This window comes from Anthonomus grandis, chromosome 11 (assembly GCF_022605725.1).
Source record: "Anthonomus grandis grandis chromosome 11, icAntGran1.3, whole genome shotgun sequence".
NCBI classification, from domain to species: domain Eukaryota; kingdom Metazoa; phylum Arthropoda; class Insecta; order Coleoptera; family Curculionidae; genus Anthonomus; species Anthonomus grandis.
In genome coordinates this window covers 25,290,284-25,578,641 of record NC_065556.1, presented here as the reverse complement: position 1 = coordinate 25,578,641, position 288,358 = coordinate 25,290,284, and the positions used below count along the sequence as shown (strand labels likewise).

At 31.7% G+C, this 288,358-nt stretch overlaps 16 protein-coding genes and 6 long non-coding RNA genes across 36 annotated transcripts in view; 9 read left to right on the top strand and 13 right to left on the bottom strand.

Moving 5' to 3' along the window:
* Positions 1-54,583, top strand: part of LOC126742503 (potassium voltage-gated channel subfamily H member 8) — a 115,902-nt gene extending 61,319 nt beyond the window's left edge. For all 3 annotated transcript variants that reach the window (XM_050449150.1, XM_050449149.1, XM_050449151.1), the window contains exons 6-16: positions 920-1,154; positions 29,901-30,058; positions 30,210-30,405; positions 34,431-34,613; positions 43,592-43,791; positions 44,863-45,112; positions 49,694-49,886; positions 49,936-50,020; positions 50,082-50,269; positions 50,321-50,561; positions 53,517-54,583. In XM_050449150.1, coding sequence (XP_050305107.1) covers positions 920-1,154; positions 29,901-30,058; positions 30,210-30,405; positions 34,431-34,613; positions 43,592-43,791; positions 44,863-45,112; positions 49,694-49,886; positions 49,936-50,020; positions 50,082-50,269; positions 50,321-50,561; positions 53,517-54,095 — 2,508 coding nt within the window. In that variant the 3' untranslated portion in view covers positions 54,096-54,583. The remainder of the gene's footprint in view (positions 1-919; positions 1,155-29,900; positions 30,059-30,209; positions 30,406-34,430; positions 34,614-43,591; positions 43,792-44,862; positions 45,113-49,693; positions 49,887-49,935; positions 50,021-50,081; positions 50,270-50,320; positions 50,562-53,516) is intronic.
* LOC126742518 (uncharacterized) lies at positions 5,568-6,250 on the bottom strand. The gene is made up of 2 exons (XR_007662585.1): positions 5,786-6,250; positions 5,568-5,736 (listed from the first exon to the last, which is right to left on the bottom strand). It is a non-coding gene; the product is annotated as an uncharacterized LOC126742518 (long non-coding RNA).
* LOC126742517 (uncharacterized) lies at positions 7,149-7,750 on the bottom strand. The gene is made up of 2 exons (XR_007662584.1): positions 7,566-7,750; positions 7,149-7,515 (listed from the first exon to the last, which is right to left on the bottom strand). It is a non-coding gene; the product is annotated as an uncharacterized LOC126742517 (long non-coding RNA).
* LOC126742515 (uncharacterized) lies at positions 10,440-11,049 on the bottom strand. The gene is made up of 2 exons (XR_007662582.1): positions 10,678-11,049; positions 10,440-10,629 (listed from the first exon to the last, which is right to left on the bottom strand). It is a non-coding gene; the product is annotated as an uncharacterized LOC126742515 (long non-coding RNA).
* LOC126742516 (uncharacterized) lies at positions 16,681-17,760 on the top strand. The gene is made up of 3 exons (XR_007662583.1): positions 16,681-16,828; positions 16,877-17,457; positions 17,507-17,760. It is a non-coding gene; the product is annotated as an uncharacterized LOC126742516 (long non-coding RNA).
* Positions 54,584-58,054: 3,471 nt separating the features above from the next.
* LOC126742507 (endoplasmic reticulum resident protein 44) lies at positions 58,055-60,355 on the bottom strand. The gene is made up of 8 exons (XM_050449159.1): positions 60,128-60,355; positions 59,830-59,905; positions 59,599-59,770; positions 59,353-59,543; positions 59,069-59,298; positions 58,851-59,010; positions 58,613-58,798; positions 58,055-58,531 (listed from the first exon to the last, which is right to left on the bottom strand). Exons 1-8 carry the CDS (start codon positions 60,173-60,175, stop codon positions 58,401-58,403), a joined length of 1,194 nt encoding a protein of 397 aa, XP_050305116.1. The 5' UTR covers positions 60,176-60,355; the 3' UTR covers positions 58,055-58,400.
* Positions 60,356-61,052: 697 nt separating this feature from the next.
* LOC126742505 (elongation factor Tu, mitochondrial-like) lies at positions 61,053-86,832 on the top strand. The gene is made up of 7 exons (XM_050449157.1): positions 61,053-61,221; positions 61,296-61,586; positions 61,900-62,182; positions 74,886-75,094; positions 75,154-75,354; positions 86,225-86,426; positions 86,492-86,832. Exons 1-7 carry the CDS (start codon positions 61,185-61,187, stop codon positions 86,676-86,678), a joined length of 1,410 nt encoding a protein of 469 aa, XP_050305114.1. The 5' UTR covers positions 61,053-61,184; the 3' UTR covers positions 86,679-86,832.
* On the bottom strand, positions 78,159-84,316 carry LOC126742501 (uncharacterized). The gene is made up of 2 exons (XM_050449148.1): positions 84,029-84,316; positions 78,159-83,965 (listed from the first exon to the last, which is right to left on the bottom strand). The coding sequence occupies exon 2, from the start codon at positions 83,713-83,715 to the stop codon at positions 78,517-78,519; it is 5,199 nt and encodes a 1,732-aa protein (XP_050305105.1). The 5' UTR covers positions 83,716-83,965; positions 84,029-84,316; the 3' UTR covers positions 78,159-78,516.
* Positions 86,833-89,314: 2,482 nt separating the features above from the next.
* On the bottom strand, positions 89,315-90,874 carry LOC126742508 (uncharacterized). Its single transcript, XM_050449160.1, has 5 exons — positions 90,633-90,874; positions 90,407-90,580; positions 90,166-90,347; positions 89,874-90,106; positions 89,315-89,713 (listed from the first exon to the last, which is right to left on the bottom strand). Exons 1-5 carry the CDS (start codon positions 90,847-90,849, stop codon positions 89,365-89,367), a joined length of 1,155 nt encoding a protein of 384 aa, XP_050305117.1. The 5' UTR covers positions 90,850-90,874; the 3' UTR covers positions 89,315-89,364.
* Positions 90,875-91,152: 278 nt separating this feature from the next.
* LOC126742511 (malate dehydrogenase, mitochondrial-like) lies at positions 91,153-94,610 on the bottom strand. Its single transcript, XM_050449162.1, has 6 exons — positions 94,414-94,610; positions 94,062-94,363; positions 92,131-92,388; positions 91,939-92,077; positions 91,696-91,884; positions 91,153-91,323 (listed from the first exon to the last, which is right to left on the bottom strand). The coding sequence occupies exons 1-6, from the start codon at positions 94,538-94,540 to the stop codon at positions 91,214-91,216; spliced, it is 1,125 nt and encodes a 374-aa protein (XP_050305119.1). The 5' UTR covers positions 94,541-94,610; the 3' UTR covers positions 91,153-91,213.
* Positions 94,611-94,672: 62 nt separating this feature from the next.
* Positions 94,673-95,504, bottom strand: LOC126742514 (uncharacterized). The gene is made up of 2 exons (XM_050449166.1): positions 95,032-95,504; positions 94,673-94,892 (listed from the first exon to the last, which is right to left on the bottom strand). The coding sequence occupies exons 1-2, from the start codon at positions 95,121-95,123 to the stop codon at positions 94,748-94,750; spliced, it is 237 nt and encodes a 78-aa protein (XP_050305123.1). The 5' UTR covers positions 95,124-95,504; the 3' UTR covers positions 94,673-94,747.
* Positions 95,505-97,132: 1,628 nt separating this feature from the next.
* LOC126742504 (rap guanine nucleotide exchange factor 4) lies at positions 97,133-194,781 on the bottom strand. Of its 4 annotated transcripts, XM_050449154.1 has the most exons (21): positions 194,632-194,781; positions 170,050-170,192; positions 161,251-161,342; positions 143,668-143,814; positions 138,502-138,553; positions 135,937-136,098; positions 135,709-135,879; positions 131,251-131,434; positions 130,849-130,994; positions 128,770-128,914; positions 117,223-117,405; positions 116,982-117,170; positions 116,828-116,905; positions 116,565-116,720; positions 110,418-110,542; positions 108,371-108,618; positions 105,298-105,410; positions 99,808-99,999; positions 99,613-99,755; positions 98,559-98,765; positions 97,133-98,501 (listed from the first exon to the last, which is right to left on the bottom strand). In XM_050449154.1, the coding sequence occupies exons 1-21, from the start codon at positions 194,658-194,660 to the stop codon at positions 98,377-98,379; spliced, it is 3,030 nt and encodes a 1,009-aa protein (XP_050305111.1). In that variant the 5' UTR covers positions 194,661-194,781; the 3' UTR covers positions 97,133-98,376. The 4 variants fall into 4 exon arrangements, with proteins under 4 accessions (XP_050305111.1, XP_050305109.1, XP_050305113.1 ...); XM_050449152.1 differs by lacking the exon at positions 194,632-194,781 and having other exon boundaries at positions 116,828-116,896; XM_050449156.1 differs by lacking the exons at positions 170,050-170,192; positions 194,632-194,781 and adding an exon at positions 164,477-164,639.
* On the top strand, positions 147,713-148,416 carry LOC126742513 (uncharacterized). The gene is made up of 3 exons (XM_050449164.1): positions 147,713-147,871; positions 147,919-148,173; positions 148,232-148,416. The coding sequence occupies exons 1-3, from the start codon at positions 147,824-147,826 to the stop codon at positions 148,358-148,360; spliced, it is 432 nt and encodes a 143-aa protein (XP_050305121.1). The 5' UTR covers positions 147,713-147,823; the 3' UTR covers positions 148,361-148,416.
* LOC126742512 (uncharacterized) lies at positions 150,338-150,976 on the top strand. Its single transcript, XM_050449163.1, has 2 exons — positions 150,338-150,479; positions 150,540-150,976. The coding sequence occupies exons 1-2, from the start codon at positions 150,429-150,431 to the stop codon at positions 150,921-150,923; spliced, it is 435 nt and encodes a 144-aa protein (XP_050305120.1). The 5' UTR covers positions 150,338-150,428; the 3' UTR covers positions 150,924-150,976.
* Positions 172,296-182,504, top strand: LOC126742509 (putative ankyrin repeat protein RF_0381). Its single transcript, XM_050449161.1, has 4 exons — positions 172,296-172,509; positions 175,913-176,077; positions 176,132-176,477; positions 181,201-182,504. The coding sequence occupies exons 1-4, from the start codon at positions 172,344-172,346 to the stop codon at positions 181,649-181,651; spliced, it is 1,128 nt and encodes a 375-aa protein (XP_050305118.1). The 5' UTR covers positions 172,296-172,343; the 3' UTR covers positions 181,652-182,504.
* A 4,314-nt stretch (positions 194,782-199,095) lies between the features above and the next one.
* LOC126742506 (dynein axonemal assembly factor 3 homolog) lies at positions 199,096-202,788 on the top strand. Its single transcript, XM_050449158.1, has 4 exons — positions 199,096-199,296; positions 201,416-201,786; positions 201,837-202,139; positions 202,194-202,788. Exons 1-4 carry the CDS (start codon positions 199,144-199,146, stop codon positions 202,705-202,707), a joined length of 1,341 nt encoding a protein of 446 aa, XP_050305115.1. The 5' UTR covers positions 199,096-199,143; the 3' UTR covers positions 202,708-202,788.
* A 2,945-nt stretch (positions 202,789-205,733) lies between these two features.
* Positions 205,734-215,462, bottom strand: LOC126742060 (uncharacterized). Its single transcript, XM_050448590.1, has 10 exons — positions 215,227-215,462; positions 214,983-215,168; positions 211,535-211,722; positions 211,366-211,474; positions 210,816-211,306; positions 210,399-210,765; positions 206,604-206,738; positions 206,404-206,548; positions 206,188-206,351; positions 205,734-206,134 (listed from the first exon to the last, which is right to left on the bottom strand). The coding sequence occupies exons 1-10, from the start codon at positions 215,327-215,329 to the stop codon at positions 205,809-205,811; spliced, it is 2,214 nt and encodes a 737-aa protein (XP_050304547.1). The 5' UTR covers positions 215,330-215,462; the 3' UTR covers positions 205,734-205,808.
* A 30-nt stretch (positions 215,463-215,492) lies between these two features.
* On the top strand, positions 215,493-229,616 carry LOC126742061 (sedoheptulokinase-like). Of its 4 annotated transcripts, none has more exons than XM_050448595.1 (7): positions 215,493-215,593; positions 224,360-224,588; positions 224,641-224,904; positions 228,387-228,648; positions 228,698-228,973; positions 229,023-229,218; positions 229,266-229,616. In XM_050448595.1, exons 2-7 carry the CDS (start codon positions 224,370-224,372, stop codon positions 229,447-229,449), a joined length of 1,401 nt encoding a protein of 466 aa, XP_050304552.1. In that variant the 5' UTR covers positions 215,493-215,593; positions 224,360-224,369; the 3' UTR covers positions 229,450-229,616. The 4 variants fall into 4 exon arrangements, with proteins under 4 accessions (XP_050304552.1, XP_050304549.1, XP_050304551.1 ...); XM_050448592.1 differs by lacking the exon at positions 215,493-215,593 and adding an exon at positions 215,705-215,822; XM_050448594.1 differs by lacking the exon at positions 215,493-215,593 and adding an exon at positions 221,702-221,862.
* Positions 219,156-221,391, bottom strand: LOC126742064 (uncharacterized). Its single transcript, XR_007662475.1, has 3 exons — positions 221,208-221,391; positions 220,991-221,145; positions 219,156-220,931 (listed from the first exon to the last, which is right to left on the bottom strand). It is a non-coding gene; the product is annotated as an uncharacterized LOC126742064 (long non-coding RNA).
* Positions 229,617-234,244: 4,628 nt separating the features above from the next.
* LOC126741914 (cyclin-dependent kinase 12) lies at positions 234,245-284,888 on the bottom strand. Of its 7 annotated transcripts, none has more exons than XM_050448386.1 (21): positions 284,576-284,888; positions 283,864-284,272; positions 276,869-277,243; positions 276,720-276,773; positions 273,141-273,318; positions 272,988-273,077; positions 272,785-272,928; positions 272,421-272,712; positions 265,910-266,062; positions 265,691-265,857; positions 261,326-261,438; positions 258,930-259,163; positions 258,666-258,871; positions 258,414-258,610; positions 254,257-254,461; positions 253,927-254,195; positions 248,956-249,132; positions 242,711-242,814; positions 242,495-242,661; positions 234,643-234,745; positions 234,245-234,582 (listed from the first exon to the last, which is right to left on the bottom strand). In XM_050448386.1, the coding sequence occupies exons 2-21, from the start codon at positions 283,955-283,957 to the stop codon at positions 234,434-234,436; spliced, it is 3,471 nt and encodes a 1,156-aa protein (XP_050304343.1). In that variant the 5' UTR covers positions 283,958-284,272; positions 284,576-284,888; the 3' UTR covers positions 234,245-234,433. The 7 variants fall into 7 exon arrangements, 6 of the variants coding, with proteins under 6 accessions (XP_050304343.1, XP_050304344.1, XP_050304345.1 ...); XM_050448387.1 differs by having other exon boundaries at positions 272,776-272,928; positions 276,720-276,752; positions 276,866-277,243; positions 284,576-284,887; XM_050448388.1 differs by having other exon boundaries at positions 234,245-234,586; positions 272,776-272,928; positions 284,576-284,887.
* On the top strand, positions 255,242-257,741 carry LOC126741915 (uncharacterized). Its single transcript, XM_050448390.1, has 2 exons — positions 255,242-255,753; positions 256,760-257,741. Exons 1-2 carry the CDS (start codon positions 255,440-255,442, stop codon positions 257,532-257,534), a joined length of 1,089 nt encoding a protein of 362 aa, XP_050304347.1. The 5' UTR covers positions 255,242-255,439; the 3' UTR covers positions 257,535-257,741.
* Positions 268,795-271,151, bottom strand: LOC126741916 (uncharacterized). Its single transcript, XR_007662434.1, has 3 exons — positions 270,413-271,151; positions 269,677-269,858; positions 268,795-269,545 (listed from the first exon to the last, which is right to left on the bottom strand). It is a non-coding gene; the product is annotated as an uncharacterized LOC126741916 (long non-coding RNA).
* Positions 284,889-288,358: the final 3,470 nt, after the last annotated feature.

Genomic DNA, 288,358 nt, shown 5'->3' with positions numbered 1-288,358 from the left:
GATATTAACCCTTAAACCCGAATTGGACCCTAAAGAAAAAGTACCAACAAGATTCTAAATAGAGCGAGCAGCTTTGGTACTAATCGTTTATTTCTTCTTTGTACTTGTACATAAAGTAGAATAATTATTTTGTATTTAAATTTTGTAATTTTGGAAATAAACGTATAATTATTATTAGTTAATTGCGGTAGATTTATTTACAACATAAAAAAATTCGATCATATTTCTCACCACATTAATCAGTGGCTTAATGTTTCTTTTTCGTATCAGTACTTTTTGATGATATCTGCATTTAAACTACTTACAACATCTCTTCCGCAGTATTTAAGATCCAAATTATTGTTTTGACAAGATGATTATATAGTCCCTATTAGATCTAATACTATTTCTATGCCGAAACATCACAAGGCAATTTTTCAACGTTATTTTACACACAGTAACCGCCTAAAGTTCCGCATAAATTCGATAAAAATTAGAGACATGATTTTTTGAGAAAACGCTCGGACCCGTCGATTTTTATTTTAAGTTGCGCATTATTTCACATACATTTTTGTATACAGGGTGGAACAAAAAAAAGATATAACGTCATCGGTCATTTTTTTAAATGGAATGCTATATTTTTTATTGCATTTATGAAATATAGGCGAAATTCCAAGCAAGTTTCGTATAACACACCTTATCTCAAAACGCAACTGTTTCCGAAATATTTACATTTAAATAACAAGAAAGCAAGTAAATACGTCTCTATTTACAAATTAAGATAAAATGGAGGATTAATCTAGTGTTAATTTAAGAAATTTTAGCCTTAAAGTCAGCTAGACTTCGCCTATTGAGAAATGTATTTTTCGTCATGAAAATGTTTTTTTTTTAATAAAGACATTTATTATTATTATAATGAATTTTTTTTCTCCTTTTTCAGAATATCCTAAGTTCGACCCCGCAGCCACTTCCGGAATACAAGACGGCCTCCGTGAAAAAGAGCCGATTCATTATCTCCCACTATGGAGTGTTCAAAAGTGGCTGGGACTGGCTAATTTTAATAGCTACATTTTATGTAGCGGTGGTGGTGCCTTACAATGCCAGTTTTTTAAGACCGGAAAGAGAGCGACCCTCTGTTATCATGGACGTTTTCGTCGAGGCGTTGTTTTTTATTGGTAAGTTCGAGTGGTAAAATAAATAATTAGCAGTAAAGTGACACAATTTTCCACTTTTGCAGGAGTTCAATATAACCTAGAAAAATTAAGAAATTTTAAACAGTTATATAGTACTAATAAAAATAAATTGAATCTCAAATTACCCCTGAAATTGCACTTAACCCCATATGCGGACCGCTAAACGTTCGTTAATGCATTATATAAGCTATTGATTCGATCTCGTTTTAGGCCAATTAGAATATTAACTGCCGCTAGCCTTAGCGAATTAATTATTCTCGTATGGACTTTGAACCGATTCATTTAATTAAAAGGAAGAAAGTTCTGAATTACAGGGATAGCGAGAGTTTGTTCGGCCATTATTAGTGCAAAGCAGCATAAATTGCACTGAATTAACGATATTCCTAAGGTATTTTGTAAGAATTTTTATAAAATGAACACAAATGGTTGTGTAACTGGTAAACAAACGCCTGTATCACAAACAAACAATAATAACCTTTAAGTAAGTTGCCACCAAATAACCTACCAGCATTTGACGGTAAATTTAATAATTGACTTGAGTTTAAAGACACATTTGTCGCATTAGTAGATTCCAACGCATCTTTGAGCGTCACTCAAAAGTCTGTATTAAAAGTGATAAAATCTATTGAACTAAGTTTCTTCTTTGAATTATACAGTTGCGTGGAATTTTTTACTTGAAAGTTTTTTTAAACAAAAAATTGATTATTTATAATCATAGTCGTTCGATTGTTTGAGTATCCTCAGGAATTAAGAGAGTCATATAACGAGATTCGTATGACAGTATAACTAAAAATCTTAGAGCATCCAATTACTAGGCGCAATTGGGAAACTTATAAATATAAAGAGCAATTATTGCGTTCAATGCAAGATTTAAATGTATGTGAGGTTTTAGAAAAATTAGAATTAATTGTAGTGAATCGAAGAGGTCAAACTTTCGGCAATAATAAATAATATAGTAAAAGTCACATATTAGTTGTTTTTCTTATAATAAGCGTAAATGATAGAATAAATGCGGCCAAAGATTTAAGGCTGTTTTATACCTATTATTCCTTATACCCCAGTAAGTCTTTTTTAAATATTTATTTAATATTCAAAAATACGCCTATGAAATACCCGTTACTTCACAGCAATCGATTATAGTATATTTCTGGAATGTGAATGTAAATATGCCTTTTACCCATATAAGGTGTAAATACATTTTCCCCCCTACGTTCCTGGAATATCGAAGTTTTTCCTCATTTAAATACTAAACGAACTTTCTGTCAATAAATCCAGTGATTTTGTTTCGTTTATGTCGCCAGAAAAAATGTATTTCGTTCACGTAGTACCAAGAAAGAGGGGCTCCTTATTAAATTTTATTTTACGTGTCTACAATATTTTAGCAGTTTGATGAACGCACAAATAAATCCTCTTGACAAATTAAGGCTTATCAACCGAAGTTTTAAAGCGATATTTCCGCTTCCGTAAGTAGGTCGTCTTTACGACAAGAATTTGTTACCCTTGATAAGTATTAAAATTGGTACTTTAGGGGGAGGATTTTTTGAGGGTCTTTACTGCTTTTATTTAGTTTTAATCAATTTTCACCATTTCTATTAAAATTTTTCAAGAGCTTTTAATTTTGACACTCTTCGTACGCAAAAAAAATGAATAAAAACAATTTATACTGGTTAAAAATTTATTGCACACTACTTTAAATATCAACTATGAATCGGTTTGTGTGTTGTCCTCTTTCTTCTATCAGGTCTCCTCTTTACTTTCCCTTTATGTGGATTTAGGTCTTTCCAAAACCAAATTCAAGGGTATATCCAGGGTGGAATTTCGGCCTTTACTTGATTATTCCTATTAGGTACTAGAAGGTTTAACTAAAAAGAATTGAATTATAATTTTATAAGCTTACCTACCTTAACAGAGCCCAATAAATGGAGAATAAGGGAATTATTAGGGATAAAGCGGTTGTTGCTACTAGAATACATACGTTTGTTTTATAGGAAATAATTATTAATTTTCCCTTTTATGTTATGTTGAACCATATAAAGTTATTGCTATTTTATATTTATATGTAGCAATAGTTAATTATGGGGATTTTTAATGCGTAAAAGCTAAATAATTAAATTTTTTCTATATTTTTAGGATAGAAAATATTATTCACCTGATGCAAAAATATGCAATAATTTTTTTTGACTCTTTTTTTATATAAAACAACAACAAATAGTTAGTTAATACCTATGAGGAAAAACTTAAATGTTTGTTCGATATTCCAGGAACGTAAAGGGGTAAATATATAAAACCGTGCGAGGCATAAGGTTTACCTCTGGATATAGAGCTTTAGGTTTATTTTTGTTTCCAGAATTATATTTTAATTTATGTGCAGCACTTGCTTGCGAACGTTCTGGGAATATTCATTTGAAATATCCCTTTTTTTCGTTCTAAAAAGTGTTTATATTCTAGATATATAAATATAAAATATATTAAAATATAAAAAATAATTTTTCATTAGTCGCTTAGAAAAAAGATGAAAATAGCTTAAACTGCTATGAAAAACCCCAATAAAAGGCAAAATTCTTCGACACGAAAACACCGGGTTATAATGAGTTTCGAGAAAAACTAAGGGAATTATAGCACTTTGAAAATGCGAAAAATCGATTTTCTTTAAACCCGAAAATAGCTATAGAAACCCCTATCAGCGGCTTATTCCCATCACCTACATTACGAAAACACCGGATTATAACGGAATTCGACCAGAACAAGTGGAATTATAGCACTTTGAAAATTCGGAAAAAAGTCAATTTTCGACCCCGTTTTTGAGCCCAAAAATGGGCCACAAAAATGCTAGAGCTCAGCTAATATGGGAGCTACGACCTTGCAGATGGTCTCGTTGGATTCAGAAGGACGAAACTAAGTCAAAACCGTTGGAATTTTCCCAATAGGCCTCATAGAAGCCGAGATATAAACCTCCAAAGTTAAGGATTTTTCATTTTTAGGGTATACCCCCCCGTATCGAATTTTTCATCAAAAATTGATTTTTTTCGAATTTGAACTAACTATACCAGCGGCTTGTTCCCATCACCTACAACACGAAAACACCGGGTTTTAATGAGTTTCGAGAAAAACTAAGGGAATTATAGCACTTTGAAAATGCGAAAAATCGATTTTCTTTAAACCCGAAAATAGCTATAGAAACCCCTATCAGCGGCTTATTCCCATCACCTACATTACGAAAACATCGGGTTATAACGGAAATCGACCAGAACAAGTGGAATTATAGCACTTTGAAAATTCGGAAAAAGTCAATTTTCGACCCCGTTTTTGAGCCCAAAAATGGGCCACAAAAATGCAAGATCTCAGCTAATATGGGAGCTACGACCTTGCGGATGAAAAATCCCAAACTTTGGAGGTCTATATCTCGGCTTCTATGAGCACCATCCGGAAAATTCTAACGGTCTTGACTTAGTTTCGTCCTTCTGAATCCAACGAGACGTCATTCACTGCCCGAAATAAAAGGCAAAATTCTTCGAGGAAGTTGAAATAATTTTTCATTTGAATGACGTCATCAACTGCCTGGAATAAAAACAAAATTTATTCAGGAAATTGAAATTAGTTTTCATTTCAATGACGTCATTAAGTGCCCAAAATAAAAGGCAAAATTATTCGAGGAAGTTTAAATAATTTTTCATTTTAATGACATCATTAACTGCCTGGAATAAAAGACAACTATTTCAAAAGACAGAAAAAATTACTTCAATGATATAAAGTAAAAATTGCTTGAATTGCCCGGAAAAAGGGAAAAAATACTTCAGAGGCCTAAAAAGAGATAGAGAATTACTCCAACTGGCTGAAAAAGCGAGAAAATTAATGTGACTGGCTGGAAGAGAAATAAAAAACATCGAGTATTTGAATACACACAGACAGATTATTTGGAAGAAGAGAAAAATGTGAGAAGAAAAAATTACTTATCTACTCGAAAAAAAAGGAATCTTTAAATTAGCGAAGAAAGTCTCATCAGACTGTCTCAAAGAGTAAAGATGACTCCAAAGACCTAAAAAGAGGGAACAAGTGACTTCAACTGCCTGGAAAAAGAAAGGAAACATTTCTTCAATTGCATTGAATGAAAACCACAAGTCTTCCAGGCACGTGAAATTATTTTTTGAAATAAAGTCGTCATCAAAATAGATATTTGGTGTACAATATACATTCTTTACTGTAATTAGCTTATTTGCTTTTTTTGCCTACACTAGGTTTAGTTTAGGTTTTTTCATTCTTAGAATAACTAATTGAAGCGTTTCCCACGAGAGTAAACCAGATTTCTTTGAGATTTTTTAACTAAATATTGGGGTCTCTTAGTTTTGAAAAAAAGCAAACAAAAATATATTTTTAAATAAAATAATAAAAATCCTAAATTCTTGATACTTTATTGTACTTATCTAAATATTAGAAAACTTTGACGGTTTTTCATTGGTTTTTTCTATTTTTCTCATTTCTTTTTGCATTGGATGTCCATTATAACCCGGTGGATCCCATGGGTTTAATCTGAAAGCATATTGATCCCATGCTGCTTGATTGACACCTAAAATAATACAATAAAAAAAAAAAAAATTCTAATTTTAAAAACTCACCAAAAGCGTTATTGAACAACAGAGCCCAATATATGGAAAATAACGGGATTATTAGGGAAGAAGCTGTCGTGACTGCTCCCCACACACAAGAAGTCACCAAAGAGTACATTTTTTTATGGGAAATAATGCTTACCTTCGTATTTTATATGTGGATTTTGTAATTTTATATACGTTTGTAACAATAGTTAATTATCCGGGGTTTTCTATTACTTTCGAAATTTGGAATAAAGAGTCGTAAAATTTTTATATGTTTTTAACAAATTCCCGCACAATAAAAATTAATAATGAAATTCTCGTTGTGAAGTGTATTTTATTGCTCAATATTAGGAGAGCCTGAGTCAAGCTTTTTGAGTCAAAGAGCTGCACAATTTAATTAATTAACCCAGAAAAATGCAATTGTACTTGGTTTTCTAGAAATTCGTTACATGGACACCTGAAATAAGGTCTGTATTTGAATAACTTCAAGGTAGGATTTATTGAAAGTGTGTTTTACTTTTTAAGTAATCAAGGGATTCAGCAACGTTTCTTAGGAGAAATTTTGATTTAATTCGCATATGTATTGGATAGATTATTTCTTAACAGCAGTTCAAAAAATAAAAATATACAAAGATGTTTGATTAATAATTAATAACTAAAAACATCAATCTACGTATTTAGAAATGTCGAATCGAAAAGGAGGCCTAGCTAACGTGGACTCAGATCAAAATAAAAATAAATATTATACGATAAAGGTGCATTGTATAAACAGTACATAAACCTTAGACTTAAACTTAAATAAATAAAAGGTTGTCAAAATAAAACCTAAAAAATTAAATAAAATATCCTTAACATTAAACATAAAAATAAGATAATACCTTAATTCTAAAATAAAATTTTAATAAAAATCAGAAGAAAAATAGTCATATCAATAAGTAAAATGTAAAAAATAACAATCACCATGATAAAAAAACATAAAACCTAAAAAATAAAGCTAAATTTAAAAAGTTATTAAAATTGTAAAAATACATACATTACATTACGAAAATATTGGGTTATACCGCGATTCGAGCAGATCAAAGGGAATGCGAGCACTTTAAAAATTCGTAAAATCGCCATTTTTATTTATTATCATTAACTTGATTATTATTATTATTATAAAAATTTTCGGGATACTTACCTGAGGAAAATATTTTTTTTATTAAATTATTTCGATAAAGCTGAATAAGTTATTTTTTGGAGTATTTTTAAATCTGTCAATATTTTAAATATAAATTAAGACGCTATTGTTTTAAACTCGGCGAAGGTCAACTATAGCGTTAACTGAGAATTTAGAAAGTTATAATAGGCTGTAAAGTAACAGGAAAAAGAAAAAAAAGACATCACATAAAAAAATAATAATTACATATATATGTACATAAAGAAACAAGTTATAAATAAAGAAAATCATATACTTCATAAAGGTATTTTAGGTATTTCTTAGAATTAGTTATTAGGTATTTCGTTTTCCACGAGATTGGAGTCTCTTAGTTTTGACCAAATTATGAAATAAGCAAGCAAAAATATATTTTTAAATAAAATAATAAAACCCCTAAATGCTTGATACTTTATTGCACTTATCTAAATAACAGAAGACCTGGGCGGTTTTTCACGTGTTCTTCCCCTTCTTCTCTTGCCTTTTTTTATTCGTGTGGAACGCAAATCCCATGGATTCCATTCAATGGGTCCATCTTGAGCTGCCACTTGATTGACACCTAAAATGCCACAATAAAAAAAAAAATTAATTCCAATTTTAAGAACTTACCAATAGCGTTATTGAACAGCAGAGCCCAATATATGGAAAATAACGGGATTATTAGGGAGGAAGCAGTCGTGACTGCTCCCCACATACAAGAAGTCACCAAAGAGTACATTTTTCTTTGAGAAATAATGCTTGCTTTCGTATTTTATATGTGGATTATGTACGTTCGTAGCTATAGTTAATTATCAGGGTTTTCCATTATTTTCAAATTTGAAATAAAGGGTCGTAAAATTTTTATATGTTTTTAACAATTTCTTGCACAATAAAAATTAATAATCAAATTCTCGTTGTGAAGTCCGACCCTTAAAAAAGTCAGTATTTTGCCAACGTTTTCAAATTTGTTTATAAACAAATATACCAATATGTATGTGAAAAAAATATAATTCCAAACTATCAGTGTAGGTTTAGAAAAAACTATTCAACGGCGACTGCCTTAGCTACAGTAATCAGTGATATAATTGAGGCCTATGATAAAGGTGATAACGTTATTTTAGCTCTTTTAGACTTTTCAAAAGCGTTTGACACCATTGATCATAAATTATTAATAGCTAAATTAAAATATTACGGCTTTCATTATTTGCTGATTAATTTAATATCTTTTTACCTAAAAGACAGGTTTCAGTGTGTCTCGTGCAATGATAGGGTATCTAATTCTATCTCCATTTTATCTGGTGTTCCTCAGTGTAGCGTGTTGGGTCCTTTACTGTTTTTGGTATATACTTCTACTATTTTGCAGTCAATAAAACATTGTAAACGCCAAGCCTATGCTGACCATACACAACTTTATTTTAATTTTAATTCTGCTGATGTTTTATTGGCAAATACATTAATTAATGAAGATCTAAAAATTGTAAGTGAACTCTCAGCACAACATAATTTAAAATTGAATGCCCTCAAAATCTTTATTACTAATATTTGGCCCTAAAACGAGAATTGATTTTATTAGAGAGCATTTAGATGTAAAAATTAATGGTGTAGTAAAAACTGCAAGGAATTTGGGTATGTGGGTGGACACTGATATAAGATTTAAAATGCATGTTTCTTAAAACCTTTCGTTAAAACTTTTATATTCCAGCAGACATATCTTAAGCCAACAACTTCGAAAGAATCTATGTGAATCACTAGTGTTGTCAAATTTTAATTACTGCGATTTTATCTATGGACCATGCTTAGATATCAGCACAAAGTATAGAATCCAGAAAGTTCAAAATACTTGCACTAGACTTATATTTGGCTTAAGAAAGGCTAATTTTGGCTTATCTCTTTTAAGTGTAAATCTTAATTTTCTTTTGTTAATAGTGTATTAGTAAGTGTATTGCAGCTAGACTTCGCCAGTGTTTGCACCTATACCATTAAAATATTAAATTAATGTTTTATATTACTTACTTCTGTATTTTGTGGTATCTAATAAAAGACAATTTATTATTATTATTATTAATATTATTATTATTAAGTGTATTTTATTGCTCTATAGTAGGAGAGCCTGAGTCAAGTTTTTTGAGTCAAAGAGCTGCACAATTTTATAACCTATTGTTCCTTAAATCATCTACTAATTAACCCGGAAAATGCAATTGTACTTGGTTTTCTAGAGAATAGTTACATGGACACCTGAAATGAGGATTGTATTTGAATAACTTCCAGGTAGGATTTATTGAAAGTGTGTTTTACTTTTTAAGGAATCAAGGGATTCAGCAACGTTGAATTTTTAGTAATATTGGTTAATATGCTTCTAATACCTTCTTTGGAGAAATTTTGATTGAATTCACATATGTATTGGATAGATTATTTCTTAACAGCAGTTCTTACCACATTATTTGCAATAGGCATACTTTTATTGTAACCAGATATTATTCTATTTATTGAATAATCTAACGTAAAGTCGAAATTATACCCACTTGTAGTTACGTTATCCAGGAGAGAAAAAACGTGTGGCGTAGATATTTTTGCCAATCAATATTAGGTTAGAAACTTTACCATCGCCTTCAGAAATTATTAGTCTGCTATGTATTTTTATACGTTCAGAAATTAACAAATGATTTATTTTAGCAGCATATTATTATATTTTTATAGTCGTGTATATACTTTCATTCCCAAAAAATTTTAAAAAATCTTGTAGTATTTATTGTATTATTAACAAACTTAACAATTAACAAATATTATTATAATTAATCATAAATAATGGGACATGTTTATGACAAGCAGATGCAACAAAATTGAGCACAACAACGATCGCAAATATAAAGAAGAATGAGATGAAATCAGATCAGGACATAACAAATGTCATTACAAATGGGTATAATTTCAACTTTATTAACTCGGTGGCCATAATAGCTTTGTGAGTTTATATTTAAAGATTGATTTATTTAATATAAGTTTTAATAGGATATTTAGGACGGATTATGAATTAAGCTACTTTTGCATTCGTATTTTGATGACTTCTTACCTTTCTCATAATAAGTACCATTATTTGTTAAATATTTGTTTGAACTTGTTTGCTAGCATAGTTTTGTTTTTGTATTAATAAATAAATTGTTGTTAATAAAAATAAATTGCACTTACTTTGACAATTGTGATTATTATTTAAAAAACTTACAAAATATAATATTTTTTTTAATAAAATGGACGCTCTTAGAACGGTATTATAATATAAACAATATACGTACACAATTAGAATGAAATAAAAACTTTGACTTCCTAAGTTGAACTGAATATTTAAAATGAATTACTTTGTATTGATTTAACATTTTATATGGCTTTGCCAATGTGTTCAAAGTAACAATTAAATAAAGGGACGTAAATTATGACACGATAAATCTCACACACTCTCCAGACAGTTTAGCAAGCATAGATCAAGAAACGAATAAAAAGTAAAAAATATTTGACTGTTTAAGACTTTATTGTGCATTTCTCTAAATAGACAACCTCCTGGATCCTATTGTATCCTTTTTTCGCCCCCTGGGATATTTCTTTTTTTTTCTTCTTCTTTGACGTGTCTTCTGAGTTTTTGAAAGACAGTTCAATGGATGCCTATATTGACCTACCATTTGATTAACTTTAGCCTTAAGTGCTAAAAAATCATAAGTAAAGCGACAAATTTTAATTTATATAAACTTACCAATAGCAGTATTAAACAATAGAGCCCAATAAATGGAAAATAAGGGAATTATTAGGGAGGAAACGGTCGTGACTGCTCCCCACACACACGACGTTACCACAGGGTGTATTTTTCGACTTAAAAATAATAATTACTTTCGCATTTTATATGTTAAAATATTATTATTTTATGTATGTACGTATGTAACAATAGTTAACTATCAGGCTTTTCCATTATTTCTAAATTTCAATTAAATAAAGAGACATAAAATTTTTATATGTCTAAGATTTAAACAAATGCCTGTGCAATAGAAATGAATAATGTCATGTTTGCAGTAAAGCGTTTTCAGAAGTGTTTTATTGCTGTTTATTAAATGCTTAATACTAAAAAAGTCTGCGACTTTTTGTCGTTGCTATGAGAATTTTTTATAGGTGCTTAAAAGTTACCAGAGGGTACATCTTTCTATGGGAAATAGTAGTTGATTTTATATTTTGTTGTATGTTGAATCTAAAATTACTATTATTATTTTAGGTTCGCTTGTAATCCTAGATCCCCATTGCTTCCAAAATAACCATTAAATAGAGGGACGTTAATTATGACACGATAAAGCTCAATAATTTGTTTTTTCATTATGCATTTATGCAAAAATGTTTTTAAGAGGAAAATTATACAATATATAATATAATAATAGTTAATAGTAAAAAAGATAAAAATAATTATGAATAACATTATTGTAAGAAAAAGTCTTCGCCCTCAGGGTCATTTACATCTGGAACCACCGTTTCATCCTCATCAATGGTTTCGTCACTACTTAGCAAACTTGTAAAAAAGAGCCGGCAGTCATCTGGGACATTTCCAGAATTGCAAATTTCTTTTTAAATATTTCAGCTTTAATGCTGAAATTTTCCTCTTTTCCTCGTGTAAGGGTTTAAGACATTTTTCTATGGAAGCAACTGTCACTCGTCTTCCTCTGTGTGGAATCATTATACTGCGAAAATCTTCATCAAAATCTGTTTTAATTTTCATTGTATTAGGGAATGCCTTTTCATACCTAATCCACTTAATATGATGCCAATTAACCACATTCCTTGTTTCGGTTGATCATAATTAGCTTTGCCAGGCTTTTTCAGTCAACAAAAGCTATGTCTTTTCTTTGAGAAGCTTCGTACTTCGGGTCATTTTTTTTTGCATTCCGAGCAATGGTTACCCATTCATGCGGCAAATAAACTGGGACATTTTTAGATGCAATTTCAATTCTTGCGTGCATTGATTCGCATTCCATTTGGCTGTGTCCTGAAACAAGAATTTTTGGTTAATGACCTCTATCACATCACACACAGGCAACAAATTGATTTTTATTTTGGCTTCCACATGTGTCACTAAAGAGCCTTACATTTTTGATGGATGTAGAAAGACTTTTGAGGTGGTGGAATAAACAAGATGCTATTTCGCATGGGCCACGTGAACCTTCTACTTCAGACCACATGTAGCATTTTCCAGAAATATCTTCACAGTTAAAAATAGTGAAATTGTATGTACTTCGTCTTGTAAAAAAGAATGGGGTTAGTGCGATCTGTTGGCACATACAATACTTGTTTCCAATCAAAATTGGCGGAATGTATTTCTTTAGGATTTTCCTTTGCTGCATCCTTATCCAAATTTTTTTCCTGTCTGGCTCTTTCTTTATTTTTAATGTGATCTTCATAGTTTTGCAGCAAATTTACTTTGATTTCCGTGTTAGCAGATTCATACGCTGTACATGTTGGACATTGATCTTTTCGAGGCTTATGGAATCATAGATTAAAATGAGAATTAAAAATATGGCAATAGAATGACTCCTTTAAACATTCCATATTTTCTTTGGCACAATCTTCTTGGTATAACCTGTGCATCTGCTTTAGGTTCAATTTAAGATCCAAGTACATTTTTTTGAGTCTTTTCTGCATTAATGAGAAGAGACTGTAGGAAGTTTCTGAATATGTTGTTTTAAAAAATTTACTGTATCTTCTGATATTTTAGAGGTACCATAACCGCCTCTCTTATCTTTTTCTGTGGTGTTACTATTTGGGACACGTTTTTTAATGGCAAAATTCAGAAATCCCTTTTTAACACCAAGGGTATTAAGTAGCATTGTTCTACATACATTTATTCTAGAATCCTTAATGCACGGATAAAATTTCATAGATTTGGATCTTCTTAAGTTGTTAGTGCCAGTTGTTCTTCTTTTACAATCGATAACCTCTACCAAATTATTTAGGAAATCTCGTTGCCTCTCAACATTTGCAAGATTCCAAAATGATGTAAAAATATTTATCCCTTCTTCCTGGCTAATACGAGTTTTGCATCTAATCCTAAATTGAAAAAAAAAATTATGATCTACGTTTAAAGAAGTGTCAATCAAGAATTATTGCATGGTTCACCTAAGAACCTGCCTGAAACGTGATTTCCTTTTGAGTTTATATATGGAAGCCCCGAATTCTTATTGTCTCTGCGAACATTTTTTTCCAAAAAGTGGAACATCTTTTCTTTTTATTTTTTGGTTCAACTGACGTATCTTTTGGTATTTGATTAGTATTTCTAAGTACTACGTGATTGTCTAAGCCACCATCATGTAAAAAAATTATAATTAACACCAAGAGTCGTTACTGTTTTTATTAACTTACCTGATTGGTCACTAGGAAGATAGTCTACATCTTCAAAGGTTCTTCGTCAAGTTCTGCTAAAAAATCATAAATAAGAATAATAATAGAATAAAAGAATTAATGAAGAATAAAGAAAATTAAATAATAATATTACTATTATTTATAGAGATAATTCTCATAATTATTACTGATTTTATTTACAGTTAGCTGATTGGCTGGTGAATTCGGGTTCTTTAGCAGAGACTGTATTTGAATCAGAGTGGTCCGAACAAAATGGTGCCTGATTAAGATTTTCTAAAAAGACATTTTTATAATTAAAACTCTAAAAAACTATATCTTTTAATAAAAATTTTAAGGAAAAGGTAGTTGTACTGTTGTACTTACGTATTGTAAAAATAATATTATTACGTTAATAATAATTGATATTGACAAACAAAACTCTAAAATCGCTTTAGCAGCATCACACACACTCATAAAATAGATAGATATAGATTTACGATTGATTTTTACGCAAAAACCATCCACAGTTTTTTTTACACGTTTTGTATTGCTATAAATAACTAATATAATACTAGATAATTTACAGAAACAGCCATAAGTAGGTACTTCTGAGAATAACTTTAGATACGAACTTAAGCTATCCTAAAAGTTAAAGAACAGTAGACCAATTTACTAAAGACAATAATAAGATATTGCAATACAATAAGTTAAAGATAGTAAAAAAACTTACCAGTAGTGTCCATATTTTCAGCGACGCCGACGTCAGGAATATTTTCTAAAGATGGTTGTTTGGGCAGCATCATTAATTTATTTTTTTGCCTCGACTCATTTTGCACAAGAAAAGTTTACACACGAACGCAATGCTTATCAAAACACAACTGACCGCTTAAACCGCTTAAAACGCTTAAACGAATTTAAAAACGTAAATGAAGCGTTCTAAATCAGCTGACACATGTGATTTTGGAGAGATATAAAATTCACAAAAATATATTTTCACAGTTCCAAAAGTAGCTATGTGATTTTAAATATATTTGGACCTCATAAAATAATTTGAAGAGTAGATAGACACTTTTCAAATTGCCAATTTTGGCGCCAAATTTAAACGATATAGCCCCTTTTCGAACTATTAGAAATCCTTAATTTCAACAAGGCTATGTAAATAGCTCAAAAATATCATATTAAATTTGGCCGAAAAACAACTTTTTGTTAGTTAAATGGTGTTCCACGTACTAGTTGTTGCTATATCTATAGCATTGATCTTTTATTCGTTTTTTTTCGATATTGAACTAACTATACTAACGTCTTGTTTGGACCCCATACATTACGAAAATATTGACCGCGATTCGAGCAGATCAAAGGGAATGCGAGCACTTTAAAAATTCGTAAAATGGCAATTTTTGATGATATTTTTAAGCTAAACAAATGGGCTCTAAAAATGCAAAATCTCGGTATGACCTTGTGGCCGATCGGGTTGTATTCAGAAGGGCAAAACTAAGTGGAACAGTTGAAATTATTATGTCGTCATCAAAATAGATATCTGGTGTTCACTATACATTCTTTTCTGTAATTAGCTTATTTGATTTTTTGTGCCTATATTAGGTTTAGTAGAATAGCTATTAAGCCAAATTGCGCCATTATTATTACTTGGTTTATGTAATATATCTGTTTAAATTTGATTATTATTATTATAAAAATTTTCGGGATACTTACTTGAGGAAATTTTTTTTTTCCAGAAATTAAATCTTAAGAGATAAAACCTTTCTTCCAGGAATTTCAATTGAGTTCTTAAAAATTGACATTTACCTTAACTGCCTGGACGGAATTAAAACACATTGTTTTATTCCAGGCAATTAAGTTCGTTTTTGAAAAAGGAAATTTCCTTCAACTACCTGGAATAAATAAATTATTTTTTTCCAATACAACACATTAAAAAAATGAATTGAAACGGCCGATAATGAACTATGGTTACAAAAACAAACGTATATAAAACAATAATAATTTCACATATAAAATGCGACAGTAATTATTATTATTATTATTTAACAGAAATACAGTACCGAGCAAAAGTAAAGAAACTTTTTTTTTATTTTTAAATTAATTTTAAAGTTAAATAAATTTTTTTTATTAAACTAGATAATAAAAATAAAACATAAACAATATAATTCTACTTATTATAAAGCCAGATGTAAATTAATTAAAAAAAAAACAGGGAGCAAAAATAGAGAAACACATATTTAAAGAAAATATATAATAACAACAAATTAATATTTAGTTGCATATCCCTTATTTTTAATAACGGCATCTTCTCTTCATAGATCCAATCAGATTCCCTAAGGTCTCCTTGGGTACAGAATGCCATGCAGCTTCAACTGCTTCAAACAACTCGTCTCCATTTTTAAATTTTTCGGGATGTTCCTTACGAATTTTTTTGTCTAGTAAATCCCATAGATTCTCTATGGGATTAAGGTCAGGACTCTGAGCTGGCCACTTAACAACAGTTATTTTTTTGTCCTCAAAAAATTTTTTTTATAATTTTAGCTGTATGCTTCGGATCATTATTGTCGTGTTGAAATGGCATGTTTTCCTCTGCATATGGCAACATATTATCAGTTAATATTTCTAAATATTTAAACCAATTTTGACAATGGGGCCCATTTTCATACCAGAGAAACAACCCCACATTTGTTCATTTCCTCCTCCATGCTTAATAGTGCCCAAAGTATACTTTGGATTAACTCCTTTATTTTTAGGACGCCTGACCCATAAAACTCCATCAGAAGAAAATAAATTAAACTTACTTTCATCCGAAAATAATACTGTATTCCATCTTGCTTCTGACCAGTTTAAATGGTCATGTGCAAATTGAAGTCGATTCTTCTTCGAAATGAAGGGTTTCTTGTCACTGTCCCTTAAACGTCTTCGAACTGTATGGACACTAATATTTACATCATCTAGTTGAGATTTTATATCCACTGCTGTGTTCAATGGATTTTTAAGAGCTAAGGATTTAATCTTTTCGTCAACTCTAGGCGTCGTTTTTCTAGACCTACCAGTTTTAGGTGGACTTATTAATGAGTTCCTAATGCGGTGTAACTTTATGGTTTCGGAAACGACTGAGCGGTTTAATCCTAACTGCTTAGCAATGATTGCTTGCTTAACACCCGATTGATATTTTGACCTCGAGGCATATTTACAGGTTATTCTTTATTAATTAACAAAATATTATGGTGTATTGCTTTCAATAAGCAAACATAAACTAAGAACTTTAAAAATGTTTCTCTACTTTTGCTCCTCATAAAATAAAGATAAGCAAATAGATTGTTTTTGTTGCAAGAATTTATAAATACCAAATATGTTTTTGCATTCCTTTGAACCTAAAGAAATAATGTGAGTATTTGTTTATTGGCAATAGTCGATTACTCTGGCTTTATATTTATTAAATAAAATGTTTCTCCACTTTTGTTCGGTACTGTATGTTACAATTCCCTTATTTTCCATTTATTGGGCTCTATTGTTTAATACTGCTATTGGTAAGTTTATATAAATTAAAATTTGTCGCTTTACTTATGATTTTTTAGCACTCAAGGCTAAAGTTAATCAAGATAGGCCTCTTTGCTGGCATCCACTGGACTGTCTTTCAAAAACTCACAATACACATCAAAGAAGAAGAAAGAGAAAGAAATATCCGATGAGGCGAAAAAAGGATACACAACCCAGGAGGTTGCCTAATTACACACTCTTCAGACAGTTTCTTGCTAAACTGTCTGAAGAGTGTGTGAGATTTATCGTGTCATAATTTACGTCGCTTTATTTAATTGTTATTTTGGACACATTGGGAAAGCAACATAAAATGTGAAATCAATACAAAGTAATTTATTTTAAATATTCAGTTTAGTTATTGTGCAAGAAATTGTTAAAAACATATAAAAATTTTACGACCCTTTATATCAAATTTGAAAATAATGGAAAACCCCGATAATTAACTATAGCTACGAACGTACATTTGTCCACATATAAAATACGAAAGTAAGCATTGTTTCCCATAGAAAAATGTACTCTTTGATGACTCCTTTTGTGTGGGGAGCAGTCACGACTGCTTGCTCCCTAATAATCCCGTTATTTTCCATATATTGGGCTCTGCTGTTCAATAACGCTATTGGTAAGTTCTTAAAATTGGAATAATTTTTTTTTTGATTGTGGCATTTTAGGTGTCAATCAAGTGGCAGCTCAAGATGAACCCATTGGATGGGATCCATGGGGTTTACCTTCAACGCGAATAAGAAAAGGCAAGAGAAGAAAGGGAAGAACCTATAAAGAGCCGCCCAGGTTTTCTGTTATTTAGATAAGTGCAATAAAGTATCAAGCATTTAGGGTTTTTATTATTTTATTTAAAAATGTATTTTTGCTTTTTATTTATAACTTGTTTCTTTATGTACATATATATGTAATTATTATTTTTTTATGTGATGTCTTTTTTTTTCTTTTTCCTGTTACTTTACAGCCTATTATAACTTTCTAAATTCTCAGTTAACGCCATAGTTGACCTTCGACGAGTTTAAAATAATAGCGTCCTTATTTATATTTAAAATATTGACAGATTTAAAAAATACTCCAAAAAATCACTTATTCAGCTTTATCGTAATAATTTAATAAAAAAAAAAAATTTCCTCAGGTAAGTATCCCGAAAATTTTATAATAATAATAATAATAATCAAATTTAAACAGATATATTACCTAAACTAAGTAATAATAATGGCGCAATGTGGCTTAATAGCTATTCTACTAAACCTAGTATAAACTTGACTGACTAATTGGTCAAAACTTTATTGTCTAAGCAAAACGATTAGAAAATAAATTTTTTTATTGTGTTGTATTGGAAAAAAATAATTTGTTTATTCCAGGTAGTTTAAGGAAATTTCCTTTTTCAAAAACGAACTTAATTGCCTGGAATAAAACAAAATGTTTTAATTCCGTCCAGGCAGATGAGGTAAATGTCAATTTTTTCAAGAGCTGAATTGAAATTCCTGGAAAAAAGGATGATTAATTAAATTCTTCCAGGCAGTTGAGGTTAGTTTCATAGGTCTGGAAAAATTAAGATAAACGAGTACTCAAAGACCTGGAAATAGGCGAGGATTAATAAAATTTTTAAACGCAAACTAACATTAGGGAAAAGGTCCCTATATTGGACCACCTAACAAAATACCTCTGTAAAATGAATTTTGTGAACCAAATTGTAACAAAAAAAATTGTACATAACTTTAGGCCCATTATAAATGTATAGAGCTTACAAAACAGGCTAAAATCTGTTCCTGTGGTTAGCAAAAAAAAACAAATCAAAATAGAGTCATTGGTCCAATTGAGGATACTGGTTTCCTAATTTGAACCGCAAGTTCCCTAAATTAGACCATGTCTATGTTTTTTTATTTTTAATGAAAAAACGTTAATTAAACTATTCAAATACAGTACAAAACTAAATGTAATTCTGAGATTAATTTACTAATATAACATATAGGCCTAAAATATTGGCTATATAAAAGAAAACAATCAGTCACTGTCAGACTCGCAATTTATACATTCATAGAACTCAGTATTGCGACCAGTGGTGCACTTTAAGTGTATCCACTTTTTGCACAAAACACAGCGTATCCACTCTTCCCCTGGACCAGCAAAAATGGAGATAGGCAAACGAGGCAAAGGCACTCTTCGTCTTCCGATTCCGATTCATTGGATGACTTTTGCGGCAAACGCCGTTTTCTCTTATCAGATTTAGATGCAGACGACTGTCCTTTAAAGGTCGGCTTTGAAGAAGAAAATAGCTTTTTAACGGTTTGAGGAGGTGCCACTTTTTTATGCTATTTTTCTTCAAGGGCATCGTTGTAGGGGCTACTAGTTATTATTGTCGTAGAACTGGAAGCTGCTGTGCGCGATTTTCGCTTTAAAATTGGTAGAGGAGATATTTCAGAAAAGAATTTTCTTTTTTGGGGCGATGGCGATGGCTTTACCGATATATCTGAGGATGTGGAGGCATGTTGGGATAGGCTGTTGATGTTAGTAAAAGTACTCTGGGATATTTTGTTTACTGAAGAGGTAATGTTGTCTTTTGGCGCATTTGTAGACTCGATGTTCACATTGGAAAGGCAAACGAAATCACTGTTATCTAACACATTTTGATCTTAAGGCCATATGCCGCATTTCGCAAATCCGCTTATAGCATTTCCCATTGATTCAGCTTTTGCATATGCTTCTCCCAGCAATCTTGATACCTGAAATTGCGTAATATTTTGGGTAGGGTGCGCACGAAGCCATTTATCTGCTGCTTGATTGTAAAATGAACTAAGGGGCTTAAAGAATGAGACGTCACAGGGTTGCAACCTGTGGGTAGTGTGTGCTGGTAGTAACAACATGATGATTCCATTATCCCTTGCTAAAGTTATGGCTTCTAAATTTTTTGTATGGATGGTATGTCCATCCATTATCAAAAGTACTTTCTTATTTTTAGATGGCTTCGCAAAATGAATCAAATGCCTTAGCCATTTTGCGAATAATTCACTTGTTATCCAGCCCGATTCTGAGCAAGCAAATTCTGTTTCTGGAGGTGCGCCTTCTTTGAGTTCATCTTTGAATCTTATTCGCTTGAATATAAGCATCGGTGGGACGTACATACCGGCAGCATTAATGCAGCAAACACATGTCGTGTTTACTCCACGTTCTCCGCTTGTAAGAGATCCTATTTGATGCTTACCCTTCTGTGCAATTATTTTTTGCGGTCTCTGGGCTGTAGAAAGGCCGGTCTCATCGACATTATATATCTCCGACGGACCAAACTTATGTTTATCGTAAAGAGCAGTGAGGCAATTAAAAAAAGTTTCAACTCTTTCCTTGCTGAACCCTACAGCCCTCGCCGCTGAAGTTGCCTCCGGCTGGCGAAGCGATAGCTCTTTGCATCTAGACATAAAATAATAATACCACTTTTTGCCCGCTCGTCCATTTTTAAACCTGTGCGGAATTCCATTCTCTTCGGCGGCATCGTATGCAAGTTTCTTTAAATCACTACGAGTGATTCCAAACAAACTTCTCTCAAGCTCTAGAACATGCTTTACTATCTCTTCCTCAATTTCTGGTGGAAGATCTGCGGCTCGTCCAAATTTTTTTTCACTTCCATGAACATGTTTTTTTTGTTGTCAATTCTGCGTTTTAAAGTTGCCTTCGGTATTTTATTCCTTCTAGCTATTTCATTTAAACCTATACCTCCATTTTGATGGGCAATTAAGACTTGTTTCATATCTTCCTCGTTCCATTTTCCATATTTTCCACGTTGTGACATATTTAGCTTAAAGAAAAAAAAAGTTGCTTAATTTGGACCGGTCCAAAATAAGAATTATTAAGTGGTTCAATTTAGGATAATATAACCTGACTTTAAAATAGTCATTTTTAAAACGGTTTTGTCGTGAAAAACAGGTAAACTATTAGGCGAAATAATAGGTGATAACATGTTTAAAATGTATACATAGGCAAATGACAAAGTAACTCACCAGTAAAAAAATAATGCCCTAAGAAGCTAACAGCAAAATTACATCAGCCAGCACGAAAACATAACACATGTTATTTCCCGAATTATCCGAACTATACAGATCTCTTGTTTCGGGCTGCGGCTACCAAATATATAAGCTATATCTACCGACCAACAAATGGTACCTGGCACAGTTTTTATTCGAATAAAGGCGATGGTCCAATTTAAGAGCCGGTCCAAAATAGGGACCTCTCCCCTACAAGCGGTAAAAAATATTATGAATCTCTGAACTTTCAAGGGTAAACCAGTATTGGCCACCTTGAAAATATCGTGAATTTTCCAAGCCTGGATATATCATGTACTTATAAATTTTTTCAAGGATTAACCAGTATAGCAGGGTTGTAACCCTGGAAAATGCTCTTACGTTTTTAGTCATTTCAGGCCGAACTAACCATACTCAGGATTTCTTAACCTACTACACGAGTCTTATTCTGAAAATGTTCGAAACTTAGTAAGTTTCTGAGAATATTTGAGAGATTTTCCGGAAATATTCTGAATATTTGACCAATACTATAGAAATATGCGCTTAAAAATTCTTGACTTAAATTAATTGGAGCCGAGTGAATAAGGAAATTCAAAAATAGGAGATTATACATAAATTTTTTTATTAGGTTGTATTGGAAAAAAATAATTTATTTATTTCAGGTAGTTGAAAGAATTTTCCTTTTTCAAAACTCAATTACCTGGAATAAAACCAGAATTTTAATTCCGTCCAAGCAGTTGAGGTAAAAATCAATTTTTTCAATAACTGAATTGAAATTCCTGGAAGAATGGATAATTAATTAAATTCTGCCAGGCAGTTGAACATTCTGAATACAAAACATTCTGAATATTTGACCAATACCATACAAATATGCGCTTGAAAATTCTCAACGTTTTCATATTTCAAAGTCAAAGGAATATTCATAATTTCTGAGTTATTCTCCTTAGACAACGAATGGACGCTAAGGATATAAGATAATCGGATGATGTACAAAAAATTGACTGGTCACGAATGAATAAGAAGATTCAATAATAGGAGATTATACATTTATAGAATAAATAAAAGACATTTAAACTGTGAATGGTCAAAACTTTATTGTCTACGCAAAATGACTAGAATAATTCATTTTTTTATTGGGTTGTATTGGAAAAAATAATTTATTTATTCCAGGTAGCTAAAGGATTTTCCTTTTTCAAAAACGAACTCAATTGCCTGGAATAAAACCAAAATGTTTTAATTCCGTCCAGGCAGTTGAGGTTAATGTCAATTTTTTCAAGAACTCAATTGAACTTCCTGGAAGAAAGGATAATTAATTAAAACTTCCAGGCAGTTGAGGTTATATTATAGTTTCATAGGTCTGGAAAAATTAAGATAAACCAGTACTCGAATGCCTGGAAATAGGCGAAAATTATTAAAATTTTTAAGCGCAAACCAATATGGAAAATGCTCTTACGTGTTTAGTCTTTTAAGGCCGAACTAACCATACTCGGGATTTCTTAATCTCCTACACCAGTCTTACTCTGAAATTGTTTGAAATTTAGTAAGTTTCTGAGAATATTTGAGAGATTTTTCGGAGGTTGAGTAAAGGAATTGTCAATTTTTTCCAAGCACTGAATTGAAATTCCTGAAAGAAAGGATAATTAATTAAATTCTTCCAGGCAGTTGAGGTTAGTTTCATAGGTCTGGAAAAATTAAGATAAACCAGTACTCAAATGCCTGGAAATAGGCGAAAATTAATAAAATTTTTAAGCTCATCCAATATTACAAGCTGGAAAAAATATTATGAATTTCTAAATTTTCAAGGGTAAACCAGTATTGGCTACCTTAAAAATATCATGAATTTTCCCAGGAAAATTAATCCTAAAAATATACTAATTTGCATTTTTCAAGGACATCACAAGCCTGGATTTATCAAGACTTATACATTTTTCCAAGGATTAACCAGTATTACAACCCTGGAAAATGCTCTTACGTTCCATACTCAGGATTTCTTGTTCTCCTACACCAGTCTTACTTAAAAAATGTTTGAAATTTAGTGAGTTTCTGAGAATATTTGAGAGATTTTCCGTACCAATACCATGGAAATATGCGCTTGAAAATTCTCAACTTTCTTATATTCCAAAGTCAAACGAATATTCTTAATTTCTGATTTATTACTGATAGAATGGAGACCATCAAAAGGTAAAATGAGATTCAATAATAGGAAATTATACACTTAATAGGAACGAATAAAACACATAAAAACTTTGACTGATCAAAACTTTATTGTCTAAGCAAAATGACCGCCTTAAATCCAGGGCCTTCGTGTGGTTAACTTTCGTCTCCAAGGTCTCCTGTTTTTCTTTTTCCGATCACCTGCGTTTCTCTTAGGCGGAACCGACGGGTTCTGAGGTTCAAGGTTGGCCACCACTTCACCGTTCCCATTAGGTGCTAAAAGAGCATTGACTGCAAAGGGTGAATGTTAATTTAAAAAACTTACCAATGGCATTATTGAGCAACAGGGCCCAATAAATGGAAAACAACGGGATTATTAGGGAGGAAGCAGTTGTTGCTACTCCCCACACACACGACGTTACCAACGGGTACATCTTTCTACAAAAAGTAATCATGAAGTTCCCACTTTATATGCTCAAATTTTAACTATTATTGCTTTACATTCGGTTGTAAAAATAGTTAATTATAAGGCTTTCCTATTGTTCCTGAATGAACAAATGCACTTTTTATGTCTTTAATAAATTGAAATATTTGATTTCTATATGCTGTTCATTACCTAGTAGCAAATTTCTCATTGTTTTAATTTAATTCTAAGTAAGATTTTATGTCAAGATTTCCCAACTCATTTATTTCGATCAAAACCCACACAAAACGCGAAAATTCGATATTCCAAAACCGAGGGAAAACTGTTGCTGCCAGCCTCCGGGGGTCGCGTTATTTTACATTACTATGGGCATAACACAGACGCGAACTACATAATATAAAAGCTCGAGCAACATTGTCTTGTTATTATTTCAATCCTATTTTCCAGTTTTATTTAAAATGATAATTTTATCTAATCTGATAAAATTCCAGGCTCAAAGTTTCAAAAATGATAATCATAATTAAAATAAAAAACCATGATACATTTTCCTACTATAAATCGTAGGTCCATTAGGGTTCTACCTTAACGTGGTGGTGAAATGAGTATCCGTCCTTCCTGCTCTTCGGAGCGACTATATAACCGACATTAAGCGATCCTATTACGCCATAAATTAGGATAAGCGTTCCGATTACCCGGGAGCTTATTTACTAATCAAAATCAGTCTCACCAGTGAGGAGCAGCGAGGTTATACTTTGGCCAAATTCTACGGGATATTTTGTTGTTTCTTTTTTTAGATATGTATGATTGAGTACCTATTTGGTTTTTTTTTAGTGCGTGAATTAGAATAATTTTGAATTTTTTTGGGAGGTTTCGGGAAAATTTGAAAGAAAAAAACATTGAAAGCCAAAAGCAGTTACTATTTTTTGAAAGAGTGATTTTTTTGTTATACGACACTTTGGTCAGATTTCATCATCAGCTTGGTTTTTCTGGAAGGTCCAAATAAAAAATAAATAAAAATCTTGATTTGAAGAATTTTGGATTTTTCTGGATTGTGTTTTAACTGTTTTCTGGATTAAAATGAATATTGAATTTAGTACTTCTCATAAAAATCTAATTTAAAAATTAATTTTTATATATTTTTTTTTGGTGAAACCTTAATTTTGACTAATCTGTTTTTATCCATATCCCTGGAATTTCAACTTTATTTTTTTAAATATTTCAAAAAATTAATGATGATAAGATTCAATTTTAATTTTAGGAATATGGATAAAAACGGTCTAATAAATATCGAAATTTTTTGAGAAAAAAAGTCCTTTTTTACTCTAAAAATTAGGTTTGAATAATAAAAAATAAAATAAAAATTCCAGGTAGATTTAAAAAAAAAAACGATTTTTTGTATTGATTTCGCTGAAATTTTTGATTTTTTTATTACAAACCAGTAGTTGTGCTTATTTATAAATAATTTAATTCTTAAGATAGAATTATTAAACATATTTTTGAAAAAGGATGTTTTTGTATTCTAGAAATTATGGTTCATTAATTAAAAAATCAAATAAATATATTGAAAAAAAAAATTTTATTTAAAGCTTTTATTATCCATATCCCTGGAATTTTGACTTTATCTTCTAATATAATATAAAAATTCCAGGTACATATTTGGAAAAAAAAAATTTTCATTTGAAGGTGTGTTTATCCATATCCATATAAAATATTAAATTGTTTTATTACAAAACAGTGTTTGTGCTTATTAAGAAAATAATTTAATTTTTAAGATAGAAACGTATTAAATTTTTCTGTTCCTTGTTTTATTTCAAAATTGTTTTTGAAAAACGCCTTTTTTGTATTCCACAAATTGATAATTAAGAAATAAAAAAAAAATTAATTTTTTATTTAAAACTATTTCTATCCATATTCCTGGAATTTTAAAAACTGATTTCAAACCCGTTTAACTTTGATGAAAATATCAATTTTGATTTTTAAATGATTTATTAAATCAGAAAGAAATGAAAAAAAAAATTCATTTGTTCCAACAACGTTATTATTTATTTTTACAAACCAGTCGTACATTAATGGGGTCCATGGTGGCTAATTAAGTTTCTCTGTTTTTGGTTTATTTTCAAATAATTTTTGAAAAAAGTATATTTTTTAACTTGAAAAGGTATTTTTGAATTAGAAAATAAAAATCTGAAAAGTTAATTTTGTATGAGATCTACATACAGTGTGGTGACTTTAACTGGAATAAATTCAGTTAAAACTAATCAAAATTTATCTCGCAAAATTCTTGAGACCCGTCAATTTTTATTTATTTTTTTTTTCACATTTCAAGATAGTTTTTGTATTTTTTCACTTACAGGGGGGGTCCAAATTAACCCCAACTTGTTTTTGTAAACGGAAAGCCACTTTTTTAAACTCTCATTGAAAAGAACCCTTTTTCTTGACTAAATTGCCCTATTTACTTTTGTGATTATCTAAAGGAGAAATACAAAAAAAAAATAAAAACCATTAAATTATTAAAAGTTGCGTTTAATGTATAAGATGCTCAAAATGAGCACCATTTACTTGTTGGCAAAGCCCAAGACGATAATAAAATTCGTTTCTGACATTTTCTAACACTTCTGGAGATATTTGTCGGATTTCTTGCCTAATACGTTCTTTGAATTCGTCTAGGTTTCCTGGTTTGCTCATATAAATTTAACTTTTCAAATGTCCCCACAGAAAAAAATCAAGTGGGGTGAGATCGGGAGAACGTGCCGGCCACTCGATTGCACCCCTTCTACCAATCCATCTGTTTGGAAAAATGTCATCTAAAGACTGGCATACATTACGGGCATAATGTGGGGGAGCACCATCTTGTTGCATCCAGATTCTTTCATCATACAAATCTGGATCGAACTGACTCGGATATAAGGCACGTAAGACTGGAACTAGTTCATGTTCAAGAAATTCTAGATATCTTTCCCCAGTTAAAGTATCATTGAAGAATATGGGCCCTATAACTTGCTCGCCAATTATTCTAGCCGAAACATTAGTTTTCTGGGGATATTGTGTATTAGTTTCCCTTACCCAGTGTGGGTTCTCGTCAGACCAGTAGCGACAGTTCTGCTTATTAACATGGCCATTTAGGGTGAATGTAGCCTCATCAGAAAAAAGGATCCACTCCGAAGATATGCGATTTTCGTCAATGGTGTTCATCATTAATTCACAGAACTGAACTCTGCGATCTGGATCGTCTTCCAATAACTCTTGAACGGGTTGCATTTTATAAGGTCGTTTGTTTGCACTTTTTAAAATTTTTAGCACAGATTTATGATGAATAGAGTTTTCGCGAGCTACTCTTCTGGCTGCAGTTACCGGATTTTCTTCCATCGCTAACAATACATTTAATTGGGTGTTTTTATCGATTTTAGAAGACCTTTGTCTTGAAACATCCCTCACGTGCGCAACTTCTCGAAATCTGCTTTCGATTTTACTAACCGTACCTTGGTTAATAGCTGGATATTTCTGCCTGAATAAGTGGACAACCTCTAGCTGAGTACGACTTCTGTCCCCATAACCAATCATCATTAAGATTTCAATCTTGTGGGATTCCGATAAATAAGGCATTTTTTCAATATAAGTTAACTTATTTAACAACTGGTTGAAATTCACTTTAACAGTGACACTACAACAATGTCAGGAAATGTCTCGATACCAATAAAATAAACAAACACGCCAAAAATTTACCAACACAAAATATTTCGAGGCTTTTAATAATTTAATGGTTTTTTTTTCGTATTTCTCCTTTAGATAATCACAAAAGTAAATAGGGCAATTTAATCAGGAAAAAGGGCTCTTTTCAATGAGAGTTAAAAAAAAGGGCTTTCCATTTGAAAAAAAAAAGTTTGGGTTAATTTGGACCCCCCCCTGTAGGTGAAAAAATACAAAAACTATCTTGAAATGTGAAAAAAAAAAAAACAAAAATCGACGGGTCTCAGGAATTTTGCGAGATAAAATTTTATTAGTTTTAACTGAATTTGTTCCAGTTAAAGTCACCACACTGTATAAAAAAACATTCATAATTTGAAAAAATATCGGATTTTATTAATTTATATTGAAAAACCAAGACTGCTTGCAACTTTTTAAAGGAACAATTAATTTTGCAAAATAAAAATGGTTCATTTTATTTTTACTAAATTTGTACTAAAGTAACTTTCATTAAAATAAATAACATAAAGATTACGTAGACGTATTTGAAAAAATTTTTTAATAAATGCATACAACGAAACGTTATATTTTAAAAATAAACCTCCTTAAAGGTACCCCAAAAAGGTATTTTTAATTTTTCAAAAATATTTAAAAGTAAGACCGAAAAAGCATAAAATTTTTCAATTTTTAAAAAAATATATTTATAAAATTATTTCTTAAAAGATACCTGTACATACAAGCCTAAAATAAAGGCTTTACAATAACTTTACATATTTGCCATTTTTACAATTTTGGTGTTTTTCAGGTCCCTTTGCTTAAAAAAAACCTTAATAAAATTATAAAACTAATATAAATTTTTTTTTAAATTGAGAACATGTTTAATATGTCCCAGAATTCAAAATTCTACATCAAAGACAAATAAAATAATCTAATTTTTGCAAAAAGAAAATCAAGCAAAATCCTTTTTTTTTCTAATCTGTAGGATAATAAAATAAAAGAAAATTGTAAATTATTTATTTTTTTAGGGAAATCTTTTACAATTTTACTGGGTATAAAAAATTAAAAAGAGAGATAACGATATTAATTCTAGACATGTATTTAGTTCAATATTATAAAATATATATATTTCTGGTCTAAAAAAATTAAATCCCAATTAAATGTCATATTTATTTAGCATAAATAGCTACCATGCCAAAACCAATAACTTTCCCAAAAAATAAAAATTCATGCAACAAAAAAACCCATAATTTGTATACACTTAATGCCCTTTTGTCAGTAAGAGTAATTTTTTTTAAAACCCCCAGAAATTTCTCAAAAATTTCGAAATATTTAAAACATAATTAAATTTGAAGAAGTAGCCCATACTTGCAGTGGAGTTAATATGTCAAAGGGTAACTAAAATAGTTTCGGTTCTAGGATAATTATCCTAGTGTGGTAATTTAGACTGTTTATTCACTTTCTCATGCATCTTAATATGCCCTTTTTATTTATTGTTAGTAATTTTAACCTTTGACCTTGCCAGAAGCACTGTGGCTTTTTATGTGTTGTGATGAAAACCCTCATTGTATATCCCTGATGATGGACATCTTATATGTCCGAAACATGGAGGATAGATGGTTTTTCTAATAAATTTAGTGGAGGATGACTGAAACTATTTTAGTTACCCTTTGATTATTAAATTTGTTAAATACGCACTTTTGAAATTTTGGGAAAAAAAAAATTGGATTTTAGGTACTGCTTTTTTTTAAAAACCAGAATTACTTTCTTGGGGCACTGTTTTAAGGCAATAATTTTATTTAATAGGTACAATTTTATCATGAATTTCAGTTTCTTTATATTTCTACAAGAAAATTATCAAACTGAGGCAACTGTGAATTGCAACGTTACCTGTCAATAATTCATTTAGTCTACTTCATACTTCACTACTTAAGGGTGAATTTATGTTGTTGTAGGCAATTAATTCCAAGCAGTTTTGAAGTAATTTTTTTATTGTTTGCAATATTTGTCTCTTCCAGGCATTTAAAGCATAAAATAGCTTTAATTGCGTTGAAAATTGATCCAAAAGTCTGGAATATAATTATAAAAACCAACTGAGGACAAGAAATTACTATCCAAAATAAATAGCTTCACAGCCAGAAACATTATAAAAGATTCATGGAATTTAGTACGTAAAATTCTTGGAATAAATTAAAGTAATTATTTTTTATCCTAAATATTGACAAAAAAAATTAAAAACTGGGATTAACGATTTAATTTATAAATAATTCAAGGGATGTATTTTTAAAAAACGAAACGCCGAAAAATAAAATTATGTCCCAAAAATGCGTAAAAAGTGTATTAAAGGATTAAAGTTGTTTAAAAATTTAGATGTTTATAGCAATTAAATCCAAAACCGATGCAATCTACAAAAAAAATATTATTTTCAAAAACATCATTTTTAATAGCAAAACATACAAAAACCAAAAAGTTCGTTTTTTTCTGGTAATTTTGATTTTATTTTTGACTAATGAAAGGTAGAAATAGAAAAAAATAAAACAGACTATTTTTAAAATATCATAAAAATTTCCTTAAAAACCATAAAATAGAAGAATAAAAGAATTGAACTGTTCCTATTTTATTAAAAAAATCCATTAAAAAAAATTAACAATATACAGTAATATTAATTAAACATTTTATCCTTTAAAACCCTCCAGATAAAATAAACCTAATTACCTAAATTGCACCGTATTATTCTCAAATTAATTAAGTATAAGTAAGCCCAGTTGAAGATCATCCCGTTCTTTCCAGACATAATACTAAACTTCCGGACGACGTTCGTTAATAAAAAAGGAGAAGTAGTATCCGACTGGAAATCAATTTCAACAAACTACTTAAAAAGCTGGTTCGTCGTGGACCTCCTCGCCGCCCTCCCTTTCGACCTCCTCTATGCCCTTTATGGAGAAGAGGTAAGGAAAAAGTGCAATTTTAGCAAGATTTCGTCGTGTGTGTTTGTCATTTACTTTTCTCAGATTTATAGGCATTTTTTTAATTAAAAACTTCAACTTATACAACAGCCCTTTTTTTGGGCAATTTGCGACAATTTTTTTCTTGTTTTAGTCGGGCCCAACGCACACCCACCTAATAAAACTCACCAGATTATTAAGATTGCTTCGACTCCTTCAGAAAATCGACAGGTACTCCCAGTACAGTGCTTTAATACTGACCCTTTTGATGCTCTCTTTCACCCTTGTGGCCCACTGGTTGGCCTGCATTTGGTACGTTATAGCCGAAGAAGAGGTTGAGACTGATTTGGGTAAGTCAATTATTTATTTTGACATAATAATGATAATTTTAGCATGGCAGACCTGTGGATCCATGAGGGTTTTCTTCGTGCCTCTAAGCCTCCATCTTGATTTAATTACGGTCATAATAATAAACGAAGATTTGAATTTCACCCTTAAACGTCCCCTTAGGGCTTAATTTTCACCCAAAAAAGGGAAAATTTGATTTTCGCGGAGGCGTCATGAGCACGTGGTTCATAAAAATAAACGAAACACGAAGCCCGAAAACGAAGTCACTGAAAGCTTAATAAATATTCCATTAAAGCCCCGTTTCATTCCCTATTATTAGGCCACAAGCAGCATAAATTTTCGCAAGCAATTTTCCATTCTGCTGAGTAAATTTTAGGGCTTTTCTAGGGGAAAATATCCCCAATTTAGGGCTGCCTGCGGTCTTGCAACTCGTAGATAAAAGGGTGGATTTTTAAAACGCACTGTACACGCTCGAATAATTAAATTAGATTTTTCAGATGCCTCTTTGGTTATCTTATTTGACAATTCCGGATTAGCTGATATTAACGGCATAAATGATCATTAACCGAGACAATATATTAATTAACACTTAACAGACTCTGGATATAGATCTTCATTATCTTGGTAATATTGTGCATGTAGCCAGGCTTTATGGAAAAAACATGGAAATTTATCATCGAGGTTCGAAGAAAATCTTAAGAGGAAATTAATTATTTTTTTTTTAAAGAGCCCCTATTAAATTTTGTTTTACAAACATATTGAAAAATTGGGAAAGAACAAAAAATTTGGCAACATTGCGTACTGTTGCCATAAAGAGTGATTTAATTCAGACACATCAGAGGCGTACTTTTCGTGTTTTGCCTATTTTTTAGGAAATATGTTTTAAAAACTGAAAATTGGCTTTTCCAAGTTTTTCAGCTTATTTATCAGTGATTAATTTAAAACTGTTGAAAAACGTGTTTTTTATTGAAAAAATGGATTTAAAAATGACACTTAATATTTCAAAATGGCGCACGTTTGCCATCTTGAGAAAAAAATTAAAGAGACTTCTATTTTAAAAAAGGTCGAAATTTTCAGATTATTTATCTGAGCCACGCCCAAAAATTGTTTCTATCCAGAGAAAAGAAAGTATTTCTTAATATTTAATTTTTTTTAAAGTTTCGTGGAATTTTGAACTTTTTTAACGATTTTAATATTCGAAAATGGTAGACGGACGCCATCTTGGAGAAAATAAGGCGCAATTCACACAGAACGGGCGTATGGGGGTGGCGTGGTAGACGCATGTTCCATTTGCATCTTCGCTTACGGGGCAATACAGATAGAAATGGCGTGACACAGGCGCGATAAGTCACGCCACCGCCACGTCACTTACACTAGTGGTAAATGCCATATACCAAACAGCGGTTTATATTGCTTCTTTTTGTCTATTTGGTAAAATGCTTATTTATTTAATACGAGTTCAAATGTCCAAAAAACTCAAAAGATTGTTGCTCAAGAAGCAAGTAGGGTCACTAACAATTGGAGAACGCGGATTTCATACAACTGCTGTGATTTGCGTAAGCAGCATTGATAACTATATCCCTCCAGCTCTAATTTTTCCTACCAAAAAGAAAAATTAACTACTTTACGATGGAGCACCTCAAGGAACGCTTAAATTGTATAATAAACCTGCCTATATGATAATACCATTATTTTTTAAATGGATTAAACATTTTGTTCAACATGTTAGACCCACTTTCGATAATAAAGCCCTGCTAATTTTGGATGGGCATACAAGTCACAAAGATTATAGTGCCCTAAAATATGCAAAAGAAAATTATGTAGTGGTTTTTTGTTTACCAGCGCATTGTACCCATAGACTTCAACCACTAGATGTGTCATTTTTTGGACCTTTGGGATCCTATTATGATCAAGAAGTAACGAACTGGTTAAAAGCAAATCCTGGGAGGACAGTGTCGATGTATTACATTTCTTCACTGTTTGAAAAGGCGTACAATAAAGCAGCCACTGTAGGAATTGCTGTTAGTGGTTTTAGAGCAACCGGTATTTGCCCACTAAATCCACAAATTTTTCCAGATCATCTTTTTGCCCCCAGTTTAGTAACATCGCTGGTTGAGGACACCGAAAACACGGATATTGAAAATGCAGGTAAAAATTCACCTAACAAACATAATGATGATAAGGATGACAATAACTAACCCGGATGCTCGAAGGACAGTGGCTGTTCAACTTTCGGTAAGGTCCCTACTTCGAATAATAACGGAAATAAAATGGCAAATATATCGAAAATAGATAAAATTTTAGAAGAAATACACCCCAAACCTGTAGCTAAGATAGCAATAAAAGAATCAAGAAAGGAGTCTGAACAATTTCTCCATTTATTAACGAGTTAAAAGAATTCGAAATAAAAAGAAGAGAAAGAGAAGTCAGGAAAAGTAATCGAGCCCGGGTTACCAAACAAGTTTTTCATGATTCAGATGAAGAACTTAAACCTTTTGGAAATGAATCAGAGGACGAGGATGATCCAGCGTACATCTACTGCAATGAAGTTTTCAGTAGATCTAGGTCTAACGAGCAATTGATAAAATGCCAACTCTGCAAAATGTGGGCTCACACTGACTGCGCAGATGTGTCAAAAAAAACCAAGCAATTTATTTGTGATGCATGCAAAGATTAGTTTAAGCAAATGTATTTTTTAAAGGGTGGGATCTTTAGAATAATGTTTTCCTTTTGTTCTTTATGATTTTATTTGTGTTTTCATTAAAAGTTTACTTTATATACATTTGTTTAATAAATGTTTTAAACCGTACATATCTTTTGTTTTGAAATTTAATGTCATTATGAATATGTATGTCATTTTGCCTACCTGCCTATGTTATCTTGCCTACACAGTGGTGGGCAAAATGACACTTTGAGGTATTTGTTAAATATTTTATTTCTGGTGAACATGACCTGCTTTTAGTCTTAAACTTTTTTATATATAGTTTACATACACCAATAATATTTTAAACATTAGAATAATGCGTTTAACATTTTTTGAAAAAAAATTATGCGGTCTTAAACACAAAGTATGCCATTTTGCCTTACACTCCCCTAATCAAACTTGAAGACCAACTAATTATCTACAATTCTCTATTAAAATAACTGTTATTAGATCAACAGTTTAGGAGATACATCTATTTAAATTTCATCTCACATCAGTAGTCCTTTGCTGCATCATGCTCGAACATTTAGGTTGATAACTCTTCATCCACTAAAGCCAGAGTCTTGAAATAAACCTCACTTGATTTATAATGCTCGACTTGAAATGTTTTACCGATAACGGTTCCTTTCCCACACACATATATATAACAGCAATTTTAATAGTTAAAAACATAAAAAGAATTATTGCCGCCGTATTCCCGTCCAGTAAGGGTCGTTCGATGGCTTTTATTTGCCCGTACAATTGGCTATAAATTGTTTTTCACCCTTGAACAGTCCATTGGAACCGTGTAACCGGGAGAACGTCTAATGAATATAAGCAGCTTTTAGCGAAAATCCCCCCAGAGAATAATAAACGAGAATTTAAGTGATTTTTTTTTTATTTTAACTTTAAACTTTAATCGGAAATTAGGTTTGATGGAAAAGAAAATGGATTTACTCAATTTCATCTCTCTAGTTAGCCAATAGTTAGAATAAATTATTATTTGATCACGAATTCCCCCAATACCTATATTTCATTATACGATATCTTCTATATTATAAAGCGAAGCCCTCAAGACACCTGCTGAATCGCTGAAAGGACGTAACTCCTCCTAATTAGTGAAGTTTACATTATAACGCAAAGTTGCTGTGTAATTAAATGTAAATTAACGGATGTGAACCCGTGCCTAAGCGTTTCCCTTTGACCTCTTTAACTTTCGTTTTATTACAAGGGATAAATCAGCATTAAGGTGTGAAAATCTCTAGGGAAAAACAATGAAAATTTTGATAAACTGAAAGTCGATAATACAACATTTCTAAAAAAAAATCCAATTTTCTCTTACAGGTTGGTTAAGGGCTTTGGCAGATAGACTGAAAATAAACGACGTTGCCAACATATCGAACGCCAACGCTTACGTCACGGCGTTGTACTTCACCTGTTCCAGTTTGACCAGCGTGGGATTTGGCAACGTCAGCGCCAACACCACGAACGAGAAGATTTTCAGCATTTGCGTCATGCTTATTGGGGGTAAGTTTTTTTTTATATTGAAACAAGTTCATATTTATAAGAAGAAGAAGAAGAAGAAGAAGACGAAGATGTTCAATAGCATGTTGAACTGTAAACAATCAAGGGTTCCTGGAAGAAAAATAGTAATTTCTATGTTAAGTTAAGTAGTGTCGAGGAGATGGAATCAGTGTTGCTATAGAATAAAAAGATCTTCTCTAGGATGATTGACTATGTGAAGAGAGGAAGGCACAATTATAAAATTGCTGATATCTTCCTTGGTAGTTGATCTACAGTAATGAGCAACATAACCAAAGTTAAAGTGTAACTAATTATCTACAAGACGCTGTTAGAATGAATATTATCGGCTTAGCGGTTTAAAAGATATAGCCTTTTAAATTTTGCTTTATGTCAGCAGACCCTTGCTGCATCAAGCTCCGAGATTTTGGTTCGTAACTCTTGATCTACCAAAGTGAGAATCTTTAAATAAACTTCGTTTGATTTATAATGACTTACTTTCAAATGCTGGTAATATCCATAAAAACTCCAAACCCAATACCAACAAAGATATTTAATATGTTGTTCATCATAGGTCTGTTTTAAAGAGGTTACAACAAAAAAATTGCTTATATCTTTTTTTCTAGTTGAATGATAGTCTTGAGCAACATAATCAAAGTTAAAGTCCAACTCACTGTCTACAATACTGTCGTCGAATGATTAATATCAGAATTATAGTTTGGGAGATATAGCAATTTGAATTTTGCTTCACGTCAGCAGACCATTGCTGCGTCAAGCTCAGAGGTTTTAGTTGATAACTTTTGACCTACTTAAAATAAAGTCTTCAACTAAATCAAAAACCTACTTAAAAAAATTGGTTATATTTAATAAAATTCCAAACCAAATATCATTAAAGATATTTGATGTGTTGTTCACTAGGTCCGTTTGAAAGAGGTTAAGACAAGATTTTATGCCCTAATAATAACCCAATGAGACCTATTTCTAAAGAGGAAATTGAATAAGCAATAAAGAATATAAAAAATAATAAAGCCCCTAGAGAGCCTAGGAGACATAATTACAGCTGAACTTCTTAAATATGGTGGCGATACAATTATAACACAGCTGCAAAATCTCACTAAAACTATATGGAAAAAAGAAGATATCCCTGATGACTGGAAGGATAGTATTATCTTATCGATCCACAAAAAAGGCAATAAAACGGTCTGTAAAAACAATTCAGAGAGATAAAACTCATTAATGTAGCCTATAAAGTCCTACCAAACGTAATTTTACTAAGACTAACCTCCTTCAGCAAAAAAATATTGTGAGACTACCAGTGGGATTTCAGAGCAAACAGGTCAACAACAGACCACCTGTTTACCATTAGGCAACTGCTTGAGAAGATTTGGGAATTTAACCAAGACCTCCACTGAATATTTATAGATTTCCAGCAGGCTTGCGATAATGTAAAAAAGGGTTAAAATAGGGCATAAAATGCTTAGAGAAGAAGAGGTTAAACACAAAAATTGCTTATAACTTCTAGGGTACTTTATCTTAAGTCTGAAGCTACATATACGGATTTTCTACAGATTTCCGTTTAAATCATTGACATTAGATCGATAGTTTAGGAGATGTAGCTTTTTGAATCTTGCTTTACGTTAGCAGACCCTTGCTGCGTCAAGCTCAGAGTTTTTGGTTGCTAACTCTTGGCCTACTGAAGCTAGAGACTTCGAATAGAGACTTCGCTTGATTTACTTTTAAATACTGATTATGCTCATTAAAATTTGATCCAATACCTTGGAAGATATAGTGCCTCTTTCAAAGATGTTACAGCTAAAGAATGCTAATATCTCCTTTGGTAGTTGATCTACAGGCTTGAGTAAGATCACTAAAGTTGAACACTAACTGATTATCTAAATGCTTAACGTCAGCAGACTATTGGCTAGTCAACGTCAGAGTTTTTGGTGATGGCTCTTGATCTACTGAAGTTAGAGACTTCAAGTAAACTTCATTTTATTCACAATGATCTATTTTCAAATTACGACAATATTTATTAACCCAAAACCATGGAAGGTATTTAAGGTGACCAATATTCTACAACAATCCACTAAAATAATTTTTTTCGGATCAATAGTTTAGGAAATATAGCCATTCTAATTTTGCTTCCCGTCAGCACACCCCTGACGTGTTTAACCTAAGTGTTTTTAGTGGATAACTCTTGACCTACTGAAGCTAAAACATACAAAAAAAGGTTTTGTAAAAAAAACATCTATATGATCAATTCAACATTGTTTAATGCATTAATATTTTCTCAAATTAATATGAAAAATTGCCCTTTTGGTTTTTCTTATTTCTCTGCATTCTCCTCTTTTTTGTGGGCACAATATCCCAAAAAAATATTAATATTTTAATTTTAAAACTTACCAATGGCATTATTGAACAAAACAGCCCAATAAATGAAAATATGGGAATAATTAGAGGCAATAGTCGTAGTTGTTTCCCATATACATGACGCTATCATAAAATTCATCTTTTTGTAGGGAATTATTATTCACTATGTATTTGAGTCACTGTTTTATAGGAACAAACAATGAGAGTCGCTGATTGCAACAATCCTTGGAAATTCCCATAAACTTTTATCGAATTCGTATTTAAAAACGTAATGGGAGTCAATGCGTTTTTTTTAAATATAAAACCGATGTTTTTTTTTGGTTTCCCGATGCATTCACCATTGTCTACCCAAGACCAATCCAGTCTACTCGCGCTTTTTTACATAATATTTAATATTTTGTATGGCACGCGCATATAATCTGTAGGTCATTATTTCGGCAAAAATACCGTTCCACTGTCAGAGAAGCTCAAATGTCTTAAACTTTCGACGTAAAAAAAAATACTTTCTTCATGCCGACAACAACCAAAAACTATACAATTCAAGTTCATGTAAACTCTAATCGGCTCGTTAAATTTCATAAAATTTAAGGAACCGTTGCGACCTGTTTAGAATTCCATGTACAAAAATTGAACAAAAAAAAAGAGGTCACTTCTAAGCCATCCTTGTCCTAAAAGAAAAAAGGAATGAAAATTTAAAAATGAAGTTATAGTCCCATTTTTTTAGATTATAAAAAGGTAAACATCGTTTCTCTATCCTAAATAGAACCAAAGTTATCGACACTTTTGTCAGATAGGTTCCGATTTTGAGACCATAACCCTTACAGCAATATAATCCTCAAATGAGATTGTTCATCAATTTCTCTCTGATCTGGTCCTTAGCTCCTATAATTTCACCCTTATTTCAACCCTGTTCATTCAGGTAATAAAGGTGATAACAATAGATCCTCGCCTAATCATAGTCGGCCAATGTCACATTAATCAATCAATCATTCCTTCAGTCAGACAACCGACACGCATAAAAAATCCCAAGAGTCATCACCACCCACCCAAAAAATGTCCGAAGAAAACAAAAATTTCTGTGTGAAATGCGACGAAACGTTAAAAGAAGACGCCACCGAAAAAACCCTGAAATGTAACTCGGACTCGTGCAATAAGGGGATGCACTACACCTGCAGCTCGTACAAGACGAGCGAGTTGCAGTTCCTCGAGAACAACAAGGACAACGTCAAGTGGTTCTGCGGAGGATGCAAGAACGCGTGCGAGCGGGTTGGCCAGTAGCGAAAGAAACACACTCGAGATAATGCAGTTCTGATAATTTTTTTAAATTTTATTTTATTACCAATGTCAATCTATTATTGTTCACTTTGTATTAATTATATTTTGATTTTTCAATAAATAATTTGTTACTATTGGCATATTTCATTTTTTTGACAAGCAAAATTATGGTAATATACTAGGCACTTTTCACGAAGTTTCACCTATGGTACTTAGCCATTAAATGATTCCTACGTTAACCAATTTATTACCTATCCACTTTAGGTATAATATTAGAGTGTTATTAGTGTATTATTATTATATTATATTACAGTGATCTTCTTAACGTTTGTTTTTAATTTTTTTGAGGGTTATATTTCGTCAATTAGTCAACGAACCAACCAGAATAACAAAAATTTTAGAAATAACTTCAAGAAAGATAATTCTATAGCATGTAGCTTTAAAATAGAGAGTTCAGTGGGAAAAGCTGTACTGTTCTGTCGATACACTCTAATATTCTGTTAAAGCAGTAGTTTGGGTTTTCTTAATGTTAAGATTTGAGAATAAATAAATTTTAATTTTAAAATTTTCTGAATGGCTTACTTATCATATATGTTTCAGAAAAAGCTTACTATTCCTTCTGATACCAACGTCACGTCGATTTTCTATATTCCTATTTTGCAGTTTAAGATAAAATTATTCTCTTGATCATTAACAACCTCCTTACTATGCGTTAATAACAACTTAAGAGATGTATGCTATTTAAAGTAGTTATGGGAAGAGAGCTTCACCTTCAATGGGACTTAAAGTATAGCTGCCAATCAGAAAATTAAACAAAAACATATAAAAAACTAACTGTACATCATTTTTAGCATTTCTTTTTATTACAGGGTTTTGAAGCCCATACTTCGACACAGATAAATTAATACTTATTTGAAATAATATTTTATATATTCCAGGCATTTCAAGCACTTTTTTGAAGCTGCTCCTTCCATGTAACAAGGAAGAAAACAAACTCAAAGTCAAAGTCTCCCAAATGTAGCGTCTGAGTTGTGAGACTTTGACTTCGAGTTTATTTTCCTGTTTGTTACGTATTATTGAAGCCACTTTGACTAAATGGATGAGTTTTTTGAACTACTCCTTCAAGACAGATGAAATCAGGACTTTTTTCTTCCAAGTATTTCAAATAATACTTTGTATATGTTCCATAGTTTTGAAATAATTATTTTGTTTTACTTCAGACATTTCAATTTTTTTCTTATTTTATTCCACCTTTTTGAAGCTAATTCTTCTAGATAAATGAAATCAGGACTTAATTCTTCTCAGGTATTTCAAATAATATTTCATATATTTCAAAATATTTATTTTATTTTACTCCAGGCATTTGTATCATGCTCAAGTATCTCTTTATTTTTATTCCAGGATTTTTAAGCCAATCCTTCACAGACGGATAAAATCTTGAGTTAATTATTCCAGGCTTTTCAAATAATTATTTAATTTTACTTCGGGCGTCTAAAATATCTTTTAATGTTATTTTAGGATCGTAAAGTGATTTCTTCCATATAATTCCATCTATGGCATTTGCTTTCAAGTATTTTAAATAATATTTCATATGGCGGTAACTTATTACAGTCTGGCAACGGTGCAATTTTACAAACAGGCAAAACAATATTTATAATATTACACTCTAGTAGCTTTAATAGTTGAAGCTAATCAAAGGTGCCACTTTGCCAAACTGTACAAATTTTCTTGAAATTTGTTACCTATGATTTTTGGCATAATTTATCTGGGTTAGATAGAATCCTCGTTCAACATTTCTACACTATAATATTTTAAATATGAAGGAGATTTGCTCAAAAAATATGACACTCTAAAGCTTTTAATGGTCAAAGCCTGTAATTGAAAATTTTTAATATACAGGCAAGACGTTGCCATATTGTGTAATTTTTCTTTAAATTTATGGCCTTTAAGCTTCATAAATAATTAATCTTAGGAATATCTAAGATTTTTTAGAGTCAGTAGTAAAGTCAATAGTAAAAACTCGTTGACATACAAACAGCGCCGTTGCGTGAATTTTCTTAATATTTATTAAGTAGGATTTTGGTATGAAATATACCTAAGGAAGATTAAATCCTCGTTTAACATTTTTACGCTCATTTAGAACAAAAAAATAATAATATTAAAAAAATAAAACACGATACTCAGGGGCATTTAATAATTAAAGCTGATTAATTTTTAAGCTCTACATTGCCAAAATCTATATATTTTCCTTAAATTTAATTCTTATTTTTTGGGATCACATATGCTTAAGGTAGAGGTATTTAAATAACTAGTATACAAATAAAAACGGAACTTTTAGGACAAAAAAGAAAAAGAAAACTTTTTTCAGTAAGAATTTTGAACCCCAAGTGAATGCACTCAATTCGGACTTACGGGATGTAAAGCTACATTTTTTGAAAATATGGTCTAATAGCAATTATAAGTAAAATGCTGTGTATCTATGATCTCGACATCTTAGCTCACGGTTGTGAATAGACGTACGAAATACCAATTTTTTCCTTAGATATGTGGGGCTATTAAACATCAAATACGACTTAAGGAAATTATACCCTAAAAATGTACTGGGTTGATAATATTTCCCCATATACACAGGGTGTAAATAAATAGATGCGAAAAAATTCAGGGGCTGATTCTTGGGTAAATTTTAAGAAAAAAACTTTATATGAACGTACGTTCTAAAAGTCCTAATGATTGAAGAAAAATATATGTTTTTTTACTATACCTGTGTATAGTAGATATTTTTGAAATTTTTGGTATGCATTTTCTATGGATCAAAAGGCATTCTCTGAGGCTCACTATTTTTTTAAAATTTGTATCAGTGTCCATTGTATCCATTGATGACTTGAGAAATCGAATCATTAATTCATGTGCCGTAATTCAAAACTCTCCCGGAATATTTTATCAGATTCGTCGACAAATGCGGCAACATGTAGACTTGCATAATAACAAAGGATGGTCAATTTCGATTTTTTTTTATAATTATTTAATTTATTTTTCTTTCATTTGGTTTAATCTATTTAACATTAATATTAAACACGTAATACATTTAGATAGATAGATTTAATTTCTTTAATCGAATACGCAACCTCGGACAAAAGAAAGTCAGTAGATCGAATTTTCTCAAAAATAAATGAGAACGACAAAAACAAAAAAAAAATAAAAAAAAGTGTCGTCTTACACGAACGTCACTGGTACAAATAAAAAAAAAATAGTGAGCCTCAAAAAATGATGTAGAAAATTATTTCAAACTTATAACGTTGATGAAACAGGCCTGCAACTTAATAATCGACCTGGCCATGTTTTAGCCGAAAAAGGAGCAAAGGATGTTGTTACAGTAACATCGGGGGAAAAGGGTGAGACAATCTCGTGCATCGCATGCTGTAATGCGGAGGGTGTTTTTCTGCCACCAGTCTGCATATTTAAAGGCAAGAATTTGAAGAGTGAGTGGACCGATTCAATGCCGCCTGGCTCACATATTGTCATCTCTCAAAAATGAGCCTATGATACTGCTAAAATTTTTTTGGATTGGCTCAAAAACCACTTCTTGCCTCGTAAAGGTGAAGACATTACTAATTCTTGATGGGCATGCATCTCATTGTTCCTGTGTTGAACTTCTAGAAACAGCTGAGGCAAATAATGTCGTTTTGTTGTGCCTACCACCGCATACCACTCATTATTTGCAAGAGGTTTTTTTAAGTCTTTGAAGTCATTCTACTATCAAGCTTGTAGAGAATGGATGCACAGTCACCCGGAAAGGAAATTAGGGCGTCTTCAATTTGGTGAAGTTCTAATGAAAAGCTTGGGAAAGTCAGCGACCGCTAGAAATGCAATGTCCGGCTTCAGAGCCACTGGCATATTTCCATTTAACCCCGATTCCATACCGGATTATGCATACACAGTTTCTGATCGAATAATAAACAGCGAAACCACAGGACGCCAGGAAACACTCACACAAGTAACAAACAGTCAACATTCCATTTCTCAAGAAAATAAGGCGGAAGAAACACAAGAAGTTAGACGCCCAATCAATATGATGAATGATGCGGTGCCATCCTGTAGCCGTGCTGACACATCAGAACCTCCTTGATATACAACTCCAGTGGAAGGAACAACTCTTCCAGATTTGACACCTGGGAAACTTCTTGATCAGATCAGAAAAGAAAATTCGAGGAAAGACGAATGTTCAAAAAAGAAAACGCTCACCTTCACCTAGCTCTGATGATGAGGAGGACATAGAAATTCAGTATGAAGAGGAAAGCGATACCCTTTCCGAAGTGGATGATACGGAATGTACGGGATGCGGAGAAAGCTACAACAACACCTGAAAAAAGGAAGATTGGTTGCCAAATGGTTGAAGATATGCCAAAAGTGGTTTCATGAAAATTGCTCTCATTATATAAATACTTGCCAAAATTGTGGCCAATCTGCGTTTCAAAAGAAGCAAAATACTTGCTAATGACAATTTTTTTTATTAATCGTATGAACAATGTTTTAATTTCAGATGTTTTCCATTTTATTTTCTTTTTTGAACGGTGGCCGTCTCTCCCTCACTGTATTGGCCAATACAGTGTCCCCATCAAACAGGGACAGATGGCCACATGTAGCTTTTTTCTATACTAATAATAATAAAAAAAAAAGTATTTTGATCGTATTTATTTATCTACCTGTTAGGATGATAAATAGGCTATGATAAAAAAAATAATCGTAAGACGTATTCCTTACCAAAAATTCACAGGCGCCTACCATTGAAAACGGTGACCATCTCACCCGACTTTACCCTATAGTTATTTTCTTAAAATTTACCCAAGAATCAACCCCTGAATTTTTTCGCATCAATTTATTTACACCCTGTATATGAAATCTGTGTTGACTTTCTTGTACTTACTTATATTTTCAATAAATCAATTAATAGTGAAGTTTGCCTAAACGTTCTTAAACGACATGTTATTACTCCTATTTTAAAAACGGTTATTAAAAGCTGAGTTAAAAAAAATAAACCAATAAGTATCTTAAAATCTGTTAACAGATACCATCGGTAAAACCGGTCACCATCTGACCAAAATGAAAATCAACCTGATAAAAGTCAACATATTGCACTAAAATGGGGGGGAAATAAATGCACAATTTGCACTACATACTAGCAATTTAAAGCCACCATAAAACGTCGATATTATTAAGAGTAACTCAAGACAGTATAAAAATTAGTTTTATTATTCTAGGCAGTCAAATTTCACAAATATTTCAAAACAGTTGAGCTATCTTGAATCGCGTTTTTACCCTCAGAAACTCTCTCTTTTCAGCTTTGATGCACGCAGTGGTTTTTGGTAACGTCACGGCGATCATTCAAAGAATGTACTCCAGGAGATCGCTCTACCACACAAAATGGCGGGACCTCAAGGACTTTTTCACGTTACATCAGATCCCTAAGGAACTGAAGAATCGGATGCAGGATTACTTTCAGACCATGTGGTCCTTGAACCACGGAATTGACATACATGAAGTAAGTATTTTTCTTTATGTAGGGCAGTCATAATCAGCTCTTTTAATCATTAGTTTCTAAAGGAAAGTCTCTACCGTTTGACCCTAGTTTTCTTTTTTGTTTTAAGTGCCAAAAGAAGGTTTCACTTCATTACATTTGGGTCTGGAAATTGATAGTAGTTTGACCCAGTGCATACGAGAATTATAATTTCATGACAATCGTTCAGGGTCTAAGATAAGATATAATGTCAAAAAATTGAAAAACTCATAGAATTTTATACTGCATTTCATCTCTCTATTAGTCCTTAAATTTTCTTGCAATTGAATTTTTCTAACGTAGTTTGTAACACTGCATACGACATCATAACGATCCTCCATGATATGTTTTGTTATTTTTCTAACGTATCCAGACAAATTACAGTCGATCGTCCATGATTTCTGGATCTGAGATAGACATTAATGTTCATTTAGTGACCAAAGTCAATTTTTTCAACTTTCAATCGCATTTTAACTCCTGTGTCATTCTGGATCGTATCGAAATGTAACTTTTCTTACGTATTTAGATAAATTACAGACGGGAGAGAATATGTCATAGCGATCCTCTATGTTTTCTGTTTCTAGGTGTAAGATGGGATTTCATCTCAAAAACTGGGAAAAAAATCATGATTTTTCTTGTTCCTTGGCCTCTACTCCATCTAATTTCTCAATAACTGACTGAATCATCTTGAAACCATATTTTTCTTATGTAGTTTGACCCACTGCATAATTTAATTACCACGACTAGTCCATAAAAAACCCTACATTTACATTTCCCAACTAATCCTGAACCTGCCTGCAACGTTAAACGACATTTCAATCTAAATTTTCATCACTCCACAGTTGTTTAAACTTTTCTGGAAATTTTCCATACTCGAAAAGTGTTCCTTCGTATTGTTCGTTGAAATGTTCCCATTTGGGAATAGAGTCGTTCGTAATATGAAAGCTTACTTGCCATATATATATGAGACGCGTCCCAAAGTATAAAACCTTAATCTGGGATTTGATATGGCGGGGATTAACGTGTGTATAACGGAAGTTTTTTTTTTCTTTTTAGACCCTAAAAGAGTTTCCGGAAGAGTTACGCGGTGACGTTTCGATGCACCTGCACCGGGAAATCTTGCAATTGCCGATTTTCGAGGCGGCCTCTCAGGGCTGCTTGAAACTGCTTTCGTTGCATATTAGGGCGAACTTTTGCGCCCCCGGTGAATATTTGATTCATAAAGGGGATGCCTTGGGCTCGATTTATTACATTTGTAACGGATCTATGGAGGTGGTGCAGGATACCATGGTAGTCGCCATATTAGGTAAGTGAATTTCATATTAGACGTTAAAGGAGTTTTTGACGCCCTGTATAGCTTGGTTTGTATCAAATTATTTGTGTTTTTTCTATCAATTAGAGCAGTTTGAAGTATTTTTGATGCACGTGCTAATTTTGACAGTGCTGCTAGTCATAGAGCCAAGGTTATGCATTTTTTTCGTTTAAAAAGTATGGATTTTCAAGCACAGGTTCTTATGGGCTTTTAATTAATTTATTTTTTCTAGGCTTTCCCATGGAAAATGGAGAATTATATTATAAGACTTATTTCATTACTACTTTGTTTTAAGTACATGGCAAAAAAAATATTTGGTTTGGACAATTTTTTGAAAAATGTTTAATTTTCTGCAGATTTTGGCCAAAAAACCGAAGCAAGCGAATAGTCTCTTTTTGGTTAATTTTTTGAAAAATATTTTGAAAATAGCATCTATTACAAAAATAAAATAAATGAAATTGCCCATACATTTTTGGAAAATGGCATTTTGATTAGAGGCCTCTCACGATTTCCCTTCACCCTTTCAATTTTTTTACATATGGTTTTTCATGATTTTCTCTCACTGTATGAAATTATATTAAAAATTAATTTAGCTTTTGGAAATATTAAGGCATTGCTCTGAATATTTCCAATACCTTTTTTTAAGCTTATTTTAGCCGTGGACTAACATATTTTTTACAACAAAATAAAAACCCACAATCGGGTTAAAAAACAAAACAATGCCAATAATTCCTCTCCGGTTAATTTTTTCGAAAATTCTATAAAATACTTTTCTCTTTAGAATTAAATAGACTATCGAAGATAAAAATTTAAAAAATTAAATATCCCATACATTTCTCAAAAAACGCCTATTTTCCTTAAAAGGTTTCTCACGATTTTCTCCCACTGTATGGAAAATAAGGTTTTTTAAAGTTTGTTACAGAAAAAAAAATTAAATTTTTGCTTGGGCATTTTTTTTGCCTTAATTTTTTGTGTCTTGTCTATTTAAAAATTTCAAAAATTATTTTTCTTAAAAATTATGTATATTTAAAAATTTCCGTTTAATTGTAGCCGAAAAAAAAATGAAAAATAACAATAAGTCCTTTCTTGTTAATTTTTTGAAAAATTCGCCAAAATACTTTTAAATTTGTATTAAAAAGCACTAAAAAAAATTGCTTCAATTGCCTGGAAGATTTGAAAAAAAATGATCTAAATTGCCTAGAAAAGGCATAACCACAACTGCTTGAAAATAATAAAATGGCATCAATTTCCTGGATATTTTCAAAAATTTCACCATTAGTGCTTGGAAAATATGTAAACTGACCTTAATCTTTGACAGAGACAAGGCATAACTTTAACCACTTGAAAATAAATAGAAACGAATTCAACTGCCTGGAAAAAACACGAGAAATTAACTTCACTGCTTGTTAAAAGAGAAAAATGGCATTAATTGCCTAAAACGTTTGATAATTCGGACCATAATTGCTTGGAAAATAAGAAAAGTGGCCTCAATTGCCTAGAAAATATTGAAAATGCCTTTAAGTCATTGGAAGAGACAAGGCATGACTTCAACCGCTTCAAAATAATAAGAAATTAATTAAAGAAAACATAAGAGATAAATGAACAACTGCCGGGAAGAAACAAGAAATTTAGTCGTTAGTTTAGCCTTTTAGTTGCCTGGAAAATATTGGAAATAGAACCTGGTTTGCCTGGACGAAACGAGAAATCACTTCAGTTGCTCTAAAAATATGAGCAATATGCTCTCAATTGCCTGCAATGTAAAAAATGACTTTTACTCTTTGGAAGAAACGAGACGTTGCTTCAAGTCTTTTGAAAATACGAAAAGTGGCTTTAATTGCCTGTAAAAAAGATAAAATTATCCTCATTGCCTGGTAGAACTGCTTGCTTGCAAAATACGAAATATCTCCCCTAATTGCCTGGAAGAAAAATTTTTTTCTTTAATTTATACCTCTTAATGTCTTATAAAATAGCAAACACCAAAAAATACCAATAGCTCCTTACCCGTCAATTTTTTGAAAAAAGCCCTAGAATAAAAAACACTAAAAATAAATTTTTAATAATTATAATTATAATATAATTTAAATTTATAAACATTTTCGTTTAAATGGAGCCAAAAAAAAACGAAAAATGACAATAACTCCTTTCTTGTTAATTTTTTGAAAAATTCGCCAAAATACTTTTCAATTTGTATTAAAAAGCAATAAAAAAATTGCTTCAATTACCTGGAAGATTTGAAAAATATGACCTTAATTGCCTAAAAAAGGCATGACCTCAACTGCTTGAAAATAATAAAATGACATCAATTTCCTGGATATTTTCAAAAATTTCACCGTAATTGCTTGGAAAATAAGAAAACTGACCGTAATCGCCTAGGAAATATTGAAAACGACTTTAGAACTCTTTGACAGAGACAAGGCATAACTTTAACCACTTGAAAATAATGAGAAACGAATTCAACTGCCTGGAAAAAATAAGAAATTAACTTCACCGCTTGTTAGAAGAGAAAAATAGCATTAATTGCCTAGAAAGTTGGAAAACTCTAACCCCAATTGCTTCGAAAATAAGAAAATTGGCCTCAATTGCCTAGAAAATATTGAAAATGCCTTTAAGTCTTTGGAAGAGACAAGACACTCCAACTGCTTCAAAATAATAAGAAATTAATTAAAGAAAACATAAGAGATAAATGAACAACTAACTGCCTGGAAGAAACAAGAAATTTAGTCGCTAGTTTAGCCTTTTAGTTGCCTGGAAAATATTGGAAATAGAACCTGAATTGCCTGGATAAAACGAGAAATCACTTCAGTTGCTCCAATAATATGAGCAATATGTTCTCAATTGCCTACAATGTAAAAAATTACTTTTACTCATTGGAAGAAACGAGACGTTGCTTCAAGCCTTTTGAAAATATGAAAAGTGGCTTCAATTGCCTGTAAAAAAGATGAAATTGTCCTCATTGCCTGGTAGAACTGCTTGCTTGCAAAATACAAAATATCTCCCCCAATTGCCTGGAAGAAGAATTTTTGTCTTTAATTTATACCTCTTAATGCCTTGTAAAATAGCAAACACCAAAAAATACTAATAGCTCCTTACCCGTCATTTTTTTGAAAAAAGCCCTAGAATAAAAAACACTATCCATTATAAAAATAAAAAAAAATTCAAATCTCCCTAAATTTCTAGAAAATTGCTTATATTGGCTAAGACGCTTTTTACGGTTTTCTCCCACTGTACCTAAAATTTAATAAGAATTAATTTATCTGGGGATTATTCTTAATATTTCCAACAAGTTTTATTAAGCAATCATTTTAGCATTGCAGAAAGCAAAAAATGCCAGTAACTCCTTTACGATTAATTTTTTTTTTAACTCTAAAAAATACTTTTCTCTTTACACACGAACAGACTATCGTTAACAGTAATAAAAAAAAATTAATTTTCCATACATTTCCAGAAAAACGTCTATATTCTTACAGTTTTCTCCCACTTTCTGGAAAATGAAGCCCATTTAATTTTTAGACATAGACCCAATAAAATTTGTGTTTGGAATTGTTTGATCTTAATTTTTTGTTTCTTGTTATTTTAAGCATTTCAAAAAATTGTTAAAAAAATAGAGAATTTTTAAAAATTTCCGTTTTGTTTTGGCGGAAGAACCAATAAATTTCTATACCTCCTTTCCTCTTCATTTTTTGAAAAAATCCCTAAAATACTTTTCGCTTTATAATAAGAGACTCTATCGATTACAAAAATAAAAAAAATTAATTCTTCATACCTTTTCGAAAAAATTGCCTGTTTCTGGTACGGCGTTTTTCACGATTTTCTCCTACTGTATCAAAAATATTATAAAAATTATTTTTTCTAAATTCTACTGTTAATATTTCCAACAACTTTTATTAAAATCATTTTAGCCAAAGACCGACATATTTTTTGCAAAAAATAAAATTCCACATTTGGGTCAAAAAAAGGCCAATAACTCCTTTTCCGTTCATTTTTTGAAAAACTCTATCTCTTCTCTTTATAATTAAAGAGAAAGAAAAACGCCTATTTTGCTTAATAGGTTTCTCACGATTTTCTCCCACTGTATGAGACATGCATAAAGCTTTTTCAATTTTGTTACAGAAAAAAAATTAAATTATCGTTTGAGAATTTTTTTTGTCTTAATTTTTTGTACCTTGACTATTAAAAAATTCCAAAAATTGTTTAAAAAATGAAGAATTTTCTAAAACTTGCGTTTTATTCTGATAAGCAATAGATTTTCCGTAAAAATTAACAAAAAAAAAACGATCCAAATGAAATTGTCAACCCTCTTAATCACCCAATAATGTTAATTAAGCCTTTAAAAAAGCCCGTCTTTCCCTTTATTAATCCCTTGCCGTTACGCAAAACGTGTTTGTGACAATTTAACAAAAAAGAAACCCCGGGACGTAATTAACCGTTTTTGTTTCAGATTTCGCCTTTTTTACTTAAAAAAATAAAGGACGTTCACGTGAACGGCCTTTATAAATCCAACAACTTCAGAACAACGTCTATATATCTCAACTTTTTGTTTGTTTTATAAGAATTTAAATAAACACTTATTTATAGGTAAAGGTGACTTAGTGGGCTCAGATATAAGTACCCACCTGCAGCACCACCAATCCAACGGTACCACCGACGGTGGAGGAAACCGCGGAGGGGGCAACATCGATATCGTCATAAAATCCAACAGTGACGTCAGAGCTCTTACCTATTGCGACCTAAAGTGCATAAACATACAAGGGCTGGTGGATGTTTTAAGGTAAGCCAATCACTTAGCAATTCAAGGCATTTACTAAGGTAATTTTCAGACTTTACCCGGAATATCAGCAACAGTTTGCCAACGACATACAGCACGACCTCACTTTTAACGTAAGAGAGGGTTACGAGGCAGAGGTAAGTTCAAAGTTAAAAAGAACCTCCTGGTATGACAATAATGCTAAAATTGAACTTACAGCAAGAATCTGAAGGTAATGGAGTACCCTCACTCACCCTCCCGAGTATAAGTGAAGACGACGAGAACCTACAGGAAGGTGAAGAATCCCCGGGATCACCAAACAAATCACCGTTACACCAAATTGCTACGACAACAACGACAACAACAACAGCAACTAGCAGTCCGAGGCACACCAAGTTCAATCTAAGGTAATTCGGTGCACTCTTGACATAAGTCCGGATAAATTAAACTGGATTTAGGTTGCAAGAGATCCAGGAAAGTCCTCGAAGGACACGCCTCGGGGGCGTGGCCACTAATCACTTGGCGATGTTGCGGGAAAGGGTGGAGAGGCAACGGAGTGTCATAATGCCCACCCCGAAATTTAGTTCTTATGAGGAATTGGTGCCGAAGGTGGAGAGTGAAGTTGTCCAACCCAATAGCGAGCGGTTGGACAGTCAGATATCGTCGTTGCATCAGGATGTGGCTGCTTTAAGTGTTGAGGTGAGTATAGGCAGGTTTGACGATTGGTTTGGCTTAACCCAGAAACACGTTTTTACCTTCTGTATTAATGTGAAAATATTCCAAGTGGTTCCCAAGTTATTCGCAAGAATAGCGAAAGAATTTATTAAGAGAATTAGCAAAAAAAGTGGCCCAACAAAAATTCTTCTTACAACCCGAATTCTTAACGCAGAATCGTGTTTCTACCCTTAAATGCATCCTCAGGAAAGTAAAAAAATTACGAAAATATTCCAAGTGAGTTTCAAGCTATAAATAAAAGTGAATAAAAATTTTAAAGTTGCAATATGTGTTTCAAAAACCTCAATTTTGGTGGTCCTTGAACCCTAGATGACAATATTGCCTATAACTGAAAAAGTAATTGAGGTACAAGAAAGATTGGTATATGAAATTATTAGGTAAAAAATGCATTTTTATTGTCTAAAATCTTTTTAACGATATTTGAATTATTTAATAAGAATATTCATAAAAATATTAAAAATTGACTTATAAATTAGCAAGAAAAAAAGCCCTAACAAAAAATCTTCTTACAAATCAAATTATTAACCCAAAGTCGCGTTTCTACCCTCAAAATAATATTCAGGAACCCCTTAATATTAATATGAAAAATTATGGACTTATTCAAGGTGGTTTCCAAGTTATGCCCAAAAATGTCCGATAATGAATACAAATTGCAATATGTTTCAAAATCCCCTATTTTGATGGTCTCAAAACGCCTGTAATTCAAAAACTAGGCAACAAAAATTGAAAATTTGTTTCAGGCATTCCTTAGACTATTTGATTAGACACGTACTTCTGCGTTTTTTAAAAAATATACAGAGTGTTGAGTAAAAAAAAATATTTTTTTTGCAATTAGACAAAATGTCCCTGAATCAAAAATTAGCCATAATAAGATTTTGAAAATTTGTATGCAAGTTCTCTGGATAATTTCGCTGCATGCATGTGTTAGCTTTTTTCAAAAAAATGCCCAGGATATTAACGAGTTTTTTTTTGAAAAATGTGTATTTTTTTAAAAAAGACCAAATGTCCATAACTCAAAAATTAGCCAAAATATAAGTTTGAAAATTTGTATACGCATTACTTTGACGAGACTATTTGTCTAGACTATTTTTGCCTTTTTAAAAAAATATACAGAGTGAGTAAACAAAATATAATATGTTTTTTCTTTAAATTGGACAAAAAGCCCATAACTCAAAAACTAGCTAAAATAAAATTTTGAAAATTTGTGTATAAGTTCTTTCGACCATTTCATTGGACACATATTTTAGCGTTTTTCAAAAAATTAAGCAGAGCCTTCAAAAAAAAAAAAATTTTTGAAAAAAAAAACGTAATTTTGGACAAAATCCCATAACTCAAAAATAAGCCAAAATATATTTTTTTTTATTTGTACACGCATTTCTCAAACTACTTGACCAGACACCTATTTCAGCGTTTCCCAAAAAATATACAGGGTGTTAAGTGAAAAAATATTTAATTTTTTTTCCTTTTTAATTGAACCAAATGCCAATAACTCAAAAAATTCTTATAATAAAATTTTGAGAATTTGTATAGAAATTCCCTGGACGATTTTACTAAATACACAATTCAACTTTTTTTCAGAAATGGACAGAATGTTCACAAAAAAATATTTTTTCAAAAATATATTTTTTTTAAATTAGACAAAATGCTTATAATTTAAAAGTTTGCCAAAATATAATTTTGAAAATTTGTATACGAATTTCCAGGACAATTTCACTGGGTAAATATTACAGCGTTTTCAAAAAACATGTAGAGAGTCTTGAGGAAATAAATTATTTAAAAAAATATTTTTTTTTAATGTGGCAAAAAAAAGACAATTTTAACTTCAATTTTTTTACCTTTTTCACTAACTTTTCAATTTTAAGTTTACAATTTTATCTTTACCATTTTATATATATAATTTTAAACTTTTTTATTAAAAAACCTTACTAGTTTTAATCTAGTTTAGTTTTATCACTAAAATATAATCTTACGTGCTCTTCAAAGTTCATGTATTTTTTCCTTGCAATGTTATATAAATATTTTATAATTTATATATTTTATAATCTTCTTTAATACCACTTATTGTATGTAGCTATTAAGATGCTAAATAAACGATATTTATATTATTATTATTATTAATAAAATGCTCATAACGATATACATACATAATTTGAATACGAATTTTCTGGACAATTTTACTGGACACATACTTATTTCAGCGTTTTTTCAAAAAATGCACAGGATGTCAAGCAAAGAAAATATTTTTGAAAAAATGGTTTATTTTTGTTAAACAAAAAAAATGGACAAAATGCCCATAACTCAACAAGTGGCCAAAATAAAATTTTTAAAATTTGTATACAAATTAACTTTTTCAGAAAATGCTTGAAGAGCCTTTGGGGGTCTACAAAAATCAATAATTACAAAAGACTAACTACTAGCACTCAAGATATTCACTTGCCAATAAGAGACAAAACGTTTTATCTCTTCCAGGCATTCCTGTGAGAGAAATATCAATAGCTCCATTTTAAGTCTTTAGATTTTAATATTTTTTCTTATAAAACCCTTGAAAAGCCCTCGGAGTCCTCACAAATCAATAATTACAAAATATTAACTACTAGTCCTCAAGATATTCACTTGCCAATAAGAGACAAAACATTTTATCACTTCTAGGCATTCCTGTGAGGACAATGTCAATATCTTGATTTCAAGTACATCGATTTTAATAATTTTTTCGGAAAATTCTTAAAAAACCTTTAGAGTCTTCACAAATCAATAATAACAAAATATTAACTACTGGCACTCAAGATATTCACTTGCCAATAAGAGACAAAATATTTTATCCCTCCCAGGCACTCCTGTAAGAAAAACGCCCATTACTCAAAAACTACCCAAAATCAAACTTTGAAAATTTCCATACAAATTCCTTATATCATTTTAAAGGTTCGCAACGCAATTCAGGCGCTCCAAGAAATGGCGACTCCCTCCTCCGGTCACGGTCCCTCTACCAACTACTCCGCACACTCCAACCCGAACATCACCGACCTCCATCATTCCTCCTCAATTCTAGCAAGAAGCAACTCACACCCTCCAGAGATATTCGGTTGGGAGGGAGTGCCTCCCTCCCCAAAACCCTTCTTACCTCCACCGCCGGTATTGAAAGACCAAGAAACCCAAACGAACGGCGAGGAGATCCTGCGCACATTCGTCAAGGAAAATCCGAAATTCATTTTGGAAATTCTCGGTTTGGACTCAGAGAAGGTGCTGAACAGGGTGAATTTGAAAAAGAGTCACAGTAATCCGGATTATACGTGCAAAAACGAGAGGTATAACGAGAAATGTATTTTAAATAGTGCGAAGCACGAGTGTAATATCGTGGTGGATGAGGAGGAGAGCGAGGGTGAGCAAGAAAACACCCCCTTTTTGTGGAATAATAACGCGGGTAGGAGGGTGCAGATATTTGAGACTATTGGGAGGAATAATCAGAGCGTGATAAAGTATAGGAGAAGTATAGATAGCTAAATGGGGTGAGATAAGTCAATTTCTTCTTGTTACATATATTGATTAGTTTAAGCTTCCTTATTTGTACATATCATCAAAAAACAAAACATATTTTTAATACTATTGTAAAAATTTTCTAATGTATGTGTAAAATTGTAAATATACCATAAGCATATCATGTGATCTACAAGGTAGTGCCTCTATTGTGATTCTAATGTCGTCTTTTGAAAGGATATTCGTGAGTCTTCTAGAATAGTTCCTAAGTAGTAGACATATTGTTGTTAACCTTTATTTAAAACTAATTTGCATGTGATATAACTGTGTAAGAATATATATAGTGAACATTATTAGCTTAAATAAGAATCAATTAATATGTAAAGACAACCCTTATAGATGTAATTAAAATACATGCGTACATTCCAAATAAATGTTTAGTTTTTTGTTAAAAATTGTAAATGTAAGGACAATTTTCTCTCCAAGAATATCGCATTAAATTTCATATTTTTTTTTTTAATTTAAGGTAATAGAAACTTTAATATTGACTTCAAAAAGTGTCGAAAATCATTTATATCGTTCTTGTTTTGAATCAATAAAGTCAGCCTTATTTCAATTTGTTGTTTTACTGCTTTATATGTTTCCTATTGATTAAAAAACTAAGAGTTTTAAATATAAATAAAAATAAACAGCTTGCAAGTTACTCAGGTAACGTTTAGGACCTGGACGAATCATTTTAGTGATCCCAAAACCCTTGCAGGGAGTTTAAGTGCCTAAAATAAACCTTTGAGAACTCAAAACCATCTTCCAGGCATTTGAGAGCAATCAGGCTGCTGTACTTCGTAGATAGGATACAAAACTAACCAAAAGTAATTAGGTTTCAATTTCATACACCTTAGTAAAAAATTCCTTGAAAATAAATATACACAATTGAATTAGTGTCTGCTCTGCAAATGATACAAACTAAGGCTGTGTAGTCTGGAAGACGTTTGAAAAATTTGCAATTTTAATAAAAGGATAGGTTTATTACAATACTCTGTAAAGTGGGAAGCAGAACATGTAAGGGTGGTACCAAGATACGTGCTTTTTTTTCCTTACCTTCTTTTCTTAAATGGAAGAACAGATCTACTCTTCCAGGCATTCTGCTCTTTCTGAGTAGCTCTTAAAGGATTTTATTTAAGGAATATATCTCTTTTTTCAGGCATTATGTTCTCCTCCGGGAACTCTTAATTTCTTCTGGACCCCACAGGAATTTTTTACCTACCTCAGAATATCTTAAAGTGCCTGAACTAAGTTTATGAGTAGTCAGGAGACTCTTACAAGTAGTCAAACTGACTGAGAATCCTGGAATAAGTTCATAAATGACCTTTAATTGCTTGGAATAAGTTTATGAGTACTTAAAGATCTCGTACAGGCAGTCAATGTGGTTCAAATTCCTCGAATAGACCCTCATATTATTTTTAGGTACCTGGAAAAGGCTTAAGAATAGTTAGAAGGCACTTCCAGGCAGTCAAAGTAACTCAGATTCTTGAAATAGTTCCATAAATTACTCTTAACTGCCTGGAATAAGTTTCTGAGTACTCAGGAGACTCTTACAAGTAGTCAAACTGGCTGAGAATCCTGGAATAAGTTTATGAGTACTTAAAGGACTCTTATAGATAGTTAACGTGAAAAAAAAAATATACACAATTCGATTAGTGTCTGCCCTGCAAATGATACAAACTAAAGCTGTGTAGTCTGAAAGACGTTTGAAAAATTTGCAATTATAATAAGAGGATAGGTTTATTACAAAACTCCGTAAAGTAGGAAGCAGAATATGTAAGGGTGGTATTGCTTCTTCACCTAACTTCTTTTCTTTAGTGGAAGAACAGACAGATCTACTATTCCAGGCAATCTGCTCTCTCTGAGTAGTCCTTAAAGGATTGTAAGGAATATATCTTTTTTTTCAGGCATTCTGTTCTCCTCCGAGAGCTCTTAGTTTCTTATGGACCCAACAGGAATCCTTTTACCTACCTCAGAATACTTACAAGTGCCTGAACTAAGTTAATGAGTACTCGGGAGACTCTTACAGGTAGTCAAACTAACTGAGAATACTGAAATAAGTTCTTAAAAAACCTTTAATTGCTTGGAATAAGTTTATGTGTACTTAAAGGACTCTTACAGGCAGTCAACGAGGTTCAAATTCCTCGAACAGACCCTCAGATTATGTTTAGGTGTCTGGAAGAGGCTTAAGGATAGTCAGAAGGCACTTTCAGGCAATCAAGTTAACTTAGATTCCTGAAATAGATTCATTAATTACCCTTAAGTGCCTGGGATAAGTTTATGAGTACTCAGAAGAGTTCTAAATATTCAAAGTGACTGAGAATTCTAGAATAAGTTCTTAAATTTCCATTAATTGCTTGGAATAAGTTTATTAGTACTTAAAGGACTCTTACAAGCAGTCAACCTGGTTCAAATTCCTCGAATAGACCTTCAGAAAATGTTTAGGTGCCTGGAAGAGGCTTAGAATAGCTAGAAGGCACTTCCAGGCAATCAAGGTAACTCAGATTCCTGGAATAAATTCATAAATTATCCTTAACTGGCTGAAATATGTTTTTAAGTACCCAAGAGACCCTTACAAGTAGTGAAAGTGACCAAGAATCCTGGAATAATTTCATAAATGACCTTTAATTGCTCGGAATAAGTCTATGAGTACTTAATGGACTCTTACAGGCAGTCAACCTGGTTCAAATTCCTCGGACAGACCCTCAGATTAAGTTTAGGTGCCTGAAAGAGGCTTAAGAATAATTAGAAGGCACTTCCAGGCAGTCAAAGTAACTCAGATTCCTCGAATAGATAAATAAATTACTCTTAAGTGCCTGGGATAAGTTTATGCGTACTCAGAAGACTCTTACAAGTAGTCAAACTGATTGAGAATCCTGGAATAAGTTCATAAATGACCTTTAATTGCTTGGAATAAGTCTATGAGTACTTAAAGTGCTCTTACAGGTAGTCAACAAGGTTCAAATTCCTCGAATAAACCCTCAGATTATGTTTAGGTGTCTGGAAGAGGCTTAAGGATAGTTAGAAGGCACTTCCAGGCAATCAAGGTAACTCAGATTCCTGAAATAGATTCATAAATTACTCTTAAGTGCCTGGGATAAGTTTATGAGTACTTAAAGGACTCTTACAGGCAGTCAACCTGGTTCAAAATCCTCAAATAGACCCTCAGATTATGTTTAGGTGCCTGGAAGAGGCTTAAGGATAGTTAGAAGGCACTTCCAGGCAATCAAGATAACTCAGATTCCTGGAATAAATTCATAAATTATTCTTAACTGCCTGAAATATGTTTTTAAGTACTCAGGAGACCCTTACAAGTAGTGAAAGTGACCAAGAATCCTGGAATAAGTTCATAAATGCCCTTTAATTGCTTGGAATAAGTTTATTAGTACTTAAAGGACTCTTACAAGCAGTCAACCTGGTTCAAATTCTTCGAATAGACCCTTAGATTTTGTTTAGGTTTCTGGAAGAGGCTTAAGAATAGTCAGAAGGCACTTCCAGGCAATCAAGTTAACTCAGATTCCTGAAATAGATTCATAAATTACCCTTAAGTGCCTGGGATAAGTTTATGAGTACTTAAAGGACTCTTACAGGCAGTCAACCTGGTTCAAATTCCTCGAATAGACCCTCAGAATATTTTTAGGTGCCTGGAAGAGGCTTAAGAATAGTTAGACGGTACTTCCAGGCAATCAAGGTAACTCAGATTCCTGGAATAGATTCATAAATTATCCTTAACTGCCTGAATTATGTTTATGAGTACTTAGTAGATCCTTACAAGTAGTGAAAGTGACCAAGAATCCTGGAATAAGTTCATAAATGACCTTTAACTGCTTGGAATAAGTTTATGAGTACTTAAAGGAGTCTTACAGGCAGTCAACCTGAATCAAATTCCTCAAATAGACCCAAAAAAATTGCTAAATTTAGGGCATGTATAATAAAAACCAAAATAAAGTGAACCAATTTATTTAAAAATCCAAATAAACTCGATATTTACAAACCGTGGACTATTGAAAAACAACATAAAACAATGTAGAAGGAAATTTCGTTCAAATATCGCATAAAAACAGCGCGTTTACTTTAAAGTTTGTATAACTTGACATTATAAACAAAAATACGCACATCCGAGTACTAAAATCACTGTTAAAATATCTGAAGACTTATTTTAAAAGTTTAACCCCTCTCCCCGAATACAGGCTTTAAAAGCACAAAAATTGACTTCATTAAAGGTTGTAATTTCACTAATAAACATATATAAATTAAGACATAACCAACTAAGATCACAGCTGAACTAATTTATAGTTCGTCCCGCAAGAGGGTGTACCGGTTCTTTGAGGGCGCCAACTTTTTAAAAGTGCTTTCTGGCGGTTTCGTTGGCTGCTCCGTATCACTTTCTGGACCATAATGGAACTCCCTATGCAGTTTACCTAGTAAAAAAGACATTACATATGGCCATAATGGACCAAAAAACTCTTATAAAAATGACAAAATTCAAATTACTACCTTACCTGAATAAAGATCCTGTAGAAATTGCTTCAATTTACCAGGAACATCCATTTCCTCATACTTAGGAAATAGATACATGTGCCTAAAACTGTCGATGGCTATCAATGGCAAATCATCCTCGCTTTTGCCCAAATGGTGCAAGGGATGGGCGAATTTATGACCGTCGGCAGTAAGGAAGTTTATAGATTCTAAAAAAATGGTTTAAAAATAATATGAAAATATTTGGAAAATAAAAAGTACGTTTTTCAGACAACAATTCCCTCTTGACAATATCGTTGAACTTTTTAATACTGTCCTTATCATTTTCTGCATGGAACAAAATCAAAAATGGAAGTCCTTCCTCGGTAAGCTCCTCTGCATTCTCGAAAGTTATTTCTCTTATAAGGGGAACACATTTTTCCTAAGAACAACCGTATGATGTCTATATTAATTGCCTAATTAAAGACTACACTCCTTACTTGTGCCCATATATGCAGCTCATCAAAATTAGCCAAACTTCCAGGATAAGTTTCATCCTGATCAGTAGATCTGTCCTTATCGGGCCTAAAAACGATAATTGGAGTCCCCGGAGGGTGCATTTCACGGGACGCCTCATCAAATCCAACATGAAACTGACAATCATCTTTTAAGTTAGTGGCCACCCTCCTGAACATTTGGTACTCAGGCTGGTCCCTTCGGTCAAAATAACCTTTAAACCATTAAAACTAATATTCCACTCAAATCAATTTATATATAAAGTTACCGATAATGATCCTTTTATTAGACTCAAGTTTATTGAGCTCACTTAAGTGTTTAAACTCATGCACAGGGTCTTCCATTTGTTTTTTGATAAAGTTCGCAAAGGCTTCTGCAGACCTTTGCCCCCTATATTCTTTTTTCATTGGCTGACCATTACGTATAAGTTTTAATGTGGGGTATTTAGTTATGTGGAACCTATAGTAACTCATTTTTTACTTATTAAATTAATTTGATGATGGATAAATTTTACCTTGAAGCTATAGAGCTTTCCCTATCACAATCCACTTTTCCCATAACAACTTTGCCAGCCTCCGGGAACTCTTTGCTGACTTCTACTGCTGCTTCATCAAAAATGGGCATTAACATGCTACTAAATCTACACCAGTCGGCATAGAAGTTTATAAAGACTAGCTCATTAGTTGCTAAAAAGAATATAAATTTGTCTTTATAATATGACTAATTAAGAGGGCAGGGACAATACCTAAAGTGGTATCAAAATTTTTTGATGTAAGTTGTACTGCTTCACTGTTTGTTGGGTTGTAGAACAGCCATGTTACCTAAAAGGCATAGTGATTGCAAATAGGACTAACCACCATAATTGTATAATTTAGGTGTCAAACACTTTAGGTTATAATTAAGGGTAGTGGCTGAATGAAGGGTTAGATACAAATAATGTGGAAAATTAACGAAAATTGTGGAGAACAGAGAGTTGAAACTGTACTTCAGAAAGCAAGTTTAGGCAGTTAGCAGCAATTTTTCCTAGCAATATTCTTACTTACCGCAAAAACTGCAAGAATCTGGGTCTTATAATAAATCAAACCCGTCATATCCAGACGATTAAATTAGTTTAAAAAGAGCTTAATCTAAATAAGTGGTTTAATAGGGATTAACTGTATGAAAAATGGAAAATAAATGGATTTTTGTTGTGTGATGTGTCCAAAAAAAACTTATTTTGTGAAGTGCCCTTGATCCATGATTTTGAAACGTCAACAACGTTGACAAAACGTCAGAGAAACGTCAAAGGTTAAACGTCATTTGTCAAACGTTTTTGGGTGGGGAGCATTTTATGGACTGAAGAGAGGTTGTACAAATGTGTGTGAAGCTAGCGTCTAATCGATATCTAGCGACCAGAATCGAGAACGCAGCATATGTCGGTTGCCAGCGACCTATTTATAGTCCGCGCTCGCTGTTATTTAATCAATATAATGCCCGTATCTCCTAAAATTCCTAAGGGATTTTGATAATTATTTGTCCAGATATTAATAATGATTAGCTAAATCGAATTATGATAGTTCCAAACCTCTAAAAATTGAGTTAAGAAAATACTAGAATTGAGCTAAATCTATTATAGAAAAAAAGAAAAAAGTTTTATCCAAATGCTTTGAGAATTTTGGGAGTTACAGCCTTTTTTTATCTCTCTAACATTTCAATTTTTAACTAATTTTCACAACGAAACCTTAGTTTGTAGAGGTTTGGGACCGCCATAATTCGTTTTAGATATGCATTATTAATATCTTGAGAAAAAATTATAAAATCCCTTGGGAATTTCAGGATATACGGGCATTATATTAATTAAATAACAGCAGGCGCGGACTATAAATAGGTTGCTGCCAACCGAGGTATGCTACGTTCTCGATTTGCTTCACAGACATGTTGTACAATCACTATAAATGTACAACAGTACAATTATTCAGCTTAGTACAATTACAAACCTGGAAAAGTGACATAATTCCTTTCTCGTGCTTTGCCCTCCGAGAAAAATTACTAAAATTAGCATAGCAAACGTCTACAGCACTCAAAAACGGGCCTAAACCATTAAAATATCAATAATTTCCCATGGCTTCGATTGTGATAGCCCGCATATTAACCCCCGGTAAGCCCTAAAGAAACAGCTAATTTTAAGGTTATGGCGGCGACAATTTCAAACCGAATAATTTCAACTTTTAGCCTCCCACAGGGCATTGCGACAACTCATAAACAAAAAATCGATCGCCAAATTTCATAATTATGCTAGAACCTTGCAAATTATCATTCCCCAAAACCAGCAGCAAAGGTTATACTCCGAGAAGAAAGTGTTCGAAAGGAACAAACCGCATTGCAATGTGGGCACCATAGGGCACGTAGATCACGGTAAAACTACCTTAACTGCTGCCATAACTAAAGTCTTAGCCGACCAGAAGCTTGCTAAAGCTAGAGGATATGCTGACATTGATAATGCACCAGAAGAAAAGGCCAGAGGTAAGTGTTTTTAGTTAAATTTAGTCTCACTTAGAAGTTTGTTCTAGCGGAATTGAGGATAGACCTATTAGTAAAAAGCAGTTCAATTTTAATAATAGTTTTTGCATTAATGTGCTGTCAATAAAATGGTTAAGAAAATTGGGTTTTTGTCTCATTAAGTGTACAAACAAAGAAATTTTTCTACCTTCACATTTGCAGGATTTCCATTGCCTTAATGATTTCTTGAACAATTGTTAGAATTTATAGTCCAAGTAAAGCCCTCAAATTTCTCTTTCTATAAAATAAATCATAACAAATTTTATGCATTAATCAGGTATCACGATCAATGTGGCCCACATAGAATACCAAACAGAAAAAAGGCATTACGGTCACACTGACTGTCCTGGACATGCCGATTATATTAAAAACATGATCACAGGAGCCGCCCAAATGGACGGGGCTATTTTAGTGGTAGCTGCGACTGATGGTGTTATGCCCCAAACTAGAGAGCATTTGGTGCTAGCCAAACAAATCGGGGTGAAACACATTGTTGTATTTATTAATAAGGTGGATACTGCCGATAAGGAAATGGTGGAATTGGTTGAAATGGAGATCAGGTAAGTGTTGTTCAGTATTACTTTATAATAGTAAAGCCATTTATTATGCCTAACTATATGAAAAAGTACAAACCATTACATTGAAGATTCAAGAAAAGACAATAAAAAAATATATATATGTATATAGGGTTGAAAAATTAAATTAAAACAACCAATACAAATACACAATAATAAAACTATAGTGAGGACATCATAATTTCTTATAGAATCCCTGAGTACCTAAAGTTTTTTGAACTTTAAGAAGGTCTTAGTAAAAAACTATTTATTAATTTATCAAGGGAATCTATTTACACTTTATTTATAATATTATATCATAAGTTTCACTAAAATTAGTGAAAAGTATCATAATTTAAATCACTCAATATGATAACTCTATATCATATTACTCAAAATCACAGTAAGCACTAAGTACATCATTTAATGCAAATTACTATAACAAGCCCATGATTGAAGAAAAATCAATTTACAAAATGTCTAAAGTTTTTCCTTAAAAGTACTAAATTTAGAGCCTAACAGATTTATTTGTCTCTCTCGCACTAGTCTGGTGAAATGAAAGTGACAAGTGAGTCTGTAGAAGCATTTATTACTTTTAGTAGAAAACATCAATCTAGTAGAATTCTTCTTGAATCGAGTGTAGGTAACTTTAGACTATAGCATTTAGTCACTTTAGTATAACAAAATAATGTTTTCTACACAAGTCGATTTTGAACATAAAGTTATAGATTTCCAATAACTGCATAAAAATTAACATTTCAAACAAATCTTAAACATATATACTTACCATCTTTTTTTTTTTTTTTTTCATTTTTTAAAGAGGTTGAAAAAATCTGCAAACAGACACCCCAGGCCAGCCTGGGATAGTGTGGGGTTAAGGCCTTTTCCAGCCCCGACCCACTAAAAACCTTTCCTCTTGGTCAATTTTATTCAGGGAAGCACACTGATACATGCTTGGTCAATTTTTTAAGGGAAAAAGCACACTGATACATGCTTGGTCAATTTTATTCAGGGGAGCACACTGATACATGCTTGGTCAATTTTTCAAGGGAAAAAGCACACTGATACATGCTTGGTCAATTTTATTCAAGGGAGCACACTGATACATGCCTTGTCAATTTTTTAAGGGAAAAAGCACACTGATACATGCTTGGTCAATTTTATTCAGGGGAGCACACTGATACATGCTTGGTCAATTTTTCAAGGGAAAAAGCACACTGATACATGCTTGGTCAATTTTATTCAAGGGAGCACACTGATACATGCCTTGTCAATTTTTTAAGGGAAAAAGCACACTGATACATGCTTGGTCAATTTTATTCAAGGGAGCACACTGATACATGCCTTGTCAATTTTTTAAGGGAAAAAGCACACTGATACATGCTTGGTCAATTTTATTCAGGGGAGCACACTGATACATGCTTGGTCAATTTTTTAAGGGAAAAAGCACACTGATACATGCTTGGTCAATTTTATTCAGGGGAGCACACTGATACATGCTTGGTCAATTTTTCAAGGGAAAAAGCACACTGATACATGCTTGGTCAATTTTATTCAAGGGAGCACACTGATACATGCTTGGTCAATTTTTCAAGGGAAAAAGCACACTGATACATGCTTGGTCAATTTTATTCAAGGGAGCACACTGATACATGCCTTGTCAATTTTTTAAGGGAAAAAGCACACTGATACATGCTTGGTCAATTTTATTCAAGGGAGCACACTGATACATGCCTTGTCAATTTTTTAAGGGAAAAAGCACACTGATACATGCTTGGTCAATTTTATTCAAGGGAGCACACTGATACATGCCTTGTCAATTTTTTAAGGGAAAAAGCACACTGATACATGCTTGGTCAATTTTATTCAAGGGAGCACACTGATACATGCCTTGTCAATTTTTTAAGGGAAAAAGCACACTGATACATGCTTGGTCAATTTTATTCAAGGGAGCACACTGATACATGCCTTGTCAATTTTTTAAGGGAAAAAGCACACTGATACATGCTTGGTCAATTTTATTCAAGGGAGCACACTGATACATGCCTTGTCAATTTTTTAAGGGAAAAAGCACACTGATACATGCTTGGTCAATTTTATTCAAGGGAGCACACTGATACATGCCTTGTCAATTTTTTAAGGGAAAAAGCACACTGATACATGCTTGGTCAATTTTATTCAAGGGAGCACACTGATACATGCCTTGTCAATTTTTTAAGGGAAAAAGCACACTGATACATGCTTGGTCAATTTTATTCAAGGGAGCACACTGATACATGCCTTGTCAATTTTTTAAGGGAAAAAGCACACTGATACATGCTTGGTCAATTTTATTCAAGGGAGCACACTGATACATGCCTTGTCAATTTTTTAAGGGAAAAAGCACACTGATACATGCTTGGTCAATTTTATTCAAGGGAGCACACTGATACATGCCTTGTCAATTTTTTAAGGGAAAAAGCACACTGATACATGCTTGGTCAATTTTATTCAGGGGAGCACACTGATACATGCCTTGTCAATTTTTTAAGGGAAAAAGCACACTGATACATGCTTTGTCAATTTTTTAAGGGAAAAAGCACACTGATACATGCTTTGTCAATTTTTTAAGGGAAAAAGCACACTGATACATGCTTGGTCAATTTTATTCAAGGGAGCACACTGATACATGCCTTGTCAATTTTTTAAGGGAAAAAGCACACTGATACATGCTTGGTCAATTTTATTCAGGGGAGCACACTGATACATGCTTTGTCAATTTTTTAAGGGAAAAAGCACACTGATACATGCTTTATCAATTTTTTAAGGGAAAAAGCACACTGATACATGCTTTGTCAATATTTTCAGGGTTGAGGCACTTTTTGTATGTGTTAGTTATGTCAAGTCATGTCATGTTTATGTTTCTCTCTAATGAAATAAATTATATGAAAAAAATGTTTTTAAATGAAAAATATTTAGGTATAAAACAAGAAACAAAACTAATAATATATTTGCTGATTGTCTACGATTGGATATTCAAAAATATTTGGTTCTTCTTGAATTTTGTTTATAAGGGCTCCCTTCTAAGCCCTCTTCTACCCAGAGAAAGCAATTTTAATAAGGAAATTTAACGGAAAAACTTCAAGATTTTAAAATGACTTTGACTTCTATTCCCATGCTTAAAAGTGCAGATTTAGTGCATAAATCTGGCCTTTTATCCCTTTAAGAAAGTGTGAATTTAGCGAACAAATTGATAAGAAATTTTAAAAGAGAGTATCTTTATTTATCCCTTTACTTATTTACCCTTGTCTTTCTTTATCTTTTGCCTCTTAATAAATGTGAATTTAGCGAATAAATTCACAGGAAATTTTAAAAGAGTGTGTCCTTGTTTAGTTCTTTACTTATTTACCCTTGTCTTTATCTTTTGCCCTTAATAAAAGTGAATTTAGCGAATAAATTCACAGGAAATTTTAAAAGAGTGTGTTCTTGTATAGTTCTTTATTTGTTTACCCTTGGCTTTCTTTATCTCTTACCCCTTAATAAAAGTGAATTTAGCGAATAAATTCACAGGAAATTTTAAAAGAGTGTATCCTTGTTTAGTTCTTTACTTATTTACCTTTGTCTTTATCTTTTGCCCTTAATAAAAGTGATTTTAGCGAATGTGTTCTTGTTTAGTTTTTTGCTTGTTTACCCTTGGCTTTCTTTATCTTTTAACCCTCAATAAAAGTGAATTTAGCGAATAAACTCACTGAAAATTTTAAAAGAGTGTATCCTTGTTTAGTTCTTTACTTATTTACCCTTGTCTTTATCTTTTGCCCTTGATAAAAGTGAATTTAGCGAATAAACTCACTGAAAATTTTAAAAGAGTGTATCCTTGTTTAGTTCTTTACTTATTTACCCTTGTCTTTATCTTTTGCCCTTGATAAAAGTGAATTTAGCGAATAAACTCACTGAAAATTTTAAAAGAGTGTATCCTTGTTTAGTTCTTTACTTATTTACCCTTGTCTTTATCTTTTGCCCTTGATAAAAGTGAATTTAGCGAATAAACTCACTGAAAATTTTAAAAGAGTGTATCCTTGTTTAGTTCTGTACTTATTTACCCTTGTCTTTATCTTTTACCCCTTAATAAAAGTGAATTTAGCGTATAAATTCACAGGAAATTTAAAAAGAGTGTGTTCTTGTTTAGTTCTTTGCTTGTTTACCCTTGGCTTTCTTTATCTTTTACCCCTAAATAAAAGTGAATTTAGCGAATAAATTTACTGAAAATTTTAAAAGAGTGTATCCTTGTTTAGTTCTTTACTTATTTACCCTTGTCTTTCTTTATCTTTTGCACCTTAATAAAAGTGAATTTAGCGAATAAATCCACAGGAAATTTTAAAAGAGTGTGTTCTTGTTTTGCCCTTGGCTCTCTTTATCTTTTACCCCTTAATAAAAGTGAATTTAGCGAATAAATTCACTTAAAATTTTAAAAGAGTGTGTCCTTGTTTAGTTCTGTACTTATTTACCCTTGTCTTTATCTTTTGCCCTTAATAAAAGTGAATTTAGCGAATAAATTCACAGGAAATTTTAAAAGAGTGTATCCTTGTTTAGTTCTTTACTTATTTACCCTTGTCTTTATCTTTTGCCCTTAATAAAAGTGAATTTAGCGAATAAATTCACAGGAGATTTCAAAAGAGTGTATTCTTGTTTAGTTCTTTGCTTGTTTACCCTTGTCTTTATCTTTTGCCCTTAATAAAAGTGATTTTAGCGAATGTGTTCTTGTTTAGTTTTTTGCTTGTTTACCCTTGGCTTTCTTTATCTTTTAACCCTCAATAAAAGTGAATTTAGCGAATAAACTCACTGAAAATTTTAAAAGAGTGTATCCTTGTTTAGTTCTTTACTTATTTACCCTTGTCTTTATCTTTTGCCCTTAATAAAAGTGAATTTAGCGAATAAATTCACAGGAAATTTTAAAAGAGTGTATCTTTGTTTAGTTCTTTACTTATTTACCCTTGTCTTTATCTTTTGCCCTTGATACAAGTGAATTTAGCGAATAAACTCACTGAAAATTTTAAAAGAGTGTGTCCTTGTTTAGTTCTTTACTTATTTACCCTTGTCTTTATCTTTTGCCCTTAATAAAAGTGAATTTAGCGTATAAATTCACAGGAAATTTTAAAAGAGTGTATCCTTGTTTAGTTCTTTACTTATTTACCCTTGTCTTTATCTTTTGCCCTTAATAAAAGTGAATTTAGCGAATAAATTCACAAAAAATTTTAAAAGAGTGTGTCCTTGTTTAATTCTCTACTTATTTACCCTTGTCTTTATCTTTTACCCCTTAATAAAAGTGAATTTAGCGAATAAATTCACAGGAAATTTTAAAAGAGTGTATCCTTGTTTAGTTCTTTACTTATTTACCCTTGTCTTTATCTTTTGCCCTTAATAAAAGTGAATTTAGCGAATAAATTCACAGGAATTTTCAAAAGAATGTGTTCTTGTTTAGTTCTTTTCTTATTTACCCTTGTCTTTCTTTATCTATTGCCCCTTAATAAAAGTGAATTTAGCGAATAAATTCACTGAAAATTTTAAAAGAGTGTGTCCTTGTTTAGTTCTGTACTTGTTTACCCTTGTCTTTATCTTTTGCCCTTAATAAAAGTGAATTTAGCGAATAAATTCACAGGAAATTTTAAAAGAGTGTATCCTTGTTTAGTTCTTTACTTATTTACCCTTGTCTTTATCTTTTGCCCTTAATAAAAGTGAATTTAGCGAATAAATTCACAGGAAATTTTAAAAGAGTGTATCCTTGTTTAGTTCTTTGCTTGTTTACCCTTGGCTTTATCTTTAACCCCTTAATAAACGTGAATTTCGCGAATAAATTCACAGGAAATTTCAAAAGAGTGTGTTCTTGTTTAGTTCTTTGCTTGTTTACCCTTTGCTTTCTTTATCTTTTACCCCTTAATAAAAGTGAATTTAGCGAATAAATTCACAGGAAATTTTAAAAGAGTGTATCCTTGTTTAGTTCTTTACTTATTTACCCTTGTCTTTATCTTTTGCCCTTAATAAAAGTGAATTTAGCGAATAAATTCACAGGAAATTTTAAAAGAGTGTATCCTTGTTTAGTTCTTTACTTATTTACCCTTGTCTTTATCTTTTGCCCTTAATAAAAGTGAATTTAGCGTATAAATTCACAGGAAATTTTAAAAGAGTGTATCCTTGTTTAGTTCTTTACTTATTTACCCTTGTCTTTATCTTTTGCCCTTAATAAAAGTGAATTTAGCGAATAAATTCACAAAAAATTTTAAAAGAGTGTGTCCTTGTTTAATTCTCTACTTATTTACCCTTGTCTTTATCTTTTACCCCTTAATAAAAGTGAATTTAGCGAATAAATTCACAGGAAATTTTAAAAGAGTGTATCCTTGTTTAGTTCTTTACTTATTTACCCTTGTCTTTATCTTTTGCCCTTAATAAAAGTGAATTTAGCGAATAAATTCACAGGAAATTTCAAAAGAGTGTGTTCTTGTTTAGTTTTTTACTTGTTTATCCTTGTCTTTATCTTTTGCCCTTAATAAAAGTGAATTTAGCGAATAAATTCACAGGAATTTTCAAAAGAATGTGTTCTTGTTTAGTTCTTTTCTTATTTACCCTTGTCTTTCTTTATCTATTGCCCCTTAATAAAAGTGAATTTAGCGAATAAATTCACTGAAAATTTTAAAAGAGTGTGTCCTTGTTTAGTTCTGTACTTGTTTACCCTTGTCTTTATCTTTTGCCCTTAATAAAAGTGAATTTAGCGAATAAATTCACAGGAAATTTTAAAAGAGTGTATCCTTGTTTAGTTCTTTACTTATTTACCCTTGTCTTTATCTTTTGCCCTTAATAAAAGTGAATTTAGCGAATAAATTCACAGGAAATTTTAAAAGAGTGTATCCTTGTTTAGTTCTTTGCTTGTTTACCCTTGGCTTTATCTTTAACCCCTTAATAAACGTGAATTTCGCGAATAAATTCACAGGAAATTTCAAAAGAGTGTGTTCTTGTTTAGTTCTTTGCTTGTTTACCCTTTGCTTTCTTTATCTTTTACCCCTTAATAAAAGTGAATTTAGCGAATAAATTCACAGGAAATTTTAAAAGAGTGTATCCTTGTTTAGTTCTTTACTTATTTACCCTTGTCTTTATCTTTTGCCCTTAATAAAAGTGAATTTAGCGAATAAATTCACAGGAAATTTTAAAAGAGTGTATCCTTGTTTAGTTCTTTACTTATTTACCCTTGTCTTTATCTTTTGCCCTTAATAAAAGTGAATTTAGCGAATAAATTCACAGGAAATTTTAAAAGAGTGTATCCTTGTTTAGTTCTTTACTTGTTTACCCTTGGCTTTCTTTATCTTTTGCCCTTAATAAAAGTGAATTTAGCGAATAAATTCACAGGAAATTTTAAAAGAGTGTATCTTTGTTTAGTTCTTTACTTATTTACCCTTGTCTTTATCTTTTGCCCTTAATAAAAGTGAATTTAGCGAATAAATTTACAAAAAGTTTTAAAAGAGTGTATCCTTGTTTAGTTCTTTACTTATTTACCCTTGTCTTTATCTTTTGCCCTTAATAAAAGTGAATTTAGCGAATAAATTCATAGGAAATTTCAAAAGAGTGTGTTCTTGTTTAGTTCTTTACTTGTTTACCCTTGTCTTTATCTTTTGCCCTTAATAAAAGTGAATTTAGCGAATAAATTCATAGGAAATTTCAAAAGAGTGTGTTCTTGTTTAGTTTTTTACTTGTTTATCCTTGTCTTTATCTTTTGCCCTTAATAAAAGTGAATTTAGCGAATAAATTCACAAAAAGTTTTAAAAGAGTGTATCCTTGTTTAGTTCTTTACTTATTTACCCTTGTCTTTATCTTTTGCCCTTAATAAAAGTGAATTTAGCGAATAAATTCACAGGAAATTTTAAAAGAGTGTATCCTTGTTTAGTTCTTTACTTATTTACCCTTGTCTTTATCTTTTGCCCTTAATAAAAGTGAATTTAGCGAATAAATTCACAGGAAATTTTAAAAGAGTGTATCCTTGTTTAGTTCTTTACTTGTTTACCCTTGGCTTTCTTTATCTTTTGCCCTTAATAAAAGTGAATTTAGCGAATAAATTCACAGGAAATTTTAAAAGAGTGTATCTTTGTTTAGTTCTTTACTTATTTACCCTTGTCTTTATCTTTTGCCCTTAATAAAAGTGAATTTAGCGAATAAATTCACAAAAAGTTTTAAAAGAGTGTATCCTTGTTTAGTTCTTTACTTATTTACCCTTGTCTTTATCTTTTGCCCTTAATAAAAGTGAATTTAGCGAATAAATTCACAGGAAATTTTAAAAGAGTGTATCCTTGTTTAGTTCTTTACTTATTTACCCTTGTCTTTATCTTTTGCCCTTAATAAAAGTGAATTTAGCGAATAAATTCACAGGAAATTTTAAAAGAGTGTATCTTTGTTTAGTTCTTTACTTATTTACCCTTGTCTTTATCTTTTGCCCTTAATAAAAGTGAATTTAGCGAATAAATTCACAAAAAGTTTTAAAAGAGTGTATCCTTGTTTAGTTCTTTACTTATTTACCCTTGTCTTTATCTTTTGCCCTTAATAAAAGTGAATTTAGCGAATAAATTCATAGGAAATTTCAAAAGAGTGTGTTCTTGTTTAGTTCTTTACTTGTTTACCCTTGTCTTTATCTTTTGCCCTTAATAAAAGTGAATTTAGCGAATAAACTCACTGAAAATTTTAAAAGAGTGTATCCTTGTTTAGTTCTTTACTTATTTACCCTTGTCTTTATCTTTTGCCCTTAATAAAAGTGAATTTAGCGAATAAATTCATAGGAAATTTCAAAAGAGTGTGTTCTTGTTTAGTTTTTTACTTGTTTATCCTTGTCTTTATCTTTTGCCCTTAATAAAAGTGAATTTAGCGAATAAATTCACAGGAATTTTCAAAAGAGTGTGTTCTTGTTTAGTTCTTTTCTTATTTACCCTTGTCTTTCTTTATCTATTGCCCCTTAATAAAAGTGAATTTAGCGAATAAATTCACTGAAAATTTTAAAAGAGTGTGTCCTTGTTTAGTTCTGTACTTGTTTACCCTTGTCTTTATCTTTTGCCCTTAATAAAAGTGAATTTAGCGAATAAATTCACAGGAAATTTTAAAAGAGTGTGTTCTTGTTTAGTTCTTTACTTATTTACCCTTGTCTTTATCTTTTGCCCTTAATAAAAGTGAATTTAGCGAATAAATTCACAGGAAATTTTAAAAGAGTGTGTTCTTGTTTAGTTCTTTACTTATTTACCCTTGTCTTTATCTTTTGCCCTTAATAAAAGTGAATTTAGCGAATAAATTCACAGGAAATTTTAAAAGAGTGTATCCTTGTTTAGTTCTTTACTTATTTACCCTTGTCTTTATCTTTTACCCCTTAATAAAAGTGAATTTAGCGAATAAATTCACAGAAAATTTTAAAAGAGTGTGTTCTTGTTTAGTTCTTTACTTATTTACCCCTGTCTTTATCTTTTGCCCTTATTAAAAGTGAATTTAGCGAATAAATTCACAGGAAATTTTAAAAGAGTGTGTTCTTGTTTAGTTCTTTACTTATTTACCCTTGTCTTTATCTTTTGCCCTTAATAAAAGTGAATTTAGCGAATAAATTCACAGGAAATTTTAAAAGAGTGTGTTCTTGTTTAGTTCTTTACTTATTTACCCTTGTCTTTATCTTTTGCCCTTAATAAAAGTGAATTTAGCGAATAAATTCACAGGAAATTTTAAAAGAGTGTGTTCTTGTTTAGTTCTTTACTTATTTACCCTTGTCTTTATCTTTTGCCCTTAATAAAAGTGAATTTAGCGAATAAATTCACAGGAAATTTTAAAAGAGTGTATCCTTGTTTAGTTCTTTACTTATTTACCCTTGTCTTTATCTTTTGCCCTTAATAAAAGTGAATTTAGCGAATAAATTCACAGGAAATTTTAAAAGAGTGTGTTCTTGTTTAGTTCTTTACTTATTTACCCCTGTCTTTATCTTTTGCCCTTAATAAAAGTGAATTTAGCGAATAAATTCACAAGGAACTTTTTAAAGATACTGTCTTTATTTATTTACCCTATATCCTTTTAAAAAAATGTAAATTTAGCGAATAAATTCACGGAGTCTTGGTTCAACATTTAAAAAAAGTATATGTATTAAACCAAGGTGAATTGAATATCCAATCGTAGATAAGAAATCATTAAGCAATATACAAATTGTAGAGAATCTGATGCATGCACAATAAAATAATCGTTCAAATTATTACCGCACCTATAATTGTCTGGTATTTATGTTTCTAGTTAAACGTGAATTTAACGAATAAATCCACAGTAAAGAATAACCATTATATGGCGATTAATATGTAAATTTAGCTGAATAAATTTACTCAAAAATCTTTACTAATAAAATTTAATGCAAAAACCAAACAATTTTCTCTCGTTTACTTTATAGCCAAAATTATAAATATTTGTTTTAAACTTACCTGGAATTGCAGCAACAAATGCACTTTCACAAAAAACACTAACACACACACACACAAAAAATAAACACTATACCAAAAAGACTAAAAGAGTGTGTCCTTATTTAGTTCTTTACCCTTAGCTTTCTTTATCTTTTGCTTCTTAATAAAAGTGAATTTGGCGAATAAATTCACACACAATTTTAAGAGTGATTATTGGTCCGCTAATAAAAGTGAATTTAGCGAATAAACTCACAGGAAATTTTAAAAGAGTGTATCCTTATTTAATTCTTTACTTGTTTATCTTTTGCTTCTTAATAAAAGTGAATTTAGCGAATAAATTCATAAAAAAAAATTAAAAGAGCGCGTCCTTATATTTACCCTTGTCTTTCTTTATCTTTTGCCCTTTAGTAAAAGCGAATTTATCGTTCAAATTATTACCGCACCTATAATTGTTTGGTCTTTATGTTACTAGTAAAACGTGAATTTAGCGAATAAATCCACAGTAAAGAATAAGGCGATTAATATGTAAATTTAGCCGAATAAATTTACTCGTGCAAAAGCCAAACAATATTCACTTTTCTCTCGTTTACTTTAAAGCCAAAAATATAAATGTTTGTTTAAAAACTCACCTGGAATTGCAGCAACAAATGCACTTTCACAAAAAAAACAAACACTATTCCAAAAAGACACCATTTCAACTCAACCGATCCATCCGGCTGTCCGAAGAAGACTGAAGTAACTACTGAGCGCTCCGCAGCCACCCTACTATCCCCACCCCATCGCCCCCGAACTTATCCGAACATAACCGAGACTCTACGACGTCGGTAAACGCTCAGAGTGTGCTGCGCGATCGTAGTTACTTTCACTTTTCATGCGCATTATAGGGTGCGTACTTCGATCATGTATTTAATTTTTTGAATGGTATCATCAATAAGTAATACTGAAAAAAAATTTCTGTAGAGGCCCTAATGGCATTTTTTATTAATTTATCAACAAGATAATAATAATATTAACGTGTATCATTTTCCATACAAAAAAATTCGCTTGCATGTACAAGGTGTCGTAAATTCGAGGGTGACCATTGGAATCTCGGCAATACCGTAAGAGTTACAGGGTCGGTCAAAATCGTTTTTACCTTCTACTAAAACAGTTTTTCATTGCCACTTTTTATGTATTACAACATGACGCAAAAAAAAAATTAATCCGACGTTTCGTTTTTTTTTCGATTATCATCAACTTCTTTTTTTCTTATGGACACTATACACTATATTTTTTGAACTAATTTAATGAAAATGTACCTATAAGTACTAGAAGGAGTAATCGGATATACAAGTGCGATACCTCATTTTAAAGGCAATTAAAAATAATTTTTTTAAATGAGAAAATCCAATATAGTGTACATAAGAAAAAATTAAGGTGATGATCGAAAAAAAACGAAACGTCGGATTAATTTTTTTTTTCGTCATGTTGTAATACATAAAAAGTGGCAATGAAAAACTGTTTTAGTAGAAGGTAAAAACGATTTTGACAAATTTCGGTTTTTTGTCGGATAACTACGGAATTTTAAAATTTCATTTTAAGTCATTTTATTAAGCTCCAAATTGCGCAACTTTGCCTCCATTTAACCGACCCTATAACTCTTACGGTGTCCGAGATTCCAATGGTCACCCTCGAATTTGGGACACCCTGTACAAAGCCAAAAACTGTCCAATTTCAGTGATACAAAATTTCTTAAATAGATGAAAATCTGGAGTTTCTTTTATGAAGGTGATTGGAAAGAATATTTGTTCATAGAAGCTTCTAACAGTTGCATAACATCGTTAGTCCAAAACTTTGCAATTTATTACGTCATCAAAATGTGTTTTTACAGACTCATTAAATTTAAAATCAGAAATATCCAATGAAATCATGAAGTAATTGTCAATTCAAAAATCCTTCACGAAATTTGGGTCCAGGACTTCATTACATAACATATCTTTTTTTTTCTATGCAATAATCTATGCTTGCAAATAAACATCAAATTATTATTCCCCTTTACGCTAATATTTACGTAAATGGCTTTAATGGCTTGATTGGACGTAGTGGTACAATCGCTTGGCCACCTCGTTCTCCCGATCTAGCTCCTCTGAATTTTTTTTTAGAAACTACGCAAGTTCCAGAAACCTCCTTCAAAGGATTATAACTACAGCTAACGAGATTAAGAAAGTGATAGAAAAATTAGTTTCTCAGTGAAATCGAAAAATTTAATTCTTCACTTACAAGTATTTTCCGATTTTCAGAGAACTTTTAACAGAAATGGGCTTCGATGGGGATAATATCCCAATAATCACCGGTTCGGCCCTATGCGCCCTAGAAGGAAAACAACCGGAAATAGGCCAAGAAGCCATCATGAAGCTGTTGGATGCCGTGGACACTCACATTCCTTTACCGGAAAGGGAATTGGACAAACCGTTTTTATTGCCCGTAGAACACACTTACTCCATCCCTGGTACGTTGAAGTCGGGATAATTTTTTTAAGTAGTTTTTACACGGAATTTTATGGTTCAGGTAGAGGCACAGTGGTCACGGGAAGACTGGAGAGAGGAGTGCTTAAAAAGGGGGCGGACTGTGAATTTGTCGGATTTAATAAGGTGATTAAGAGTACGGTCACGGGAGTGGAGATGTTCCATCAAATATTGGAGGAGGCTCAGGCTGGTGATCAGTTAGGAGCGTTGGTCAGGGGTATCAAAAGGGACGACATTAAAAGAGGTAACGTTTAATAGTTTATTTGGGCAAAAAGTGATTTTATGACGAATTTTTTAAGTTTTCTCTGCGGAAAAATCTGCTTTTTGCCTCTCATTTCTTTTCTATTTAAATTAAACAGTTCATTTAATAACCATCTGATAAGAAATAATTTATTTCAAGAAGCTGCAAAGTTTGAATGATCTACTTACATAAAAGTGCATTTTTTAGAGATTTTCGGTTTATTACCGCGGAAAAATTTGCGTTTTGCTTCTCATTTCTGTTCTGTTAAACCTTAAAAGTTTATTTAAGAAGATCACCTGAAAAATCAATTGTTCCGACAAGTTATAAAGTTTGAATGGTCTACTTGGGCAAAAAGTTTTTTTTTGGGGAATCTTGGATTTTTTCTGCGGAAAATTTTGCTTTTCGTATCCCATTACTCTTCTCTTAAGCTAAAAAGTTCATTTATAAACAGTCGGTTTCTTGATAAAAATTTTAATTTTTTTTGCATAAAAATAAACAAAATGTTTATCTTGTAATTTAAGTTGATATTTTTCCGTTTTTCAAATGGCAGTTTCTCAAAATAAGTTCAACTCCTGGAACTGTTGCCTGGAAGAAAATTAATAAAAGCTTTTTTCCAGGCACTTAAAGTTCTGGAGAAAGAAATAACTTCTTTATGTAGAACATTTCTTTTAACAAACTTTATATGGTTTACCCAGACAAAAAAGTGATTTTTAAAAACAACCATGTAAAGAATAATTTATTTCAATAAGTTGTTTCATAATTTAAATGTGTTCTTCTTTTTTTAGCACTAAGAAATGTTGATTTAAACAAATTAAAAATTGTCCTACTTTTATTAGGGTTTTTAGTGCCTGATATTTTTTTATATTTAAATAGTATTTTCCAAGTATTTGTGGTAACTTTAAATACTTGGGGAATATTTTTTTACTTTTTGAAAAAAAAATATTATTTTTTTATTGCACGTCATATTTTCTTGATATTTCTAACAATTTCGGTTAACATTTTGCCAGGTATTTAAATCAATTTTAAAGAACTTTCCAGACAGTTTTTTTTTAAGTATTGAGCCTTTAGTGCCTTAAAACCTTTTTTCATTCCACGTTATATTTTCTTTATTTATTTTTGTAATTTCAGTTAATTTTTCCAGGCATTTAAACTAAAAATTGAGAGCATCCTTTAGGCTATTAAATATTATAAATTTTGTAGTTAATGGAGCCTCAATTACCTGACATTCTTCTTTTATTCCATGTCAAATTTACTGTTTTTTTTTTTTAATTTCGAATGGCATTTTCCAGGCATTTAAAGTAGAATTAAGACATCTTCCCGTATGTTAAGACATTTTTTTAATTTTTTTTTTTACAATTAGGACTTCAAATGCCTGATTTTATTAAATTAATATATTCCAGGCACTTAAAGACTAAAAAAAATGTCCCATTTTTATAAAGGTATTTAGTGCCTAAAATTATTTTTAAAATTTCATCATTATCCAGAGCTTGAGGTATTTTTCAAGCAGTTTAGAAAATTTTTTTAAATAAGAAAAGAAGAACATCAAGTGCCTGGAATTAATTTTTTTATTCCTTGTCATATTTTCTTGATTTTTTCCATTATAGCAATTTTTTTAGACATTGGATGATTTAATTCCTCTGTAATAAATTGAAGTCCCATACATGTATTAAAGTGAATACAGGGTGTCCGAAAAGTCAACGATAATACTGAAGGGGCTGATGGAGCAACTCATTAGGCACCCAGAAAAACATAAAATGACCTTAGTAAAAAATCGATGGTTTTCGAGATATTGACACTTTAGTGGAAGTCACCAAAATCCTACTCTTGACCTAAACCCCCTCGATTTTTTTTACTGGGGTTGCATAAAAGAAAAGCTTTATGCAAGACCAATAAATACTATTGCTGAATTACGGCAGCGAATAAAAATGATGCAGCCCAAGATCTTAACGCTGCCAGGAATGCAAGATGGATCAATAGGTCATTTATTAAAAGATGCCACGCCTGCATTCGCGTTGGTGGTAGACAGTTCGAATATATTATTTGATTTTTAATTTTTTTTTAAGTTAAATACAAATATTTTTTGAACATAACATAATTATAAATTTGTTTTATTTTTTCCATAAGGTAGATTAGGTTTATCTTTCACTTTATCACAATAACAGTAAAGCTTTTTTTAAAACATATTGGGTAATTTTAAAATTAAATTAAATGAGCAAACATTTTAAGGTATTAGCCGGGTTGCTGTATAATTTTTCGGTCCAGTATGAGCGGTCGATTTCAAAGTTTAAAAAATCAAAATAAGTAATACTTTATTTTAGAATAGATTTCTTATTAAATTTTTTGGCCGTTTAGTTTAATGTTTGACTTTGATCAGTAAAATGGCTATTCAGTGTTGCATAGCTAAAAAGAGATTCTAAAAAATATCTATTTTTAAGGCGTGACAATCGAAAATCTGATCCAAGAGTAGGATTTTGGTGACTTCCACTGAAGTGTCAATATTTCGAAAACCATCGATTTTTTACTAAGGTCATTTTATGTTTTTCTGGGTGCTTATGAGTTGCTCCATCAGCCCCTTCAGTAATATCGTTGACTTTCCAGACACACTGTATAAGTGGTTCTGCTGCCTGGTTTAATACTGTTAACATTAGTAAGTTTATAACAGAATTTATAAACACTTCTGCAGCTGTACCCCACACAGAGATAAGATAATGTAAATGATTATTGTGGGGGATTGCTCCCCTTTTTGGAATCTTAGTGGACTGTATTTTCACTTGTGGTTTTTCATATTCCCTTTTAATAAAACGCAGTTTTATAAACACACAAAGCCATAATATATTGAAGGGAATGACTTACTACTTAATATTAATTTAAATATATAAATACATAAAAAATAAACCACGTTTTGTGTTTTGACTGGGCACGGAGAACGTATGGTCCCTGACAAATCATCCAGCCAACTGACGCAATATTTTTTCTTTTTTGCCCAGCGTGAACCGGCCGAAAAGTGCGCATAAAACCTCGCGACGGTGACGTCGTTGTATTAGTCCGGTCGATAAATGGTTGCTAAATTGTTAGTCCGGGCAGGGTAAAACTAAGAATATCAAAAGTTCCGAACATGCCCCCCACCTTGAAGCACTGCACTGTGTTCAACCCCACTAAACTGAATTAGTCACTTTGAGTTTCTACGGGCAACGGACATATCTTAGCAAAAGAACGTTTAATAGTTCCATTTGAAGTTTTGATTTCCGCGACTCGGTTCACCTTGTCAGCACCAGGAAATACTCGAACGATTCGCCCCAGACGCCACCTCAACGCAGGAGTATTATCCTCCTTGACTAGCACCAAACCGCCCAGCTGCACATCTGACTGCGTCTGCTTCCACTTAACACGTTGCTGAAGTTCGCTGACGTATTCTTTACTCCACCTGGACCAGAAGTGTTGTTTCATCTGCTGGATCCGTTGAAAGGCTGTCAACCGGGATTCAGGAATATGGAGAACTTCTGGATCTGGCAGCTCCTCTAGGCTCTTCCCAATCAAAAAGTGGGCGGGAGTCAAAGGACAATAATCGTTTGGATCGGGTGAGAGAGGGGTAAGGGGACGGGAGTTTAAGATGGACTCGATCTGAGCTAATAAAGTTGTCATTTCCTCAAATGTCAAATTCGCATTTCCCGCAACCCTCCTTAAATGATGCTTTGTGGATTTTACACCCGCCTCCCATAATCCTCCAAAGTGAGGGGATTGGGCTGGTATAAAATGCCATTGCACTCCTTCTTGCGCAAACATATCACCCAACCTTTTCTCATTTTCCCTTAAAAAATAACCCAACTCTTTCAGTTCTCGGTTGGCACCTACAAAGTTTAGACCATTATCCGAAAAAACCTGACTAGGTTTGCCGCGGCGAGCCACGAATCGTCTAAACGTTAATAAAAATGCATCGCTAGTAAGATCGGTTACAACTTCCAAGTGCAGTGCCTTAGTTAAAAAGCACACAAAAACACTAACATAGCACTTGGACATCTTAGCACCTCGACCTTTTTTATCTTTAATATGAAGAGGTCCCATGTAATCGACACCGACAATTTCAAAAACACTTCGAGAATTTAATCTATCAGCAGGAAGATCACCCATGATAGGCCTTATGGCTTGAGGGCTAAACCGGCAACACCTTAGACATTTTTTAACTGTAGCCCTTACCAAATTTCTTCCTGACACTGGCCAATACTTATTCCTTATTGATGCTAGCAATAATTGAGGTCCGGCATGCATCAACCTTTTGTGTTCGTAATCACAAATCAATTTGGCAATTGGATGCTTAGGAGAAATTAACATGGGATGTCTTTTGTTAAAGCTAAAATCTGCATGTCGCAGTCGACCTCCTACCCGTAAAAGTCCTTTTCCGTCTAGAAAAGGATTTAAAGACAAAAGGCGGCTCTTGTTCTCAAGAGGTATTCCCTGTTCTAAACAACTATATTCCTCAGAAAAACTTAATTTTTGAGAAGCCCTCACTAAGCATGATATTGCGTTGTTAATTTCCTTTGTAGAAAGAGAACCCTTAAGAAGATTATATCCGTTTTTCTCAGCCACACAATTTTGACGAAATCTCAACACCCAAGCCGTCACTCGAACCAATTTACTGTAGCTAGAAAACTTACTAAAAATATACTCATCAAACTCAATAGACATGAGAGAAAAAATTTTCTTTTTTGTGCGCAAGTCAGGTAGATTTTCCGGCTTAACGATAGACTGGGGCCAAGTATCTTCATCTCCTCCCAAAAATTGTGGACCATTCCACCATAAATCCAAATTTAAGATTTGCTTTGGAGAAACACCGCGTGATAAGACATCCGCTGGATTAAGTTTGGATGAAATATGCCTCCATTCCTGGTTAGCAGTCAACGATTGAATTTCTGACACCCTGCTACTAATAAAGGTTTGAAGCATGTTTGGAGAAGTTCTAAGCCACCCTATCACTATCGTTGAATCAGTCCAGAGAACACATCTATTTATTTTCATATTTAATGACTTCAAAACTTTGTCCAGTAAACGCGCTAACACTAGAGCTCCACAAATTTCTAAGCGCGGCGTTGTTAATCGCTTTAAAGGACTCACTTTACTTTTGGCGCACAAAAGCCTCACAGTAATAGTACCCTCACTATCTATAGTGCGCAAATAAATAGCACCCCCATAGGCATCGTCGCTTGCGTCAGAAAATCCATGCAATTCTACCACTAGAGCCTTTGGACACGACGCGTGTCGCGGAATTTTAAGATCATTTATACTGTATAACTCCATACGAAACTTCAACCATACATTATGGAGATTTGATGGCAACGCTTCATCCCACGACAACTTTTCCAGCCACAGCTTTTGAATTAAAATTTTAACAATGATCACACACGGTGATAGCAGCCCTAGCGGGTCAAAAACCTGAGCGATACTAGACAAAATTGTCCTCTTAGAAACCTTATTACATATGTCATATTTCCCTATGGTATAAGTCAAATAGTCTGACGCACATGACCAAGTTAAACCCAAGGTTTTTGCGTTTTCGTTCTCACCAAATTCTATCACATTAAACTCTTTATCATCGTGACTCATACCACTCAAAATTTCCTTGTCATTAGACATCCATTTTCGCAGCTGAAACTTTCCAGTTTCCAATACTGCAGAAACTGCCTTGGACATAGCTATAGCTTCTTCTACTGAAGCAAAAGAACAGAGGTAATCATCCACGTAGAATGAATTTCTGATTACTTTAGATACACCTGGGCTTTCCGCTTCACAGTCATCAGCAAGCTGAGATATACACCGCACTGCCAAATAACTGGCCGATGCCTGGCCATAAGTCACGGTGTTCAAATTGTAGATTTTAATAGGATCTGAGGTCGAGTCGCGCCAAAGAATTCTCTGCAGATTACGTTGGTTGGGAGCTATCAAAACCTGCCTATACATTTTAGCTACGTCTGCAGATACAACAAACTGAAACTCCCTAAATCTTAATAAAATGCTGATCAAATCGGGTTGAATTACAGGCCCTACCATCTGTAAGTCATTAAGTGATACACCAGTTGAAGTTTGCATACTACAGTCAAAAACAACTCGCAATTTTGTTGTCAAACTCTCTTTCTTCATTACACCATGGTGTGGCATGTAATAAGCAAACTTATTCACATCTTCTAAGACAACTTCACTCATATGACCCAGGTCCCTATATTCATCCATAAAACCCTGGTACATTCTCTTAAAATCAGCATTTGACTGCAACTTACGCTCCAAAGATAGGAATCGATGGCGTGCCCTTTCCCACGAATCACCCAAGCTATCTATTGGACCTTTTAAAGGCATTGAAACAATAAAACGCCCATCGATGTCCCTTTGGAATGTTTCTTTAAAGTGAGCCTCACAAGCGCTCTCCTCCTCTGACCACACCCTTTTAACACTCGAAAAATCGTGCTCTACCTCCCAGAACCTCTGTAAATCAAACTCAACACTCGATTGGGAAGAATTCATACTAAAATTGCAAAACACTTCGGGATTTTTACTTAAGCCCACTATAGGACCTGAAATCACCCACCCAAACCTAGTTTTCTGCAAAATAGGCTTGTTAGAACCCAAATTTACTTGTCCAATACAAAGCAACTGATAAAATAACTCATTCCCAATTAATAAATCGACTTTTCCAGGTCTATGATATGAAGGATCAGCTAAAGTAATGTTCTTTGGAATATCCAGACTACTGACATCAAGCTTTACACTCGGTATATACCCAGTTATCTCAGGCAACACTAAACAATTCAAATTCGTACTAAAACCATTGTGTAAAGACTGAACACTTACATTGCACCTATATTTTACCCTAGAAGAAGACTGGCCTAACCCTCCTACAGTGATGTGTATGTCCTCTTTATTTATTTTCAATCTTTCACACAACTCTAAAGAGATAAAGTTTGACTGACTCCCACAATCGAGAAGTGCACGAGCAACATGCCAAGATCCATTAATATCCTGAATTTCCAATAAAACTGTAGACAAAAGCACATGCACATCAGAATTAAAAGAAGAAAGCGACACCTGCTGCTGGTGTTGGTCTGCACTAACCTCTGGCTCCGCAGCCTTTGGAGTGTCAAAATGTAATAATATATTATGCTTTAATTTACACTTATTACACGCATTAAACCGACAAAATCTACTGTAATGCCCACCTTTCAAACAGTTTATACACAACCTTAATTGCTTTACCTTGTCAACACGGTCATTTACTGACATCTTTAAGAAGTCAGAGCAATTTAGAATCGAATGGTTACCCTTACAAGAAACACACTTTACCTCATTAGCATGAAAAGTTTTAGATCCAGGACCGTACCTTCTTTTTTCCTGAAACTTAGACGAATCCTTTTTATTGTGTACTTCTAGACCCCCTTTTCGCTCCAAAGTCTCTAATAAATCAGCACGCGACTTCAAAAAACCCTTTAAATCTTCCCACGAAAGAATTTCATCTTTAGAGCCCTTAAATTCTTCCCACTCACGATCTGTTATTGGATCTAGCTTAGTACTAACCAAGTACATAATTAAAGTACCCCAGTGCTCTGTTTCTTGTTTTAACGCGGTTAAAGCATTTAAACTTTTTGACACGCTGTCAATTAAAAACCGTATTTTCTCTGCGGACTCTTTATTTATCGGTTCAAGATCAAATAAAGATTTTAAATGCAAATGAACAAGTAATTTGTTGTTATTAAACCTGTCGCACAAAGTTGTCCAAGCTATGCTGTAATTAGTGCTACAAAAATCTAAAGAACTTATAACTTGTGCTGCAACGCCCTCCAGTGATGCACGTAGGTAGTGAAACTTCTGAATTAATGTTAAAGTTTCATTTTCGTGTATAAGACTACTAAAAATATCACGAAACTCTAGCCAAGCTTTGTAGTCCCCCGAGAACTTAGGCAATGTTATTACAGGTAATTTAACCCCCCTTAAATCAGCTGACATTGACCGGTGACTGTTATTAGATCTGTGACTGCTCCTGTGACTACCACTACCATTTAAACTAGAAGAATCATCCACTTCGAGTGTAAAACCTTTTAACATAACTTTAGCTTGAGATTTTAACGCAAAATATCCATCCTCAAACATGGATCTTTCTTTTAGCTCTACGTCTATGTCTTCAGCCAGCATCTCTAACTCATTTTGAACATTTTCAAACTTATCGTAAAGAATATCTAATTTAGTCAGCCTTTCTTGTACCTCACTTAGTTCAACATCACTTAAGGAGGTTTTACCCTGAAACCCCTCAAAAACCTTTTTAAAAATAGTTAACTGCCCCTTAAAGGAACTTCTACTCTTAATAAACTTTTGTTTTTCCTCCATTTTAAAAACACAAAATAGACTAAAACCAATTTACAACACACAAAATAAAGTAACTTTATTAGCAACTTCGAATCCACTTAAGCAAAGGATGTGATAAACAGGACTTACCCACTTGCTTCTGCCAATTAAAATAGCTTCACCAATTCGCAAATTCACTCTATCTCGGTTCGAAGGCCAAAAAATGTGGGGGATTGCTCCCCTTTTTGGAATCTTAGTGGACTGTATTTTCACTTGTGGTTTTTCATATTCCCTTTTAATAAAACGCAGTTTTATAAACACACAAAGCCATAATATATTGAAGGGAATGACTTACTACTTAATATTAATTTAAATATATAAATACATAAAAAATAAACCACGTTTTGTGTTTTGACTGGGCACGGAGAACGTATGGTCCCTGACAAATCATCCAGCCAACTGACGCAATATTTTTTCTTTTTTGCCCAGCGTGAACCGGCCGAAAAGTGCGCATAAAACCTCGCGACGGTGACGTCGTTGTATTAGTCCGGTCGATAAATGGTTGCTAAATTGTTAGTCCGGGCAGGGTAAAACTAAGAATATCAAAAGTTCCGAACAATTATAATACAGTTGTTTCTTTAATTTAACAGATACCAAATCCTACATAAAATGCCAATAAAAGGTGAAATTTGTTTCCTTAAATTTTCAATGTTTGCAGACCATCATAATCTGTGCTGGTGTCTATTAAAAGTCCCAAATATTTAATAGTGTATTCAGTCATTCTTAAGAGATTGGCCTTCAAAATTAATCTGTACACTATTATTTACATTGTTTAACATTAATGTTAATTTATTAGCTTCTAACCATAAGTTTATTTGGATTATTAAATTTTTTATTTTATTTACGTTTTTGCTGCAAAAAACGAGTTTGAATGGTATACTTGGACAAAAACTTATTTTTTTGCAATTTCGGTTTTTTGCCGGAGGAAAATTCTCTTCTTGGGTCCCATTACTCTTTTGTGAGACTTAAAAACTGCATTTAAGAACTGACAGTTAAATAATCAGTCATTTCAACTATTTGTAACGGTTAAATGTTCTACTTAAGCAAAAAGAGATTTTTTAGGGAATTTTGGTTTTTTGCCGCGGCAAAATTTGCTTTTTGCATCTCATTTCGTTTCTATGATACTTAAAAAGTTCATTTAAGAACTGCCAGTTGAGGAATCATTGATTCAAATAAGTTGCCAAGTTTAAATGCTCTACTCAAGCAAAAAATGTTTTTTTTAGGGAATTTTGGTTTTTTGCCGCGGCAAAATTTGCTTTTTGCATCTCATTTCTTTTCTATGAGACTTAAAAAGTTCATTTAAGAACTGCCAGTTGAAGAATCATTAATTCCAACAAGTTGCAATGTTTTTCTATACTAAAAGTGATTTCTTTGGGGAATTTTGGTTTGTTACCGAGGAAAAATTTGCTTTTGACTATTTTTTGGAACATTACGAACTAGTGATGTAAAATTCTCGAGCATGTAATTTAAAAGAATGTTCCCTGAGCATGAACGAGAATAAACAAGTATAAACAAAAAAAAAACCTAAGAATTTATGTTTGGGAAGTGGTAAAGTATTCAAAAACTTATTTTTCATGATTTTTTCTCAAAATGTTTAATATTCTCCTAATGCTTTGTAAAATACCGACACTGAATTATTGTTCTAACTTTATAAAAACCTTAACATCATAATATTTATAAATCCGGATAGAATAAGAATATTGATCATAAATAACCAAATATTATATCTAAAGGGGTTTTTAAAGAATATACAAGAATTTATGTTACCGATCAGATTTGATATTATATTCTTAAAAACTGAGCATAGTTTGTGTGCTATGCTATGTGAATACAACTACAAAGTAGGTAAAGTAACATGAAAATAACATGAGAAACGTTTTATGATGTAAGAAGTAAAAAGTAACTCGAAAAAAAGCTTTATATAAAAAAATAAACTGCAATCTGCAATAAACCAAAAATACAGTTTTAACCTAACTCAGGTACAATAATAATGAAATAACTTTTCCGGGGGGATCAATAATTTAATAGGATAGACACCAGACACAAACACTCACTGACCCTTTCCCAACAAATCCAAGGTGTTGACTAAATTCACTAAATTAAATATCAAAAATAAAACATCTTAAGTTTTGTTAAACGCAACACAAAATGCAAAAACTACAGTCGGCATTGCTACAAAAGAGACCGTCCGTAATATTCGGGAAACGCCGCTGTCGGTGCCGCTTTGTTTTTGTCATTGATGCTGTTGCCGACGCCGACAGTAGTTTTTGTAAATAATGCGCGCCGAATACGGAATTGTGCGGAAAATTCTCTGGCGAACGAGAGAACGATTTATCGGGCGCGAACGTGCGCGAATATTCGCCATAGCACGAAGTGAACGTTCCTTCATTTACATCACTATTACGAACCGATTTCTTTCATATTTGACTTACAAGAGACTAAATAATGGTCAAAACTGCATATTCTAAATCCAATTCTAATTCTTCGGCAGGTATGGTTATGGCAAAACCCGGAACGGTAAAAAGCTACGACCACATAGAAACCCAAGTGTACGTGTTAAGCAAAGAAGAGGGCGGCAGGGCCAAACCGTTTACCTCTTACATTCAACTGCAAATGTTCTGTAGAACTTGGGATTGTGCCGCACAGGTCGTCGTTCCCGATAAGGAAATGATTATGCCCGGAGAAGATTCCAGGTTCGTTTCCTTGTTTAATCCTTGTGTCCCAGTGACACTTACAAAATGAATTGCTCGTTTTCCAGACTAATTCTAAAGATGATAAGACCGATGGTGCTAGAAAAAGGTCAAAGGTTCACCCTGAGAGACGGAACGGTCACTTTAGGTACCGGAGTGGTCACCAAAATCCTTCCCACGTTGAAAGAACACGAAAGGGCCTCGCTGACCGAAGGCAAAAAGGCCAGAGAGAAGAAGAAGAGCGAGGCACAGTGAGCTTGAGGTAGAACCTAATCTGTGAACTGTGTTTTTTTTTTGTTTATCTATTGTATAGGTTACTACTATTAATTTTATACCGAGGACAGTAAAGTGTTTAATAAAGTTTTAGCAAAAGCACTAAGCGAGTGAATAAAGTTAAATTTGTTTGTGATTTTCGGGAGTTTTCTTGTTTTCCAGTATGTTTACTTTATAGGGAAAAAGTCAGCGTCAAAGGAACTTCAACTGTCTGTAAGAAGATTTAAATATTGGGAAACTTATAATTAAAAGGAAGCTTGGTAAACTGAGTGAACGCATCACTAAAATTGTCTCTCTACGCTCTTTAATTTCCCTTTTATTAGCGTTTTCTTAAATATTTTTTAGCCGTCTCAGTTTTCTTGTTGTTCTTTCATTATTACTCTTCTCTGTCTTATATTTTATGCTTACATTTCTTTGTTATTAGGATTTCTACACAAAAAAAACAATGACTATTACTTTACAATTTATTATCTATTTTCACCAAAATCACCAAATTTTCTTACCTTAAACTTTGTTAGGTTTACTTTTGGATTATTTGTAGTGATATGTCGGTTATTACAAACCAGCAAATGTTCGATTCATTGCAAGAAGTAAAACTGCAAAATAATAAGATTGAGGCTAACGTGCAAGCCATAAAAGAGGAATTAGGACTACATAAGAAACCTATTCGATAGTTAGAAGGCAACATTTTTCAGCTGAAAAACTTTTTGTTCAGAATTTGGAAGAGTTTTCAAAGAAAAACTCAATAATTACATTTGATGATTCTACTTTATTAAAAGAAGAAATAAATCTATTTAACAGCCTCCTAGGAATTAAATTGGGTCGACAATTTATTGATAACCTTTATAGAACTGGAAAAAGAAGAATTAGTGCTATAGTAGGAATAGTAAGATTTCTTCGTTTCGTGGACAAACAGGTCGTCTTAAGAAAAGCAGATATAAGCGACTTATTACTTTAACAAGAACAAAATATCCTTAGCTAAAATTATAAAATAAAGAATTAGTAGTTAATGAGGGGTTTTCCATACACGATTTATTAGAAGCAGGTATATTCTTCTCCGAGTTCTTTATCAATAAAAAGCAGCTAGTCCACAGTAACAGTGCACATGCAAAACCATCCCGAAGCAATAAAGAAAAGCAACATTCTTCAATAAAGACTCAGCAATCAGTTTATACACCTAACCAGAAAACCACTTTACAAATAAAGGAAACAAGAAATCAAAGTCAAACAAAGTCCAATTAAAAACAAAATATTAACTAGAACATCTAAAGATCTAACCAATTCCATTTCTCAAAAGGATACATATACTTTACAATTTATATTCTCTATTTTCCTCCATAGACCCTCACGTTTTCCTATATTAAACTTCGACAAGTTTATAGATAGAGTTTTAGCACTTTATTACCGAGTATAAGTAAATAAAACTGAATTTGTCTGTGATTTTTCTTGCTTTCCACAGTGTTTATATCCAGGGAAGGATCAGTTATTAGTTGTGAGTGTTAAAGAAACTTTAACTGCCTGTAAGTATTAAAATGTTTCTAGTTCACATCACCAACTAAAACCGCCAAAATTAACGCTTTTTAATTTCATCATTATTGCCGCTTTCTTAAATAATCTTTAGCTGGCTGAGTTTTATTGTTGTTCTTGAATTATTATTATCTCTGATATTATTAGGATTTCTCAAAAAAAAAAACGACAACCATTACTTTATAATTTATTTTCTATTTTTCTCAATAGAACCTCATCACATTTCCCCACATTAAACTTTGACAAGGTTATGGATAAAGTTTTAGCAGCAGCATTTAACGAGGGTGAATTTTCTTGCTTTCCCTTGGGTCTCTTTAATTCTAACTCAAATATTCAATCAACGATACAAGGAAGGAGCAGCTACTGGTTGTCAGTGTTAAACAAGCTTCAACTGCCTGTAAAAATTAAAATGTTTTCAATTATTGAAAACCTAATGGTGAAAAGGAAACTTGCTGGCCACAAACTACCAAAACTGTCTTTTTACGCCTTTTAATTTGCCCTTTATTAGAGTTTTCTCAAATATTTTTTAGCTGTCTCAGTTTTCTTGTTGTTCTTTAATTAATATTTTTCTATGTGTATTTATTGCTTTCTTCCATTTCCCTTCTATCAGGTTTTCTACATAAATGTAAATGGCTCTTTGAGTGTAGGATCTTGTAAATATTGTATAAACAAATAGTTAGTTAGCTGAAGTTGCCGGTGTAATGTATAAAAAGAGTAAATACTAGAGACGTATCTGATGTATGAAACACTAAATTATACTTAAAAATATAATTTTTGGAGATTATTTAGGGACATATTTGTCCAATTATTGGTTTTCGATGTTAAAAAGCCTTCAACTGCCTGTAACAATTAATTTTTTTTTAATTATTGGGAAATCTATGATGAAAAAGAAACTTGCTAAACCCAGTAAACACATCCTCACTAAAAGTGTCCCTTTACGCTCTTTAATTTCCCTTTTATTAGCATTTTCATAAATATTTTTTAGCCGTCTCGGTTTTCTTATGGTTCTTTAATTATTATTTTTCTCTGTCATAGTTTTTACTCCCACGTCTCTTTTATCAGGATTTCCACATAAAAAAAAACAACGACCATTATAAACTAATTCTTTATTTCCCCAAATAGAACCTCACATTTTCCCACATTAAACTTCGACAGGTTTATGGACATTCATAAAAGAGCCTTCCTTAGGCCCCACTTGGTGCTGCTGCAGTCTCTCGAAGGTCATTTTCGCCATCACTTCTTGTTGGCTCAGCAAAACCTTCTCGAAACTCCTCACGATCATTTGAAGGGACAATTTCTTTACTAACAAACGTTGTTGGTGCTCTTGGAGTTTCTTATGGACCATTTCGAAGAGCTGTTGGTTACCTTGGTGGTCTTCCGGGTGCTTCTTTTGCATCACTTCGTACATTTCCAACATGTGAACCTGCTGGTGCACGAGATGCAGAACTATGTCGACTTGCTGCAGTTCTATGTGTAATTTGTTGAGTAACCTGCGGACAAATTGACTATAAGTTAGGAACTTGTAAGTATTGGATAAACTATTGTTAGATAAAGTTACTGATACAAGCTTTTCAAATTTATTGACGATGTTTCACTTATTGCGTGCGATCATGAAAATTCCCGCACTGATTGCAGCATGCAACAACTTACATTTCGGTCCTCAAAATGTTCGTTTTCTCGACAACTTCCTCGATTTGATAATGGAACGCCTCGACGATGTACTTGTGGAATCCTTCGGGTTGTTCAGCCTCAGGGTCTTTCTTGTGAACGGTTTGTACGGCCACGTGAGCCATAACGGCGGCCTCCAGAGGGTATTCAATGTGAGCTGTAAAGTTCTGCCCTCCTTGCATAAAAATGTTCCTGAGTTGCTCAAGAACTTCTTGCTGAAAATTTCAAACAAACTTTATTAAACCATTTTTTCATAGGCAATAATCGAACTTACTCCTGCCATATGTTTCACATCCATCTGAGCTCCAAAAGCAAAATTCGAGGAATCAATCATGTTCTGGTACTCCTGGAACACGTGTTGAATATGTGCCGACTCGGTGTGCTCCATTTGGTATAAAATTTGGTGTGTCAGCTGATGAACATTGGAAGTGATTTCTTCCAAGGATACTTCTGGACCTAAACAGGGTCATTTAGAGCCAATTTGGTTGTAATTGATGCGTACAAGTGGTACTCACCAACTTTCTGCAAAGCGATTTCCAAATGGTCCAGGAGCTGTCGGATATTTGCGTGTTGTCTCTCTTCGGCAACCTCGTGGAGCGAGTTAGTGAAGTACTGGACCATTTGGTTTCGGCAGTACGTGTCACACATTCCCATCATGTTTGAAGAAGAAGTTTTTGGCAAAAACGGAACTGTAATAGGACCCTTTTGCTATCATCGTTCAATACTCATAAAAACACTTACCTTGGTAACTAGACATAAATGGATTCCCAGACATCTGATGAGGTCCCATATCTGCCCTGCCATACTCGTATCCAGATTGTTGAAATCCTGGATGGGTGGGCACCTGGGATGGATGATATTCGTGGGTCATCTGGTTCTTCCATAAAGGAACCACCTTTTCTGGAACTTGTCCATTAGCCAAGGCTAAGGCCGCAACCAAAACAATTAAGCGACTCATCGTGTGTTGAGTATTAACTGATGTCCAATGATTTGAGCAAAGGCATTTTATAGTCCAAGTATTATCACAAAAAGATTATTTTTAATTGTGTCTCAAACGTAACAAAAATATGGAATTTCTTGGTGTTTTTGTCGATATAAGAAAACATGTTTCTTAGGTAATCCAGCCTGCGACAACATCAGCTGTAACTAAGTGCGAATATAATCAGCAGGGGTTCAGTGATATTTCGCTGATAAATCTTTTTATTTGTTAAAACACTACCGTTGTTATTATTGTTGTTCCGTTGAGGTTAATTATAAGCGATTTATCTTTTTTTTTTAAATCATTTATTTTTAAACAAACAAGTTTTTTTCCAAAATTAAATTCACGATGATCGTCTCATGTCGCACCAGTCGTGGGGGCAGGGGGCGGCTTTTCCGGGGGCGCAGGGATCACAAGGGGGCGGCGGATCGTAAATCCCTACAGACTTTTCTCCTAGAAGGTAAAAAAAACATTATTTCTGTAAATTGTTAATCTAACTTAGCATAATTCCTTTTATTATCAATCAAGAAAAGAATCCCAAAAAGAAACGCAAGCTGTAATGTGTAAACTCTTGGACTATCCCCGGTAGTCATAGTGGGCGGCCCGCCACGTCAAAATGTGGGAGGAGCTTAACTTTGACAGAAGTGTCACGTGACCGTTCGTGCGTTAATACTTGACACGTCACGTGACCCTTGTCGGCTCGCCGAAAGGCGTGGCCTGCCTTTGTTGGTTACGAAGGTCGTTCAAAGAGTTTTTTTATTGAAAACTTTTATTGAAAAGGTTCAACTGCCTGGAAGAAAAAAATGACTTCTTTTAATTTGATACCTTTTTTTATATCATTGGCCAATGCTGGTACGCAATTATCAAACATGCACTGCTCAAAGTCGGTCATCTTCGGAATACCCAGGTTCCTGGTTATCCCGCTGGGACCCAGCAATAAGGGCGTGGACAAGTATTTCAAATAGGGATGAACCTTGGAGCTAACATACGCCGATTCAACCACATCAGGGTATCCTAAAATAATGATTAATAAATTCCCTTATAACATCAATCTAACTCATACCGTACCTTGCACAGCTTTAACCAAAGATATAACGAAACGTGCACAAGCAAAGGCATTAGCCAAACATTCACTTTCTCCAGACTTAAGACTGATTAAGTTGTCGTGCGCATTCCGAATACTAGCGGTAACATCTTCTATCTCAGACTAAAAAAAGTAAATTTAAAAAAAAAGCAATGAAAGTGGAACAATAGACAAACATTAGTAAATTCAGCACAAGGTTTTGCTTGGGATAATAGAGGGATAATGGTCTCAGCGGAATGCCCTCCTATGACCGGTACCATGACGCATTCCGGCTCCAAACCTTGAATATGGGCGGTAAAAGTGTTTGCCCTCACAGTATCCAGGGAGGTTATGCCGAACACCCCATTAGGGTTATAGGTGCCGCCCTTTTTTAAAATTTCACACGCCATAGGGATGATACTGTTGATGGGGTTTGTGCCAATGGCTACCAGAGCCTACAAAATAAATAAATAATGTTTAATTGCCGATGTACAAAACTATTTCTTAATGAAAGTATGAACTTTCTAATTAATTTCAAATAAACATACATATTAATCAATAGGAGACAAATTATTTTGTTTCTTACAGGCACTCCTGGAATAAGAATTTCAATATTTTGACTTTTGGTGCATGGATTTCTTTAAAAAAAGACCGAAAAAGTCTTCAGATTAGTTCATAAATCAACAATTTTTAAATTTTTACTACAAGAACCCAAGATATTCATTTGTCACTACTAGGCAAAGTTTTTTGTTACGTACAGGTACTTCTGGAATAAAAAAAATTATATTGGATTGCCTTTTGTTGCATGGATTTTGGTCATTTCCTTTAAAAGTCTTCGCAGTAATCCATATGTTAAAAATTCGTAAATTTTGACTATTACAACCCAAGGTATTTACTTGTCAATAAGAGACAAAGTCTTCTGTGTTTTACAGGCACTTCTGGAATGAAAAGTCCTATATCTTGAATTTTAATGAACTAATTTTAGTCATTTCTTTAAATAAGACTAAAATAGTCTTTAGAGTAAGCTATAAATCAATAACTTCTAAATTTTGACTACTTGAAGTGAAGATATTCATTTGTCAGTAATAGGCAAAGCCTTTTGTTATTTACAGGCACCGCTTGAATAAAAATTCCAATATCTTGATTTTTAAGTCTTCAAATTAGTTCATAAATCAACAATTTGTAAGCTTGGATTACTAGAACCAAAGATCCAAGTCTTTTCTTAATCATAGGTACTTCTGGAATAAGAATTTCATTGTCTTGACTTTTGATACATGGATTTTAATAATTTTTTCAAAAAAAAAACTAAAGAAGTCTTCAGACTAGTCCATTAATTATCAATGTATAAATTTTGACCATTGGAACCCAAAATATTCATTTATCAATATAAGACAAGTGCAATAAAATATCATATTTCTTTTCCACGCAGTCATTAAAGCTCAGCATGAGATGCTGTTTTTAGATGTTTACTGTAAAGGCTTCTTCTAGGGTTCAATTGCTTGCAACAAATAATGTTATTCTTGAAAAAATTACTTTGCACTCGTTTTATTGTTTTGTGTCAAGCTTCATATTGGGGAGACCCTATTATAGCAGCACCAAGCTATCAAAGTTAGTTGAATTAATAGTGAAGCCCATTGTTTTATATGTGGCTCATGTTTGTAATATGCTCTGTAAATGCTTACTATTGGATTCTCGAAGCATTACACTATAATTATATTTAACAGCATTCTTATTAAGGGTTATAGACATAGCAGAATATTTTTGCATACCAATACTAAAATTTCTATTAAAACTGCAAAAAGTGAAGCTTTGGAGGTACTTCTAACCAGGCATAAATCATTGATAAGTATTAAAAATATAAGAGGTACCAAATTAGAGCTCCGAGACTCTCTTATATGCAAAATCCCTTTTTTTAATAAACTCAATAAGGTTTATGCTCCCCCAATTATCCTTTGCGTTGCATTTGATTTTATTTAATGATTAAATTTTGAAATATGTTTATGTTGCACTGCAACTTTTTTTATCTAAAATTTAGAGATAGTAAAGTTATTTTTGTATTAATGTATGTTTTTGGTTTTAATTTTGGAATTTTTTCCTTAATTTAATAGCTGTATCATATAACAAGTACCTTAGGAGAATTCCGAGCTACTTCAGACATAATCTCTTTAACCACTTGACAATTAGGCTCCCACATCTTATCAAAGGGCATACTGTCAGCCCCGGGTGCCGAAGCCACTATAACAACTATCTTGGCATTTTTTAAGGCGAGCTGCAAGTTATCTCTGCCAGTAAATGCAGCCACTTTGCATTTTGTGTCGATGTGGCTCAGCTCCAAGCCTAAACCAGCCGTAGATTTTAAGTCATGAATGTGAAGGTCGTCGATCAGTGGGGACTGTTTTAACATTAGGCACAGCGGTTGGCCAACTTTTCCTTCAAAAGATTTATTAGTGGAGAGTTTGGTTTTTTAAAAAGTAGGTTACCTCCAGCTCCGACCACTGTGACTTTCATGGAAGAGGAGTGATGGCAAGTTCCATACCCTTTTCCCTTTAAAAATCGGTGTCCCAGTGCCTTGAAATAAGGCCTAAGTATCTTGGAAATAGCGTTCATTTTATAGAGAGTTTACAGTAGATTTTGAAGTGAGTTAATGGTGAAGTTTTGAAAAATTGAACAAACATGACAGTTTCAAGATTAAAGAGTGTGATTAGAAATGTTATTGAGTCAAAATAAAACAAAAACTACTATATTTAACACTTAATTTATTAGGGACAATATATACACAATTAACTACTAAACAAATTTGAAATAATTACTGAGCTAAGTTGCTTCCCTACTGGAAGTATCTTCGGCTTTTCGAAGTTCCTTAGCTAAGTCACTCTGCTTTTGCAAGATATAAAGGTTCTCAGTTTTTCTCATTTGTCTTCGCTCGATGTCATTTAAGACACCTTGATGTAGTTCCTCCCTAAAACACAGGTAAATATTATTACACACTGTCCCTTATGCAACTACTAAAGAGTTGTCACAAACTTAGTATTTGAAAAGGAATTATATTAATTGTTATTGGATATTTAACTGGTGAGTTTAACTCATTACACTTTTACCTGTCTGAGTGCTGCTTATAATGGACATATCCTATAGTTCCTAAAGCAAAAACTGTTGCTGAAGCTAGTGTTACTTTTGAAGCCAATGACATGATTTCAAATTTTCATAGGGTAATAAATTAATGATTTGCAACTTAAAATGTCTTCTAAGGGTTATTTGTAAAGGAAATAAGTTAAATTAAACATACAGAACACTAAAATAAAGTCTATAAATAGACGAAAATTATAGATTTGTTTCGAGTTTGAGGTTATGTGGTAACTGCAGGTAAAGTTAGGTTAGGTTAGGCTTGTACGCAGCACATTGAATCGCAACGTTGTCGTTGCTGCCAAACGATACAAATACAGAACCAGCTTAAAAACAAAGTTTTGTAATTAGTGAAAATTTACTTAAACTGCTCTTATTAATGTGGAATTCAGGCAGCTAAATTATCTTACAATGCTGCGGTTCAGTGTGCTGCCTACAACCTTTCCTGAAGTTAGGGTGACGCATACATGACAGATCTATGATAACAGATATAATAAAAACTATACTTTTTTTCGCAGGATGAATTAAGTAATAAATTATTCACTATGATAAAATTAATAATAAAAAATCGGTCCTAAAATTTAGTCGCTAATTAATTTACATTATCGCAGTTCAGGATGCTGTCTGTAAACATTTCTGGTTGAGGTTGACAGATCCCTCAGGGTTGTTACCTACGTTGATATTGTACTAAAACTTCGACTATTAGTTTTTCTTTGAAAAATAAAAAACGGTTTACCATGAAAAATAAATAACAAAAAAATTGATTCCAAATCCTATTCGCTTATAATTTCACATTACTGCTATCCAATGTACTATATATAAGCTTTTCTAGTGAAGGTTATAACAGATTGCTCAGGCTTGTTACATACTCTGATAATGTAGTAAGTTATTAGTTTCTCAATGGAGAATAAATAAAATAACAAATTGTTCACTGTTGTGATAAAATTAGTATTCGATAAATATTTTACATTATTGTAATTGAGTGTGCTGCTTACAACCATTCCTGATTAGCCCCCTCAGGGTTGGTACATATTTTAATAAATCTACAGTGCCATGTTTAAACCGTAAATCTTTTAATTTCTGTTAAATAAAAATTAAATTCCGATTATTCTTTCGATACCGCAGTTTATTCCCTTATTGTTTCAGATTACCTCGGTTTAGTGTGCTGTCCAAAAGCTTGTCTCTGGGTCATGGGGAGCTCACTCAGAGCTATTACACATTTTGATAAATGTACAAAGCCATTAATAAACCGTCGATTTTTTTATTTGGATTTAATAAAAATTTAAATCCAATGATTCGGTCGAGATCGGAATCTATTTCCTAATTATCCCGCGGTTCAGTGTGCTTTGTATAAGTTTTTCTGTAGGTTATGAGAGCCAGCTTAGGGTTGTTGCACATTTATATAAATGTATACGGGTACAATGGCATGAATAAACACTCTCGGTTTGTATTACACATTCTGATAAATGTATAAATGATAAATGATAAATGCCGTGACTAAAACATCAGTTTCTTAATGTGTTCAATAAAAATTTAAAGCAAATTATTCTGCCTTAATAGTTTTACATTACCGCGGCTCAACATTTTGATAAATGTACAATATCCTGTACAAATAACTCGATTTAGTTTTTTGCAGGATAAATAATAAAACAAAACACATTTTTGGACGTAATATATTAAATATATTTCAAAACGGTTTTTACTAAGTTATGAAATAATCAGGTTCTAAAAATTGTATGCATGCATTGGAGTTTTCCTTACAGTTTTGTCAACTTTTAACGTTAAAATACATAAAAAATAAATAAATAAATTAACGACTAATACATATAGAACTAACGTGTTATTATTTATATTAAAGTATATAGCAACTAAGTATGGAAGACCCTGCTTAAGATTTTTTTTTATTTATTAATAAATTGTTGTATTATTTTAGAATAAGAATTAAATAAATAATATTACGGTCGTTGTCACAATTTTTGTCAAAAAAAAATTATCTCTATATACTTCTAAATAATTTACAGTATATAAGTGCAGTAACTACATAATATAAGGTGAATGATTGTCTTAAAAAGTCTATTAATATAACATGTAGATATATTATATATAATAATGATAAAAATCATTTAAAAAAAGTACAAATCTGAAATTTTAAAATGTGTTTTTTTTATATATTGCTTTCTTCCCTTAACTAATATTATTTAAAAAATATGCCTTTATTGTGCTTTCGAGATTGCTTCTTTAAAACATAAAAAAATTTAATAATTATTTATATATTATTGATTAAAGTTAGTATAATTTAAAGCTCAAGTTATTATATAATATGTATATGTACTAAAGTTTTAATAAATATAATAAGTCCTCGCCATATACATAATGTATCTGAGAGATCATCAAGTTGAAAAATTTAAATAAAGTGCCATAAGAATTTTAGTAAGTACTATACTTATAATGTGCGTTTGTATTTACCTAATTACACACTATGTTTATATACAGATTGGGAGGAGCGGCGTATTTTGACGTTTTCGGATACGTCAATAATAGTTACAGAAATAATGAATGAAATCATCTAATTCTAATATCTAGCTATATCTTAATTATTTTGAAAAAAAGTCTTTATCCGCTCAACAGATAACCTAAACAATAATTTTGTATAAATATTTCAAAGGTGCATATATAAATACGATAAAGGTATCACCCCCCTATTGGAATATTATTGGTGTTATTAAGATTTCCCTAAAGTCTAAAAATACTTCAAAGTTTACTTATGATTACTTACTAATCGGGAATCGTCTCTTAAAGTCTATAAACTACCGAATATATTATATGATTGGTCTATAAAATACCATAAGAATCAAAGGTGGGACTTAAGGTAAAAACGACCCGCGTCTTTACCTCATTAGCATATTGAAAGACTTTTAAAGAGATTGTACACAGGGCTCGAAAACTGCAACTTTCTCCTTAACCCCCGTATATAAAAATCGGCGGCTATCTTGGATCGCCACGTCACACTGTGGGTGGAGCTTTATACACCACGTGACCGCTTAGTTATTCATTACATAGTCGTCACGTGACATGCGTCCGTTGAATAAGGGGTGTGGCTTTAGTCGGTTTATTACCAGGGTTATGCCAAAAGAGAAAATTGAATTAGGTTGGGATAATATTAATTCTTTCAGACAATTGAAGGTAATTAACCGGGACGTACCGGGGAAAAGCGATAAGTTGTCATATAGGGAAAATTGCCGACCCTGTACATATAGGCACCGTACTAAATATAAGAAAAGTTATAGGAAAGTTTATGAGGTGTTTTAAGAAAAAAACATTTACGATCTCCTAGGCTCCAATTTCTGAGACATACTGGTAAGAATCCGTTGATTGTCGATGACCCTTAAGCAGGATATATAAGACTTCACCTCACCCTCGCTCTTCGGTGAGGGTGGTTCCAAAACTATTTTTGAAAAACCCGAATTAATTTCGGAGTGTTAATTTTAATAATGTGACTTACCTAAATGTCTGCTTCTACAAAATCGGATGGTCCTCATCGTTTGGGCAAGCATATGCATTTTTTCAAAGTTCACAAGTCCGTCCAGGGAGGTTTTGTTGCCCTCGTGGGTGAAGGTCATATCTTTGAGTAGTAAGGGCATGAACGGGACCACCGGGGGTTGCAGTTTGCCGACGCTTACGCGGTAAGCTCGATGGTTTCTACTTGGATCTAAAAATCGAGAATAATTGTCGGAAAGTGTGGAATTTGTTTTTGATGCAGTTGGAGTTTGTAGATGTGATATTTTGTTCAATATAAAGTAATTAAGGTCATATACTAAGAAAAAAAATTCCCTTATAAGTTTATTAAAATCGATTTTCGTACAAGCCATTTGAATGACTTAAGTGCCTGGAATATTCCTTTAAGTACTTCAAGAGATTTCCCAGGTATTTGGAGCTAATTTAAATAGGTTTAGAACTTCACACTTTATTTCAAATCAATCTAAAAAATGTTTTAGGATTTTGTTTCAGGCATTTGAGTTCGTTTAATGCCTTTTTTCAAAAGTATCTTCCAATCATTTAAAAGGAATCTGATTAAAATGAAGTAAAAAATAAACTGCCTGGAAGTAACCATTTGCACTTATTCCAGAGAGTTAATTAAAAAAAATAATAATAAAAAAAAAAAATAGTAATATAAATACATCATTTATTATCCTACAGGAGATGGAGATCCGAGTCTCTATTAACACTTTTAACATAGCTTAAGAGACTAGCGATTGAAATAAAAATGAAAAGTAATTTACTTTTTACTTCCAGGCTTCCTGTATTTGTCCACTAATGGACATTTATTAAAGGCTAAAAATTGTGGTACCTATACTTAGGTGCCTGATAAAAAATGTTTTCTTTTCACATTAATATATTTCATTTTATTTATATATTGTAAAATAAACTTAAAAAAAACTCCTTTTCTAACCCTAAAAAATACATTGCAATAACGATAGTCACTATAGTCAAAACGCAGCTATATTTTAAGATATATATTAAATTCCAGTAAACAAATATTTAACACTAAAACTTACCAATCATAGACTCAAACTCAGTATACAACTTCCTAAACTTCGACGGCAACTTGTCCCAAGTGTTCGAAAGCCTGGAGACCGCAACGTTACTCAGACCCATAACTATGGCACAAAACGCGTTCAAGTTTTGATATTCTCTGCAACTTTAAACTTCAATAAGTGACTGATTATTAAAATGAAACTTTTACTACTTACTACGCGGCCAGTTTAATAAATTTCCTTAATACCGCGACCCTTTTACTGAGACTGCTCATCATGCATATCTCCGTAACGACCCAGAATTGAATTTCATTGAAACGTCTCAGGAAAACGTCCAAGTTGGCGGTAATTTGACCGAAATGGTGACGGCCGAATGTGTGGTATAGCAATTCATACTCGTGTACGCACCTGGAATTATTATTTTTTAAAGTCTTATTGTAATAACATCATATATTATATATTTATTCAACGATTTTTTAGTAGATAAATTTTTGGTTTTTGGTTCACGAGATTTACATATCTAGTTTTTAAACTCGATTACTACAACTCAAATATTTGATGAGTCTTCTGAAAAATCAGTGTTTTTCGTCCATCTTATCCAATCCAATAACGCTGTTTTTATACTAAATATTATATATACAATTATATCAAATTTCAATAACCAGTGTTATTAAATAAAATATTGAATATATATTTTCTGCAAAAATTTGTTTTTCACCAACACAGCCCTTGCCCCCCCACCCACCCCAAACATTTGCCCAGTAAGAAATTCTTTTGAAAAATCTCTGTTTTCCGTCCATAATATCCAATCTAATATCACTGTTTTTGTATTAAATAGTTATTAATATACATATATATAATTATATCAAATTTAAATAAATAAAAGGTGTTATTAGATTAGATATTAACTAAGAAACCAGCTGTTATTCATGCGTATTATTTTGGAAAACAATGATTTTTGAAAACAATTTCTCACTGGTCAGATGTGTGGGGTGGGTGGGGGGGTAAGGGTAAGGTTAACTAAAAACGCTTTTTTTGCAGAAAATAATTGCCAGAGAAAAAAATGCTTTTTAAAAAAATTATAAGTGATGAAAAAATCTATGTTTTTGTCCTGTTTTTCGTTTATGTACAATCTATTAATGGTGTTTTTATACTAGATATTTTTACAGGGTTTTTGGCGGAGGGTTAGCCAAACTTGGTGGGCATATAGATAGGCTCAGATAGAAGATATTTTCTTAATAAACTTGTGTTCTAAAAGTCTCGGGTTTTTTTATATCATTGATTTTGTGTTATTTTCAGGATTTTCAAAAAATTATGCCTTTTGACATCTTTAAATTTTTTCAGCATATTTTTCACGTTTTTTTTACATTTGTATTTAGTCTGTAATATATCCTGAATCTAAAAAAATCAATATCAAGTACAAATAATACCGAAATAATTCGTCTTGAGATCAAAAAGTTAATACAAGTAGTAAAAAAAGTTATGAAAGGTAACTGTAACTTGACGCAAAAAAAAAACTAAAATCTATCAAGATGTTCAGGTAGTTTTAAAAACATCTCCAGTTAATACTCTTTTCAATGATATACGATGTGTAACACAAAGCCGACTAACTTGCCACATTCATGAATTTAAAGGACAATAAAGAAAAAAAAAATATTTTTTTAATTTTATGTATTTATTTCAAAATTACAAATTTTATTAAAACTGCGCTCCCCTGGCTCTGCTCCATCTGCATCTCTTTTCTGATAGTTTGAAAAGCGGCATCGATTCTTTGAATGGTGAAATGAGGAGATCGTGGAATATGCTATGGAATTGTTGTTGTGATAACAACAATATGTGCTACATATTGTTGTTGTCATTTGACATTTGTCATTTGTCTTGGTGTAACTTTTTAGCTTTCTTACGTACCCAAGTCGTTAATTTAGTATTGTATCGTTTCTGTAGTTGTTATTGTTATTGTTAAATGATTTTTTATATTGTTTTTGTGACTTTCCTTATTTTCGTATCATTATCGCCATAATGGCTGCATACACTACCGAAGAATACGCCGATATTGTCTTTGCTTATGGAAGAGCCAATGGTAATACGCGAGAAGCACAAAGAATTTATGAGGAGCAATGCCCCAATAGGCGTGTGCCCCACCACAACAGTACCCTGCTATGGTAAAAGGATGTACTCGCAAAAATATAGTTTTGAGAAAAACGCGTTTTAAGTTAAAAGTTGTGTATTTTTTTTCTTGTAATCCAAAACGCTTCAAATTTTTACGCTTCAAGATTTAATATTATATTACATTAAAGGTAAGTATCTAATTTTTATTAAATTGTTACTAGTTTTTGAAAAAAAGTCAATACATTGTTTTACCAAAGTATTTCTAAATTTTTATTAATCCTAAAACTTTGGCAAAATAATGTAATAACCAATACATCTTTTTGCCAAAGTAAAAGAGTTTGATTTCACTCATAAAAACTTACCTATTTGAGCTATTGTATAATACATTATTTGGCAAATCGCTAAAAATATATTAATGCTGATTTGGTATATGAAATATAAATATATTAAGAGAAAGAAATTAATTAAATCAATATAAGTATACGGTCGTGCGTACTACATTACATTATTATTTTTGTAAATACAAATTTTTTTTTCGAAAACATCCAGCTCTAAAACATCCCAGCTCAGTATAATACATAACCATAAAGTTTTTAACCATAATAAAACTTAAGTTAATTATTTCCCAATTTTCTGGAATTAAATAAATATTTCGCATTATTTATATTATGTAACTTACCCCTTAAATACTTCGCGCTATTTCAACCAGTCTTTTAGATCTGGATGCCATTATTTCTGCTTAAAAACCCACATTTATTATATTTTTCAGCACTTAACAACTTTTCGAGACTTAACTCACTACTAACTGCGGTGAAATAATGTATTAGTAAAATAGGCTTTGTAGCGTTCCCGCACAATAATGACATCTCCAATGGCAAAACAGGGTATTGTATAATACATTATTTTACCATAGTTTAAGACGTGCTTAAAAAATAAAAAAACAATGGTATTCGCCATTACACTATTTTACCAAAGTAAATTGGGCAAAATTTTGTCGATTACATTGTTTTGCCAAAGTTTAACTTAATAAATAGTGATAATAGACTGTTTGGCCACCGTGCTCGAGAATGAAAAATGATACAACAATGGGAGAAAGAGCTACTGATAGGTCTTTTAAAGTAGGATCGGGCTATGTAAATAACTCAAAATCGTAATTTTTGCGAATACATCCTTTTACCATTGCAGAGTACAACACTTTTGCTAACACTTTTGGTCGATTAAGGGAAACAGGCAATCTAGATTTTCAAGAACCGAGGATCAATCGGAGGCAGTATGATGTTGCTGTAGATGAAAACGTAATTCGCGTATTCGACGAGGATCCCACCACTACTACAAGGAAAGTAGCTACAGATCTGAACATTTCTACATGGAAAGCATGGTCAGTTGTCAAGGCAGAAGGAAGGCATCCTTTCCATTACACCCCAGTGCAAGGTAATGTCATACTACATCAACAACTTAATTCCGCAATTTTTACTGGCATCGTGATACTCTATTCTAGGTCTTCTACAAGCCGACTATGAGCGACGGGTACAATTTTGCCGCTTTTTGCTTCACGCAGACGTTGAAAATGGACACTTTTTAAAAAGCATCTTATCGACAGATGAATCAACATTTACACGTGCGGGGATATTTAACCAACATAATTTACAATATTGGGAAAACAAAAACGTAAATCCGCATTTGACCAGAGCCAAGTCTTTCCAAACAAGATTCAGTGTTAATGTTTGGGCAGGTGTGATTGGGAGACACCTCATCGGACCACACTACTTGCCGAGAAACCTAAACGGGGACAATTACTTACATTTTTTACAAAATGATCTCCCACAATTATTGGCTGATATACCCTGATATTGATGATAATATTTAATCGTCTTCCAGAATGACGGGTGTCCTGCACACTATCGGGTCGCCGTTAGAGAATTTCTGGACAATACTTTTCCCAATTCGTGGATCGGAAGAGCAGGTCCACGCATGACCTCCACGGTCCCCTAATTTAACCCCTCTCGATTTTTACGTATGTGGGGGGGGACGTGCGAAAGAACTCGTGTACGAGGTGGAAATTGACAATCTAGACCACTTAATTCAAAGAATCAATGCCGCTTTTCTAACCGTCAGAGAAGAGATGCGACTTCGCCTTACGACAGTAGAAATGCGACGGCGATGTAGGGCATGTATTAGAGCCAGGGGAGCGCAGTTTTAAAAAATTAGTAATTTTGAAATAAATACATAAAATTAAAAAAATATTTTTTTTTACTTTATTGTCCTTTAAAGTCATGAATTGTGGTAAGTTAGTCGGCTTTGTGTTACACATCGTATATCATTGAAAAGAGTATTAACTGGAGATGTTTTTAAAACTACCTGAACATCTTGATAGATTTTAGTTTTTTTTTGCGTCAAGTTAAAGTTACCTTTTATAACTTTTTTTAGTACTTTTAATAACTTTTTGAGCTCAAAACGAATTATTTCGGTGTTATTTGTACTTGATATTGATTTTTTTAGATTCAGGATACATTACAAACTAAATACAAATGTAAAAAAAACGTGAAAAATATGCTGAAAAAATTTAAAGATGTCAAAAGGCATAATTTTTTGAAAATCCTGAAAATAACACAAAATCAATGATATAAAAAAACCCGAGCCTTTTAGAACACAAGTTTATTAAGACATATATTCTATCTGAGCCTATCTATATACCCACCAAGTTTGGCTAACCCTCCGCCAAACACCCTGTATATTAAATTATATCAAATTTATAAAAACAGTGTTATTAAATTTGATATTGAATATATTTTTCTTGCAAAAACATTGTTTTTCATAAACACAACCCTTACCCCCCCCACCCACCCCAAACACTTACCCAGTAAGAAATTCTTATGAAAAATCACTGTTTTTCCTCCATAATATCCAATCTGATAGCACTGTTTTTATATTAAATATTTATATATAAAATTATATTAAATTTAAATAAACAGTGTTATTAAATTAAATATTGAATATATATTTTCTGCAAAAATATTGTTTTTATCAACAAAATCCTTACTTCCCCACCCACCCCAAACATTTGCCCAGTAAGAAATTCTTTTGAAAAATCACTGTTTTCGTCCATATTATCCAATCTAATAGCACTGTTTTTGTAGTAAATATATATTAATATACATATATATAATTATATCAAATTTAAATAAGCAAACTGTATTTATATTAGATATTAAATATTAAATATGTGTATTATATTAGATATTAACACCGAAACCAGCTGTCATTCATGCGTATTATTTTGGAAAACAATGATTTTTGAAAACAATTTCTCACTGGTAAGTTGTGTGGGGTGGGTGGGGTGCTAAGGGTAAAGTTAATAAAAAAACCTTTTTTTGCAGAAAATAATTGCCAGAGAAAAAATTTGCTTTTTAAAAAAAATTATACTTCTCTCACATAACCTGAAGGTTTTTAAATTCAATTTTAAGTCAATTTTAATTCTCGCTATGAAAATTGCAGTAGTTGTGCCATTTTTCTACAATCCATTTCACAGTTCTAGACAACTGTTCATTATGTGGGTTCAAAAATGTAGTTTTGCTTGAAATGTCTAAAATGACTTACCAAAATAAATCCCAATCAAATAAAGTCATGTAGTAAGCAAGCTCTTTGGTGCCGAACATCTCAATGTCCCCCTCGATGCCTTGAGTGGCTTCTTCTTGTTCCGATAGGCAGGTCTGGAATATAAGAGATTTTTTTTTATCAAAGTTAGGAAGACATTTTAAAAGTAAAAAGGTGCACCCCAAAAATTTTAACAATCCTTTTCCATATAACCGCGTGGGAACAAAGCACATCCCCCTCTGAGGCCGAAAGTCTGCCTCCCTTCAAAAGGGAGAAGAAAAGAAAAAGATAAATAAATCTAAGGACGTTTGAAAACACCTCCTTCACGATACGGTTTCGGAGTAGTTTTTCTCGGGTTAACGAGCCGAATAAATCGTGTAAAAACATAGGGAGAAGAACGGTTTTAAGAGTAAATGAATTGTGAGAGGGATAATAAATCGATTTTTTTGCCTCAAGACCATCCTCAGTTAGTCCTCTATAGTAATGTGAAAAAAATTCGAGTGGTTATGTCCACAAATGTTCCAAGAAAAAAATGGAAAGTTGCTAAAAAAATTGCTCCAATTAAGACTGCTTTAACTAGTCAAGTTCTTAACTTAGAAATACGTTTTTGCACTCGAATTCTTACTCAGGAATGCCCCTATATTATTGTAAAAGAATCATGAAAATATTTTGGATGGTTCCGGAGTTATGGCTCAAAATGTCCAAAAAAGAAGAAAAATACTAACGTTATTTTATGTCTCAAAACCTCAAATTCGGTGTGGACAAGATTGCCTCTAACTCAAAAAATTTTGAGGGTACGAGAAACGTTCGCATATCAAAATTTTCGTAAAAGATGCCCTTTTTTGGGCTAAAACTCTTTAAAGGATATTGTTATTATTTCATTAAAATATTCTCAGGACAAGAGGAAATTTAATTAAAAAAAATTGCAAAAAAATGTACCAACCAAAACTTCTCAATTTTTTTACTCAGAACCACGTTTGGATCTTTAAATTCGTCCTCAAGAACGTATCAACATTGGTGTAGAAAATCATAAAAATATTATGATTATATAGAAATATTATGCTGATCTCTCAATATTCCATTCTTTGAAGTACCAGAGAAGTTTGCACATCGAAATATTTGATAAAAAACGGGGTTGCCTAAGCCAAAAACCCTTTCAAAATATTCTTATTATCTCGTGAAAATATTTCCAGAAAAAGTGAAAAATTACAAAAAAAAATTAATAAAATTCCCCAACCAAAATTGCGCTGAGCCGAAGTTCTTAACTCAGAATTACGTTTTTACCCTTAAATTAATATTCAGAAATTTTTCCTGCATTAGTATAAAAAAACGTTCAAAAATGTAAAAAAAAAATTATTATGTCCCAGTTGTATGTATCCAAACCTGGACGTTGATTGACAAAATCAAACTCAAAAAGCTTTTGAGCTACACAAACCTCTCCATTAAAATCTTGGATTAAAACGCCGTTTATTGAATTAAATTATTAATAAGAAAATTCCTATTATCTCATAATATTCAGAGAAAGTGGACATTTAAAAAATGCCCCAACCAATCCTGCTCTAATTCCTCAAATTCTTAACCCAAAATAACGTTTTTACTCTCCAATTTAGCCTTAGGAACTTCCCTATATTATTGTAAAAAATCATGAAAATGTCTTGAATGGTTTTTGAGTTATGTACAAAAAAGAATAAAAATACTCACACACATCTCTTCTGTAGTTTTTATCGCTAGTAGTAAATTCTTTAGTCTACGAGTTTGTTTCACTTTACAAATCTTATTATATCTTATACCTCCTTTTTTAGTTGTGGTAACTACGTTTTTATTCCTGTGACTTCGAGCCCTGAAGATGAATTAAATATAATTCGAAACATTGGCAAGAAACAACTAGTTTTCTTTAGCAGTTGACCAATAAACCCACAAAATGCAACATCTAATACAGAATCTTTGGTAGAAAACTCACAAGAATAAAAATACTGATGTGTCAGTTTTATGACTCGAAACATGAAATCTGGACCTTGGGTGAAAAAAATGGCTTTAACTCAAAGAGTTTTGAGGTCCAAAAAACGTCCTAATATGAAAATCTTGGATAAAAAACGGCCTTTCTTGAAACAAAATTTTTTTAAGAAAATTCTTATTATTTCATGAAAATATTTCTAAAAAAAGTGAAAATTTACGAAAAAAAATGCCTTAATCAAAAATGCTCTAATTGCTCAAATTCTTAACTCAGAACCACGATTTTACCCTTAAATTGATGCTCAGGAACGCCCCTATACTAACGTGAAAAAATCATGAAAATATTTTAAGTAGTTCCCAAGTTATGTTCAAAAATGTCCACAAAAGAATAAAAATACTGATGTGTCAAAACCTCATATCTGGCAGCTCTTGGATCTTCGCTGACAAAAGTGAGGAGCTTTTGAGATACGAAAAACATTCGCATATCAAAATCTTATGCAAAAAATGCCCTTTCTTGAACTTAACCAACTTTAAGAAAATTTTTATTATTTCATGAACATATTAATAGACAAAGTAGAAATTTGCTAAAAAAAATTCCCAATCAAAGCTGCTTTAACTGCCTACATTCTTAACTTACGACCATGTTTTTAACTTGAAATTAATCCTCAGGAATTTTCTTATACTAGCGTAAAAAAATCATGAAAATATATTGAATGGTTCCTGAGTTGCGTCCTAAAATGTTCAAAAAAGAATAAAAACCTCAAATCTAATTGGACTTTGACTGACTAAATTGCCTGTAACTCAAACATTTTCTGAGGTACAAAAAATGTTCGCACATTAGAAACTTGGGAAAGGAACGCCCTTTCTTGAAATAAAACCCTTTGAAGGATATTCTTTATATTTTATGAAAATAATCCCTTGAAAAGTGGAAATTTGCTAAGAAAAACGTCTTTTCGAAAGCTGTTCTAACTGCTCAAAATCTTAACTCAGAATCAGGGTTTTACCTTTAAACCCATCTTTAGGACCCTTCCTATATTAGTGTAATAAAATCATGAAAATATTTTCGGTGGTTATTGAGTTACGCCTAAAAGTACATGACTTTTAATTCCAGAGTTTCACTTACCAAAGCGTCCAAATGTTCCTTGGGAGACACAAATATCCTCCCGTTAATGGACAAGGCGGTCGGGATGCTAATGTCGTTATCCCTAAAAACCGCCCTTTCTCCATTCGATTTAACCTCCACCAGAAGAAGTTCTTCCTCCCGTATTTGCAACTTATCCGCAGCAACTAATTTAATAGTTTCCGCAGTACTGTCCACCGGAAGTCTTAGGGTACAGTAGGTGTGATCTGCACAGTATACTCTGAAAATTACTTTTAGAGAAAAATTGAGGTTAAAATATGCCTCTAAGGAATGATTACCAGGGTTGCCAAGTGTTTATGAAAATTTGAAGCTTAAAAACAGGTGTTTTCTGTACAAATAAATCGATTTCCAAGATTTGCAGTATTTGAATTAATTGGACATTTTGTCTTTAGTCACTGACTGCCACGTTGCCAATTTTTATGTAAAATCCCTGGCATTTTTACAATCTGAAATATAAGCACCTAAAATATCTTATCGCGTTTTTGATGAAGCTGTTGCCAAACTGGACAAAAATATTAATATTCACCATTTTCCTTGTTGTAACATTTTTTTTATTCTTAGAATAACTAAGAGCGAAGTTGCCAAACCATTTAAAATTCACGTTATTTTTTTAACGAAAATTCTTCATCCTTAAAGGATGTTTTGTCAATTTTAGAATAAACAAAGCAAGGTTGTCAAACTAATTGGAATATCTTTAGATCTACGAATATTTTTGTAAGAATCTTTTTTTTTTCCTTAAAGGCTATTTTGTAGATATTAAAAGAACCAAGGCGAGATTGCCAGACCATGCAAAAATCTGCAAACCCACGTTTTTTTTTCCTCATCATAAAGCCTGTTTTTTACAACTTAGAATAATCAAGAGCGAAATTGCCAAAGTAATTAAATTTTTTTTTAAATGTTTAAAGAATAAAACCATTAATTAAATAAAGAAACTTTCCTTCTTCTTTAAATGGTCATTAATCCAATTTTTTTATTATTTAACAATACAAAACCCAAAGAATATTTTTATGGAGATACACGAGAGAAAGAGTGGGTTAAAAACTCAAGAGATAGCCATTATACTAAGTCTTATATAAAAAAAAATAAGAGCAGACATATTAGACTTAGGAACACAGTACCAAAGTAAAATGAGTCTTCAAGGATAAAATCTATGGATTTAACAACAGCAAACTGCCTGGAATAAATCAAAATACTGTTATTTTTCCAGGCAGTTGAACTATTACAGTCCTGAACTGCCTGGAATAAAAAAATTATTATTTTCTTCCAGGCAGTTGAGGCAATAAAAAATATATTTTTAAGGCATCTTTAAGGAATTTTATGAGTAACTATAATGGAAACATATAAAAGAAAGAGAATAAGAAGCCTTTTAACTTAAAATAACCAAAGAGAGGTTGCAGGCGAAAACTCGTACTCAAAAACAATTTTTTAAGATTTCTTTCTTTTAAAACCCGCTTCGGTTCATATCATGATGTCAATTCAATTCGAGAGCATTTTGACGTGATTTCACTTTTCGACAGACGTTTGATAACTGATGTTTCGTTTTTATATAAAGTAATGAATTGTCAGCTGTTACTTTTTATAGTTAACATTCCTCAAGTCAACATCATATCGAGCGAATTATTTTTTATTCCATTCAGGAAAACAAATTATGGTCCAAAGTCTCCATTATGTAGAATAACAAAGAGTTATAATTTGTAATGCCGTTCATTGGACGTTTTTAACATGTCACTTAGTACTGTCAAAAATCCTTTAAAACGAAATATTGTCTTTGGAGGTTTATGAGGCTAATGTAGAAATTTAGGATTAGAAAGTTGCCTTTTTTTTAAGTATATTCTTTTATATACAAATTATTTTGATTTATGTACTTAACCATTTAGTCTTTATATTATTCTTAATAAAAGAGTATATTTAAGATAAGTTTGTGGATACTTTTTTGGGCTTGTAGCCTGTAAATAAATCCACGGTTTTCTTTTGATCCCTTATAAAATACAGTCAATAACAAAACAAATCAACAAAACCTTTAACTTACTGTCATCTTGAGGCATAATGATCGTCCTGTTCGTGTCGTCGCCTGTACTAAAGAGACTTATAGGCTGCCCCAGGGGTGGTAACTTCCATTTTTGACCCTCGTGCGCTTTACGATCTTCTTGATACCTATAACACATAATCCGGATATTATGTAAGTAAGAAAGGAATTGCGAACGTGGTCTTTATAGTTTTGTTATGTACAGGCTGTCCGAAATTCGAGGGTGACCATTGGGATCTTGGAAACCGTAAGAGTTACAGGGTCGGTTAAATGAAGGCAAAGTTGCGCAATTTGGAGGTTAGTAAAATTACGTTTAAGAAATTTTAAAATTCCGGAGTTATCAAAAAAAGCCGAAACTTGCCAAAATCGTTTTTACCTTCTACCGACTTTATTTAAAGAGATATCGAAAAACTAAAAATAGTTTTTCGTTGCCACTTCTTATGTCCTACAACATGATTCAAAAAAAATTAATCCGACGTTTCTTTTTTTTTTCGATCATCATCAACTTTATTTTTTCTTATGGGCACCATATTGAAATTTCTCATCTTTAAAAAGTATTTTTAATTGCGTTTAAAATGAGGTATCGCACTTTACTCCTTCTCTCCATGTCTTCTCTCCATGTCCGATTACTCCTTCTAGTACTTTCCATAAGAAGTCTATGAGTGCAAGAGAGAAAGATATATCAATGGGATTTCCACATAAATTGATAGTTGAGAGTATTTTATAGCTTTAGTTTATATAAAATCAATTTATTTGGAAATTCCATTGTTATATCTTCTCTCTTGCACTCATGGTTCTTATGGGAAGTACTAGAAGGTACTGTATTAAAAATTATATAAAAATTGAATTAAGTTCAAATATACATTACGAAAACACCGGATTATAACGGAATTCGACCAGAGCAAGTGGAATTATAGCACTTTGAAAATTCGGAAAAAAGTCAATTTTCGACCCCGTTTTTGAGCCCAAAAATGGGCCACAAAAATGCGAGATCTCAGCTAATATGGGAGCTACGACCTTGCGGATGGTCTCATTGGATTCAGAAGGACGAAACTAAGTCAAAACCGTTGGAATTTTCCCAATAGGGCCCATAGAAGCCGAGATATAAACCTCCAAAGTTAAGGATTTTTCATTTTTAGGGTATACCCCCCGTATCGAATTTTTCTCCAAAAATTGATTTTTTTCGAATTTGAACTAACTATACCAGCGGCTTGTTCCCATCACCTACAACACGAAAACACCGGGTTATAATGAGTTTCGAGAAAAACTAAGGGAATTATAGCACTTTGAAAATGCGAAAAATCGATTTTCTTTAAACCCGAAAATAGCTATAGAAACCCCTATCAGCGGCTTATTCCCATCACCTACATTACGAAAACATCGGGTTATAACGGAATTCGACCAGAACAAGTGGAATTATAGCACTTTAAAAATTCGGAAAAAAGTGAATTTTCGACCCCGTTTTTGAGCCCAAAAATGGGCCACAAAAATGCAAGATCTCAGCTAATATGGGAGCTACGACCTTGCGGATGGTCTCGTTGGATTCAGAAAGACAAAACTAAGTCAAGACCGTTAGAATTTTCCGGATAGTGCCCATAGAAGCCGAGATATAAACCTACAAAGTTAAGGATTTTCCATTTTTAGGGTATACCCCCCCGTATCGAATTTTTCACCAAAAATTGATTTTTTTCGAATTTGAACTAACTATACCAGCGGCTTGTTCCCATCACCTACAATACGTAAACACCGGGTTATAATGAGTTTCGATAAAAACTAAGGGAATTATAGCACTTTGAAAATGCGAAAAATCGATTTTCTTTAAACCCGAAAATAGCTATAGAAACTCCTATCAGCGGCTTATTCCCATCACGTACATTACGAAAACATCGGGTTATAACGGAATTCGACCAGAACAAGTGGAATTATAGCACTTTGAAAATTCGGAAAAAAGTCAATTTTCGACCCCGTTTTTGAGCCCAAAAATGGGCCACATAAATGCGAGATCTCAGCTAATATGGGAGCTACGACCTTGCGGATGGTCTCATTGGATTCAGAAAGACAAAACTAAGTCAAGACCGTTAGAGTTTTTTGGATAGTGCCCATAGGAGCCGAGATATGGACCTTCAAAGTTTGGGATTTTTCATTTTTAGGGTATACCCCCCCGTATCGAATTTTTCACCAAAAATTGATTTTTTTCGAATTTGAACTAACTATACCAGCGGCTTGTTCCCATCACCTACAACACGAAAACACCGGGTTATAATGAGTTTCGAGAAAAACTAAGGGAATTATAGCACTTTGAAAATGCGAAAAATCGATTTTCTTTAAACCCGAAAATAGCAATAGAAACCCCTATCAGCGGCTTATTCCCATCACCTACACTACGAAAACACCGGGTTATAACGGAATTCGACCAGAACAAGTGGAATTATACCACTTTGAAAATTCGGAAAAAAGTCAATTTTCGACCCCGTTTTTGAGCCCAAAAATGGGCCACAAAAATGCAAGATCTCAGCTAATATGGGAGCTACGACCTTGCGGATGGTCTCGTTGGATTCAGAAAGACAAAACTAAGTCAAGACCGTTAGAATTTTCCGGATAGTGCCCATAGAAGCCGAGATATAAACCTACAAAGTTAAGGATTTTCCATTTTTAGGGTATACCCCCCCGTATCGAATTTTTCACCAAAAATTGATTTTTTTCGAATTTGAACTAACTATACCAGCGGCTTGTTCCCATCACCTACAATACGTAAACACCGGGTTATAATGAGTTTCGAGAAAAACTAAGGGAATTATAGCACTTTGAAAATGCGAAAAATCGATTCGACCCCTATCAGCGGCTTATTCCCATCACCTACATTACGAAAACATCGGGTTATAACGGAATTCGACCAGAACAAGTGGAATTATAGCACTTTAAAAATTCGGAAAAAAGTCAATTTTCGACCCCGTTTTTGAGCCCAAAAATGGGCCACATAAATGCGAGATCTCAGCTTATATGGGAGCTACGACCTTGCGGATGGTCTCGTTGGATTCAGAAAGACAAAACTAAGTCAAGACCGTTAGAATTTTCCGGACAGTGCCCATAGAAGCCGAGATATGGACCTCCAAAGTTTGGGATTTTTCATTTTTAGGGTATACCCCCCCGTATCGAATTTTTCACCAAAAATTGATTTTTTTCGAATTTGAACTAACTATACCAGCGGCTTGTTCCCATCACCTACAACACGAAAACACCGGGTTATAATGAGTTTCGAGAAAAACTAAGGGAATTATAGCACTTTGAAAATGCGAAAAATCGATTTTCTTTAAACCCGAAAATAGCAATAGAAACCCCTATCAGCGGCTTATTCCCATCACCTACACTACGAAAACACCGGGTTATAACGGAATTCGACCAGAACAAGTGGAATTATACCACTTTGAAAATTCGGAAAAAAGTCAATTTTCGACCCCGTTTTTGAGCCCAAAAATGGGCCACAAAAATGCAAGATCTCAGCTAATATGGGAGCTACGACCTTGCGGATGGTCTCGTTGGATTCAGAAAGACAAAACTAAGTCAAGACCGTTAGAATTTTCCGGATAGTGCCCATAGAAGCCGAGATATAAACCTACAAAGTTAAGGATTTTCCATTTTTAGGGTATACCCCCCCGTATCGAATTTTTCACCAAAAATTGATTTTTTTCGAATTTGAACTAACTATACCAGCGGCTTGTTCCCATCACCTACAATACGTAAACACCGGGTTATAATGAGTTTCGAGAAAAACTAAGGGAATTATAGCACTTTGAAAATGCGAAAAATCGATTCGACCCCTATCAGCGGCTTATTCCCATCACCTACATTACGAAAACATCGGGTTATAACGGAATTCGACCAGAACAAGTGGAATTATAGCACTTTAAAAATTCGGAAAAAAGTCAATTTTCGACCCCGTTTTTGAGCCCAAAAATGGGCCACATAAATGCGAGATCTCAGCTTATATGGGAGCTACGACCTTGCGGATGGTCTCGTTGGATTCAGAAAGACAAAACTAAGTCAAGACCGTTAGAATTTTCCGGATAGTGCCCATAGAAGCCGAGATATAAACCTACAAAGTTAAGGATTTTCCATTTTTAGGGTATACCCCCCCGTATCGAATTTTTCACCAAAAATTGATTTTTTTCGAATTTGAACTAACTATACCAGCGGCTTGTTCTCATCACCTACAATACGTAAACACCGGGTTATAATGAGTTTCGATAAAAACTAAGGGAATTATAGCACTTTGAAAATGCGAAAAATCGATTTTCTTTAAACCCGAAAATAGCTATAGAAACTCCTATCAGCGGCTTATTCCCATCACGTACATTACGAAAACATCGGGTTATAACGGAATTCGACCAGAACAAGTGGAATTATAGCACTTTGAAAATTCGGAAAAAAGTCAATTTTCGACCCCGTTTTTGAGCCCAAAAATGGGCCACATAAATGCGAGATCTCAGCTAATATGGGAGCTACGACCTTGCGGATGGTCTCATTGGATTCAGAAAGACAAAACTAAGTCAAGACCGTTAGAGTTTTTTGGATAGTGCCCATAGGAGCCGAGATATGGACCTTCAAAGTTTGGGATTTTTCATTTTTAGGGTATACCCCCCCGTATCGAATTTTTCACCAAAAATTGATTTTTTTCGAATTTGAACTAACTATACCAGCGGCTTGTTCCCATCACCTACAACACGAAAACACCGGGTTATAATGAGTTTCGAGAAAAACTAAGGGAATTATAGCACTTTGAAAATGCGAAAAATCGATTTTCTTTAAACCCGAAAATAGCAATAGAAACCCCTATCAGCGGCTTATTCCCATCACCTACACTACGAAAACACCGGGTTATAACGGAATTCGACCAGAACAAGTGGAATTATACCACTTTGAAAATTCGGAAAAAAGTCAATTTTCGACCCCGTTTTTGAGCCCAAAAATGGGCCACAAAAATGCAAGATCTCAGCTAATATGGGAGCTACGACCTTGCGGATGGTCTCGTTGGATTCAGAAGGACGAAACTAAGTCAAAACCGTTGGAATTTTCCGGATAGTGCCCATAGAAGCCGAGATATGGACCTCCAAAGTTTGGGATTTTTCATTTTTAGGGTATACCCCCCCGTATCGAATTTTTCACCAAAAATTGATTTTTTTCGAATTTGAACTAACTATACCAGCGGCTTGTTTCTTGTTATAATGAGTTTCGAGAAAAACTAAGGGAATTATAGCAATTTTTTTATCGATTCAGTAAATAAACTAACATTAAAATTAAAGAATAAGGATCATAGCATCCTAAAAATATTGAATTTTAAACATCACTTTAAGAGACTATCTTGATTAACTTCCTATAGTCTCATTTAATCAGCATTATACAAAGTCGTCGAAAATTAATTTAATATCCGTCATTTATCTGTCATTTAATGGCGAAAACTCCATTTTTTTAAATGGAATCCCTTTATTTTACTTTACATTCTAATGAACCTTTGATTTAATATAGAATATTCTTTTACACCTAAGAAGTCGCGTTTTAGTAAATGACAATGACATATTAAGTTAAAATATAAACGTTGTGTTTCATGATCAACTTAATTAAAAAATCTAAAATGCAATATATTAACTAATCGAATATTTATATGTCATGGACAATGTGATCAAATAATAGCTAGATCATTTAACGAAATGTATCCAGATCTAACATCAATCAATCCGCGAAAGTTTGTTTAGGTTTGTTTATTCTTTGTAAAAAGTTGGTTTAGGCGTAATGGAAATGGCCGGCGAGATCGCCAGATCTGACACCCCTTGATTTTTTTATGTGGGTTAATATAAATTAAATAATATAGGCAACATTACTCAGCAGTAACGAAGGGCTAGGTTAGCGAGTTATTAAAATTCCTATGTTTTCCAGGATTAAATTGAAAATCAATCAATCTCCATACGACCCTGCATCGGAAAATTAATTATAAAAACGCATTTGCGGCTTGAGTAAACACATCTCTGATGCCATACGACCTGGTAACAATACATTATAAATGAACTTCTGAGGGTCACTCAATTTTACAATCAGTAATCTTTTTTTTTTTTATATATTTTAAACGCATCGAATCATTATATTTAGTCAATTTACCTTCTCAATTGTGACATGACGTGATGCATCAGACTGGCCTCCTCCTGTAGGGAATTGAACTGCATTATATCGTTTTCCAATGCCTGCGCCAGATCCTCCAGGAATTCGACTGCGATATCGTCCTCGAATACGGGATGACGGATCGTCGTTACCCATCTGACAGGCGGCAGAAAAATTATTATTGGGGATTGAAAAACGTTTTTTTTTTGTTTTAAGGGAGACTTATCGGGTATTTTTGCTTTATATCAATATTGTAACTTTACCTGTAAACAAACTGGATCACCCTCCTTTTGGAAGCCAAAATAAACTCCTTGTCCTGATTGGAATATTCCGTGTTATAGGTATGACTTATTAAGGAAAACGTTAATAGTAAAAGGGATTTTTTTCACGTGAAAAATTTCGACTAGAAAAGGATATAATTTCTCGAGCTCCTCGACCAACTGGTGTATCGGTAAAAAAACGATGTGAGTTAACAGAAAGTCGTCGAGAAAAGGATCTTGAGCCACGATAAAATTGTCCCCGCCCCCCATGGTCCCTCTGCCATCCAGTCGGGTTTCTAGCAAGTGCTCCAGCATCTTTTGCGGCGTGCCAGCCATCACCGTATACCTAAAACAAAAATTTTATAGATCCACCCGTGTCTCAATGTTTAAATACTCACTTAAAATGAGACAAAAACACCTGTTTGGAATTCGTATTGATTTTCTCCAATATGAGCACGTCCTTTCCATGTTCTTTTAATCTAACGGTGTTCGCCTCGACGTCCCTTAAGATCCGGTTAAAATTGTCTTTGTCGACACGAAGGAAATGACAGTTGCTCTCCCTCAGGACTATTGTAGCAGCTCTAAAAAAAATGAATTTTTCATATGCCACATTGCAAAATTTGGATATTTTAGACATCTGATATATTATATAATAGTTATTCATAACATAAGCATTAGATATTCTTTAAAGCAACTTTTTAACGTTGCTTTCAGAATTTTTAGGGAAAAGAAACCTTTATATTTTGCAATGACATAAAACCAGAAGTGTGGTAAATAATAATAATAATATATATTACGTAATAAATTACATATGAAGAGTCAGGGGGAAGAACGATGAAAGTCCACAATTAACGAAAAATAAAGTATTCAATGCAACACGATGCTTATAGCCTCTATTTTGTCGGGTTACAGTATAAGAAGAAACAAAGATGACAGTCCAAAGTTATAATCGAAATAAAATTAAATGTACTAGGAAAGAACGCTGAGAGTCCATGCGTCAGCGGAAAAAACGCTGAGAGTCCCATATGGATTGAATGGCACCTTTAAAAATATTACTTCATAATATTATAAAAATATCACTTTTAAATCAGTGCGACTGTGTTGTTGTGAGTGATAACTGATAAATATTGTAAACACGTACATTTTTGAGGTTATGGAGAATAGTTTACCTAGTGCTCTGACGAAAAAACGAAGGAAAGATGGACGTATTTGTGATGCTACAAAGAAACTTTGCTTAAAATCTAATGAGAAGTGTAAGAATTTGATATGTTTTTCTGTTGTAAACGAAGAAACGCGTCGTATAATTTTACGTGAATTCAATAATTCTTTATCATCATACAATGAGCAGAACTCGTATCTTGCCGCACTAATTTCCGTAGTGCCCATTCAGCGACGACGGCCCCGTAAACCGCAAAATGAAGTCACTAAGTTTAATCAGTCAAATATAGAGTTAGAGTCTTGGGGCAAGACGGTGTCACTTCTGACGTTCAGATATGCTTCAAACCGTTCCTGTCAATTCACGGAATAAGTGGGCGTCGTGTCCAAACAATTCAAAGGTCATTAAAAATGACAGGTGTTTCTCCAGTTGACAACAGAGGTAAGCACAGAAATAGAAAGCATGCTCTATCGAAGGAAACAATTGCGTGTGTAAAGCAGCACATCTCGTCTTTCAAATCCCGTAGCAGCCATTACAGCTTAAGTAAGTCCAAGAGAACGTATCTATCGCAGGACCTAAATGTTGCAAAAATGCATAAACTGTTTAAACAAAAACATCATGATATGAAATTTTATTACGACAGCTATCGAGAAATTTTTAACAAGAACTTCAACATTAGTTTTGGGTACCCTCGTTTAGATACCTGTTCTTTCTGTGACGAGATAAACGTCAAAATACAAAATCTTCCATCGAAACTCTCAAAGACGGAAAAAAGTACTGCTGAAATTCTCAGAAAACTGAAGAAACTGCAATCCAGTTGCAGTTTCTTTATAAGACATATCAGCACATATTCACGTTCCTCCGACATTATTCCCTTAGATTTCTTTCTTTGGGTGTATGTTGAAAATAACGTTTACAGAAACAATAATTTTGAAACCGAAGAAGAACTTCGAAGATTGGTGTTTGAGGCTTTTAATAATATAGTACCAATGATGCTCAATAATGTATTGGAATCCACGATAAGAAGATGCTATTTATGCTTAGAAAATGAGGGAAATCTCTTTGAACATCTATTACCAACGTTTTTTATTAGCTTTTTATTGGTTATTTATTGTTATTGTTTGTAAACGTTGTTGAATTGATTTATTAACCAGTATTAAATTAGTTGTATTGAGTACGCCTTTATGTTTGATTTTTTTTTAATAATATTATTCTAAATATTTTAGGCATGAAAACATGAAAAAGCATGTTTCTATGACGACCATTTCGTTTCAAAAGCCTGACCATCGACTGGTTTCTTCTAAGGCACCTAAGATATTTAATAATTATTCTTGTGAATTTATGCCCAGAGATTTTGCATTAGAAGTGGTATTTTAGGGGTGTATTGGTCAATTGTTAAAGAAAACTATTTGTTTCTAGCCAACGTTTCGAGTCATATTTAATTTAAAAATAGATAGGAAGAAATGGTGTTTAACATTCTTTGTTTTTGTCTGCTTCTACTTCCTATAAATACTTGTTAAAAAAATATAAGTTAACATACAATGACAGTATGCATATCATAGAGCTTCAAAAAGGAGAAAAAAGAAAACTTTCAAAAACACTTACTAAAGTCGTGGTTTTCTCTCGTCTAATTAAAAAAATACATATCACAGGGATAAAAACGTAAATAGCATTAAAAGGCAGTTACGTAGAGTTGGAGTTACAATCAAAATGTGATAAAATATAATAAAATATATAAATTGAACAAACCTGTAGATCAGAAAGATTCACTGCTAGGTGTAAAAACTACAGAACAGAAAAGTATGTTTATGTATGTATTAGTGTGTTAAGCACTGTATATGTATACAGTGCATCCGTAAAGTAGCGCATAAAATACATAAAAATGAAATGAACCGCTTCTGAAAAAAATGCTCGAACCAGTAGGTTCTAATATTTAGCTTAGGGTTTTTCTAAACAATTCTAATTCATTTGAGAAAAGCAGATACCTTTTACAAAAGGAAAACAGCTGCGAAGAATAAGAGTAGAAAGACAATGGAAATGGAATCAATATGCATCGATTATGCCAAGAACTTGCCAGTTCCAAACATTTCCACAAATGTCGTGTATTATTGCCGTCAATTGTCAATTTACACATTTATTATTCACATTTTATCGGATAATCAAGCTATTTTCTATATGTATCCAGAAGTAATAGGCAAAAAGAGAAGCTCGGATGTTTATTCGTTATTGAATAATATGCTGTACAATCATCTAAATCAGCAAACGAGGAACCTAAACATCTTCTGGCCCAGGATAAAATTAAAACTGGACTATGTTTAGATACTTGCATTATGTTATACATTTCCAGAAACGTTTGGACTTTATTCAAATGTCATTTCCGATTCGAGGCCATTCATATATGAAGTGCGACAAGGACTCGCCGCAGTGAATCAAAAGCATAGAGCAGAAATACCGCAAGACTGGATAGAGGCTTTCGAGTCAAGTCGGAATAAACCATCGCCCTTTAAAACTGAAACTGTTCAACAACACTTTTTCCGGCAATGGGAAGTGCTTCTAAATACATTTTACAAAAAAAAATGTCCCTTTCCAACTAGAGTTATTAGGGAAATAAAATTTTCAAAGGAAAATCCAAAGCTTGTGTATTTCCGGACAACATTCAACGAGGAGTGGCAGTCAGCTGATATCGTCGGAAAACCATTGGTGCCAAACAATAGGGGGGAGTTTGAATTACCTGGAATTTCCTACTCCCTTTATCAGGTGCTAAGTTCAAAGATCTAACTAAGCTTGCAAGATTTTGTGGAGAATCGGCACAGGAGTACATTTGCAGCCTGCCACACAATTGAGAATTTCTATTTTATTTCGTAGTCTCCATTTTGTCACCAAACAATAAAGATTTATTTTGTAAAATTGAGCTTTTATTGAAAAACCGTATAAGTTCTTGATAATAAGAGGAAATATCGATGAAAGTCACTGGACCCTCATCTTTCTTTCTCAGTTTTTTGCGATCTCTGCTAGAATTTTTTGTTTTTTATTGTTCTAGAGCCTTACAATTTTTTTTTTCGGATAGTAACGCCGTTGAACTACCCAATAGTACATGTTTATTCATTGAACAGTTTTTACGCTAAATATAGAATGGTTTCAAACTGAATTTTATCGATATTTCGATTTTATGTTTCATGGACTTTCATCCTTATTCCCCCTGGCTCTTCATATGCATTTCTACCCGAACAAAACTTACAAAAGACTGTGCGGTCAGTCATCTTGAGTAAAGTTCGGGTTTTACCCGTTTTGCTTAAGAAAAATAAGAAATCATAAGGTGATCTACAAAAAAAATTACGATAATACTATTTTACCACTATCCAACTTATTATTACCTATACAGGGTGGTCCAGTTCAAACGTCATTAATTTTAATACGTGATAGAGAATTGAAAAAGAAATAGACTCTCATTATAAAATTTTTCTCAGAAATGTTTAATAACAAAGACACAGTGTTGAGAATAATTATTTGTTTATTTATCATAACTTTTAAATTACGAGCTCAATTTCAATTAAATTTCGCATGCAAGTTATTGTAGTGAATTGTCATTTACTGATGAAGTCAATTTTTAAAAAAATTGCCAGTGGCGTAACGTACAGAGGGACTTGGTCTTTTTTGTCTCAAATCTGCAAAGTGATCAAATATTATTTTATAAGTAGTCAATTGTTAGATTCTCCATTTAATTCGAAAAAAAGATACTCTTGCAATATTATAATTTAAAGCACTGTTTTTAAAATATCTTACTTTAATTGTTCAGAAATACCTTCCAAAATGTTGCAAAAATTTATAAAAAAAAGGAAATCGAGCTTTGTAAAAAAGTTGAATATAAAAGATGATCAAAAGCTACTTTAAGTCATTATTTTATTTGAAATTTAATTTAAGATTGAAGCCTAATTTTCTTTTTTTTTCAAACATTTTAACTGGCGTTTCTGAACAATTAAACTAAGATATTTTAAAAAAAATGCCTTAAATCATAATTTTGCAAGATTATTGCAACTTTTTTTTCTAAATTAAATGGAGAATCTAACAGTTGACTTCTAAAAAAATATTTAATCAACTTGCAGATTTGAGACAAAAAAGAATAAGTCCCTCCTTATATTATGCCACTGGCATATATATTAAAGCATATAAACAAGAGGAAATATTGTAATATGTTTCTTACGATAAAATACATGAAGGCATAAATTGCAGATACAAATGTAATGCAAATATTATTGAAGAAATAAGACTGGAAATTTTTGGTGCGTATGACGATCTACCATCATATGACCATTAAATGGCTTTTTTATCGTCTTGTAACAAAAAAGTATTAAGAAAAAGAGGAAAAACCATTATAGGCCAGAAATTTAGTACCAATATTTTCCTATTGAATAAGTGCGTTTGCAAGCAATTTTTTTCTTAAAACATGTTATATTACAAACACGCGATTCACATCTAAACCAAATACCTTTGATCAAACCTAATTAGATCGTAAAAAGATTTGATATGCATGTCTACTTATTAAGCTCGTATTCATATTAATTAAAAAAATGTAAAAATATCTATAGTTATAGGTGTATGGATTTTAAGTAAGTCTTGTAAAAACCTAAAGTGACCAAAATGCCTAACATGGACTTTTAAAACCAATATATGTATTTTAATTAGAATTTGCCTATAATGTTATTAATTTTAAATACAATTTTTATTTTTTTTTCTAAATATTCAAACGAATACTGAATTGCAAAATAAATATGATAAAATTATTTTAAGCAACTGAAATAACTGTTCGCTTGGTAACGCAGAATATTCCTCTCCCTAGGGAAATATTTAATAATAATTATATTAAAATTTTATTCATATTATTATTGCGGTCGTTTGGAAATAAAGTTTATTATTATATGCATAAAATACCTTTAATATTTTATAAATTATTTAGAGTGTATTAATAAAACGTTCAGTTTATTTTATATGACACGTGTATATATATACTCTTTTTCCGATAAATATTTAGCATGGAATTAGGAATATTCAGTTTAATTTTACATCATTAAAATCCTTTTAAAACAAAAACCTCATTAAACAATATCAATACACCGTTGTATTTGTTATAATTATATTGCATTAATTACTGCCTATTGCATAATGGTTTTATAATAAAATAACCATTAGTCATATATTTCAGCAATTCAATGGAATATTTTCGGTTTTAAAATGTCATTAGCAATTTGTAAGGTAAGGAAAATAAACCCAGATGGGACAATGGTTTACAGTAATTAAATCTCGAAAAATTAAAACTCGAACTAAGTTTCTATATAGAGTTTCAGATTGTAATTTAGTTTTTGAAGTTCTTAGGCAAACGAACTGGGGTAAAGTTTTTTGTGTATGAGTAAAAAAAGGTTTTGTTTTAATGTAAAGAGAAAACTTTGGGTTAGCATGAAAAAAATATTTTTTTTTGTTAATTTTTTTCTAGGAAATTGTTAAGAACTCAATTTGTATTAAGTTTAAATTAGTCAAATAAAAAAAATTACATTTCAAAAAAATCTGTTTAATGATAAATTGTAAATGAATATCAATTTGTTAACCATTATTGCCGAAGATCCTTGATTATTACAATCTTTTTATCATTAAATTATAAATAGTACTGTTTATTTTTTTTATTTATTAATGGCTGATTTTATAGGATGTCAAGAATAATTGGTCTAATGAAGAAATATTTGTAACAAAAAAGTTTTGCTTATTATGCATAACTTAAATGGATCTGAGACACTATTATTATTTTAAATATCTCAAAAACAACGAAATAATTTCTCTTAATGTTTTTTGTATTGATTGTTGTCTATATTGTTTTTGAAAAATGTGTATCCCTATAGGCGCCCTATTGCCTGGAAAGTAACTCTAGCTATTGGAATATACAGGGTTTTCAAATTTAAAAAAAAAGGAACTTTTTGACATAACTCACAAACGCGTTATTCGTACTTTATTTTATTTTTGCTATAGTAATCAGCAGAAAAAAGTTTACCTATACAGGGTATGATTTTCAACCTATGCGCATTAACTTGGGAAATGGTAGATGAAGATCAATAATGAGTAATAATGAGAAAAAAATTTAGTAAAATATTTTTGGTTTCCGAAATAAAGTTAAACAAATGTCAACAGAACGTGTATCAGACGAACTTATTTTGTTTATTAATAACTGATCAGAATGCAGTGGCAGCAGCTGATCTGTATGCCCTAAGATTTCCCCAAAGATATAACCCGAGACGTGGGGCTTTCTTACCTGTTATTCATCGGGGTAGAGAAACTGGCAATTTGCGGCCGCGGCCTGGACAAGTTAGAGGAGCTATTAGACCTAGGCACATTCTAAATCTGGAGGAGGATATTTTAGAAGTTATCGAAGAACAACCTGGAATTAGCAATAGGACAATTGCAGCGCGATTTGGAATATCGCAAACTACAAGTTGGCATATTTTAAGGCACGAGTTGCTGTACCCGTTTCATGTGCAGAGGGTACAAGCCCTACTTCCAAGAGATTCGCTTCGAGTACACTTTTGTGAGTGGTTGTTACATCATCAGCAGTTAAGCCCAAACTTTAACATGAACTTTTTGAGATGATGATCATTTTTTTTCATGAACATTTTAGTTACGGAAGAGGCAAATTTTACGCGCAATGGAATTTTCAACTTTCATAACACTCATTACTGGGCTTTGGAAAATCCGCATATTACACGGAGAACATACTTTCAACAACGCTTTTCTGTAAATGTATGGGCTGGAATTCTGAACGGGATGCTCATCGGACCTTTTATTCTGGAAAATCGTTTGACTGGTGCTCTGTATTTAGAATTTTTGCGCAACAATTTACCAGTGCTCCTCCACCACATTTTTCACGATCAGTGCGACAACATTTAGATCGTGTGTTTCCCGGACGATGGATAGGAACGTGATGTCCAGTTGGGTGGCCCCCTCGCTCGCCTGACCTTAATCCATTAGACTTTTATTTGTGGGGTCATATGAAAACAATGGTGTATGTAAACGAAGTTGATACTGAGCAAGAGCTACGACATCGCATAAACGCTGCCAGTGACGCAATTCGCCTACAGCCTGGTTTGGCCCGTGCATGTACGTCTTCATGGATTCGACGAGCTCAAGTCTGTATCGAAAATAATGGAAACAACTTCGAACAGTTGCTTTAAATTAGTTTAAATTAAATACGTTTTTTTTCATTATTACTCATTATTACTCATCAGCTATCATTTCCCAAGTTTATGCGCATAGGTTGAAAATCACCCTGTATAAATGACTTTCTAGCAATTATAACGAAGTTAACAATAGTGCTGACTTAACTTTGAAAAATCTGCATAAGAAGTAGGCCAAACTACGTTTTGTTTTCAATGCGTCTATAGCTGAGCAAAAAAAAATTTTTTATAAATAAAAAATTATGAAAACTATGCCTGGAATACAAAAAAGATAATTTCCAGTGACTAGAACCTGGTCAAAAAAAAAACTTTCTTTGTTCATATATTTGGACAGTTGAGTCTTCAACTATTGCCTGGAAAGTGCTTTTAACTACCTGAATATATAAAGTAAGTGAATATATAATATGAATGTGTAATATGAATATATAATAATATTGAATATATAAGTATTTTCCAATGCGTAGAAATTGACAAAAATCGTTTATTTATTTGAGAAAAAAAAATTGTATTAAAAAATAATGAACTGCCTGGAATAAATTAAAAAAATAATTTCTATTGCCTATAAATTGGACAAGGAAACATTTTCCAGGCTTTTCTAAATTTAATTTGAAAAGTGTCTTTAACTGCTGAAATATACAAAAGAATACTTCCAATGCCTGGACATTGCCAATTATAATAAACAAAACATGCATGGAATAAATAAAACCTAATTTCCATAGCCTAGAAACTGGAGAAAAGAAAATTGTTCCTAGACATTATATTAACTGGAAAAAAAGTATGTTTAATTGTTAGAATATATATATGAAAAAAAATTTTCAAAGCTTGGAAATATTCAAAAACTGTCATATAACAATCAATCAATATGCTTTATTGTCATAAAAGTAAATTTGTTGACAAAGCTGTGAAAAAGAAAAACATATACACAAACATGTAAAAAGGTTATTTAGCATGCTATGGTCCATCATGCTAAAGGCATTCTGCTTCCATGAATATGATTTACCTATACCGGTAAAACCAGCAACATCCCGATTCTTCAGAAATACTCCTCCAAGACTCTGAACCAAAAACATACAAAGCTAATGTAATGTCAAGAGTATCAAAATGTATAACACAAACAGATATTATTCACTCCCGAAATATACAGTTTTATTAAATGTAAAACTGTAAAAAAAATGAATCACAGAAACAAATTAGGCGAAATGATATGATGTAAAAAATATAAAGAATATACCTAAAGTCCTGCAAGAAAAAGGTAAAAATGACTAAAATCTATCCGACAAAAATTCAGTTATTTCATAATAGCCCTTTGCAACTAAGAGTTTTTTAACACGTTTTCTAAAAAGTTTCCAGCTACCTATACCTTCTCCCAAATCTGCAGGAAGATGATTAAAGAGTTTTTTACCATCAAATATAAAAGTTCTTTTGATCAGTGAACTTATAGGCATAGGCAAGAGCACATCATTAGCTCGTCGACTGCTATATTCATGCCTATTAGTTGTGTTCACATTTCTACATTTCTTATGAACGAGGCAAACAGATTCCAATATAAATAAGGCAGGAAGGGTTAGGATTTTATGAGTGATAAATAAATAGCTGTTTTCAAGACTTCTCATACTCACATTACACAGACGTCGGATAGCTCTCTTTTGCAAAACAAAAACACTATTAAATAAGTTATGTGTGCATGCACCCTCGAAACACAAACCATACCTTAAATGGGACTCAATTAAAGAAAAATAAACATTTCTCGCTATGTCAAAATCAACCTCTCCTGCGACCACTTTAAGAGCATAACAATTTGCTGATATTTTTCTACACAATTGCGTGATATGGCTCTCAAATTTTAGTTTATTATCAATAAATAAACCTAAAAATTTATTTTCGTCTAAGTTGCTTAGAATGTGATTCTCCAAAAACACATTATTTAAATTGCATTTAAAATTCATAACACTTTTGAAATATGTAAACACAGTTTGTTGGAATCACACCATTTCTTGATTTCAACAATATCTCTGTTAACTGTAGTATTTAGATTTATCGCATTCGTGTCATGCCATATAATTGTTGAGTTTTATTTGAATTTTTCAATCCGCAAACTGAATGAATTTACCTGAGATCTTAAGATTGGCCATGTCATTAATATAAATGAGGAATAGAAGTGGCCCAAGAACTGAACCCTGAGGAACACCATGAGTCACAAGCTGCTCCCTTGAAAGGGCACCATCCACAGAGACACTCTGCATTCTAGTATGCAAATAAGACCCAAACCACTGAAGAGCCAGACCTCTGAATCCATACCGCTCAAGCTTCCACAGCAGTATTTCGTGACTAACACAGTCAAATGCTTTGGTCAAGTCACAAAACACTGCTGCAGCAATATCACCACAGTTCAAGATCAAAAATAAGGACTCAAAGACTGAAAAGACTGCATCTGATGTTCCCTTGGCACTTTGAAACCCAAATTGCTCCGATCTTATAATTTGCTTTTCAGCTAAATATGACATAAGTCGCTTTTTAATCAATTTCTCGATGATTTTTGAGAGGGTGGAAAGCAGCAAAGCTATTGGTCTGTAAGAAGAGGGTGATTTTGAAACTCCCCCTTAGACAAAGGCATGATTCTGGCTACTTTAAGACAATTGGGAAATTGGCCATTATTGAAAGAATGATTAATTGCAGATACAAGTACCTCCAGTGCCGAATCAGGTAAATTGAAAAATAACCATACATTAAGGTCATCATAGCCAGACGTATTTTTCTTCTTTATCTCCTTTAGAGTAGACTTAACTTCAACTAGATCAGTTGGCAAAAAGAAGAAAGAATCTGGTCCAGCCCTATACTTAAAAAACTGTTCATATTTGGAAAAACCCTGAATTTGACTTGCTATGTTACTACCTATGGTACAGTAAAAGTTATTCAGCCTATCAGGTTCAATATTTACCTTTACAATATTGCCCCGTTTACCACTTACACACTAATAGTGTTTACACATTTAATTAACAATAATTAATATTGCCTGAAAACTTAATTAAAAAAAAACAGCAAACAATTTTTCCAAGCATTCTGTTGCCTGAAAAGTGTCTTTAACTCTTATAAAAATAATTTTATAAAATAGGATTAGTAAGTTCTTCAGGGAGTTTACGTGAGAAGACCCTTAATAAAGAATTAAGTAAAATAATTTATTTTTTTTTAAATAAAAAGAGCTGTGTACCTTATGTCCTGAGATGTTTTATATTTCCAGAGGAGGAATTCTTGCACAGGGGCACAAAGAGAGAAAAGGAAGATCTACGAGGGAAGCACATAATAGATTCTTAAACATATTGTTCCGGAACTTTCTCTTTAAAAAAATTGTTGTTTTGTATATTTGGAAAAAGTGTAAAGAGACATTATTTAATACAATCAAAAGCAGACGTTTTATGACCAACCTGTGACGCCCTAAATTAGATGTAAAGAGTTAAAAGAGGTATGAGGTAGGAAAACTGTTTAATAAATGTGAAATACCGATTATGGATGCTCACTTAATAGACAGAGTTTCTCAACAAGTTAAAAAAAAACCGTCTAAATTCGTACATTCTTACCTTGGTGCATCATTAATAAGAGCCAACTTTCCAAAGTCGTCCCCCTCGTGAAGGGTATTAACGGTGCCCTTGCCATGGATGACGACATCCACCGATCCCTTAACAATAATGTACCACGACCTCCCTTCGTCTCCCTGATGAAACACTGGAAAATTAATTTAAAACTTATTTACTTTTAATTCTGGCGAATTACTAAGGACTACGTTTTTCCGAGCAATTAACCGTCTGGAAACTTCAATTATTATTGTAGCTTTCGCCCCGGATAAAGTTCAGACACGTTTCGGATGGATGGTGTAATTTAGTATGTAAATATTCGGGGTAACTGTGTTGTACATGCACTATAATTAATTTATCTGGTGAAGCTAGAAGGTTTGATTGTTTACTGTGTTTTACATAGGTTGAGGATTAAATTACAAGTCTTAGAGGTTTTAAGGTTTTTTTTGTATCTTAATGTTTAGCAAGGGAAGCTCAGCCCCTTTATACATTTTTAACATGTTGTGTCACGTAACTCCTCTTTTCTTGTTAATTTTGACTAGAAAATCGATGGGTGGAATCGAGATTTTGATATCTTTAACGGTCCTCCATTTTTGACATACACTGGTCAAGTGACCATTAAGTAAAACACAAAAAATGCCTAAAAAACACTAAAAAATTATTTTCAATGTCTGACAGAACCAAGAAACAGAGTCTTTAAAAAAAACGACAGAATAATGTAAATTGAAGTTAAAAAAATACTCCTTATACTGGAGACATATAGAGATTTTAAGTAAAGTAAAGTTTTTTATTTATACTTTGCTTTCTCTTTTAGTGCACGTAGTTATACCGAGATAAAATGACATAGAACTACGAGTTTCTAGTGCAAATAGTAAACTTATGAAATATAAATTGATTGGTAAGCATTAGATGGTAGTAAGCCGTAAAGATTGCAATCAATTTTATACAGTAAAATTACTAAATGATCTCATACAGAACAAGTGAGATATGTTATAAAATAAGGATGAAATAATTTTACTACTTAAATAAGAAGTGAATGATACTCAGTCAAATAAGAAAATAAATTAAATTATTCAAGCAATTGCCTTTAGAGTCTTTACAAATCAATAATTAAAAAATATTAACTACTAGCGCTCAAGATATTCATTTGCCTATAAGAGACAAACTATTTTATCTCTTCCAGGCATTCCTGGAAAAAAATCAATAACGTGATTTTAAGTGCATAGATTTTAATATTTTTTTGAGAATTTCTTGGAGATCCCTTGGAGTCTTCACAAATCAATAATTACAAAATATCAACTACTAGCACTTAAGATATTCACTTGCCAATAAGAGACAAAATATTTTATTTCTTCTAGGCATTCATGCAATAAAAATATCAATATCTTGATTTTAAGTGTATAGATTTTAATGATTTTTTCAGGAAATGGTTAAAAAGCCCTTGGAGTCTTTACAAATCAATAATGACGAAGTATTAACTACTAGCAATCAAGATATTCACATGCCAATAAAAGACAAACTATTTTATCGCTTCCAGACATTTCTGGAAAAAAAAATCAATAACGTAATTATAAGTGTATAGATTTAAATAATTTTTTTAGAGAATGCTTGAAGATCCCTTGGAGTCTTCACAAATCAATAATTACAAAATATTAACTACTAGCAATCAAGATATTCACTTGTCAATAAGAGACAAAGTATTTTATCTCTTTCAGGCAAATAAAAATACCACTTGACAAATTCACAATAAAACTCTGTATGTAAATTTGCGCACTTTATTTTTTATAACAGTTTGTTGCTCACAATCATGAAAAAATAAGTTATTTCATAACGTACGTACATCCACGTATCAAAAATGGAAAAGGAACGCAACCAATTATTCCCATATTTTTTAGTGAGTTTCGAAAAAGATCAATTAAATATTTGAGAACAAAAACATAAATAACATTGCTTTATAGGCTATATTCTCCCCATATCTCTACTGAAAAATTCTAAAATGTTACTTTAACAATTCAGGTGCCTCATCGATCAGTATAATATCCAGAAAAATTCAATTTTATTTCAATATTAAGATAAGTTACTTACGGACAGTGCTCGCCTTCGGATGCGCCTCGAACATTATCACACTAGCGATTTCCCTTTTTACGGAGTTTGAAAGATGGGAAAGAGCTCGAATGTGCAGCAATTCCTCATAAATTACCTCCAAGTCATCTGCCGTTCTCTCGTGACTCCTAAAAAATTCAATATTTACGCTTTAAAAATGCAAGCAAAATTTTATAAAAATACGCTTGTTTTAAATCCGTACCGACAATGCTGAATACTAAACAAAAGGAGCTGTATTCATTTTACAAAAATCTCCTTTATATTAAAACGCCCGCGATGCAAAGCGGAAAATAGAAACGAGGAAAAATTCCCTTTTTTTTCAAAGCATCTTTATGAAAATTAATTTATTTTAACAAGCGAGTAGAGGACTTAATTGTAACTTACTGTTTACGCAACACCATCCTCAAATAAGCGTCCGGACCTCTATTAATTAACGTTCCCAAGTTTTCTAACAGTTGGTCCTCGGCCGTTGCCAAATCCTCTGCAGGCGGTAGAGCGGTTGCTCCCTCTTCATCTTGCCAAAACCGATAGAGAAAACACTTGTCTTTGAAAGGCTGCTCTTTACTCACTATAAAAAAAAACAGTATTAAGTAGTTTCTAACCTTTTTTTTTATATCATTTTACGAGTAAATTAAGTACCCTGCTGCGGATGATATCCCTTCTTCAAGCCATAAATTGGGGTTTTTCTTTTTTTAGAAAAGAGATTTCGTTCTGGTTTCTCCCCGTTTAGTATCAAGAAATCTCTCGATAAGATAAACGTTTGAATTCGCCCAGCGGCTAACCGTTCTTATAAGGGATAGAAACCGATTTAATTCGCTTTTAAGGTTGGAAACAAAAAGGGATTTTATTGAGACAATTGACTAGGGGAACAAAAGAGAGGACTGAAAAAAACTACTTCAATCAGGCATAACTTAAGTGGATACGATAGACAAAAAGGCTTCGGATCCTACTGAGGCGTTATATAATTAAACAGTCTTTGTAGGAAAATAGGGGTGGTTTACGGTCATTATGATGCACATAGAACCCCAATACCCAAGACACTATAAGGCCGTTAATAATTTATGTTTATCACGTAGCTTGTACCGAAATGCTTTCGCGTAGATAATGGAAAATTATGAGGTGCTCCGCTTTTATATCTGCAATATGAGCTCGAGGGCTTCTGTGGTGGGTTTATGGGCGGAAAATTAAGAATTTCTTGCGTCATATTAAAAGAAAATACGTTTTATTTAGTTTAAATGTGAAAAAACGTTTTATTTAGTTTAAATGTGATATTTTCAATTTCAAGTATTTTATTAACTTTCTGTGTCGTGGTATCGATTTAGATAGAGACTTTTTATGGGGGATCGGACATGTTGAATTTGCCAGATCTATCAATGTCATTATCAATGTATAAAGTTACCCTGGATTACTGCTGAAGTTTTTAAAAGTTACATTAAACAATGCCCTTTTTACTTTTTTGTGTTTTTTTTTCAATTATTTGCTAATATTTTAGAAAATATTGATGCCGAATTGAACACTTATTTAAATTATTATCAGGAGAATCAATGGATCCAGATCGTCCTAACAAGAACCTGTATAAAGAAATCAATTCAGAAAAAATAACTGTGCTATTTAATACAAAGGTTTGTGTTCATTTTTAATCTTTGGGAGAAAAAATATTGTAATTTGTATGAACTGTCAAAAGCAATTAAACAATGTGTAATTACTGGTACATGTAGTTCAAATACAAGATAGGTATGGTTAAGTCATTGTCAGGTTTAAAGGAATCTACTGAAAATACACAACTGAAAACTGAATAGAAAGGAAAATATCTGAGTAAAATGCAACTGTAATCTATGTAAACCAACTCAAAATTCAAAAATCGAACCACAAATGTCTCTTTTCATAAAACCAAAACCACCCTAGGGAAACTCAAATTACTAGCGGAGAAATTAAGTCTAAAATAAACCCAACAATGGCAAATGCACTAATTAAATTCTATAAAGGAACAGAGGGCCAAACAGTAATCAAAATTGACACAAAGGAAAAGCTAAATTAATTAACTATTCGTGCCAAGTAGACACCAGGAGAACAAAAAACTCCCAAAATTTAAATTACAACTATATTAATGGAGAAGATTTAATAAAGGACTTAAAAATAATAATTATAAATGATATAAAAATTTATTTCAGTATACCATCGAAGAATACAAAAAAATGAACTATATTTGCGAATATCACTAAGTATTTGGTCGCAAATTGTATTTGGACATAAGATCGCGATTTGTAATAAAGAACAAATTTGCAATCAAATAACAAACTAAATCAGTAACAATAGAACCAGAACTATTAGCAGACAAAATTGATTTAGGAACTAAGTCATTAACTATGCTTCATGTTAACACTAGAGCTTTGATTACTGATTTTGAGTCTGTTTACAGACATATAATCTAATGCTTTATTTAGTATTAATTGAATATTATAAATGAAAAAATATCAATTGTTTTAATATATCAGGACGTAATTTTTATTAAACAAGGCTAACTGTAATTTGTTTGATGGAATTGCAGTTTAATAAAATATAAAAATTGATTGACCGTTAGACTACAGGTCACTTAACTAAGGTGTGGATTTATTTCTAAGTAGCTCTACATATAATAGAGTTGTTCTTATTAGTTACTTAAATATAAACATAATCATGAAAGATAATAATGCAAATAAATATTTGTTAGTCATGGCTCGCAAAACTAAATCAAATTGGCATTTCAACTATATTATAAATTATGATTTAACTAATCATTTATCAATTATGCTCAATATTTCCAAAAGCAATCAGGTTACTCATAATAAAAAAAAATTATGCTAAGGAGAATAACCCAAATTAAGAAACCTTAACTGTCTAAGATTAAAACTCAGCTACTTAGAAAATATCCAAATTTTGCATTCAATGCCTGAACTTGATAAAAAATTTTTTTTTGGGAAAAAAAGAATCAAAGGCCTTGGAAAACAAAAAAATACTTAATCAACTTTAAAGACGATTAAATATTTTTTCAAATTAAAAACTGCGTGAATAGCCTAGAAAAAAATCGCGAAATTCTAGTCAAAAGTTAACACATTCATTGATTTTTTACTTAATTAATTGCCTGGAAGAAAACATTGATTTTTCCAAAAAAACTAGAAATAAATTTTCTTTCATTCTGACAGTAAAAATTCTACAAAAAAACTTACTCTAAAATGAGGCTGACTGAGGATATACCTACATTGGCAAAAAACTCTGGAATACCCAGATTTAAATTCTGCAACTGAATATCTTGTAAATTATATACAAAGAATATAAAATTAATTACCTTAATCAAAAAACTTGATAGAATAATATAAATTCTGATAACTTGAGAAAAATTAATAAAACTCTAATGTACGCAACCAATGAGAATACGATTTTTAAATACGGAATGACCCATTCCAACAGATAATACTGAAGTAGCAAATTACTGCAATGGATATGTGTTTGTTATGGTTTTAAAAATCACTTTGCCAGACTATTGAGATTTCTCAATGTTTTTCGTATCAGTAAGTAATGAGGAATTATTGTCATACATATGAAGTTTGAAAAATAATTGTGCAGGTTTAGACAGAATTGTAACAAGGATGCCAAAGTAGAGTACTTACCTATTAAACTCCCTAACTCATATAATAAATACAATTTTTGAAGCAAGACTTATACGGGACTATAGCTAGGGCTATATCTTACCTTGAAATACCAATGCCCTACCTTAAAAACCACCTGCTAACAAAACTGTAATTAAGATTAAGATTAAATACAGAGTGTTCCTTAAAAACATGCCAATATTTAAGAGGGTGATTCTTGGACCCATTTTAAGAAAAAAAGTTCCTATGAATATATGTCCTAAACGTCTTAACTTTTGAGATACAGGGTGTAAAAGTTTTCAAAAAAAATCAGTTTTTTAATAATAACTTAAACAATATTATAGAAATTTTTATGAAATTTGGTGCATGTATTCTATGCATCAAGACGCATTTTCCGATGTGCAAAGTAAAATATTTTCTTTTCTAGTGGCGATCCTACAGGTCTTCTATTGAATATTTTTAGTGAAAAAAATACTACGCCACTGCTTTTTCTTAAAATAAAAATTATTTTTTAAATCCTCAATCACTTTTTAGCAAATTTGATCTTTTGGTTTTTTTTGTCCGACGCATAGTTTTCGCTTAAAAAAATAAAAACAATTTTACTTTCCTATAAAGGAATTATAAGGACTATAAGGGACGCCACTAGCAGAAAAAAAATTTTTGCACATCAAAAAATGCGTCTTGATGCAAAGAATACATGTGTTAAATTTCATAAAAATGTCTATATTAAAAAAAACTGTTTTAAACTTTAACACCCTGTATCTCAAAAGTTAAGACGTTTAGTACATAATGTTCATAGGAACTTTTTTCTTAAAATGGATCCAGGAATCACCCCCTTAAATATTAGCACGTTTTTAAGGAACACCCTGTATATCTTCACAGAACTTTATATTATAAATATAAATATAAACAGAAAAGCGTGTCTCAATCATCAAAGACCCCATAGACCATAAGAAAGATTTCCCATGCTACACCTGTTGATCTTATAGACCAGTAAGTGGGTACAAAAAAATATTTTATTACCAAACGAAATTAAATTTGATGACCAAATGATTTCGAATGAATTACAATTTGCAACAAAGTTGAATAAATATTTTAGAAATAGTATTATTGATATTGCCAATAATTTTTTGGTTAAATAATCTCAAAAAAATAAAAAAAATTGTTTGACCCCAACAATGATGACCGAACCATCTAGAAATTGTAACTCACTCACCATGAGAAATCACCCCTTCTTCCAAAAGAGCTTGCCACATACCAGCTGCTTGGGCTCTGGAATGAATGCTGGGAGACAGTTCCAGCATCCAGTCAACTAATTCCGTACCTGGAGCGCATCTTCTAACAAGCCTTCCCGATACTTTTCGGTCCTTGAGGCATGTATTTTGGGCTAAAAAAGTAACGTTATTTATTCTCTATACAAAGGGGTGAATTCAAGGATTATTACATAGAAGTAAAGTCCGTAATGCCCATCCAATCCTGCCCATAAGCTGACTGGGTTGATCCGTTATTGGTTCGGCCGGATTCGGTTGGTCTGGCGATAAAGATCTTCGCGGTGGTGGTGAGGCTGATTGGGTCATTCCTTTTGATGTAACTGCTGATCCAAAACCTAAAATTGAGTGATATAATGAGAAGGATAAACAAAAAAAATAATTATTTCATTTAATGTATATGCTAAAGCCGGTGTAAACCTCGAAAAATGCGAGTTTAATCAAATTAAAACGAGAGAATAAAAAAAGCGGATGCACGTACGCCAAAAGGGCTTATTGTGTGAAAACTACGATTATCGTTGTTTTTTGTATATTTATTTTTAGCGGCGAATTAGATTAAACTAATGTAATTAAATTCGTCGCTATGCATCTATCTAACTTTATATGTAGATAAATTAAATTAAATTAAATGTGACAGATTGGAAATGTAAAACGCAAAATATTTAACTTCCAGGCAATTGAATGCCTGGTGTATTTTTATTTTTAAAATTTAATTATCTATATGTACAATTTTTTTTTATAAAAGGTTCGATGAAAAGTAAAATATTTATTTAATTTTTTCCTCGCAACTACTTGTATATAAATTTATTTATTTATTTATTTGTATTTTGCCAGTTTATTCAGTTTAAAAAATGTATTTTACTGACAGAAGATACCTTGAAAAATTCCTTTTTTTAAATCTTTAGTTGCCTGGAACTAATGGAAAATGACTTATGAATGCCTGGAAAGAGGATTTTTTGCAGGATTTCAGGCCTGTCTGATAAATTACCTATATTTTTGTTCTATTTGGATTATTGGTTAATAAAGTTAATCCTCGAATTTTTGAAGAAAATATGTATTTTGCTGATAGGAAAAACAGTTAAATTTATGTAATTAAATTCGTCGGTATGCATCTATTTCACTTTATATGTAGATAAGTTAAATTAAATTGAATGTGACAGATTGGAAATGTAAAACGCAAAATATTTAACTTTCAGGCAATTGAATGCCTGATGTATTTTTATTTTTAATTTAATTATCTGGATGTACAATTTTTTATTTAATAAAAGGTTCGATAAAAAGTAAAATATTTATTTAATTTTTTGCTCGCAACTACTTGTATATAAATTTATTTATTTATTTCTTTGTACTTAGCCAGTTTATTCAGTTTAAAAAATGTATTTTACTGACAGAAAATACCTTGAAAAATTCCTTTTTTTAAGTCTTGAGTTGCCTGGAATTAATGGAAAATGGCCATATATACCTGGAAAACTGAATTCCGCTGATTGAAAAAAAACCGAAAAAAGTCTTTTTCCAAGGATTCTTTAGCTGCCTAAAATAAATGGAAAATGATCCCGAATGCCTGGACAGAGGAATTTTTTTTTCCCGGTTTCAGGCCTATCCGATGATTTACCTTTATTTTTATTCTATTTGGATTGTTGGTTAATAAAGTTTTTCCTCGGATTATTGAAAAAACAAATACTTTACTAGAAAAATGTATATTTTTCCTTTTAGGAATTAATGGAAAATAAGCATACATACATCCCTAAAACAAAGCTAAAAAAATTGGTTTTCCAGGCTTTCCACGCCTCTTTGATGTGGGATAATGAAGTGCTTGAAACATGAAACTCAAATAAAATTTTAAAAACTCACTAAGAAAAAATTATAGTAAATAAATCGCCAAGGAAAAAATAATATATTTTTTTAAATATTCACGCTTAATATTCTTTTAATTACCTGAAATAATCAAAGATTGACTCTAATGCCTTAAAAAGGAATAAAATAATAATTTAAGGCAATTTATTTTAATTCCTATGTTAGACAGCTTTAATCTTACTTTTAATCCTGATGTTGATTTGTAGGGAAAACAACTGCTTAGATATTAAAAAAAAATAGTTCACAGGCTTTAAAGCTTCACCATTTAGCACAATTTCCTAATTCTTTTCATGTGATTGACCTACGCAATCAATACAAAATTACTGTAATTATCTAAAAAAAAAATCGAGTCTTTCAGAGCAGTTTGACTCAATTTCCCATTTTTTTTCTATTGCGACAAATAGGCATTAAACCACATCCTTTTCTGCCCAATTGCCCTTAAACATGCTGGATTTTTTGGACAGACAAAAACACATTAATTCAACGTTTTCTGTCTCTTTTAGAACTCTTCAAACAATCTCTCCTCGATCTTTAAGAAAATTTAGAATAAGGAAACCCCCGATTATAAAATTACTCGATTAAGTAGATGATGAGGTTTATTTACGAACTTTTAAAACCCTCGTCACAAAGTCTAATCGCGCTCCGAACCAGCCGCCAAGCTCATTAAAGAATTTATTATCTTACGAAAAAAAAATTAATAAAAAGTGTGCGAGTTTTATTATAGGAAGTCGAGGCCAAATAAACCCTCGGAGACCCTAATTTGTCGCCTTTATGATGTTTGGCGGCCCTTAAATCCAGTTAAAGTCAAGTTGTGTGGATTTTATTTAATAGCGCTCAATGTTGGTGTGAAATATTTCCCTCTAGAAAATAGTGTGATGTTCGCTTACCGTTTTTAAATTTGCAGTTGGTCACCAAATCGCTCATAAGCTCCTTGTTTTTCTGGAAACAACAAAAGAACATCGTTTAAGCCACATTATTTTCGTCTAGGAAAAACAAACGTTTATCGATCAAGATATAAATAAATGTGTCATTAAAAGTAGCGACGCGTATAGTCTATTTTTTGCATGTTCCACTAGATCACCAATTGACCAGTGCAAATGGGTTTTTTGCATTAAATAAAAAATTAATTTTGCCAGCATTAATTGCTATAATTAGCTAAACGAGTGGTTTATTTAAATGAGATGCGTTCATTAATTCAATTGCATAATGTCAGACTGAACAGCATGAAGTTTTTGTTTTGGAAGAACTACATTAAATTTCCTCGCCAAATTGACTTTAAATGATCATAAATTCTAATAAAGTTTACTTTTATCTAATTAAAAACTAAAACTAATTTACTCTGGATGCAATAATAACCCGAAAAAAAAATCGCATCCCAAAACTGGCTAAATTAAAATTGGACGCCGACGGTCTGAAATGAAACCACAATTCGTTGCAGGATTGCTCGTTAAATTTCGCAATTACTACTGCTTACCTAAAGGACTGAGTTAACTTAATTACGATTTAAAATTAATTAATTACAAGCTGGTTTAAAATGAAGGAATTAGGAAGTTTGCTTTTTTCAGGTATATTTATTTTAGTTTTTTAATCTCTGGGTTGTCTGAATAGTTGATTGAGATAAGTGAAAAATTCCAACCATTATCAAAAGACAAATTAAGTTACATGTAAACGATTATTATTGATGTATTTACGTACGTTATATTAGTTACTTCAAAAACTAGTTTACATGCTTTAGAAAAAAATTTGAAAGGCTTCCCTGAAGTTTCACAAGAAATGTAACTACTTGGATATAGCTTTGGAAGAACTCCAAAGTGTCATAAAACTCCAAAAATAAATAATGAAGCTTTATCTTTTAAATTTTTACTCTCTTTTATTTTTCGTCAATTGCCTATAAAATATATTGCTTGATTCCAGGCAGTTTGTTTTTTACTTTACTCCATTAAGATTTCCTTGTAATAACTAGGAGATGATCTTGAATACTTAAAGGATTATTCCAGGCATTAAAGCGTCTCAAATGCCTGGAATCAGATTCGTAAAGTCTTTTAGATTGTCTAGAAATAAAGACTAAAATCTTACACTCAGTTTAATTGCCTTCAAATAGCTGGTAAATTTTTGTGAGTACTTAAACGAATATTCCATGTATTAAACCAACTCAAGTGCCTGGAATCAGATCCTGAAATTCCTCTAGATTATCTAGAAATAAAGAGTAGAATTCTACACTCAGTTTAATTACCTCCAAATGCCTGGAATAAAATTCTGAAAATTCTTTTAGATTGTCTAGAATTAAAGAGTAAAATTCTAAACCCAGTTTAATTAACTACAAATGCCTGGAAGATTTTTGTGAGTACTTAAAGGAATATTCCAGGCAGTAAACCAACTCAAATGCCCGGTACTAATCCTGAAATTCTGTTAGATTGTCTAGAATTAAAGAGTAAATTTCTAAACCCAGTTTAATTGACTACAAATGCCTGGAAGATGCTTTTGAGTACTTAAAGGATTATTCCAGGCAATAAACCAACTCAAATGCCTGAAATCAGATCCTGACATTCTTTTAGATTGTCTATAATTAAAGAACAGACGAAAAACAATTAAAAACACAAAGTCACGGTCTCACAACATTTACTTAAAGCTACACGTGTTTCGCTCTATTCAGAGCATCATCAAGGCTAAAACAATAATAATTAGTATTGGAAGAAAAAAAGAGGACATTAAAAAGACTAAAACCTTAAAAAGCCACTAACGATGGCAAAACAGTAAATAAACATACATTTAAGGTTAGCATTTTCTTTCAATACTAATTATTATTGTTTTAGGCCTGATGATGCTCTGAATAGAGCGAAACACGTGTAGCTTTAAGTAAATGTTGTGAGACCGTGACTTTGTGTTTTTCATTGTTTTTCGTCTGTTGTATACGTCGGTCTCTTTGTGAAAAATGGATGAGATTTTCTTATATAATTAAAGAGTAAAATTCTAAATCTAGTTTAATTGGCTACAAATGCCTGGAAGATTTTTGTGAGTACTTAAAGGAATATTCCAGGCACTTGAGTCATTCCAATGGCTGCGAAAGTCCCTCAAATCATTTTATATTGTTCAGAATTCAAAAACAAGGCCTTAAACTCAAAAATATTTTCTTTAAATGCCTGGAAGATACTTTTGAGTAGTTAAAGGATTATTCCAGGCATTAAACCAACTCAAATGCCTGGAATCAGATCCTGAAATTCCTTTAGATTATCTAGTATTAAAGAGTAAAATTCTAGACCCAGTTTAATTAGCTCAAAATGCCTAAAACATTTTTGCGAGTACTTAAAGGAATGTTCCAGGGACTTGAGTTATTCAAATGCCTGCGATAGACCCTTAAATTAATTTATATTTTTCAGAATTCAAAAGAAAATTCTTAAGCTCAACAAGATTTCATTTAAATGCCTGGAAGATACCTTTGAGTACTTCAAGGAATATTCTAGGGATTAGACTAACTCATATGCCTAGAATAGGATTCTGAAATTTCATTAAATTGTCTAGAATTAAAGAGAAAAGTTCTAAAATCAGCTAAATTAACTCCAAATGCCGGGAAGATACTTTCGAGTATTTAAAAGAATATTCCAGGCACTTGAGTCATTTAAATGCCTGCGATAGGTGCTTAAATTATTTTAGATTATTCAGATTTCAAAAACAAGGCCTTAAACTCAAAAATATTTTCTTTAATGCCTGGAATTAAGTATTTAAATAATTATTTCAGGCATTAAACCAACCCAAATACCTGGAATCAGATCCTGAAATTCTTTAAGATTATCTAGAATTAAAGAGTAAAATTCTAAACCCAGTTTAATTAACTACAAATGCCTGGAAGATTTTTGTGAGTACTTAAAGGAATATTCCAGGCACTTGATTCATTCAGATGCCTGCGACATGCTCTTAAATGACTTTCGATTATTCAGAATTCAAAAACAAAGCCTAAAACCAAAAAATATTTTCTTTAATGCCTGGAAGATGCGTTTGAGTATCTAAAATATTATTCCAGGCATTAAACCAACTTAGATGCCTGGAATCAATTCCTGAAATTCTTTTAGATTGTCTAGAATTAAAGAGTAAAATTCTAAATCCAGTTTAATTAGCTACAAATGCCTGGAAGATTTTTGTGAGTACTTGAAGGAATATTCCAGGCACTTAAGTCATTCAAATGCCTGCGATAAACCTTTAAATTATTCTAGATTGTTCAGAATTAAAAAAAAATCTTAAGCTCAACAAGATTTCCTTTAAATGCCTGGAAGATATTTTTGAGTATTTCAAGGAATATTCTAAGCCTTTGAGTCATTCAAATCCCTATAATGGATAAATCCTTAAATTATCTAAATTGCTGAGACTTTAAATACAAATAATGAGTGTATCAGTTGTACGCTGTGTTTGCTTAATCAATGAAACACACTACTTGTATTCAGCGTATATAATAAATAAAAAATTGCATACAATTTTTATGACTGTGTGTTAATTTAATGTATTTTTTTATAGTGTCTTAAGCTCTGATGATGGCCTACGGCCGAAACTAGCGCAGCAATTTTTAATTTATTATATACGCTGAATACAAGTAGTGTGTTTTATTTATTTTAAATACAAAGTTTTCAACCTATTGATATTCCCTTAAGAAGAAGATGCTTTTGAGTACTTAAAGAATTATTTCACTTTAAAACTATTGAAATTTTTAATATCTGCTTTAATCACTTAATAAAAAGACATATATCTACTGCTTGGAAGAATAAAAAATTCCTTTAATTGTCTGGATATTTTTGTTTTTATATTTTAGTTAAAGGCAAAAAAAAGAAAAAAGCAGTGAATCTCTTCTAAACAGAAGAAGCTTCTTTTGAAATCTGCCACAAAACTGGACAGAAAAAAAATGTAAGTTACTTCCAGGCAGTCAAAATTCTTAATATTTGTACAAGTGACAAATTTCGTTTTGAAGTACTTGAAGAAAATAGAAAATGGTTTTACAGCTGCATGTGTTTTGGAAATTAACTAAAAAACTCCCATGAAGCTTTGGAGAAACTAGAGTCGTGAAGTTCTAAGGGCAAGAATGAAATTCACGGATTCTTTTTGAGGTGTTTGAATTAAATTGCAAATGGCTTTATTTTGAACATTAACTGGAAAATTGCCATGAAGTTGGAAAAATATCAACTTGCTAGCTAGCACAAAGAATTTGAGATTGAGAAAATTCTTGAAATTTCCAAAAAAAAATAAATTAGTTACTCAGCGTTAGTTGCTTTGGAAACTACTTCAAATAATTTTAAAAGCATTAATTCTTTAGTTAATTTATTTTTATTTATTTTATAATTATATTATATAATTTTAATTAATAAAGTTACTTCTACTTCATAAAATGGTAACAACTACCTTAGTTGCCTGAATAAAATTGAAAATTGCTTTTAACTACTGTAAATAATTAAAAAAGCACGAATTAAAAGAACTTAACTGAAAAAACATTAAAAAAAATATTATCCGTTTCCAAAAAAAAATATAAAGGCACTTTGATGAAATTTCAAAAATTGCCATAAAGTATTAAAAAAAGGAAGTGAAGCCACTTGCAAAATTGAAAAGTTTCTTCGTGGATAAGCACTTTCCACTGCATAAAATAATTAAAATGCCTGGAATAAAAAAATGTTTTCCAGTTTTTATGATACACTTTTATTGCGTCCAAATCCAACAGCTTGAAAAACAATTGTCATGACCTAAAAAAATCCAGAGAAATAAGCAAAATAAATTATCCTTAATAAATAATCATGTATATAAAGCAAAATAACCAATTAAAAAACCCATTAAAGCCCAAACCCAATTAAAGAACATCAATTCGAAGAAACTCCCATTTAAGTCATGACAAATACGTTCACAACGAACCCTAATGAGGCAATTAAAATCCCATTGCGGCGTCATTATCAGTTCACCCCCCTGAAGGCAATACGAATAATTTTATTAGAGGCGACAAATGGAAATTTTCTAATATTTCCATTATAAGCTGATTATAATTTCCTTTGCTATAAGGGATTTAGAGGGCAGGGGGGACTTACCTCCCATATAAGCTTAAAATCCTGCTGCTCGACCCTGAGTAATTCGCAAGTGGTTTGAGTAACGACGGTCGTGTCACGGGGTAAGTCCTGCAGGACTGATTCGCCAAAGGTCGATCCTACGCTTAAAGTGCATAGCGTCACGTAACTCTGGAATATTAGGAAGAGAATCAAAGTTTATTATTGCCTTTTGTATATGAAAGATCATTCCAATAAATGTCAACCAATAAAACTTTGAAAATTCCCCTTGGAAGTTATTAAAATTTTAAAAAAATATGTTTTATTTAATCTTATAGTTGTTTCATTAATTAATTTTTTTAATTTGCCTCTTTCTTTACTCGAAAAATTATCCGAATTAGTCAAAAGATTTGTACAAACGGCGCTTTTCCACCTTTTATCCTATTTAATTTTTCCTCAAAATAATTTCAAAAATTACGCGTTTTTTCACACAATTTTTCGCAAATATCGGACAATTTTTGGAGCATTTACAACCGTCGAAAATTATTTTCTTTCATGGTTTATATCCTCTACCTTTATTTATAAAGTTCTTAAATTTAGTTTATTTTTTTAATTGTTACCTTCTTTTTTTAAATTTGTGATATATGTTTGTCATGTATATTATAGATCCAATATAATATCAACAAATTAATCAAAAGTATTGAATTTTCAATTTTTTCATACCTCATGTTTTTCTCTAGTACTGCCTCAATTATTATATAAAATTAATTTTTTTCTCTGTAAGTATTGTAACTTTAAATAAGAATTATTATTTCATTATGCTTCTCATTACGATCATTGGCTCTAGGATAAGTTATCGTTTCAAAAAGTATAAAAAAAATATTATTTTTTTAATTTCGATATGCATTACAACCCTCAATATCTTTGTATACCATAACAACAAGCCGAATCACATGTTTGTGCAAAAAATCTAGGGGTACTTATTGGTTCAGTTTTTTCCATTTTCCTTAAAAACTATGCAATTTCCAAGAAAAACTCATAAGACATTTTTTAAAGAAAATTTCATTCCCTGTAGTTTGATATGCATTAGAACTAGGAACAAAGCTAATAATATTTTTACGTAAAACAACTAGGGGTCTGTATTGGTTCAGTTTTTCTCGATTTACAGACAAACTATGCATTCTCAGAAGAAAACTCATAAAAGACTTTTGGAAGGGAATTTAGTTTCCTTTCATTCGATATGCATTATAACCCTCAATACTCTTTTATGCTTAAAAAACAAGGCAAATTACCTCTTTATGTAGGTACATATTGTAAGGGTGAAAAAGTATGAAAAGAATTTTTCTTTTTTTATTTAACCGCATTATCATTTCATTATGCTTCTCGACAAATGACAACTTTATGAAAAAGTCTAGGCACACCTATTTTTTCAATTTTTTTCACGTTTTTGTTTAATTTCCTGCAATCTGATAAATATTACAACTAGCATTAAAGCTAATTTTATTTTTATGTAAAAGAACTAGGGGTTCGTATAGGTTTAGTTTTTCTCTATTTACGTTTTTTTAAAAAAACGCATAAGACATTTTTGAACGAAATATAATTTTCTTTTATTTGCTCTATATTACAACTCCCAATACTTTTTAAATTCAAGCAAAAAGGTAAATGGCGACTTTATGCAAAGAGTCTAGGAGTACATATTGGTTCAGTTTATTTCCCGATTTTCTCAAAAATTATTTAGTTTTCTTTAATTTGATATGCATTAGAACTAGGAATAAAGCGAATAATATTTTTAAGCAAAAGAACTAGGGGTTCGTATAGGTTCAGTTTTTCTCGATTTATTAAAAAACTATGCATTTTCAGAAAAAACTCATGAGACACTTTTTAAAGGAAATTGAATTTCCTTTCATATAATATATTTCAAAACTTTTTTATACTCGAGAAATAAGGCAAATGAAATTTAATTTCCGTTCATTTGATATACTTTAAAACTCTCAATACTTTTTTATACTCGAGAAATAGGGCAAATGACATTTTTATGCAAAACATCTAGGAGTTAATTTTTTCTCACTTTTCTAAAAAACTATGAAATCTCAAAGAAAAACTAATTTAACGTTTTTTAAAGACAATATAATTCCCTGTAATTTAATATCCATTACAACTAGAAACAGCTAATAATATTTTTATGCAAAGGAACTAGGAGTACGTATTGATTCAATTTTTCCAATTTATTGAAAAACCATGCATTTTCAGAAAAAAACTCATAAGAAAATTTTTAAAGACAATATAATTCCCTGTAATTTAATATCCATTACAACTAGAAACAGCTAATAATATTTTTATGCAAAGGAACTAGGAGTACGTATTGATTCAATTTTTCCAATTTATTGAAAAACCATGCATTTTCAGAAAAAAACTCATAAGAATCCTTTGAGAGGGAATTTAATTTGCTTTAATTCGATATGCATTACAACCCTCAATACCTTTGTATACCATAACAACGAGCCGAATCATATGTTTGTGCAAAAAATCTAGGGGTACTTATTGGTTCAGTTTTTTTTATTTTCCTTAAAAACTATGCAATTTCCAAGAAAAACTCATCAGACATTTTTCAAAGAAAATATTATTCCCTGTAATTTGATATGCATTACAACTGGGAACAAAGCTAATAATATTTTTATGCAAAGGAACTAGGAGTACCTATTGATTAAGTTTTTACCATTTTATTGAAAAACTATGCAATTTCCAAGAAAAAGTCATAAGACATTTTTTAAAGAAAATTTCATTCCCTGTAATTTGATATGCATTACAATTACAAATAAAGCTAATAATATTTTTACGCAAAAGAACTAGGGGTCTGTATTGGCTCAGTTTTTCTCGATTTACTGACAAACTATGCATTTTCAGAAAAAACTCATAGGGGACTTTTTGAAGGGAATTTAGTTTCCTTTCATTCGATATGCATTATAACCCTCAATACTCTTTTATACTTAAAAAACAAGGCAAATGACCTCTTTATGTAGGTACATATTGTAAGGGTGAAAAAGTATGAAAAGAACTTTTCTTTTTTTATTTTACCGCATTTCATTTCTGTATTACTGCCTCAATTCATTTTAGAGAATTATCATTTTATTATGCTCTTCATTGGTCCTGAGAGAAGTTATCACGTCAATAAGTATGAAAATTAATAACAATTTTATTTTTTATTCAATTCTACTGCATTCTTTATTACCACCTCAATCTAAAAACGCATTACTTCTAGAGCATTAAATACAAGTATAAAAAGACTAACTTAAGCCTAATTGACATTAAAATCTAGTTAAAACAGCGAGCTAAATCAGTTAAAATAAGCAGTAGCCAGTGAGGCAACTTTAATTAACCCTAACTTAATTAAACTAACAAATACACCATTTCAGGTATATATAGAGGAAACAATTTAATATTGTTTTTAGTAAAAAATTTTGCACAACCCACGTAGGTCGGTTTTGTGTGACAAAAACGAATTCCCTTGAAAAAAAGAGACAAATAAATTTTTCCTTTTACTACTTTACTTCCGCGTTGTTTCCTCGGAAACCAAAGCGAATTTCCATTTCACCCTCGCTTTTATTTATATTTCTCAGAGATTTCCATTCGTTTATATAAATTCAGATCGATTACTGGCATAAGAAATTAAATCATATACAGGGCGAAAATCCCTTAAAAGTTTCCTCGTCGACTCAATTCCCAAACTCCTTCTCATGAAACTTTCCATATTAAACTCTAATAAAATCCTCTCTAAGGTATGTTATGTTAAGTGCATTAGCAATTCAAATGGCTTGTTGTTAATTAACAGTCAAAGGCCCTCTTATTACTCAAAATATGTATTATGTGTGAACTTAAAATTTAATTAAAACTTTACTGCGTCCCTATAAACATTCAAATGAAGCCACAGGGGCGTAATTAAATAGAACTAAAGCATCGAAGTTAGTTAACATTGTCATATTTCGGGAGGGAAATGTTGAGTCATTTTTTTGCAATTTACCTTCGCTAATTAATTTTTATTGTAATTTCAATGCTTTTTAGATAAAATAATTGCTTGTTATTTTCATGGAAATTGGCCTACGTACTGATACGAGTAACTTGACGTTATATATTATTAAAAACAAACTTGAATATTATAGAAAAAAAAATGCTTCCTAGAGCAGAACATTATTAAATTTCAAACATGTTTAAGTGGCACACTATTTTAACTGTTTCAATACTGGTGTTCCAGGTAATATGTTCTTATATAAATTTCTTTTTCTTTATCGAATTTTTTAGGTGAAAAGTGGTTATTCTTTGAGTCCCCAATTGGAGCAATGCAAGGAAAAGTTTAAAGAGCAAGCGAAGCAAATTGATTTTAGCCATTTGCCTTCCTGCTTTGACTCAAGCAAGTTAGCAGAGGCAAAGGATCACGTGAAGATATTCGAGAAGTTATTCAACGAAATTCCACCTGAATGTAAACACCCTAGTAGAGATAACATTAAAAGCTGTTTTTCGAAAAGTATTCAGCTTCTTAAGGATAATTCTGAAGATGTAAGTGTGCGTTGAAAAGGCACCAATTGCCCTTGTGCAGACTTTTCTTTGTTTTTAGGTCCAGGCCAGTATAGTGGGAAGCTTTAATGCTTTATATAAAGGGTCCAAGGAATGTATTGATATGACTGTCAGTCAGTTTACTAATTTGGACGAGTATATCGCCAATGGGTGCCAGGATCCACAATAGTTTATTAAAGGGAATAAATGTAATTTTTTTGTGCAATAAATCAAGTTAAAAGGGAATGTATGAAAGGATTTTTTTAATATTTTGTTACCTGATAGATCAGTTTAAACAATCTGGAAGGAATCTAAAGGAATGAAGGTTTTTGTATGCAGTAATCCATACTGGTGTAATGCTAGAATCAAAAAAAAATTTGCCTGTTTCTTGTAATTTTAAAACTCAATTAAGTCATAAGTTATCATAAAAAATCTTGATGAAATTGTTGTTCTTGTATGTAGTGAATTTAACTACGTACAAAAATGATGATTTTAAGAAGATTCAGGCAGTTATTTATAAATGTAATGCAGTAGAAATTAGGAAAATTCAAGATTTTTCCTCCATATTCTTTAACGTTAGTACGCAATTCAGTGCAAAGTACCATAAAAAAAAACTTAATGAAAATGTAGACCTCGTAGATAATGAACACAACTGCGAACGAAAGTGACAATTTTAAGAAGATTCATGCGGTAATAAGTAAATTAAATGAGGTAGAAATAAAGAAAATTAATAAATTCTTCTAACCTAATTTTTCCTTTTTTTTTCATCAAGTATCATAAAAAATCGTCATTAAAGTAATTGTTACCACCATCACTACGACATTCTCTACATTTTAAATAGAGCTTTAAATGCCTGGAAACTGACCTTTTTTTAAATTTTTGTCTTGTGTTCCAGTATTCCAGATTTCAGACAGTAGAAATTGTTTTCTATTTCTTCCAGGCATTTAGGCAGAGAGAATAAGTAATTTTTTTTGCAATTCTCAGGTATTCCTAGTAAAAGATTTATAACAGTATACAACATTTAAAGCATTCTGATATGGGTCTGAGCACCATGTAGCAGCCAATATGTTCATTCCAATCTTCTTAGGATTTGAACTATTTAAATTGAGTTTAATAGAAAATGCATTCGAACCTTTCTGATATAGATTTGAGCACCACTTACTTACTACCAGTCACTCCAACTTTCTTAAGATTCAATTTATTTAAATGTTTTAATTAAATTTAATGGGTAATGCATTGAAAGTATTCTGATATGGATTTGAACACCATGTACCGGTCCATATTTTGACTCCAACTTTCTTAGAAGTTAAATTATTTAAATATTTCAATTACATTTAACTAATTTATTATGGAATAAATTCAAAATATTCTGATATGGATCTGAGCACCATGTAGCAGTTTATATGTTCACTTTAATAAGAGTTAAATTACTTAATGTTTTAATTAAATTTAATGGGTAATGCATTGAAAGCATTCTGATATGGATTTGAACACTATGTACCGGTCCATATTTTAACTCCAACTTCCTTAAAGAGTTAAATTATTTAAATATTTTAATTAAATTTAATAGGGAATTAATTCAAAGCCTTCTGATATGTATCAGAGCACTTGCACCAATCCATACAGTCACTCCAACTTTCTTAGGAGTTAAATTATTTAAATTTAATAATGAGTAATGCACTCTGATATGGTTGCGAGCACCATGTACCAATCCAAACATACACTCCAACTTCCTTAAGTATCGAATTGTTAAAATATTTCAATTAAATTTAATCCGCATTCAAAGCATTCTGATGCGGATGTGAGCACCACGTGCCAGTCCATATATTTACTCCAACTCTTTTAATGTGAATCATTCAAATACTTCAATTAAATTTAATGGGGAATGTATTCAAAACCCTCTGATATGGGTTTCAGCACCACGTATCAGCCGATATACTCACTCCAACTTTCTTAAAAGTAAAATTAGTTAAATATTTCGATTAAATTTAACTAATTTAATGGGGAATTGCTGCTATGGTAGAGGACTAACGTTGATGCAAAAAAAGTGCGTCAGTAGAAAATTTAATGCAAAATTAATATTTTTATGCATGTACTTCGCCTTATCAAGAATTTTAATTATAGGCAATAAACTGAGGGCCAATTACCTTCAAAGCCAGCCATTATTGATAAAGCTAAACCGCATAAAATGTTATTTATAAGCGTAATATTTTCATACTAATAACATAAATTGCCCCAGCCATTTAGCAAGGAAAAAAATGAGAAATTTCCTATATTTATCCACTATTTTCTTCATAGTGATCCTGCAGGTACGTAAAGTCATAAAAGTCCATAAAATCCTCCGTACATAAACTTGTTTAACGCTTCAGGTTGTTTCGAGCCAGGACCTCCAACAATGCAGAGAGAAAATCATCAGTCAAATATCCGCAGTAAAATTCGGTCAATATCCGAAATGCTTCGACGCTAGTAAACTGACCCAGCTGAAAAACAACACGGACATCCTGCACGAGATGTACAAAACGATCACCGAAAACTGCAAATCGCCGACCGCGGAAAACATTAAAATGTGCCTGGAACATTTTAAGAATTTCCTTCAGTCCAAGTCCGACGAAATCCAGGCGGTGATCGTTGGGGCGATCCATACATTTTTCGACGCATCCAGGGGTTGTGTGGATAGTTTTGTGGATAAAGTGGGCAATCTGGACGAGTGGATCCAAAGTGGATGTGAGGGCGATTTACCAGAGGGCCAGTAACATGTTTAACAATACTGTGTTTAAAAATTAATAATAAAATAACGTTAAAGGTTCAGTTACTTTTACTTAAAAAATTAAAGGTGGAATTTGAACAACGTTCTCAAATGACTTTTATTACTTGAGTCTTTCCAACGTTGATGCTGTTACTAATTGAATTACTATCCTAGGATATTTTTTTGGAAAAATTTAAACATAAATGCGGGTTAATTTTATTAAACAAATGGGAAACCCTCGGTTCGCTGCAAACCTCCATAAACAGTTTACGGGCAAATTGAAATATCAAATAAAACCGCCCTCCACGCTCCGTATATTTATCCTGTTATTTTCGGGTTTTATTCTGGCAAAATTAAATTCGCTATCGGAATAAATAAAATATGGCGTTGGGCCGCCCATTGAATTCTTTATGGTAAGATGAATTTATGATGTTTGTCGAAATGGGGCTTAAATTACGGACAAGATTGATTAATTATGGATTTTTTTGGTGTTTAATAATAAATCTGGATTAATCATAATAAGCTTAAAAATGCTGCATCATTGTATGCTAATTTTTCATGATCCCGAAGTATTATCACCAGGTTAACGCAGTGATAAAGAAGATGATAAAATGATTTTTTCTTCAGTCAATTTAGATCCTTGAGTAACAGATGCTGTGTTTCCCTTTTTAGAAAAAATAGTCCTGTTTAAACCAGGATCACTCGACAGCAACAATTTTCTATGATTTCTCTAAAGCTTTTGACAGTGTAAATGATGATATCTTAAATAATCAGTTGGATCACTACGGTTTCAGAGGAGCACCTCAGAATAATTCAAGTCATTTACTTGAATTATTCTGAAATTCTCCTACTATATAACTTCTAATTATTTAACCGCGTAGAAAAAAGGAAAATGCAAACTGACGCAATATGGTTTGTCTAGGAATATTCTAAGCATGTTTTTTGGCAAATAATCACAAAAGCCTTAGGAATATACAGTACCGGCCAACAGTGGAGAAACATCAAATATTTTCTCTATATTTAAAAATGGTTTACTCTATATACATACACACATCGGAAAAGTCTAAGGATATTTTGATAAAAAAATAAAATTATAAAAAAAAATTTTTTTTGGTGATCAATTAAAATTAAATTTGAAGATTGGCTCATCCTGTAGAATTCTGTGAGACAAACAAAATCTTAACACTGATAACAAATATTTAAGGAATTTTTTCATAAAACAGAAAAAACCATGGTTTTTATATTGCAATAAATATTCTGGTAGTCTCGATTTCGTTCATGGTACAGAGTTACTGCTTTGCAGAGTGAATAAAAAATTGTGTGGTACGTCATTTAACTTTGGACGAGATGAATAGAGCTATAGGACTTTTTCAAGGAGGCATGCGGCAAATTGATGTAGCTGAGCGTCTAGAAGTCTCTCAGAGCGTTATAAGTCGATTGTGGCGGCGTTTTCGTGAAACTGGAAATTCAGCTGAACAACATCCAGGACGTGACCGCGCTACGACAGCTGCTCAAGATAGATTTTTAGTTTTAACTGCTAGAAGGCAACCTAACATTACAGCTCCTGAATTGGTTATCAACTTGCAGAGAGCACACAATATTACCGTAGGCCGTGATACTAGGGCCACTTAGATGTCCACCTCTTTCCAGAGGCAATCGCGCTGCGAGATTAGAATGGTGCCAAGAATATCAAAACTGGAATGAACATGATTGAAAGGCCTATTCCATGAAAACTAATAAAAAAAGTAAAAAAATTATGGTTGAATTTCCGTTTAATTTTTAGATTTTCCAAAATTTCCTTTAATTCAAAAACTATTGGGTTAGTACAAATTTGTGAAAATACATGTTTTCTTTGGAATTCAATGCCTTTTTTTATGAGCTAGGTTTGATAAATATCAATGGAATATTAGGGAAATTATTAATATTTTGATTTTTGATACTTATTATGTCTGAATTTCCTTTTAATTTTTAATTTTTCCAAAATTTTCAAATTCAATTAATTCAACTCATATGAATTAAAAAATTACAGAGTAAATGAAAATGTATGTAAATACATTTTTTGCTTGGAATTAAATGCATTTTTTTATAAAAATCGGTGCATAAATAGGAAAATCTTTAATTTTCCCTTTCTGATGATCCATAAAAATTGAAAGTGGAAAAATAAGGAATTTTACTTTACTTTGAAGTTATTTCAAAACTTTCCTAAAAAGCTTTATTTCATCAATATCAGTAGAAAAATATGAACATTATCATGGAATTTTAGTTTAATTTAGAGATTTTCCAAACTATTCCTTAACTCAAAAAGTAACTAGGTAATTGATAATTTGTAAAAAATACAGTTTTTTTGGTTTAAATTAAACTCCTTTTCTTATGAGCCATATTTGATGAAAATCGGTGGATAATTATGGAGATTTTAATTTTTCATAAATTTTCTAAAATTTCCTTTAATTATAAAACCTTTCCATTGAGTGTATACTCTTGTCCTTTTTAAGCGATCTTTATTAAGAGTATTATTAGAAAATCGAGAAGAACCTTAAAGTCTCTTACAAATTAAGAAGTAAAATGCGGTAGAAATCTGCAATTTTGTCCATTGATCGACATATTCATGCTCATTACATTAAACTGACCACATAACATTTTTAGTCATAACTCATCTTTAAAACCAGCAACAAACTTCCCTGTTTTATTTTTTTTTTAATCTCATTGCAGTGTCAAAACACTTATATCCGGCCCTTAATTCCGCTAAAACCGGCGACAATAACGGATCCATTAACGCCAATATTTTTTTTCCTGAAAATAATAGACATATCAAACGCAGACTCTCTATTTGCCATGAAACCTGGACTCCCCTAAAACGTTTTTTAAATACCGGAGGCAGAACAGTGGAAATTAAATGGCAATTTGGAACGAGCTTTTGCATTTTACACAGTAGAATTTTTGCATTTAGATTTTTATTAAAAGTTATGGGACTTACTTTTTTTGCAGAGGGTTTTACGGTGTATTTCTTGCTCCAAAACCAGCTTTTACAGCACTTCATCAGAACATATCACAATAATCGACATTTTAATTATCAAATAGTCAGGAATATAGGAAATAAATAACGACGAGCTGCTGAAAACTTTATTATCTCAAAATGCTTTATCAAAGGATTTGCCTTATCTTTAATCAATCGATTTTGATTGTTCTGTTTTGGGGGTAAATGTGAACAAAAATAAGTGAATTTATTAATTTAATGTGTCTTTTTATGGATTTATGAAATTTAGAAAATCCTTTTTCTGGACCTAATTTAAACATTCTATGGAAGTCAATTTTTGCACTTTAAACTTTGTAGTCCTAATGGAAAAACTTTATCCAACTTCAATCATAATTAATGCTTCTGCGGGACATATCGAAACTTCTGAATCGATCTGAAATATATTTTTAGATTTTTTAAAACTTTTAGAAACTTTGAGAGTTTCCTAACCATAAGTACCCACAAATTGTTCCTCCGCTTTGGCAAATTTATTCCGCATACAAACTATGTATTTTCCCTTGAACCCATTTTTGAGGTCCCAAAGGTAACACTGGGAGCATTTCGATGAAATTGGGGGGCGAGTGCTACCCCAAGGGAAAAGGGTTGATGGAGCTATAGTGGGCTTTATGGGGGCTGTAATGGCGACTTTTATGTGTACATTTTTGCATATTCTGGTGTATTATAAGCCACTGGGCAATAAATCAAAATTTAAGTCCCTTTATGGGCCATAAAATTTATGCTTTACCCAATAGCCGCGAAGTTTGCATAACGGCTTAATATATTTCGCTTTGTCAACACAACAGAAATCTGTATCAACAGATCGGTAAATCTGTAGTGTATGATTAAACAGCCCGCTGATAAATGGGGTAGTTCAAGATTTATCAGGATGAATTGTGGCTGATATGTGCGAGGAATGTTAAATTAATGGAAATTAAGGGGATTGTTGTCGCAGAAATTAAAATTTAAATATGAAAAAAATAAATAAATAATTTAAATCACGTACATGTAGCATATTAATTGCGAGAAATTATAGCAGGATTTCACTTTAGTTTGGAGGTTTTTCAAAATTTTCTTTAACTTTGAAACGATTGGGTTAATGGAACTTTTTATAAATAAATTTTTGTTTGGAATAAACATTTTTTTTTATGAACCCTGTTTGTTGAAAATCGGTTTAAAATTAGGAAAACTACGAAAATATTGATTTTTTCTTGTTTTTTTACAACATTCTTTTAATGGAAAACCGCTCCATATCTCAAAAATGAATCTAAAAACTCTTAAAAACCTTGATGTCTCTTATTGAGGACGCTCCAGTCTGGTTCCAGTCTCCAGTCTGGTTTTTAGATAATTTCTATTGAGAATTTCATTGGGAAATTGGTAATAACCTTTATTAAAATATGCATGGAAATAATTTTTGTTAATAATTAAAAAGTCTCTATTATGAGCCATATTCCATACAAATTAAAGGAAAAATAGCGAAATTTCACTTCACTTTAATTGAATATTGTCCAAAATGTTCCTTTCTTAAATTAAAAAAAATGATAAATAGATTTTTGGTTTGGAATTGAAAAGTCTTTTTTATAAGCCATAATTGATGAAAATCGGTTAAGAATTAGAAAAACTAGATTCCATATTTTAAAAACTAATTGATATTTATTCCTAAACTTGATTTTTTTAGAGAATATATATGGGGGCATGCTCCTGTCTAATTTTTAAGCATTTTTTATAAAGAATTTTACTGGAAAATTAGAAAAAACGAGTTTCAATTTACTCTTCGTAATTAAAAATTCATATAAATATATTTTTTGTTAGGAATTAAAATACCTTCACTATAAACCATGCTTCATGAAAATTGATGGGAAAATAAGAAAATTATAGCTTTTTCTATGCATAATCTAATTGCATATGCTGCCTATATTAATAATTTGATACTAGCAGAACCAGACTTTTCGATAAAAAAAATAATTGCATCTACGAGTAATTTAGGATTAAACAATTAAAGATATAAAAGGGGCATTTGAAATATTATAGTTATTTTCATGCATAACTTAATTGATAATAATGCCCACGTTTTTACTAAAACAAGACATATGAGTTGGAATTTCAACTGTTTGGAAATAAATAAATGTTATTATAACTAATTAAAGCAGGTGCAATTGACAAACAATTACTTTGCTTTACTGACAAACAATGTTCTTGCATGCATCGATGCTAAACTTCCCTAAATAAAATAAGAGTTTATACTCTTTTCCTAAAAAAACTCGGAGTTATGCCTAAAAGCCTGTAATGGGTAATAAATATTCGTTAATTAAAAAAATTTACAAAATTTCATTACTTTCATAAATCCAACCTGTTTAGAGTAGATTCATAATTTTTCTATTCCAGGCAAAAGCATATTTAGGCGTCAAAGCATTAATTTTAGACTTCTTTCATCACAGGAAAACACTGATAGCATAATTACCCTAATTCAGCTGATAATTTTAATAAATCATGTAGGGATAAATATTCCCCATTTAGGATTAAGAATAATATAAACTCATTTGTATTTTTTTCAGATAGTTGAAAAATCATTGTTTAGCTGCCCTAGGAAATTATATACTTCCAATTTCCTATTTTTTCAGACAACTAAAACCATTTCAGGTAAGAGTTCATTAGTCAACTGCCTGGGCGTAATTCAATATTTCTTTCAGGCAGTTGAACTAATTTCTGAATTTTTCAGATAATCAACAACCTGAAAATATTTTCTTGTCTTTTAGATAGTTAAAGTAGTTTCTAGTTTCTTAAAGAAAAATTAGAAAACCCAAAAAAAAATTGAAAATTTCTGCCAGGGAGTTAAAAGTTCAATTGCCTGGACGTAATTCCTTATTTCTTCCAGGCAGTTGAAGTTATATTTTTTATCACTATCAGGTAGCCAAAAAGTCCCTTTAAGGCAACTAAAAGCGTTTTCCATTTCTTCGTTTCCAGGGAATCTAAAATACTGAATTTTGATGACTTCTTAAAAATAATGACAGAGAAAAAAGAATGTTATGTATGTATTTAATTTGGTATAATAAACACGTTTAATTTACAAAAAAATATTCGGGTTCAATCGGTTTAGGATACATAAAATTCCACAAAAGCAGTCAATTTCGAGTCGGCAGAAAAAAAAACAGGAATAAAAGTGACACTTTTGTCACAGTAACCTGATTCAATGATAATCCAAAATATCGCTGTCTCTCCCTCAGAAACTCGACTAAAAATACGACAAACCGAACAAAAACAACATAATTCATAAAACATATTTTCGTAAGAACCGAGAGAAAGAAATCACAAAAGATGTACGAGAATCGCATATGGCACCTAGGGGCAACCAATTTTAAGTCGGATCTAAGTCACGACGGGGGGGAGTGAAACGTGGGGGGTGAAACATTGCGACTTTTGCCCCGGAGCCAACGGCTAAAAGAATCCGGAACGACAAACAAAGTTACATACGGACGAAAATGGGATTTTTCTTTTTTTTTTTGGGTAAATTTGTATTTGTATGACAGTTTTTCAGGTTGAAACAGTTAGTCGACCGTTGTAGACAAGTGGCTTTGTATGGATGCAAAATTGTTTAAAATTATTTGACTTGTAATAAGGATTTTTTATTTGCTTTTTTATTTGCTAATTAATCTCTCTATATCGGCCTATATTCTCTTTTACAATTTTTAAAATCTGAAACCTAAAAGTGTTTAAAATAGTCAAAGATTTAGCACAAATTTTGGCTCAACGTTATAATAGAAATAAACCGTATTTATAAAAAAATTACTGTACTAATTTATAAAAAATCTATCATATCTATCTATAATAACTCGAGATTCCTTGCTGGTTATTATAACATATAAATATTTAATACCCTTGATTATTTTTACCCTTGTCCTTTTTTATTTTGTAATATTAATATTTTTATTAACAATTTTTTTTTGAATAAGAGTAATTGTAAAAATGTTAAACGAATATTCAATTTATCTTAAGTATATTTTATCCCAAAAATCGTAGGTAATAATTTTTTAGAAAATATACACATCTTGGCAATGTCGCTTTTGAATGTCAACGAGCTTTGACTATTAAATGCCTTATATAGAGTGTACCCATTTTTTTTGTCATTAACTGAATTCAATATAAAATGATCAACGATAATTTTTATTTGACTACTAAATGCCCTAGAATATCCTGTTTTATTTTTTAATATCATTTTTATATATTTTTTTTGCTATAAGTAAGCGTAAAAATGTTAAACGGGGATTTAATCTTCTTTAAGTATCTTAAGTATATCTCAAAAATTTTATTTAATAAATTTTAAGATAATTCACGGAGTTTGGCAACATAGCGTTAGTATGTCAACGAGCTTTCACTATTGACTATTAAATGCCTTATATAGAGCGTTAACATTTTTTTTGACATTAACTGAGTTCAATTTAAAATGATCAATGATCATTTATTTGCAATTACACGCAAAAATCTTAGATATTCCTTAAATTAATGATTTATGAATCTTAAAGGCTATAAATTTTATGAAAATGCGCACAATATGGCAACAGGCTTTGAGCATTAAAAGCTTTAAAGTGTCATATTTTTTGCGTAAATCTCCTTCATATTTAAGATATTATAGTTTAGAAATGTTCAACGAGGATTATATCTAACCCAGATAAATTATTCCAAAAATCCTACGTTATAAATCTAAAGAAAATATACATACACAGTTTGGCAATGTCGCATTTGAATGTTAACGAGCTTTGACCACTGAATGCCCTAGACTATCCTGTTTTATTTTTTAATAGCATTGTTATTAGTTTTTTATTTGCTATAAGTGAGCGAAAAAATGTTAAACGAGGATTTAATCTTCCTTGGGTATATTTTATTTTAAGAATCTTACGTAATAAAACCACGCAGTGTGACAACGTCGCGTTGGTATATCAACGAGCTTTGACTAATGACTATTAAATGCCTTAGAGTGTTAAAATTTTTTTGTCATTAACTGAGTTCAATTTAAAATGATCAATGATCATTTATTTGCAATTACACACATATTATATCAAAAATCTTAGATATTTCTTAAATTAATGATTTATGAAGGCTATAAATTTGATGAAAATTTGCACAATATGGCAACGTCTCGTCTGTATATTAAAAATTTGCAATTACAAGCTTTGACCATTAAAAGCTTTAGAGTATCATATTTTTTAAGCAAATGTCCGTCATATTTAAAATAATATAGTTTAGAAATGTTGAACGAGGATTCTATCTAACCCAGATAAATTATTCCAAAAATCCTACGTAAGAAATTTCAAGTAAATTTACACAGCTTGGCAACGTGGCACCTTTGCGTCAAATTTGACATTACAACAATTAGCTTCAACTATTAAAACTAATAGAGTGTAATATTATAAATATTGTTTTGGCTGTTTTTAAAATTGCAACGTTGCCAGACTGTAATAAGTTACCGCCATATGAAACATTATTTAAAATACTTGGAAGCAAATGTCATAATTTCATCTCGACTTTACAATCCTAAAATAACAATAAGAAATACTAAAACGCCTCTAGTAAAATAAAATAAATATTTCAAGAGCCTGGAATATGTGGAATATTAAATTGAAATACCTGGAAGAAATAAGTTCTGATTTCATCTGTCTAAAAAAAGTAGCTTCAAAAAGGTGAAATAAAATGAGAAAAAAGTTCAAATGCCTGGAATAATTAACTCAAAATTTTATCTGCCTGGAAGGATTAGCTTAAAAAATTCTGGAATAAAAATAAAGAGATACTTCAAATGCCTGGAGTAGAATAAAATAATTATTTCAAAACCCTGGAATATATGAAATATTATTTGAAATACCTGGAAGAATTAAGTTCTGATTTCATCTGTCTTGAAGGAGTAGTTCAAAAAACTCATCCATTTAGTCAAAGTGACTTTAATAATATGCAACAAAGACAAAAATAAACTCGAAGTCAAAGTCTCACAACTCAGACAATACATTTGGGAGACTTTGACTTTACATGGAAGGAGTAGCGTTAAAAAAGTGCTTTAAATGCCTGGAATATACAAAATATTATTTTAAATACCTGGAAGGTATAAGTATTAATTTATCTGTATCGAAGTATAGGCTTCAAAACTCTGTAATAAAAAGAGATCCTAAAAATGATGTACAGTTAGTTTTTTTCATCTTTTTGTTTAATTTTCTGATTGGCAGCTATACTTTAAGTCCCATGGAAGGTAAAGCTATCTTCCAATAACTACTTTAAATAGCATACATCTCTTAAGTTTTTCTTAACGCATAGTAAGGAGGTTGTTAATGATCAAGAGAATAATTTTATCTTAAACTGAAAATAGGAATATAGAAAAGCGAAGTTACGACGTATTTCTGACGGTATCAGAAGGAATAGTAATTTTTTTTCTGAAATATAAATGATAAGCAAATCATTCAGAAAATTCTAAAATTAAAATTAATTTATTCTTAAATCTTGACATTAAGAAAACCCAAACTCCTGCTTTAACAGAATATTAGAGTACATGAAAAGTACCATGCATTTATTCTAGTAATTATCGACAAAATAGGTCAGAAACAGTACAGCTTTTCTTACTGATATTTTAAAGCTACATGCTATAGAATTATCTTCCTTGAAGCTATTTCTTAAATTTTTGTTATTCTGGTTGGTTGGTTGACTAATTAACGAAGTATAACCCTTCAAAAAAATTAAAAACAAACATTGAGTTAGAATAATTTATTTTAAGATCACTGTAATATAATATAGTAATAATATACTAATAACACAAATTTAATAACACTCTAATCGTTGATTGAATAATAGGTTTCCCTATGGTGGTCCCTATTATTCAATCAACGATTATACCTAAAGTTGATAGCTAATAAATTGGATAACATAGTGACTGTATTAGAGTCGTTCGTTTATAAAAATATTCCCTTTAAAATAAATGGGTTTTCCCACTTATTCAGGCAATTAATATTGCTTATATTATGTGAAATTAATAGGTCTAACTTCAATGTATTTTAAATTATATTGTAGGAACTTAATCTAGTTTTACCCCGGAGCTACGAGAAATATTAATAGTTTCCAAATAAATTTACACATCAGATAATATCCTCAATCTGTACCCTATAAATTCAAAATGGGAGTCATGCGGTATGCCACTTCAGGAAAGCTAGTGAAAATTAATTAAGTCTAATTAATTTACGGCCCTCCGGAACTCCTCCTAGGCATAGCGAGAATTACTATAGCAGGAATTCATTGAAAATACACATTTTTACCAAGTTTTAGATGAAAATTAATTAACTGTTGTACGTACCTTTAAGTCTGTTTCCGGTTGTAGCACTCGTACGTCCAACGTGCCGGACATGACGGCATACCAACACTTTCCGGTGTCCCCTTGGCGAAAAACTGAAACAAAATTAACGTTTTTTTTGGTTTAAAATGAAAACGGTATTTATTATTAAATCCAATATCTGCGGCAATCAGTTTCATAAAATAAAAAGTATTTTATTTAATAATATTTTTGTTTCGCGTATAAACGTAATAAAGCGGAAATCGATGCGGGTTATTTATCTAAGAGAACGGAGGGAAAATAATTTTTGTAATTTTCTCCGCACGAAATGACCGCATAGCGGTGGATTTTTCCCCCACAGTAATTGCTTTAACATGATGATCGCCATGCTTAGAGGGTACCGGCATAATGGATTAATTAAGGGATTTTTTTTATTAGCCGTTAAGGTTTATCTTGTAATTGTTATTTCATTTAGCAGCAGTAAAATTTATATTATTGTTAGTCACGTTTTATCAGCTTTTGATTGCATTTTATTGAGATGCCCATACCTTCAAACATAACGGATTTAGATCCCATTAAAATAGATGAAATACGCATTTTAATATTGGAAAGAATATTCACTTAATTCAAAAAACATCATACTAATCAAACATAAATACATATAACCCTGCTACATTAAATCGTAAACCGACGTGTACTTTAAACAAACTTTCCCAACGTTTATAACTCATTAGTGACGTGCTGGAAAACTTACTGAACTTAATTGGTTCGAAGTTTCAACATCCCATATAATTTAACGGGATCGTGTGTCTGATATATTAGTTATATTAACCTGATGAACAGCCACCTTTATAGCGGCGACTTTAATTAAACTTTAAGTAAACCTTTGATTTTTATGCATATAATGTCAGAAACATATTTTTATTATAAATGTATAAACAGTAAGCACGATATGCTATTTTAGATTGCAATATGGCACGGCATACGCTTGAAAATACTACATTTGTTTGGACGATAATGTGGTAAAAATGGTGCATAATTTAATTGCATGTGGTGCATATGGAAATTAAATTTTATGTGGTTTTGATTGTCTGTTTTATTATTTTACTGCTGTTTAATCAATATTTGAATAATTTAAAGCGCTGATGCATAACTTTTTTAGATATGAAAGCTCATATGTCAGGCATTTATTAATTGTATATGGCGGAAATTTCTACAAAATATTTGACTTTACTCTAAAACGTTCATTCAATATTAATAAATGATTAAAAAAATTAGAAAACTGTTACTGGATATTAATTAAATAAAAGACATGTGGGATGATTACACGTCAGCCTTAATTATTCCAGGTACTCGATTTTATGCATTTTAATTAATATTAAATACCAGAAAAAAAATAAGACTTTATAACCCATTTTAATAATAAATGTATACTGGGTAAACACGATATGCCATTACAACTCTAACAATACATCGCGTGTTGCAAGATCATACCGATTAAATTTTCCATATATTTTACTCCAACTAAATTAAACCGAATTTATTTATTTAATTACAATTGCGCCAGAATGTCTATTAACGCGTTTCAGCATGACGTTTATTTATCATTACTAACCAAAATGCATACTGTTCGTCATAGTTTTCAGTTGAATTCATGTGTATGCGTAATTTGTATCGATTGACTCGCAATAGTGCAAATGGTATGAAAATACAAATTTATGTGGACAATGTTGTGGTCAAAAATGCTGCATAACTTAAGTGGATATGATAGCTAAATCGTTATGCGTAACTTTTGACTGATTTAAATTGGCGGTTATTTCACTGCTGGTTAATTAATAGTTATATATGGCTCAAGTACTAATGCATACTTTTATTATGTTTTAAAAATATTAAATACAAAACCGATTAAATTAAAAAAGGCTTCTAGGAATAGGTTTTTAAATGAATTAGGAATATGCTTGTTTATTACCTTCACCATTTTTAATAAATAAAACAATAAAGAGCACATTTTTGAAATAATCATTTATTACTGCACGTCATAAAAAAGCAAGTAAATGTACGATAATTTTAGAATATTACATGTTTCGTAAGTGAGAAATATGTGGGCAAAGCAAAAGCTTAATTTTTAAGATTTCTGTATCTGTTGTATAATCTGGTGATTCCTAAATAAGAATTATTTAAATTTTGAAAATCAACTTGTCCGGTCCCTTCACCAAATTTACCTAATGTTATTTTGGCAATTTACAGCATTTATACAAAAAAAGAATGATTTAAATGCCTTTAAAATTACATTAGATATAAGGCTTTCAAAATTCCCTTGCTCGACTCCTTCGCCATTTATTGCTAGCCTTTTATTCTCAGTATATCTCAGGAACCACTGGGACTATTTTGATTTTTTTTACACACTTATTAAGCGTTGAATGAATAATATGTTTGCCTAATACCTTTATCATTTTTTAACAATAAACAGCACATTTGAAATAATGAAATATTGATTTACGTCTTGTGATTTTCTTCACGCCATAATAAAGCAAGGAAATACACGTTATTTTTGGGATTTAGATGTTTCATAAGTAAAAACATAAGGGCGAAATTAGACAATAGTATGGCATGCAGAAAAGACCAATTTACGTTTTTTTCTTGCTTAATTATCATAAATTTGTTTTGGTTAAAACTGTGCTGTAAAACATGAGCTTAATACTATTCCTGGACTTTGAAAATTGATTATAGGTAAAGTATTAGCTTTATTTTAAAAATTTGTTTTGCTATGAATAAAATAAGATCTCCTAAAATATTCTAGCTTCTGTGGTTTTCAAGACATGGCGCTTCTTATAGATACATTTTTTTGTCTGAAAACTCAACTTTGAAACTTAACTGTAAAAAAACTAATGCCTCAATCATTACAATTTTCTATGCATTTTTCCCTCTTAATCCAATGACGTTTTTTAAAATGACGTATCTTTTATAGTTCCTGAAATATTAAACATTTTAAAGCGATTTTGAGTCAAAAAAAGTAGCTAGAATAATCAAAGGTTTCCATTTTTACATTTTATTATTTCGAAAAAGAATTATTTTAATACTCTGTAATTGATTTCAAAATTTACTTGCCCAGCCTCTTCACCAAATTTATTTTTCCTAAAAAACTCTTAAAAAAAATAATATATATAATAAAAAAAAGTAATAATGAGACATTTTAATAATAAATGTCTATACGGTAAAGATGTGTCATTATAACTCTAATAGCACTTACGCGTGTTGCAAACAATCCATAAAAGATCCTCCCGATTGAATTTCCATATATTTTATTTCAACTAAACACAATTGCGCCTATAATGTCCATTAACGCACTTCAGCATGACGTTTATTTATCGTTATTAACCAAAATGCATACTGCTCGTCATAGTTTTTAGTTAAATTCACGTGTATGCGTAATTTGTATCGATTGACTCGGAATAGTGCGAACGGTATTTATGCTGCTATGAAAATACAAATTTATGTGGACAATGTTGTGGTTAAAAATGCTGCATAATTTAATTGGATATGACCGATAGGTCATTGGTGCATATTTGTTGTTTTGCTGCTGGTTTAGGACAATAGTGCATAAACTAATTATTTTTTTTTTAGAGAATTTTACACTACAAAACCGCCTAACCTAAAAAAGCCTTTTAGGAGTAAATTCTTAGCCAAAAAGTGTTTTTTCTTTCAAAATGGTGATCAATCAAACGGCAGTATGTGCACGTCATTGGCGTTGTATTCATAAATAAAGTAAAGTAAAACTGTTTATCCCAAGAAAATTTTATCCCATTTATAAAGGCGTAATAACTTCATAAAACTTGTATTTTTCTCCGAATTTCCTGAAAGTTTCCACTCGTCAAAGGCTCTCTTTTATGATCATAAATAAAACTTTTATAAGCTGACTTTGGTTGCTTTTTTATTTGTCCGATGGCGAGTCGTCAGGAGTCGATAGGAGCACTCTAAAAACCACTCAGCTATAAAGTTTCATTTTGTTAAGTTTCCGCGATTTTCCGACACACCAACTCCAATTTTCAACTTAATTTAAAAGGAAAAGTTAAAGCGAGAGATGGCGCTTTTTTTGTTAAGGACACTAGTTACTACACCATGTTTTTTAATCCCTGTTCCACTTAAAAGAAGTAAATATTAGAAACAATACTGTCCTTTCTAGTCCTATTCTCTTGGGCGTAAAAGTGTATTTCCAATACCTGCATGATGTACAAAATAATGACAAACTCCTGAAATAATTTGGAAAATGATATCAATAGCCTGGAAGAGATCAAAAACGATGTCAAAAGTTGGGATTAAAATAAAAACTCCAGTCAAATGCCTGGAATAAGATGAAAAATTACTTGACTGAATTAAATGACTGAATGAATGGAAATTAATTTTCTATAACAAAATGGAAAAATAATGCAAATTTCTCGAAAATATACATAAGTAAATGAAAAATTAATTCAAATTACTAAAAGGCAAAAAGATGCACCAAAAAACGGTGTGGAAGGCCTTAAATAAATCAAAAATAATTCCAGAAGTCTGTAAAATACAAATAAAATGGAATAATGTTCTTTTTACTTACCTGGAAGACATATAAAGCTGCTAATTATGCAGAAACACAAAAACAAGCATGGACTAGAATAAGAAATTATTTTAAGTGCTTGAAAGATTCATATAACTAATTTTCCAATAAATTCCTGGCAAATAATTTAAATAATTATTAGTCAGGAATAATAAAATTTCAAATTTAATTTGCATATCTAAAACTCCTTAAAATAAAATGAAATAATGTTGGAGAAAATTACTCCAAAAACATGGAATAAAAAAACCATTATTTTAAGCGTCTGCTAAATGTAGAATACTGAAAATATATACATAATATAATAAATAATTCAATTATTTCCACCCACAAGAGTCGCATGCTCATGTACTTACTACATTTCCATGTCATAAATATTATATAACGCCTAAGGGGCGGAAAAAATATATATTTCCAATATCTGGAAAACATACGGAATTATGGCATAAGCCTGAATTGAAATTGAGTTTTAAGTGAGTATAAAAAACCTGGGATAAAATAAGTAAATGCTTAAAAATGCCTGAAGATATTCAGAAACTACCTAAAATTAAATGAGAAATGCCTGAAAGACGTCAATAATTAGTCCAAAAGCCTGAAATGAAATCTAAGGACTTAAAAATTAAATACTAATCAGTTAATTAAAAAAAAAGTCGTCATAATCATAAAAAAGAAATAACCTTCGCGAATTAAATTAAAAATAATAATGCATGAAGGAAGGATGACAAAATTATATTTACAAAAGAAAAAAATTATATTTATCTATATATTCTTCTGATAAAAAAAATTTATTCTAAAACTTATTCCCTCCTATCCTATCTCCAATATTAAATTTTTTATTATTTTATTTCATAAAATTTGACCGGGTATAAAAGTTTTTTTATTATGTTCTCTATTCATAGTGCCAATTTCTCTTTTCAATTACAATAATTTATTAGGAATGCTTGACATTTACATAACAATGACGTAAAGGACCTGGAAAAAAATAAAAAATGCCTAGAAGACATGAAAAATTTGTCCAAAAGCCTGGAATAAATAAAATAATCAATTTAGGCCCCTGCAAGGCAAAAGAACCTGGAAAACTAGAACATATTAAAACTATATTGTGGATCTACTTTATTTTAGGTTTAAGGTTACGTTTCTCTTAATTTATTAGTCGACCAATTAATCAATGACAATTCTAAAATATAAAATGTATATGAAGTCACATCAGGACTATAATTTTCTAAAATAGTGCCTACCGTCTCCATTTAAATTATGCATAAATATTTATAATAATTTGAATCTTGCTCTAAATTTTTGGTGGCATTTTTTTGTCATCAAAATGCAGTTAAATCACACCTTAGCATTTTTTTTTCATAGTAATATGATAGATATGTTACCTTTTTTACTCATATAAACTAACGCGTATGGCGAAACTTAGCAAAGGTAAATAAATGTATTTTAATGCAAATTCTCGCCGCATGTATTAAATATTCAATGTTGGCTCGCCTCACATGTATAGAGCACGTTAGTAAACAACCAGTTAAATCATTTAAACGGTATTTATGTATGTATGTAGGTATCACTGCGACAACGTACATATTATGTACATATAACCTTTGTGGGATTACTATAAATTAAGACTGGAAAAATCTGGACATTGTTTAACTTACAAAAAATGGTCTAAAATATCCCTAGGGAGCAACCAACAAACTAAAATTGCTAAGGCATCTTAATATAGATTGAAACTATTATTTAACGTCCGTTTTACGAGAGCAACTTTGTGCTACACTTTTCAGATTAATTGACTACAATTTATGACTAACGAGGGACGGAGGAGGGTTTTTACTCTTCTTACAGTAGTTTTACTATTAAGGTTTAATTACGCGAGAAAATTAACGGGTTAGAAATACGAGGCAAGTGGAACTGACAAGGCGAATTTCCATTAATTAGGTTTTCTTTTTGTGGAAATAAAGGGCAGCCGGGCTGACATGCATGCAGCTGTGTTTTCTATAATGGGGGTTTGTCAGAGAAATAACTTAAGGATATGAAAAGTTTATTTTAAGTTAAGAAGATAACTGCCTGGAGACATTTGGTCAAGTGTCTGGAAATGTTTTGGAAAAAAATGTTGTTTTAATCTTCTAAGTGATAATTCAGTTTTTGAGGTTTTCGGGAAAAATAAGACCTATTTCAAGGTTTTTTATTTAAGAGAAATATGAAGAAAAGTGAAAAAAAAATCACAAAAGCTTCTTGTCTCTCAAAGTCACAAAGAAAGAAGTACTAAATCCAAATACAATAGTTGTAAATAATTTTTTATTTTCCAGGGTTTTTTTGAGTTTTCTGGAAATATTCAGACAACAACACTTTAATTTTCAAATTGTTAGGGAAAAGTCTGCCTGGAAGGACTTAGAATCATTATTCCAGGCAGTTGACCATGACGACATAATTTTTTTATATCTGGAACTTGATTATTGATGATTCCAATGGGTTCGTTTAGGATTATTTTTTTTCTCTACGTATAGTTTTTCTATTTCAGGTGGTTGGAATCAGATCTTATATACCATTCATAATTTACAGTTCTTGAAGTTTATACATGGTTTATCACTGAAAAATTAATTCATAGATTTCTTAATACAAGTACGTCAACTGCATTATCAGCTGTACTAAATCGATAATTTCAAGGTGTATTAATTAATTTACAGCATTTATAATTCCCAGCAGTTAAGCATACATTCGTAATTCCCAAGAATTCGCTACGGATGTATCATTTTGTTATTCCAAACATTTTATTTTAAATTGTTAGGTTGTTTACTATTTTTTTAATTGAGGGAACTTATCTACATTTTTTTATTTTGAATTATTATAATTATAATTTAAAAATTTTCATTCATAGTTTTAAAATTTCAGAGTTAATAATTATTAGTCTGTAGTTACTTCAACTATCTGGAAAAAATTAAAAAGTGGCCCAAACCACAATTAATAAAGAATTATTACGCAGGTTTAGGATTTTAAATAAAACTGATTTTAATTCAGAAGAATTGCTGACGTTTCGGTCTTTATTTAGGCCATCTTCAGGGCTATTTCCGTTGAAACAATCAGCCTATGTCTAGCGATGAAATAAGCAAACATTATAAAGTATTGCTCTGTACATCTACGTTATGAAATTTAAATTTTTATTTTAAAAACATCACAATCAAAAAATTTTTCAAAAGTCTTATATTATGAAATAAAAATATTATTTCAGGATAATAAATTATTTTTTTGATAACCTGGAAAACATAGAAAATTATTTTAAAAGTGTTCATTAAATTGACTTCACATTTTTCCAAAAGCCTGGAATAGACTAAATAATTGTTTTAAAATGCCTGAAAGCCATACAAAAATTACGTCAAGTGTCATCAATTACAAATGCCTGAAAAATATACAATAATGATGTCAAATTAAATATTATAAAATCGATAGAAATAGTTTAAGGAGCAAAATAAAAAAAATGCTTAGGATTGCAGGTAATTTTCTACCCAAGGCAAGCACAAGGGCGACAAGTGATAAACTACTAATATAGTAAAATAATTTAGTATATAAATTAAATATTTTAATATGTAGTAAAGATGGTGAGTCAAAAATGACAACTTGAGAATCGGCATTCGGGAAAACGGGCTAGAATGCTTAAAAGATATGCAGAAATTACGCCAAGTATCTGGAATAAATTAAAAATGCCTGGAAGATATAATAAATAATTAGTGCCTGGAATAAAATAGACAGTTGCTTAAAAAGGCCTGGAAGATTTGTAGAAAAGACAAAATTAAGCTCAATTGTTTATAATAAAATATATGATTTATTAAAATTGTTTGAAAGATTTACATAAAAGGCGTCAGGTACCTGGAATAAAATACAAAATACCTGGAAGACATAAAGAATTAGTTTGAAAGCCTGAAATAAAATAAATATTTATAAAAAACGAGCGTTTTAGTAATAAATATCGTATCTAAAATATATTTAAATAGGTGGCATTTTTTTTCTCAAACTTGTCTAAAACATCGAAATACCCACTAATACAACCGGGATAGAAATTCAAGACCTGCACATTATTACATAAAACTAACATTGACCATTAGGGACGTTTTGTTTCATAAATAAATAATTGTTTCAAAATGCCCGAAAAACATATACAAAATTTATATAAAGTACCTGTAACTGCCAATAAGAGAAAGTCTTTCTTTCCTTAAAATAACATAGAAATAAATGAAAATACTTACGAGTCACCCCATTTTCCAGATCCTCGTAATAGCCGCATAAGGCCAGTTGCTGTAGCACGGAGTTTGGTAGTTTACAGAGCTGATCTACGCGACGCAGTCTGCCGCAGATCAGTTCTACGTCTTTTACGTTTCGATCGCACGGTCTGCAATTGAGAATAAATTTTTAATGATAACATGCTCCCTGTTTGAATGAGAAAATGCGCAAAAATCCCAGAAAAAGTACCATTTAGTTACGACTGTTGTGTCGATAAATGAATGGAAATTGAACTTTTTCATCTTTTTTTTTTTTTTTTTAGATATCATCATTTAATACGTCCAATTACAGAGCAATGAGCAATTTTTCGCTAAAATATAGTATAGGCACTGCTATTAGTTGAGCAGTAAATTTTTTATCTTTTTAATTGTACCTTTAAAGGAATCTGATTTCAATAAGTCCTGTTGATTCTCTTACACATTTTGTATATTCTGAATACGTTCCAGCATAGAAAAGGTTAAATAGAATCTTGGGTTGAAGCGAAGAGTCACTTGTGGAGCTTTAAAATCCAGTTGCTTGAATAATTGTAAACAATCAACTTTAATTCTTGGGATTGCACATAAAAATGCATGAAATTCTGCTTCTACTTGCAATAAGTTAATATTATAGTTGAAAATGTGGAAAACCCTGTGGGGAAAGACACCTGTCTGCAAATTTTCGTGGAACATTTTCAAGATTTTCCACATTTGTACAATACGCAGTCGCACATAAATCAAGCTTTGACCTGACTAGAGCTTTACTTTGTAAGAGTGACAATGACTGTAAAAACGTCCAGTACCATATCCAATGCAACTTCAAAGATCCTTTCTTTAAAATTCCTCTATTAAAAAAAAATCCTTTATTTTATAAGGGTGACAGTTCAAATGTCAAAATGTCGAAATATGAGTATCACGAATAGACAGGTATACTGTCTTATACTGTACTTACAAGATACTGTCAAGTGATAGTAAAAAATGACATTGATAGTAAAAGCGTTCAGTGCCATCTCTTGAAGGATGACAGCATGTAAGTTCAAAACAGAATGGCGGGATTATATGGTTAATTCTTGTGACAGTTTGCATATAAAAACAATAATTGCAAATGCACATTTTCTTTACTTTATTAGAGTGACAGTTCGAATGTCAAAATGGCAGAAAAGTTCAACGAATAGACAATTATTATATACTGACAAGTGACAGTAAGAAATGACAATGATAGTAAAAACGTTCAGCGCCATTCCTCGGCAGATGATAGCATGTAAATTCAAAACAGAATGGCGGGATTGTATGGTTAATTCTTGTGACAGTTTGCATAAAAACAATAATTACAATAAAAAAAAACAAAAAACGAGGTTATGCAAATCGTTGAGAAGGAAATTTAAGACGTGGCTGTGGTTACAGCCATATTTAGTTTCTTTCAATATATTGAAAAAGTGAATTTTTGTGTTCTTCCAGGCAGTTGAGAGGTTTTTTAATGTCATTCAAACTGCAATTTTTGGACTGATATTTTATAAAAGAGTTACTTGGATGGCTTGGAAAACGTATAGAAACTTAACCACAAATAATCAAAAAAATTTGCGTGATAGTAAATGAAATACCTCAATTGCTTGGAAAAATTAGCAGAAATTACTTAAACGACCTGAAAAAAGGTTTAAATAAGATTTTACTTTTATATATATTAATAGATTATTAACCCTATCAATCTATTAATCTAGGGATAGAACTCCCGGAAAACTGACTCAAATACATGAAATATATGACTGAAAAAACTCCAATACATTTTGTGAAATAAATTTCTAAAAGTAAAACGCTTTACACTGAAAACAGGTCAGTCAAATCTGTCAAATACCTTTGAAAAGTCGGTGTAAATGACGTCAAACTGATTGAGGGCATTAATGGATTCATCAATCGCTTGGGTTATGATACATAAATCTGTTTATGTATATCGCACTGGAATAAATGCATGTTGTGAGGAGTTAAAAATGGCTTTTCAAAAATCTACATTATAACATAAATATAGGGCGGTAATTTTCTATTGCAGAATTGTTGTCTTTTTTAAACAGTGCATTTCTGTTAAATAAAACTCAAAGTGGTTTTAACAATATATTTGACGCTATATTTCCAATAAATTAATAGTAATTATGTCGGGCAGTGTTTTTTTTTATCATAACTATAATTAATTTATATTTAAAATTAACCTCAGATTAGTATCTTATCGCGGAACGTTTATATTAATTTATCTCCGTACGTATGTATGTCCGTGAGTAATACGCGAATAAAAGATGAAATTAAAGTTTAATTTCATGGATTTTGACTTGTTCGAGGTGGCCAGAAATAATTGTTTTTCCTTACTAAACATCGCCCTGGATAACTTGACGATTTATAACTTTGAAATTAACAGTTTCGACCCCAAGGGTTATACTTTGCTGCATTATGCCGCTGAATACGGTGAGTATAAACATCAGTTTATAACCTCAAACATTAAATCCACCCACAAAAATTAAAAGTGGCTGAATAAGAGGTGTTTACTTTTAAATGTGGCGCACCCTATATATTATAAAGCGTTATGAATAAATTATTTAAAAAAAATCAGTTCTGTAAAATATCGAAAAAAAAATTGTTTAATACTCTGTATCTTAAAGATTTTCTGATTCTCTGAAAGATTTTTTAATTGTAAAAAATGGTTTAAATTAGACAAAGCTACATTTACGTAGAAAAGGTTCCGCGCTAATTTTTGAATATTCAACCACACAAAAAACCAACTTCTACAGGGTTAATATCAAAAAGCACCCTCTCAGACCAGGTTTCTATGCAGGCCATTTATAATGAGTTGAGTTAAATGAGTTAAATGAGTTTCAGCAAATTCGACCCTGTCAGTTTTCCAGAAAGAAACGCAGAAAAGTATTTTTTCATAATAGAAATAAAATAAATAATTATTTAAAAATGCCTAGAAGACATACAGAAATGACGTCAAGTGCCTGGAATAAAATAAATAATGACTTAGCATCCATTTAATCCTTATAAGCGATTTTTAACAAACCAAAACATTTCCGTCTAAGATACTCAATTTTATTAACTTGACTTTTCATTTTTTCCATTTTCATTTCGACACTTTCCAGCTGCTGCAAGTGATGCTCGAAGATCTCTGCTACAGTATCGACCATTGACGTTTTATGAGTCACATCTTGAAACTCATTTAAAAATTTATCTGCATGCAGTAGAAATGCGTGAATATCCTCGGAAATTTCGTAGCAATTCTTATCCGATTTGTAGCAACTGCAGCCGATCATTAGAGGGATGGGGGGAGGCAGGTTTAATTCTTGATTTGCCACAATGTCCTCCATACGTTGCAGATTCATTTTAACATATCTTAGTTGCTCATCCAGTTCTGATTGTAGACTATTTAGAAAGTTCAGGTGTTTCTGAATCTTCTCCAGATAAAGCTGAATGTTTAATTGAGTGAGAACGTTTGCGTTTAGTGCCTTTGCTTGCAGAGAGAATCGGATTTCTTGCTCTGCTAAATAAGCCGATGAGGTCTCTATGAGTTCCTGTAGGTGGTCAAAATTGAAACTATCGGTTTTGCGGTTTTTTATACGAGAATTTTGAGACATTTTGACAATAAATTGAAGTTTTAACCTGGAAATGTAATAAATAGGATATTTTGGTGTATTCACAACAGAGCAGATATGAAAGGAGACTAAGAGAGCATAGGAAAAGTGCCAGAAAACCCGAATTTGAGATGAGGGGCAAACATTGAAGGTCAAGGCTTAGATTTAATATTAAATAGTTACTGTGTTTCAGGAGTTTCTATAGAAGTTCACAAATTGAAATCAAATATTTGGAAAATTTCACAAAATGTAAATTTTGATGATTTTTCTGAAGCATTATTTTACTATTACAATTAAAAAAAAGAAACTAAAAAGTCCCTATGAAGCTTCAAAAACTAAAAAGGAATGTTTTGAAGCATCATTTTACTAGTACAAATGTAAGATCTTAAAGATTTATACAGAACTTTAGAAATTAAATAAAAAATATATTGAACTTCAAAAAACACCAATTTCAACAGTTTTTTGAACCTTTATTAGTGTATTATAAGATCTTGGATGTTTCTATAGAGCTTCAGAAATTAAACAGAAATTAGTTTGAAGTTTCATTTCACTACTACAATAATTGTTAGTTCTTAAGGATTTCTATAGAACTTCAGAGATTAAATAAAAAAATATTTTGAAGAAGCTTCGTTTTACTACTTAAAGTTGTAGGATCCTAAAAATTTCCATAAAATTTCAGAAATTAAATAAAAAATATATTAATTTTTTTCAGCTTCATTTTTGACTTTTTAAGGCTTCATTTCACTATTATGATTGTAGCATATTCTGAGTTTCTATAGAGCCTCATAAATCAAAGAGAAAATATTAAATAAGCTTCAAAAAATGCCAATTTTAATGATTATTTTAAAACTTCATTTCACTTTTTAAATTGCAACAAATTATTAATTTCTATAAAATTTTAGAAATTAAATAGAAAATATTTTTTAAAGTTAGAAAGTACCAGATTTGATAAATTTTTTGAAGCTTCTTTTTTCTCTTATAATTGTGAAAGATTAGGAGTTTCTATAGAGCTTCAGAAATTATTAGCGTCACAAAATCCTAATTTTAATTAATTTTTTTAACTTCATTTCACTATCATAATAGCAACCTCTTAAGAGTTTTTATAGAGCTTCAGCAATTAAATAGAAAATATTTTGGAGACTTCACAAAAATGTAAATTTTGATGCTTTTTTTGAAGCATTATTTTACAATTTAAAAAAAAATTAAAAGTTCCTATGAAGCTTCAAAAATTAAAAAGGAATATTTTGAAGCATCATTTTACTAGTACAAATGCTTTATTTCAGTATTACAATTATAAGATCTTGGATGTTTCTATAGAGCTTCAGAAATTAAACAGACATTAGTTTAATTTTACTACTACAATAATTATAAGTTCTTTCTATAAAACTTCAAATACTAAATAAAAAAATATTTTGAAGAAGCTTCATTTCACTACTTAAAGTCGTAAGATCGTAAGAATTTCCATAAAATTTCAGAAATTAAATAAAAAATAAATTGATTTTATCAGCTTCATTTTTGACTTTTTTAAGCTTCATTTTATTCTCATAATTGTAAGAATTTATTTTGCAAAATGTTAATTTTGACGAGTTTTTTAAAGTTTAATTTTATTATTAAAATTATAAAAAAATAGGCATTTCTATAAAACTTCAGCAATTAAACAGAAAATATTTTAAGGTAAAATGTCTCCCTCTACTGTTATTTTACATATGGGTTAAAATTCCCAACATGTTTCGGACATAGACAAGTTTAAAATTGGAACAAGTCACGCCTAAATCTTCACTAAAAAATACTTTGAAAATTTTAAAAAATTATTTATTTAATTATCATAATTGCAAGATTTTAGGAGTATATATAAAACATGAGAATGATTTTGAGAAACTTCAAAAAAAATCTAATAGAAAATATATTTCAAAAGGGCTAATTTTGTTGAATGTTTTGAAGTTTCAGGTCCCTATTGTAATTATAGGTTTTAAGGAGTTTCTATAAAACTTCAAAAACATTTTAAAAAATCCACTTTTACAATTGCACAGACCTTCAAAAAATTAAGAGAATACACTTCAAAGATATGCTAATTTTAACCATTTTTTAACTTCATTTTCCTTTCAAAAAATATTAATATCTTGATAGCGGTAACTTGAGAACGTTCTAACAACCTACATAAACATAATCACTAACCTGAAAAACTTTTAAGTGGGAACATATACACCCTCCGGGCCGTAATACACTCCCATTAAATATTCCAGGTAACCTCGAAACAGTCGAGAAACTCCTGGCACTCAAAGCGTTTCCAGACATCTTAAATTCAAAGAGGCAAACCCCGCTCCATCTGGCTTGTCTCAATAACCATACGGGCATCGTAAAATTGCTTTTGCAACATAACGCGAACGTAAACGCCAAAGATGCCATAGGTAAGAACACATCATTAAGGGAAATGTTAATTTAAACCATTTCCGCTTTTGTAGGTGAAACTCCTGCCATTATGGCAACAAATCTGGAACTGTTTCGAACACTCGTGAAAAATGGCGCGGATATTTTCCAAAAGAGTAAACTGAAGAAAACTGCACTACATGCGGCATGTGAAAAAGGCTTAAAAGCATTCGTGGAGCATTTAATATCCGCAGGATCGGATGTTAATGCTGTCACAGTTGAGGGGGAGAGTCCTTTAATGCTTGCTATAAAAAATGCCCATTTGGATGTGGTAAAATACCTTTTGAAGTGTGAATCAGTTAATTACCATCAGGTAGATTATGATGGGCAGAATTTAATTCATTTTGCGGTTCAGCAGGACACCAAGGAAGAAATTCTTAAGTAAGTTGAAATTTAGGTTGTACACCATAATGAAGAAATTAGACTAGAAGACGTTTTTATGTTAGTGTAATCATTTATCTTTAAATTTAAATTTGGATTTTAAATGTTTTATTAATAATTTCTTGAAAGGGTTAATTTTCATTTCAAAATCCTCTCGGTAATCTGGAGCTTTAGCGTTGTTGGATCTAAGGGCATATATCACCATTTAAAAACTGGACACTAGTGAGCACTCAAGTGTTTTTCTATACATGAGAAACTGAATTATATTTAAAAATGTTCAATTCGATTTTGAAATATAAAGAGGTGTCTTTTTAATTTTATTTAACTTACTTATCTAGTTTCATTTAATTTAAAATTTGTACGCTAGTAAGAACTTGAGTAAAAGACTTATAGAAAAGCTTTAAGCTCTATAGAAAACTGCCAAACTGAGAAAAATTAATAAAAAATTTGTGGTTTTTTCACAAAAACACTTTCATTTTCTTTAAATTTCAAAGAGCCATATCTCAGTACCTTAAAAAAAAACCTTGAAGGAACCCTAAAGTTGGATTAATTTTGACGGTGAGGACCTCAGTATTAAATAGTAAAATAGGTTGCCTATAAATAAAGCATCATAACAGATAGGCAACTTACAGTACAAATTTAATGTTTTAGTTCTAGTTAGCTAAGAAGGCTTTAGGTTCTATAAATAATTGAAAATAATTATTTGAAAGTTCGTGGTTTTTCCAAAAAACACTTTTATTATGTAAAAGAGTTAGTGTGAAAACCAAGTGATGTTTTTTGGGAATAATTTGACTAATTAAAGACGAAAAACACTATTTTCAGGCGATCTAAACACTACTAAGAAAACGAAACGATGACATAGAAAAAGGTGGAGAGTGGAATTCTCATTTATATATTCCTATCTCACTTTGAAAATTAGAAGAGTATGGGAGTAAAGTGATGTTTTTCTGGAATAATTTGACTAATTAAAAAAGAAAAACCCTATTTCCAAGTGATCCAAATACTATTAAGAAAATGAAACGATGATATAGAAAAAGGTGGAAAAGTCGAATTCATATTTATATATCCCTATCTCAGTTTAAAAAATAGAAGAGGATAGGAGTAAAGTGATGTTTTCCTAGAATAATTTGACTAATTAAAGAAGAAAAACAGTATTTCCCGGTGATTTAAACACTATTAAAAAAACGATACGATGATATAGAAAAAGTGAAAAAGTGGAATTCTCATTTCTACATCCCTATCTCACGTTGAAAATTACAAGAGTATGGGAGTAAAATGATTTTTTTCTGGAATGATTTGACTAATTAAAGACGAAAAACACTATTTCTAGGCGATCCAAACACTGTTAAGAAAACGAAACGATGATATAGAAAAAGGTGGAAAAGTGGAATTCTCATTTATATATCTCTATCTCAGGTTGAAAATTAGAAGAGTATGGGAGTAAAGTGATATTTTTCTGAAATAGTTTAACTAATTAAAAAAAGAAAAACATTATTTCTATGCGATCCAATGACTATTTAGAAAATGAAACCATGATATAGAAAAAGTGAAAAAGTGGAATTCTCATTTCTATATCCCTATCTCACGTTGAAAATTACAAGAGTATGGGAGTAAAATGATGTTTTTCTGGAATGATTTGACTAATTAAAGACGAAAAACACTATTTCCAGGCGATCCAAACACTGTTAAGAAAACGAAACAATGATATAGAAAAAGTGAAAAAGTGGAATTCTCATTTATATTTCCCTATCTCACTGTGAAAATTAGAAGAGTATGGGAGTAAAGTGATGTTTTTCTGAGATAATTTGACTAGTTAAACAAGAAAAACACTATTTTCAAGCGATCCAAACACTATTAAGAAAACGAAACAATGATATAGAAAAAGTAGAATTCTGATTTATATATCTCTATCTCAGGTTGAAAATTAGAAGAGTATGGGAGTAAAATGATGTTTTTCTGGAATAATTTGACTAATAAAATACAAAAAACACTATTTCCAGGCGATCCAAACACTATTAACCCTTAAATGCATTTAAACTTTTTTGTTTTGGGTAAAAAAAAATTTTTACGCTAAAATATGGTTAGAAAACTGGGAAAAATAATTTAAAAAATATTTTTCCTTAAATCTGTCTTTTTTCTCCAAATTTTTTATTGTTGCAATTTTGCAATATTGTGCATTTACAGGCAAATTAGATTATTTATTCATGAAATTTTTTAAAACAATTTTTATTTTTTTTTTAAGCATAATACCACTCCACATTTTTCGCACGCGATGTCGGTGTATCCGTTGCAACCAGAAAGTTTGCATCTGGTTCTTTTTTCGGAAAACACTGACGAATGAGACACTTGATCCTATGCACTTATTTTGTTGGTACGTGCTGGGCATTTCCTCGCTGTACCTTAGCTTGAATTTCCCGACCTAATGAACTTGATGGTCTACCTCTTTTGGCCGTAGATTTTTCTACATTACAAAGACAGTTAGCAACTATGCTTCTAAATTTTTATTGTTGCAGTATTTCCGACTATTTTCCTTTTGCGTTCATAACTTTTTTATATAAAAGCCATAGTTAAATCCAACAAATGGCAAAAAATCCGTAGATACCATTTTCTACTCTTTAGTTTTATTCGATATCTTCCTATAAAGCTGTCCGTTAAATCAACCCCTCCCATGTGACGATTGTATTCGCGAATAATATTGGGGCACTCAATTTCAATGTTTTTGTATTCTTTTTTGTCGAATCTTTTGACATTACCTAGAGGCTGCCAGCCAGCATAAGTTGACAAGAGAGTAAGACATCTACTGTCCTTCCAATAACAGAGGACAATTCAACCCCGTCGATGGTGCTAACATATTCAACTGAGCTACCACGCTTTTCCTTTTTTAGTTTATTATGGTAGTTTACAATCTGGAATTCTATTACGACGAACAGTTCCAAGAGAATATATCCCCCTTTTAACAAGATATACCATTAGCTCTAGAGTGTTGTAATAATTCTCACAAATTAGTCTATAATTCTGCATAGTAGGTATAATCCGAGATAAACTAATTACGATATTTGCAACCGATCTAATATCAGGTTCACCGTCCGTTGTTGTTTGATGATTTTCACTCCCAGAATAAATTTCAAATCGGTAGGCAAATCCACTTACACCCGCGCTTTAGTTGAACACATTTGTTCGTCTACAGATAGGGCATTTAGGTGCTCAATTAGTGTTCGCAATTTGTGAAGTCTATCATAATAATTATCGTCTTTAAGTAAATGCTTATTATTGTCGTTAAAATGAACGTAACGTTTAACATTATTTTTTCAAATGTATTTATAGGCATGTCATTTCGAACAGGGTCGTAACCTATATTCATATTCCAGTATGATCGTACATTTGGCAAGTTTACTATGGACGTGTAATAACAAATTCCAATAAATTTCCTTGTCAGTGGCAGAAAAGCTAACTTGATTGTTTGGGGTTCTTTTAAACGCAATACAAATTGGTTTCGTTGACGTTTATCGATTAGTTCATCGTTTAAAAAATATTTTAAAAAAACTGGATAGAGGCTCCAACGCCATTACTTCCCGAGAAAGGACTTCATCGCCATAAAATGCTAATTGAAGATCGTTCAAGCTTGGAAGCAGCACAATATTTACGCTGCTTCCAAGTTACGTTCCTTTTTACAAATTTTTTTGTACTTGTTTGGGAATCATTTCTTACTTTATTAGATGGCTCTACCTGACACCCTTTAATTTCAACCCCATCGTCCATTGCCTTTATTTGCACTTGATTCTCATCGTTCTCATCTGAATCACTCAAAATGTAATTTGGGGCTGCTTCGCTGTTAGTATCCAAAAAATCAATTCCATCTTCACTATCCGACTAGTTTTCCCATATGGATTGCAACTTCTTATCACTAAGAGATCGATTTTAGCTCATTTTATGTGTCAAACTCTGAAAATACAAAATTTTTCTATATTTACTACATTGGATAATGTTAAAACAAAAATATAAACTAAGCGCTAAATGCACAATGTTGCATATATGCAACGTCCACAAAACAAAAATTTTTTTTTCATCTGCACAAAAGTATATATAACAATTTTTTACTGAATACTACTGTTGTAAATATACAACGATATGCACTCAAAATAAAATATTTCGTTAGTAGTTTAGGATAGGTGAAATAAGTATGTAGCACTTTTGCAACAAAATTCATTTAAGGGTTAAGAAAACGAAACGATGATATAGAAAAAGGTGGAAAAATCGAATTCTCATTTATATAACCCTACCTCAGTTTAAAAATTAGAAGAGGATGGGAATGAAATTATGTTTTTCGGGTTTAGTTAGACACATTACGGGAGAAAAACACTATTTCCAGGCTATCCAAACACTATTAAGAAAATGAAACGATAATATATAATATAGGTGGAAAAATCTAATTCTCATTTATATATCCCTATCTCAGTTTAAAAATAACAAGAGGATGGGAATTAAATGATATTTTTCGGGTATAATTAGACACTCTCCAGAAAAAAAAACGCTATTTTTCTATATAACTCTTTGACAAGCTAGTAACTCGGTGACTCTTTTTCTCTCTCACCTTTTAATTGTTGTTACAGAATGCCTCTGAAAATTTTAATTTTAAATAAAAAATCATTACACTATCATACAAAACGTTGTCTAACTTGAAATCCCTGTTACAAACATTGTCCGTAAACCTGAATACTTACAGGGAACTTCTGACTCTTGACCTCAACATCAACCAACGAGACCCAGACGGCTTATCACCCTTACACATTGCTTCGAGCAATAATAACACAAAAATGATTAAACTTCTTATTCAGAATGGTGCAGATATCCATATAAAAGATCATGATGGTTATACAGCTCTTCACATAGCTGCTGATCATGAAGTCAATGCTGAAGCTGTGGAAACCTTAGTGGAACTTGGAGCAGACGTGAATGCTAAAACTTGCCATGGAGATCTCCCGTTTCATCGGGCATGTGCAAGCGGAAGTGAGAAGGGAATTATGGTGTTGTTTAGTAAGGGAGTGCTTCAGGTTAGAAACAAATATGGGTATACCCCCCTAATGGTTGCTGAGGAGTGCAGTAGGGTTAATGTGAGGAGTTTGTTGAAGAGTTTGGAGGGTGGTAGGAAGAAGCGAGTTAGTTTTAGTAGATGAGGGAATGACGATGAAATTATACTTATACAATGTTAAGTTTTTCCAGGGATTTCTGTTTCGTGTTTTTTTTTTAATTTAAAATACAAAAGGATGTTTTGGATTTCTTAAAATTAAGCCAACAAAGGAAGGAAAACAGGGACCATTTAATACATGAAACCTCATAAAAAATGCAACGTGAAATGCAGGTCCAAAGCAACGAGACGAATTTTAAAACGAATTCCCCGCGTTGCATTTTATGGGCCTAATTTAAAAATCCAGGCCGACATAAAAATGCCGAGGGTAAAGAAGTGTTTTTTAAAACTGCCCCAATTTTAACTGTAATCCCCTATAAAATCTTATTAAATTCAAAAAAATAAACTCTATATATGGGGAGCGTGTAAAAATCACCCGATATTCCAGTCGAATAAGCTTTCCAGACTGGATATTGGCCAGTAAATTGAATTTGCCCAGTCCAAGGTTGAGGAGGTGCATCATATATGGATAAAGCCGAGCCATATGGATTTTATTTCGTATTAGTTCACTGAGTCGTTTACTGTTCATGGTCAAACCGGGGTCTGGATGGATGCTTACCTGGAAGTTTATTTTTCAATTTTTTTCTGGATTTAAATGTAATCAGTTGAGTTAGCATTAAACTTAATTAGATTTTAAGGGCTTCATTGTTAAGGGTAATTATGCAGGGTATTATGATAGAGCTAATTGAGCGTATGCCTAATTAGTTAATAATGTGTAATTATTGGGAGATGATACTAGATAGGGTAAATGGCGTAAGAGTTTCATAAAATGTTAATGTTTTATATAGATTTGAATAGAAAATGTATAGAGTTTTGTATTATATTAAAATATAGTTAATAAACCTCCAATTACCTTAAAAAAACACTGTACACTGTACTGTAATTTTAAATTACTGTCAAAAAAATAATGATATCTCCTGAAAAACAACGACCGGTTCAGGTACGTATGCTAAAATAAATATTTTGTAATTTACCAGCTGATTGCAGATAAAAGCAAATCACTGCAGAGATAAATACTATATAACCTAAACAATTTTTCGAACGGTCTGGATTTGATGAATCTTTAAAATCACTGATGAGATTTTATTGTTAAAGAACTGTTAGTAAAACTGTAATAAAAATCACTGCACGGTATGTATATTATCAATTATGACTCTATAAGGAAAGAATGCAATTTTTAAAATGATTTTAAAGAGAAAATTGATCAATGTCATTAAATGTTTTATCAACATATTTAAAACAAAAAAAATTCACTACTGAGATAAACGTTTTACCATTTTCAAACTGATGAGGGCAGAAAACAACTTTTTAAAATAAAATCACTGCTGTGATAAACATTTTATAGGTATTAAGCCAAAGAGAGCAGACCATAATTTTTATTGCCGTTAAAATAGCGAATAATTTTAAAATCACTGTTGAGATATACAAGGAATAAAATAATTTTTTACTTTAATTAAATTGTCCGTAAAAATTATTTGAAATCCTTTCTGGTTGTAACATTACAGATAAATTAAAGAAGTCATTTTTTTTTCATTACACTAAAAACTCAACATTAATTTAATTAAATTATCCTGAGGTTAGAGTCTAACATAACAAATCGAATAGTACAGCAAATGTTTAATCATCAATGCCTTAAACATTTTAAATTAGTTTAAGTCTATCGTCCTTAAAAGTGTTAATTAAATCATTTTTAAGGTTTTAATTAAATATCAAAGACTAGAAATTCAATGTAAATTTCATATTCACTAATAATTTATTAGTATTAAAATAAATTTAATTAAATTATCCTTAAATGTTTAAATTAGATCATTTCTGGTCTTGTAGAAGTAAATTTTTAATTTTCAATGCACTAAACATTTACTTATTACATTGTCTTAGGTTTTAATTAAATATCACTTTAATTAAATAATAATTTTAAATAATTTTATACAATTTTAGTTAACTAAAAACTCAATATTCGTTGATATTTTTTAAGATTAAAATTTATTTAATTAAACCGTTCTTAAAAGTATTAGTTAAATCCATTCATGTCTTTTATAAACTTTGAATTCTTTTTATACTAGAATCTAATTTAATCAAATTGTCTATAGGGTTTGTATTAAACATCACAGATTAGAAATTTTATTTTCCTTTGATATTTAAAATTGGTTTAACAAAATTTGTCTTTAAAGTTTAAATTAAATTAATTCTTGCCGTAACATCACAAATTAATCAGACTTATTTTTTAAATTATTACACTGAAAATTTAACATTAATTTAATTAAATTGTCCTTAATTTAAAATATCACAGATTGATCGGGAAAGTTAATTCTTACAATTTATTCCAATAAATATTAAAAATGATTAAACTAAATCGTCTTTCAAGTTTAACATTAAACATAATAAAATTTGTGTTCAAAGTTTCAATTAAATTAATTCTTGCCGTAACATAACAAATTAATCAGATTTTTTAAAAATTATTACACTGGAAATTTAACATTAATTTAATTAAATTGTCCTCAATTGAAACATCACAGATTGATCAGGAAAGTCAATTCTTACAAGTTGTACCAATAAATAATAAAAATAATTTAACTAAGTCGTCTTTCAAGTTTAACATTAAACATAATAAAATTTGTCTTCAAAGTTTAAATTAAATTAATTCTTGCCGTAACATCACAAATTAATCAGATTTTTTTTTAAATTTTAAACTGGAAATTTAACATTAATTTAATTAGATTGTTCTTAATTTAAACATGACAGATTGATCAATAAAGTCAATTCTTACAATTTGTACCAATAAATAATTAAAATGATTTAACTGAATCGTCTTTCAAATTTAACAATAAACATAATAAAATTTTTCTTCAAAGTTTAAATTAAATAAAGTTTTGCCGTAACATAACAATTTAATCAGATTTTTTTTAAATTATTACACTGAAAATTTAGCATTAATTTAATTAAATAATCCTTAATTTAAACATCACAGATTGATCGGGACAGTCAATTTTTACAATTTATTCCAATAAATATTAAAAATTATTTAACTACATCGTCTTTCAAGTTTAACATTAAAGATAATAACATTTTTCTTCAAAGTTTAAATTAAATTTATTCTTGCCGTAACATCACAAGTTAATCAGATTTTTTTTTATTATTACACTGGAAATTTAGCATTAAGTTAATTAAATAATCCTTAATTTAAACATCAGAGATTAATCGGGAAAGTCAATTCTTACAATTTGTACTTATAAATAATTAAAATGATTTAACTAAATCGTCTTTAAAATTTAACATTAAACGTAATAAATTTTTTCTTTAAAGTTTAAGTTAAATATATTTTTGCCGTAACATTACAAAGTTATCAGATTTTTTTTAAATTATTACACTGGAAATTTAACATTAATTTAATTAAATTGTCCTTAATTTAAACATCACAGATTGATCGGGAAAGTCAATTCTTACAATTTATTCCAATAAATATTAAAAATGATTAAACTAAATCGTCTTTCAAGTTTAACATTAAACATAATAAAATTTTTCTTCAAAGTTTAAATTAAATAAATTCTTGCCGTAACATCACAAATTAATCAGATTTTTTTTTAACTATTCCACTGAAAATTTAACATTAATTTAACTAAATTGTCCTTAATTCAAACATTACCGATTGATCGGGAAAGTCAATTCTAACAATTTGTACCAATAAATAATTAAATTGATTTAACTAAATCGTCTTTCAAGTTTACCATTAAACATAATAAATTTTTCTTCAAAGTTTAAGTTAAATAAATTCTTGCCGTAACATCACAAATTAATCAGATTATTTTCTAAATTATTACACTGGAAATTTAACATTAATTTAATTAAATTGTCCTTAATTTAACTAATTTACAATTTTTTTATACTTACAATTTATTCCAATAAATATTAAAAATTATTTAATTAAACCGTCTTTCAAGCTTAACATTAAACATTTTAAACCGACCAAGGAAGTATTTTTATAATTTTAAATACGACAGAAATTCAACATTAATTTGATTAATTTATCGTTAGGGTTTTAGTTTAACTATGAAGTGAATATTAAATCATTAACATTAGAAACATTAAATTCATTTAAGTAAATTGTCCTATAAGTTTAAATCCTTTCTGGCCTCTTATGGAAGTGAATATTTAAAATTTAATATAAAAAATATAATTAAATCTCCTTTATGGTTTCTTAACCCTTCCAAATTCATAGAATTTATAACTAGTAGTCTTATTTAATACACTAAAAATACAGATTTAATTGAATTAAACCGTGAAACTCGGTTTTAATGAGTTTGCATTATTTAATTAAAATTAATGAACGAAGCCAATTTTCAATGCATGAAAAGTGGACATTTAATTTGGTTGCATTGTTTATTAAGTTACTCATTAAATTTTTAACAGGTCTTTTTTAAAAAGTGAATTTTCAATATTCAGTGCATTAAAAATAGCAAATCAATTTAATTAAATCACCTTCAAATTCTAATTATATATAGATGTGAGAAATCAATTCTTAATAGTCAATGTATTAAAAGTAAACGGCGCAAATTATTTTAATTAAATTGTCTATTATTAAATTATTACTTAAATCTTTTTCAAGTTAGGGGTTGAGATTACATTTTTATTCTTTAGGCACAGTTATAAGAATACTAAATTTTTTTATTTAAAAAAATTATAGAATTCATTTTTTAAAGTTTAATTAAAGGGCGACCAAAATTGTTCAATTAAACCATCAAGAGTTAAAATTTTTAAAAGAATCGCTTAAATTGCTCTAGGCAAACCAGTAACACAGTTTTAATAAAACACCTTAATTAAAAAATACTAAGACTAGAATATAAATGACATCCTCAATACAGACTGATCCAGAAATGAATTTTCAAAAGTTTTGTACACAATTAAATGTTTAATTAAATAGGTTTTGTCTTTAATGTTAAAATTAAAATGCACGGATTACCTAAGCTGTAGTAGTTATTTTTGTGTTAATTTTAAAACCTGAAAATTCAATTGAACCTCACTATAAAGCTCCATCGAGGAGGTGATAAAATTTAATTCACTTTAACATGGACATAAGACATTTAGTTAAATTCTGTCTACTATTCGAGCCTGTATAGCTGTATTTTTTTCACAAGAACACATAAATCACACCTCACTTAAATTATGCCTCCTACGTATTCCTTTACATTCTTTTAAAAAATGTTCCCTTTGTACCCTTTTCGTCGGAAATTTATGGAGGTTGTAATTAAAGAGTTACGAGTATGCCTGCCTGCATCCGAAACTGTACCGTAAGCAAATCGATAACGCTTAATGCCAAATTTTAACGAAAATTCGTATGCAAATGGAGTAAACCCATCGCGTTATGAAATCCTCTTGCTTCGGGATTTTTCTCTGCAACAAGCGTTTTTATTCTGAAACAAAATAATTTGATTGCCAGAAAGTAACATTTAGAAATCTCCTCCTATTACTGGTTTTAATTATCTAAGAGCTGCTAAATTTTAAATTTAAATGAAAATGCGCCGTTAGGAGAGATAACAAATGCAGCTTTAAATGGGACAATGGAGCAGTTTATTATGCTGCTAAAGCTGGATAAAAGTTTTTATCATTTTTCAGTTTTTATCCCTCGGTAATAATTCGGTTATTTATGTGAAGATAAATCACATTGCAAAAGTGAGAAAATCTGTATGTTTCCATAACCCTTGTTTTAATTGTACGTGCTGTTTCCTGCTAATTGAGCTTCAAAAAGGCCTCCCCTTAGTTCTTGTTGGCATTATCTTGGATTACTGACCGTATTTCCTTAAGCAGAGATGCCGATACAAGCATGCAAATTCAGCATGTAATTTAATTTCTAAATCATCCTTTAAAATTACTTAATTTATTATGGAAAGTACCGAAAATCAGAGGGAAACAAGTCAGGAAAACCGAGATCGGTTTAAATTATAGCCCCAGTCCCTTGGTATAAAGGGTTTTAAATTAATCGGCTTTCGGAAATGTCAGAGGTAGTAGAACTCGAGAAGGAAATTGCTGAAAAGCCCCAATAAGACCGGAAACTATTGTTTATCAGTAAATAAATTTATTCCCTAATACATAAACCGAGGATTTATTTTATAAGCGTTTTCTATGCGGTGCGGGAGGCGAAAAAGCCCATAAAAAATAAATTATGTTAATTTTTAGGAAGTCGGGCGAGTTTAAGGGTGCAACATAAAAGTTGGAAAATTGCAGTTTTGAAAGTTTTCCTGAAACTCGAATTTACCGTTTAACGGTGGCGAAGTTTACAATGGAACTTTGTTTCGTTTTTAACTTTTATTGAGAAGTGCGATGTCATTAGGATCGGGAGTAAGGGGTAAAGTGAGTTACCGTTGAAATAAAAGCTTAATATGAAATATTGCTTATACCCGTAGTTTTTTGTTTTATTATATGTAAAAAAATATTTTAAGCATATCTTATCCTGTCTTTGGCTTAAGAGTTATGTGATTCAGTAGTAAATTATATTATTCCCCTGTTGAATTAAACATGATAAAATATTTACTTTAGAAACCATTTTAGAAAGCCAGTAAAAACATTTTTCTTTTTTTAGCATAAAAAGTGTAAATTAATTATTTCAACGGTGATTTTAAAAGTTTATCGTCTTAAAAGCTGTAAAACTTTAATATGTTATTTATTTCAGCGGATTTGTTGTGCTTATTATACCAGAAAGGATATATTTCACTTCCGCGTCATCCTTCACCCAGTCAACACGTGGTCGTTCAATTTTCTTTCCTATCCTTTAGATTCTTTCCTAAACCCTTTCCTACCCCTTGCCGTTTTCTATAACGTGCATTTAAGTATTAAATTTTGTGAAAGTTATCGATTCGGGAAACAGAGTACATACCCGACGGTTTTCCCGAATCTCCAAATCGTGCTGGCAGATTGCCTAGTAGCAGAGCCAATAACCTAGCAAGCAAGCAAGCAAGAATATATTTTATGTAATATTTAATTTAATTAATGATAAAAGTCTAGTGTTCAATTGCCTATAAGAATTAAATCATTCTTCTTCTTCTTCTCCTTTTTCTTCTTTTTATATTTTTTTCCAGGTTTCAAAACTCTGGGCTTAGGTCATAATTAATATCTTCCAGGCAGTTGAAAAAAGACACACTTCAGACATTTGAGATTGTGAAGTTTCGAAAGAATTAAAAGTGCACAGCAACCTGGATGAATTGAATCATTCTTTCTCCTCTTCTTTTCATATTCTCCTTCATGGTGTAAGTCCCTGGGCTTAGATCATAATTTATTTCTTCCAGGCAGTTGAAAAAAGACACACCTCAGGTATTTGAGATTGTGGAGTTCTATGGTATTAGAAAAACGCAATTTCAACTGCCTGGACGAATTAAATCATTCTTCCTCCTCTTCTTTTAATGTTTCCTTTCATAGTATAAGTCCCTGGACTAGATCCCATTTGTTTATTTCCAGGCATTTGAAAAAGACACTCTTCAGACATTTGAGATTGTTGAGTTCTATGGTATTAGAAAAACGCAGTTTTAACTGCCTGGGCGAATTAAATTATTCTTCCTCCTCTTCTTTGTATGTTCTCTTTTATGGTATAAGACCCTGGGCTTAGAGCATAAATTGTTTCTTCCAGGCAGTTGAAAAGCGACACACCTCAGGTATTTGAGATTGTAGAGTTCTATGGGAATAGAAAAACGCAGTTTCAACTGCCTGGACGAATTAAATCATTCTTGCTCCTCTTCTTTTTATGTTCTCTTTTATGGTATAAGATCCTGGGCTTAGACCATAAATTGTTTCTTCCCGGCAGTTGAAAATAAACACACCTCAGGTATTTGAGATTGTGGAGTTCTATGGGATTAGAAAAACGCAGTGTTCAACTGCCTGAACGAATTTAATCATTCTTCCTCCTTTTCTTTTTATGTTTTCCTTCATAGTATGTGTCCCTGTGCTTAGATCATAATTTATTTCTTCCAGGCAGTTGAAAAAAACATACGTCACGAATTTGAGATTGTGGAGTCCATGCGATTGAAAGAGCGCAGTTTCAACTGCCTGGACGAATTAAATTATTCTTCCGAATTAAAAAATTCACTTCTTAATTAAGCTGTAATGTTCAATTATTAAAACCCTATCGGCAATTTAATTCAATTAATTTTTAGTGCATCGAAAATTAAACCCAAAGACTTTTTCAAGAAGCCAGATTTAATTTAGACTTTTAAGCATAATTCAATTGAATTTTTTTTAAAGATTTTTCTTTTTTTTTCCATATTTTGAATGTTTATTGAAAAAAAAATTACTTCTTAATTAAGCTGTTCAATTAAAACCCTATCGACCATTTAATTTTTCAATTTATTTAAAATTTTTAATATATTAAAGAAGATTTATTTAAACTAATTTTAAGTGCATTCCTGCTGACATTAAATGAAAATTGATTAAAAGTTCACTTCTTCAAAAGGCCAGAAATAATTAAATTTTTTAGGGATAATTTAATTTAATTAATGTAGAATCTCTAGTCTATTGACAATCAAAATTCCCTTCTCTAATCGATCTGTGATGTTTAATTAAAACTTAAAAGGTGATCTAATTAAATTGATATTGAATTTAAATTGAACAATAATTTTATGTTCACGGTTTAGAATACCTCTCATAGCTTTGTTTTGAATCTTGAAACTCTTGAATTTTGTAACAAAATTGAACAGAATTCCAAGTAGGGTGCGGCTATTTTATTACACAACATAAGTTTTGTATACGTATCAACCTATTCAACATATAAAACCAATTTTTTCCAAGTGTTTTCTCATAGTATAATTAGCGTGACTTTTACAGTCGTAGCTTAGATTAGGGTCAAACATTACCCCCCAATACTTAATGTTATCCTGATTTACAGTTTTCCCCCTTTATCATTAATTAATGCCATTAAGATCAACATTCAATAAATGTTGTTTTTTATCAAATAAAGTGAACGTAGATTTGGACGTAAATTATTAAAACATCACATATAACTTTTAGATCATTATTTATAGCCTCTTGCATGACAGTTAATTTGTTACCAATTATATAGATCATCGTGTCGTTTACAAATAGTTCAATTTTAGTATATTCGATAAGATAATCAATAAGTAAAAAAAACAATAAAGAACCCAATACTGTACATCACTCAAATAAGATTTTCGAAAAATTGCAAAATTATTAGTTTTGACATCACACACTTTATTTTCACATAAGAAAAAACCAGAAAGACCGCAAAAAAACCACAACTTGTAATCACTGTTTTAAACCTTGAAGATCCTGCAAATACCTGCTGAAACATTGTCTTTATAACTATACAAAATATATACATAAAATTGGTTTTTTATAATACCACCTTAAAACCTATAAAAGCCGCCACAAACCCAGTTCGACCTAAACATGTCGTAAAAAGTCTGCCGCCGGAACGATATAATAAGACCTGCACGAAATTCCCTATATTTTCCACGTTTATTGGCCCATAAAATAAAGTAACACGAAACTTTAGTCGTAAAACATTTTTTTCTCATATTTTTAGGGGCTCAAAGGGTTTTTATTTACAAATTCGCCGTCCTACTCGCTCTATATAATCAATCGAGGTTCTATTTTTATAAGTAACTGAACCTTTAAAAACAAAGGGTGCAAAACGATATTTTTTCACGTCCTCTCGAGGGCGCTATAAATAAATATCCAAAATGAAAAAAGTCATCATAAATAAACGCCCCAGGGGGCTTTACGAGTAATATATTATAAAGCGGATGCGTTTGAATCTTAAGGGCATTATTTCCCGGCGTGATGGCGTTTTCCCCAATTTCACTTCGTCTTATCCGCTTATAGTAGACAGATAGTAATAAGGGGCGGATTCAAATGTTGCACCCTAAGGACTAGGGGTTTTATTTCTGATCCCACAGATTTGGCTTAGTATTACGGTTTTTTGAGTTCTATATTTTGGTTTTTTGGGTCTTTGGATATATGTATACAATTAATGTAACTAATACAAACATTTTTCTACTTTGCACAATTCGTATCTGTTGATGCTATAGCTATAAACTCTTTGACCGAGACATTACTAATTGTATTAGTAGTTGTAGCTGTGATGGACTGTTATAGAGTTCAAGAAAAATGTGCGACGAGAACTTGCTTAAGAGGAACTGAATCGCTCAAGAAATAATGTTATAATAGAAGAGGACCATTAAATTCAATTTTAAGTTATTGCTAGTTAAACGAAAAAAAAGTGGTACTTATATGGGAATGGAAAATAAAGATAATAAATATACGGAGGAATTGTTGTGAATGAAAGTTTTTATTATGATGATAGGACTGCAATGATAAGAAATTGAAGTAATAAAAACATTAAGCTATTGTTATTAAGTATATATCAAGAAAAAAATATATATATGGACCTTAAATCAAGAAATTATTTAACATATTTAATTTACATCTCTATCTAAAACTTAATATTTTGTTGGTAAATTTTAATGATTTACAGGATTATTTTAATACGTGACAAGCAATTAAAACTTATGTTGCAAAATTAAATTACAAGCAACGGAAATTTCCAATCCTAGACCAAAAAATGAACGAGTTATTCAGGTAAAAAATTATCGATAAATAAAATAATAATACAAAATGAATAACTGCGAGGACTGAAATAAAACAAATTGATATTTTGTGAATGTTTTAAAATAAAAAGAAAATTGTCATTTTGTGTATGTTTAAAGCAAAATTTCTTCTTCCCTTTAAATGGAAAAAAATCAAAATTTCTCCTTCTTTTTAAGTGACAAAGAAATCGATTTTTTGATTTATTTTAAAGTAAAAAAATCGATAGTTCTCCTCACTATAAATTTTAAAAAAATTGTATTATTTTTAAAGCAAAAAATCATTTTTTTCCTCTATTTTAAGCAAACAAACAAAATCGATTTTTAACTTTTTTTAAAGTAAAAAAAAAATCTTTTTCTTTTTAAATGAAAAAAATTGATATTTCTTCCCTTTTTTAGATGAAAAAGAATCGATATTCCCCATCCTTGTGAAATAAAAAAAGAACCGATAGTTTCGACTTTTATAAAGGAAAAAGATCGATATTTATCCTCCTTTTTAAATGACAAAGAAATCAATTTTTTGCATTTTTTATAGTAAAAAAATCGATAGTTCTCCTATTTTAAAGTGGTAAATAATTGTTTCTTTTCATCTATTTTAAATGAAAACAAAATCGTTGATCATTTTTGACTTTTTTAAAGTAAAAAAAAAGATTTCTTTTTCTCTCTGAATGAAAAAACTCGATATTTCTACCCTTTTCTAAAGCAAAAAAATCAATACTTATATCTTTTAAATGAAAAAGAATCGATATTCCTCATCCTTGTAAGATAAGAAAAATATTGGTAGTTTTTTTAAAAGAAAAAAGTCGATATTTTTCATCCTTGTCAATTGAAAAAGATCGATATTGTCCACATTTTTTAAAAACTCAAAATTATTCTTCTGTTTTTTTTAATGAAAAATCGATTATTTATTTTAAGAAATTTTTTATCGATTTCTTTCTTTTTTCATAAAAAGATCAAACTATATTTTTCTCTTTTCTTATGTCAAAATTCCGCAATTCTTTTATATTATTTAAAGTGAACTAAGTCGATGTTTGCCTTTCTAAGAAAAAAAATAAATGGACATTTCACCATTTTTTTTAAAGAAAACTCATAATTTTTCCTATATTTTAAAGTAAACAAATCGTTGTTTGTTTACATTTAAAATAATGGAAAACAAACGACGTTTGCATATTTTATTACATTTAAAAAAAAAAACTATTTTCTTAATTTCTAAAAAAATAAATCAACTTTTTGCAAATTCTTTAACGTAAAAGATCAGTACTTGTATTTTTTAAACTTATCAGTTTTTTAAAGGTAAAAAAATCGATAATTTTCCTACTTTCTCAAGTGAAAATTTATCGATATTTTGCGAGTATATTTAGTAAGAACATCGCAATTTTTTTTAGTCTTTTTAAGTAAAAATTTGATATTTTTCTTATTCTCCATTCTTTTTATTTTTTCCTCAAGTTTCCCCTAAACTTTTCCTCATGATTTCTCCGCCTTCAAAAGTGAAAAAATATCGATATTTTATATACTTCCAGCGAATCAATGACTATTTTTTATTTTTTTTTTATTAAAAAGTCGTTATTTCTTTGTATATTTTCCAGTAAAAATCAATAGTTTTATATTTTCTAAACAGAAACAAAAAATTACTATTAATCCTTCTTGTTTTAATAAAATACCGCAATTTTCCTTACTTTCCAAATTTAAAAGCCATAAAAACCCTCCTACTTTTAGATCCATATTTTTTTTTCTATTATTTCAATAAACCAATCGCCATTTTCTTTATTTCTGAAATTAATAATTAATACTTTCCTTATTTTGCAAAGGTAAACAATTGATGTTTTGTCTGCTATTTTCCCTCCTTTTTGTTTAAATTGACATGGTAAAGTAGGAGTTTCGATTTTTCATTTTTCTATTATTTAAAGTGAAAAACGTGATGATTTTTATTCTACTTGAATGATAAAAATAACCACATTTTCACAAATTGAACCCTGTTGCCTTCCTTTTTAATGACAGAAGGAAAATAACAAAAGGGTTAGAAGGCAAATAATAATTTAAAAAATATTGATACAATTACTGACTAAAATAGTGATAAACCTCAATATGTTTCCTATTTTCAGTCAAATAAACACGAACATATTATATATGAGCGATTAAATGATGTTTTTCATATATATCTGTGAAACTCCAAAGGCCCTAATAAAGAAATAAAAAGCGCTAAGACAAAGGGAACGTCTGAAAAAAAAAACAATAATTTATCATTTGGATTCCTAAATAATCCTGTTGGATTCTTTTATTATATATGGAACACCCACACAATTTTTTTTTTAAATTTCCATTTAACTTCAGACATATTTTTTATGAAAACTTTTTATGAATGTAACTTTCTTAATAAACAAACTACCTTTTATCAATCGACGTAATCCATTCCATAGTTCCCCAAAAAAACAAACAAACAAAACAAAAACGAGCGAACAAATTCACGAATAAAATATCGCGTCGCGTATCAAAATTTCCATGATCGGTAAAAAAAAGTCGCGCCCGTCCAACTGGAAAGCAACAACTGGAAAACTGTCACGTTTCCAAAAGTCTGACGCTCCAAACGGGATAAAGAACCGAATGCGCAAGACTCACACCATCCATAACACCGTAAACTCCTGGAATAGTGCTGACGATTATTAAAAAGTTCTTTCTTCGGGTGCCTTCGTCTGGATTAATTCAAGTTTAAACCGATATGGAATATATAATTTATCAGGATATAAGACTGAAGATGTGTAGTGAATTTATGCACTCAATAATTTAAAAAAGTAGTTCCATTGGTGTGCGGGAAGTTTAAATATTAAGTGAAGACTTACTTTACCACCGGTTTATCCTTTGCCATATCAGAAACTTAATTCTATGCTGAGAATGAGAGATGAAAGCTTCCCGGATATTAATTAATAAAACTTAAAACAAAACTGTTAAGATTTTATTTAAATTACATTATTATACATCACCTGGAGAAGTGTATGTGTCAAAGCAACTAAAATATGGAAAAGCTTTCTAAGGAGTATAAATTGATATTTTGCGATAATCAGCATTTTCGGTTTTTTTTTAGTTTAAAAATATCGATTTTTAAATAATAGGGAAATTAGTAATCCAAAGTAGGTACAAAATATATATTTTTAAGTTAAAAAAATTGCAACATGACGTCAAGCCAATAGATTCCTTTAACGTAAAAATATCGATTTTTTCTACTTTCCAATTTGACCAATTTTTTCTATTATTTAAATTAAAAAAAATCGATTATTTTCCTATTTTTTAAAGTGAAAATAAGTCGACATTTTGGAAAATTTTCCATGTCATAAAATATAGATAAGTTTCCTAATGTCCATTGATACTTTTCCTATTATTTGACGTCCGAAAAATACGATAAATTTTTAAGGTAAACATAATTTGACACATTTTATCATAAAAATATCGATTTCTAAATAATAGAAAATTTGGCACTGAAAAGTGGAAATAATATTGAAATTTCTACATTAAAAAAATTGCAACAAAACGTAAACATCGATCCATATTTTGTGGCTTTTTTAACGTAAGAATATCGATATTTAATAAATCCGAAAAGTGGCAGTGGAAAATACGAACAGGTATGGATATTCTTAGGTTCAAAAAGTCGCAACAAAAGTGACCATAAATGGACATTTTCAGATTTTTTTAACGTTAAAATATCGATTTTTTCCTATTTTTATTGCTATTTTTGTATTATTGGACGTAAATAAACGATCATTTTCCCACTTTCTAACTTGAACATAAATCGATATTCTTTATTTATTAAATATTGCAAAAACTGGCAGCGAAAGGTACAAAAAATATTAAAATTTTTACATTAAAAAAAAACGCAATATATTCTAAACACAAATCGACATTTTGAATTTTTTTTAACGTGAAAATATCGATATTTAAATAATAGGAAAGTAGTTGCAAATTGCAACATATTGTGAACATAAATTGACACATTTCGCGAGTTTTTCATTGTAAAAATATCGATATTTTTTCTAGTTTTCATTGCTTTTTTTTCCTTTACAAAGAACGAAAAAAGTACGAAAAGTTATCGATGTTTTTACGTTCGAAAAGTCGCAACAAAAGTGACCATAAATCGACATTTTCGATTTTTTTTAACGTAAAAACATCGATTTTTGTTCTATTTTTATTGTTAATTTTGTATTATTGGACGTAAATAAACGATAATTTTTCCACTTTCTAACATGAAAATAAATCGATATTTTTTATTCAATAAATATTGCAAAAACTGGCAGCGAAAGGTGCAAAAAATATTGAAATTTTTACATTTAAAAAAACGCAACATATTCTAAACATAAATCGACATTTTGAGATTTTTTTAACGTTAATATATCGATTTTTTTCCTATTTTTCATTGCTACTTTTTATATTATTTGACGTAAAAAAAACGATCATTTTCCTTTAACATAAATCGACATTTTTCATTCAATAAATATTAAAAAAATAAGAGCAATGGATAGTAAAAAAATATCCAAAATTTTATGTTGAAAAATCGCAATATATCCCAAACATAAATCGACTTTTTGAAAATTTTTTCATTTAAAAATATCGATATTTAAATAATAGGGAAGTTATTGCAAATTGCCACATATCGTGAACATAAATTGACACTTTGCGACTTTTTCATTGTAAAAATATCGATATTTTTTCTAGTTTTCATTGCTATTTTTCCTATTATTTGATCTAAAAAAAAGAGAGTTTTTCTATATTATAGGGTGAACATAAACTGACATTTTGCATCTTTTAACGTAGAAATATCGATTTGTAATTAAAAATAAAATTGGAAGTGATAAAATTCCTAGCAATGGTTCAACAAGTAGCAAAATATCGATATTTAAATAATCCGAAAAATGGCAGTGGAAAGTACGAAAAGTTATCGATATTTTTACGTTCAAAAAGTCGCAACAAAAGTGAACATCGATATTTTCCATTCATTAAATATTGGAAAAATAAGCAACGGAAAGTAAAAAAATATCGAAGTTTTTATGTTGAAAAATCGCAATATATCCCAAACATAAATCGACTTTTTGAAAATTTTTTAACGTGAAAATATCGATATTTAAATAATAGGAAAGTAGTTGCAAATTGCAACATATCGTGAACATAAATTGACACTTTGCGACTTTTTCATTTTAAAAATATCAATATTTTTCCTACTTTTCATTGCTATTTTTCCTATTATTTAATCTAGGGTGAATATAAATTGACATTTTGCATTTTTTAACGTAAAAATATCGATTTTTAATTAAAAAGAAATTTGGCAGTGATAAAATACGTAGAAATGGTTCAACAAGTAGTAAAATATCAATATATTTACGTTCTAAAAATCACAGCAAAACGTGAACATAAATTCACATTTTGAAATATTCTTAAAATATAAATTTAAAAATTAAAAAAAATGGCCATGGAAAAAAGGATAAATATTGATATTTTTACGTTAAAAAAATGCAACATAACGTGAACATAAATTGACATTTTGCGATTTTTTCATTTCAAAAATATCGATATATTTCCTACTTTTTTCATTGCCAGTTTTCCTATGATTTGATCTAAAGAAAACGACAGTTTTCCTGCATTTTAAGGTAAACATAAATTGACATTTGGCTTTTTTACGTGAAAATATTTGATTATTTAAATAATAAAAAAAAATCGAAACATAATGTAAACATAAATTGACATTTTGCAAGTTTTTAGCGCTTAAATATCGACATTTTTACGACTTTTCATTACTAATTTTCGTATTATTTGACGTAAAAAAAGCACTAAATTTCCTACTTTCTACTTTCCAATTTTTCATTGCTATTGTTCCCATTGTTTATAGTAAAGAGAAATCGATAAAAAAATCGCTAATGTCGATACCTTTTAATTAATTTGAGCAATGGAATTTGGAAATTCCTTTATTGGAATTCAAGATAACGGAATTTTATTCCAGGAGTTCCTGTAAAAAAAAATTAAACTTTTATGAATATAGTGAGTTTTAGTAGTAAAAATTTTAAAATCTTGCATATTCTAAGAAGAACCTTTTTAGCCTTTCTGGAAAAATTTTGGAAATCCCTTGCCTGGGACTCAAGATATTGGACTTTTATTCCAGGGGTGCCTGGAAGAACAAAAATAATTTCTCACTTATAATTAATTAGTAAATATCATGATAGTAAATTCTTAATGCTCAACATTTTTTAGTTTTAAGTTATTGATTTTTTAGAATTCTTTGAAGGCTATTTTAGAATTAACTAAAATGTATTGTGTGAAATTTTTTAAATAGAAAAATCGCATTTTTTTCCTATTCCTTAGATCGATATTTTTCCTCCTGTCCATTTTCCCTATTACCTGAGAGTTCCCGTTATGATTTTCCCAATTTCTTAAGTAAAGAAAACTCTATCGTAAAGATAAGATGTCAATCTTTTTTCAATTTTTTCAATCATATCATTGGACTCAAAATGTTCTTAAAATAAAAAAATCAACCGTGAAAAATGATTTCCGTGGCTCTGTGACCCTACTTCCCCCAAAATCCTTTATATATTTAACCCTTAAAACCTTCGCTAAAACCCTAATAAGGGTTCCTTTTACCTAACCACCGCCGATAACGATGACATCACGAGGATTTTCCCATTTATTCATTCCAGCCTTAAACTTAAGCCCTTACTCAATTTTTCCAAGACATTTAATCATAAACGAGCGAGACAGAGTGAAACTTCAAGCCCGTTTAAAAAGGCTCGAATATACGTACAACGGCGTTATTTAATCGATATCAAAATCACCCCCCACGGGATTTATCCTGACATTTAATAAATCAAGTTTCTGACGCTAAAAACGTCAAAGTAGACATTTTTTTTTAAAAGGCAACAAAGAGATGTTTTGGGGAATTACACCCGCATTAGATTTACTAGAAGAATACGAACGATGCGAGCGGGATTTGCCGTCGGAGGTGAACGTATTGATTGTCGGGGGGGCCGATGGACGACATGTACTTAAGACGATTGCTAGAAGGTATAAACATAAGCTGGTAAGTTGAAATTATTCCGAGAATGTTCTTAGGAAGTACTAAAACTTTTACCTCTTTTTAAGACAAACTGCGTTCCAGTTTTTAAATGTCTGCACTCTCATAGTTTCATAGATACAAACATAACTTTTAATTTAAAATTCTTTTTTTTCACCTTTCAACGAAAATTCCTTTTTTTTTAAAACATTTTTGGCAAAAACGGTCAAATAGGTGTCCAATGATTTTATGAGAAGAACCTGCGTTCCAATTTTCAAATGTCTACCTCTCACAGTTTCACAGATACAAACATTTTGTTCCTAGAAAACATTTTATTTAAAGTTTCTCTTAAGATTGGAACACTCCTGGAAAAAAATTTCAATATCCTGAGTTCCAGCAGATGGATTTCCAAAATTTTTCCAGAAAAAGCTTAAATTGTCTTCTTAGAATCTGAAAACTCAACTGTTTTAAAATCTTGACTACTAGAACTCACGATAGTTACTGCTTTATAAGTGAGAAATTATTTACTTTCTTACAGGCACACCTGGAATAAAATTCCAATATCTTGAGTCCCAATTACGGGATTTCCAAAATTTTTCCAGATAAATCTAAAACAGTCTCCTGACAATCTGGAATGCCAATAATTTTAAAAGTTTGACTTCTAAAACTCACGATATTCACTAATTTATAAGTGGGAAATTATTTTCTTTCTTACAGGCACCCCTGGATTAAAATTCCAATATCTTGAGTCCCAATAGAGGGATTTCCAATATTTTTGCAGGTAAAGCTGAAATAGTCCCCTGCAAATCCGAACAGTCATTCATTTTAAAGTTTTGACTACTTTAACTCATGCAATTCACTGATTTATAAGTGAGAAATTATTTTCTTTCTTACAGGCACCCCTAGAAAAAAATTTCAATATTTTCAGTCCCAACAAAGGGGTTTACAAAATTTTTCCAGATAAATCCCAAATAGTCTCCTGAGAATCAGCAAAATTAATAATTTCAAAATTTTGACTACCAAAAATCACTATATTCACTGATCTATAAGTGGGAAATTATTTTTATTCTTACAGGCAAATTCCAATATCTTGAGTCTGAATAGAGGGATTTCCAAAATTTTTGCAGATAAATCTAAAACAGTCTCCTGACAATCTGGAAAGCCAATAATTTCAAAATTTTAACTACCAAAAATCACTATATTCACTGATCTTTAAGTGGGAAATTATTTTCTTTCTTACAGGCACCCCTGGAATAAAATTCCAATATCTTGATTCCCAATTAAGATATTTCCAAACATTTTCCAGATAAAGTTAAAATAGTCTCTTGAGAATCTGAAAAGTCACAAATTTCCAATATTTGACTACTGAAACTCACGATATTTGCTGATATATAAGTGGGATTTTTTTTTTCTTAGAGGTACTCCTAAAATTCCAATATCTTGTGTCCTAGTAAAGCAATTTCCAAATTTTTTTCAGATAAAGCTAAAATAGTCCTCTGGGAATCTGTAAAGTCAATAACTTCAAAATTTGGACTATTAAAACTCGCGTTATTCACCGATTTATAAGTGAGAAATTATTTTCTTTCTTACAGTCACCCCTGGCTTAAAATTTCAATACTTTGAGTCCCAGGAAAGGATATTCCGAAATTTATCCAAAAAAAGCTAAAATGACTCTCTTAAAATCTAAAAAGCTAATAATTTCAAAATTTTGTACAAACATCTACCTTTTACTGTTTCGGAGATACGGACATTTAGTCCTCCGAAAAAAATTCAATTAAAATTTGTTCTTTCACTTTTCAAAGTGATTTTCTCTTTTTCTAAAAATTTTTGGAAAAAATGCTCAAATAGGTGCTATTAGAAGTATAATACAAATATTTTGTTAGAAGTAACTACTTTACAATTTTCAAATCTCTATCTTTTGTAGCTCCTGAGAAACGAACATTTTATCCTTGGAAAATTTTAATTAAAACGTCTTCTTGTATCTTTAGAATTAAATTTCATCTTTTTTAATATTTTTGGAAAAACGCTCGTTCTAATAGAAGAAACTGCGTTTCAATTTTCAAACATCTACTTCTCACAGTTTCAAAGATATAAGACCCTACTCCTCACTAATAAATAAACCCTTCTAACAAAATTTTTTTTAAAGGTAAAATTAAACTTCTACTTGATAGAACCATGCATGGAAACCGTAGCAAAACAGCTTCTACTACTCCTGACAGCCCTGCAGCCTCAAAGTGCCCTGGGCCTAGAGCAAAAAACCCGAATTTTCATGGAACTTTACGGCAACACTTTGCTTCGCCCTTACACATCCAAATATTTAACTGCTGCCTCAGAGGATATGGTCGAAATGATCACCAACTACGACTACTTACAAGAAAAAATAAATTTTCTCCATATGGACCTTAAGTACAAAGAAAGAGACTATTTGGAGAACATCGTCAAGTTCTGGTGCGGCAGAGGCGAGTTTAACATCATGGAAATCTGGGATAAACGGTTAAGGAAATCCCTTGGGATAAGGTAAAAAAGTAGAGGTTCTAATTATGCCCATTACCAGTTGAAATATTAAGGTACGACTCAAAAGAGGGCGCTTTCGACTGGGATTTACACATGCGAATGCATCCCATCGGCGGCAAACAGGTGTGCAACCAAGAATACAAATCTTTCCGGCGAACTGGAGTGGCATTCACTTGGCTAGAATCGGAAGTTTCCAGACCGAATAGAAGTTTGGTGTGTGCGGTTATACCAAACGGAACCAGCTTCGCCCACTACGGATACTTGGGGGACATGGAGATTGGACCTTTTGTAACTTTTGGATTGCAGTGTGAAGATCCAGAGTTTTTGAAGAGCACCAATGGGAAAAATGCTTATAGGTATAAAACCCAGATGTAATTAAGCAATTGGTTACTTATTGTAAAAACTTTTAGGGCGACTGATGTAACTGAGAGAAACCTTAAGCAAGTTTTCTATGAGATGGAGCATCAAGAAGAGTATCAGCATACAAAGAAAAACGAGATGGAGTTGGGCTACGCTGTTATAAGACAAGAGAAGATTTTAGTGGATATTAAACCCTCGGCAAAATCATCCAGAAGGCTTGAGAGCTGCTTTTCAGTAAAGAATGTGGCCATTACCTTTCTATCCATAGCAAGCTTAAGCCAAATGGACTATAGTGACAAATATGAGAATATGTTTGATATAATTTACTTTGCTAGCAATTGTTTGAAGTATTATAGCAGTAAGGTTATTAATAAGGTGGCCAAAAGTGAGGCTGCACTGTTACTCGTTGAACATCAGCTTTTTGTGGTGAACCATCGGAAATCCGGGTTAGAGGAGTACGCGAAATCTGTAAGGGAGATAGTGAAAGACACCGATATGGAGGAATTGGAGTTTGAGCTGGAGAAAAGTTGTTATTTTCGTTTTAGGAGAACGTGTGTGAAGTGATTTTCATTTTAAATGAATATCGTTTTGAAGAGGTTTTTTCTGAATAGTTTATTTAAATAAATTTTTCCTTAATGGGTTAAATGATTGGAAGTAATTATTTATTGAAAAATTTGTGACCTTACCGTCTTAAGTAAGTGTATAAGCAAATAACAAAGAAAATCTTGATGATGGTTTGCCACAAGGTACAGTTAGTTCTTGGGCCGTTAATGTTCTCAATACATATGTTCTCAATACAATACACATCTCGTCCTTTGCCGATGACACTATTATATATTATGAAGCCACCTCCTGGAGGGAAGTAAAGATAAAAGCAGAACATGAATTACGTAAAATAAAGGAATGGTTTGACAACATGTCATTAACTATCATCATAAAAAAGATCAAATATATGGCATTTACTAGCTCTAAAAAGAACAGACCCGGATTTACAAACTTAACTTTAAGGACCATATTTTTAAATTAAGCAAAACACTTTCATCGGGATGTTTTGCAGTTAGGTGTGTTAGGTTGGAGTTGAAATGACTAGGACAATCTATTTTTCTCTTTTTGAATCTCAGGTATGGCATCGCTTTTTGGGGTTCAGCTAGCCAATATTTATTAAAAATGGTCATTTGTTTTATGGCAAATGGTCACCAGAGAAAGTCCTGTAGACCGCATTTTAAAACACTCCGAATTTTGACTCTCGCTTCGGTATACAATTACTTGAGACAGCTAGTCTTGTCTATAAATACAGCAATGAGAAAATAAATAATAACAGAGCTAACCTTTTAACCAGACAAGAATTTACTGTTCCCTTACCGACACCGCAAAGTACTCACTCATTTATATATGAGGGAAGGAAAATATTTAATCTTCCTGAGAATATTAGACGTGCTGTCTCTGTCATGCAGCTTAGAGCTAAATTAAAAACTTTTTTATTGGAGGAGTCTTTATATACCATGGGAGAGTTTTTTGACACAAGATTTTGAATATATATATATATATATATACCCACCTAATGGAAAACCCAGCAATTGTATTTTAAGCATATGTTTATACTTATATCCATTTGTTTTTTCTTTTTAAATTTAAAAAGTGTTATTGTACTCTATCAAATTTTAATCTGTAAATTGTCTTTTAAATGTTTTGTATCTAATTGTGCTTAGCCAAGTTCTACATGGTTTTAATTTTAACTAGATGTAATTTAGAACTTTAATCATGGATATAAAACCGCAAATATTTATCGATTTGGAAGGTTAATATGGAGTGAAAAAGTAGATTCTAAATACTGTTACTATGAATATAGTAATGAATTATTTATTTTCATCAATAGTGAAGAGCCAAGAATTACCACCTCTGTTGTTATCCCTACATCACTTATTTGGTAATTCTGGTTTATTGCACATAGAAAAAAACTTATTAAATATTAGTGTAGTTGAATGGAGCAGAATTGTGAATTAATTTTGTTAAAGCGATTTTAAAGATTTTTATATTCAAGTTACCTAAAATTATCATTCGCCTTGGACCTGATTCAAATCCAAAAACTTGGATAAAAGATGCATGGATTTTTGTAAATCTTTCGATGGAAGGTGATCAATACTCCAAAGTACCTTTTAACACAAAAACCACGCAGATCTGTGGACTAGAAATGAAGTTACGACTCAAGTTACCTGGAAGTATCTTTTCTCTTAAACATGATTTATAAATAGTTAAAAATACTTTTAATGCATGGATTTTCTTCAATGAAAGCTGAGGAACACTCCAAGGTACCTTTCAACACAAAAATTATGGAGATCGAAATACTAGAAGTGTAATTATGACCCAAGTAACCTGGAATTGTATATTGTCTTGAACCTGATTTCCAAAAATTTAGATAAAAAAGATTTTGATGCATGGATTTTTGTACATCTTTTAATGGAAGGTAAAGAACACTCCACGGTACCTTTTAACACAAAAATCTTGCATATTTGAGCACTAGAAGTGAAGTTATGACCCAAGTTACCTGGAAGTGTCTTTTCTCTTCTACATGATTTCCAAAAACTTGGATAAAAATGCTTTTAATGCGTGGAATTTTGTACTTTTTTCAATGGATGGTGAAAACAGTAAAAGGTACATTTTAACACAAAAACCATGTAGATCTGAGCCCGAGAATCTGAATAGATGTATGCAATTTATTACACCTTACATATATATTAAAAAAAAATTTATACATAGTCATTTAAAATTTGTATAAACGTAAATTGCTATTTTTAAGGATTTAATAAACAATTTATCCAAGATTTAGATGCACCGGTAGTGCAGACCTTTTGGCATCTTTCTACTGATTTTTTTGGTTGGGTTGTGTTTAAGTGACTTTAAAAGCCTGGAAAACATTAAATAATCCTTAAATCTCTGGTTATAGGGAAACTACGTTAAAAGGATGATAAATTACTCCCAAAATCTTGTGACAAAAATTGTCTGTAAAATCATGAAATAGAGTGACCTTTTTTTTGAGGAAAATGTTTAAAAGTTACTTTAAATGCCTGAAAAATGATTTCCAATTTCTGGAAGACGTCAAATGCAGAGAAAATTGTTCCGGAAAACTGCCTTTTCTAATATAAAGAGTTGTTGTAATGCAAATAATGATTAGAAATCTTTTACTTTGAAATGGCCATTTTCGTATCTTTGTTAGAATAATTTTAATCCGGTGGTAAAATCCGTTGAACTTGTGAGTATTGTTGTTAATAGTAAAATATATGGTGATTGTGTGGATGTAATGATTATCTGCATAAAGGACGTGTTGCAACAGATTATCCTAGTTTTTTCAGGTCAGTTAAGATGAGTATATTTTTGTTACAAATCTAAAAAACCTATAGGCAATTTGACTTAGTTTAGTCCAATACTGGACGTCCATTGAAGGATATGCGGTGTCTGGGTCAGGACAGTCTTTTTTCACTCTTTCTACCGTCTCTTTCTTGTTTACGATCACATCTTCTAAGCTTATACCCATTTATAAATAATTTTCGATTAATAAAGTTTAAATAAATAAAAAGGCAAATTATAAAGACTTGCATTTAAAATCGTTTTATTTTCAATACAAACAAAATAATTAATCTTAGTTAAAAACACAAATTGATAAATTTTTACCGAAATTTATTTTTACTTCCACCTTTTTGCTTGACCTTAAACGTTTGCCTCGATTTTCCCTTAAATTGTAAATCTTTGTTTTTGATTTTTCCGATTTCCTTCTTTTTGTGTTCGCTTTTTTGTCGCTTCTTGTTCAACTTAACTCCCACTTCTTTGGGCACGTCTTCCCAGTTAACTTTTTGCAAATCCTCCTTTTTCTTTAAGCTTTTATTCAATTTTTTCGGACTCTTAACGTTACCGTTTTGTTTTTTGTTCGTTTTTTTATTAACTGGTTCTTTTAATTCATCATCTTCCTCCGAAGAACTCTCATTAACCTTTAGACCTAAAACAAAATCAATAAATAAACAAATAATAACACTAATGGCATCTTATTACCATTATTATCCATCTGTTCCTCTTCATTTTCTTCTTCTGTGACCTTACTATTATCACCAGTGGGAATAACATTCGAAAATTTCTTAAATTTCGCCACAAAGAAACCGTCCATGTTGTGCTCGTGCGGATAAAACCGCCTCGTTAAATGTAAAGTAGGATGAAACCTGTAACATTATCTTTTTATAGCAAAAGCAAGCAATGACCCTCAATGTTTACCTAAGGTTCCTATATTTAATAAAACCCTTGGTACCGAAGCCCAATCCAGTATCGACCAGTTTAACATTCCGTTTTTTTAGAGCGAAATCCACCACCCATTCGTTCTCTTCAGGTAAAACAGAGCAAGTGGAATACACGATATAACCTTTAAAAAAAATTATATAATAGAGAATGCGATTAACACAAGGATAAATTATTACCTCCGGTAGATGATTTGGCATTAACGGAATCTATGGCGGCCAACAAAAGTTGTCGTTGCAAATTATAGCACCTCTGAATGTCGATTTCGTCTTTGCTAGTTTTAACGCTTTGATCTTTTGCTACCACTCCAGTACCTAAAAAAGCAGCAATAAATAACTAAAATGGTATAAGCAGAAATGAATTTTACTTTGAAATAATTTAGTTTAGAATAGTTTTTCATGTCGTTTCTATTGATTTAGACTTTGAAACTAATTTCCACGTTTATTCCAAGCAATTGAGATAATTTTTTATGTTTTTAAGGTAAACGAAGTAGTTTTTTCGACATTTTCTATACCTTTCAAGCATTTGACGTAATTTTGTAATTTCCAAAAATCTTAAATAATTTTTGCATTTTTTCAAGCATTTGAGCTAATTTTCAATTTTGTTCAAACTCATTTGAAGAGATTTTAAGATTCTTCCAGGCATTAAAACTCATTTTTGTTTCAGACAATGTCTCTGTATAATAAAGTTAATTTTTTAAATTTTCCAGACTTCTGGAGTAATTCTCTTTAAATAGTAATGAAATAAAGATCTAAGTCAGAGGATTTTTTTTTAATTAATTAAGTATGTAATTCTCTTGGTCTTCCAGGCATTTTATGTAATTTTAATTATCAAAACAATTGGAAAATGTGTTATTGGGTTTGGACAGAAACCCAATATTCTTACCATATTTAGACAATGTGTTCCTGACTAAGATTGGAATGAAGAATATACATATTAAGTTATATACTTATTATTCAAAGTTAAATTCTCTGTAATTTAAGGACACATATTTGTAATATTAAATAACATGATTCCTGCACAATTAGTAAATAATAGATTAGTCTCAGACTTGTAAAAAGGGTTGTACTTGGGTTACATGATGGTACTAGCAGTTATAGTATTAATAGAGTTCCATTACGAGAAATTTCAAAGAAAAATGTTAGTTTTATTTATTGTATTTTAAAGAAGTCTATTAACGACGAGAGGTTAAGAGTTAGAACGATTCCTGGGATTTGTAAAAGCAATTATTCATTAATTTTCGAAATGCCCCCTTTGATATTCTTCGGTATGATCAACACCAAATAAAAGAACAATAGAGCAATCTAATGAAATCCAATACGAAAGTAAGATTTAAAAATCTCTTCCAGGCAGTTGAAGAAATTAAAAAAAAACCTCAACTGCCGGTAAGAAAACCAAAATGAAGATATTTTCCTCAGGAAGTTAAATATCTTGTAAAAAAATTATTTGAATACTTAATAAAAGTAATTTTTAACAATTTTCTAAGAAACGAATGCTGACCACTTCGCTCGAGTGCCGAATTCAATGGCAGAATGACAAAAATGCTTCTGGCTATTTCAGTTCTTTAAAAAAGCTGTCAAGGGTCGAAACAGGCATTTGACTTAGGTTTTAAATTAAGTCATTTTTGCTTCAGGCTTTAAAAGAGAATTCTATTATTTTATTCTAGGCATTTATTTTCTATGTGTATTAAAAACAATTTCTTATCTATTACAGGATTTTTGAGTAATTTTTTTTGGCTTTTAGGCATTTAGGGTAATTTTAGATCTTGCAGGGATTGAAAATGTTTTTTCAATTTTTCCAGGCTCTTCCAGAGCAATTTTGGAATTGGAAATCATTTTTCAGGCATTTAAAGTAACTTTTTACTTTGTTTCAAACATTTTCCTCAAAAAAAAAGGTCACTCTACTTCATGATTTTACAGACAATTTTTGTCACAAGATTTTGGGAGTAATTTTTCATCCTTTTAACGTAGTTTCCCTATAACCAGAGATTTAAGGATTATTTAATGTTTTCCAGGCCTTTAAAGTCACTTAAACACAACCCAACGCAAAAAATCAGTAAAAAGATGCCAAAAGGTCTGCACTACCGGTCCATCTAAATCTTGGATAAATTTTTTGTTAAATCCTTAAAAATAGCAATTTACGTTTATAGAAATTTTAAATTACTATGTATACATTTTTTTAATATATATTTAAGGTGTGGATTATGTCAGCAGCCTAAAATTAAGGCTTTTTAGTACTATAATCCTTGCATACTACATTGCATACATCTATTCAGGTTCTCGTGCTCAGATCTGCATGGTTTTTGTGTTAGAAGGTACCTTTTAGTGTTTTTCACCTTCCATTGAAAAAAGTACAAAAATCCATGCATTAAAAGCATTTTTATCAAACTTATTGGAAATCATGTAGAAGAGAAAAGACACTTCCAGGTAACTTGGTTCATAACTTCATTTTTAGTGCTCAAATATGCAAAGTTTTTGTGTTAAAAGGTACCGTGGAGTGTTCTTTACGTTCCATTAAAAGATGTACAAAAATCCATGCATCAAAACCTTTTTTATCTAAATTTTTAGAAATCAGGTTCAAGACAATAGACAATTTCAAGTTACTTGGGTCATAATTTCACTTCTAGTAATCCGATCTTCATAATTTTTGTGTTGAAAGGTACCCTGGAGTGCTCCTCAGCTTCCATTCAAAAAAATTACAAAAATCCATGCATTAAAAGCATTTTTATCCAAGTTTTTGGAAAACATGTACAAGAGAAAAGATACTTCCAGGTAACTTGGGTCATAACTTCATTTCTAGCCCACAGATCTGCGTGGTTTTTGTGTTAAAAGGTACTTTGGAGTATTGATCACCTTCCATTGAAAAATTTACAAAAATCCATGCATCTTTTATCCAAGTTTTTGGAAATCAGGTCCGAGGCGAATGATAATTTTAGGTAACTTGAATTTAAAAATCTTTAAGATCGCTTTACTATAATGCAAAACAAAAAAATTCTAGGACGTTTCTGCAATGTATCGAATTTCCAATTAATGTTTTCCAGGAATATTAAATAATTTTCGACGTCTTTCAAGAGACATTCTCTATATTTTCCAGGCGTTTGACGTCTTCCAGAACTTCGAAATCATTTTTCAGGAATTCAAACTAATATTGGGTCATAACTTCACTTCTAGTGCTCAAATATGCAAGGTTTTTGTGTTAAAAGGTACCGTGGAGTGTTCTTTACCTTCCATTAAAAGATGTACAAAAATCCATGCATCCAAACCTTTTTTATCTAAATTTTATCTAATAGACAATTTCAGGTTACTTGGGTCATATTTTCACTACTAGTACTCCGATCTCCAAAATTTTTGTGTTGAAAGGTACCTTGGAGTGTTCCTCAGCTTTCATTGAAAAAAAATAATAAAAATCCATGCATTAAAAGTATTTTTAACTAAGTTTTTCGAAATCATGTTTAAGAGAAAAGATATTTCCAGGTAACTTGGGTTATAACTTAATTTCAAGCCCACAGATCTGCGTGGTTTTTGTGTTCAAAAATACTTTGGAGTATTGATCACCTTCCATTATATTTTCCAGGCGTTTGACGTCTTCCAGAACTTCGAAATCATTTTTCGGGAATTCAAACTAATTGTTCACTTTTTTTTAACCATTTTTCTCAAGTAAAAAGGACATTTTGCTCCATGCTTTTGGAGCCACTTTTTATTTTTTTATCACAAGGTTTTGGGAGTAATTGTTCATCCTCTTAACGTAATTTCCATACATCCAGAGATTTAAAGGATTATTTAGTGTTTTCCATGCCTTTAAAGACACTTAAACCCAACCCAACCAAGGAATCTTTAATACATCTTTACCATAATACAAAACAAAAATTTTCTAGGATACATTTTGTAATATAGCAAACACATTCAGTAGTTCCATTCTATCCCAAATACACCCATAATAATAATAACATAAAAAAACAAATTAACATAACTTACCTGTACAGGGTGCATCAAGTAAAACCCTATCAAAGAAAACCTTCATGAGACTGGGGAATTTCCTTCCATCCATACAAGTGATAACACTATTAACCACTCCTAACCGATGAAAATTCCCTACCACTGCTTTAATACGATCCTTATTTAAATCGTTAGCGAACAGGACTCCGGTGTTTTTCATAAGGGCCGAGATGTGCGATGCTTTGCCGCCCGGGGCAGCGGACATGTCCAGGATTTTCTCGTTTTCTTGAGGGGCCAGGGACATTACCGGCAAAAAACTCGACGCCCCCTGTATAATGTAATGACCGGCCAAATATTCCGGGGTTGCTCCCATTGGTACTTGCGAGGAATATACTACCAATCCAACCTTAAAATAATGGTTAAATATAAGATTATTGACAAATTAAATTTGTTTACCTTGCTCCATTTTCCCACAGGATCTAAGTTAACTCCCCTGTTGATTAACGCTTGAGCTAAATCCCTTCTTCTCGTTTTCAAACTATTGGTTCTAATCGTTAAAGGCCTTTGAACTTCGCTGGCTTCCAAGAACTCGAGTAGTTCGGACAGTGGAAATAGTTGCATGAACTTTTCCATTAGGAACTCGTTGTAGCTGTAATAGGTGCACAAGTCAGTTCTTAAAAGGTCCAAATATTCACTTCTCGAATGCTCCTGGTCTCTATTCTTACTGAAGTCAGATAGGACAGTGATTAATTCCCTGATTCTTTGTTGGACATCTTGTAAAGACTTGACTTCTTCTCCGTCTTGGGTGGGGAATTTAAAGGTTTCTTGGTTGGCTATGTTTAGTTGGAGCTCCTCCTCGGCCTCTTGGTCTTCCTTGGCCTTTTTCTTTTTGAGTTTTAAGTTTTGCTTTTCAATTGGGAGTAAATCATCATCATCATCTTCAGAGTCTAAAAAAGATATGATTAATTGCAGGCATAACTTTTATTATAAATATAAGAATATATACCTTGTTCGGATTGTTCACTTTCAGCTTCATCAGATAAATCATCAAATGTTCCAACTTTTAAGCTACCATCATCTTCCTCTTCTTCTTCAATTTCCTCATCAGTATTTTCCTGCAAAAGCAATTTATCTATTATGAAAGATACTAAGGGAAAAATTGACAATTATCTTACATCTTCTTCCATCTCCTCCTGCTTAATACTTTGTGATTTTTTATTTTTCACCTTTAACCATGATTTATTGTCATCAGAGAAACCTTTGGTGCTTGGTTTGATGACAACTTCCTCTTCCGATTCTGCTTCCATAGATTCTGGTTGTTCATCATCATCATCATCATCATCATCATCATCAGATTCAGATTCTATGAAATTATTATTTTATTTCATTTACCTTTTAAAAACTCATACAAGCAGCAGAACAGTAATTAAATGTAGGAGTGCTTACTGGATCAATACAAGTGAAGTGAGATAACCTAAACATAAATATTAAGAAAAAGCCAAATACAATATATTAAAACTAACATATAATACATGAACAGAATAGAGTTTTTTATATTTCTGATACAACTTTCGAATAAATCTAAATCACATTGTTCCAGTCTTGAAACATTTTATTTATAGGAGAACATCTAGAGGTTATCACAAGAAGAACTTTGGATTTCTTAGATTGAAATTGTGATAAACTTAATTTGCTTGTATTTTTTGTTATAAACAATACAATACTCTAGCAACATACTCCAACATGACATTATAGACGGATACATATTACTGTGTTTTCCAAATAGCAAAGAAATCATCAAAGAATCATTTTTGTACCTTTTCTATCATATTAATGTAAAGCAAATGCATGCATGGGGCCTGTAAACCAATGAACTATATTTGGTGTTTCTTATTATAAAACCCAGAAGTTTGTAAGTTTTATTAGTGATTCTATAATCGATTTTATGTGTACGTTTTATTTTCAAGTATAAAGTATATTTTCAAATATTTTAGCAACTGAATTGAGCAGATTTATTGGTCTATAGTTATCCAATGAGTTTTTATTACTTAATTTAAAGATTGGAGTAGTAATTGATTTTTTCAATTGATGAGTTTAAAGCACAAATATTGTATGTGCAAATTTATAAATTTTGCAGAAATACGAAAAATAGATTTTCTTTCGCATTCAAGTAAATTTCGTGATAAAATAACACAATATTTGGTATTTTTTAAGTGAGTATCAATATATTATGATATTACAAATTGCTATCATCATTTTTAATAAAAATAGTTATAATTCGAAATATGCTGGACATACAATATATTAAATTTCCTCGAGTGGACATACTACAAATAGGCTTAATAAAAAAAAACAATTTATTTATTATTACAATTTCAAGATTTTATTGAGAAAAACACATTCGGTGACAAATTAAAGGTAGAATAAAGCTTATCGTATTATCGGCATTTTAATCCTCTTCATCGTCGACGTTAGGATTTGTTTTATGGCTTTCTTTGAACTCGGTAATCTTTCAAAATAACTTTTGTATGCCATGGGAATAATTTGCTTACCAAGCAAATAAAGTAAGTCTTTTTTTTTGGTTTCTGAAATTGGCAATCTTTGTTTATATTTTTGTGCTAAGTCCACAGTTTCCCATGATACAGTTTTTTTTTGTCTTCCTTGCAAAACATCAAATTCTAAGAATTCATTATCAGCCAATATATTGAATGATGACTGGTTTAGATTTATCAAATCTTAGCCATTTAATGTGAAGCCATTTTATTTGTTCCTTAGAAGTATTTACTTTGGTATTTTGCATTACAAGTGACGCCAGTTCCTGTAAGTCATAAAAATCTGGAAAAGCAACTTTATAGACCGGATACGGACATGGTTTTTTTCTTGCCATTTCTACTAACGACCCCCATTCTTCAGTTGTGAAAATTTTGCGATGTTTACGTGCTCGTTCAATAGTGGCGCGTATTGAATCTGCCTCTAGATAGGAATGGCCGGATTCCATGAACTTTAGATCTACAATTTGTAAGTGTTCAATTTTATTGACAGCAAACAAGATCGCTGCAGTAACAAATTGATTCCGATTTTGCCCTCCGCATGTATCAGAAAAACTAGAAACATGTGACACAGTCTGAGGTAAGTTGTACAAATACTTTAATAGGCACTTACCGATTTCTGAAGCTCCTTTAGAGCCATGAGTTTCATCCCAAAGGAAACAGTGACCACCGTGATCAAAAGAATCAAATAGGGTGAAATTAAAAACAGAGAGCTTACGCTTGTAATAGATTTGAGAATCAGCGGAAAAAGGGACTAACAAAATAGCTTTTTAATCAAAAGAAATTGCTTGGTAGATTGAGTCTTCTAATGATCTTTTTTTATCTGCATCTCCATTGCTTCTTTCTCCTTCTTTTTGTGAAGTTGCCAGCTTTCTTCCAAATTGGTTTTGTCTGTAGCGCTATAATACACATTGCATGTGGAACATTGGTCCTTTTTGGGAACATGGAACGACAGTTGTGGATCATAACTATTAAATATTATTCTTTAAACATTAATAGAAACAGGAGGGATTGATTCACTTGTACAATAAATTTCAACATACAAACGATACATAACAGATAAATTCAAATCAGCTGCCAAATACAATTTTTTCGTATCGCGCCGACTGTAGTGACTTTCCATACGAGGAAAGCTGTCTATATGTTTTTTAACATGATTTGTTGCTTTTTCGGATGTAATATTGGCAGGAATTTTTCCTTTTCGTCCATCAGTACCAACATAAACTCCACCTGGACCACGTTTTTTCAAAGCAAAGTCAATAATTTGGAAACTTATGCTAAAAGTTGCAATAATGTTGTCAATAATACTACAGCGCACATTTATGTTATGTCCGGATATACAATATTCGAGCTCTTGTTAATTGTTCTAAAAAAACACAAATATTGTATGTCCGGACTTACTATTTTTGTGCTTAGACAGAACTTATTAGTCTGTGTTTTTAAAATATAAGTGAAGTGTTGATCCCCACCTTACTCGTCATTTTGGACATGTAATATTTGTACAGATTATAGATCCGCCCTACTGGGTTCAAACTATACCTTTACCCCGAAATGGACAAAAAGTGGACATACAATATTTGTGCTTTAAACCATTGATGTGTTCTTTTTGATACAAAGATTAAAAATTGTTACCAAGGGAACTACTACCAGTTTTCTTAGGTTTGAGTAATAATATGAAAAGCAAAATTACCATGTGATTTGTGTAATGTAGAAAAGTTTGACATTTGGGCAGAATTGAGATGTAAATCCTGTGGAGTGCCGACCTTTTTATTAAAGTAGTCATTAAAGTCGGGATCAGAATTAACAATATTTTCTATGGTTTCATGACATAACTTAAATCCGCTAGGTAGTTGCCTGTGTTTAACTGAAGTTCTCGAGTTTTTAAATTTTTTGATGGCATCTTCATCTGCATTACTTTTTTTGAACTGTTTATAAAGATGGTTTTTACGCTTAGTATCTTGTTTAAGTTCATTATTAGAGAAGAAAATTGGAAATATAGGAGATTGATGTAAGCAACTACTGGTTTGTTTTTTGGATATAAAAAAGTTGACAATTGATTTAAAATAGGACTTACCTTCAGAGAAATACTGTTTAAGAGGAGCAGTGACTACTTTTTTCTTTTTAACTATGGGTTTTTCACCGTTTTTATTCTTTTGCTTTTCCTTTCGCTTTGCCAGTAACAGTGCCTTTTTGTCCTCTCGTTTCTTTGCCCTCTTCTTTTGCCTCGAACTGAGTTGCTTTTCGGCATTAGTTGATTCATCTGATATATTAAAAAAAAAAGAATAATTTCCTATAAAATCACCAAAAAAGGTGCATACCTGTTAAGGATTTTGGAAAAAGGGGATCTTTTTGCTTTTTGGCCTTTTTTCCCGGACCTTTTTTCACTACAACACCTTCGTCAAACTTCGCTTTTCGTCCCATTGTATCGGGCTTTAAATCCTACATAAACTTTATTAAGAGAAATTAATTTTTGAAAATGTTCAATGCTTTTTTTGAAAAAACAACTCGCATAACCTCAATTTGGTGCGTGTACGTATGTTATCCGCGTTCACGTATTTGACATAAGAAATATAACCTAAAAATATGTCTATCGAAAAGTAGCATAACCTCCAAAAAAGTAAATAATAAATAAACAAATTATAATTTAAAATTAAATTAATAAAAATAATTCAAAATTATTATCAGGTAGTGTATAACTGGAAAACCAGTATTTTTAAGTTATCGCATATGAAATCTGTTCAAAAAAGTTACCAAATCCATAGTAATAAGCCGAAAAATAATGGGTAATGTTTGTAGCTTAATTTTTCCATATATACAAGAACTGTGAGCCCCGTAGCTTCGGAAGCATGTATGAGAATACATTTGAGGCGTCCGGTTTCTAAACTCTCCAAATCCATTTTACACAAAAAATGAGGTAAGGGCCCTGCTGCCATCTATAATTGCTTTTTTTATCTTTCTCTAAATAATATCTGCACTAAAACTTCTTCGATGCAATAAAAATTATATGTAATATTCCGGCCACGGTAGCAGAACTCTCTCACTCCTTCGTAGATACTATATTTCAAAACTCTTTAGGTCCTTTCATTTATTGGTTATCAAAACTGCTTACATCCCATAATAAAATATTATATTATTGTCCTACCATTTCAAAACTGTCTTAATTCTGCAAGTTGTTTTGATTTTGTTTGCCCGCGTTTAGTAAATATCCGACTGCAATACAATAACGATTACATTTTCGTTTTGTTATTTTCCATGTTTTTCTTAATACAACTTATAACAATTATTAATTTACTGTGAGTAAAGCGTTATGGAGAATTATTCTATTATGGTTATAACACCTGGTAAAGGTGGAAAAAAAAATAGCAGATCCCTCGAAATGGAAATCTACACAAGCAAAAAGTGCAAGGTCAGTACTCATGTATTTATGTAATTAGTTAGGTACATAAAAGTACGTTTTTTTGTAGTTACAGACCCAAATCGCTTCCAAGTCTACCAAAATGCAGCCATAAGAAGACCTTTGCTTGTGCTGATCAGACTATGCAGGAAATTAGGAAATTTCATGCATGCTTTTATCAAAATAAAACAAAGATTGAACAAGACAATTTTATTCCGAAGCATACTTCCCAAAATGTTCCGAAGAGACGCCGTCCAGTTAAAGGTACACACAGCAATTCAATTTCTTTATCTTATTTTATTAAAACAAAAAAAGGAACACTGTCGGTTTGCAGCAATGCATTATCAATTCTTGGAATCTCAAGATTTAGAGTTGAGAATTTGAGCAAAAAATTCTTATCAGATGGTTGTCCTCCCAAAGAAAATCGGGGTGGTGACCAAAAAAGCAGGCATTATGTTCAAAAAAAGCAATGGGTCACAAATTTTATTAATAGATTAAACTGTTTAGAGTCTCATTACACGAGAAATAAGTCCGAACGTCAATATATGGCAAGTAATCTGAGTATTAGGAAACTTTGGAAAATATACTGTAGTGAAAATAAAGATCTAATAGTGAAATATGATTACTTCAGGGACATTATAATATAAGCTTTCAAACCCCAGCTACAGATGCATGTTCTGAATGCATTAGCTTAAAATGTCAAATTACAGCTGCTTTGAATCCTGAAACCAAGGCCAAAGCATTTTATGAGCTTCTTAAACAGCCAGAAGATAATACCGTTAAACTTAGTTTTGATTGTCAAAAAAACTTGGTGCTGCCGCGCGTTCCAGACCAGTCAGCCTATTATTCAAGACAATTTTATTGGTATAACTTTACCATACATGAAGGTCATTCTAAGGCAACACAAACAAAAAATACTGTAACTTCTTACACTTGGACCGAGAACATAGGAGGAAAGGGATCTAATGAAATAGTTTCAATGATTAATCACAAATTGTCCACACTTAATCTGGCAGAAACTAAGTGGATTAAGCAATTTTGCGATGGTTGTCCTGGGAAAAATAAAAGCTCCATCACGATTGCCATGCTTATGCCTTGGCTTTACTTTACAGAAACTTCAGTTGAAGAGATTCACGTAATATTTCCCATTGTAGGACATTCGTTTATCCTTCATCCACGAGAATATCGAGAAATATTATCTGATGGTGCGACCGTACTTGATCTTGAAAAAGATTTTGATATCTTTTCCAATTTGCAACTGCAAAGAGAATATCTATAAAGAAACAAAACCAACAAACAGGTAAAAGTATTGTTATTAAAGGAGAAGTAAACTTTAGATCGGATCTTGGTACCTATAAATCAGTTCTAAAAAAAGGGAAAAGTCTTACTTTAATAAAGCCTGAGCCGTTGCCAAAAGTTCATTCTATTAAAGAAGCTAAAATTAAAGATGTTGATACTCTTTTGAAAAAACACTTTGGATTGGACTGGAGATATACACCAAACGAAGATTTGACTTTCTACAAGAATATTATTGACAATAATAGTGCGATAGAACAGGAAGACAATGCGAATACTGAAGATGTCATCTATAATATTGAAGAAGACGATGGGCTTGGAATTTAATTTAATTTTGTACATTAATGAAAATATAACTTTGTAGGTTACACTTTCAAAATATTTTGCATTATTTCATAAACTATACCGATCGTTTATCACTTTCGGGTTTTCATAACTCTTTAAATCCACTGTTTGTTAACAAAACTCCAAACTTTTTAATCAAATTGTTTCTCTAGTTACACCTAAAAATATGTTTTTTGTCAAAAAACCTTATTAGAAGGGTCCTATTTTTACATGTAATAAATTTTATAAATGTATTTTAAATAGTTTTGATACTACAGGTTTTTTACATTTTCTGTAAAACTGCTTATCTTGGATCTAGAGACTTTTGAAACTGGACGCCTCATTATAAGTGATATAAAACTATGTTTTAAAAACAATATTAAGAAAAGGTAAATCAACACCTACATGTCAACTTTATAAAGAAGAAATCCTACCTGTGAGGTGAGATCATTGTATGTTTTAAGGGGTTTATTCTTTCATGTATCAAAAGCCCTTGTTAAGAAACTCTTTTGATCATTCATATTTAACTAGGACTAATGTAGATCGAAACCTAAGAATACCAAATAGTATGACTAATTTGGTCCTAAGATCTATAATATTTTACCTGGTGCAATAAAATAAATAATAAAAAAGTCTATATTCATAATTGTGTTTCTTTTGTTCATTTTGGTCTTAATTTCCTTGTCATCAGATTGTTGTTGTATTTACTTGACTATGTAGCAGATGTTACTGGTTTTACAGACTGAAAAATAATTTATTATTCTAGATTTTAAAGCCCTTTTTTGTATACAGGCACAAGTCTAGAGATTTCGAGCACACCAGAATCAATTTATTCTTTAATACACATATTAAGAAGTTTGATCAAGGCTTACACAAGAAACATCACAATATGTTTTAGTCAGAGCTGTCCTTCTAATTGAATGAGGGATTGGAAAAAGGATAACATTCCTGTGAACCTTACTTTTTTGGAAAATCAAAAAAAACTGTTTTGCGGCGAAGCCGTTAGTTTTACTAAATATATATATATATTGGACAATTTTATTGTGTTCTTTGACAAGGTACATTTAATAGTCCATGCCTATTAGGTAAGTCATTATTGATATTTAAAAGTACAAAAATCTTATCCTTTTTCCACTCAAAATTAAAAACGTGAGTAAAAGAAAATAAAAAAAGGGCATTTATGAAGAACTAATTTTTATTTAAGAAACAAACATGACACAAACTTGAAACAAGTGACATTCATATCCCTTTCAGTCTTCTGGGTCACTGTGGTCTCTATTTGTTGTGGGATTTGTGAGTATATCATCGTAGAAAGCCCTGTACTCATCTGGTATATAATGTATTATTTTAGAAACATCTTCTAGCTTCTTGGAGTTTCGAGTTGGGAAGGTTTATATTGTCTTGTTTTTTCATATTAAAAATACCATAGGTAAAACCATCAATGAATTCAGAAGCCTTGATATAGCCTTTCATTGTTTGGGTATATATTAAATGCCTGTATTTACTTGTGGTAAAGGACTGTTTTTTTTCAACATCTTTGACACTCTTTTTAAAATATTGCGGCCACCAGCCTTTAAAATCCAGTATATCGGCATTTGTTAGCCGTTTTACTTGAATTGGAACTTATTATTAATCTTTTTCTTGGAAGACGTAATGCTTTCGTTGTATTGATCAAGAGAATAAATCCTATCGAATTTTTTTAAAGAGCGCCTAATAACTGAAAAGTTTCTGTCACAATGCAGAAAACTGTGGCCCCGGATTGGAAAATACTGATGAATTTCTTGAAATCTCTTATTCATGGTCAGTGCAGTAAACAACCTGGTTAAAGTATGATTGCGGTTTTGACCTGCACATGCATCACTAAAGACATGCAAGATTTTTACTTCTTCAGGAATATGATTGGCAATAAAGTCCAAAACCGACGTACTGACTTCATTGGGGCCTCTCTGAGCATCACCCTCTGTTAGAACATGGATATATCGTTGTCAAGGCTATGAACTTTAAAAACGTAATACCAGAGTTTACGTAGATAAAACATTTCCTGAACTGGCATTAAGGGAAGGGGAAGGTTTTGCATATAATCAAAGACTATTGCTCCAACGTGACTTCTCTCCTTACAGGTCTCTTTGATTTCTTGGAGTTTCTTATAAAATTTAGATGCTCGTCTTCTATGAATCATAAGTTCTGCAACTGCGCATCTTTTTGCTGTTTCATTAAGAGCTGTTGACGTTATTTTTACATTCAAATCTTCACAGGTTGAGCAAACGTCGACCTGGGGTCTACCAAACCGATATCCGTAGTTTTCTCGGAAATGTCGCAGATAATATTCATACTTTACGATATTTTTTAAATCCGGATTTTCATTGATGAAGAGCTCATACATCTTAGTTACACTCAAGCTCGCATCTAAGTAGATAGTTAACTTAGAAGAATAATGAGACTCTTTTTTCGGAAATGATTGTATGTGATCTTCAATTTTGGCGACAATCGTGACATCAAGTTTATTTGCACGATTTGCATGGCTTCCTCTCATATCAACTGGTAAAATTTTGGTTTCAACTATTTTAGTTAAGCGTTGTACGGCTTTTTTGGAGAGAGCATGTAAACTTATATAAGCATTGCGGCAAATTTCAACTCTGCACGCACCTTTCATAGCAAAATATTTGAAAGAAGAAGAAAACTGTCTAGCTCCTGCTGACACAGGACGATGTCTAACGACATCATGTCTCTCTATCAATCCGATCTTTTTCATTTTTTGGTCTTCCACTATAAACGATTTCGATGATTGAACGTTTTTCTTCAAATGTAAAATCCGCCATACATTTCTTACGACAGGTGCAATCTGGCCCGGTTACTTTAGCATTAACTAGTTTACCTTTATATGTAACAAACTCTGCTCCTTTCTGTCTTGCCAATTTTTCCCTTTCTTTTGTGTTTAATTTTTATTAAGCTTTCGCTTCTTGCCCGAGTTTGCGGGTTCTTCCTCCAAATAGTCCGAATCCGACATTTCTATAAACAAAGATCAAATTTTAATATTTCTATTAAACAATAACTACATACGGACTTACCCACTAAATACCAAACTATTAAATTCTAAATAACTTTAATATTCACCACGGGTCAATGTTAAATAATATTCACTTTTTAAACAACTCTTAAAATACTTTTCAACAACATCTAAACAACACTGCTTACTTGATGAAATCGCAAAACAAACGGAAATCTGAAAAAGTTTTTGCGCTCAGCAGATAGAAAATACAAATATTCAAAAAATTGCTATCTCACTTCAATTCGCCATATTTTTGGAATGTTATCCTTTTTCCAATCACCCATTCAATTATATTGATATAATATTTGATATAAGAAGAATTTGTGTAGTCCAAGAATTTTCTTAGTTAGACCCATATATGGTCCTAGAGAAGCCAAAATTAGAATTAAAAGATGAAAATTTGGTGTTATAGGAGAGCTTAGTACAAAAATTCCATGTATAAAATATGTATTTATATGCAAAATTTTGATCGAATATCTTTCCTTGATTCAAAGTTCAAGTGATTTCTAATGAACAATCATTGTAGGTCAAGAGTTATTTAAATTGCAAACTGTACTATTCTATTTGCTGCTAGAAATACTATAAATAGACCTGAATTTCGTGGGTTGCTGACCTCGATTCCCCTTTTGGTTTTTCCGGGTTACCAAGGATTATAATCGATACAAACGTCAACCTTAATTTATGTGTTACATGCGTTACGCCGATATTCCTCGGTTTTTTTACAAAAATATCTATGTTATGCAATATGTCATATTCGTTCGAGAACCGAATGTATCAAAAGCAGCATTTTGTCGCGTGATTTTCAATGAATTATTGTAATTGTTTTTTTTTTTAATTTTAACGAGTAATCTAATGCGTTCCCTGTCAAAGTCCTATTAATTTATAGCCCAGGTAAGTCATTCATTGGGTTAGGATTTTTACGCGAACCGGTTATATATACGTGCTAAAAGTATAAAAAAAATCACCTGTATTAGTATTTTTTTATCTCGACTTAATATATTTTCCCATTACAATTAATTAGGGTCGCGATAAGTGAAATTTACTAAAGCACGATACACGTCGGTAGTCTAATAACTATAGTTATCTATTTGCCGCTATCGCAAACGTTTATTAAGTTGTGTGTTGTTTATGAAGCCGCGGGAGAGCCGCTTCAGTTGTACAATATATTGTCTAAACACATTATAATATATAGGGAGAAATTTATATAATGTTTATACAATTATTTTCGGAAAGTTTACATGGTGAGAGAAGCTTTTAAGCCTCTGAATTTACTTTGGTTCATATTATTGTGGCGTTCGTTATATAGCAAACATGTTAAAGTTTCAAATGTAAGTACTTATCCAATATTATCAATATTGACTGATTATATATATTAAAAATAATTATTTATTGTTATATACGTAATTTTATTTTATATGTTTTATGTAATATATGTAATATTACATATAATATATGTATAATATGTAATGGTTAATTGGTTTAAATTTGACGTTTGCGCACCACGTTAACTGTCAAATTTGACAACCGGAAGTGCGGTCAATTAATAAGCGGACAATTTTCCTTTAAATTATACTCAAATAAATAAGAATTGTGGTTCTAAGTGGCAAACAACTCCCACATCAATAAATTAGAGACAATTTAACCTAAATGTGTGTCAAAATTTAAATTCTGTCTACTGGCATTAGTTAAAATAATAAGATGATTGAACAATCATTGCTTGTAAGCTTATTAATTTATAAAGAGCGGAAGAGGCTTATTGCCCACATAGTAAAATTATATACCTAGCCTGTGCTTAGAATCGACTTTAACGTATAAGAATATTGGAAATATGTGCTGAGTATGTGCTAAGAATTATACTTATATGTACTGAAAAAATGCTCAGCATATACTTTTGGCCGCAAGTAGCATGTGCTATGCACTAGGATTAGGAATGTTCTAGGAATATACTGGAAATACTTGGCTATATATGCATAGCACATTCTTGGAACATAATTGCTACAAAAATCAGCTACATAAAATATGCTTATAAAATTTATTCAATAAAAATCACATAATGCAACATATTTTATACATTATTGTCCTCTTGTGTATTCCGTTTGTCAGCCAATCTAAAAAATAGAAATGTTAATTAATTCTAAAATAAATAAAACCATATGCACTTACTTTTCACTTCTCTTGTTTTTGTTTTGCAATCTTTCCTTTGCCTTGACCAGCCATCTTTATCCATATCTAAAAAAATCTTAACATCCTTAATAAACTTAATATAGATTTTAAAAAATCAACAATATAAAGGAGCTTTTAGCTGGCCCTATTTTAATTTTGGATAATAAAATTCTTGCATTAAATTTATAACCATATGGTTCTACAGTTAGAAAAAAAAGGAATTTCACAAACCACTATACATACTTACCAATTATAACTCTGGATAGGGTCATAGAGTGTCATCTGAAGTCAGCAAAAGTTCTGTTTCAGTTTTTTTGGTCACTATGCGTCTAAGTGAACGTTTACTTTTTGGTTGTTTTTTTGTTGACATTTTACGTGATACCTCTTCAAACTTAACTTAAACATAATAACTAAAACTAATTAGAAAAATTAAAACCTATCAAACTAGGTATAAATTGAAATATTACAAACTAAAAAAGCTGTGTACCTACCTACACTAATACCTAGATCCTTAGCACACACAAGACAGTCTTCTTTTTTGAAATTTCAGTAAAACTCAGAGTCTTCTGAAGAATACCCCTGCTTAATGTTTCTTTGGAATTTAATGTTCCTAAACCTAACCCTCAATCCTCATTTATGTACATTGCCACAGTAAACCCTCACGGTATACACTATTTTTATACACGATTTTGACTACGGAACTACAGGCCTCGTATTCTCGTATACGATAATAAAAGTTTCTCAAACAAAAGAACAGAGAACGAAACAGAAAATAAAAAATAAACACCGATATTCTTGCTATGTGGGTGAGAGTAAACGAGTACATTTCTACATTTTGTCCATTAAAACATTTAAGCGTTAAAGGGGAGTTAAGACGCCATTTTGTATCGCCTCTACTTCCGGTGTCATGTTTGACACTTACGGAAACTTTTTAATGAAACTTGTGGGTTCATTGTTTAACTGTACCTGTACTTCCGGCTCTCACATTTTTTGTCGTAGTTAACCTCTTCCTTTACATTGATTATCTTCCTAAAAAAATTATCCGAACCTTATTCCCTGTAATATTTCCTTCCTATTTTAATGCACGTCAGATTAAGAAACCTTAATGTTTTTAATGAAACTTTGCGTTCATTGATTAACTATAAACTTCCGGTTATTAGGTTTGACTGGCCTAGAATTTTTTATCGTTATGCCTAAATAAAAATCACTTTTTTTTGTTATTTAGATACACCAAAATGGACCAATACATCTTAGGTATAGACATAGGTACCACATCGGTTAAGGTAGTCATAATAAACATAAAAGACCATACGGTGGAGGCGCACCATGAAAAAAACACTCAGTCCAACATCCCTAGCGATACTGGTCCAGGCGGAAATAAGCAGGACGTGTCCACCATCATTTCCGCGATCCATTTATGCGTTTCAAAGTTACCCAGACATTTGCTACAAAAAGTGCGTTCAGAAATCTAAGGAAAACGCCCGATTATTCTCGGATTTGTTCTAGGTGAGCAGAATAGGCATCTGTGGGCAAATGCACGGAGTGATGCTATGGAAAAACGACGAAGAAGCGAAGGCCTGGGACATCGTTGACAAGGAGAAAAGCGTCAGGTTCGATATAAGGAAAGAGAGAGTCTCGGCTTTGTATACTTGGCAAGATAATCGGTGCGATCCCGATTTTTTAGCCGCCTTACCCGAACCCGAAAGCCATTTGAGATTGTCGTCTGGATTTGGTTGTGCTACGCTCTTCTGGATGGTCAAAAATAGGCAAGTATGAAACTCGTCTGTTCTTTGATTAATTACACGTCCGGTTGTCAAAGTACCATCTCAAGAGTCAACTTTTTATGCAAGTCATCAGTTAATTGACGTACACATTTCCGCTTGTCAAAGTACTACTAAGAACTATGAACTTTATTGAAACCCGTCAGTTTATTGACTACCTATACTTCCTCTTGTCAAAAACGTGCTACGCGACCGTTACATTTAAATTTGAATATAGGCTACATTAACTGCCTAAGTTTAACAAAAAAAGGAATTATGTTTATGGCTTAACTGCCTAGAATCAAAAATGAATGACAAAAGAAAATTCGTTTGAATAGTTCTCTAATTTCCTGTTCTTCCAGGCAGTTGAAGTATTTTTTTAATCACTTGAAGGCAAAGACAAGACTACAAAGTCACGTAACTACTTAAATCTAAAAGGAAAAATAATGGACTTACTGCCTAAAAATTAAAAAAAAGCCATTTGTTTAAGTGCCTGCAATTTTTTGGCTCAACTGCCTAGAATAATAAAATTATTTTAGTATCATAAATTTCGAAAAGTATATTCGTGGCTCCTGAAATCTTAGATGTATGGATGGATCATAATTAAATTATGCCTGGAATTGTAAAACGCAAGTATCTAGAAGTTTATTCTATATTTAACTGCCTGCGGTTTTTATCAAACTGATTGTTCATTGACTAACTGCACTTTCGCTTGTCAAAAACGTGCTGCACGACCGTTACATTTGAATTTGAATATAGCCGCGCAAATACACACAACCGCAATGTCTAGGGATATTTTGAATAAATTTGTATATATATTTTTTAATATGATCTTTTTTTTTAAATTTATTTGCAAGTTTAAGAGTAGTTTATAAGGTAATAAAAAAACCCAAAAAATTTTAAATAATTTATATTTTTTCTAAAAAAATGCAAAAAAATTAAAGTTGTTGAGAAACTAGGTTTTACAAAAATTTAATTCTTAATTTTAAATTAACAAAAAATAAACAAAAACAATATTCAATAACTTGTATGACCTCCACGACTGTTCACAACTGCTTGACATCGTCTGGGCATGCTTAGAATTAAATGATCAATATCATCTTGGGGTATCTCATTCCAGGCTTCTTGAAGTGTCAGAAACAAAGTTCTTCTATTGTCTCTTGGTCTTTCCATACGAAGAACTCTTCTTTGAAGCATATCCCACATGTGTTCAATGGGGTTTAGGTCCGGGGATTGAGGTGGCCATGGTAAGACATCGATATTATTCATTTCTAGAAACTCTCTAGCAACCCTTGAAGTGTGTGGTCTGGCATTGTCGTGCATGTAAACAAAGGTTTGACCAATTGCTGCTGCATACGGAATAACAACAGGTGCCAGTATCTGATCCACGTATAATCTGCCAGTTAAAAAGTTTTCTAATAAAATGAGGTCTGTTCTTCCTCCAATACTAATGCCTCCCCAAACCATGATGGTTCCGCCACGAAAAGAATGCACTTCCTGGACATTGCACAGGCGGTTTGCGTTTCCAGGCTCTCTCCACATGCGAACTCTTCTTGAGTCGGGGTAAATTCCAAACCGAGACTCATCAGTGAACAGCACATTTGCCCAACTTTCATTTTGCCACAACAAATGTTCTTCCGCCCACAAAAGTCGTACTCCTCGATTACCCCAGGACAACGGTTGCACCCTTAAAGGCCGACGACTACGTAGGTTGTTTTCATGCAAACGTCGGCGTACAGTATCGGCTGAAACCTCAACGTTATGCACTTGCTGTAGCATGATTTGCAATTCTGGTGCTGTTACAGTGGGGCGTCTTCGAGCATTTAAGTGTAAAAAGCGGTCCTGTAGAGGGGTTGTAATACGTAAGCGACCTCTATGCCTTTCCGCCACATCGCCTTCTTCTCGATACCGTGCATATAAGCGTGAAATTACGCTTTGAGTAGTGCCCATGTTCACTGCAACCTGTGCTTGCGTCATACCACCATCTAAAAGGCCCACCGCTCGTATCATTTCTTCTCTCGTTAAATGTCTGCGCTGCATGGTTAGCAAGAACTATACTGAGCTCTATGAACAAACTTTTTTCCAAAAAAACGCAAACACTTTTTTTTGGTAAAAGAATTCAAGACAATAAATAACGATATGTGTATTTGTTTATTTATTTGAGATAAATAAATTAAGTAGAAAAATGTACAGTGTGGTTTAAGCAGTCTAAAATAAGGATAAAGTCTAGATATTTTTATATTTATAGCAAGTAAATAAAATTTTAACAAATTAAAAAAAAAATTAAGAAAATTCTAAATTATCCCTAGACATTGCTTGGTTGTGTGTATTTCATAGTTTTATGAGAAATTAATCTATTCCTTGATAAAGTAGTGTGGGGATAATTAGATTGCCTGGAAACAAAAATCCATCGGTTGAAGTAATTTTTTCATCCCTGGAAACAGTTTTTTAATAAAATGTTGACTTTTATTTTACAAACTCATGCAACTACTTAAATCTAAGAGAAAATCATGACTTGACTGTCTGCAATTAAACTAAATTGAAATTATGGCTTGTCTGCCTGAAATAGAATTATGATATTTAAGACATATGATTGGGTTTAAGCGCCAGCAATATTTTTGGTCAATTGCCTGGAATAATAAAATCATTTTAGTGTCTTAAATTTACAAAATATTTTCGGCTAACTTGAAACAAAAATCCATAATTTGACTGCCTGGAATTGTATAACTCAACTGCCTGGAATTTTACCCTATATTCAACTGCCTGCGGTTTTTATAAAAAACTCATCTGTTCATTGACTAACTGCACTTTCGCTTGTAAAAAAACGTTAAATTTGAATACTGGCGCGTAAAAAAATTGAATCCATTTTAGGCAGGAGAAATTGAAAAAATACACAATAACCGACTTCGAAAAATATATTCGTGGCTCTTAAAATCTTAGATGTATGGTTGGCTCGATTGACTGGAATCCAAAATTCATAATTAAATTATGGCTGGAAATGTATAACTCAACTGTCTAGAATTTTATTCTATATTTAAGTGCCTGCGGTTTTTATGAAACTTATATAGTTTTATGAGAAATTGATCTGTTCCTTGAAAAAATTAACTTTTCCTTGATAAAGTAGTGTGGGGATAGTGTAGGATAGAAAAAATTATGACTTGACTGTCTGCAATTAAACTAAATTGAAATTATGGCTTATCTGCCTGAAATAGAATTATGATATTTAAGACATATGATTCGGATTAAGCACTAGCAATATTTTTGCTCAATTGCCTGGAATAATAAAATCATTTTAGTGTCTTAAATTTAGAAAAATATGTTCGGCTGACTTGAAACAAAAATCGATAATTTGACTGCCTGGAATTTTACTCTATATTCAACTGCCTGCGGTTTTTATGAAACTGTTCATTGACTAACTGCACTTCCGCTTGCAAAAAAAACCGCTAAATTTAAATAATAGGAGCGTAAAAAAATGGAATCCCTTTTAGGCAGGAGAAATTGAAAAAATACAACTGTGCAGGCACAATAACCGACTTCGCGGTCGCCATGTTATGCGACTTGGACAAACCGGTCATGTGCAACCAAAACGCCGGCTCCTGGGGGTATTTTAACTGTAAATTGAACAAATGGAACACGGATATCTTGGCAAAGAACGGATTTCCGGTAGATTTATTGCCGGAAATCAAAAATTCGAACGAAATCGCCGGGTATTTGGTGGACAGTTGGCACGGGATACCTAAAGGAACCCCTATTGGTAAGTGATACATTTTAGCGGGCACAGGATGAGAGTATTCGCTTTTAAGGTTTGGGTTATGGAGACATTCAATGTTCGGTGCTGTCCACTATAGAGCATCGATGCGATGCGGTCCTAAACATATCGACCTCCGCTCAAATAACGTTCGTAGTGGAAAACTACACGCCCCCCGATAGACCCCAAAAGTTACCGATAGAATATTTTCCGTATTTTAATCAACAATTTATCGCCATATCGGCCTCCTTAAATGGCGGCAACACCTTGGCAACTTTTGTAAGAATGTTGCAGCAGTGGACGATGGACTTAGGGTTTAGTGTGCCACAATGTAAGAACTCATTTTTTTAATGCTTTTGAGGTATAATAACCCATTTTAGGTAAAGTTTGGGAAAAATTATTGGCAGCCGGAGACGATGATAGTTCTGTCTCGGATTTAGTGATAAAACCCACGTGTTTAGGCGAAAGACATTCCCGAGAAACCGGGGGGTCTATACAGAATATTCATGTAGGAAACGTGGGGTTAGGACAAGTCTTTAGGGCCTTATGTCGAGGTTTAATTGAAAATTTACATAGGTAAGCATGGTTTTGTTCCATAAACAGTTGAGTAATATTTTTTTCAGTATGATGCCCAAAGAAATCCTACAAGAGGCTAAAATAAACCGAATAGTGGGAAATGGTTCTGGCCTGTCGAGAAATAACGTGCTTCAGAAGGAGATCCAGAGGTTGTACCAGTTGCCCCTGGTGTTCACTACGGGAGGAGACGCCGCCAAGGGGGCGGCCATGGCCGCCGCCCTAATTAATTAAAAATATCAGTTTTAATTAGTGTTTAATTTGAAAGCTGATTTTTGCATATACAGGGTGTTAATAGATCATTTTTAGGAACTTTTGTGCTGTGAAATGAATTTATATATTTGCTTAGTTTTTTATTTATTTGATTGTAAGTGCTTGTGCTAATAAATTGTTTAAAAACATTGGTTGATTATTTTTCCCTAGAGATTGACTTTCGGCTAGTAAAGTACTATGTTTTGCTCCTTTTTGCTGACAACGTATACAAAACATTCGCTCCAGCAAATAAGCACTTCATAATCTACGAAAATATCTCATTAATAATTACAAAAATTATTCGTTTTCTCTGGCATATAGTTACCACTATCAATCGGTCATAATTAAGAGATATCTCGGTGGTAAAAGACATTTTTAACCTTTTGGATACGTGAAGTAAAAATATTTTATATAACGTTTTGGATTGTCGGTTCCAGTTGTACCAGGGCACCTGGCCACACAGGTCGTAAATCTTTTCAGACTAAAAAAGACACGTTATGTCTTCATTATGCCTAATTACAAAAGAATACTGAATATTCCTTTAATTATTAATTGATTCGCGAAAAAGTCGAACGGAGGACTGAACGGCAGACCTTTGCTATTTGAACAAATCAAATTGGTCCGACGGAGGACTGAACGCTTGCCCTTGTTACTCGATCAAATCGAATCGAATATTTAATATTCCTTTATAAAAGTTTTATTACTTTTTAACGAAATTCGCACTTACGTCGTTCTCAATTTGCTGACAGCGATGGCAAATGAACAAAGTGGCATGCTGACAAGACATCGCCAGCCAAAAGTTGAAAGCAAAAGGAAACTCGTTACGTCTCTAAAATAATTATCGCCATTTAAATGTTTATTTTACGGTTGTGATTTACCATTACCATGATCATTGTCGACAAGTAGATGTAGTTTAAAATAACCCCTAATAAGGTCCATGTGAACATGGATATTGAAAAACATTCGAGCAGTAACGCGTGAGATCTGAAAAAGATTAGGGTTTTAAATGTATAAGGTAAATAAAATGTGTCAAAATTAGCATAAATACAACAAAATAAGTAAACAAAAATGTGATATAAATTTATATTTAAATAAGGTTAAAATTACAGATTATAATATGCTCTCTTTTACAAAATAACAAGACAAGAAATCTACTATATAATAGATACTTGATAGTTTGTTAAGAAAATGCAAAGAGTTCACAATAAATCAATTAAACATAGAATATATTCTTTTGATTTCTGGATTCCTAGTAAAACTTTGTATAAAAAAACTAAAATACTAAATATAGAACAAATCAGAGAAAGTGAACAAATAAAATGTATAGCAAAATCTACTCAAAACAAATCTACAGTCATAACTAGTACAAATTAAAGACTGTCATAAATATTCTACGAGAAATATAAACATGTTAAGAAATGCCTTTGTAAAAACAAAAAAATGCTAAAACTCTCCACTGTATGTATAACAGTACACAAGTTGAAAATTGTTCAAAAGAAAATCGATAAAATCCATATGTTTCTTAAAGTAACCTGATATGATGTGTAATCAACCATAAAATTAATATTATTACAGTAAAACTACGTACCTTAAGTTGAAACTTAAAATTGTTAATGTAAAATTTAATCAGTTCTAAGCTTTAGTGCAACTCTATTGTAAACTGTGCTGGATCAATAATAAAGTTATTTGAAAAAAAAAAATTCACCGGCTAATCACAGGATATTCCCTTATTAATCTAACAATCGTCTACAATGTTAAGTATCCAGAATCTTTAATTCCAGATGCCTGAAAATCAATAAAAACTATTTCTAATTCCTTGAATGTCTTTCAAGGCTTGAAACAAAAATCAAACAATTTAAAATGCCTCAAATAAAAAGAGAAATTCCATTTACTGGAAAACATAAGAAATAAAGGAAGGAATTTAAAATTGGAATTTGAGACTGGAAGTAATTTAGGTTTACTCGACTGGCCTGGAACCCTGGAAAAGTTATTTACATTTTTTAGAAAACAAACTGCCTGCAAAAAATTTGTGTAAAATGCCTGGGAGAAAACTTTAACGATTCCCAATCATTTTCTGGAACGACCACTTTCCCGAATTGCAATTTTCCCAAACACAATTTTTTTCAAATCCTGAACAGAATTTTTCCTGCAAATAGGAGTTTTTCTTTAAATAGAAATCGTTAAAAGAAAGTACTGAATAACCCAACTTAACCCTGAATAAACTTTAATACTGAATAAAATACTGACTTGAGAAAATTAGTTGTTCGAGAGAAATAACATTCGGTTAGATGGTTTTAAAGTGAAAAAGTATTCAGGAAAATGGGGCAATAGCTTTTGGGAAAGCGGGCAGGCACAACTTCAACTGTTGATGGTATACATTTCAACTAAAAGTCAACTGTCTAGAAAAATAAACGGAATTTTCGGGAAAAATTGTTCTAGTTCCAGGAAGAAAAGACTGTCTGGGAATAAGAGATGACCAGAAAGGGAAAATTACCTTATTATCAGTTTTTGGGAGATGCTTTATTGTTTTAAAGCAAAAAACAGTTTCTGACTAGCCTGAAAAAACCACGGTTGGAATCTCATCTGCCTAGAACATCAAATATCTTTCAATATAAAAAAAAAAATTCAACAGGGTCTGAACGTAAAATGGGAATCTAGGGATATAGAATGTTCCTAATTTATTACAATATTCTCTATATAAGTTTAAAAGAAAAATAGATCTTTAGTCGCCAAAGAAATTACTATCAAACGTTTGTGAATTGTCTAGAATTCCTGGAAGACATTAAATGCCTGAAAAATCAAGCGAAAAAGTGCCTCTTAAGGCATGGTTAGTGAAATATTGCTGAAGTAAAAGTGCTCTAGCTCAGCAACTCATTGAGCTAAAAATACCTTTTATGCCTCAAAACGAACTCCAAAAAGCTCTTAATACTTTCCTGAAAAAATTGAGTAAAAACCTCAAAGGGTTTTTGTGTGACCCTCAAAAGTGTCTCTGCCTAGTAATTTTTTTAAATTTCAAACTATACACTTTGGGTTGGTCCTGGACGATAACCTACATAATTTGCTGTAACTTATTAAGTTCTTAAGCTACAAGAGTCGTTCATATATCAAATTGTTTATTAGGAAACGCCCTAGGTCTCAAGACAAAATAAATTTTAAAAATTCTGGAAATGATATAAAAGAGGTCAAATGCCTGGAAGAAATCTTTGATTACTCCACAGGACTGAAATCTCTGCAGAAATGTATGGGAAAAAACTTCAGCTGCAGGCCTGCAGGTAGACCAAAAATACATTTCATGTCAATTGTGCAGAGAAAAATTGTTCAATTTCCAAGAGAAAAAGCGAAAATATCAAAACTTGACCTAAAATAGAAAATATCCTTTAGTTTTTGGGAGAAACCTTGGAACTACTCTCAAAAAACGAACAATTTTTGCAACTGCTTGAATTTTTGAATCTCATCTGCCTGAAACATAAAAACACACTTATGATATACTCGATATAAAAAGAAACAGGAAACTATTTCAGTAAAACTGATGTTCTATAATTGAGTATATAACTTCACTTCTTACCTTATACAACACAAACAATTACAAACTGCACTTTCCACCTACCTTTTCACCTTCTCATGATGCCGAATAATAAACACCAAAGCCTCTCGTACTTTACGTTCATCTCTAACGTCGCATATCGCTTGCAGCTTGTCTTGCAGCAAATAAAGTTCAAACCGTAGAGTTTGTATAAAATAAACGACAATAACAAGAAACATCGTGAGTAAAATGCTGGACACTTCGTAAGTTAGTATTGTGCCATGCAGTAGCCACCTCAAAAGTTTATTCTGGATTAAAATACAATTAATAATAAATATTCTGGACCCTTTAATGATGATATACCTTAATATATTGCCTTAAGAAGTAGTAAGGTAAAAATGTCTGTTGGCAATGCTCTCCAATTGCAATCGATATGAAAATGCAGGATAAACTGGTCAAAAAGAATAGGAAAATCCAGCACCAAGCCATGAATATCCGGGATTCTTGAGTGATTTTTAATTTGGTAGCTGTCGAAGCTTCGTCAATCGCTATGTACGTTTCTTCTTGGTATTTCAATAATCTTTTCAAAACTGGGTTTGATGTTATAATCACATAATATTCAAAAAAAGTCTGAAAATGAAGGATTATAGCTCCATGTTGAATTGCTATTCTAAGGGAATAGAAGATCTCATAATAACGTACTTACAAAGGAAGTAAAACAAGCATATTGACAGTATTGGAAGAGCACGTCAATACTAAATTCATACAGAAAATACCAAATCTCAGCAATACCGAAGAGGATGGATATTAGAAAGAACAAAGAGATAATTAGTCGCGTGAAAGAAGAATATAGTATAATAGGAATTAAGTGATTCCTTACTACTTTTAGCGGTGTATCTAAAATACAATTGGCAAAAAAAAATTCGTATTTTTAACTTAAAAAAATGTACCTTGAACTCCTGCCATTGCTAAAGATACTTTAAGGACTATAATGGTTTCTTCATCGAGTAATTAACAGGGATGTAAATGGACAATTTAAACCATTAGGAATAGAATAACAGATGACATAATAGAGCAATATCAGAATATTTAATTTTCAATATACATTAATGAAAAATAATTAGTTTGTCATTAAAGTGAGGCACAAGAAACACTCAAGCCGATTTTACTTAAGACTCTTAAAGATGTGAATACTAGTGGATCATTTTAAATAGTTAGTTACTAATTACAGGATTCTTTCTAAAATAAAAAAGCTTTTTGCTGTGATAAAGTTATATTTTTTTATAATATGAACAAAAATTATTAAGCTATGTCATTATTATACAATAATAATAGTTAGGGGATTATGTCAACCTGGAAAGTTATACAGGTCACATAAAAGTCACAACTATGAGTGGTTGAAAAATAATGTATGCATCTAATAAAGGATTCTTTTGGTTCTTATCAGGACATAAAAAAATAAACGTATTTAACCATAGTTCTTCTTTGCAAGTTGTCTAACACCCGCCGACCCATTCTGAAGTCCGAATTGCTTAAAAAGGTCCGACAGAGTCTTGCAAACTTTTTCAGTGTTAAGAGATGCACCAGTTTGTCTATCTGTTAAAAAGAAAATTTACTCATATATAAAGATTGTATATTTGGTATTTATTTACCGTCAAAATGCAGGAAAAGTAGGTTAATTGATCCTGGGTTGCTCTTGCATATTGATCTTAACTCGTTTAGGAGAGATTCTAGGTTTGAGAGGATCTGTGGTTCCTAGAGAAATGATTATTAAAAAAAGTTCGATATGAATACCAACATATGACGTATAGTTTAACCCCGATTATATTTGGGGTTGTTTTTTCTTTTTTTGGGGTTGGGTTCTAATTCATAGGACATATGAATGTGTAAATTGAGTAGATCAAATGTTTTTATATAAATAAAGGCATATTTTGATCCTTAATAGTAATATATTAAACATACTTGACACAGACATATTTTTTTTTAGTGTATGTATGAGCTTTATCAGATATTGTCTAAACAAGGCGTATTACACCAGACAAAATGGAAAAAAAATTGCATTAAATCGCTTTAACATTATTCTTAAGTAAATTTGTCCGTACTACACAAAATTTCTCATTATCAATGATAACAAAAATTAAAATGGTGAAGAAATCTGGAGGAATATAACAAAACCACAAAATCAAATCAGGTTAAAATATCAAAGTTTGGAAAGGTTTTCAAAGTCTGGTGTTTTTTCCTCAAATTCTAACCTGAAAACTAATTTTAGTAGATCAGCGGAGGTATAGTAGTTTTAACCTCACTTGAAGAAGCAAAAACCTAAAGACCCATAAAAACCATAAAGGATTCTGCCGCAGCGCCGTCAGAGGCGTGCGGTTATTTATAAAAATCACTTGGTGAATAATAAAATAAAATACAAATTTTTAAGTTAAAGTTAGAGTTTTACTGACTATTATTTCGTTGATCTGGTTATTTTTTAAATGAGAACTTATTTTTCTGTTGCCTACTTAGGTACATTTTTATAAGGCAGTAAAGTCGACTAGGATTATTCACTTAAATTCACTCTACTCACCAATGCTTAACTAACCTTCTGAAAGACTATCCTCAGAAGTAAAATCATCAAGGCCAGGTTGAATTATTATTTGGGGTATGGGTGGCAAAACGGTATACTCTCTTTCAGTTTTAATTACGTGCTCAACACAATTTCTCCATCTATTAGTTTCGAATTCTGACACAATTTTGCGGATATTTTCAATAACTACCGCACTTAATGTTGGTGAACTGTTGCACTTTCGGAGTTGTTTTTTTAATGTGCCCCATACTAGTTCAATGGGGTTAAAAATACAATAATATGGAGGCAACCTTAAAACGGTGTGTCCATTATTCTTAGCAATGTTATCAATAACATACTCATTTTTAAGGTTATAACCTTTAATGGTATTAAGCAACTCCTTTTTTAAGGAGATTTTGTTAGGGACTGGAATGTTCTTAATTTTCATAAAAGTTATGATATCTTGTTTTTTAGAGCTGTTGTTTGGTATTTTATTTAATATCCTCGAATGGTAAGACGCATTGTCCATAACGATTACTGAGTTTGGAGGAATGTTTGGTAGGAGCTGCTCAGAGAACCATTTTTCAAATAATGTAGAAATATTTTTAGCAGATAAAAGTAAAGAATTTAAAGAAACAAATCCTTCTCTACTGCCAGCATGAAGTATAATGATTCGCTTTCCTCTTGAACATGGCGTATTCAAAACACAATTTGTTGAACTATCAACCCAACCGTATTTAACTACGTCATGCGTATCAAACCAAGTTTCATCTATATAAATAATATGTCTATTTAGGTCCCGATACAACTTAATACTACGTAAATATTCTTGCCGAAGTTCAACAATGCGCCGCGATTCCATAATAACCATTCTATTATTTAGTTTTTGGTGTTTAAACGCGCATTCTCTTAAGATACACCGGAGTGTTGCTAAGCCCTTATAGTCATAATCAGGGTACTCGAAGTTTTTCTCTAATCATTTTCAATGTTGGAACCAAGTTAGCCTTATAAAAGTCGTATACTATACGCCGGATAACGTCTTTGGTAGCTTCATCAACTCTTCTAAGTTTTTGGCTGTTTTTCTTTTCACAGAATGGTCTGTAACATCTCCCACTTTTAAAACGCAATAAATTGACGACGACGGAATTAAAGTTAATTTATGAATACGTTGAATTATTGCATTTTCTGACATATCCGGACTTTCTTGTCTAAGGCAATTAAAAATATTTAAGATTAATTTTTGACGCTGAACATGTAAGTCTTTATGTCCAAACTCGCTGGATTCCTCAATAATAGCTACACTACTTGTCGATACTGTATAGGCTACCTCAAAAGCAGTGGCGGCTCCTTCTTAGGGTCAATTGGTCAATGACCTCCCTAAAATAATCTCATATTAAAAATATCTTTTATCTAAAACTTCATTGTAAATTATAAAATTATCTAAGCAGTCTGCATTGGCAAAACAAATAAATATATTACTAACGTCGCGCCTCGCGCTCATCACACAAGCCCGTGGCTGGGCCGTATTTTAAATTGTCCCTATACAGTTCTTATGGCTTATGGAGAAATGCATGTAAAATAGAACAAAGAGGGCAGATTCGCATTTCATGAGCGGGAGTGAGAGTCACCTTTCAGTCCTATATCGCTAACGTAGTCGACGGCCCGACTGGATGAATGTTTTGTTTTAGTTAGTTACTGTATATTTTAAACAAACTAAACGTCCGTGTAAAATTTTGCGGAGTTTTTGAAATTGCATTGCGCGGTCATGACGAAAGTAACAGCTCCAATAATCCTGGAATTTTTCTGGGCCTTATCGATTTTGTTTCTGAACTGAATTTAATGTTTAAAGAACATATTAAAAAAAGTACAGTATTTAAAGGAACATCAAAAACAATTCAGAACGACATTTTAGAATCAATGTTAGCCATTGTACATACTCATATAATTAAGGAGATTGGCCAGACAAATTTTGTGGCAATTCAAGTAGATGAGATCACAGACAGCTTCAATAAAACGCAGATGATTGTCATGTTGCGATATGTATTAACTGGTATTGTACATGAAAGATTTTGGAAATTTGTTAACCCTCCAGGTACCACAGCACAACATTTAACTAATGTAATATTGGAAGAACTTCAATTATTAAAAATTAATGAAGCACCTGAAAAATTGATTGCCCAAAGTTACGATGGTGCATCAGTCATGAGCGGTAATCTGGGAGAGCTACAAACAAAAATTAAAGACATATACCTAAATGCACACTTTATTCACTGCTATGCCCTGATCAACTTAATCTTATCCTGCAAAAAGGGGCGAGTCAACATAAACCGATAAAAATATTTTTTGCAAATTTACACGCATTTTCGTCCTTTTTCGGCCAATCTCTAAAACGTACGATGGTTCTGGATAGAGTGGTTAAAGTAAGGCTACCTAAAGCTGCACCCACTCGATGGGCTTTCAATACAAAATGTGTTGAAATTGTATACACTTATAAACATAATTTAAAATCTTGCTTAGAGGAAATTATTGATGAGCAAGATGGTAACAATATAAATCAAGCAACTGGTTTAAAAAGATATTTGGAAGATGAGCTTTTTTTATTTTGGATAAATTTTTTCCATAAAATAATGCCCCATGTTGATATATTGTTTAAACAATTGCAAATGCGAGATATTGATGTCATATCTGTCAAAAATTATATACTGTTATAATAATTAGAAATAATATATTGGAATCAGAAGAACTAAGCACATCAACAGCAAAAAAAAGAAAAAGTACTACAGCTACAAAGGATCCAAAGCGACGAACTGCACTGGAAATTTGTGATATTATTATATCTGAAATAAATTACAGGTTTGGTTTCAATGATCATCTCATGATTCCACAGTTATTCTACGCAGAGATATTTGAAGCACACTACCAACTTTCCGCAAAATACTTTAAATATGGTGAAGGCTCATTATCCCACAGTAAATATTTTCGAATTAAAATCGCAACTTGAAGTCATATTGTCGTGAGGATTTTCGCAATAGTGTCGGTTCAGTAGCCATACTTCAGCTTTTTTATTAACATGAATTTGTTTGAAACATTTTCTGAAGCAGTGAAATTATTAAATATTTTGTGCACACTCCCTATGACAACTGGAAAGTGAGAGATATTTTTCTACTTTAAAAAGAGTAAAAACATTCATGCGTAATACGATGGGACAATAGACTTAGTGCCTTGTCTATGTTGAGCATCAATAAAACACTTGTCAAAAGCATCCCAAATTTCAATGAGAAGGTCATAGACTATTTCGCAGAACTAAAGGATAGGAGAATTCCCTTAAAATATAAAAATATTTAAGGTAAATTTCATTTATAGATTTTCTTCTTTCTCCAGTAGGACTGTTGTGTTGGAAATGGACACAAACCCATCCACATCACTACACCACGAAACTTTTCAATTTCTTCGTGATTTGTTGGTTTCCATCTATGCACGCGTGCCTAATAAATTTACAATTTATTATATAAATATTCCTTTATATCAGTGGATAACCTGTTTAAACCCTTTTTCGTATATTTATATTTAAAATATTTACTCTAATAAAAAGGCAAAGTTAATTTTCGGAAAACGATTTAAGCATTTAAAGTTATTTTTACCCGCTTAATAGAATAAAAATCTCGGTAAATATTATTGAGTTTTATCCAAATTTTTTTAATTTTTTATCTAAAATATAAGTGCTAAAAGATCTTTCAAATACTTTAAAAAATCAATAGTTTGATTTGTTTTTTTTTTAATTAGAGTAAACTATAAGTTTTCAAACCAAAATGACCCCCTGAAGATTGACCCACGAGCCGCCAATGCTCAAAAGGTCTCCAGAAAGCCATACTAATAAACAAAAAAAAAACAATAACAACACTAAAATAACTATAGGAATTAACAAGGAAATAAAAACTATTTAATTATATCAAAAAAGAAATAAACAACAATGTAACTCCACAAACTTTAACAAAATCGCAAATTAAAAAACAAAGAAATATTATAATATTCATACAACAGTCTCATTAAACATCAGAGCCAGACTAAAAGAGCCGCCTGCCTCGATTCGTCCTGCCACTGTCCTAAAACTTTAAAATGGTCGGCTTGTCAAAGGCGACTTTTTTTTTAAGGCGGCAGGGAACCTGGACGCGGCGTCCGCTTTTGATAACCGATTTCTATGAATTGCTGCACGAAGCGTTATCACAGTCTTACACAGTCAAGTCACTCGACCCTTTTCGACTAACATCACCGAGTGTGCCAATATTTTTTGTTTTTGTGAATTTAATATTCTGTGATTTAGTGCTAGTTTTACGTTTGTGATGCAATTACGATTATATAAGAAATATATGCATATTCCTACATATAAATCAAGTGTTTTTTTTAAATTATTTTCCTTTTTGCAGTTTCCCCCTAAATACATGTGTTTTGATCAGCCAACTGTGATTCAACAAATTAATATTCCATTTAATAATAAATGGTAGTAAACATCCAGGTAGAAATAAACGTCATTCTAATAAACGTCCAGGCAGAATAAACGTCCAGGTTTTTGGGAAAATCCCCAAACAAGTACAGGATTAAATAAAGGGTGTCTAAATTAAGTGTCTGAACCAAATGATTCCTCTTAAGTAACCAGGTCAATCAAAAAAATAAAGATAATCGGTACAACCCTACGTTTTTATTATTGAGAATAATAATGCTAGATTGAATAAAATAAGAAATAAAATAAGAGTTCAATTTACACAAACCCTCATAAGGCATTTATACAGCAAAATAAAATAAGAATAAAATAAGAAGTTGACCAAAATGCCGAAAGTACGCACGGCGTTTTGGTCAGGAAACCCATTGAAAGACAAAGAGATATAATTTATCTGGTATGTAATTGGTCAATTTCTTGAAATATTCCTGGCATATGATTGGTAATTCCTTATTTCTTATTTTATTTTATTTTGCTGTTTAAGTGCAAAAATGTCAAATAAGACCTTATTTTATTTTATTTGTCTGTATAAATTCATCTTAACTAGTCGACAATTAAGGTATACATTTAGGTTTACACCCTTTATATTAGGTACACCTTTATTAAGATTAAAGGGATTTTAGGGGATTCTAGTTTTCTTAACAACATTCCTAAGGTTTTGACTCAAACTTAAGCGTTTTATTAGTATTATAAAAAGAAATAAAAGTAAAGAAAAAATGGCAACTGGATGCAGACATAAATATATTACCTATTACTGTTTATTTAATGTGTCACAATGAATAAGCGTCAAAACTCATCAAACTATTTTAAAATAAAAAAAACCTTGATTTTGCCCAATAATATTATTAAACTTAATACTTTCCTTATTGCCCCCCGTAAACGCATTTCTAATGTGAACTTTGTGGACGGACTTGTATCCTGTCATGCGAGGGGTGCCGGCGTAGTTTACAAGTGATTTACGACCGCTTATAAAAAAAGGCGGCATTTTGAGGCGATCAAAGAAGTGATTCTACTTGTTGAAATCTATATACTTTGGCGTTATGCTTTAACATCGGCACCTGCATTAGTACGCTGCCGCTGTTCCATAATCCACGCGGATTTGGCGATCTTTTAATGAAAAGCAATGTGTTTAAAACAGGCCCCCGGTCTATAAGTCTTCCCGCCGGAACGCTTTTAATAGTTTTTATGGTCATTCAAGTGACTTTAAAACCACTATACAAACCACCCTGAGAGCAATCCAATCCAACTCATTAGAGGCTCAAAAGCAGTCCATCCATCTTATAAAGTAGTAATTATTTATAGTTTTAGATGATTTGATATTTAACTGTGGGAATTTTTTATTTATATAATTTTTGCCATATTGCCTGGATCACCTGGATTTTTTCTACGTAATTTGGCACATTGTATAGTTGATCACGATAATTCTTCCACACATTTAAGGAATTTCAACTGGAACTGAACGTCTGGAATTGAAATAAAATTCGTCGTGGCAGTTGAATGGAATAACAACGAAATTCTTCCATTTCATTCCAAGCAGTTCATCACGACAGTTTTTCCAGAAAGTAAAAGGGTTTTCAAAGGTTCAGAAATGAAGAAAATATTCTTCCATTCCTGGATTATGATAATTGGTCAACTGCCTGGAAGAATTTTATGTTAATTTTAAGCAGTTTTCTCATGACATTTTTTCCAGGGGTTGATCAAAATAATTTCTCAACTGCCTGGAATAAAAGCAAAATTCGTCCCGGCAGTTCAATGACACAAAAACAACATTCTTTAATTCCTTTCCATTCCAGGCAGTCGATTATGACAATATTTACAGGCGGTAATCACGATCATTTTTCTATGCAGTTAAATAACTCATGTGATTACATTCTACTTTAGGAAAAGTAGAATTGAAAGTACTCCTGGAAGATTCTATAGAGAAATTTAAGGAGACAGAACCAATTAAGGGAAGAGGATACTCGTTGACCCTCTTACAGAAGGTTTCATGGTTTAAGTCCATTCAGAATCGAAAGAGATCAGGGTAATGGCAAAATTGGGTCATTGAGCTTATATTCTTTAAGTATCCCAATTCCAAACAGCAAATTTGTTTTTTTTTTGCTTCATATCTTTATATTATAATATACTTAACTCACTTTTATCTGATTTGTTAAAAGCATGTAGAATTCACTTTTCATTCATAGTCCTAACTAAGAGAGTGGTTCAAACCTCAAAGGAAATTTCCTACCCAAATAGCTTCAATACGACATAATTTTCTTTTGAGGATTTTAATATATTATTACTGTTGTACAAGATTTTTCGTCCTGAGAAATATACCAAATTTTGTGCAAAAGTTTATCAAACACGAAGGTTAAATCATAATATTTTTCCATATGCCTCAATTAGCGGACAGCCTCGACCTTTACAATGCAAATAACGTCGACTCAAAATTCTCAAATCAAATATTCGCCTATCTTACCTCATTTTGCCTTAAACTACAAAGCTCCATCAACAAAGACAACGGTACCTGCGTCTTGCTCATTACCATTTGCTCTATATTAAAGAGCAATTGATAAAGATACCTTCTCGGGTCTATATTGTCTTCCGTTTCTTTAACTGGGCTCGATGTGCCACTTGAAGGAACCCCTAAATTAGCAGATTAAATTTTAATGTTCGATTAAAAAAAATTGTTTACCTATAAGTCCGGTAGTATTTGGACGACTTTTAATAGCCGCCGTTGCAATAGCGTATGACAATACTGCAGCGTCATACGCTTCCATTTTCAAGGTTTTTGACGACCTGTAGGAAACTGAAGGTTAGTAGGATGAGAAATGGGTTTCCTCTACCCATTTTGGATCAGTTTGTTCAAAATGTTTAAGACCAGAGTTTGAAATGAAAGTTTGTTGGATGTAGCAGAGGAGCAAAACAGAAACATGTTGACTTACATTAAATTTTTTTTCAATTTTACCATAGAGATACTTATGCTACGTTTCCCCTCGGCTTTTTGTGCATACATGTATAATTATTAAAATCAGTGGTGCCTCTTTGGGTAATAAACGAGTTTGTACAGGGTGGAATTATTAATATTAGGGAGCCTAAATTTCAATTTTTAGTGATTCAGTTAAATAACCCATTTTGTATGAAATTTTTTTGTCATCACTACAGACGATCTATTATACAGTTCGGCTCTTAATTGTCCTCCCTCCTCTTATCTTTCGAACACGAAAACTTACTTACTTTTAAATTAACATTACTTATGTATGATTTTTCATTTATCTTTTTGTGTATCTTTTAGAGTCCTGAGCATGATCTCACAGACATCGAAACATCAACAAAAATGAACAATTGATCATCTGAAGTAGTTTTTTGACTTATATCCAACAAAAAAATTAAGCAAACATCTTTTTTATACCCTTTGGCACCATCCAACAAACATCCTTTTTAAATTACGTCATAAAAGATGAATCGAATAAATGACGATGGAAATACCATAAAATAGTATTCATCACGACGTTCCCAACCAAATTATCAAACATAAACGAATGCAAAACAATAAAATCATGATTTACCTTTTTGTTTTTAATGCAGACTACACTACTAAAAATAATTGCACTACTCAACACTGCAAGTTGCACTGCCAAGCGAATACTACTGAAAGAAAAATCAAATAAAAAGAAGGAAAATAAAAGACACACAAAAATAAAATAAATAATCCCATTTATTCTTTTCAAATTAAAAAGAACAATAATCATTACAAATTAAATAAAACAGTTTCATTTATTAGGCTACTATAGCTAGAATAACTTATTACAAGTATTTACAGTGTGGTTTTGCATTAAATTACAAATTACATAATTTGTGATACAATATACAATAATTTTTTTTTTGGAGTTAACAATTACTGGCAAAATAATATATACTTGGGTGTTTTTTTTTTAATTTATTTTGCACATCATATGAAAAAGGAAGGAACCAGTAAGAAGAATACATACATGCAAGTTAGTATGTAACGAAGTAAACACTTTTTCTTTTGTTTAAAAATTACTTTATCAAATTCCTAATTATTTATCACAAAAATACCATTCATACGTTACCAAAATATTAATTATTAAATGACCCGGGGATAATTATTTTATTTTATTTTTGTTGAATCTACTATACAACAATGATAAAAAGAACTAAATGAGCAACTAAAAGTACAAAAAAAAATATGTAGTGCACTAAGTAAATAGGAATCCTGCTGTAAAGTATGAGTTTTTTAAATAAATAATTAAGTAAAGGCAACTGAAATTTAAAAGAAAAACGCTTGAATCCAGGTTTCTATTAAAATACCTGATAAGATCATTATACTAAAGGATCATTTGGAAATTATCATACATTCGCTTTAAACTATTATAAGGTGTCCTCAGATTGGCTTAATATGAAAACTATTCACAGTAAATGTTATTATGAACAGGTAATATTGGAGATGACAATAACTGAACCAATATGGCTAAAAAAAATAATTATTCTAATTGAATTATATCGACTACTAACTGCGAGTGCGATATAATTTCAGAGTTATATAGTTTTAAGTACTGCGGTATGTTTTAAAATTGGAGAGTAACGTATTTCTGACTAAATTCGTCTTTTTGACTACATTGGCATCGTTTTATGAGAGTAGCGAATGTCATTTTTTTTGTTCATACGTAATCGTAGCTTTAACACGTTGAGTGCCGCCATTAAAAAAAAAAATGGTCCCGGAGGCCGTTACATTTTTTTATATGTAATAGTGCTTACAATTACATAATAGTTAAAATATAATTTTAAAAATAATGTTTTTTATTTAAAAGCTTGTACTTTTTGGATTTATTTTCATGGTGACACATGGGTCTCACGAGGCCTGGAAATAATTCAAAGGTTCAGGTGGCCGCATGAATCCAATGTGTCACCACGGTCGGTTATGTCCGAACGTGACATGCAATAGCCCAAACAATATTGAATGAAATGTAATCAAAAGATATGCGTAAAACGTGTTTGGTCCGCTATACTGGCCTTTAGAAGCGTGCGACGGATCGTTAGGAAATCCAATAATTCAGTTCAATTTAGTATTTGTAGTAGATAGCGGTTTTTGTTTCACGTGTAGTAACTAGTAATGTCGTACGAAGAAGAGCAAAAGCGCCTAGATGCCTTATGGCAGGAAATGTCAGATGAAGAATATGATGCCTTTCAAAATGATTCATCTTCCGACGAATATCAACTATCAAGTTCCTCTGAGGAATCAGATGATAGTGAAATGGATTCGCCTCCCAGAAAAATAAAGCGCCAAACGAAAAAAATACAAGTTGATTTCCCTCGTGGGGCCACGACAACACAAGTTGGTCCCTGTACATCTCGTGAGGGTACACGCACACAAATTGACTCAATTAGTGAGGCAATAGAAAATCTTATACGATCATTGCCTCCAATTGACTCCGATGGAGAAGAAAATGATTCACCTGGAAGTGGCCAAATTACGGATATAAATTGGGTACCAGCGACTGGCCAGTTTTTGAAACCATTCAAGTTTACAGAAAATCACTCGGGATTTGTTCCAGACATGTACGATAACTATGAAAAAACGCCGTATGAATTTTATAAAATGTTTGTTACTGATGACATTTTGGAACTTATTGTAAGTATTTTTGAATTTAGTTTTTATTTGTATTATGTTATGCAATATTTTGTAGGTAACTGAAACTAATTTGTATGCTTCCCAGTCTCAACAAAAAAATGCTTATCCAAAGGCACGTGTGCATACATGGAAACCCAACAAATCACGAAGAAATTGAAGTTTCTTGGTGTAGTGATGTGGATGGGTTTGTGTCCATTTCCAACACAACAGTCCTACTGGAGGAAGAAGAAAATCTACAAAAACCTTCTGCCAGAAATAATTTTAAGGAATAGGTTTCAACTTCTTCTGAAAATGCTACATTTTAGCAACAATGAGGTTATAACCGAAGATAGGTTGCGAAAGCTAAATCCCTTACTAAAAGAAATCCGTGAAATTTTCCAGCGAGTCATTGTGCTCTCCGAATATGTGCATCGATGAAACCCTTGTGCCATTCCGAGGGCGATTGTCTTTTTTACAATATGTTAACAACAAAAAACACAAGTTTGGTATCAAACTTTTTAAACTATGCCTTAGTGGTGGTTATACTTACGATTTCAAAGTATATTGAGGAAAATCAAAAGATGAAAATGTTAGTGTACCAACCAAAATTGTTCTAGATTTAATGGATAATCTCTTAGATAAAGGAAGAACTTTATGCACCGATGACTATTATACGTCAGTAAGCTTGGCTTTGGCTCTTTTGAATCACAAAACTCATCTTTTAGGAACATTGAGGGCAAATCGAAAATTCAACCCAAAAAATGTCACACAAAAGAAGTTACGGGTAGGAGAAACCGTGGCTGAAGAATGTAGACAAGGAGTGGTAATTCAAAAGTGGAGAGATCGGCGAGATGTACTTGCACTGAGCACTAGACACGGAAGTGAACTGGTGGACGTCAAAAGAAGAGGAAAAGATGTGAAGAAGCCTAAAATTATTGTCGAGTATAATAAATATGAAGCGTCCATTGATATCTCGGACCAGATGAAATCCTACAACTGCAGCCTAAAAAAAGAGTCTGAAATGGTATAGAAAGCTAGCTATTGAAATTTTAACTGGTACAGCATTAGTAAATGCGTTTGTTTCTTACCAAGAAATTACCCAAAATAAAATGTCAATAACAACGTTTAGAGAAGAAGTTGTCGAAGGTTTGTTAAAATTAGATTCGCAAGACCCAACACTAGAACGTAATGAAGGTAATAAAGAACAACACCGCCTTGAAGATGTAAGAAAGTAAAGTAATTTCAAGTAAGAGACGTCGATGTGTAGTTTGCTACAGTAAAATGACCCAAGAGCTTGGAAGAAAAGTCGCTGTTTCAAAAACTCCACAAAGTTGCTTCAGATGTACGTCATGCGAGAAATTTTACTGCCTAGATTGTTTTTTTGAAGTTCATGAAGTTAAAAAATCCACTTAATTTTTTTTATGTAATTTTTTTTTAGTTTTTTTCATAAAACATATTACCTCTCATTTTTTTAAATAATTTGTATTTCGCTTTTGAAACGATAAAGCTTATTTGTAAGAATCTAAGATGGTTTTATTTCCAAAAAAAAAAAAACAAATAAAAACAAAATTTAAAAAATCGTAACTACTGACCCAATTGTCCCATGGTGCCACGTCGGCTTCACTATTCACTAGCCAAACATATTTTCGGGATCCAAAGGCCGCCTACTCAAAGATCCCAGGCATTTAAAAATTAAAAATTCAAAAATTACACATCGATAGTATGAGACCACTGTGGCTTCACGCGGCCACATACTCCCAAAGCTTTATGAAGCCATATTGGTCTTACACGGCACTCAACGTGTTAATTAATTTCAGTCCTTTGATCAGTTCGGCCTATGGATTAAAAGAAAAATTGTAAATTTGTGAAATCAAATAAAATAATTTATAAGAGTTTAAATGTAACATCTTTTATTACATATAATTTAAATTTTTATTACGTTTTTACAGCATTTTTTTAGAGCATTTTTTTTTGTCGTAAACATAAGTTTTCGAAACAATACCAGACTAAATTATTTTTCCTATGAATAACACTATCAAATTTAAACAAAATAAGATTATTCACATTTTTTTCTATTTAAAAACTGAATAGTTGTCAAATTTGCCGCTACTAACAAAGAGTATGTAACTGCAACATTTTAGCAGGTATTTTTGAACAATTAAATTACGATATTTTAAAACCAGTGCCTTAAATCATAATTTTGCAAGAGTTACTTTTTTTCCAAATTAAATGGAGAATCTAACAGTTGACTTCTTATAAAAATTATCACCTCGCAGATTTGAGGCAACAAAGGCCCATGTCCCTCCGTATGTTACGACACTGGCAATTTTTTTAAAAATTGGCTTCATCAGTAATCGACAACTTACTACAATAACCTGCATGCGAAATTTAATTAAAATTGAGCTGGTAGTTAATAATCATAAAACTCAAAGGACCGATTGAAATTCCCATTTCAAATAACTAAGTTAAAAATGAATTCCAGTTGACAAAGAGGCACATTTCTTTTAAATGAAGCTTTAAAGTGAAACGGTGAAGTTTTAGATTTGAATTCAACAAATTCATATTTGACTTTATTAAGTTTATAATTCCCAGTTTTAAAACTGATCAGTCCCTTTGACTTTATATGAGCAATCTTGTGAGGATTTTTTTCTATTATCATATTAAATGCCCTGGGACACCTTATTTATATACTATGCCATGCACGCAACACTACTTCTTCAGAACTATTTTAAACTAAATAGGGTTTCTCTTCACAGCAACATAACCAAAAATATACATAACAAACTTGTAAGAGACGTAGCTTAATGACATACTATATACACCATCATACTGGTTAAGTTACATCTAAAACGGAAGCCATTTATAATTTTTTTCTTTCATAAAAATGCATCTTTACAGTTTTACGTTGTTCTACTCGAAATTATAAGGATCCTTAGTTGAAAGACTTTTTTTTTGTGGTTTCGGTCCTCTGACCATGCATAAAGTTCAGATCATCAATAGTCTTAAAAACAGTTTACAGCTTAATCAATATTACACCAATTCCCTTTTCAGAAAAACCCAAACCACAAAAAACGAAATTAAATACATACTAATACATGCCTGGGGGGCTCCCAGAACGGGAGGCAATAGTTAGCACATAAAATGTTACAAATATTTGTCTTCAAAAATGGGTTACTACCGCCGCCTCTTAGGGGCGACAGAACCGATCACGTGTCTCAATCGTGCCTTACTTAGGAACAAGACGTTGCTACTTGGGGGGGTGTGTGTGTGTGTGAAAACAACAAAGGGGGCCAGAAAATCGCACTCACCCGCCCTCGTTTTCTTCGATTTTCTCCGCGCCCTTTTCGGGACGGGACGGAAGCACGGCCGGTTTGCCCGGCGGCAGGTTTAACATGCTCTCCTGCTGTTCCCGGATTTGTTTTTTACGCTTTTTGCTCCAGAGCTCGTGGCAATCTTGCCAGGTGGGTAGTTCCGGTGCTTGAATCCTACAAAAAAAAATTATTTATCTTTTCAGGACAAATGTGTGGACTGAAGGCACACTGATGACCTTAATTAAAAATGAATAATAACATTAATATTAACTTATTAATTAGGCTTGGTTGAAGATCATGAGTCTAAGGCAAATGAGAGCCAGAAATATACAGTTTCTCTAAAACAGTGTTACTCAAACTTTTTTCGTGACGGAACCTTTTTAAAAAACGAAATTTTTAACGGAACCCTAAACTAAAAGCAAAAGCAGTTATATGTGAATTGTTTAATAATCATGCAAAAAAAGATAGATACACTAAGTAGTGAGTTAGTAAGCAAATGATAACACTAAGTTCATTTAATGCGAGGCATGTAATTATTTGTTATTCCTCATCAGCTGGGTAATGTCAGGCTTGATAGAAAAAAGTTAAATTCTCATGTCTGGTTCGGCATCTAGTCTATTGCGGTATTTTGTTTTTGTAGCAGTAGATGCCGAAAATCCCGTTTCACACAAATACGTTGTTGGGAACGACAGAAGAACATTCAAAGCTTATGTGGCAAGTTGTGGATATTCAAAAATCATTCAGTGAAATTGTTTTAAAGAATGGTTCCATGCTTGTATCCGATGTCAGTTTTAGAAATGATTCATAGATCTGATTTGACATATTTTCAGGCTTTTGCATTTTAGATGAAAAAGGGTTTTGAATCCATGAGTTTATTTTTAGTTTTGTATTCTGTTCTTCAGGAAAGTAAGATTCAAAAGGTCCTTGCAGATCATTGAGATATTGCACCAATTCAACAAATATTTCATCTAAGACTATGGTGACTAAGGAACTCACTTAGCAACGAAAAGCTTTCGATTTCTCTCTTACCAAAACAAGTAATACAAAAATCAAATTTTCTTTTAAATGCAGTTATTTTGTTGTTAACATTGAAAACTGTTGTCTGTTTTTCTTGTAGTGACAGGTTTAATTCGTTTAGTTTTCCAAACATGTCTGCTAAAAATGCTAGTATAAATAATCTGCTTTTATCGGACAAACGGTCTTTTAAATTAAAAGGAACATCTGTAATAAAAGCTTCTAATTCTGTTCTTAGTTCCAAAAGCCTTGTCAAAGTTTTACCCCGAGACAACCATCTCACTTCAATATGGAGCAATAGTGTTTTATGATCGCTACCATAATCTTCACATAATATTGAGAACATGACTTGACAAAATTAATTATTTTTACTGACTCATCAAGAACCAATTTTAGATTTGGTGGCATTTTCTTAACCGCGAGTGATTGTCTATGTAGGATGCAGTGGCTGGAACTACAATTTGGCGCTTTCATTTTTATTCGTGATATTGCTCCTGCTGTTCTACCTGTCATTGCCTTTGTCTTTATCGGTACAAATATCAATGCAATCATTCCAATCGAGTTGGTTTTCTTCAGAAAATATATTAACCGTGTTAAAAATTTCTTCTTCGGTTGTGTTAGTAGGCAGCGATGAGCACATAAGCAAGTCTTCTTCGAGTGAATGTTTATATGGATATCGCACAATTACTAGCAAGCAACAATGGCCAGTCCAGCAACATCAGTCGAGTCATCCATTTGCAAGACAAATTTGTTATTTTGAAGCCGTGAAACCAGTTCTTGTTTTATGTTTGCTGCGATATCCTCAATTTGGCGCGTAACTGTTTCATTCGAAAGTGGCACTGTAGAAAGATGCTTTACAGATTTTTCGTCGAGCATACATCTTGTTATGTCTACCACATATGGTTTTATTAGCTTTTCAGCGATAGTGTATCTTCTCCTGCTTGGGCAATGCGGTAACTAACCAAATACGATGTCTCCGTGGCCTTTTCATCGCATACGTCATAGTTTTTTGGCTTCTTAATAATTGTTCTTTTTTACGTAGAAAAAATTCTTTACTTTTATTTTTGAAGTCGGGATGTAGAGTTTCTAAATGTCGGCGCATCTTAGCAGGCACCATCGAACTATTAGGAAGGAGTTTGCTGCACAACATACAAAGAGGTGAGCCGTTGGAATCAAGAAATCCGAGATTAATGTATAATTCGTCATACGTTCGTTTTTTCACCTTCAGTATGTCATTAGATGTCTAAACTTGAAACCATAAAACTTGACGCTTAATAGGTCGGGCATTTACTTAATAATACATATATTAAATTTTCGTATATGTACCAGTAACACCTAGAAGTAGGCCTTTCGTTTTGGTTGTTAATTTTTATCTTAGGTAACTTTATTCTTATAGGGTCCACTTTAATACATGCATTCATTTATTATGACTGCTGGCGGAGCCCTACACACTTTGAGTAACGCTGCTCTAAAAACTGTAATTTACTAATATGGCTCAGCGAAAGATCACAAGTTTCAGGTCACAAAACTCGACAAATCATAGAATGATTTAAATCAATTCAGCGATTTAAATGTGTAATAAATTAGTTTACTCATACCCTATTTCTTTTTCATTTCAGATTTTAATAACAATATGACTCTTTGTTGAGAATTGAGATATTTTAGACACTTGTTTTGACATTTATTTTTGCATCCGCACCTCGGTAATTGTAACCAAACTATCCAAACATGTTTTGATATAGTAACAAAAAAACACTTTTTGATTTCTATTATGATAAAATAGCGCCCATCAAGTTAATGAATATTTAATAATAATAATAATAATAATAATAATAAATTGGTTTATTTGACAGTAATAACAGATAACACAAAAATTATTTTTAATTAGCTCCAAAGGAATACTTAAGTGTAGTTATTATCACAAAAAGTAGTGTATGGCAGTTTTCAAATGATAATATATATACTCCCTATGGCTATAATGTATATCTAATAAATACAACGCAATAAATGAAATAAAATTCTTATCCGACGCTGTAGCACGTTAATGATATTATTTGCATACTTATACAATTTTTGGTTTAGAAGAAAAAAAACCATTTCGCAATGAAACACAACTGAGACGGGATGAAAGCAACCTTATATAAAAAATGAAAAACCCTACAACAGGGTTGTATTGTACTTGGCACTTTTAGTTTAGATTTGGTTTATAAATTTATTATAAGTTTTTTTTATAATGGTATTTGAATGATGCTGGTTTTAAACTTTTTAAGTCAGAGGGTATATTATTGTATAGCATGTAAATATTATACGAGAATGATCTGTTTAGTAGACTTGTTTCATGCAAGGGTGGAGATAGTATGAACGTCGGATCTAAGTTTAATTTTTTGGTAAAGATATGAAGGGCTTTTGTTAAAAATTAAAGCATGAAACAAAACCACTGAGTGAAGTTTACGACGGTTTTCCATGTCAAGCCAATTTGAAGGTTTTAATTTGTGAATAACTGGGTCGAATTTTCTTATACCATATACAAACCTCAAACAGGCCCTCTGAACTCGGCGCACTTTACTCTGCTTGGTTAAACAGGGACCATAAACCGCATCACAATAATTAAAGTGTCTCAATACATCTGTTAAAGTTAATTTTAGTTTCTTATCTAATGCCTATGCGGATACAGTAATTTTAGATTGGCATAAATGCCTTTTGTACACATGAAGAAACATGGTCGGTGAATCTTAATTAAGTATCTAATATAACTCCCAGGTTCCTTGCTTTTTGAACATAGCATAATTGTGAATTATTTAATTTTAGTTTAAGTTTTTTAAGGTTTTCGATATCGGTATAATGCTTCCCAAAAATTAGTAGCTTAGTTTTTGTAAGATTAAGTCTTAAATGATGTTGTTCTGAGATTTGACTAAGTCTTCGTTAATGTGTAACTGTGCTTGTGCTACATTATTTTGTATTTTGGTGTAGAGTAACTACTGTTTATCATCAAAAAAGCTAAAATCTGTACCGTGTTGAACTGCATGTGTAATGTAACAAGTATAAATACAAAAGAGTAACAATAAAAGCCCAGAACCCTGAGAGGCGCGCTGTTTGTTAAAAAAAAAATTATGTACGTCACTGCTTTTTCGTAAAATGGAAACAATTTTTATAATCTCCCGTATATATCTCTATCATTATATATCTTTTTCTTAATCTGAATATTAGAAAAAGATGGGAATAAAATGATGTTTTTCGGGTATAATTAGTCACAATACGAGATTGGTGTAAAAGTAAAATTCTCATTTATATATCTTTTTCTAAAACTGAAAATTAGAAAAAGATAGGGAATAAAATGATTTGTTCAGGTTTAATTAGATACAATACGAGAGAAAAACACTATTTTCACCCGATCCAAACACTATTTTAGTCTTTATTAGAAGTCTTTTACTTATAATGCGTTTAAAACATGTAATTCTTTGCCAAACAATGATTTACTACTTCATAATTTAACTAAGTTTAAGAGTCAGGATTTAGGTTAAATTTGTTTAGAGAACAGTTGAGCTCCTCTTTTTTAACTCACTAGTATCGTGTGCTCCAAAGGTAACATGATGGTTATAGGTATGAAGAAGGGTATAAGTATTTTTTTAGTGAGAACAATTATTTCTTTATAATATTTCATTTTTATATTATTTTTCTTATATACGATAACCGAAATTTATTTATTATTTATTAGGGTTAAGTTTGAGTAGCCTTAGGCTAGACTTCGCCTTTTTCATTTGTAATATTTGTCAATCTGTTGTTTTTTTTTTTGAATAAAATACGATTATTATTATTATTTAAAAAATGAAACGATAATATAGAAAATAGGTGGAAAAGTCGAATTCTCATTTATATATCCCTATCTTAGTCTGAAAATTAGAAGAGGATGGGAATAAATTCACAAAATCAATACTAATTTTCAAAAATACTTACTGATCGGGATCGATATTCCTTAACCATGGGCTTTTTAAAGCATCCTCGGCCGTTATTCTCCGATCCGGATCCAACTCGAGCATTTTATCCAACAAATCGAGAGCGGGACTCGGCATAAAGACAAAATCTTCGCGAAGTTTCCGCCTGTGAAGCTTATTCGGCTTCAAAGCATGAAAGAGGGGAAGTTTTATAACAGACGGCCATACCGCCGGCGTCGGAGTCCCGCATATTTTTGATATTCGGTCCAGTTGAGCCATTTCGGTGTTTGCCTGTAAACGATTTATCGTTTTTTAACGCGTTAGTAATGTTTCTTGTATCGACGAAACGTACTTGGAACAGTGGTTTTTTCAAAAAGAGTTCCCCTAAGATGCATCCGCAGCTCCATATGTCAATTGCGGGTCCATAACGTTCCTCACCTAGTAAAAGTTCCGGCGGTCGGTACCATAACGTTATAACTTTATTCGTGTACGGTCGTTGTCTGTCTTCCGCGTTATATAGTCTGGCTAAACCAAAATCCGCCAGTTTTACTTCACCTCTGAAATTAGTTTTTTTTTAATATAAATTTTTACCTTTAATTACCAAATATTTCAGTTTAATTACACCACTTGCAAAACAGAAAAACAGATTGCAAAATCGATTAACTTGTCGGCAAAAACAAAATAACAACTTAACTATCCAAAAATAAAAATCGAAGAGGCTTAACTTAAGCTATAATTAAATATTATACATTTAAAATGAATTGATTTACGCAGCAACTCTTTTACTTGGAAGCACTGTGTGATTTTCGTACTTATCTTCTCATATTAACAGGTATAACAAATTTTTTCTTTTTCATTTTAAAATATTGGAAAAATTATAGTCGGTTTTTTAATGCAAACACCTCATTTTCTTAAAATTTGAATAAACTTGTTAAATGTTATTTACTATTCAGATAGTAACAGAGGAGTAGTACTGGATATTTTTAAAAGCTATTTGGATAGAAATCAATACGTAAGGATAGAAAATAGATTAAGTGATTCATTATTTATTAAAATAGGTGTACCACAAGGCATAGTTTAGAGCCCAATACTTTTTTTTATTATATATTAATAAAAATTATTTTATCACCTCCCAGATTTGAGACAAAGAAGGACCGAGTCCCTCCATATGTTTTATTCTTTTAAAAATTGGCTTCATAAGTTATTGACATTTCACTACAATAACCTGCATGCGAAATTTAATTAAAATTTAGCTGGTAGTTTAAAACTTATGATAAATAAATAATTAATATTAACTTTAACACCCTGTATCTTTGTTATTTAAAATTTTAAAATGAAAGTCTATTTTTTTATAAATTCTCTATCACCTATTAAAATTAAGGCGGAAACAGACTATCATCACGTCACGTGAGCTCACGTGTTGTCACATTAGACGAAACCTCACATGGTGTTACGCCTATAATCACACTATTTAACATGTCATATCACTTGTAACCATACAACTCGCTGTTTATATTTTTTGAGTGTGTTGCAAAATGGAAGGTGAGACCTCAACCAGTTCCTCAGATTTTGAAGAAGACTTAGAAAACGTGGCTGCATTTGTAATAGTTGATGATGGAATAAAAAGGAAGTGGGTGCACGAAATAAATAAACAGAGGGAAGAATTAGGAGAATATTACAGATTAGTTAAAGAGCTGAATGAGCACCCAGATCGATATCATATGTATTTTCGGGTTACCAAAGAAGAATTTGATTTTTTGCACGGACTTGTTAAAGAAGATATCAAAAAGCAAAATACCCAATTCCGAAGGGCGATAAGTACTGAAGAGAGATTAACGGTGTGTTTAAGGTGAGTTCAAGTAAATAAATGCAGTTTCATCATTTCGAAACAATTATTTATTGAAGCATAGTATAGTTTGTCTGAAATGAGGTCATTTCTAAAAGCGTCGGTTGTCGCTCTTGTCCTGTTTCCAAGCAGTCTGTGTTTCATGAGTTTGATAAATGCCCATCATCGTGTTCAAGATAATTTTCTGGTGAAAAAGTTGATTGCACTGTAGACGATCACTGTGTAGAACTCAAAGGTGTAGGAATCACTCTGGGTACAGAGTGATATGATTGCCTTTCGCAGGTTCTTTGTTCGGCTTGAAATACCGCATTGCTAACCTGTATTTTAACAAATGTTTGTTCAGGTTTAGATATTTTTTTTGTCATTTTTGCCATACTCAAAAAACATAAATCGATCTCGTCCATATTTTCCAAAGAATATTTATTTTGTTCTTTTTTGGCTTCTACCCTTTTTTCTCTATCTTCGTATTTTCTTTTTCTAAGATTGCTATTCTCCTGCATAATTTGAACTACTTCTGCCGCAGCATCTTTTTTGTTAACCTGTTTATGTTGTTGTCTTTTTTGTTTAAGTTTTTGTAACGCGTCCGTATTTTCATTCATTTGTTCCGAGACTTGTTCTTGATATTCTTCGACATCTGATTCTCTATTATCGTTGTCAATTGTGGGATCATTTTGCGCCAGGATATCATCCGCATCATTAACATCGTTCTCCAGATTGCCGCACGTCCTTGAATGATGAATAGTTGCCGTCAGTATGATAATAAAGAATCATATTTACTCAAGGTATTATTATTATTATTATAAGAAATTTGAATTTTACCTTCGACCTTCAAGGTAAAGCAAAATAAATGCCATTTGTTGTTCAAACTTCCAGGGGGTAATATTCTTGGTAGCCTGACCACTTTTGGTTGCAAGTCGCCGATTCCTGGCATTGTTATAGCATCTTCTAAGTTTGTCCCACATTTGTTTGGCTTTATCCGCTAAAATAAAAATCACCTTCTTTGTTTCAGGCATCTCGCGACAGGAAATTCATTTAGAAGTATGGGTTTCAGCTATACACCAGGATTTAGCACAGTTCGAGAAATAGTCATTGAAGTTTGTGATGCCATCTGGAAGAACTTGGGACCCATTGTAATGCCTAAGCCAACGACAGAGATATGGAAAAAGTCTGCGGCTAGATTTAGTCAAATATGGGATTTTTCGAATTGCATTGCTGCTATAGATGGTAAGCATGTTAATATTCAGTGCCCAATCAATGCAGGCTCTCCATATTACAATTACAAGGGGAGTCATTCAATAGTTCTTTTGGCTTTGGTTGATGCCGACTATAAATTTATCGCAATTGACGTTGGATTCTATGGCAGGAATAGCGATGGAGGCATTTTTGAGAAATCAAAAATTGGTAAGAAGCTTCGAAACGGAACATTAGGAGTACCGGGAGATACTCCCCTCGAAGCAAATGGATTACCACAGCCCCATGTTATTCTTGGCGATGAAGCATTTCCACTTAAAACTTATTTGCTTCGTCCGTACAGCAGATTTTATTTGGGGGAAAATGAACCTAATAAGATATACAATTATAGGTTATCACGGGCTAGACGCATTGTAGAAAACGCCTTCGGAATTTTGGTCTCTCGTTGGAGAGTGTTTCGTAGACACTTCGAAATACAACCAGACTTCGTGGATAAAGTTGTACTAGCCGCATGCTGTCTGCATAATATGTTGAGTACAGAATCAATAAAGCCCGACATTGCTACTTTACGTCTCCAAAAGCAGCACTCCTAAATATTCAAGGAATACGGAGAAATCACGCTAATGCTGCATTCAGAACTCGAGAGGCTTTTAAAGAATATTTCAATTCATCTACTGGTTCTGTGCCTTGGCAAATTGGTATGGTTCGTAGAGGAAGAATTTACAACGAAAATGATTAATTAAGTACCTATTACAACTACTTATTCCTAACTAAAATAAATAAATGAAAATCTGAGATTACCTGCTATTTTTAATTGTCTGCCTATTTCTTCCCAGGATTCCTGTCGTACTCGCTGATCCCTATATTCGCGCGATGAGTGATTATATAAACAATCATGTTATCTCACTTTTTCAATTAATATTTCTTCCATATTTGACACTTTATCCGAAAAACACTCCCACAAAACTTTAAATATGCGTGACCTCATGCGTGCCGAAAATGTAAATTTGCAGATATGATTCCGTGCTATCACGTATAACTTGTCGTGACCTGCGTGAGGTGACAATAGTCTGTCTTTAACCTATTATTAATCATGCAAAAATTGACTGCAGATATTTCGCGCCTGCCATGAGCTCACGTAACGTGATGATAGTCTGTTTTCGCCTTTACTATTATGTAAATATTTACTTTTGATTATGGCTAGTTAAATTGAAATAAATTTCGTATAGTTTATTAATTAGTTTACACTGAATGTAAAAAACTAAGACAAATTTAAATCTGTTTTAAGTTTTTTTTAAATTCAGTGTTAAACAATTGAGAAAGCTTAGAAACTTTAATCAAATTTTAAACTGTTTTAAAAATAATACATCTCTGCATTGAAAGGCGGCGACTCTTTTAGTTGCTATAAGATTTTCTTCTTATTTTTAGCCCTAGCTGCCTGCTGGTGACTGGACATTACTAAAAAGACTTACTTGTTGTTCATCAAAATGTTACTGCATTTTATGTCTCTGTGTAGAAAGTTCTTCTTATGGCAATAGTTTAAACCATCAAGGAGCTGTTTCATAATGCATGCATTGTTCAGTTCATTAAAATCGACCATTCCAGACTCTAAAAGGCCCATGAGGTCATGGTCCATATACTCGAACACCAGGTAAAAAGAACCCTTTTCCTAAAATAAAATTCTGTTAATATTATGTTAAGAGGCCACTAGCTTCGAACGTTACTTTTCTAAAATCTAAGGCGTCCTGCTTATCAGTGACGATTTCTCGTAAATTAACAATATTTTTATGATTTAACTGTCTTAGAATTTTAATTTCTCTCACAGCGGTAATCGGAAATCCTTCTTTTTCATTTTCGAGTCTAACTTTTTTAAGAGCCACCAATTCGTTGGCGTGCACATCTTTGGCTTTATAAACTTGTCCGTACGTTCCTACAAAAAAATAAATATCCACTTTAGTGCTATAAGTATTAATCAATTTATATCTTACCTTCTCCTATCTGCGCAATAACCTCGAACATATCGACGCAACGCTCTCCCCAATCTTTGCCGCTCATTTGGAAATTTCTCGAAGTTCGCCGCTTTAAGATGCGCGGTCGCTTCACCACTTTCTGCGTTTTGTTTAAATCTTTTTTTGGTTTTTCGACTTTTTTGAGGACGTTACGTGGCGGGGTCGACGGTATGTCGTCGTCGTCGCCGCTCAGTTCTTCTGTACCCGGAACAACTAAAAAAAATTAATTACATTTATAAATGATCTTGAAATTGACTTGTACAAGATTGCAGACACTTAGAATATCTTGAGTTTTTTATCAACAAATTTGTTTATTTTATTTCAGGTTTAAAAAATTTACAAATACAATAATACCAATAATAAATAAGTGATAAATATCATTATGCCATTTATGACAAAATCCGTTTATAAATTAAAGTTTCTATTGAATGAGTTGGGTATTTGTAAATGTTCTCTACATATTTAATGTTAAATTTTATTTTGAAAAGTAAAGTTGGCACGTATTTCTTAATGAAATATGTCCAAACATCATTAATCAGACTTAATCTTTACCAAATTACTATTATTGTGTTCTAAAAGTTTTGCGGAAAATTTTGGGTCTCAGTTATAATCCCAACAATTATTTGTAACGGAAGATTATTATTATTATTCAGAAAAAAAATTAACTCGTTGCTTAAGAATGAGGATAAGAATTAAATGTTTCAAAATTCTTATATAAGTGTACTATTCATTATAATATTTTCCTATAAAATTAAGGTACTAAAATAAACGCTATAATTCTTGGATCATAAGCGATGTAAAGAATCGGGTATAAAAATTAAAATTCTAACAACTCATCAAAGACATGGGTATAGTACTTATATATCCCTATTGAGATAATTAATAAAGCGTTTTATCGAAACTCCAATTTAATCAGTAATAGTGGACAATTTGAACAATAGCATTTCAGACGCAAACATTGTTTTTTAAAAGGTTATAATCTGCTAGTTCTCATAATCAGAGAGCTGAATTGTGTTTCGAACTTTTAACTTATCTTGTAAACTAATCTCGTTAAAATAGTATTATTCAGTCTAAATTCGGCCTTTTCTTAAAAAGGCTTGTAAGCTTTAAGGTTAGTTACTATGTTTAAAAACTTCTTGAAATTTTTTAAAAACTCTTCTTCCTGATAAATAATTTTCTTTTTTGTCTGAGATTCTGGAAGATCTAAAAGCGGGACAATGGTTTGGCTCTTTCTTGCAAAAGCGAATTCAATTCGTCCAATTTTACCACCTCAAGGTGATGATTGTAAAACTTGTTGGACTCCCGAGGATCTTTCTATAGCCCGTGTGTTGTTTAGGCATTGTAAATCCACTATAAAATGGAACTATATATATATATATTTTGCTGATGACAAATCGGGTAAAGTTAATCTTAACCAAAAAGCTTCTATAAAAGTGTAGCAAACAAAGCATTACAGGAATAACTTAAATTTTTTTAACGTAATATTTCTTCATTTTCAAAAAAAAAAACAATGCCTGCAGCGGCACCAAGTATAACAATAAACTTAAACAAAAAGATTTAATTAAATTTGGAAGTAAAATATTTCACTTTTTCCTAAACCAATGTCCAAGAAAATAGAGGTATACATTGGCGTTCTTTACTTTACCACAAGGTCAAATTCAAGGGGTACTAGAAGGTTACACCTGTTATCATAAACACCTTGTGTGTGAACCATTTTGTTGCAGGTTAATAACTGTCCGAGTCCGATAAAATAAAATCAAATGAGTCATCCGGGAACATTTGATTTTCTTTATTCATAATTGCATCAATATGGTTATTAATTTGCAAGCAAGCAGTCCTTCAGATATAGAAACAAGAATAGTCTTATTCAGAAAATATCTGTTTTTTTTTTGTATATAAACACTAAAGCATCCAAACATAAGAGAGAATAATTTTTGTAACATTCAAATTTAATCCATTAGCAAATGACCACATAAATACATTAAGACCTGACTCGTAAGTGCAAGAAATCTACTTTAATATATTTATACAGTTTTATATTATGAGGAATTATTAGTTTTTTTTAAACGAATATTTGAATAGCATCGACAATTTCAACCTAGATGCTTTTGCCCGATTATCTGTGAGAAACCCTTAAACCCAAAACCCTTTTAGAGTCATATTCAACCAATTACTATTTCAAAAATGAAATATCAAGTATTTTCTTAATGATTAAAATAACCATTCTCTTAACATATTTAGTTTCTGTTATTATCCCGAAAAAAAAGACTATTGACTAGGAAAAAACGCATTAATTGATCTTTGTTATATAAAGTTTCAGGACTTAAATAGCTGAGAAGCAGTTATTTTTTACTAATTCTAAAACTGCTACTTACTAGGAGGCATTGGCAAATCCTTCACATTTTTTCTACCGGAAAGCGGTGGGGTTTTTTCCTTTTTGGGAGGCGGCGTCGGCGATCTGCTTGGAGGTGACTCGATTGCTTCTAACCTAAAAATAAATACAATTAAAACCTACGTAGGTCGTCGTAGAAATACCTTCAAATAATCAGACTAAAACACCTGCAACTTTTATATTAATATTTTAAATCCTTCATGATGAATTCAATTTTGTATACATTAACACTCCCAAACACTATTATAAGCGTGAAATGAAAGAAGTGCTGTTAGGTATTTAAAAAAAGAATTCTTCAGAAGAAATGTTCAAGATCAGTTGGTAAGAACAAAAAGTAACACCTGAAAACCCTTAAAAAATGTTGGAATTTTAAACCACTTACTATCCTCGTCTCAATAAAATTAAATGTACCAAAAGATAATAACAAATAATTTGTGAATACTTGATGATCACATCATGAAAACTTGGTTACTAACACATCAAGATTCTAATAAAATACAAGTAATGCAAAACAACTGATTATGCCTATATTTGAAATTAGATGATTAAGGGTTCGCCAAGTACTTACAGTTTAAAGGAGTAACACCTAATCCTCAATGAAAAAACTGAATATTTATTCAATAAAATCATATTTAAGCAAGATATTTCATAAAGAAAAACTTTCCGATTCAAAATTCTAAGTTTTCGTTTGTTTTTAGACATTTATTTATTTAAAATTTATTACAAACTTCAGTTACAAGGTAAACATGTAACGCTAAACAAAAAAAAATGTAATCAATTTAAAGATACTTCTCAATGCTTTAAATTTTGTTTAAGACTTAAATTTTATGGCAAAAGCACAAAATCATAAAACTCTAAATAGCTCATATTTTTCAAATTATAGGTAGCCATTATTATTCTTTTTACAAAAAATAAAAGCAGTTGGTTTCTTTGGTTCACTGAACAGTGATAAGTGAAAATATCTACGATAATATTTCCACATTGGCAATCCGAGATGGGTTTGAAGAGAAATTAGGCTGCTTTTAATAATTGTGGAAACATATTTTTCTGAAATATATTTATATTTTGTCACGTCATCAGAGTCAAATTTTTCCGTTATATATATTTTTTTTAGGCTTACCAAAAAATTTAGCGTTGCGTATTTCAATTCCTTTTGATGATAAATATAATAAAAAGGGTGTATTGTCCCTGTCCCAACCATAACTAGTAATATTATTTAAACTTATCCGGTTAAGACAAGACGTCAAATATGTACTTTCAGTCAGTTTTTTAAATATTGAATTGATAGAATGAAAAAAATCGACAAAATGGTCTAAATCGAATAACTCGAGTTTTATCTGGTCACATTCGCGTTCTAAACTATTCAATGCATTTACAGTAGACACTCGATAGTGTGAATATCGGATAGCGGAAACCCCGCATAACGGAAACAGCACTATTTTATGCATTGACCACCGTATACCGTGAACAAACGATCTCCCGTTAATGGAAACAAACGTAATTGGATCGATAGTTCGCCAGTAACGTAGGCGAAGGCAGCCGGTGCTTCCCCGATATGCTGTTTTTGGCGTTCTTCGAATCGATAGGCGCCGTGAATCTATTGTGTGTTAAGCAAGGCAGGTTGTTATCGTTTGTTTACGTTGTCTGTTAGTGTGGTTTTGAAATTTAGTGGTTATAAAGTTTAGTGATTTTTATTAGTGTGACTTAAATTGTGTTGGTGTTAGATCGTTTATAAATTAAACAAAATGTCGCTTAAAAAACCAAAGTGTTTAACCCTCTATGAAAAATCTCTTGTAATTCAAGACTTAAATAATGGACAAGGTGTTACATATTTAGCGAAGAAGTATGGTGTGGCAAAATCTACAATTTGCAAAATAAAAAAGAAAAAGGAACTGATTTCTAGTGCTCTTAGAAACACGTATGTTGGACCAGGTAAAAGACAAACCCTAAAGGGTTCCCAGTTTCCAAGAATGGAAAAAAGACTGTACAAGTGGTTTCTTGACCAACGGAATAAACATTTAATGGTAAGTGGCGATATGATTAAAGAAAAAGCAAAATCCATTTATTCACAGCTCAATGAAAGGGATAAATCATTTACCGCTAGTGAGGGATGGTTACAAAGATTCAAAAAAAGATTTGGAATTCGTTTTTTAAAAATTTCTGGGGAAAAATTGTCATCTCAACCAGAGCTTGTAGACCCATTTAAAATGGCTCTAAAAAATAAAATAGCAGAGCTTGGAATCTCATTGGATCAAGTTTACAATGCTGATGAGACAGGACTTTACTGGAAATTATTACCAGAAAAAACATTTGTCTTGTCAACAGAAAAAACTGCTCCTGGTAGAAAATTGAAGACACAAAGAATAACATTTTTTGCTTGCACTAATGCTACTGGGCTCCATAAAAGTAAACCACTGGTGAGTGGTAAAGCGGCAAAACCAAGATCGTTTAAAAATTTCGAGTGTCCTGTTGACTATGAACATTCTAAATCAGCTTGGATGTCTGCCGCAATTTTTCAAAAATGGTTTCATTATTCGTTTGTACCACAGGTAAGTTTTCCTTATCTATAGTTTTGTTTTATGATTAGTACAACCATATTAATTTTTTTGAAGATTAAGAGGTTCTTAAAAAATAAATGTCTGCCATTGAAAGCTCTACTTCTTCTGCATAATGCACCATCGCATCCAACCGAAGAAGAATTAAAAAGTGAAGATGGACAAATTATAACCATGTACCTGCCACCTAATGTCACCCCACTCATACAGCCTATGGATCAAAATGTTATTAGGCTAACAAAATTGTACTACAGAAAAGGTCTTCTATCATCCATAGTGGCCAACAATACGAATGTCATTGATGCCCTAAAAAACCTGACAATAAAAGATGCAGTGATCAATTTAATGTCTGCTTGGAATCATCTTGATTCTCAAGTTAACAAAAAATGTTGGAAAAACATTTTAAATCCTCTACACATGATGTAAACACTGATGATGAAAATGTACCTCTTTCTCTCCTAAAACACCAATGGGACAGCACTGCTCAGAAACCCATATCTGAATCTCTTGGTCTTTTACATACATTGACACCTCAGGTAAATTTTGTCATTTTATATTTGAATATTAAGTCTTAATTTGGATTACAATTTTTTTTAGGGAACTTTTGAAGATTCTTCCATTGTAGAGTGGAATCAGTGTGACAATAATTTTGCAGAGGACGACATTGAAGAATGTCAATCGGATGAAGCAGAAGTATTAAATGAGGTTGAGCAGGAACCCTCAAATAAAATTTCATTAGATAGGGCAATTAATGCCTTTAATATAGCGATTCTGTGGGCAGCAGAGGAAAATGAAATTGACATAAATGACCTTGTAGTCTTAAAAAAAATTAATAGAGAAAGCTGTGATGTTAAAAGTAAAACAACCTAAAAAACAAACAAAAATTTCAGACTTCTTTAAGAAAAACTAATTTCTTAAAGTTTGAAATTTGTTGTATCTTTCCTTCTTTACAGTAAATAATATTTTTAAGTAAGAATATGAACTTTATGTTATGTTAATTACGTTTTGTTTCTGTTACTTTTGGTAATTATAAATGTTTAGTACACATAAAGTGTAACCTTCGTTAACGTGAATAAATCGATAATGTGAACAGCCTTTGTTTTTTTGAGTTCACGGTATTGAGTGTCTACTGTATTTAAAATTTCTTAAACTTTTTAAGACATGAATTAGTTAGTTGCTTTTCTTCTCATTCATTTTTTTCTATATTTGTATGGAAAACAGACATGAAAGAATGGACAAGAAATAGACAGTGAGATAAGAAATATGCCTTTAGAGTGTAAAAGATGTTAAAAACCCCTTTTAATGGTGGGAAACAGTCATAATTATCTACTTTTGGAGTAATATCTAATAATTCGGTTGAATTTACAGTACTGAATTTATCAGCGATTTTAAATGTCTAAACGTTTCGAGGATAACTTATTATTTTGCATATTTTATGTTCTTTCTGGCTTGTCAAGAAACAGTAGTACTCTATCTGCCATCAAACACCCTGTATATCCAGAACAGTTGTCAATTGAAAGAATTCAGAAGATATTTGGCAGTTACCTAGGAATTAATAAATATCCCACAGGAAACAGACTTAATGTAATAATTTAAGTATAGGAATGCCTAGAAAAAGCATATCAATCTGCTGTTTTAGTAGTTCGTTGAAATTGAATATTAACTAGAACTTGTTTGCTATGCTTAATAAAAGAATGTTCTTTATATATAAATCTTGTAATAGTAATTTTGAACCCTAAACAATTAGGTTTTGAGGCGAGTGTAATTCTATTAATAATTAAAAAGTGACTTACTCAGTTTCGTCCATTCCCGGTGGCATAGGCAACATCGTTACACTTTTATGTTTTCCTTTTAATGCATCGTTGGTTTTCACTTGGGTAGCATCGAAAGAGGCCAACCTAGAGTCGATATTAGCGGGCGCCGCCTGTTTATCCGATACAGTCAAATTTATTGATGAACCCTAAAAAAATTGATGTAATGCAAAAAAAAAAACTGTGGCAATTGCAACGTACTTTTTCGTTATTACTAGCCTTATGATTTTTGGGAGACGCATCTGGTATAGGAATATTATCAATATCCATGGGCACTGAACTAGTGTTCACTTCCGAGTTACTACCACTACGGTCGCCGTCTACGTCGTCTTCTACCGTTATCGTTTCGGTATTCTAAAAATGAATGATTTCAATAAAAACTGTATATAGAAGCCCTAACAATTATAGGTTCGAACCGAGCAGTTATTTTGGGAAGAAAATGCCAATTTAGCAACTAATTTATTTTGATTTTTTTTTTTAATTGTAAATATAAAATTAATAATTTTTTTTTATGATATATGCAATTAATAGTTTATAATGGTAATTACTTATTTAATTAGTTGTTACTGACCACTAAATATCGGAAGCACTGGTTTGCAAAAGTTTAGATTAAAAATTAATAAAGTGTAATGACACCCTTAACTTGGATAACAGCCTAAACCAACTAGCCCTTAACAAATTTAGTAGTAAAACTATCCTATATTTCTTGCAATTTAGTTGTGGCAAATACGTTGAGAATTGTTCCTTAAACGTTGCTTAATTTTTGCCAAACTGTCTCTATTGGGTTCAGATCCGGACTGCTAGAGGGATATAATAAAACTCAATTCCCATCCATTTTTCGGTAGATTTAGCCGCATGGTATGAGGCGCATGAAAGATTAGATCTCTGGATGGATATAAATTTGATTTGGCCCAAATGTAACTATTCCTTTTTTACTTTAGGCAACTCCAAATAAATTTAAAAAAAATAAATACGCCCCTAGACATACCATGGGCACTGTGAAGCATAATGAGGAAAATTTACGAATTTGGGACTTTTTTACAGTCAACAATTACACCCAAATCATTTTCATTGCTGGAATTGCTAATATTGAAGCTATAATTAATTATATTTTTGTTAAGTGTCAGCGACATTGCTGAACATTTTTTATTATTGAAATGTAATGAGTTTGCATTGCACCAATCAACAACCCTATCTAAATCATTCTGCAGAGAGAGAGATCACCTAGAGAGGTAATTTCCAAGTAAATCTTAAAATCATCTACAAAAAGTAGTTTTTGTGAATCATTAGAAACAGAAGCAATTTTATTTATGGCAACCAAAAATAGCAGATTCCCAAATTGGAACCTTGGGAAACTCCTGAGGTACTAGTAATGAAAATATCAGACTTGGCGCCCTTAACCTCTACATACTGTTGTCTATTTTCTAAATAGGAAGAAATTAACTGAATTAAATCTGTAGTTACATTATTTTCAGAATGTGAATTTACTATATTTATTAAATTAACCTAAATGATACTAGATTTAGGAAAATCACAGTTTTTTTTACTGTCGATATAGTCATTTTGCATAAAAATTAATCCATATGGTTAAAAAACCCGGCACTCATACAGAACGTCACGAAAATTACAGAAGCCCGTAAAACTGATTGAAATACGGTTAAAATTTCCTGCTTAACATCACAGGTACCTATAAATTCGAATGTTACGCAGCTTGCATCTTAGTAAGCCAAATGCAAGATCGAAATTGGTATATGAATAGAGGTACCAAGAGAATGGGTTATTTTATTAGACCAAACGTTCCTGCAAAAAAATTTACAAAAAGAAACTCATTAATAGAAATGCTGGGTGCTCTGCATTAACGTAGAAACCACTAATAGAAAATGATGCTAGTAATTCGAAAGTAATTATTAATAGTATTGGACCACACCAAGTTTAAAGATTTGTTAGAAGAAACAAAGAGATTTCCTAACAAATACTGATCCGCCTACAATTGGGAGTATTAAAAGAGAATGGCCTGTGCTTTTTACTAAAAAAGCTATATTTTGGCATTTTCCAAAGCTGACCTGAAAAGCTAAGTATAAGAAGTTTACCATTTGTGACGAAGATCAGGACGAAATCGTGCTGCAGTCACTGAGGATACTGGCACATTACTTTAAAGAAGATTTGTCGACCTTCTGTTATCAACTTAGAACATTGAAAGGCTAGAAGTAGCATGCCGTGGAACTATGGACAGGTTTGTTTGCTTGCAACATCTCTGATGCAATGATGCCAAATGCTTATACAGAAATGGCAAAAATCACTTTATAATATCATAAAAATTTTCAGTTGTTTCCGAAGGCTCAAAACAATACTACTGCTCCCCTTTAATAAAATATCAAGCATTTTTTTAAAATAAATTTGATAAAATACTCTATATCGAAGTCAATATTAACTTTAAATAAATGAAAATAAAGTACGAAGAAACGAGAAAACGGTAATGGCATCGCAACGCCGCTCGATCCCATTGTTTATGCCACTCATACAAGCACTCTCTACCAGTGACGTCGTCAACAAATATTTACCTGATAAATTTTTATTAATTATTATAGAGTTTGAGTATAAGTAATATTACCATTTATGAGCTATTTATGTGTTTTTTTAACGGACTTCGTTAGAGGAAGGTCCTAATAAAAGGCACCATTTTTGTCAAAGCATTTTTATGGAAATTAAATATTTTAATATAAAATTATAGATTTCTTAATAAATCATGTTTTAAGACACAAATTATTAACATTTTGCAAAATTTTATTGTTATTATTATATTGGACAAAACTCAGGTTTACATCACTTACTTTATATCACATAATATATACTTCTATGGTGCTGACTTTTTCAAAGGGACAGTATTGATTCAGCGGAAAGAGTTAAAACTACAAGGAGGTTTAAATTGTGAAGGAGTTGCAGGTTTTTTATAGGTTATAAGATTTTTATTATGAGTATTTAGCCTGTACAATGGTTTTGAGACATTTAACAGTGACCTATATAATACCTAATACCAAATATTATATCATATTAATTTATACTAAAAAACAAAGCTTACCCAAGAATAAAGACTATGTACAATAGATTAGATTAAATAGTTTATTAGTAAAAATATACAAACAAGTACTTTTACAAGTCAAATAAAATATGTAGTATGTTGGGCTTTTTCAAAAATCATGTTATTATTTCTTAAGTATTTTAATAATGACTTGAGACATCTAATTCAATTTCTTTGGGGCAAATTTGTTTATTGCAATCTTCGAATTTTAATTTTTTGCTCTTTATTTTTTTTCCATAATTTGGTAACAAGTGATTTAGCTTTTGAAACGGTGGAATCATCAGTGCTTAGGTCCTCAGGATATCATTTTGATTTTACCCTAGAATAATATACATAAAAATATAGTATTACCAATTAATTGCATTTAATTAAACAAATATAACACAATAAAATACTATATCACTTTTAAATAAGATATATAGAATAGGATGATACATGGCATAAAACTAGTAGTCTATTTTGAGTGTATTTTTACCTTTTCCTTGGCAGAGTCAGGGAATATGTAGCAGTTAAACAAAAACGGCTTGCATGAGAAATAGTAATTGTTGACCTAGACCCCACGGTTACTGTAGAACTATTAATCTCAGATGCAGTTATTGTCTATATCAGCTTCACTGTTTGTACTATATACCATTTTGGAAGCTAAAGAAGTTTTTGCACTCTTCAGGAAAGCTATTCCTGCAGCTTTGAAGGGTAAATCACTTGGTAAATTAACTGAATTATCAGCTGCTGTGTTTTTAACCAGTGCATCAGAAATCCTAGTAAAAAAATAGTTTTACATACATACCTAATTTAATAAGTATAAGTTATAAATAAAGCTTCTGAGTAACACTAATCCTTTTTGTGACGATTTTTTTATACTAGAAAAATATATTCAAAAAAAAATTACCTTTGAGGTAGAGCTGATTTTTTTAATCTGTTTGGTCTAAGTCTGGCTACTGATAATATTATCTTCCTTATATAAGAAATCACTTCTAAGGATGTGATCTGAACAAACAAATATGTTCTGTTTAATTTTGTTGATTTCCATTAATGAAATCCATTGTTCCCTTTGGGCATATATTAGGCAATCTATAGTATTTGATATTTAATCAAAAAGCAAAAAAAAATTACAGTAATGAATTAATATGTGGTGCCAATTTCTATATATATTATTGTAAGTTGCAATATGGTAAAACAAAAAAAAAATATCGACCAAATTTTAGGGAAAGACAAAATTAACTTTATACATAGATATCAATATATAAATAATTTTCAAAATTCTTTAACGGCAATAAAAAAATAGTAATTTCATCTATCTACCTAATGTCTATATTAAAAAAACATAACTATACATAGATAGGTACATGGTTATTAGGTATGCCTTCTTTCTGCCAAAACAACAAGAAAAAAACATAAAATCCTGTAATAAAACCAGGGACAAAATTCTAGTTTTATATTTTTATAGCCTATTGATAGATGAATATGTTCAAAAAAATATTTAGATTTAAAAATATAAATATTTTGGTATTTTACCCACACTTTCACATTCAAGTTTTTATTAGGTTTATCTATAAGATCCCCTATTCTACGTTTATGATGATGGTTACCCCATGATGTGATGTTATGAAAGTATCGGTACTTACTTGTGAAAAGATCGGCTTGAATCACCTTTTTATCATGATGCGACACAAACGACACAAGTTTTTCCCATCCTAGCAATTTAAAAAAACACTAAAATGTGGCCTTTTTCCTTTTGAAACCGAAAATTAAAGAAAATACACCAATCCCGAAAATAAACAAAAAGCCGTTTGACAAATGACACTACGCGTATGGCTCAGACGCTTAAGCTCCGATGTTGTCGCTTCAAATTTTTTAGAAGCAGTTTTAGGGATAACAATGTTAATAATTTTGTTTTTTTTTGCTTAAGGATATTATATTTATTCTTAAAATAGGTTAATTGTAGTATTTATACTTTTTATTTTAAATTTTCCTATAAAATATAACACAAATAAGTTAAATTAACGTTATAATGGTTGTTAAAATATAGCTAAAAATTTCCTCCGTTGGAAATTTGCGTCGACTTGACAACAGAGAATCGGCAAATATGTTTGTAAACAAAACAACCCTCTTGCCCCTGTGCACATGTTGGACTCAAACAAAGTTGTTGTTTACTAATTCTAGCCTTTCAATGTTCTAAGGTTATCAATTTGACGTAAGTACAGGCTGTAAATATATAATTTTTTAATAGCTTACAGTTTTTTCTTTTTTTTTAAGAACATCAAACCTGAAAGTCAAGAAATATGGAATCGCATAAGTTTTGGAATTATATTAAAATTTGTATTAATATGAAGTTGTTTTGTTTACATTTGTTTAGTATATGTACCATTAAAATAAACTTAGTAAAATTAAGCTTTTAAACATTACTTTAACAAAACATGTAGTTCAAAAAGCAAACACAACAATAAGGGGCCCATATTGTTTTTCCTGCATGTAAGCATGTTAAATGTTTATAGCTTAATAAATCCTAATATTTTAAGGTTAATTCCATTAAGTTTATCTTTTATCCTTTGTTTTACTACAAAATAAATTTGTTATGTTAAGATATGTTTAAATAAATATTAAAGGAAATATAATTTTATTTTTTCATAAAAGCTTTTAGTTTGGGATATTCCCACAATTTTTAAACGAATTTTATTTAAAAAATATTACAGCAACAATATATAATATCTAAATATAAAATAAAAACACAGAAAACATACCAGCATTTTTTAACCAAAAATATTATAGTAAATTTACAGGGTCTCTGAAAAATGCTTAACCTTTTTTTACAGGATTTTTACGGATATAATCGTTGAATTTGCATTAAAACCATTGTAAAAGTACAAGACTACAGTAAATCTTTAGTAATATTGCTTAAAAATTACTATAATTATTGCTTACATTTTACAGAAGACCGCAGTAAAATTACGAAACAAAAAATTCACATTTTTACAGATATTTTAAATTTACAGTACTAAAATAAGTTTACCACTCCTTTTACTGGTAACATATGACCTACTAAATTGGCTGTAAAATTACCACGTTTTGATTTTCAGGCTAAGGTTAAAAATAAATAAAAAAGGTGGTACCAAAAATCACCACAGCCCTTTATTATATAACCAGGCAGACCATCGGGACCAATAGATCGGTTCCCTTTTAAGTTTTTTAATGGAATCCCTAACTTCATCTGCAGAAAATTTCCTTCTACAAAAGTATGCTTAGGAAGGAACTTTTACACTGATGCACAGGTAATTCATTTTCAAAAACTGAACCAAAATATGTTGCCAAGATATTAGCAATATTTTTTGTGCCAGATATGGACATATCCTTATAGGAGACCTGAGATGGAAAGTCAGACTTTTTTTATTACGAACATGGGATCCCTAAACAAACCTGCTTCTACTCTACTTAAATGATCATCATATAAATGTTTTATTTTAATTTTTTGCCTTATTTGTCTGTACTTATCCCATCAAAAGTATATAATAATTTATGCTGAAGATAATGCTTGCATCACCTTTTTTTCAAAGCAGTTGTAGAGCCATTAAAAAGGTCTATGGTCTTCATTAATGTTTATCTTATCTGCTCATTGTAAAATAAAAAGCACATTACCTGTCTCTCCGTTTTAAAATTCTCTTCGAGCTTCTTAAGTTCTTGTTCCCTTTTATATTTGTCCTTAATCAGTTCGGCAAATAGACTAGTATCGCTAATTTTATTTGATAACTGTGACGGTCGTATCGAGTGCGGCGACGGACTTCGGTGCCTGTGCCTCGGACTCCTCTCGCGCCTCGGACTCCTCGATTTGTGTCTCTTACTCCTACTTCTAGATGGTGACGGACTATAATGCCTATTTCTACTATAACTGCGTGAACGCGAGTCCTTTCGCATCAAGGGACTGCGACTCCTAAAAGCAAAAAAAAAAATCGATTGCGTTAATCATTAAAACTGGCTCAGTCTGGATTTATACCGAGAAGACCTTTTCTTGTCCCTCATCCGATCCTTTTGTCTTCGGTGTTTCCTATGCGCCTCCCGTCGTCTCCTAGAGTTAGGCGACAATGATCTGCTGCTGTGCTTATGGTGGCCGCTACCGTGCATTTGCGAGGGATCAGGAGTGTAAGCTCTGTAGCAGAAAAAAGTAATTTTTAGACGATTCATAGGGGTCTGAGGCATAGGAATTACCTAGGGATAGGAGAGTGTCTACTATATTCGTCGATAATTATAGGCGACGATATCTCTCTTGTGACTGTTATATGATGGTTTGATATTGACCTGGAGAATAGAGGAGGATTATATTAAATAGTTTAGGCGATTTTTTTTTGTTTTATATTTTACCTGCTAGAATGATGACTATGTATGGGTGGTGTGTGGGGGCTTTCTCGGGGATATTCCCGAAAATAGTCGGTCCTAGGCATCCTAGGGGGTGGGGTCGCGGAAGGGGGGCTAGGTTCGGGGGAGGCTATATGGCTGTCGTTAGAGACAGGAGAACAAGCACCAGTGTCGATTTTCGAACCTAAATAAGTATTTTTTGAATAAAAATTTATTTTAACACTGTTATAATCACGGGTTAGTTGAAAAAATATTATGTCCAACTACATTCTTTATTAGTTTTCATCATTTAAAGTACTTTTTCAATAACTTATTCTATGACTAATTAATTTTTTTTATTGATTAATGAATAAAGGAATCCTTAATACATTGAAACATTTTTTTATAGGCTTACAACGGATTTTAGACAACTGCCTCTAAAATTATTTAAAAAGATTTATAAAAAAAAAATAATTTAATAGTATTGAAGAATTTTTGAATTTTAAATACTATTTTTAGGCTTTTACGTTGACGGACACCGACAGGCATTCCCGTCTTTGCCTAAAACGCGTCAGTGGGGGGCACTTTGAAAATTGGACGGGTGATCCCGTCTTCCACTTACTTATGCTTATATGGCATCGACGTGGTTTTCCGTCGTATTTTCATATAAATGTATTAGTAGTGTCCTACTAGACATGCAAATTTTTTTAAAAGAAGTTGATTGGTTTGCTATTTTTGGCGAAATCCGTATGTGATCGTGAGGGACTTTGCTCCCACCTCGCCGCGTAATTAGGTCGGAATTCTGCGCGGTAACTTATGCACATGCACGCGGTTTATTATTATCGGTCAAACTGGGATATTGTTTTACTTTCTTGCGGCGTGTTTTCGTGTGGTAGGTAATATCTTACGTTTGGCTTGTAATGTTTTTTTGTGTATGCAAAGTCTACTGTGCTATATTTTTACGTTGTTTGGATTGAAATTATTTGTGTTTTTTGGTGTAAGTACTAGAGCGTGTGCATTCCATAGAAATGGACGAAAAACTCAAAAAACAACTTCTGGAGTGGTACGACGAAATTCCTAGTGATGACGATAATTACCTTGATGACGGCGATGACAATAATTCAAATTTATCAAGGGAGAAATTTAAGCAGAGGGAGAGTTTTAGTGAAGACCATGATGATTCTGCTCGGGATCCAAATTATGAGTTGAGTGATTCGGACTCGGAAGCAAACGTAGTGAGGGGTAGGTAGGTTTTGTCCTTATGGTATGTTTTTATTGTGACAGCTAATTTATAGTATTTTTAGACGGTCACCTGGATGTTTTGGAGGCCGATGCATTGTCGGATATATCAAATGAGGGCTTGAGAAATCACAATCCGTCAAATGAAGATAGTGATGACGATCGTAAAACCGCAGAAAGTAGGTTTCTTTGTAAATCGCAAATTTCATTACCCCTCATATATTTTTTTTTCAGCTCAAGATGACAGTGAGGGTATAGGGGATGATAAAGAATGAAGTGGTACTGTAAAAGAAAATACTGATTTTATGTTCGATAATAGTCAATCTGTGCCAAAGCAGTCATTGGATGATGTTGATCCACTTCAGACTTTTCATGTATTGTGGTCTGAAGAAATTTGGAACTTACTATTGGAAAAAACTAATGAATATGGTAGAAAGTTATTTGATGCAAATAGACCTAAAAGAAGGTACGAGCATTTTAAATCTTTTAGAGAAATTACTTTAGTGGAACTCAAAAAGTTTTTTGGGCTTTGTTTATTGACTGCGCACGTAAAATGCCGAGAAATTAGACACATGTTTTCCTATGACCCTATGTATTATCATCCTATATTTCCCGCCACAATGTCTGGACGTAGATTTGAGCAAATACTTCGGTGTTTGAACTGTGCAAAAAATGATGAAGAGCTAAATAATAATTTATATAAAATAAGCGCTCTTGTAGACCTTTTCATAAAAAATTCACAAAACGCTTTCTATCTCCAAGAACCTTTGTCACTAGACGAATCGCTTTTATTATTTCGCGGAAGACTGAAATTTCGTGTATATATCAAGAATAAAAAATCTAGATATGGAATCAAATTTTATGAGCTTTGTAGCAGTGATGGATATGTACTAAATTTAGAAATTTATAGAGGAAAAACAGGAGATGATGATGCACAAACGGAACCAAAAATTACTGCTTTGAAACGTCTCATGATGCCTTACCTAAATAAAGGCCACCATTTATGCATGGATAATTTTTATAACAGTGTAGCTCTTTCTGAAGATTTACTTACAGACTTCAAAACGCACACTACTGGGACTTTACGAAGTAATAAACGTGGAAATCCGCAACACATCGTCGGCAAAAAAATAAAAAAAGGAGAACACATTTGGAGTCGCAAAGGTGATGTGTATGTGTCTAAGTGGAAGGATAAACGGGAGGTTCTTGCACTTTGCACGACTGGCTACAAACCCCAACAAATCGAGGTACAAAACCGATATGGCCAATCCCGAAAAAAACCTATAGAAATCAAAGAGATGGCCAAAAAAAGTTATTTTTCATATTTTGGATTTGTGCATTTGGAATGCCTATTTTCTTCATAAAAAATACGTCAATTCCAATTTGGATCTATTGAACTACCGACACTCGATAATAAAAAGTCTTCTGGGATTATCAACAACTGACGCTTTAGACGGAAGAGATTTTGTGACATCGAAACCTTCTAGAAAAAGAAAACGGGTGTCAAAATCAGGCAAAGAAACAGAACAACATTTTTTGGAAGATATTCCCATTTCGGAAAATTTTAAGAAAAAAGGAAAGTACTATCTACGGTGCAGAAACTGCAGCAAGAATAAAATCAGAAAGGAGACCTCATTGCGTCGCAAAATTTGTACAGACCATGCCTCCACTCTGTCCAGAGGGACATGTTTTGAGATGTGGCAGAAATAAATTTTCTTTTTTACATTTCATTTTTACGTTTCAATATTGAATTAAGCGTTTATGTACTGTTCTACTATGTTTTCACTAAATATTTTCAAACCCTTGTGTTTTTTATGGCGGACGGCAATAGCCGTCAATGCCCATATGAAACAAAAGTCATGTGTCATGGGGCATGACGTCTATGCCCGTCGACCCTTTTTTTCAAAAACAAACATTTTAAAAAAATAAAAAATAAAATTTTCAAAAGTATTTATAATCACTGTTTAAAAAATGATTAAAAGTACAGGTGCTTTTTTTTACCTTGAAACCCGTTTTTTGAGTGTCCGTCAACGTGTTAATAGTAACTGTTGTGATATTTCTTTTATTGTATTTGCGTTTAGTAAGTAAGTGAATTTTATTGAGTTTAACCACTTTACATTTTAGTGATGAATACTACTAACTTTATCCCATTTGAGGTGTTTAAATATTTTTTGATCTATTGACATTATAATAAAGAAACTGAATCAGTTCACATAATCCACTGAAAAAGCTTACAAAACCAATAATGTATTATATCAAAACCCTCAATCATCACTGTGTTTAATATAATTCAATAAATAGTGTCACAAAAAGGAAATACATATTAAAAACGAAATGCAGGTTCCATAATGCAGTTTCAACTCTTACCTGGACTATCATCACCTTCGACCCCATAATACTCTTGTGTAGTGCATAGATCAAAAGAAAAAAAGAAATAATTTTGACTTTCTTTCAATATAAATAAATGTTAGTAGAACATTAATATACATGTTACAAAACACAAAGATTCTTACCAATAACTTCCTCGCGGTTCTGCCATTCGGCCAGTGGATGCACTTCTCTCTCTTCTTTAGCAGGGGGGGTCCTAGGACTGCTCTCTTTTGATTCTTCTTCGTCGCTATCGCTACTATCCGAGCTAGACTTGCGTCTTTTCTTTTTCTTCTTTTTTGATTTTTTCTCCTTTTTGTGCTTTTTCTCCTTCTTTTTCCTCTTCTTCTTCTCGACATTTTCATAGTCCTCCACATAGGGGGATATAACCTCAACAATCCGGCGTCTTAGTTCGCTCGATTTAGAAGAATCCGAGGCTGAAAGATGCCTTTCACGAGAGGTTATTAGTAGGGGTGGAGTGGGAGATCTGGGCATTACCACTGGGTCCAGTCTATGTCTCCTTGCTACACAAAAAAAAATTAACCAGCATTAATTTTGGATATAGAGAAGTAAAATAATCCCTGTACATTTGTATATATAAGCTATGAATATTGGACTAAAATTCAAATTATAAAGACTCTAATCAATAATCAATCAATTTATTAATGCCAATATACAAAATAGTATTCACACAAGTCAAGAATTACAAAGTTAAAAAATAGGGTGATTGTTTATAAAAATTGATAATAAAATTTTTCATAAAACACTACATAAAACTCATTAAAACCAAAACACAATGATTGATATACATACTATGAACAATACACAATCACAATATGTCTTAAATAAAATGCAATATCACAGATAGAATGTGAATTTTAAAAACTCTTCAGTTGAATAGAAGGCATTAGAGACTAGAATTTGTTTTATTTTATTCTTAAAACGTTCCAAATCTAAATCCACATAGTCGGTAGCAAGTTTATTATATAACTTCATAGCTAGAAATCCGGGACCACTCTGACACCTTGTTAAGCTTTGGTAAATTGGAACTAGCCTATTTATGTTTCTAGTACCATAGTTGTGTATATCACCATGTATTTTATACCGATCCCTATTCCTGTGTACCCATAAAAGATTTTCCAATATATATACGGAAGGTAGGGTAAGGATTCCCTTCATAGAGAAAACAGATCTACAATCCTCCCTGCAACCCAGCCTACCGAAAATTCTGATTGCCCTTCTTTGTAGTGAAAACAACCTTTTTGTTTATGGGGCATGACCCCACACTAGAATAGCATATGTGGCTATGAGATTTTAATAAATGAAATTCATTTATTAAAATCTGAAACAATATTCATAACAATCAAACATAAACCTTCTATTTGCTAAGTATTGAGTTTAAATAATGACTGTAAAGATGTATTATCAATTTGTTATCTTAAGAATCAATTATCAACATTTTTTGGTGTCTTAACTTAGTATCTCGTAAAGGTTTTGTAGCTGTTGATACATGTAACAAATAAATAAATAAATAAAAAGGAGCAAGTAGGGTTAGATGGGAACAAGTAGGGTTAGATTGATCAGTTATCGATTATAATCACAAGATGTATATCAAATTAAAATTATTATCAAGATTTACATGGTTCTCCTATATGAAGGATTAAGAAAAAAAAACAGAGATATCGGAATTTTCCATTTACGTTGCTGGTTTCTCCTTAAATCCTTCCAATAATTTTTCCATTCAACAGCCTCGAAATTAAAATATGATATATTCAAATACAAACATCCTTCCTATCGTAAGAAATATAAATAAAGTTATGAAAAAAAATATATAGTTGAACAACCCGTCTATTGAAAGAAGAAAGAAAGAAAGAAAGAAAGAAAATGTGCTATATTACGTAAGACAACAAAATCTTGTGTACAAGCATCCTAAAAACTAAAAAATTCCAAATTCACTTTAAATTTCAAACAAACATAACATCTAAAACACTTTACCATAAAATTTACACACATTACCAAAATTAATCATAACAAAACAGATTGAGAAAAAAAAAGCATCTTTTTGATAAATTTCATTAAAAAATAAGTAAAGCTGTCAATAAAACAGAATTTAGAAGAAGTAAATTACATTATTTAACAGGAAACAAAACTAAAACACTAAAATGATGTCAGAGCACAGGTTAAAAGGTATCATTAAAAAAATCGCCAAGGCTATAATATGCCCTGGATAATAAAAGTGATTTTAATTCCTTTTTGAATCTCTTAACTTCTAAAATTTGTCTGATACATAGAGGAACATGGTTGTAAATTTTTCTGCTAAGGTATATAAGTGAGTTCTTCATGAGGGAGGATGTAGGGATTGGTAAGGGAAAATCGTTAACCTGGCGAGTCATATGACCAGTGTTAGAGGGAGGTTTAGGACATTTATGAATAAGTATACAGTATACAGAAGTATACAGAAATTTCAACAAGTGGAAACCTGAAAAAGTTGTGAGGTATGGGTAAACGTGAGGCATCAATATTGATGCTTGGGTAACAGATAATATACTGCAGAGCTTCTGGATTATATGGTAATAAATTATCAGTAACAATAGGAACAACTAACTTGTGCCATAACTCCTTTATATTGAAAAGGGAGAATTAAATCACAATGGAATCATTTCTGCATATAACAATTGAGAAGCAGCATGTGTTGTTTTTATTTAGTTGAATAATTGCCATGAATAGTCACTATTTATGTACTAAATTTTTTATTTTAAAAGATCATCGCTCACTTTTGAGATTAAAATAAAAAGTTTAACCGATGCCTTGTGCAGCTGCACATATTTAATGAAAATAATAAATATTCATAGTTTTTTATAATAAATAGTCTGATGTTCATAGTGTCTTGGCAGTTTTAGTATGCAGAAAAATCAGATTACAACAGGTAGCAGCATGTGCACAAACATACCCATTTAATTCTGAAAGTATTACATTCTTCTGGGAATTATTGATGCCAGACTAGTTAAAAGGTTTTTTTTTTAATATTTTAGCATTGAAAACTATGGATGAAGATGTTATTGAAACATTCAGAGGTAAGTAAACAATTTAATTAAATTCTATATGGCGGTGAAGGGTTCCTGTGTGTTAATATCCATTGTACATTTTGAGTACTGCCTATTATACAGAGAAATGTAGAAGATAGTAGGATGAAAAAAAAATTACAAATTGTATGAGAACTAGGAACAATACAGATTGTACATATTGTCATTTCATTTTAATATGAAACAGATATCAGTTTTATTTGTGGAATGTTCTTTAATTACAATTTCACCTGTCTTTTCAAAAATATCTGCAGTTAAAAAAATTGTGAAAATTTGTAAAAAAATCATTTGCAGTTCATGTACTTCCTTTTTCCTGATGATAGATCCATACTATGACTAGGAATAGGCAATTACTATAAGAGAAACCATTGATCGAGATATTGAGGTAAAATTGTATGGTGTAATATAGCAACAAGCTAGTATTGAATATCTCAAAATTTTAAGTGCTCAGTAAATAATCTCACTTTAAGAGCAAAAATTGTCAGAAGTTACTTGCTTTGTTTATTAACAATAGATTAAGGTTTAAAGAACATGTGTGTGAACAAGTGTGACTCAAAGATTGGCATCAGCTTGGTATGCTGTAAGGGTGGCCAGGATTAATTTAGGGCAACATATTACAAAAAGAATTTATTTTGTCTCAATACAATCATATTTGAGATATTATGGGATTCAATTCTGAGGCTTTTCAAACTGTCAACTTATTAGTTTATTAGCCTAAATTTCAACAAAACGGAGGAAGTCCTATTCTCTTTGAGAAATACAGAGGGTATCAATGTTGAGAGTTCGGATGGGGTGAGATTCTTGGGTGTTCACTTAGATCCTACTATGATATTTGATTAGCATGTGGAATTTATTGCAAATAAATTGACAAAACAAATACATATTCCTTTTAAAACACTTAAAAGGCAGAGTAAATAAGGATGTTTTGTTAATGGTTTACCATGCGCTAATACAGTCCACCTGCAATTATGGTCTCTTGGCTTGGGGTCATGCACCTCAAGCTAGGAGAATCTTTAAACTGCAGAGAAGAGCTCTGAGGGTTGTCGAGGGTCTGGGTTTCAGGGACAATGTGAGAGACTCTTTCAAAAAATTTAAAATTCTTACACTTCCATCACGGTATATCTTTGAATGTCTAATATATACAAAAAATAATTTAAATAAATATACCCAGAGATCAGAAATTCATACTCACAGCACTCGGCAAGTAGATTTCCTGGAAATGCACTTGTAAAAAAATTACTTGCTGATAGAGCCTTCTATAGCTTTGATGAGTATCTACAAGCTCAACTGTGAAAATTAGTGAAAATGAAATAAAAATAGGTTTTAGGAAATTGAAATTGATATTGGGGTCTCCAAAATTTTAACTGTTTGTAAATTGTGATTATTTTATTTAGTATTTGTGAAATTGTATCTTGGGTGTTATTTTTTAAATATTTTAGATAAGGGTTTTAATTTGCAATGTAAAACTAATAATTTGTAAGTGAAATAATTTTTTAATATGTATTTGTCTACTTGTGACGATTGTAAGAAATTTTTTTTTTTCATAAGCATGAATAAACTTTACTTTACTTTCTATACAGAAGCACATGTGCATTACTTGTGTGGAGTTGTTCCTAGGGAGTACTGCAGGCCCCCTGTTTGTGAGAAGATTCTTATTTTGACTGGGCATATTTAAGCTTGTGTCAGTGGACATGGTACATAAAAAATACAAAGGTTCTGTTAGTAACGAAGTAACAGGAACAAGATTTAACAGTACTTGTTTAGGATTTCTTATCCCAAGAACCAATAATTTAATGAAAAACTCATTATTTATGAATGGATAAAAACATATAACCATTTGCTTCTGGGAAACTAAAAATATAGAAAGTAATAGTTACTCCAATAGGCAAGTAGAAAAATTTGTGATAGTAAGGCATATTATTCTCCTGAATAGTTTTATATTAATCTGATGTGATTCAACTTTTCCTATAAAGTACTTTTATATAAATAAATCACTTTTGCTCAAATTCTTGTATAGCTTTACTGTACTTCTGTTTCAAATTTTAGTCTGGTTTTACTTTATTGACATTTCTCTATATACAATTATATTACTTAGGGTTCAGTTTTGGGGCCTATACTTTTTCTCCTATACATAAATGATCTTACCAATCTTAATGTAAGAGGGAAATTTACTCTATTTGCCGATGATACCACACTTCTTTGGCACAGCCCAGACACAGATACTCTGCGAACTACATTAGCAACTGATCTTCAGCCAGTAAATTTCTGGTTTGAATCAAACTTGCTCTCACTAAATCCTCAAAAAACCAAATTATTGTGTTTTAAGTGTGCTCTAGACCACATGCCTTTTTTTAATTCAGCAGTTCAGCAGTTTGATAATAGAAAATTTTTGGGTATATTCATTGACAGAGAACTCAGATTTGAAGAGCATATCCTCGATACTGGCAAAAAGGTTGTTTTGCAGTCAGAGTGGCTACCCTGGAGCTTGGCATGGAGTTTGGAAGATCTGTAAATTTTTCATTAATTGAATCCCATCCATTTGCTTCTGGGGTAATGCAGCTGCCAACCTTCTACAAATGCTGCTTGTTTTACAGAAGCGTGCTGTACGTTACATCTGTGGGGCTAAACCAAGAGATTCCTGTCGCCCATTATTTGCTAGGCTGGCCATACACACTGTCTTCTCCCTCTACATTCAGGAAGTGGCCTGCTTACTTTTTGCAAATCTCTTTAAATTTATAACCCCAAATCCAAGATACTTAACGCGTCAAGTGAACAATCTAAATCTTCCAATACCCTCCTACACATTAACTAAAAAATCTATTTTCTACGAAGGAATCAAAATTTTCGATCGTTTACCAGGTGGAATCAGGGAGGCAACATGTATTGACACTTTTAAACGTAAATTGAAAATACTTTTGACTGAAAAATGTTACTATTCACTGGATGAATACTATATCGACACATTCTAATTTTCCCTAAGTGTAAGTTTACAGTATTTGATTTGTTTGTATGGTTAGAATTCTTTGCTGTCTTATACTTGAGGGGATAATTATGGAATTTAATTAACTTTTTATGTCTTTTTTTTCTGCTGTTCTTATGTATTGTTTTTTGATGTTTGTTTTGAGTGTGTATGGGGTGTAGTGGTTAAGTTTATAATAATAATAGCCTTTATTTGCCAACAAAATCGTATACAGGACGACAAAGCAACGTCATACAAAGCTGGATCTAGCTCCCATAGGGTACATTAATTTTTCTTATCTAGAATTCATAGAGGCAATATACTTATATAAACATAATAACAAAATTTAAAATAAATATTCTAAATATCTAACACAAGTTAAAATTATTAGCCAAAAGTAAAATTATAAAAACATTTAATCTGCAACCAGTGGTAAACAGCTTTTTTAAATTGGACTGTAGATTCATTGCTTCTAATATCAGCAGGTAGCATTCTATAAGCCCTGATGGCCATATAATGAGAACCTCTTTCATAGTAAGCTGAATTATGCAGTGGAATGTGGAGATCGCTTCTATGTCGTCTAATCATAGTCACATCCTCAGCGTACATTGCCCTATTCTCAACAAACTAATGATTGTGTCTCTTCACAAATAACACCAAGGAAGAAAAGTATAAGGAGGGAAGGGTGAGTATTTTTAGTTTGCAGAAGTAAGGTCTACAGGAAGTTCTGTAGGTCATGCCCAATAAACAACAAATGATAGGCTTTTGCATTCTAAATATATCTAGAGCTCCTCTTGCAGATCCCCAGAAACAGATACCATATTGCTATTCATTTTCTGTCAAACTATTGTTAGTATTATTAATATTTTCTTGGCATTGTTTAGTGGTAGTAATTTAAGGTAGCTGTGTTTAGAACAATTTTTCTTTGTTAATAACAATAAAGCATGTTTTTTTTTTATTTTTTATTAATTTTTGCTTAATAAATAAAAGAATTGAGCTCTTCTTATAATAAAGAAATTTTGAATTAGAATTGATATAAATAATTTATGTTAAGTAATTTTAGTGTTTTTTTTTTATCCAAAAATCATAAAAGGGAACATACCTGGAGGACTCAACATCAAACCAGTCGTCGACGCTCTAGCCAAGTACATCTCCTCCATCTCCATGTAGGCTCTCCTTTGATGATTTCGCCTCATCTCTGCTGTGTACTCCTCCTCGGTAAAATCACCAAAATCAGCGACTTCTCCGTCCTCTGTATTACTGCCTGTTCCGGCTCCTTCTTCGCCACTCTCGATTTCACCAGCTTCAGGACCAGACAGATCTTCGGAGCTTACATCCGAGTACTCAACAAGGGGTTTAGAGGTCACCGAGCACGCAACACCATCTCGAATCCTACGTTTTTTAGATTTTTTTGATTTCTCTTTTTTCCCATGACGGTTTTTTTTCCATTTTACATCAGCCTAAGCCCAATCCAGCGCATAGTAGCTGGCTTTCCTGTGAGTAACAGGACCCTGTGGATGGACCACATACATTTTTTTTTGAAACGTCAATTTTTTAGGTTATGTTTACATAATTTTAGAGAGTTTGTGAACGTTTCTTTAATATTATTATTATTATTTTGTATTAATAATTGCATAAAAAGCTTTAGAAAGGGGTGGTTTGTGTTTATTTGTGTTTGAAATCGAGCTACTAAAGTTGGATTTGACATATTTGACCTTGATTAAAAATGGCGAACCGATGGTGATTTGTGCAAAGGGTGGGTCCGGAAAATTGATAAAATAATGAAAAATCTCGTATTTAATTAAAAATCTTACCTCAAATCCGGATATTGGGTCACTTATCACTATCACTTCACTTAAAAATACACAGAAACACCACCCACGGCACTCACAGGCAGTTTTTTTCCTGAATCATTCGACTTCTCAAAAAGCGCAAATTCAAAGCCAATTTATGGTAAATATACTGTTTTTCTTGGATGTTTTTTCATATAGATTTAGAGTTTAATTAATTTTCCTTCGGATGGTTCATAGGTCATAAGATAAATTTGGATTTTTTTTGTGTTTATTGCAATTTTGTGGTACGATCCCAATCAATACGACGCCATTTTTTTTTGGTCTGTACATTTCGTTTCGTGTTGTACACATCTCCTGTCATCCGTCATGTGCAATACGCAGTGCTGGACTATGTTTATCGATGTTTTTAATGTTCGATGTTTTTGTCATCGATGTTCACCTTTCGATGGCCGCTGTTGATAAAAAACCAGAATATTGATTGAGAATTAAACTTCTAAACTTACCTAGTAAAAAAATAAAGTATCTCGATTGTAAAATACAAACAGAGCAAGAAAAATAAATATTAATTTCTCCTTAGGCTCCTTAACTTAACTCTTAACTATGACACTAAAGGCGTGTATACATTGAAAGGGACGCCAGATTTACGCGATTAGTACCGGGCTTCAGGAGTCGCGCGCCCGTCGGGTTGCGATTCATTTTCTGTCAAACTATTGTTAGTATTATTAATATTTTCTTGTCATGTGGACTAATAATAATAATAATAATAATATAATAATAATAATAATAATATTCTTTATTTAGCACTTGGCTAATACATTCAATTTGCTAAATTTAGTAGTATAAAAAATAAGTAAAACCTATAGTAATACATAAACTGTACATCACATAACGCTATTTCTAAATAAATGTTTTTTAACATTCTTATTAAATAACCTTAAATTACTTGCGTTCTTGATTTCTAATGGAAGAGAGTTAAAAGCTTGCAACCCTTCCAAAAACAATGATTTTTGCAATAAAGTTGATCTAACTCTTGATATATGATAATCATTTCTTGACCTTATATTATATTGTTGAAAGTTGGATCTTTTCTCTAAAAAATGTTGCAGATATGATGGCATAAATCCATGCTCTATTTTATAAATTAAAATTAAATTTGCCTTAAGAATATTTTGCTTCACAGGAAGCCATTTTAATATTTGAAGCATCTGATTGATAGGTGTATATTTATTACCGTTAAGAATAATTCGCATTACTTTATTTTGTTGAAGTTGTAACTGATTTATATATTCCTGAGAGCATGATATAAGTAACGAGGAACAGTAATTAAAGTGCGGCAAAATAATTGTATTGTATACTAACATTTTAGTCCATTGAGACAAGCAATTAGAAATTCTCCTAAAAAACCCAACTTTCTTGGCAATCTTTTTAGAAATATAATTTACATGACAATGAAAATTTAATTGTTGATCTAAGAGTACTCCTAAATATTTTATTTCACTGACAAATTGAATTTTTGACTTATTAATTTCAATATTTAAACCTTGATCTAAAAATTTTTTACAATTTGCTTTGGTACCTATTAGCATACACTTTGTTTTTGATTCGTTTAGTTTTAATTTATTTTTACAAAGCCATTGATACAAAATAATCAATTCTGAATTTAAAATATTTGTAGCTTCCTTGTAATTTTTACCTGACGCACAAATTACTGTATCATCTGCAAATAAATTTACGAAAGAGTTTTGTAAAACAGTATAGATATCGTTTATATATATAACGAACAACAGCGGTCCAAGAACACTACCCTGTGGTACACCTACGATACTTTCTATTTTATTTGAAAACTTTTGTCCTATAGATACTCTATTATACCTCTTATCCAGGTAATTTTTAATCCAGTCCAAAGCTCTATTACATACACCATAATATAACAGTTTTTTAAGAAGAATATTACGGTCTAATGTCTCAAAAGCACGTTGAAGATCCACAAATACACTAATAACTAATTTGTCTTCGTTAATGTCTTTTCGCCATGTCCCACACACATACTGAAGAGCAGATTCACAAGAGTGATTATTCCTAAACCCTGACTGTCCAATATATAACAGTTTATGTTGTTCAAAGTATTGTCTCAACTGCTGGCATACAATTGTCTCTATAATTTTATCAATGACAGGCAATAAATTTATTGGTCGAAAATCTGCAGGAATCTTTGGAGTGGTTACCTTTGGTATTGGAATTTATTTAGTTACATTACACTAGTTTTTAAATCACTTGGAATTATGCTAGTTGATAGGCATGAATTAACTAAATGCAATAAAGGGTATCCAATGACACTAAATAAATCTTTTACCAATTTCACACTAAGCACATTATCACTAGTTTTTTTATTTTTTAATCCAAAAACTGTCTTTTTCAATTGTGACAGATTGACATTTTTAAAATGTGAAATTTGTATATTCGGAGAATTAGTTGTATTACAAGTCCATTCTATTGTTTCAATACTTGCAGCAATATCTTGTAAGCTATCTGAATAAAATTGATTAAAGTTTTCCTCTATACTACCTGTATATGTCCCAAAATCAACATCCATATAATCAACAGATTGTTTGTTATTTCCCAGTAAACCTTTTAAGGTCCTCCACATATTGCGACTATCACCTTTACATTGATCAATTTTATTATCATAATATTTGGTTTTTTCAGTACGCATTACCGAGGTTACTTTGTTTCTGAGTTTTTGATAGCTTTTCCAGTCACAATCGGTTTTTGTAAAGCAAAATCTTCTATAAGCCAAGTTTCTTTCCCGTTGAACCTCTTGAACCGAAGTAACTTGGCTTAAGGAAAGAGAAGTAACTTGCCTTAAGGAAATTATACAGGGGATACCCAAATTTACGGGATACTAAAAATAGGGATTAACGATTAGCGATTAACGGATTCGAGCAGAATTAAGGGAATGAGAGCACTTCGAAAATTCGAAAAAACATAATTTTTTTACTTCGTTTTTGAGCTCAAAAATGGGCTTTAGGTATGAAACATACGCAAGACAGGATTAATTAAACCCTTCTCGCTTCCCAGCACCTGAGAAGCATTTCACAGAGGAGGTGTACGTCGGTCGGATCTAGTCAAAAGCCAAAGTTAAAGGACTATAGTTTGATTTTGTTTTTATTTAGATATTCACATGTTAGTTTCACGACTTTCATCTTAGAATTAGAAAACAGTGATTTAATTGAGAGGCGTTTCTAAATTTATTTTAATTAACTCGTCCTACAGATTGGGTTTGTTTTTATTGTTACAAGAAAATGCTTCAATGAATTATAAGCCCCACACTCATAATTAGGTGAATCCCTAACCCCTGTTCTATGTATATGTGCCTGATATAGACAGTATCTACTTCTGATTCTTACTTCTGATTCTCTTTATGTATTTCATGTCATCAAACTACGGTTTTTTTGTTCCTTTCCCCTCATTAATTTATATTTCTTTCCTTTGTTCTTCAATGTCCTTTCTTATGCTTTTGTCCACTGTTCACAGTGTCGTCTCTTTAATAATGGTTCAAACTCTCTGCTATCCAACTCTATAGGGTATGTATATTTAATGTTTGTATCCAACATAATTTGTATATATTTCCAATTTCCATATTTGCTATCAAGCTGCATTTTGTTATTACAGTTATATGGTCCAGATATTAGTCTTTGTATTGCGCTAAAGGAGTTGCTACATATTATGGCTGTTTCATTATTGTTTTCCAATAGTATGTGAACAGCCTTGCTGTAAAGTTTTCTATCAATTCCTCGCAATGTA

Bases quoted from the DNA above. Each gene is read 5' to 3' on its own strand.
- LOC126742507 (XM_050449159.1), bottom strand. From the start codon at position 60,175: ATGACGGGTTTGATTTATTATAAGACCCAGATTCTTGCAGTTTTTGCG. The intron at 59,906-60,127 runs GTAAGTAAGAAT...TATGCCTTTTAG, and splicing joins AGATTCTTGCAGTTTTTGCG to GTAACATGGCTGTTCTACAA. The intron at 59,011-59,068 runs GTAAGGAGTGTA...GGTTGTTCTTAG, and splicing joins AGCTGCATATATGGGCACAA to GAAAAATGTGTTCCCCTTAT.
- LOC126742505 (XM_050449157.1), top strand. From the start codon at position 61,185: ATGGCTTCGATTGTGATAGCCCGCATATTAACCCCCG. The intron at 75,095-75,153 runs GTACGTTGAAGT...TTTATGGTTCAG, and splicing joins ACACACTTACTCCATCCCTG to GTAGAGGCACAGTGGTCACG. The intron at 86,427-86,491 runs GTTCGTTTCCTT...CTCGTTTTCCAG, and splicing joins ATGCCCGGAGAAGATTCCAG to ACTAATTCTAAAGATGATAA.
- LOC126742501 (XM_050449148.1), bottom strand. From the start codon at position 83,715: ATGGAGGAAAAACAAAAGTTTATTAAGAGTAGAAGTTCCTTTAAGGGG.
- LOC126742508 (XM_050449160.1), bottom strand. From the start codon at position 90,849: ATGAGTCGCTTAATTGTTTTGGTTGCGGCCTTAGCCTTGGCTAATGGA. The intron at 90,107-90,165 runs GTAAGTTCGATT...TGAAATTTTCAG, and splicing joins ATGTGAAACATATGGCAGGA to CAAGAAGTTCTTGAGCAACT. The intron at 89,714-89,873 runs GTAAGTTGTTGC...ATTTGTCCGCAG, and splicing joins AACATTTTGAGGACCGAAAT to GTTACTCAACAAATTACACA.
- LOC126742511 (XM_050449162.1), bottom strand. From the start codon at position 94,540: ATGAACGCTATTTCCAAGATACTTAGGCCTTATTTCAAGGCACTGGGA. The intron at 92,389-94,061 runs GTACTTGTTATA...TTTATTTTGTAG, and splicing joins TAGCTCGGAATTCTCCTAAG to GCTCTGGTAGCCATTGGCAC. The intron at 91,324-91,695 runs GTATCAAATTAA...TTTACCTTCTAG, and splicing joins GGCCAATGATATAAAAAAAG to GAGAAAAGTCTGTAGGGATT.
- LOC126742514 (XM_050449166.1), bottom strand. From the start codon at position 95,123: ATGTCATTGGCTTCAAAAGTAACACTAGCTTCAGCAACAGTTTTTGCT. The intron at 94,893-95,031 runs GTAAAAGTGTAA...CCTGTGTTTTAG, and splicing joins TATAAGCAGCACTCAGACAG to GGAGGAACTACATCAAGGTG.
- LOC126742513 (XM_050449164.1), top strand. From the start codon at position 147,824: ATGTTTAAGTGGCACACTATTTTAACTGTTTCAATACTGGTGTTCCAG. The intron at 147,872-147,918 runs GTAATATGTTCT...CGAATTTTTTAG, and splicing joins TTTCAATACTGGTGTTCCAG to GTGAAAAGTGGTTATTCTTT. The intron at 148,174-148,231 runs GTAAGTGTGCGT...CTTTGTTTTTAG, and splicing joins TTAAGGATAATTCTGAAGAT to GTCCAGGCCAGTATAGTGGG.
- LOC126742512 (XM_050449163.1), top strand. From the start codon at position 150,429: ATGAGAAATTTCCTATATTTATCCACTATTTTCTTCATAGTGATCCTG. The intron at 150,480-150,539 runs GTACGTAAAGTC...TTAACGCTTCAG, and splicing joins TCTTCATAGTGATCCTGCAG to GTTGTTTCGAGCCAGGACCT.
- LOC126742509 (XM_050449161.1), top strand. From the start codon at position 172,344: ATGAAATTAAAGTTTAATTTCATGGATTTTGACTTGTTCGAGGTGGCC. The intron at 176,078-176,131 runs GTAAGAACACAT...CCGCTTTTGTAG, and splicing joins AAACGCCAAAGATGCCATAG to GTGAAACTCCTGCCATTATG. The intron at 176,478-181,200 runs GTAAGTTGAAAT...GAATACTTACAG, and splicing joins ACCAAGGAAGAAATTCTTAA to GGAACTTCTGACTCTTGACC.
- LOC126742504 (XM_050449154.1), bottom strand. From the start codon at position 194,660: ATGGAATGGATTACGTCGATTGATAAAAG. The intron at 138,554-143,667 runs GTAAGTCCCCCC...TGTTGTTTCCAG, and splicing joins ATTTTAAGCTTATATGGGAG to AAAAACAAGGAGCTTATGAG. The intron at 98,502-98,558 runs GTAAGTCACATT...TTTCAAAAATAG, and splicing joins TTGTAGAAGCAGACATTTAG to TTTTGGAACCACCCTCACCG.
- LOC126742506 (XM_050449158.1), top strand. From the start codon at position 199,144: ATGTTTTGGGGAATTACACCCGCATTAGATTTACTAGAAGAATACGAA. The intron at 199,297-201,415 runs GTAAGTTGAAAT...TTTTTTTTAAAG, and splicing joins GAAGGTATAAACATAAGCTG to GTAAAATTAAACTTCTACTT. The intron at 201,787-201,836 runs GTAAAAAAGTAG...TGAAATATTAAG, and splicing joins AGGAAATCCCTTGGGATAAG to GTACGACTCAAAAGAGGGCG.
- LOC126742060 (XM_050448590.1), bottom strand. From the start codon at position 215,329: ATGGGACGAAAAGCGAAGTTTGACGAAGGTGTTGTAGTGAAAAAAGGT. The intron at 211,723-214,982 runs GTAAGTCCTATT...ATAATTTCATAG, and splicing joins TAAACAGTATTTCTCTGAAG to AATCTGAATCTGATGATGAT. The intron at 210,766-210,815 runs GTAAACAAATTT...CATTATTTTAAG, and splicing joins CTGTGGGAAAATGGAGCAAG to GTTGGATTGGTAGTATATTC.
- LOC126742061 (XM_050448591.1), top strand. The intron at 224,589-224,640 runs GTGCGTTCAGAA...GATTTGTTCTAG, and splicing joins CCAGACATTTGCTACAAAAA to GTGAGCAGAATAGGCATCTG. The intron at 228,649-228,697 runs GTAAGTGATACA...TTCGCTTTTAAG, and splicing joins ACCTAAAGGAACCCCTATTG to GTTTGGGTTATGGAGACATT.
- LOC126741915 (XM_050448390.1), top strand. From the start codon at position 255,440: ATGGAAGGTGAGACCTCAACCAGTTCCTCAGATTTTGAAGAAGACTTA. The intron at 255,754-256,759 runs GTGAGTTCAAGT...TCTTTGTTTCAG, and splicing joins AGATTAACGGTGTGTTTAAG to GCATCTCGCGACAGGAAATT.
- LOC126741914 (XM_050448384.1), bottom strand. From the start codon at position 283,957: ATGAGGCGAAATCATCAAAGGAGAGCCTACATGGAGATGGAGGAGATG. The intron at 265,858-265,909 runs GTACGTTGCAAT...CAATTTTTTTAG, and splicing joins AGGCTAGTAATAACGAAAAA to GGTTCATCAATAAATTTGAC. The intron at 261,439-265,690 runs GTAAGTCACTTT...ATTTATTTTTAG, and splicing joins CCGGGAATGGACGAAACTGA to GTTAGAAGCAATCGAGTCAC.